The sequence below is a fragment of the Hemiscyllium ocellatum genome, chromosome 15 (assembly GCF_020745735.1).
Source record: "Hemiscyllium ocellatum isolate sHemOce1 chromosome 15, sHemOce1.pat.X.cur, whole genome shotgun sequence".
Lineage (NCBI taxonomy): Eukaryota > Metazoa > Chordata > Chondrichthyes > Orectolobiformes > Hemiscylliidae > Hemiscyllium > Hemiscyllium ocellatum.
Genome location: NC_083415.1, coordinates 65,674,420 through 65,934,756, shown reverse-complemented (window position 1 = coordinate 65,934,756; position 260,337 = coordinate 65,674,420). Strand labels below are relative to the sequence as shown.

Sequence of the window (260,337 nt, the reverse complement as noted above, 5' to 3'; positions counted from 1 at the left end):
GAAGGCTTTCAATGAAGTCCCACACTGGAGCCTCTGAGCTCAGGTAGAAGAGCACGGAATTGGGAGCAAGTTACTGAGCTGGATAGGAAATTGGTTGAGTGGCAGGAAACAAAGAGATGGAATAATGGTTGGGGTGGACTAGTGGTGTCCACAGGCAACTGTGTTTTGGCCTCAATTACTCACAATATTCATTAATGACTTAAATAATGGCATAAAAATGTCGAATATCCAAAATTGCTGATGACACAAAATTTGGCAGCATTGTAGACGGTGTTGACTGTTTACAACAGGAGCTGAAAATGTGTTGCTGGTTAAAGCGCAGCAGGTCAGGCAGCATCCAAGGAACAGGAAATTCGACGTTTTGGGCCAGAGCCCTTCATGTGTTTACAACAGGATATTGATAGAAAGCTGTGGCAGATAGATTTTAATGTAAGTAAGTATGAGGTTATCTATTTTGGATAGAAAAAAGGATAGATCAGAGCATTTTTTTTTGAAGGCATGATGCTAAGTACAGTGGCTGTCCAGTGAGATTTGAGAGTTCAGGTGCATAGGTGTTTGAATTAGCACAAATAGGTGCAGAAAATAGTTAAGAAACTTAATAAAAAGCTCACTTTCATATTTGAAGTGCTGGAGTACAAGGATGCAGATGTTATGCTGCAGTTATACTGAACACACCCCTAATTAGACTCCACTGGGTGTATAGCGAGCAGACATGGGCACCACACCATAGGAAGGATGTTTTGACCTAGGAGGGAGTTCAACATAGGTTTACAAGGATGATATCTAGACTTCAGGGGTTACCTTATGCAGAGATATTAGAGAAATTAGGTGTTTATTCTCTAACATTTAGAAGATTATGGTATGATCTAATCAAGGTTTTCAGGATATCAACAATAAAGTATTTCCACTGATTGAAAACTCTAGAAGCAGGGTATAGTCTAAGAATTAGGGGCAGGCCATTCAGGAGATATATTAGAAAGCTCTTCTACACACAAAGAATAGGGAATATTTGGAACTTTCTTCACTAAACAGCGGTCAATATTAATTAAGTTCTTCAATTTAAATCAGAGAGAGAGAGTTTTTTATTTAGTAAGAATATCAAGGGATATGGGCTCAAGGCCAATATATGGTGTTAGGCCACAGATCAGTCATGATTTTATTGAATGGCAGAGCAGGTTTGAAGGGCTGAAAGGCCTACTCCTTCTGCTATGATCGAGGGAGGGATGGGAAAGGAAGGATGATGAGCTGGTTGAAGCGACAGAGGGAAGAGTGGGGAGAGGGAAGGAGTAATTGATGGAGGGCTGAGGGGTGGAAATGGAGTGATTGAGGGAGAGATGTAAAGATGGATGAATGGATAGATTGATTAATTGAGGCAGAGATAGAGAGAGATTGTGGGAGAGATGAGCAGGTGAAGGAGGACTGCCCCCCCCCACCCCCCCTCCCCCCGTAGGGGGAGGGTGTAATGTGGATAGTCAAGAAAGGGTGGGCTGGATGAGAGAAAGCCATCAGACTGGTGGTGATATCAGGAGAGCACCTTCATCACACAGACTGCAGAGGTTCCTCAAAACCACTGGCCTAATCAAAACTGAAAAATGCATAAACTCCTGGCTTTTCAGGTGATATTCACAGAGTCACTCATGCCATTCCGCCCATTGGTTCTGCACTAACAAAAAAGGGCCATCACCTGTCTACACTAGTTCCTCTTTCCTGTCTTGGCCCAGTTCTTGTTATGACGTTTCAAGGCTCATCCAAGTACTTTTTAAAGGTTGAAAATGTGTTGCTGGTTAAAGCACAGCAGGTCAGGCAGCATCCAAGGAACAGGAAATTCAAAGTTTCGGGCCGGAGCCCTTCATCAGGAATCTGATGAAGGGCTCCGGCCCGAAACGTCGAATTTCCTGTTCCTTGGATGCTGCCTGACCTGCTGTGCTTTAACCAGCAACACATTTTCAGCTCTGATCTCCAGCATCTGCAGACCTCACTTTTTACTTTTTAAAGGTTGTGAGGTTTCCTGCCTCTACACCACACCCCTTGCCAGATCCCCTCCAAGCCACTCACCATTCTGACTTGGAAACTTATCACCGTTCCTTCAGTGTTGCCGGGTCAAAATCCTAGAATTCCCTCTCTCAGGGCATTGTGGGTCAACCCACAGCACATGGACTGCAGCGGTTCAAGAAGTCAGCTCACACCCACCCTCTCAAGGGGCAACCAGGGCCAAGCAATAAATACTGGCCCCAGCCAGTGACAGCCAAATGAATGAAAGAAAACTACCCTCCCAGGCATTGCATTCCAGACTCCAACCACCCTCTGGGTGAAAACATTTTTCCTCAAATCCCCTCTAAACCTCCAGTCTTTCACCTTAAATGATGCCCCTTGCTTTGAACCATGAAACTAAGGGGAACAGCTGCTTTCTATCCTGCCGTCCATGCCCCTCCTAATCTTACCCACCTCGATCAGGCCCCTCTCAGCCCTCTCTGCTCCACAGAACACAACCTGAACATACCCAGCTTCTCTTCATCGCTGAAGTGCTCCATCCCAAGTAACATCCTGGTGAGTCTCCTCTGCCCTCCCTTCATTGAAATCACATCCATCCACATCGAAAAATACACTTTTGTTAAGAAAACGATATAAAAGCTGTAGAACAAAACTGATTGTTCAGGTTTAATGTTATTTCTAAAATGTTTTGTTTCCTACAGACAATAACGATTCACCTATTCATTGCTGCATTTTTTCACTCTTTATCTCTGCCTAGCATTATTTTTCAGAAAGAAGTTTCGAAACAGTTCTTGGGGTTGAAGGGGTCAAATGCAATGGGGAGAAAGTGGGACCAAGGTCCGGAGTGGTGGAGTAGATTTGAAGGGCTGAATGGCCTATTCCTATTTTCTTTGTTTTGAATAGTGGCAGGGTCCAGACTGAAAAGAAATATGGCCTGTTGCAGTTTCTCTTCAGTCCAGCTAAGTAGATATTGACCATTTTCACAATGCATCCAGAATGGTCACCAACCTAATCTCATGTGGTGATCTCCCAAACCCCTCCTCAACTGCCTCCAAGCTCATTGACCTTCAGCCCTGCACAACTCACTCCTATCTCCTTCCCAAAACAGCACTGCTCAGGCAGACCCATTGTTTATGCCAGCTCCTGTCCCACAGAACTCATCTCTTCCTACCTCGACTTGATTCTTTCTCCCCTGGTCCAGTCCCTGCCCATGAACATCCGTGATTCCTCTAACACTTTGCACCACTTTCAGAATTTCCAGTTCGCAGGTTCCAGCCGCCTCCTCTTTACCGTGGACGTTGAATCCCTTCACACGTCCATCCCCCATCAGGATGGTCATGGGGCTCTCCACTTGTTCCTGGAGCAAAGGCCTAAACTCTCCCCACCCCCCACCACCCTCCTCCGCCTGGCCGAGCTCATCCGCACTCTGAACAACTTCTGTTTTAACTCCTCTCCCTTTTGTCAGACCAGAGGGGAGGCCATGGTTACCGCATGAGCCCCGGTTATGCTAGTCTTTTTGGGAGTATATGGAACATTCCTTATTCCAGTCCTACTCTGGTCCCCATCCACAACTGTCCAGCTGGTATATTGACAATAGCATCATCGCTGCTTCCCTCTCTCAGAGTCATAGAGTCCTCCAGCAAGGAGACAGGCCCTTTGGCCCAAACTGGTCCATGCCGACCAGAATGTCCACCACGCTCACCCCGTTTCCTTACACTTGGCCCATATCCTCTAAACCTTTCCTATCCATGTATTTGTCTTTTAAATATTGTTAAAGTCTCCACCTTAACCACATCCGCTGGCAGCTCATTTCATATGCATGCCACCCTCAGTGTAAGATAGTTGCCCCTCAGGTTCCCTTTTATTCTTTCCCCTCCAACCTTCAACTGATGCCCTCTAGTCTTCGATTCCCCAACCCTGGGAAAAAGACTGAGTGCATTCACCCTATCCATGCCTCTCATGATCTTATACACCTCTATAAGATCCCCCCTTAGTCTCCTATGCTCTAAAGAAAAAAGTCGTAGCTTGTCCAACCTCTCCCTATAATTCAGACCACTGAGTCCAGGTAACATCCTTGTTAATTTCTTCTGCACTCTTTCCAGTTTAATAACATCCTTCCTACAGCAAGGTAACCAAAACTGAACATAATACTCTAAGTGCAGCCTCACCAAAGGCCTGTATAACTGCAACATAACTTCCCAACTTCCATACTCAATGCCCTGCCTGATGAAGGCCAGTGTGTCAAAATTTGGAGATGCCGGTGTTGGACTGGGGTGTACAAAGATAAAAACCACACAACACCAGGTTATAGTCCAACAGATTTAATTGGAAGCACTAGCTTTCGGAGCGACGCTCCTTCATCAGGTAGTTGTGGAGGATACAATTGTAAGGCACAGAATTTATAGCAAAAGTCTACAGTGTGATGTAACTGAAATTATACATTGAAAAATACCTTGATAGTTTGTTGAGTCTTTCATCTGTTCGAATACCATGATAGTTTCATTTCTTTCATGTGTAAATCACAAAACTTTTTAAAAAGTTGCATTCACAGGTTAGCTGTTAACAATGGTGATAGCTAGACAATATGTTGAAGGTGTTAGCCTCCTGTGTTCCCTGTCTGTGCCATGATATTTAGATTGATTCTAATCTAAAAAGCGAGACAACAGGGTTTTACATGAATTCATGCAGTTTTTGAGCAAAGTACAATGTAACTCTGCAAGTACAAATTCACCCCACAAACGTATATCAATATGTGTGAGAGAGAGTGTATATGTGTGCTTGTGAGTGTAGAGTATCTTAAGTCTGTGAGGGGTGCATGTGTGAGTGTATGTGTTTGGGGTGGGGTGTTGTGAGTGTCTGTGAGAGAGAGTGTACATGTGTGTGCGTGAGTGTAGAGTGGTCTAAGTCTCTGAGAGGACGCATGTGTGAGTGTGGGAGTGTGTGAGTCTGTAAGGGTGTGTGTGAGTGTCTGTGTGCATGTCCGTGTGTGTGCATATAGTGCAATGGTAGTCACCTGTAATGTGACATGAACCCAAGGTCCCGGTTGAGGCCCTCCCTGAGGTACCGAACTTAGCTATCAGCCTCTGCTTGGCCACTTTTCGCTGCTGCCTCTCCCGAAGTCCGCCTTGGAGGATGGTCACCCGAAGGTCCGAGGTCGATTGTCCTGGATCACTGAAGTGTTCCCCAACTGGAAGGGCAAATTCCTGTCTGTTGATTGTTGTGCGGTGCCCATTTATCCATTGCTGTAGCCTTTACTCAGTTTCCCCAATGTACCATGCCTCAGGGCATCCTTGCCTATAACGTATAAGATAGACTACCTGCCATGTACAAGGTGGGAGGTGTCCCCATGTGTAATGGTGGTATCCATGTCCACACTCTGACGCGTCTTGCAGCGCCTACTGTGACAGGGTTGTATGGAGTTGTCCTTAGAGCCGGACAACTTGCTATGAACAATGACCTGTATGAGGTTTGGTGGTTGTTTAAAGGCAAGTAGTGGAGGTGTGGGGACCTTCCACCATTACACGTGGGGACACCTCTCACCATGTACGGGGCAGGTACTTATGTGACTCAGCCAACGTTGTCTATCTTATACTTTACAGGCAAGGATGCCCGGAGGCATGGTACATTGGGGAAACCGAGCAAAGACCACGGCAACAAATGAATGGGCACCGCACAACAATCAACAGACAGGAGGGTTCCCTCCTAGTTGGAGAACACTTCAGCCGTCCAGGACATTCAACCCCGGACCTTCGGGTGACCATCCTCCAAGGTGGACTTCGGGACAGGCAGCAGAGAAAAGTGGCCGAGCCGAGGCTGATAGCTAAGTTCCATACCCATAGGGAGGGCCTCAACCGGGACTTTGGGTTAATGGTCACACTACAGGTGACCACCATTGCACTATACACACACACACAGACACTCCTACACACACACACACGGACACACGGGCACACACATACACAGGCATGCACACAGACACTTACACACACGTTTGTGGGGCGAATTTGTACTTGCAGCGTTACATTGTACTTTGCTCAAAAACTGCATGAATCCATGTAAAACCCTGTTTCTCACTTTTTAGATTAGAATCAATCTAAACATCATGGCACAGACAGAGAACACAGGGGACTAACACCTTCAATGTATTGTCTAACTAACACCAATTGTTACAGCTAACCTGAGAATGCAACTTCTAAAAAAAAGAGTTTTGTGATTTACACATGAAAGAAGTGAAACTATCATGGTATTCAAACAGATGAAAGACTCAACAAACAATCAAGGTATTTTTTAATGTATAATTTCAGTTACATCACACTAAACTTTTGTGATAAAGTCTGTGTTTAACAATTGTATCCTCCACAACCACCCGATGAAGGTGTGCTTCCAATTAAACCTGTTGGACTATAACTTGGTGTTTTAACAGTGTGCCAAAAGCCTCCTTCAGTGCCCTGTCTACCTGTGACTCCACTGTCAGAGAACAGTGAATCTGAACTCCAAGGTCCCTCTCGCCTAGTACGCTCCTTAAGGCCCTACCATTCACCATGTAACTCCTACCTTGATTTGATTTTCCAATATGTAAGACCTCACACTGACCTATATTAAGTTCCTGATTTGGAGATGCTGGTGTTGGACTGGAGTGTACAAAGTTAAAAATCACACCACACCAGGTTATAGTCCAACAGGTTTAATTGGAAGCACACTTGCTTTTGGAGCGACGCTCCTTTATCAGGTGATAATGGAGGGCTCAATCCTAACACAGAATTTATAGCAAAAATTTACAATGTGATTTCAGTTACATCACACTGCAAATTTTTGCTATAAATTCTGTGTTACGATCGAGCCCTCCATTATCACCTGATGAAGGAGCGTCGCTCCGAAAGCTAGTGTGTTTCCAATTAAACCTGTTGGACTATAACCTGGTGTTGTGTGATTTTTAACTAAATATTAAACTCCATTTGCCATTTCTTGGCCCACTTCCCCAGCTGATCAAGGTCCTGCTGCAATTTGTGATAACCTTCCTCACCGTCCATGATACCTCCTATTTAGTGTCATCAGCAAACTTACTAATCATGCCTTGTACATTCTCATCCAATTCATTCTCATTCGGAATTGGAAATGTTTATCAATTTCACTTCCAATTATTACCCTGCCCTCACCTTCGCTTGGTTCATCTCTGACTCCTCCCTTCTTCGACATCTATTTGCATTTCTGGGGATAGACTGGCCATCAATATCCACTGTAAACCCACCGACTCCCACAGCTACCTGGCCTATAGATCCTCACACCCTGCTTCCTGTAAAGACTCTATTCTATTCTCCCAGTTCCTCCGTCTCCGTTGTATCGGTTCTGATGATGCCAACTTCAACAAGGGAGCCTCCAAAATCTTCACCTACTTCATCAACTGAGGATTCCCCAGCTCCGAAAGGGCCCTCAGCCGGTCCAACCCATCTCCCACACTTCCACCCTCACCCCCTCTTTTCCCTCCCACAACAGGATAGGGTCCCCCTTATCCTTACCTACCATCCCACCAACATCCACATTCAGAGGATCATTAGCTGCCATTTCCACCAAGTCCTGCAAGATGCCACCAACAGGCACGTATTCCCCTCCCCTCCCTTATCCACCTTCCACAGGGACTGTTCCCTCTGGGACACCCTGGTCCACTCTTCCTTCACTCCCAACACCCCCTCCATTGCCTCACGGCACCTTTCCATGCAACCAAAGATGTAACACCTGTCCGTTTCCCTCCTCCCTCCTCAGTACCCACAGGCCCAAATACACCTTCCAGCTGAACCAGCACTTTACATACACTTCCCATAATCTGGACTGTGAAGAAGGGTCACTGGACCCGAAACATTAACCGATTTCTCTCCATGAATGCTGCTGGACCTGCTGAGATTTTCCAGCAATTTCTGTTTTCATTGTTGAGTTTTTAAAACCTGTCTGTCTGTCTCCTACAGTGTCTAACAGTGAATAACAATATAGATCAGTGGTATTTCTGTGCAGTAACCCACTGTACGTTGGATGCTGTGCTTGTCATTTAATCTTTCAGTGAATAGATCATGGGTTTGGCAAATGGAACAGGGCTATTTGCATCTTGGGAATATTACAGAGATATTTGGGATTACTTGGAGAGAGACAGTCTGGATATCCATTTTAAGTTTTGAGAATTAAATCTCTCTTAGTCAACCACAATTTTAATAGCTGAGCTGCCAGCTCTGAAAATGTTGCCCGTGCTGGTGACTTTACTAATGTTCGGAGACAGTCTTGAAGAAGGTTCACTCGGCTGATTCCCGGAATGGAGGCACCGTCTCATATGGAGAGACAGAGTCTGTACTCAATAGAATTCACAAGAATGGAAACAAAGAACAAAGAACTGTACAGCACAGGCCCTTCTGCCCACCAAGCCTGTGCCGACACAACTGATGCCTGAGACGTGACCTTGTTGAAAGTTAGCAGACTTGACAGGGTAGATGTGGAAAAGTTTTCAATTTTGGGAGAGTACAGGACCAAAGGGTATAATCTTCAAATTCGGAGTCACCCAGTCAGCATAGACATGAGGAGGAATTTCTTCTCTTAGTGGGGAGTGGACCTGTGGAAATCTTTACCACAGAGTGCTGTCGAGGCTGGGTTGTAAGTATATTCAAGACTGACAGAGACAGATTTTTAATCAAGAAGGGAATCAAGGATTATAAGGAAAAGGCAGGAAAGTGGAGTTGAGGATTATTAGATCAGCCATGATCTCATTTGCAGTCCAATCCTGAAGCAGACTGTGTTCCATTCTTTAATACAGAGAAACAGCATTTAAACCTATGGGATGAACCACTGCCTGAGGTTCCTTGTACAGGTTTGCTAAACCCAGCAGGAGATTCATATAACCCCTTTCCCATGTGACTGTTTTGAGCTGTTCACACATTAGACCCAGCTTGCTTTGGGGCACACACACAGACCATTTAGCCCTCATCAGTAGCAGCCTAACCCTCTGTCCCACCACTTGGACCATTACCCTGTTACCTGTTCTCTATCTTCCTATCAGCTTGTTCAACTTTTGAAAAGCAGCGAGTTTGAGCGACCTCAGTCTTGTAACTTGCTCTACAAGTTAACTGAGGAGACACCGTGGACCAAAGAGGTAAGATGGACTGTGATGGCTACTGAAGTAACTCTGTAAAGGCTGATATCCCCTCACCAAGTCATCCCTTTATTTAGTTAAAAATCGCACTACACCAGGTTACAGTCCAACAAGTTTATTTAAAATCACTAGCTTTTAGAGCACTGCCCCTTCATCAGGTGTTGTGGAATGTAAGACTGTAGGACACAGAATTTATAGCAAAAGTTTACAGTGTGATGTTACTGAAGTTATAAATTGAAAAAGACCTGGATTGTTTGTTAAGTCTCTCATCTTTTATAATGGCCATGTTGGTTTCAGTTCTTTCAAACTGAAATTCCAGAACTTTTTAAAAGTTACATTCTCAAGTGAACTTTAACAATAGGTGCCATGTTGGCCCAGATAATACATTGAGGGTGTGAGGCTGTCTGTGCCCCAATGTTCAGACAGATTCTAATCTTAAAAAAGGGATTTACAGTCCACTCCAGGGTGCAGCAATTCCTCACCCCCTAATACTCACACAGTGTTCAGTCTTTACAGAGGCCTACTCATCCACAAAGGGCCAGGCCTACCCACAGAAACAGCTCATCTGGAAAGACATATTTTCTCACAGGGGCTCAGTCCAAACACCAAAAAAGTGAAAACACATTTAAAATAGACAAAAACAGTGCATGGACTAAGCCCTGCCACAAGATCAACATAGTCCTCTTCTCAAAGTGAAAGAGAAAAGGGTAACCAGGCAGTGAAACAACAGTTCCCTTTTGAGAACTGAAGTACACCTGAAACACATCGACTGTTTAAGTCAGCCAGTTTAAAGTCAGTCCTTAATAAAAAGGAATACTAGTTAACAAACTGGTTATATGGTTCAGCCAGTTCAGGAATCAGGTTCCCCAAACCAACAGCACATTGAATGTAGGCAGTCAACTCAGAGTCAGTCCCCTCCCTGAATCAAATGGGGAGTCCTGGACACTAACCCAGCTCACTCACAGTGAGCAGAACCCCTGATACTCCTGATTATATCTATCAGCCGGGGTTCCTTCATTAGATCAGATTAAAAGCCCCAATCAGGGAACTGATATTTTATGAGGTCCACCTGGCTGACCTTATTACAATCACTACAATTAGTACTTGTACTGTGCTCCCAGAGACTCTCCATCAACTGCAAGGTATACGTTTGCAGTGATGGGCCCTACCTGCCTGGATGTGTAGAGCTGAGAATACATTCCGGAAGCTGATTGCTATCCATGATGGATCAATTCACTTGATTGATATCTTTTCATTGAGCTCAATATCCCACTGCACCACTTCTGACGTACAGGAAACAATGTAATAACTTACATTTGTGTAGCGCCTTTCACACTGTCGCGGAGTAGCCGCCCTGTGGCCCAACATTTCAACTCCCCTTCCACTCATGGAGGACATGGAGGTCCTGGGCTTCCTTCACCGCTGCTCCCTCACCACCAGACGCCTGGAGGAAGAATGCCTCATCTTCCGTCTCGGAACACTTCAACCCCAGGGCATCAATGTAGACTTCACCAGTTTCCTCATTTCCCCTTCCCCCACCTCACCCCAGTTCCAAACTTCCAGCTCAGCACTGTCCCCATGACATGTCCTACCTGCCAACCTCCCTCCCCATCTATCCACTCCACCCTCCTCTCTGACCTATCACCTTCATCCCACCCCCACTCACCCATTGTACTCTATGCTACATTCTCCCCACCCCCACCCTCTTCTTATTTATCTCTCCACCCTTCAGGCTCTCTGCCTTTATTCCTGATGAAGGGCTTTTGCCCGAAACGTCGATTTTCCTGCTCCTCAGATGCTGCCTGACCTGCTGTGCTTTTCCAGCCCCACTCTAGTCCAGAATTGAAGGGTAGTCATTATTATAATAATATAGCTCAGCCTGCCCACTTTAGTTTCTTCAGATCTGAGCTCAAGAACAGAACAATTCCTGGTTGAGGAAAATCTGGGATGACAAAGTTTGCTGCATTTATGAATACATGAATCCCAGGGATGATTAAACAATTTCACCTCTGACTCATGCCGAGACCACATTGCTCAAGTGACTGAATTGACATTTTGCACTTAATCTGCATGATGTAAATGTTTGTTGCATTCATTTAGGTTATACAATAAGGTTCAAGGGGCTGAATGGCCTACTCCTGTTCCTATCGTCCTAAAATAATGTTCCTTTTATTGGGAGATATATCTGCTATTTCAGTGCTGAGTTCTACTTGCCTGTAGTTGGAGGCAGTATTTAAACAGATTCAGTAGGCTGTCATGGTTCTCTGTTAAGTTAGGCTGGTATAAAATAGCCTGTTATACAAGTAAGTGCTATTGACTGAGGGAACAGATTGTCTCATGTAAAGTAGACTCTGCTGACTCAGTGACTCCCTCGTTAGGTCCACGCCTACCCCCCTCCCCTACCAACCCACCTTCCACTCCTGGCCCCTTCCCTTGCCACTACATGAGGTGTAAAACCTGCACCCACACCTCCCTCCTCACCTCCATCCAAGGCCCCAAAGGATTCTTCCACATCTGGCAGGGATTTACCTGCACATCCAAACACTTATTGTGCCTGTTGCTCTAAATCTGGTCTCCTCTACAATGGGGAGACAGGATGCCAACTTGTGAAACATTTCAGGGATCATCTCTGAGACACACTCACCAAACAACCCCACCCCCCTGTGACCGACCACTTAGACTCCTCCTCCCACTCTGCCAAGGACATGCAAGTCCTGGGCCTTTTCCACCGCCAAATCCAAGCTACCTGACAACTGGAGGAAGAATGCCTCACCTTCCACCTTGGGACACTCCAACCATATGGCACCAATGTTGATTTCATCAGTTTTCTCATCTTCCCTCTCCCCACCTCATCCCAGATCCAACCCTCCAACTTGGGACCTCCCTCATGACCTGTCCTACTGTTCATCTTCCTTCCAACCTATCCGCTCCACCCTCCTCTCCAATCTATTACCTTCACCCCCACCTCCATCTACTTATAGCCTTCCCAGCTGCCTAACCCCATCCACACCCTCACCCTCCTGTTCATCTCTCAGATCCCTTCCTCCCTCAACATTCCTGGTGAAGGGCTTATGCATGAAACATCGATTCTCCTGCTCCTCAGATGCTGCCTGACCTGCTGTGCTTTTCCAGCACCACACTCCCGACTCTGATCTCCAGCATCTGCAGTCCTCACTTCCTCCTCTGCTGACTAAATAGATTGTGTACTGACAAAGGGACTCAATTTTCTATAAATCATATCCTGTCTCCAAATTAGTACTTGACAAAGTGTGATGTGTACTTACTGCAAGATGCTGGTGAGACCACATCTGGAGCACTGTGAGCAGTTTTGGTCCCTTATTTAAGGAAAAGTATTGTTTAATTGGAGGCAGTTCAGAGAAGGTTCATGAATATGATGCCCGATACGTGAGCAAAAGCTAAACAGGCTGGGACTCTGCTCCCTGGAGTTTAGAAAAATGAGGAATAATCTCCTTGAAATGTTTAAGGGGTTTAACTGAATAAATTCTGAGAGGATGTTTTCCCTCCTAGGAGAGTCTTGGACCAGAGGGCACAGTCTCAGAACAAAGCGATCTCGCTGGGATAAGGAAGAATTTCTTCTCCCAGAGGGTTGTGAGTCTTTGGAATCCCTTGTCACAGAGAGAGCTGTGAGGGCAGAGTCCTTGTGCATATTTACAAAGAACAATACAGCACATGAAGCCTTTCTGAACAAAGGAATCCCGATTTGCCTCAATGCGGTCTGTATCTCTCCACTCCCTGCCTATTCATGAGTCTGTTAAGTTTGATTTATCTGCTTCTGGCAGTGCATTCCAGGCCCATACCACCCTCCGTCTCTCACATCTCCTTTAAACTGTCCCCCTTTTACCTTAAATCTATATCCCCTAGTAATTGACATTTCTACACTGGGAAAAAACGACTCTGACCATCCATTCTATCCATGTCTCTCATAATTGTGTAAACTTCTATCAGTTTGCCCTCGATCTTTGACATTCAAATGAGAACAACCCAGCTTTTTCTAATCTCTCCTCATAGCTAATACCCTCCAAACCAGGTAACACCCCAGTAAACTGTTTCTGTACCCTCTCCAGAGCCTCCACGTCCTTCTGGTACTGAGGTGACCAGAACGGTGGACAATATTCCAAAGGTGACTGAACTAAAGTTCGATATTGCTGCAACATAATTTGCCAATTTCTACACTCTGTCTCCCAACTGATGAAGGCAAGCATGCCAAATGCCTTCTTGACCACCTTATCCAATTGTGTTTCCACTTTCAGGGAACTGTGGACCTGTACACTTGCATTCCCCTGTATGTTGATGCTACTAAGAGTTCTCTCATTCACTGTTTACTTCCCTGCTGCATTCATCCTTCCAAACTGCATCACCTCCCATTTGTCTGGATTAAGTTCCACTTGCCATTTCTCTGTCCAAGTCTCCAGCCTATCCATATCCTACTCTATACTCTGGCAATTCGCAACACTATCTGCAGCTCCCCCAATCTTTGTGGCATCTGCAATATTACTAATCATACTATCTGCATTTTCCTCCACATAATTTCTATATATTACAAACAACAGGGGTCCTAGAACTGATCTCTGCAGAACAGTACCGGTCACGAATCTCCAGCCAGAAAAACACCCTTCCACTGCTAGTCTCTGCCTTTCATAACCAAGCCAGTTCTGATTCCATGTTCACAGCCCACATCCTCTCACCTTTACAACCCAGCTTGTCTTATCAATAAAGGAAGGCTGGTAGGGATATACTATGGAAACAGAGGAAGGAAAAATAAATCAGCTGCACTCGACATTAATTCTGTTTGAAATTCATGATGTTTTGACAATTTAAGTGGAAGATTTTTTTCTCTAAGTTGTGAATCTGTGGAATTCTTTCCTGCAGAGGGCTGGGTCATTAAGTATATTCAAGATGAAGATAGTCAGATTGATCATCAGGAAAGAAACCAAAGGTTATGGGGAAAAGGCAGAAAAGTGGCGTTGTGGTGATCAGATTAGCTGTGATCATCATATTGTCTGAATGTAAAATATCTCATACGTCATGGTTCATACATTAATTATTATTCATTTATATTTTATAAACACTCTGTACACTACCCACATTGTAATCTATTGTATTAGCATTGAGATCTTCTGTATTAGTTTCAAAATGTTTTAAATTTGTAAACAACATTTTCGCTGGAATTGAATTGAATTTATTATCACGTGTACCGAGGCACAGTGAAAAGCTTTGTCTTGTGAGCAATACAGGCAGATCACAGAGTTAAGTAGCATAGATAATAAATAATAGGTAAACAGCAGCAAAAACAAAAACACAGCTACAGGTGAATGTTAAGAGTTTGTGTGTCCATTCAGTATTCTAACAACAGTAGGATAGAAACTGTTGTGAAACTGGCTGGTGTGCATGTTCAGGCTTCTGTACCTTCTCCCCGATGGTAGAGGTTGTAGAAAAACATTGCCAGGGTGGGATGGATCTTTGAGAATGCTGGCAGCCTTTCCTTGACAGCGGGCCTGGTAGATGGATTCTATAGATGGGAGGTTGGCCTTTGTGATTGTCCGGGCTGAGTTCCCCACTCTCTGTAACCGTCTCCGATCTTGAATGGTACGGTTGTCATACCAGGTAGTGATACATCCAGACAGAATGCTCTCGATGGGGCACCTATAAAAGTTGGCAAGGGTATTCACCGTCATGGCAAATTTCCTCAGCTGCCCCCTGAGGAAGAAGAGATGTTGTTGGGCCTTTGTAACCAGTGTGTCCACATGAAGAGTCCGAGAAAGCTTGTTGTGGATGACCACTCCCAGGAGCTTGACACTCTCCATTTGTTCCAGCTCTATGCTGTTAATGTGTAAGGGAGCATGAGTAACATCCCGTCAAAAGTCAATAATGAGTTCCTTGGTTTTGCCGGCATTTAGAGATAGGTTGTTCATTTTTCCAGGTCTTCCAACTCCTGTTTGTAGTCTGTTTCGTTGCTATCTGAGATCCGACTATGTTGGTGTCATCAGTGAACTTGTAAATAGCATTAGTCTGGCATTTGACGACGCAATCATGGATATATAAAGTTAAAAATCATACAACACCAGGTATAGTCCAACAGGTTTAATTGGAAACACACTAGCTTTTGCAGCAACTCTCCTTCATCCTAACACACAGAATTTATAGCAAAAATTTACAGTGTGATGTAACTGAAATTATACATTGAAAAATTGATTGTTGAGTCTTTCATCTGTTTGAATACCATGATAGTTTCACTTCTTTCATGCGTAAATCACAAAACTTTTTTTTAAAAAAGTTGCATTCTCAGGTTAGCTGTAACAATTGGTGTTAGCTAGACAATGTGTTGAAGGTGTTAGCCCCCTGTGTTCCCTGTCTGTGCCATGATAGTTAGATTGATTCTAATCTAAAAAGTGGGGTAACAGAGTTTTACACGAATGCATGTAGTTTTTGAGCAAAGTACAATGTAACTCCGCAAGTACAAACCCACAAAATATGTGTGTGCATGTGGGTCTTTGTCTGGGGGTTTTTAGATTACTTACAGTGTGGAAACAGGCCCTTCGGCCCAACAAGTCCACACTGACCCACAACCCACCCAGACCTATTCCCCTATATTTACATCCCCTGCCCCTAACACTACAGGCAATTTAGCATGGCCAATTCACCTGACCCGCACATCTTTGGACTGTGGGAGGAAACCGGAGCACACCCACGCAGACACAGGGAGAATGTGCAAACTCCACACAGTCAGTCACCTGAGGCAGAATTGAACCCGGGTCTCTGGCGCTGTGAGGCAGCAGTGCTAACCACTGTGCTACCATGCCGCCCACACAGTTGTGAGTGTGAGAAAGTGTATGTGTGTGTGTATGTAGTGAGTATAGATTGTTTTAAGTCTGTGAGGGGGTGAACGTGTGAGTGTGGGAGTGTGTGTGTCTGTAAGGGTGTGTGTGGGTGTCTGTGTGCGTGTCTGTGCATATGTGTGCCCTGTGTATATGTGTACAGGAGTGCCTGTGTGTGTGTGTGTGTGTGTGTGTATAGTGCAATGATGGTCACCTGTAATGCGACATGAACCCAAGGTCCCGGTTGAGGCCCTCCCTATGGGAACCGAACTTAGCTATCAGCCTCTGCTCGGCCACTTTCCTCTGCTGCCTGTCCCGAAGTCCGCCTTGGAGGATGGTCACCCGAAGGTCTGAGGTCGAATGTCCTGGACCACTGAAGTGTTCCCCAACTGGGAGGGAACCCTCCTGTCTGTTGATTGTTGTGTGGTGCCCATTCATCCGTTGTCGTAGCTTTTGCTCAGTTTCCCCAATGTACCATGCCTCCGGGCATCCTTGCCTGCAACGTATAAGATAGACAACGTTGGCTGAGTCACATAAGTACCTGCCATGTCCAAGGTGGGAGGTGTCCCCACGTGTAATGGTGGTATCTATGTCCACACTCTGACACGTCTTGCAGCGCCTACTGTGACAGGGTTGTATGAGTTGTCCTGAGAGCCGGGCAGCTTGCTACGAACAATGATCTGTTTGAGGTTTGGCGGTTGTTTAAAGGTGAGAAGTGGAGGTATGGGGAAGGTCTTGGTGAGGTGCTCATCCTCATTGATAATGTGTTGCAGGTCACGAAGAACATGGCGTAGTTTTTCAGCTCCTGGGAAATACTGAACAACAAAGGGTACCGTGTCAGTTGCAGCATGTGTCTGTCTCCTGAGGAGGTCATTACAGTTCCTTGCTGAGGCACGTCGGAACTGGCGGTCGATGAGTTGGGCATCGTACCCCGTTCTTGTGAGGGCATCCCCGAGTACTTCCAGGTGTCTCCAAATCATGGGTATACAGTGAGTACAGTAAGGGGCTGAGTACACACCCCTGGGGAGGCTCCAGTGTTGCCTGTTAGTGAGGATGAAATATTATCCCCAATCTTCACTGATTGTGGCCTGTGGGTCAGGAAACTGAGGATCCAGTTGCAGAGAGTGGGGCTTAGTCCGAGATCACTAAGTTTAGTAATCAGTCTCGAGGGAATAACAGTGTTAAAGGCTGAACTGTAGTCAATGAGTAGGATTCTTATGTAGCTGTTCTTGGTGTCAAGGTGTTCTAGGGAGGAGTGAAGGGCAAGTGATATGGCATCTGACGTGGATCTGTTGGTCCGATAGGCAAATTGGAGTGGGTCAGGAGTAGTGGGGAGGCTGGAGTTGATTAATGCCATGGATCCTGTTGTAAAAGTGAAGCAACCCATTTCAAGGCACGATCACCTACAGGAAGAGCATGGAGTATAGGATACCTCTAAAAACAAAGTGTCACTGATACAGTGTTTGATTTTAATGAGGAACTTGTATCAATTAATCACAAACTGAGACAGTGAGCTCTGGGTGTCACTCACAGGAATATGACAGCATTCCAGCCCCAGTCCTGAGGAAATGGAAAAGGAAGACATCATAAAGTACACCTCTACCTTAGTAAAGACTCATAACATTAATAAAAACACACCACAATGAAGATCATGGGCCCATGGATAAGAGAATCCTTACTTAACCAATCAGGAAAGAGTGGACAGTAACACCAGTTCATGTCCATCACCCTCAAGGGTCAACAGCATGATCAAGAAAAAAGCCTGATCTAGGCCAATCTGGATTTAATAGATCAATGTGCTGTGGTTGTGTTCTGTTTCAAAAGAACGGAGTGAGTTTTGCTCTGTGTTTCACCGGGTGCTATTCCTGTCCCTATCTCTGTCCGGGAGTATTTCACCGGGTGCTGTTCTAGTCCCTGTCTCTCTCCCGGGAATATTTCACCCGTACTGTCCCTGTTCCTGTCCCTATCTCTGTCCGGGAGTATTTCACCCTTGTGCTGTCTCTGTCCCTGCCTCTGTCCTGGAGTATTTCACCCGGTGTTGTCCCAGTCCCTGTCCTTGTTTCTGTCCTGGGAGTTTTTTTTTCATTTTAAAGAGTGGACAGAGTTAAGGAGAAATAGCTTTCAGACACTGACATATGTACCACGTATGACCCTGGATATGGGGGAGCCAGCTGTCAAAGCTGTAAATCAGATACCCCAGAATGTTGGAGAGAGAATTGAGACTGAGTATGTGTGCTAGTGAGGAGCGAAGCTGGAAAACAAGAACTGCAGTGTATTCATAATGCTAAAGCCTTGGTTTGATAAGTATTAGTTTATAACTCAAAACTTCCTGAGTCACCACACCTATACTTTTTCCACTTACCCAAATGGTCATATTCTCAAATGAATAAATACATATTCAGATTTGAGTTTAAATTTTTCACACTACCTGTTAAAACCAACTGACCTGCATCATCTCTGTTTGCAAACTTTATCTAAAAATCCAGTGAAATGTGCTAATTATCTTTGCACGTGTGTGCGTGTGTAAGAAAGAGAGGGTGTGTGCGAAAGTGAGAGAGTGTGCAGGAGTGTGTGTGTAAGTGTGTGTGAGAGCAAGTGTGTGAGAGAGCATGTGTGTGAGAGTGAGAGAGCATGTGTGTGAGCGTGAGAGAGTGTGAGACAGAGTGAAAGAGTGTGGATGATTTATTGTCACATATATCTCGGGAGATACAGTGAAACGTGTATATGAGAGAGAGTGTGTGTGTGTGTGTGTGTGTGTGTGTGTGTGTGTGTGTGTGTGTGTGTGTGTGTGTGTGTGTGTGTGTAAATGATTAATTGTCACATATATCTTAGGGGATACAGTGAAAAGTATACTGGGGTGGCACGGTGGCTCAGTGGTTAGCACTGCTGCCTCACAGCACCAGGGTCCCAAGTTCAATTCCAGCCTCAGGTGACTGTCTGTGTGGAGTTTGCACATTTTCCCCGTGTCTGTGGCTGGGTTTCCTCTGGGTGCTCTGGTTTCCTCCCACAGTCCAAAGATGTGCAGGTCAGGTGAATTGGCCATGCTAAATTGCCCATAGTGTTAGGTGCATTAGTTAGAGGGAAATGGGTCTGGATGGGTTACTCTTCGGAGGGTTGGTGTGGGCATGATGGGCCAAAGGGCCTGTTTTCACACTGTAGGGAATCTCAATCTCATGTTTTAGATACTGTTGGGGGAGGGGGAGACAACTTACCAAAGGCATGCATTGAGGTGCAGGTCTCTGGCACACAGGCCCGGCCCTGTTGCACAGAAGGGAAGGAGGGAAAGGAGGAGAGTGTTAGTCATTGAGGACTCAATAGTCAGAGGGTCACATAGAAGATTTGTTGGGAACGAACGAGATTCGCGGTTGGTGTGTTGCCTCCCAGGTGCCAGAGTCCATGATGTCTTGGATCGTGTCTTTGGGGTCCTGAAGATAGAAGGTGACTGGCCTAAGTCGTAGTCCACACAGGTAAAAAGAGGAATAGGGATGTAAGGCAGGATCTCAGGGAGCTAGGGTGAAAGCTGAGAGCTAGAACAAACTGAGTTGTTGTCTCTGGATTGTTACCTGTGCCACAAGATAGTGAGACAAAGAACAGGGAGAGATATCAGCTGAACATGTGGCTACGAGGATGGTGCAGGAGGGAGGGTTTCAGGTTCTTGGATAATTGGGGCTCATCCTGGGGAAGGTGACACCTCTACAAACAGGATGGTCTTCACTTGAACCAGAGGGGTACCAATATCCTGGGTGGGAGATTTGCTGGTGCTATTCGGGTGGGTTTAAACTAGCTCAGCAGGGGGATGGGAACCTGAGGTTGCAGTACACAGGAGGATGAGAGTAAGGAGGGCGTGGACAGGATTTCATGGTCACAGGAGTGTGCTGGCAGACAGCAAATTGGTTTGAAGACTGTCTACTTCAACGCCAGAAGTATCCGAAATAAGGTAGGTGAGCTTGCAGCATGGATAGGTACCTGGGTCTTCGATGTTGTGGCCATTTCAGAGACATGGATAGAGCAGGGGGAGGAATGGATGTTGCAGGTTCCAGGGTTTATATCTTTCATTAAGATCAGAGAAGGTGGTAAAACAGGGGGAGCTGTGGCATTGTTAGTCAAGGACAGTATAACGGTGGCTGAAAGAACTTTTGACAAGGATTTGTCCACTCAGATAGTGAGGGTTGAGGTTAGAGATGGGAGAGGACCAGACACACTGCTGGGAGATTTTTACAGGCCTCCACAGAGTTCCAGGCATGTGGAGGACAGGATCGGCAAAATGATTCTGGGTAAGAGTGAAAGGAACAGGGTGGTCATTATGGGGGACTTTAACTTCCCCTACATTGACTGGAAATGCTATAACTGTAGTACATCGGATTTTTGTCCAATGTGTGCAGGAGGGTTTCCTGACACAGTGTGTCGAAGGGCCGACAAGAGGGGAGGCCACACTGGATCTGGTGCTTGGTAATGAACCAGGCCAGGTGTTTGATTTAGTTGTAGGTGAGCACTTTGGAGAGAGTGACCATAATTCAGTTACGTTTAGTTTAGCGATAGAATGGGATAGATACATGCCACAGGGCAAGAGTTATAGATGGGGGAAGGGCAATTATAATGTGATTAGGCAAGAATTAGGATGCATAGAATGGGGTAGTGAAATGCAGGGGATGGGGACAATGGAAATGTGGAGCTGGTTTAAGGAACAGATATCGTGTGTCCTTGATAGGTATGTCCCTGTCAGGCAGGGAGGAAGTGATAAGGTAAGGGAACCGTGGTTTAAGAAAGAACTTGTATCTCTTGTCAAGTGGAAAAAGGAGGATTATGTGTTGATGAGGCAAGATGGTTCAGATGAGGCGATGGAATGTTATAGATCAGCTATGAAGGATTTAACGAGAGAATTAAGAAGAGCAAAGAGAGGACACGAGCAGTCTTTAGCAAATAGAATAAAGGAGAACCCTAAAGCTTTCTATAGGTATGTGAGGAATAAAAGATTGGTTAGGGTAGGAATAGGGCCAGTCAAAGACAGAAGTGGGAAGTTGAGTGTGGACCCTGTGGAGATTGGACAGGTGCTAAACGAACATTTTTCATCGGTTTTCACTCAGGAAAAGGAGAATATTGGAGAGGAGAAAGATGAGATATGGGATATTAGACTAGAAAGGATTGAGGTTAGTAAGGAGGAGTGTTAGCAATTCTAGAAGGAGTGAAAGTAGACAAGTCCCCTGGGCTGGATGGGATTTATCTGAGGATTCTCTGCGAAGCCCGGGAGGAGATAGCAGAGCCTTTGGCTTTGATTTTTGAGTCGTCATTGTCTACAGGTTTAGTACCAGAGGACTGGAGGATTGCAAATGTTGTGCCCTTGTTCAAGAAGGGCAGTAGAGATGACCTAGGTTATTATAGACCAGTGAGCCTTATTTCTGTTGTAAGAAAGATTTTGGAAAATATTATAAGAGATGGGATTTATAATCATCTAGTAAGCAACAATTTGATTTCAGATAGTCAACATGGTTTCATCAAGGGCAGGTCATGTCTCACAAACCTCACTAACTTTTTTGAGGAGGTGACCAAGCATATAGATGAGGGTAGGGCAGTTGACGTGGTGTACATGGACTTCAGTAAAGTCTTTGATAAGGTTGCACATGGTAGGCTGTTGGAGAAAATGCAGAGGCATGGGATTGAAGGTGATTTAGCAGTTTGGATTAGAAAATGGCTTTCTGAAAGGAGGCAGCGAGTGGTGGTTGATGGAAAATATTCAGCCTGGAGTCCGGTTACTAGTGGTGTGCCACAAGGATCTGTTTTGGGACCACTGCTGTTTGTCATTTTTATAAATGACTTGGACGCAGGCGTAGGTGGTTGGGTTAGTAAATTTGCAGATGACACTAAAGTCGGTGGAGTAGTGGATCGTGTGGAAGAATGTTACATGTTGCAGGGGAACTTGGATAAACTGCAGAATTGGGCTGAGATGTGGCACATGGAGTTTAATGCAGCTAAATGTGAGGTGATGCACTTTGGAAAGAATAACAGGAAGGCAGAATACTGGGTCAATGGAAAGATTCTTGGTAGTGTGGATGTGCAGAGGGATCTTGGTGTCCATGTACATAGATCCCTGAAAGTTGCCACCCAGGTTGATTGTCCTGTTAAGAAGGTATATGGTGTGTTAGGTAAAAACAATGACTGCAGATGCTGGAAACCAGATTCTGGATTAGTAGTGCTGGAAAAGCACAGCAGTTCAGGCAGCATCCGAGGAGCAGGAAAATTGACATTTCGGGCAAAAGCCCTTCATCAGGAATACAGGCAGAGAGCCTGAAGGGTGGAGAGATAAATGAGAGGAGGGTGGGGATGGGGAGAAAGTAGCATAGAGTGCAATAGGTGAGTGGGGGTGGGGATGAAAGTGATAGGTCAGAGAGGAGGGTGGAATGGATAGGTGGAAAGGAAGGTAGGCAGGGAGGACAGGTCATGGGGACAGTGCTGAGCTGGAAGTTTGGAACTGGGGTGAGGTGGGGGAAGGGGAAATGAGGAAACTGGTGAAGTCCACATTGATGCCCTGGGGTTAAAGTGTCCTGAGGCAGAAGATGAGACATTCTTCCTCCAGGCGTCAGGTGGTGAGGGAGCGGCGGTGAAGGAGGCCAAGGTCCTGCATGTCCTCGGCAGAGTGGGAGGGGGAGTTGAAATGTTGGTCCACGGGGCGGTGTGGTTGATTGGTGCGAGTGTCCCAGAGATGTTCCCTAAAGTGCTCTGCTAGGAGGTGTCCAGTCTCCCCAATGTAGAGGAGACCGCATCGGGAGCAACGGATAAAATAAATGATATTGGTGGATGTGCAGGTAAAACTTTGATGGATGTGGAAGGCTCCTTTGGGGCCTTGGATGGAGGTGAGGGGGGAGGTGTGGGCGCAGGTTTTGCAGTTCCTGCGGTGGCAGGGGAAGGTGCCAGGATGGGAGGGTGGGTTGTTAGGGGGTGTGGACCTGACCAGGTAGTCACGGAGGGAACGGTCCTTGCGGAAGGCGGAAAGGGGTGGGCCAGGACTCACCACTGATATCGCCCCAGCCTCCCAGGATGTCAGCAAGATGAAGAAAAGAAGAAGAAGAAAAAAAAAGATGAAAAGAAGAGAGAGGAAAAGATTGCAGGCAGCCTGGAGCAGATAGGCTCAACCTGAACATACCTACCCTGCCTGTGTGGCCATCTTGTGTGTCCATGAGGAAGAGAGACAGAGTATGAGTATCAGAGAGACAGAGAGGAAGTGAGTGCATGTGTGAGACTGAAAAAGTGCTTGGGAGCACAAGTGAGCAAGTGACTGTCAATGTGTGTGTGAGTGAGTGATTGCTCGTGAGATTGAGTGTGAAACTGGGGAGAGTGAGTAAGTGCGAGGAGGGAATGTGTGAGTGCACACACCTGTGAGAGTGTGTGTCAATGAGAGAGTGTTTGTGAGAGTGTGATTGTCTGAGTGTGAGAGAGTGTCTGTGTGTGAGAGTGAATGTGTATGTGAGTGTGAAACAATGTGTGTGTGTGTGTGTGAGAGAGTTTGTGAGTGTGCACGAGAGAAAGTGTGTGTGAGTGTGAGTGTGTGTAAGTGTATGAGAGTGTGTGAAACAGTGAGTGTGTGTGTGAGTGAGAGAGAGAGAGTGTGAGTAATGAAAGAGAGTGTGAATGTGTGCATGAGAGAGTGTCTGAGTGTATGTGTCTTCAGTGCCCAGAATAGACAGCTGCGTATATTAAAGATCAGACTGAATGCAGAAATGTCCCAGTAAATTTCACTAGGAACATGTTCTCCAGGGACTAATCCTCATTTGTTCCAGCAAATGAGGAATATTCTCAGTAAGTTCATTAATAACTCCAAAAATGCCACAACACCAGCTCCCCAAAGACTGTCTGCAAACAGGAAGATCCAAACTGTTTTACATCATGTCACCTGAAGGAGCTAAAGAAAAGTTATGTTCTGTTATAAAATAAAAATAAAGGTGCTGGAAATAGCAGATCTGGGAGAATCTGTGGAGAGAGAGGAAGTGAGTTAACATCTCAGGTCATGTGCTCTCATCAAAATGAGTTTCTGAAAGATCATTGCTATGAAATGTTAACTCTATTTCTCTGTCCATAGATGCTACCAGCCCTGCTGAGTATTTCCAGTGTTTTATACTATTTCAGATTCCCATTGTCCGTAGTCTTCTGCTTTTATGAACAGGATTATACATCTGATTATTTTATTGGGAGAGAAGGGCAGCTCATCAGAACGTCCTGTAGTGCAGTTAACAACTGGAACTAGTTACCGTTTATCTAGCAACTAACACACTGGATTCATAGATGTGTTATACTGAGAATATTTTCACACTTACTTCAGAGATCAGTAAAGAATACAACATACTTGACTCTGTCTGATGCATTGGAGTTATTCTGCAATTGACAAGCAATCCCAATCATAATCTCCCTGTTGTAGTTTATTGTTGACTGTAATGTGTTATATTACAACCAGCCAGACTCAGCCTTGCTTGTGCAGGATTGACGTAGTTAAGGTTGTATTCTTTTAAAATATTTTTTTGAATAACCTACTCAGTGATATCATTATGTATCTCTGGTGCTGGTGGGATTTGAATCTGGACCTCCGAGTCCAGGGATAAGGATACTTCCAACACAGCACAAGAGCTGCCCCCGCCCGCCCAACATTTGAACCAGGGACTACTTGGTCTGCAGTCAAATGCTTTTCCACTAAACTATTCCCATCATGCTTTGGATTTATACGCCAATGTCAATGATACTGTGGCCCAGCTGAGCTCAATGGGTGCCACTCTGAGGCAGGGGATTGAGGGCTCATGTTCTGTTATAGTGATTTGAGCTTCATATCCAGGCTAGGCTCCCCAGTGCTGAGTGAATGCTGCACTGTCAGAGGTGCCATCTCTTGGTGAGACATTAAACAAGGGTGTGGTCTACCCTCTGAAGTGGATTTGAAACAGCACTGTTCAAAAGATGTTCTTTGAGCAGTTTGGGTAATCATAATTCCTCATCCAACATTACTGAAACAGTTCCCTGCTCTGTGTACAGGAGCTTCCTGTGCCCGAATGAGCTGTCCTGTTCACTATGTTACAACTGTGACTGCACCTCTAAAGTATATCATTGTCGTTAAATTTCTTTGGAACGTTTGGAAATTGTGAAAGGTTTGATATGATTACAGATCTTTAAGTGTCTTTCTCTCAATGATGAAACATAGAGGATACTTCCCAGACTCTGGTGAAATGACACAATCAAAAAACAATTGGATCTAATTTTTGAACATAATCGATGACTGTTGCTGGTTCCTGTCTGATTTCTGTCCTCCCTGAAGTGATTAGTTTCTCCTGAGGACTAATCCGTAATCTACAGTAACCACGTAGTATCTCAACTCAGTCATCCTGAACCAAGATATTGTGAGCTGCTAGATCTGTACTCAGCAAGATACACCCAGAATATACAGAGCATGACGTTAGGTTTGGAGAGGTGAAGCAAATTGCAAAGGTTTGGCCTCATTTTGCACAATGTCCATCAGCATGAACTTAAAACCTTCCACGAAACAATACAAAGAAAAACAGCATAATTGAATGTAATCGATATGTGACCGGAGGAAGACATCCCCCTGGCATCACATACCCAGATGACATTGCCAGGAAACAAGGCATTTTTCAGATGAATTAATCGATAGTAGCGGAGATCAGATCAATTGAATGAACTTAATGTAATCGCAGCAACCGGAGGAGAGTAAGATCTGGGTAAGGCAGGACTGAAATTGTCAGCCCCTCATGCCCTTGTGCTTGTGTTTCAGGGAGGAACACAAAGAGGACCCATGAGTGAGTGCATTTGGTGGACACTCACTGTTTTGACCCAAGGATGGAGATGGTTATTTGGACGGAGAACGCTACATCTGGATGGACAATTGAAGCCATGGAAAAGATGACAGATAGTCCATTGTATTTCAGTCACAGATACAGACTATCTCATTCCATCTTGCTCAGATTAACCTGGTATTCAGGCAATGATTGTGTGGTAGTTTCACACCTGAGCATCCACCAGCACGGAGGCATCACAATGCAACCCCATTCGGTAGGGTCCCAATGGAGATAGACACATCATCTCTGGCTGTTAATTGTTATAGTTATGCCTTCAATGTTATTTGTATCAGTTGTAAGGATGCAATAAACTTTAGAAACAAAAATGGAAATTGCTGGTGAAATTCAGCAGCATCAGTGGACAGAAAGCAGAGTTGACCTTTCGGGTCCAGTCATCCTTCTTCACAGCAGACCTGAAACATTAAATCTGATTTCTCTCCACAGATACTGCCAGACCTGCTGAGTTTTTCCAGCAATTTCTGTTTTTATTTCCGATTTTCAACCTTTGCAGTTCTTTGTTGTTTTTTTTCAATAATCTTCATCTTGTTATAACGAGCTTTGAGAAGATTTGTAGCTCAGGTTGAGGTTTTGGATGTAGGTTTGCTCGCTGTGGACTGAATGGGTACCTAATGAATACAGTCCACCGATTTCTCAGCAACAAATCCAAACAAGCAGACAAAACACATCCAGAAAACCCGAGCCACTCTCCCCTACATCAACGACATCTTGGAAATGACTGCCAGATTACTCAGACCCCTTGACATCATGGTAGCCCACAATCCCACCAACACACTAAAACATCAGCTAATGAACTTGAAAGACCCCATACAGACAACAAGCAAAATTAATATCTTTTCAAAATACTGTGCAAGAACTGTAACAAACACTACATTGGACAAACAGGCCGAAAACTAGCCACCAGGATACATGAACACCAACTCGCCACAAAAAGACAGGACCCTCTCTCACTAGTATCCTCACATACAGGTGAGGAAGGTCACCACTTTAACTGGGACAACACATCCATCCCAGGACAAGCCAAACAAAGACATGCATGAGAATTCCTGGAAGCATGGCATTCCAACTGGGACTCTATCAATAAACACATCGAGTTAGACCCCATCTACCACCCCTGAGAAAGGGAACAGGAAGTGACTTCACTACAGGAAATAATATCACCACAGGAAATGACACCACCAACCCAAGGAAACCCAAGCATATAAATAGAAAGCAGGAATTTTCAGCATTGCTTCACCTGAGGCCCACTGAAGATGTTGTCTAGTAAGGTAATGAAACATCTGCAAAAGAACCTTCCAGCTCAGCGAGCAAACCTCCATTCACTTTGTTATACTAGAAAAGTTCTTCTTCATGTGAAGCTTTTCGAGTGGTATATCTTCCAACACTGATAATATAACAGGCCCCTTGGCTTAGCATCTGAAGGAAGATTGACAGTAGTAAATATCCTCAACAACAAGCCACCAATGGTCTGTACTCAAGACCAAATATGACAATGTTCCCACAACATCTATGCACAGGAATCTGGTCTAGACTTTTACTATTTTACAGTGAAGAGAGATCTAGCATGTGGAAGTAATTTTGAAGGCTTGTTTGAGAGGGTAGATGGGTGAATGATTGGCCTCCAATAATGAATAGCAAGGGATTGGGAAAACATTGGGACCTGGCCTTTTTGGGAGTTCAAGCAGCAAACAATACAGTTTGGGAGATGGGGCTGGAGAGGATTCCTAAACTAAAGTACAGCAGTCCCGTGGGAATTTTCTGGTAAAGACTGGTACCAGCTGAATGGATGAATTTGCAGTACTTTCTGTCGGATAGATTTAAATTGCAGGGTTCCGCATCAGCTGATGTTTATTAACGAGATTTGGAATTGGTTCATTTGGCAGATAAAATATTGAACTCAAGGTTGGAGAGAACGCAGTGTCCTGCATCATGAGAATGAACTGTACAGGGTGCGTGAATAATGGGTTGTAGCTTATCGAGGTTGGTAAAGCACAAATAAAATGTTTTTTGTGTTGGAAACATTGAACTGTAGGACATTTTGATTAATTACTGATGGGTGGATAAGTAGCTGTAATAGCGATAGATTCATTGGTGATATCAGAGAGGGTGAGTTGGGTGTCATGGGCTCTATGTGGTGGCTGATGCCCCCACTTACAAATGATATTGCCATGAAATTGTCTCCAGATGATGAACCATAGAATTAAACAGTGCAGCAAAAGCCCTTCAGCCCATTGGGTCTGCACCAACATGTCACCAACTAATCCCATTTCACAGCACCTGTTTTGATGTGTCAAGTGCTCATCTAGATACTTTTTAAAGGAGAATTAGGATTTGAATAGAAGAGAAAAAAAGTAGAAAGACAGCATAAATGTAAGGTGGTCAGGGAGAAATCCAATTTGGAGCTTTGGATGAACCTGTTTAATGGGAGAGTGGTACATTTCATGACAATAATACATTCGAAATGTACTGCATTATGTGTGAAGAATTCTGGGTCACCTTGGGGTTAAGGTGTACATTGTAAACGCAAATCATTCTTTCTTGTTATGAGAGTGTTAGAATGTGGAACTCATAGGCAGAGAGAATATTTCAGCCATTAAGTGGAAGTCAAAGAAACACACGATAGTGTGAGATTTACTAAATTAACTTGTATTAATTCACAGGATGGTCTAGTTGCTGACTGTGCCAGTGTTTATTGCCCATTCCTGTTTGTCATTAAGGGTCAACCACTTTGCTGTGGGTCTGGAGTCACATGTAGGCCAGACCACATAAAGATGGCAGTTTTCTTCCTTGAAGGGCATTAGTGAACTAGTTTTTTAAAATCCCTGGCAATTGATGTTGGTCATCATTAGACTTTTAATTCCATATTTTTAGTGAATTCAACTTTCACCAACTGCTGTGAAAGGGTTTGAACCCAGGTCGTCAGAACATTACATGGGTCTCTGGGTTAACAGGCCAGCATTAATATCAGTGGGCCATCATCTCCCTTAGCTAACAACAGTAGTATTGGAGAAGCATTTGATACAATAGTGTTTGAGAAAGAGTGGAATGGCTGGCAGCTTAGATAATATGAGAAGGACGGTGGGAGTTGGGGGGATGGCAATGAGAACTCCCATAGAATATTCAGGTATTGAATAGGGTGGTCTAGGGGTTGCAGATCAGAACACAGGGTGGTCTAGGGGCCGCAGATCAGAACGCAGGGTGGTATAGGGACCGCAGATCAGAACACAGGTGGTCTAGGGGTTGCAGACCAGAACACAGGGTGGTCTAAGGGCCGCAGGTCAGAACACAGGGTGGTCTACGGACGGCAGATCAGAACACAAGGGTGGTCTAGGGGCTGAGATCAGAACACAGGGTGGTCTAGGGGCTGAGATCAAAACACAGGGTGGTCTAGGGACTGCAGATCAGAACACAGGTTGGTCTAGGGACTGCAGATCAGAACACAGGGTGGTCTAGGGGCTGCAGATCAGAACACAGGGTGGTCTAGAGGCTGCAGATCAGAGCACAGGGTGGTCTAGGGGCCGCAGATCAGAATACAGGGTGGTCTAGGGGCCGCAGACCAGAACACAGGGTGGTCTAGGGGCCACAGATCAGAACACAGTGTGGTCTAGGGGCTGCAGATCAGAACACAGGGTGGTCTAGGGACGGCAGATCAGAACACAGGGTGGTCTAGGGGCCGCAGATCAGAGCACAGGGTGGTCTAGGGGCCACAGACCAGAACACAGGGTGGTCTAGGGATTGCAGACCAGAACACAGGGTGGTCTAGGGGCTGCAACTCAGAACACAGGGTGGTCTAGGGGCCGCAGACCAGAACACAGGGTGGTCTAGGGATTGCAGACCAGAACACAGGGTGGTCTAGGGACGGCAGATCAGAACACGGGGTGGTCTAGGGACGGCAGATCAGAACACAGGATGGTCTAGGGATTGCAGATCAGAACACAGGGTGGTCTAGGGGCTGCAGATTAGAACACAGGGTGGTTTAGGGATTGCAGATCAGAACACAGGGTGGTCTAGGGACGGCAGATCAGAACACGGGGTGGTCTAGGGACGGCAGATCAGAACACAGGGTGGTCTAGGGATTGCAGATCAGAACACGGGGTGGTCTAGGGACGGCAGATCAGAACACAGGATGGTCTAAGGATTGCAGATCAGAACACAGGGTGGTCTAGGGATGGCAGATCAGAACACAGGGTGGTCTAGGGGCTGCAGATCAGAACACAGGGTGGTTTAGGGGCCGCAGATCAGAACACAGGGTGGTCTAGGGATTGCAGATCAGAACACAGATTGCAAAGAATCAAACTAAATGGAAATGCAATTGGATGGCAATGAAGTAATTATTCATCTGTGAGAGAATGGGTTAGTTAGTAAAATCCTCATTATTGCAGCCAAAACAGATTGTTCAGTTCTTTAGAGTTCTTTTGTGTGGGTTTATTGTTGTTCATTAATGAATTGTATTATTTTCCCTTTTTAAAAATTAACCCCACTCCTCTAGAATAGTTCATGCTATGTGTAGAACTTCTGAAGATCACTGACAGACGTGGGAAGATGTTACATAAATGCAATATCCAATATAATTCACTCAGATGTTCAGAATTTAATATAGATTCTCCTACCATGGCCTTGAGGAAGGACAAGGCTCAATTATTAATGAGAAGTTATTTGGTTGGATTGGGGACAGATGATGGTTTTGATGAATACGTTGTTTTCCCCTTGAGGCTGGGAGTTTCCATCCTGGTGTCCGACACTGAGACACCTCTTCAATCATTTTCTGATCTCATTAATAAACCCAAGTATTAAAAGTTTTCACGGTGTATATGAATTGAATTTGTTCTATTGCCACATGTACTCAAGTGAGTCCAGTGAAGTTTGCAGTGTCACAATACAGCACCATCTTAGGTACATACGTACAGGTAGATGCACAGTCATAGAGATGTACAGCATGGAAACAGATCCTTCAGTCCAATCCATCCATGCCGACCAGATATCCCAACCCAATCTAGTCCCACCTGCCAGCACCCGGCCCATATCCCTCCAAACCCTTCCTATTCATATACACATCCAGAGGCCTTTTAAATGTTGCAATTGTACCAGCCTCCACCACTTCTTCTGGCAGCTCATTCCATACACATACCATCCTCTGCATGAAAACATTACCCCTTAGGTCTCTTTTATGTCCTTCCCCTCTCCCCCTAAACCTATGCCCTCTAGTTCTGTTCTCTCCCATCTCATGGAAAAGACTTTGTCTATTTACCCTATCCATGTCCATCATGATTTTATAAACGTATTTAAGATCACCCCTCAGCTTCCGACACTCCAGGGAAAACAGCCCCAGCCTGTTCAGCCTCTCCCTGTAGCTCAAATCCTCCAACCCTGGCAACATCCTTGTAAGTCTTTTCTGAACCCTTTCAAGTTTCACAATATGCTTCTAATAGGAAGGAGACCAGAATTGCATGCAATATTCCAACAGTGGCCTAACCAATGTCCTGTACAGCTGCAGCTTGACCTTCCAACTCCTGAACACAATATTCTGACCAATGAAGGAAAGCATACCAAACGCTTTCTTCACTATCCTATCTACCTGTGACTCTACTTTCAAGGAGCTATGAACCTGCACTCCAAGGTCTCTTTGTTCAGCAACACTCCCTAGGACCTTACCATGAAGTGTATACGTCCTGCTAAGATTTGCTTTCCCAAAATGCAGCACCTCACATTTATCTGAATTAAACTCCATCTGCCACTTCTCAGCCCATTGGCCCATCTGGTCCAGATCCTGTTGTAATCTGAGGTAACCCTCTTCGCTGTCCACTACACCTCCAATTTTGGTGTCACCTGCAAACTTACTAACTGTACCTCTTATGCACACATCCAAAACATTCATTTAAATGACAAAAAGTAGTGGAACTCAGCACCGATCCTTGTGGCACTCCACTGGTCACAAGCCTCCAGTCTTGAAAAACAACCCACCATCAACCTCTGTCTTCTGCCTTCGAGCCAGTTCTGTATCCAAATGGCTAGTTCTCTCTGTATTCCATGAGATCTCACCTTGCTAACCAGTCTACCATGGGGAACCTTGTCAAACGGTCCAAAGATGTGCAGGTCAGATGAATTGCCCATAGCGTTAGGTGCCTTAGTCAGAGGGAAATGGGTCTGGGTGGCTTACTTTTTGGAGGGTCGGTGTGGACTGGTTGGGCCGAAGGGCCTGTTTCCATACTGTAGGAAATCTAATCTAATGTAAGCAATTATGAATTATTGGCAAGTAAACTCTACTAGTAGTCCAGAGTAACTACACGCTCAGGTGCTGCTAGAACATCACACTTTTGAACTTGAGTTCCTAATCTAGTGCAAGTGCATCATCAGAACACAAAGAACCTAATTATCACTTTATGAAATATGTTTTACTACCTGTTACACCAAGAATTCCACACCATAACCCTCTTTCCAAATACCTGAAGATATTTTTAGTAACATTACTGATGGAATTTTAACCTTCCTTTTAATTATGCAAGAACAGTACATAACATTAGCAAATCAACAGCTGAAATTCAAGTTTTGATGCTTCAGGAAATGGAATATTCCATGAAACTAATTTTTCTGCCAGAAAGTGTACATTTCTGGTTGAGATGCTTTTTGTTTCTCGGAGTTGAAATTTCTCTTTATTTTCCTTTTCCCCTTTACTTAAGACACAAATTCTGACATTTATGGTTCAATTGTTTCTGATGGAAGTGATAATGTAATTTAATGTTCAGCAAAATTTGTCTTTTAAACACAATTATTCATCCATTTGCTATTGGCTTTTTTCCTTGGGTTTATACAACAGAAAAATGAAAACTGGCAAGTGGTGTCTAACAGGAAGTTAAGCTAATTACATGCATCGATAAACTATGATATCCATATATTATAGTATTTTAAAAACTGAATCTTTTTATTTTAATTTTTTTGATTGTGAACTGAAATGAGAAAAAGGCAGTTTCAAAAATCATCCGGACATGATTGCAGCACATTTTAAAAGTCAGCTAGCAGCACTTTTTGTAAATGCTGTTTTTGTTTGTTCAGTTGGTCATGGTTTCATCCATGGACTCCATTTACACTTCGCGTTGCCGTGGAAAAGCTGTCAATATCATCAAAGACCCCTCCCACCCCGGGAATGATCTGCTACAACCACTTCCGTCAGGCAGGAGATACAGAAGCTTGAACACATGCACCAGCAGGTTCAAGTGCAGCTTCTTCCCCGCTGTTATTCGACTGCCGAATGGATCTCTCTAACTTCAAATGATGTTGATCTTGTATCTGTACACCTCCTGTGCAGCCATAGCCTGCCACACTCTGTCTAAGCACCCTATGATCTGTATGTCCTTGTTTGCTACGACCTGTCTGTACTGCTCACAAAACAAAACTTTTCACTGTACTAGGAGACAGTGAGGACTACAGATGCTGGAGATCAGAGTCGAGACTGTGGTGCTGGAAAAGCAGGGCAGGGCAGGCAGCATCCGAGGAGCAGGAGAAACTCTGCCTGACCTGCTGTGCTTTTCCAGCACCTCACTTTTGACATTTCACTGTACTTGTTTACATGTGACAACAATAAATCAAATCAACTCAAATCAGGGAGGGTTATTACTGATGGATCAGAAACAGGCTGGGTACAAAGTGAAATTTGGCCAGTTACAAGTACGTGATTGATCTGTAGAGTGATGACCAGCTGCCAGTGACAAAAGCTGTCTTCCTGCCAACAAGTGTGGTAGACGAATAGCTTGTGGGCATGAACAATATAGTCAGAAGCCTTCAGACCTCTGGAAGGCAAGTTAGGGCCTCTCAATGTTATTTGAGAAGGATCTGGATGTAATTTCAGAAGACAGAATGATTTCTTCAGTTCAAGTGAAACACTCCCTCAGCAGTAGTGATTTCTAGTTTATGGAGCTTCCAAGGTAGGAGAGTTTGCGTAGAAATCTTCATGTTGTTCAAATTGAGCAAGTTTCGGTCATCTGATTTGTAAAAGGTTTACACCATCAGACACAGAAAGGAATCATAAAAAAAACTCAAAAGGTCCTTGTGAAATAAACTATAAAGTATCAGTATTGCAACATTTTTGAGGCATTTGGATGGATATATGAATGGGAAGGGTTTGGAGGGACATGGACCAAGTGCTGGCAGATGGGACTAGATTGGGTTGGGATATCTGGTTGGCATGGACGGGTTGGAACAAAGGGTCTGTTTCCATGCTGTACATCTCTATGACTCTATGACTCTAAAGAGATGAGTAACAAAATAGGATTCGATGAGTCTATATTTAGAACATAGAACATTACAGCGCAGTACAGGCCCTTCGGCCCTCGATGTTGTGCCGCCCTGTCATACTAATCTGAAGCCCATCCCACCTACACTATTCCATGTACGTCCATTTGCCTGTCCAATGACGACTTAAATGTACTTAAACTTGGTGAATCTACTACCGTTGCAGGCAAAGCATTCCATCCCCTTACCACTCTCTGAGTAAAGAAACTACCTCTGACATCTGTCCTATATCTATCTCCCCTCACTTTAAAGTTGTGTCCCTCCGTGTTTGCCGTCACCATACTTGGAAAATTGCTCTCCCTGTCCACCCTATCTAACCCTCTGATTATCTTGTATGTCTCTATTAAGTCACCTCTCAACCTTCTTCTCTCTAACGAGAACAGCCTCAAGTCCCTCAGCCTTTCCTCATAAGACATTCCTTGCATACCAGGCAACATGCTAGTAAATCTCCTCTGCACCCTTTCCAAAGCTTCCACCATGGTGGGCGGCACGGTGGCACAGTGGTTAGCACTGCTGCCTCACAGCGCCTGAGACCCGGGTTCAATTCCCGCCTCAGGAGACTGACTGTGTGGAGTTTGCACGTTCTCCCCGTGTCTGCGTGGGTTTCCTCTGGGTGCTCCGGTTTCCTCCCACAGTCCAAAGATGTGCGGGTCAGATGAATTGGCCATGCTAAATTGCCCGTAGTGTTAGGTAAGGGGCAAATGTAGGGGTATGGGTGGGTTGCGCTTCGGCGGGGTCAGTGTGGACTTGTTGGGCCGAAGGGCCTGTTTCCACACTGTAAGTAATCTAATCTAATCTAATCCTTCTTATAATGCGATGACCAGAACTATTCACAATACTCCAAGTGTGGCCGTACCAGAGCTTTGTACAGCTGCAGAATAACCTCCTGGTTCCGGAACTCAATCCCTCTATTAATAAAGGCCAAAACACTGTATACCTTCTTAACAACCCTGTCAACCTGGGTGGCAACTTTCAGGGATCTGTGTACATGGACACTGAGATCTCTGCTCATCTGCACTCCCAAGAATCTTACCATTAGCCCAGTACTTTGCATTCCGATTACTCCGGCCAAAGTGTATCACCCTCACACTTGTCCACATTAAACTCCATTTGCCACCTCTCAGCCCAGCTCTGCATCCTATCTATGTCTCTCTGCAACCTACTACAGCCTTCGTCATTATCCACAACCCCACCGACCTTAGTGTCATCCACAAATTTACTAACCCACCCTTCTAAGCCCTCATCCAGGTCATTTATAAAAATGACGAACAGCAGTGGACTCAACACCGACCCTTGCGGTACACCACTAGTAACTGGACATATTCCATCAACTACAACCCTCTATTTTCTTTCATCAAGCCAATTATTGATCCAAACTGCTATATCTCTCACAATCCCATTCCTCCGCATTTTGTATGATAGCCTACTGTGGGGAACCTTATTGAACGCCTTGCTGAAATCCATATACACCACATCAACCGGTTTACTCTCATCTACCTGTTTGGTGACTTTGTTAAAAAAGTCAATAAGATTCATTGGGCACGACCTATCCTTCACAAAACCGTGCTGACTGTCTCTGATCAGATTATTCTTTTCTAGATGATTATAAATCCTATCTCTTATAACCTTTTCCAACACTTTACCAACAACTGAAGTGAGACTCACTGGTCTGTAATTACCAGGATTGTCTCTACTACCCTTTTTGAACAAGGGAACCACATTTGCTATCCTCCAGTCCTGAGGCACTATTCCTGTAGACAATGATGATTTGAAGATCAATGCCAAAGGCTCGGCAATCTCTTCCCTTGCTTCCCAGAGGATCCTAGGATAGATCCCATCCAGCCCAGGGGACTTGTCTATTTTCACACTCTGCAGTATTTCTAATACCTCTTCCTTGTGAACCTCAATCTCTTCTAGTCTAGATATAAGTATCTCTGTATCTTCCTCGCCAACATTTTCATTTTCTATAGTGAACACTGTTGAAAAATATTTATTTAGTGCTTCCCCTATCTCCTCTGACTCCACACACAACATCCCACTATTATCCTTGATTGGCCCTAATTTAACTCTTGTCATTCTTTTATTCCTGTCATACCTATGGAAAGCCTTAGGGTTAACCCTGATCCTATCCTATATTTCGCTGGGATTAAATCACTGTAATAGATAGTGTCGGTAATAATTGTTGAAACTTTGTTTTGATGTTTGTGTGAAGATTTCTAACTGGAGTTTGGATAGAAAGGAGCTTTATTTGTTTCTTTCCATTTGTGCAATAAATTTATGTTCTGTGAACAATAAATATTTGGAGCCTTGTGTGAAGTTGTTTGAATGACTAAACTCCACATTATCTAACGGCAAACATTTTCAATATATGATCTATCAAGCCAGGTTTCATACTGTGATCTGATTTGTCCAATGTTACCATCAGCTGGGATCATAACAATGCACCAAGAATAAACGGGCAACTTCCTTTACACCAAAATTATAGCAATTTCTGTAATTACTTTCACAAAGGAATTGTATAAATATTTGAATGTGACCAATTTATGGGAAGAAGATGGGGGGAACAGTGAGACTAATTGGATTGCTCATTCAGAGAGCTAGTACAGGCGGAATGGGCTCAACAGCCCCCTCCTGTGATTAAGGCTCAGTGAGGCAAGAATGGAACTGACCAACAGTGGGCGGCACAGTGGCACAGTGGTTAGCACTGCTGCCTCACAGCGCCTGAGACCCGGGTTCAGTTCCCGCCTCAGGCGACTGACTGTGTGGAGTTTGCACGTTCTCCCCGTGTCTGTGTGGGTTTCCTCCGGGTGCTCCGGTTTCCTCCCACAGTCCAAAGATGTGTGGGTCAGGTGAATTGGCCATGCTAAATTGCCCGTAGTGTTAGGTAAGGGGTAAATGTAGGGGTATGGGTGGGTTGCGCTTCGGCGGGTCGGTATGGACTTGTTGGGCTGAAGGGCCTGTTTCCACACTGTAAGTAATCTAATCTAATCACACATCATGTATATTCTGTTGTTCCAATAGTTTCAGCCCATCGCCTGCAGCTTCTATTTTATTGTTTCCTCAAAAGCAAAATGCAGTAAAGGAATGGGAAACGAAAAACAACGTTCAATTAAAGCATTTCTGATGGGAAAAGGCTAATCCTGAATCAACACCTGGTGATTGAACGCTGCACTGATCTGAGAGTCCCTTGGCAGTATTCCCCTTGCTGAGCCAATCGCTTGTTACAGCTCCTCATTCATAAACAGGTAGGCACAACTTCGACAAAGCTGTTACATGCAGCATGTCACCCGGTGACTGCCGGAATGGACTGTTCAGCTGAATGAGATGGAGCTATGAGGAGAGGCTGAAGAGGCTGGGACTTTTTTCACTGGAGTGCAGGAGGTTGAGAGGTGACCTTATCGAGATTTATAAAATCATGATAGGTATAGATAAGGTATAAATGTCAGGTATCTTTCCCTCGGGTGGGAGAATTTGAGCATTGGAGGCATATTTTTAAGGGGACAGGAGAAAGATTTTAAAAAGACAATTTCTTTACACTGAGAGTGGTTCTTCTGTGGAACCTTACAGGTGGATGCAGGTACAGCTACAATATTTACAAGACATTTGGATATGTTCATGCATAAGAAATATTTAAAGGAATATGGACCAGGTGCAGGCGGGTGGGCCGAGATTAGTTTGGGATTGTGGTCAGTATGGACTGGTTGGGTTGGAGGGTCTGTTTCCATGCCATGTGACTCTATGGCTCTACACTGTGGAGGAGGAGGTGGGATAATCATGACCCAGATGTTTGGTGCTTCTGATTTCCACCACCTTCTGCTGGCTGGAGACTGACCACTATCATCACAAATCTCAACCCAAGCAAGGACACGAGGTTCCTATGAGCAAAGGACTTTAGAAACTGCAACTTTTATGATCAAATGAAGTGGCTGGCCGTTGGTAAGTACATTGCTCTGCAAAGATTATTCCCAAAGAAATACACGCAACCAGCCACAAAGAATGAATGCATTGAAATGAATGGTTTGACTCAGTGACATTCATCAAATACTCCGAATGACGCATTCGGTGATCTCCAGTCGTATGAGAATGCCAGCATCCAGTAAAGCCATAATAAACTAATTTATCTCTCGTCCCTGTCTTAAAGTGACTATCCCAAACAGACTGGGATATGGAGCCGAAGAAATGACTTAGAATCATTTTTAACTCTGCAAGATGTTTGGTCTGCAAGAAATGATTCAGGGAGTAATTCATCACTAAATCATTGGTTAACAGGATAAAGAAGTTTGTGTTTCCTTCATTGCAACAGTGACTACACATCAAAAGTATTTCATTGGCTGTGACATCATTAACTGTGACACTGACCATGACACTGGCTGTGACACTGGCCATGACGCTGACCATGACACTGACCATGACACTGACCATGATACTGACCATGATGCTGACCGTGACACTGACCATGACACTGACCGTGACACTGGCCATGACACTGGCCGTGACACTGGCTGTGACACTGGCTGTGACACTGACCATGACACTGACCATGATGCTGACCGTGACACTGACCATGACACTGACCGTGACACTGGCTGTGACACTGGCCATGACATTGGCTGTGACACTGACCATGACGCTGACCATGACACTGACCGTGACACTGGCTGTGACACTGACCATGATGCTGACCGTGACACTGACCATGACACTGACCGTGACACTGGCTGTGACACTGGCTGTGACGCTGACCGTGGCACTGACCATGACACTGACCATGATGCTGACCGTGACACTGACCATGACACTGGCCATGACACTGACTGTGACACTGGCTGTGACACTGACCGTGAAACTGACCATGACACTGACCGTGACACTGGCTGTGACACTGACCGTGAAACTGACCATGACACTGGCTGTGACACTGGCCATGACACTGACCGTGATACTAACCATGACACTGGCCATGACACTGACCATGACACTGGCTGTGACATTGGCCATGATGCTGACCATGACACTGGCTGTGACACTGAGAACGACACTGACCGTGACACTGGCTGTGACATGACCGTGACACTGACCGTGACACTGGCTGTGACACTGTCTGTGACACTGGCTGTGACGCTGACCGTGACACTGGCTGTGACACTGGCTGTGACGCTGACTGTGACGCTGACCGTGACACTGACCGTGACACAGGCAGTGACTCTGGCAGTGACATGCTTTGATATGTCTAATGGTTGTGAAGGTTACTCCTGCCACAAAAACATCAACTTGTGTTTATGTAGCACCTTTATGGTTATTAATTGTACCAGGGTGCTTCAAGATAATTTTAGCAAATAAAATTTGACACTGAGCCACAAAAGAAGAGATTAGGACAAAATGTCAAAAAGCTTGGTTTAAAAGGCAGGTTTTAAGCAGAAACGAGGAGGCCAGGAGGTCAGAGAGGCAGAAAGACCTCAGGAGGGAGTTCCACACCTTAGGGTTTAGGAAATTGAAGGCATTGCCGTCAGCAGAGAAACAATTCAAATCAGAGATTTCCAGGGAATCAGAAGCAAAGGAAGGGAGAGGTGACTTCTTAATGTGCTCTACCTGGGTGTCAATATTGTCACTGTTGCAGGAGGACTTTCTGACCTTGTTTCTCTTTAAAAAAAACCTGAAACCTCAGAGGCAGAAGGTCACAGGCATAAACTCTATTTGTGGGATTCGACCGTACCATCTGTCTGACAATTCCATGCAGTACCAGAGGGGTGCTGTCCAGCTGGAGTTCGGTCCTATCCACTTGGGCCAGGAGCAGGCAGGTGGGACTAGTTTAGTTTGGGATTATGTTTGGCATGGACTGGCTGGACCGAAGGGTCTGTTTCCCTGCTGGATGACTCTCTGACTCTGCGATGGTCCTGTTATTATTTCCTTTAGCACTTGTTTCACAGTGGGATTGTTCTTGGGAAGAAAGTTTGTTGAGATACTGTCTTGTAACAATTGAACTTTGTAGTTTGTGATGATGGCTATCTCGGTTTTGTTAGAGGACACCAGGTCTTCGGTCCCATCAATTCAGATCGATCCAGTTCATATTTTAGAGAACTCCATCAGTCTATCTTTCCCCTTCCTTTGCTGTCATGTCATAAGACCATAAGACATAGGAGTGGAAGTAAGGCCATTTGGCCCATCAAGTCCACTCCACCATTCAATCATGGCTGATGGGTATTTCAACTCCACTTACCCGCATTCTCCCCGTAGCCCTTAATTCCTTGTGACATCAAGAATTTATGAATCTCTGCCTTGAAGACATTTAGCGTCCCAGCCTCCACTGCACTCTGCGGCAATGAATTCCACAGGCCCACCACTCTCTGGCTGAAGAAATGTCTCCGCATTTCTGTTCTGAATTGACCCCCTCTAATTCTAAGGCTGTGTCCACGGGTCCTAGTCTCCTCGCTTAACGGAAACAATTTCCTAGCGTCCACCCTTTCCAAGCCATGTATGATCTTGTAAGTTTCTGTTAGATCTCCCCTTAATCTTCTAAACTCCAATGAATACAATCCCAGGATCCTCAGCTGTTCCTCGTATGTTAGACCTACCATTCCCGGGATCATCCGTGTTAATCTCCGCTGGACACGTTCCAGTGCCAGTATGTCCTTCCTGAGATGTGGGGACCAAACTGGACACAGTACTCCAAATGGGGCCTAACCAGAGCTTTATAAAGTCTCAGTAACACAACAGTGCTTTTATATTCCAACCCTCTTGAGATAAGTGACAACATTGCATTCACTTTCTTAATCACGGACTCAACCTGCATGTTTACCTTTAGAGAATCCCCGACTAGCACTCCCAGATCCCTTTGTACTTTGGCTTTATGAATTTTCTTACCGGTTAGAAAGTAGTCCATGCTTGTATTATTTTTTTCCAAAGTGCAAGACCTCGCATTTGCTCACGTTGATTTCCATCAGCCATTTCCTGGACCACTCTCCCAAACTGTCTAGATCCTTCTGCAGCCTCCCCACTTCCTCAGTACTACCTGCCTGTCCACCTAACCTCGTATCATCTGCAAACTTCGCTAGAATGCCCCCAGTCCCTTCATCCGGATCATTAATATATAACGTGAACAGCTGCGGCCCCAACACTGAACCCTACGGGACACCGCTTGTCACCGGCTGCCATTCCGAAAAAGAACCTTTTATCCCAACTCTCTGCCTTCTGTCAGACAGCCAATCCTCAATCCATACCAGTAGCTCACCTCGAACACCATGGGCCCTCACCTTGCTCAGCAGTCTCCCGTGTGGCACCTTATCAAAGACCTTTTGGAAGTCTAGATAGACAACATCCACTGGGTTTCCCTGGTCTAACCTACTTGTCACCTCTTCAAAGAATTCTAACTGGTTGGTCAGACATGATCTCCCCTTACTAAATCCATGTTGACTTGTTCTAATTCGACGCTGCTCTTCCAAGAATTTAGAAACCTCATCCTTAATGATGGATTCTAGAATTTTACCAACAACCGAGGTTAGGCTAATTTTCCATCTTTTGTCTTGATCCTTTCTTGAACATGAGTGTATTTCCCACAATGGTTGTGCAGAATCACTTGCATCACTTTAACTTTATTTAAATCTCTCACCGTATAACAAACTCACACACTGTTAAAAATCTCACAACACCAGGTTATTGTACAACAAGTTTATTTGGAAGCACTGGCTTTTGGAGCGCTGCCCCTTCGTCAGGTGGTTGAAGGAGCAGCGCTCCGGGAGCTAGTGCTTCCAAATAAACCTGTTGGATTATAACCTGGTGTTGTGTGATTTTTAACTTTGTACAGCCCAATTCAACACCAGCATCTCCAAATCAAACTCACACACCAATTCTGTACTTCTGGAGTGGATAAACAAGTGTTCGGTGAGCAGTAACTCAGATATCTTTGTTGCACTCCTCAGAAATCCAAGACTCCTGTTTACTTTGGATGTTTTCTGCTGAATGTGGAATGAAACACAATAGTTATCTACTTTTCCAGGTGGATATACAAAAATCACAATTTGTTCTTCAAGACTGCTTTTGAATCAGTTTAAAAATTACTGAGAAGGTAATTAGATCTTAGCTCTAAAAGAGGAATAGATGATGGGCAGGAATAATTAATGCTCTGAACAAGGGTCACTGGACTAGAAATGCTATCTGCTTTCTCTCTTCACAGATCCACTGAGTTTCTCCAGCATTTTCAGTTTTTGTGTGTTTCAGATCTTCACAGTTGACAGTTCTTTGTTTTATAATAATTAATGTTTGATTAAATAAATGGTTTGTGTAATAGATCATCAACATAGACTTGATGAACCATGTTTCTTTGCTATTACAGTTAATTAAACTAATTCAGGCCAAAAGTAGTGTTTGTACTTATTTGTGAATTTGGCAATTACATAGAAGTAACAAAACCATAACAGTGACTTTTAGGGTTCAGGATCTGTCTAGTTATTTTCAGGAAGATTGAAGTGGACTTTGATGGGTTTTGAATGGGAATGGGTCTTGTTGAAATTGTCTGTTATTGACATTATGATTAAAACAGTGTGTCACAAAGAACAAGGAACACAAGGATGCCTATTTATCTTCCATATTCTCACAGGTGTTCCATGTGAACTATTTAATGGCAGCCACAAAATCAAAATTAAACCATTTACAGCATATGTAGAGGCCACATAATAATGGTAAGCCAGTCAGTTCACTGTAGTGATGGATGAAGCAAGTCTTTTTTTCAGTTCAGAGGATACCAGCGTTGAGTTTAGAAGCAAGTTTAGTTTATCTCCCAGAAGAAGGGTACAGGATAGTTCATTGAACAGGTCACTTCAGCAGAATGTTTTAGTTTGCGAAACTTTCAAACCAGGAGCTTGGTTAGAAGTCTGCAGTGCTTTGGAACTGAGAAAGTTTAGGCTCTCAGATTTGTGGAAAAGTTCATGTTAGCAGATCTGGAAAGGACTTATATCCACAGTTATATCAAGGAAATAGTCAAGTTAATCGATTAGACCACCAAGAGGTTGAGATATGGGGGGGTAATTTCCCTGAACTTGAGTCTGTAGAGCAGATAGTGCTGAAAAACTGGTTGAAAATTTGTTTTGCTGTATCTTTTACATCTTGCTAACTGTCTTCAACACCTCAATAGTTTGTTCCATTTCTTCTTTTCTGCATTAGACTTCTATTCTGTTGTTAAAGAAAGTCTGCAGCCTGTAATTAACCACCATGGTAACTAACCAAACAGAAAAACAACGAAACAACTTTCAAAAAATTTCAATGCTGGAATTCAGAACCAAAAACAGAAGTTACTAGAAAAAAAAACTCAGCTGAAAGAAAAACACCTCACTTTCAGCTGGGAGACCCTACACCTTCTGATCTCAAAATTGTGTTAAATAATTCTAGGGTCTGTGCACCCTCTCCTACGGTACACTATTTGAACGTGCTAAATTCAATATTAGATCCAGAAGGTTGTAAAGTGCCTGATCTGAAGATACGGTATTGTTCTGCTGGAGTTCTGCTGGAGTTCTGCTGGAGTTGTCTGAAATGGCAGATAATTATCCATTGAGTGCGACGGTTGGTGGGATGAGAAGTGAGGACAAGGGGAACCCGATCATGCTATTGAGAGTGATGGGAAGGGGCAGGGTGGAAGAGCAGATGATAGGTTAGATGCGGTTGAAGGCCCTGCCAACCACAGTGGGCAGGGAACCACCGTTATGGAAGCCTGGTCAGCAGTGCTGTTTTGGATGCTGGCATCATCCAAACAGTTATGACGTAGACTGGGAGAACGGGATGGAATCCTTGCAGGACGTGGGAGTGTGATGAGCTGTAGTGAAGGTAGCTATGGGCATCGGGGGCTGTGTAGTGGAGGATAGTGAACAGTTTATTCCCCGAAACGGAGACAGAGAGGTCAAGGAAAGGAAGGGAAGTGTTGGAAATGGATGATGTGAAAGTTACGGAGGGGTGGAAATTGGAGGCAAAATGATTGAATTTCTCAAGGTCCTTGCAGGAGTGAGAAGTGGCACCAAAGCAGTTGTTGATGTACCGAACAAAAGAATTTTGGGATGGGGCTAATGTTGAACCGGAACAAGGATCATTCCACATACCCCATAAAGAAGCAGGCATAACTGGGACCCATATGGACCCAAAGCCTCTCCTTTGACTTGGAACAGATGAGATGGATTAAAGGAGAAATTGTTCAGTGAGAGAACAAGTTCAACCACCCACTAGAAAGCCAGACTCCCATGATTACCTTCAGTACAGCTCATCACTGTCCTTTTCAGGCTGGCAGGAGACACACTAGTGCTCCCCTTTCTCACATTGCCATCACTTTATCTGAACTACTAACATCTTTCCTCCTCCAGCACCCTACACCCACTACTCACCCCACCCCCACCCCAAATACAGCATAAATGCTGCCCCCTCCACACTTCTCTTCAGCTCTGATGAAGAGTCATCTAGACTGAAAACTTTAGCTTGTTCTCTCTCTATGGATGCTGTCTGACCCACTGTAATCTCCAGCATTTGTGTTTTCACTCCAGATTCCAGCATCTGCAGTAATTTGTTCCTGCAGAGTATAGTATGACAGCTCCAGAGAAGGTGCAGAGAGAAATCAATGCTACTATGAGAGCTCTGTTCATAAGCCTGATAATAACAGGGAAAAAACTGCTTTTTCAAATTCATTTTTGGGATGTGGGTGTTACTGCCTGGGCCCAGTACTTATTGCCCTGTCCGTGGTTGCCCCTAAAGAAGGTGGGGGTGAGCTGCCTTCTTGAACCACTACAGTCCATGTGCTGCAAGTAGACCCACAATGCCATTTAGGAGAGAATTTCAGGATTTTGACCCAGTGACAGTGAAGGAACGGCGATACAGTTCCAAGTCAGAATGGTGAGTGGCTTGGGGGGGAGCTTGAAGGGGATGGTATTCACATGTATCTGCTGCTCTTGTCCTTCTGGATGGAAGTGGCCGTGGGTTTGGAAGGTTCGGTCTGTTGGTGGTGGAGGGAGTGGATGCTGAGTATGACTGGGTCAGGCTGTTGCTGGACAGGCCTCTGAGATAGCTCTCCCAGTGTTAGCACTAATCCTCAGTTGTTAGTGAGGAGGATTGTGCAGGATCGTTTCCGGTGCCTAGGTGAATGCCTGGTGATCTGTCCAGTTTCATTTCTTTGAGACTTTGTAGAAATTGACACAACTGAATGGCTTGTGAGGTCATTTCAGAGGGCAACTGAGAGTCAACCAGATTGGCTATCAGTCTGGGTAACATTTAGGTCAGACCAGGTAAGGATGGGCAGTTTCCTTCCCTGGAGGACATCAGTGAACCAGGTGCTTTTTCCCAAAAATTGACAATGATTCAGGGTGATCTGTCGATTCTTAATTGCAGATTTTCATTTTGTTGAATTAAATAATTAAATCTGTTGGTTAGCGTTTTCAAACATTTGTATCTTTTGCCCTGGGGGAGAGGGGTGGGAAGGGTCTTTGATGTTGACTGCAGTGAGAAGTGTAGATGGGGCCAGTGGATGGAAGGCTGGTTTGTGTGATGGACTGGGCTGTGTTCACACCTCTCAGTAATTTCTTGCAGCCTCGGGTACTGCAGTTGCCAGACCAAGCTGTGATACACCTGGATAGATTGCTTTCTGTGGCATCTATAATAACTGGTGAGAGTCATTGTGGACAGGGTGAATTCCCTTCGCCTTCTGAGGAAGTAGAGATCTTAGTGTAATTTCTTGACATTAGCGTCAAAATGAATGGACCAGGACAGATTGTGGGTGATACTTATTCAAGAGGAACTTGAACCTCTTGACTATCTCCACCTCAGCAATGTTGATACAGACAGGGGCATGTCCACTACACTTCCTGAAGTTAATGACCAGCTTCTTCATTTTGCTGACATTGAGTGAGAAATTGTTGTCTTTACGCCATGTCACTGTGCTCTTTATCTCTTTCCTTTACGCTGTGTTGTCATTAGCTAAGATCTTACCCACTAAGGTGGTTTCATCTGCAAACATATAAATTAGATTAGATTACTTACAGTGTGGAAATAGGCCCCTTGGCCCAACAAGCCCACACCGACCCGCAACCCACCCAGACCCCTTCACCTAACACTACGGGCAATTAAGCATGGCCAATTCACCTGGCCTGCACATCTTTGGACTGTGGGAGGAAACCGGAGCACCCGGAAGAAACCCACGCAGTCACGGGGAGAACGTGCAAACTCCACACAGTCAGTCGCCTGAGGTGGGAATTGAACCCAGGTCTCTGGTGCTGTGAGGTAGCAGTGCTAACCACTGTGCCACCGTGCCGCCCACAAATAAATTCCATATAAATGGAATCAGAGCAGAGTTTGGCCACACACTCGTGAGTGTATAAGGTGGATAGTAAGAGGCTGAGTATGTAGCCTTGTGGGACCCCAGTGTTGAGGATTATCATGGAGGTGTCACTTATCCTACTGATTGCGGCTTGTGGGTTAGGAAGTTGAGGATCCAGTTGCAGAGGGGGGAGCAGAGTCCAAGGTCAAAGAGTCTGGCATTGAGTTTAGTTGGAATTAAAGTGTTGAAGGCAGAGCTAAAGTCAAAAACTAGGAAGTAGGTCTTCCTGTCATCTAGATGCCCATCTCTAATTGGCAAGAGAGCAGTCAAGAGTCAACTGCATTGCTGTGGGTCTGGAGTCACATGTAGGCCAGGCCAGGTAAGGACAGCAGTTTCCTTCCCTAAGGGACATTAGTGACCCAGGTGGATCTATCAGATAATCGATGATGGTTTCATGGTCATTTTGAGAATTAACTCCAGATTTTTATTGAATTCACAATTCTGCCATCTATGGGATTTGAAGCCCTGCTCCAAAAATATTACATACGTTTCTGGATTAGCCCGGTGATAATAACACTGAGTTACCATTTCTTCACATATATTCCTGTTCCTTCACTGTCACTGGGTTAAAACCCTGGAATTCCCTCCCTAAGGCCATTGTGGGTCAACCCACAGCAGGTTCCTCTCACCATAGTGAGAGGAACTGACCCGGGGTTTTGTGGCAGCAGGTGGGACTTAAGGATGGGGTGTTGCCTTCCTGGTGCCAGGGTTAAAGACATCACAGACAGAGTGTGGGAAATCCTCAAGGACGAGGGTGAAGAGCCAGAGGTGGTGGTACATGTCGGCACAAATGATGTCGGGAAGAAGAGGAGGAACATACTACAGCAGGACTTTGGAGAACTAGGAAGAAGGCTGCAAAGCAGGACGTCCAGGTGGTTATCTCCGGTTTGCTTCCAGTTCCTCGGGCTGGTGAGGCCAGAAACAGGGAGATAACGGACTTGAATGTGTGGTTGGGGAACTGGTGCAGGAAGCAAGGATTTAAGTTCTTGAATCACTGGGGTATATTTTGTGGTAAGCATAAATTCTACAAGAGAGACGGTTTGCACCTTAATAGGTTAGGGACCAGCATTCTGGCAGGCAGGTTTGCTACTGCAACACAGCTACGTTTAAACTAAGTAGCGGGGGGAGGGGACAAACTGGATGTATAAAAAGGAAATTGGAGGGAAAGTTAGAACAAGGGAAGTCAAGAAAGACAACTGTATCAATGAGGCAGAAAACTCAGAAAAGGATCATGCTGTAAGGTTGAGTGAAATAGGAGTTGATGGGAAGGGTGAGAGCAGTAACAAATTAAAAATACTATATATGAATGCACGAAGCATTAGAAATAAGATGGATGGGCTTGAGGCTCTTTTGGTAATTGGCAGATACGATATTGTGGGGATAACTGAGATGTGGCTTCAAGTGGACAGGGCCTGGGAAATGAATATTCAAGGCTACATGTGCTATCGTAAGGACAGACTGACGGGCAGAGGGGGTGGGGTGGCCTTGGTGGTAAGGGAGGATATTCAGTCCCTTGCTTGGGGGGACCTAGAGTCAGGGATGTAGAGTCAGTGTAGATAGAACTGTGAAATACTAAGAGTAAAAAGACCCTCTTGGGAGTCACCTACAGGCCCCCAAACAGTAGTCTGGATGTCGGATGTAAGTTGAATCAGGAGCTGAAATTGGCCTGTGGTAAAGATGTTACTACAGTTGTTATGGGGGATTTCAACATGCAGGTAGGCTGGGAGAATCAGGATGGTATTGGACCTCAAGAAAGAGACTTTGTGGAGTGCCTCAGAGATGGATTCTTAGAGCAGCTGGTGCTGGAGCCGACCAGGGAGAAGGCAATTCTGGATCTGGTATTGTGCAATGAACCAGAATTGGTCAGAGACCTCGAAGAGAAGGAGCCATTGGGAAGTAGTGACCATAATACAATAAACTTCAATCTGCAATTTGAGAGGGAGAGGGTACAGTCAGAAGTGACAGTACTTCTGTTGAATAAAGGGAACTATGGAGCTATGAGGGAGGAGCTGGCCAAAGTTCAATGGTGCAATACCTTAACAGGGATGACCGTGGTGAAACAATGGTGGATATTTCTGGGTATAATGCAGAAGTTGCAGGATCAGTTCATTTCTAAAAGGAAGAAAGATCCCAGGAGGAGGCATGGGCGGCCGTGGCTGACGAGGGAAGTTAAGAAACATATAAAGTTAAAAGAGAAAAAGTATAACATAGCAAAGATAAGTGGGAAAACAGAGGACTGGGAAGCTTTTAAAGAACAACAGAGGATTACTAAGAAGGAAATACACAGAGATAAAATGAGGTACCAAGATAAACTGGCCAATAATATAAAGGAGGATAGTAAAAGCTTTTTTAAGTATGTGCAAGGCAAAAAAATGTTTAGGACTAAAATTGGGCCCTTGAAGACAGAAACAGGGGAATATATTACGGGGAACAAAGAAATAGCGGAAGAATTAAATGGGTACTTCAGATCTGTGTTCACTGGGGAAGACACAAGCAATCTCCCTGAGGTAACAGTGGCTGAAGGACCTGAACTTAAGGGAATCTATATTTGCCAGGATTTGGTGTTGGAGAGACTGTTAGGTCTGAAGGTCGATAAGTCTCCGGGACCTGATAGTCTACATCCCAGGGTACTGAAGGAGGTGGCTCGGGAAATCGTGGATGCGTTGGTGATTATTTTCCAGAGTTTGATAGATTCGGGGTCGGTTCCTGAAGATTGGAGGGTGGCTAATGCTATACCACTTTTTAAGAAAGGTGGGAGAGAGAAAGCAGGAAATTATAGCTCAGTTAGTCTGACCTCAGTGGTGGGAAAGATGCTGGAGTCTATTATAAAGGATGAAATTACAGCATATCTGGATAGTAGTAACAGGATAGGACAGAGTCAGCATGGATTTATGAAGGGGAAATCATGCTTGACTAATCTTCTTGAATTTTTTGAGGATGTAACTCTGAAGATGGACGAGGGAGATCCAGTAGATGTAGTGTACCTGGACTTTCAGAAAGCTTTTGATAAAAGTCCCACACAGGAGGTTAGTGAGTAAACTTAGGGTGCATGGTATTGGGGGCAACGTACTAGATTGGATTGAAAATTGGTTGGCTGATAGGAAACAAAGAGTAGTGATAAACAGCTCCATTTCGAAATGGCAAGCAGTGACCAGTGGGGTACCACAGGGATCAGTGCTGGGACCGCAGCTTTTTACAATGTATGTTAATGATATAGAAGATGGTATTAGTAATAACATTAGCAAATTTGCTGATGATACTAAGCTGGGTGGCAGGGTGAAATGTGGTGAGGATGTTAGGAGATTACAGGGTGACCTGGACAAGTTAGGTGAGTGGTCAGATGCATGGCAGATACAGTTTAATGTGGATAAATGTATGGTTATCCACTTTGGTGGCAAGAACAGGAAGGCAGATTACTACCTAAATGGAATCAATTTAGGTAAAGGGGCAGTACAGAGAGATCTGGGTGTTCTTGTACACCAGTCAATGAAGGTAAGCATGCAGGTACAGCAGGTAGTGAAGAAGGCTAATAGCATGCTGGCCTTCATAACAAGAGGGATTGAGTATAGAAGCAAAGAGGTGCTTCTGCAGCTGTACAGGGCCCTGGTGAGACCACACCTGGAGTACTGTGTGCAGTTCTGGTCTCCAAATTTGAGGAAAGACTTTCTGGCTATTGAGGGAGTACAGCGTAGGTTCACGAGGTCAATTCCTGGAATGGCGGGACTACCATACACTGAAAGACTGAAGCGACTGGGCTTGTATACCTTTGAGTTTAGAAGACTGAGAGGGGATCTGATTGAGACATATAAGATTATGAAAGGATTGGACACTCTGGAGGCAGGAAACGTGTTTCCGCTGATGGGTGAGTGCCGAACCAGAGGACACAGCTTAAAAATAAGGGGTAGACCATTTAGGACAGAGATGAGGAGAAACTTCTTCACCCAGAGAGTGGTGGCTGTGTGGAATGCTCTGCCCCAGAGGGCAGTGGAGGCCCAGTCTCTGGATTCATTTAAGAAAGAGTTGGATAGAGCTCTCAAGAATAGTGGAATCAAGGGTTATGGAGATAAGGCAGGAAGAGGATACTAATTAGGAATGATCAGCCATGATCATATTGAATGACAGTGCAGGCTCGAAGGGCTGAATGACCTACTCCTGCACCTATTGTCTATTGTCTATTGCAGCAGTTCAGGAAGGCAGCTTACCCCCACCTTCTCAAGGGGCAACTAGGGACGCGCAGTAAGTACTGGGCCCAGCCAGTGATACCCACATCCCAGAAATGTGAAAATAACTCAGAAGGCACAGCCCAAGTTTCTCAACTCAATTATGGATTGGCAATAAATGTCTAGAACAGGCATATAGAATTAAAGAATCTGCAAAAAACTGAAATGAAGAAAAGTATTAAAACTGGTCAGTGATTTTGAAGATCTGGCTGCTGTTCTGAAACTTATCTGTATTGTGTCGGAATGATTTATACATGAAGACTTCACAGCATCAAATGTAATTATGGTTCCATCACATGACCAGGGTAAGTGATAATAAATGATCATCCTACAGCTGAGAAAACCTTCAGTCTTACAAAATGGAACCTTAAAACTTTATTTTAAATAATCTGTTTGATTTGCTCTCCTTATCCTTTGATTGCTGAAAATGCTGACTCACTTTAAATGATGGTGTGTAGGAGAAACAGCAGGTACTATCTGCACAGCAAGATCCCACAATCTACTATGTGACCATGACTGGACAATCGGTTTTTATGACATTAATTGAAGATTACATATTTGAAAGGACACTGAGGACAATGCTCCAGAATTTCTTCAAAAGTGCCATCGGCTGTGTACACTCACTGAGGGGAGGATGGCTGGGGACTCTGTTTAGCGCATCATTGAAATGACAATGCCCCTGACAGTGCACCACTCCCTCAGCACTGACCCTCCGACTGTGCGGCACTCCCTCAGCACTGACCCTCCGACAGTGCGGCACTCCCTCAGCACTGACCCTCTGACGGTGCGGCATTCCCTCAGCACTGACCCTCCGACAGTGCGGCACTCCCTCAGCACTGACCCTCCGACAGTGCGGCACTCCCTCAGCACTGACCCTCTGACAGTGTAGCACTCCCTCAGCACTGACCCTCTGACAGTGCAGCACTCCCTCAGCACTGACCCTCTGACAGTGCGGCACTCCCTCAGCACTGACCCTCCGACAGTGCGGCACTCCCTCAGCACTGACCCTCTGACAGTGAGGCATTCCCTCAGAACTGACCCTCCGATAGTGCGACACTCCCTCAGCACTGACCCTCCGACAGTGGCCAATCCCTCAGCACTGACTCTCCAACAGTGCGGCATTCCCTCAGCACTGACCCTCTGACAGTGGCCCCTCCTTCAGCATTGACCCTCTGCCAGTGCCCCGTCCCTCAGCATTGTCCCTCCGACAGTACAGCACTCCCACAGGTGAGGTGAGAGTGATATATCTTGACATTGAGGCCACATCTGACCCAGTGTGGCATCAAGCAGTCTGAGAAAATTTTGAATCAATTGGTATAAGGGGCAAAACTCTTTGCTGCTTAGAATCAAACCTGATACATAGGAAGATGGTCATGGTTATTGGAGGTCAGGCATCTCTGCAGGAGTTCCTCAGGGTAGTGTCTTAGGCCCAACCATCTTCAGCTGCTTCATCAATGACCTTCCCTCCATCAGAAGGTCAGAAGTGGGGTTGTATAAGTGTGGAAAGTGTGTGCACGTTCAGCTACTGACCGAGCATATTGCAGCACTGATGAAAGAACTCGAGGACCTTATTCTCTCGAGGACTCGAGAGAATGAGATCTTTCTGGACAAGACCTTCAGCGAGGTTATTACACCGACCATACCAGAAGAGAGCAGCCGATGAGGAAGGCAGAGAGGAGACAGGTGCAAGAGACCCCGGGGGAAGTACCTGTCAGGAACAAGTTGAATCTTTTGGAAACAGTAGAGACAGATGACACTCCCAGTCCACGAGGCGGCCAGGTCTGTCAATCAAATGTTGGCGTGGAGACAGAGCGGAAGAGTCGGACATCGCACAGAGCCCGTGGTAATAGGGGACTCCATTGTGAGAGGAACTGACCGTGGTTTTTGTGGCAGCAGACGGGACTTAAGGATGGTGTGTTGCCTTCCTGGTGCCAGGGTTAAAGACATCACAGACAGAGTGCAGGAAACCCTCAAGGATGAAGGTGAAGAGCCACACGTGGTGGTACATGTCGGCACAAATGATGTCGGGAAAAAGAGGAGGCACATACTACAGCGGGACTTCGGAGAACTAGGAAGAAGGCTGAAAGGCAGGATGTCCAGGGTGGTTATCTCCGGTTTGCTTCCAGTTCCTCGGGCTGGTCAGGCCAGAAACAGGGAGATAATGGACTTGAACGTGTGGCTGGGGAACTGGTGCAGGAAGCAAGGACTGAAATTCTTGGATCACTGGGGTATGTTTTGTGGTAAGCATAAACTATACAAGAGAGACGATTTGCACCTTAATAGGTCAGGGACCAGCATTCTGGCAGGCAGGTTTTCTACTGCAACACAGCTACGTTTAAACTATTTAGCGGGGGGAGGGGACAAACTGGATGTATAAAAAGGAAATTGGAGGGAAAGTTAGAACAAGGGAAGTCAAGAAAGACAACTGTATCAGTGAGGCAGAAAACTCAGAAAAGGATCATGCTGTAAGGTTGAGTGAAATAGGAGTTGATGGGAAGGGTGAGGGCAGTAACAAATTAAAAATACTGTATATGAATGCACGAAGCATTAGAAATAAGATGGATGGGCGTGAGGCTCTTTTGGAAATTGGGAGATACGATATTGTGGGGATAACTGAGATGTGGCTTCAAGTGGACAGGGCCTGGGAAATGAATATTCAAGGCTACACGTGCTATCACAGACTGACGGGCAGAGGGGGTGGGGTGGCCTTGTTGGTCAGGGAGGATATTCAGTCCCTTGCGCGGGGGGACCTAGAGTCAGGGGATGTAGAGTCAGTGTGGATAGACCTGCGAAATACTAAGGGTAAAAAGACCCTCTTGGGAATCATCTACAGGCCCCCAAACAGTAGTCTGGATGTCGGATGTAAGATAAATCAGGAGCTGAAATTGGCCTGTGGCAAAGATGTTACTACAGTTGTTATGGGGGATTTTAACATGCAGGTGGACTGGGAGAATCAGGATGGTATTGGACCTCAAGAAAGAGACTTTGTGGAGTGCCTCTGAGATGGATTCTTAGAGCAGCTGGTGCTGGAGCCGACCAGGGAGAAGGCAATTCTAGATCTAGTATTGTGTAACGAAACAGAATTGTTCAGAGACCTCGAAATGAAGGAGCCGTTGGGAAGTAGTGACCATAATACAATATGCTTCAATCTGCAATTTGAGAGGGAGAGGGTACAGTCAGAAGTGACAGTACTTCTGTTGAATAATGGAAACTATCAAGCTATGAGGGAGGAGCTGGCCAAAGTTCAATGGTGCAATACCTTAGAAGGGATGACTGTGGAGGAACAATGGCAGATATTTCTGGGTATAATGCAGAAGATGCAGGATCAGTTCATTCCAAAAAGGAAGAAAGATCCCAGGAGGAGGCATGGGCAGCCATGGCTGACGAGGGAAGTTAAGAAACATATAAAGTTAAAAGAGAAAAAGGATAACATAGCAAAGACAAGTGGGAAAACGGAGGATTGGGAAGCTTTTAAAGAACAACAGAGGATTACTAAGAAGGAAATACGCAGAGAAAAAAATGAGATACGAAGGTAAACTGGCCAATAATATAAAGGAGGATAGTAAAAAATTTTTTAGGTATGTGAAAGGCAAAAGAATGGTTAATACTAAAATTGGGCCCTTGAAGACAGAAACAGGGGAATATATTATGGGGCACAAAGAAATGGCAGAAGAATTGAATTGGTACTTCAGATCCAATTGGTACACTCATCCACAGATTCAATCAATCAGCACATCGACCTGGACCCAATATACCGGCCACTGCAGCGGACAGCTGGAACTGACAACCGGAAGCAGCAGATTCAAACCACTATAAATGCCGGAGGAAAGATCACAGAAGCGCTTCACAGGAGGCTCCCAAGCACTGAGGATGTCACCTAGACAGGGGACAAAACGTCTGCAACACAAATTCCCAGCTCGGCAAACAGAACCACAACAACGAGCACCCGAGCTACAAATCTTCTCCCAAAGTTTGAACTTCAGATCTGTGTTCACTGGGGAAGACACAAGCAATCTCCCACAGGTAACAGTGGCTGAAGGACCTGAACTTAAGGGAATTTATATTTGCCAGGAATTGGTGTTGGAGAGACTGTTAGGTCTGAAGGTTGATAAGTCCCCGGGGCCAGATGGTCTACATCCCAGGGTACTGAAGGAGGTGGCTTGACAAATCATGGATGCATTGGTGATTATTTTCCAGAGTTCGATAGATTCGGGATCTGTTCCCGCGGATTGGAGGGTGGCTAATGTTGTACCACTTTTTAAGAAAGGTGGGAGAGAGAAAGCAGGATATTATAGATCAGTTAGTCTGACCTCAGTGGTGGGAAAGATGCTGGAGTCTATTATAAAGGATGAAATTACGACATATCTGGATAGTAGTAACAGGATAGGTCAGCATGGATTTATGAAGGGGAAATCATGCTTGACTAATCTTCTGGAATGTTTTGAGGATGTAACTCTGAAGATGGATGAGGGAGATCCAGTAGATGTAGTGTACCTGGACTTTCAGAAAGCTTTTGATAAAGTCCCACATAGGAGGTTAGTGAGCAAAATTTGGGCACATGGTATTGGGGGCAAAGTACTAATTTGGATTGAGAATTGGTTGGCTGACAGGAAACAAAGAGTAGTGATAAACGGCTCCATTTCAGAATGGCAGGCAGTGACCAGTGGGGTACCGCAGGGATCAGTGCTGGGACCGCAGCTTTTTACAATATATGTTAATAATATAGAAGATGGTATCAGCAATAACATTAGCAAATTTGCTGATGATACTAAGCTGGGTGGCAGGGTGAAATGTGATGAGGATGTTAGGAGATTACAGGGTGACCTGGACAAGTTAGGTGAGTGGTCAGATGCATGGCAGATGCAGTTTAATGTGGATAAATGTATGGTTATCCACTTTGGTGGCAAGAACAGGAAGGCAGATTACTACGTAAATGGAATCAATTTAGGTAAAGGGGCAGTACAGAGAGATTTGGGTGTTCTTGTACACCAGTCAATGAAGGTAAGCATGCAGGTACAGCAGGTAGTGAAGAAGGCTAATAGCATGCTGGCCTTCATAACAAGAGGGATTGAGTATAGAAGTGAAAAGGTTCTTCTGCAGCTGTACAGGGCCCTGGTGAGACCACACCTGGAGTATTTGTGCAGTTCTGGTCTCCAAATTTGAGGAAAGACATTCTGGCTATTGAGGGAGTGCAGCGTAGGTTCACGAGGTCAATTCCTGGAATGGCGGGAATATGTTACACTGAAAGACTGGAGCGACTGGGCTTGTATATCCTTGAGTTTAGAAGACTGAGAGGGGATCTGATTGAGACATATAAGATTATGAAAGGATTGGACACTCTGGAGGCAGGAAACATGTTTCCGCTGATGGGTGAGTGCCGAACCAGAGGACACAGCTTAAAAATACGGGGTAGACCATTTAGGACCGAGATGAGGAGAAACTTCTTCACCCAGAGAGTGGCGGCTGTGTGGAATGCTCTGCCCCAGAGGGCAGTGGAGGCCCAGTCTCTGGATTCATTTAAGAAAGAGTTGGATAGAGCTCTCAAGAATAGTGGAATCAAGGGTTATGGAGATAAGGCAGGAACAGGATACTGATTGAGAATGATCAGTCATGATCATATTTAATGGTGATGCAGGCTTGAAGGGCAGAATGGCCTACTCCTGCACCTATTGTCTATTGTCATTTGTCTATTGTAAACTGAACATGGAACATTACAACGCAGTACAGGCCCTTTGGCCCTCGTTGTTGCACCAAACTGTGGAACCGAACTGAAGCCCATCTATCCTACACTTTTCAATTTTCATCCGTATTTTTATTCAATCACCATTTAAATGCCCTTAAAGTTGGCGAGTCTACTACTGTTGCAGGCAGTGTGTTCCATGCCCTTACTACTCTCTGAGTAAAGACACTATCTCTGACATCTGTCCTATATCTATCACTCTGCAATTTAAAGCTATGCCCCCTCGTGCCTACAGTCACCATACTTGGAAAAAGGCTCTCCCTGTCCACCCTATCTAACCCTCTGATTATCTTATATGTCTCTATTAAGTCACCTCTCAATCTTATTCTCTCCAACGAAAACAGCCTCAAGTCCCTCAGCCTTTCCTCGTAATACCTTCCCTCCATACCAGGCAACATCCTAGTAAATCTCCTCTGAACCCTTTCCAAAGCTTCCACGTCCTTCCTATAATGCGGTGACCAGAACTGTACGCAATACTCCACGTGTGGCTGCACCAGAGTTTTGTACAGCTGCAGCATGACCTCATGGTTTCAAAACTCAAACCCTCTACCAGTAAAAGCTAACAACCCTGTCAACCTGGGTGGCAATATTCAGGGATCTTTGTACCTGGACACCGAGATCTTTCTGCTCATCTACACTACTAAGAATCTTACCATTAGCCCAGTACTTTGCAATCCAGTTACTTCGACCAAAGTGTATCACCTCACACTTTTCCACACTAAACTCCATTTGCCACCTCTCAGCCCAGCTCTGCAGTCTCTCTGTAATCTACAACATCCTTTGTCACTATCCATAACTCCACCGACCTTAGTGTCATCCGCAAATTTACAACCCATCCTTCTGCGCTCTATTCCAGATCATTTATACAAAGGACAACCAATAGTGAACTCAAATCAGATCCTTGTTGTACCCTACCAGTAACTGAACTCCAGGATGAATATTTTTCATCAACCACCACCCTCTGTCTTCTTTCAGCTAGCCAATTTCTGATCCAAACCGCTAAATCACCCTCAATCCCATGCCTCTGTATTTTGTACAATACCAAGGGGAACCTTATCAAACAAGGAGAAAGTGAGGACTGCAGATGCTGGAGATCAGAGCTGAAAATGTGTTGCTGGAAAAGCGCAGCAGGTCAGGCAGCATCCAAGGAGCAGGAGAGTCGACGTTTCGGGCATGAGCCCTTCCTGAAAAACATTTTCAGAACCTTATCAAGCGCCTCACTGAAATCCCTGCACACCAACTGCTTTACCCTCATCCTCCCGTTTGGCCACTTTCACAAAGAACACAATGAGATTTGTCAGGCACTAAACTACCCTTCACAAAACCTGAACTGGAGGGATACATATCCTGGGTGGGAGATTTGCTCGTGTGATTCAGAAGGGTTTAAACTAATTTGGCAGGGGGTGTGGGAACCAGAGCCACATGTCTGAGAGGGGGTCAGTTGCAGATGTGACAGTGTCAGGATATATTGAATCTAAATGGAAGGTTTCTCATGCGATGAAACAAAGGGATCGGTTAAAGTGTGACTGCTTTAATGCAAGGAGTGTCTGAAATAAGAGTGACGAACTACGAGCATGGAGCAGTACTTGGGGATACGATGTTGTGGCCATAACGGAGACATGGGTTTTACAGGGGCAGGAATGGTTGCTTGATCTTCCAGGGTTTAGAAAGTTTAAAAAGAACAGGGAGGGTGGAAAAAGAAGAGGAGGGGGTGTAGCATTGTTAATCAGAGAGTGCATCACAGCTACAGAAACGAAGGTTGTTGAGGAAGGTTTGTCTACTGAGTCAGTGTGGGTGGGAGTTAGGAACAGCAAGGGAACAGCCACTGCATTGGGGGTTTTCTACAGACCCTCTAATGGCAGCAGAGAGATTGAAGATCTCATAGGCGGGCAGATTCTGGAAAAATGCAGAAGTAACAGGGTTGTTGTTATGGATGATTTCAACTTTCCCAAGATCAACTGGAACCTCCTAAGTGCAGATGGTTTGGACGGAGCCATTTTTGTCAGGTGTGTTCAGGAGGGTTTCCTTACTCAGTATGTAGACAGACCGACAAGGGGAGAGGCCATTTTGGATTTAGTGCTTGCCAGGACACGTGTCAAATCTCGCGGTGGGAGAACACTTTGGTAACAGTGATCACAACTGCCTCACATTGACCATAGCCTTGGAGAGGGAAAGGAGCAGTTACCAAGGGAAGATATTCAATTGGGGAAAAGGAAATTATGACGCTATCAGACAGGAGTTGGGAAGTACAGACTGGGAGCAATTGTTCCACAGAAAGGGCACAGCAGACATGTGGAGACTATTTAAGGGGCAGCTGTTGCGAGTGATGCATGAATTTGTTCTTCTGAGACAGGTAAGAAGGGGTAAGATTAAGGAGCCTTGGATGACGAGAACAGGGGAGGTTCTCGTCAAAAGGAAGAAGGCAGCTTACGTAAGGTGGAGGAAGCAAGGATCTAGCACAGCTTTAGAGATTACAGGCTTATTAGAAAGGAGCTCAGAAATGGACTGAGGAGATCCAGGAGGGGGCACGATAAAAGCTTGGCAGGAAGGAATAGGGAGAACCCAAAGGCATTTTACTCATATGTGAGGAATAAGAGAATGATCAGGGAGAAGGTAGGGCCAATCAGGGTTAAGCACTGAAAATGTGTTTCTGGAAAAGCGCAGCAGGTCAGACAGCATCCAAGGAGCAGGAGAGTCAACGTTTCGGGCTTGAGCCTTCTTCAGGAATGAGGAAGGTGTGTCCAGCAGGCTAAGATAAAAGGTAGGGAGGAGGGACTTGGGGGAGGGGCATTGGAAATGCGATAGGTGGAAGGAGGTCAAGGCGGCTCTTCAGCCACGTCCTCAAAGATCTCCTTCCACCTATCACATTTCCAATGCCCCTCCCCCAAGTACCTCCTCCCTACCTTTTATCTTAACCTGCTGGACACACTTTCCTCATTCCTGAAGAAGGGCTCGTGCCCGAAATGTCGACTCTCCTGCTCCTTGGATGCTGCCTGACCTGCTGCACTTTTCCAGCAACACATTTTCAGCTCTGATCTCCAGAATCTGCAGTCCTCACTTTCTCCAATCAGGGATAGCGGAGGGAACTTGTGCGTGGAGTCTGAGCAGATAGGGAAAGCCCTAAAGGAGTTGTTTGCTTTGGTTTTCACCAAGGAAAGGGAACTTGTTATAAATGAAAACTTAGAGGAGCTGGGATACAGTCTTGACCAGATCAAGATTGATGAAGTTGATGTGCTAGACATTTTGGAAAATATTAAGATCGATAAGTTCCCAGGGCCAGACCAGATTTATCCCAGGCTGCTCCAGGAAGTGGGAAAGGAGGTTGCTAAGCCGCTAGCGAGGATATTTGCCTCCTCACTCTCCACAGGAGTCGTACCAGAGGATTAGAAGGAGGCGAATGTTGTTCCTCTTTTCAAGAAGGTAATAGGGAAATCGCTGGCAATTACAGACCAGTCAGTCTTACGTCTGTGGTCAGCTAAGTTTTTGGAAAGAATTCTGAGGGATAGGATTTATGACTATTTGGTGAAGCTCAGTGTGATTAAAGGCAGTCAGCATGGCTTTGTGAGGGGCAGGTCATACCTCACAAATCTTATTGAGTTCTTTGAAGAGGTGTTAAGACAGGTCGATGACTGTCAAGCAATAGATGTGGTATATATGGACTTCAGCAAGGCATTTGATCGGGTTCCCCATGGTAGACTCACCCATAAAGTCAGGAAGTATGGGATACAGGGAGATTTGGCGATCTGGATTCAGAATTGGCTGACAGAAGGCAGAGAGTGGTTGTAGATGGAATGTATTCTGCCTGGAGGACAGTGTTGAGTGGGGTCCCGCAGGGCTCTGTTCTTGGGCCTCTGGTCTTTGTAGTTTTTATAAATGACTTGGATGAGGAAATTGAGGGTTGGGTTAGTACATTTGCAGATGACACAAAGGTTGGAGGTGTCATCGATAGCATAGAAGACTACTGCAGGCTGCAGCGTGACATAGACAGGATGCAGAGCTGGGCTGAGAAATGGCAGATGGAGTTCAACCTGGAATAATGCAAAGTGATGCATTTTGGAAGGTTGAACTCAAATACTGAATATAGGATTAAAGACAGGATTCTTGGCAGAGTGGAGGAACAAAGTGATCTGGGTATACAAGTACATAGATCCCTCAAAGTTGCCAGCCAAGTGGATAGGGTTGTTAAGAAAGCATATGGTGTTTTGGTTTTCATTAACAGGGGAATAGAGTTTAAGAGCTGTGAGGTTTTGCTGCAGCTCTACAAGTCCCTGGTGAGACCACACTTGGAATATTGTGTCCAGTTCTGGTCGCCCTACTTTAGGAAAGATACAGAGGCTTTGGAGAGGGTGCAAAGAAGGTTTACCAGGATACTGCATGGACTGGAGGGCTTGCCATATGAAGAAAGGTTGAATAAGCTTGGACTTTTCTCTCTGGTGAGAAGAAGGAAGAGAGGAGACCTGATTGAGGTATCCAAAATAATGCGAGGAATAGATAGAGTCAATAGCCAGAGACTTTTCCTCAGGGCAGGATTGACTGGTACGAGAAGTCATAGATTGAAGATATTAGGAGGAAGGTATAAAGGAGACATTAGAGATAGGTTTTTTACACAGAGAGTTGTGAATGTATGGAATGCGTTGCCAGCGACGGTGGTGGTGGAAGCAGAGTCACAGGGGACATTTAAGTGACTTCTGGATATGCACATGGATAGCAGTGAGTTGAGGGGTGTGTAGGTTAGGTTATTATATGTTACATTAGGATTAAATCTCGGCACAACATCGTGGGCCAAAGGGCCTGTTCTGTGCCGTACTTTTCTATGTTCTATGTTCTAATCAACTTACTCCCTTCTAGATGATTATAAGTCTGATCTCTGATAACCCTTACCAATACTTAAACCACAACCGAAGCAAAGCTCTCAAGCTACAATTTCCAGGGTTGTCTCTACTCCCCTTCTTGAGCAGGGGGACAACATTTGCTGTCCTCCAGTCTTCTGGCACTATTCCAGTAGACAATGACGTCAAAGACCAAAGCCAAAGGCTCAGCAATGTCCTCCCTGGCTTCCCCGAGAATCCTGGGATAAATCCCATCCGATTAAGAATAAATGGCTTAGAAAAGGTGGACACTGGGAAGAGTTGTTTCCATTAGGTGGGGATACCAGGACCCGTGGGCACAGCCTTAGAGTTAGAGAAGGGTCAATTTAGAATGGAAATGCGGAGACATTTCTTCACCCAGAGAGTCTTGGGCCTGTGGAATTCATTGCCACGGAGTGCAGTGGAGGCCGGGGCGTTAAATGTCTTCAAGGCAGAGATTGATAGATTCTTTATCTCGAAAGGAATTAAGGGCTACAGGGAGAGTGCCAGTAAGTGGAGTTGAAATGCCCATCAGCCATGATTGAATGGCGGAGTGGACTCGATGGGCCAAATGGCCTTTCTTCCACTCCTATGTCTTATGTTCTTATGGCCCAGGGGACTTATCTATTTTTACAGTTTGCAGAATTGCTAACACCTCCTTCTTATGCACCTCAATCCCATCTAATCTAGTTGTCTGTATCTCAGTATTCTCCTTGAACACATTGTCTTTTTCCAGTGTGAATACTGACAAAAAGAATTCACTTAGTGCTTCCCCTATCCCCTCAGACTCCACATACAACTTCCCACTACTATCCCTGATTGGTCCTAATCTTACTCTAGTCATTCTTTTATTCCTGATATACCTACTGAAAGCTTAGGGTTTTCCTTGATCCCTACTCATGTCCCCTCCTGGCTCTTCTTAGCTCTCTCTTTAGGTCTTTCCTGACCAACTTGTAACTCTCAAGCGCCCTAACCGAGCCTTCACATCTCATCTTAACAGAAGCCACCTTCTTCTTCTTGACAAGGGATTCAACTTCCTGAGTAAACTATGGCTCCTGCACTTGACCACTTCCTCCCTGCTTCACCAGTACATACTTATCAAGGACACGCAGTAGTTGTTCCTTGAAAAAGCTCCACATTTCATTTGTGCCTATCCCCCGCAGTTTCCTTCCCCATCCTTAAACCTGCCTAATTGTATCGTAATTGTCTTTCCCCCAGCTATAACTTTTGCCCTGCAGTATATACCTATCCCTTTCCATTGCAAAAGTAAACATAACAGAATTGTGGTTACGATCACCAAAGTACTCACCTACCTCCAATCTAACACCTGGCCGGGTTCATTATCCAGTACCAAATCCAATGTAGCCTCGCCCCTTGTTGACTTGTCAGGAAACCATCCTTCACACATTGAGCAAAAACTGACCTGCCCAAAGTACTCAAACTAGAATATTCCCAGTCAATATTTGGAAAGCTAAAGATCCCAAAGCAACCACCCTGACACTCTCACTCTTCCTCTACATCCCTGGAACTATTTGGATTGCTGTAGAAAACTCCCAACAGGGTGAGCTCTCCTTTCCTGTTTCTAATCTCAGCCCAGACTACCTCAGTAGATGAGTCCTCAAACATCCTTTCTGCCACCGTAATGCAGTACTTGACTAACAGTGCCACTCCACCCACTCTTTTACCATTTTCTCTGATCTTACTAAGACATCTAAATCCTGGAACCCTCAATAACCATTCCTGTCCCTGGTCTACCATATCCCTGAAATGGCCACAACATCAAAATCCCAGGCACCAACCCATGCCACAAGTTCACCCACCTTATTCTGGATGCTCCTGACATTGAAGTAGACACATTTCAAACCACCTTCTTGCCTGCTGGTGCCTTCTTGCGATCTTGAAACCTTATTTCTGACCTCACTACTCTCAGCATCCTGTATACTTGAACTACAATTCAGATTCCCAGCCCCCTGCTGAATTAGTTTAAACCCACCTTAAGAACATTAGCAAATTTCTTCCCCAGGATATTGATAGCCTCTGGTTCAGGTGAAGACCACCCTGTTTGTAGAGGTCCCACCTTCCCCAGAAAGAGCCCCAGTTATCCAGGTATCTGGATCCCTCCCTCCTGCACCATCCCTGTAGCCACATGTTCAACTCCTCTCTCTCGCGAGCACATGACACGGATAACAAACCTGAGATAACATCTCTGTTTGTTCTAGGTCTAAGCTTCCACCCTAGCTCCCTGAATATCTGCCTTTAACCCCCATCCCTTTTCCTACCTGTGTTGTTGGTGTCTATGTGGATCACAAATTGGGGCTGCTCCCCCTCCCCCTCAAGGATCCCGAAAACACGATCAGAGACATCACAAGCCCTGGCACCTGGGAGGCAATACACCAACCATGAGTCTGTCTCATTCCCACAGTACCTCCTATCTATACCCTTAACTATGGAGTCCCCAATGACTAATGCTCTGCTCCTCTTCCCCCTTCCCTTCTGAGCAGCAGGGACAGACTCTGTGCCAGAGCCCTGTGGCCCATTGCTTACTCTTGGTAAGTCATCCCCCCCTCCAACAGTATCCAAAATGGTATACTTATTGTTGAGGGGAATGGCCACAGGGGATCCCTGCACTGTCTGCCTGTTCCCTTTCCATCCCTGATGGTCATCCATCTACCTTCTTCTTTTACCTGAGGTGTGACTACCTCCCTGTAACTCCTCTCAATAACCCCTTCCACCTCCAGAATGATCCAAAGTTCATCCAGCTTCAGCTCCAGTTCCCTAACATGGTTTCTGGAGGAGGTGGCGTTGGGTGCACTTCCCGCAGATGCAGTCAGTGGTGACCCTTACCTCCTACATTCTGCAGGAGGAATATTCAACTGCCCTAACCTCCATTCCTACAGTTCTAAATTCCCAACGAGACTACTGAAAAACTAAAAATAGTTCAGCACCATTTGCGACTCCTCAGATACTGAAGCAATCCATGTTCAAGCAACAAGATCTGGACATTACCCAGGTTTGGGCTTAAAAATTGGCAAGTGACATTCACTCCACACAAATGTAAAGCAATAACTATCTGAGTAGGAGCAAATATAATCACCAATCCTTGACATTCAATGGTGCTACCATCACTGAATCCCCCACTATCAATGTGTTGAGGATTATCACTGATGAGAAAATAAACTGGACTCACAACATCAACGCAGTGGCTCCAAGTGGAGGTCAGAGGCTAGGAATACTCCTGACTCCCCAAGGCCTGTCCACCATCTACAAGACACAAGTCAGGAGTGTGATGGAATACTCCCCACTTGCCCTGGATGGGGGCAGCTCCAACAACACTCAAGAGGCTCAACACCATCCAGGACAAAGCAGTCCACTAGTTTGGCACCACATCCACAAACATTTAATCCCTCCGTCACCGATGCTCAGTAGCAGCAGTGTGTACTATTTACAAGCTGCACTGCAGAAATTCACCAAAGATCCTCAGGCAGCACCTTCCAAACCCACGACCACTTCCATCTAGAAGGACAAGGGCAGAGATACATGGGAACAACATTCTCTACAAGTTTCTCTTCAAGCCACTCACCTTCCTGCCTTGGAAATATATCACTGTTCTTTCACTGTCACTGGGCAAAATCCTGGAATTTTCTCCCTAAGGCATTGTGGGTCAACCTATAACACATGGACAAGGGCAGTGGTTCAAGAAGGCAGCTCACCAACACCTTCTCAAGGGGCAACTCGAGATGGGCAATAAATGGGCATTACAGAGAAAGGTCAGCGTTATAGAACAGTTATAATGGAGGAGTTAAATTACCCAAATATAGACTGGGATACTGCTCGTGTGAGCTGCAATAAGGGACAAGTGTTCCTGGACTGTGGGAGAATTTCTAACAGCAGTTTGTGTCCAGTCCAACAAGGAAGGATGCATTGTTGGACCTGGTCCTTGGATGATCAAGTATATCAGATGGGGGATCATTTAGAAAACAGTGGTCATTGTTTCATAAAGCTCAGGATGTTTGTGGAAAATGACAATGCAGAGTAAGAAAACTCATTTGGAGGAGAGCTGACTTCAATGGGGAAGGAACAGACCTGGGCAGGAGACAGTAGAATAAGGGATTGGCAGGAAGATCAGTAATGAAACAATGAATCTTCAAACAGTCGCAGAATATCCCCTTGAATGAAAAAACTACAACAAACAAATGTGGAGTTCCCTGTTTGACAAAAGGAGGTAGAAAATAGCATTACAGAAAAGGTGTGTTTATGATAGGTGTAAGGTTAAAAAAAACACTTGAGAACCAAGAGGAATATTGTAAGTTTAGATGAGAGGTGAAGAAGCAAAGAGGGACATGAGAGAAGCCTAGCAGTAAATGTAAAAGGAAATGCCCAAGTCTTCTATAGGTACAGCAATACAAAATAAAGGTGAGAGGAGGGGTAGGGTTGATTCAAAACCAAAACTGGGATTTGCACACAGAGCCAGGGACCAGAGCAGAGATGTTGAATGAATAAGTTCCATCTATCTTTACAAAAGTGCAGGATGCTGCCCAGGCCATGATGACAGAAGAAAATATTCTGTCTCTAAACAGGTTCAAAATAGACAAGGAAGCAGCCTTAGGGGGACAGTTAGTCATTGAAGGTGCCAAAGCCACCAGGAACAGATGAGATGCACCCTGGGATTTTGATGGAAGTGAGGGTAGAAATTGTGGGTGTCGATAAAGTGAGGAGCTGAAAAATGCACAGCGTGTCAGGCAGCATCGGAGGAGAGGGAGAGTCAACGTTTCGGGTCTGGGACCCTTCATCGGGACCCCTGGACTTGGGGAGGTACCAGAAGATAGGTTAATTGCAAACTTCATAGCCCTGTTCAGCAAAGATTGTAAGGATAATTATCGACCAGTTAGTTTAACTTCAGTGATGGGACCATAGAGACCCTACGGTGCAAATAGACCATCTTGTCTGCATCAATTCTCTAAAGAGCATCTCACTCAGACCCTCATCCCTCCATCCTATCCCAGTAACCCTGCATTTTATCATGTCTAATCTACCTAACCTGCAATTCCCTCAGCAGTACAGAGTGAGTTTTAGCATGGCCAATCCACCTCACCGACATAGCTTTGGACTGCAGGAGGAAACCAGAGCACGTCGATGAAACTCGTGCAGACACGGGGAGAATGTGCAAACTCCACCTAGACAGCCATGTGAGGGTGGACTTGAATCTAGGGCCCTGGCACTGGGGGGCAGCAGTGCTAACCACTGAAACTGCCCTTCCAGAAGCAATTATTCTAGATAGAATTCATAGTCATATGGAAAAGGAGGGTTGATTAAAAACAAGGGGAGATTATGTTTAACTAACATGCCGGAGATTTTTAGAGAGGTAACAGAAAGGCTGAATGAGGTTAACGCTGTCGATATGGTGTACATGGATTTCCAGAAGGTTCCAGATACAATGCCACACAGCAGACTCGAGTGGAAAGTTATAGGGCGTGGTATAAAAGGGACTATAGCAACATGGATACAGAATTGGTTAAGCGATAGGAAACAGAGAGTAATGGGCAATGGATATTTTTCAGGCTGGAGGAAGGTTTGTAGTAAAGTTCCCCTGCTTGCAGCACTGGTTGATTCACCTACTTTAAGGGCATTTAAATGTCCATTGGATGAATATATGTAGATTAGATGGGCTTCAGAACGGTTTCACAGGTCAGCCCAACACCAAGGGCTGAAGGTCCTATACTGCACTGCATTGTTCAATGCTCTATGTTCTATGTTCCCCAGGGATCAGTATTGGGACCCTTGCTTCTCCTGATAAATATTAATTCTCCTGGATCTTGGTGTCCAGGGGGTTATTTCAAAGTCTGCAGATGACAAGAAACTTGAAAGCATTGTGAACCATGAGAAGGGCAACGTAGAACTCCAGAAAGACATGCATGAGTTGATGGCGTGGGCAGATAGGTGGCAGATGAGGGTCAATGCAAAGACGTGGGAGGAGAAGCACTTTGGGTGGAAAAACAATACAAAATCAGGGCTGCAGTTCGAAAGGGGAAATAGGGAGAAGCTGTTCCCAGTTGTTAAAGGAACATGATCAAGAGGGCACAGGTTTAAAGTGACATGTGAAAAAGCAAGAGTGATGTGAGGAAACGTTTGTTTCACTCAGCGAGTTATTAGGGTGTGGAATGCACTGCCTGGAAATGTGGTGGAGGCAGGTTCAGTTGAGGCATTGAAGAGAATATTGGATGGCTAATTGGATAGAAACAGTGGGCAAGGGTCTGGGGAAAAGGCAGGAAATTGGCATTTGGTAAAGAGAATCGTTTCTTGATTTATGTGGACACTATGGGTTGAATGTGATCAGTGTCGGTGCTTTCACAGTGTTATTGAGGAGGAAGCTCCTAATTGTTAACTCAATGATCATGAAGCCTTGTGCTGTCAATAATGGTAATAACTGGGAACTTTGCTGTCCAAAGGTAAGAAAGACTTACATTTATTTAGCACTTTTCATTATCTCAGAGAGAAAAATCTTTGTTCAAAAAGAGGGGAGAATAATGGGGACACATGGGGGTCTCTCCTCTAACTGTTTCCACATCAAACCACAACAAATAAGTGATCCACAGGTAGAAGAACTGAAGACACAAAGACCATCACTCCCAGGTGGATGAGGAATAACTGAGGGTGGCTCAGTGGTAGTACTGCTGCCTTTCAACATCAAGAACTGAGGTTAAATTCCACCCTTGGGTGACTGTCTGTATGGAGTTTGCACATTCTCCCTGTGTCTGCATAGATTTGCTCCGGTTTCTCCCCAAAATCCAAAGAAGTGGAGGTTAGACGGATTGGTCATGCTAAATTGCCCACAGTGTTCAGGGATGAACAGGTTAGGTGGATTAGCCGTGGGAAAAAGGTTACAGGGATAGGGTAAGTTTGGGTGGGATGCTGTTTGGTGAGTTGGTGTGGACTTGTTGGGCTGAATGGCCTGTTTCCACCTGAGGGATTCTGTGCCCCCACACCCCACAATGGAAGGTATTCCTTAAATCACCAAGATGCAGTAACATGGTGAGCTGTGTTCAGGGCCTGGCCCTTCAGCTCCAGAGTTCCTCTCTGGTTCTCTGCCTCACCTTCCTCCTGTAAGATGCTCCTTACAATATAACTCTTTGATTGTCAGTCACCTGTCATCATATCTGTTTGTTGGGCCTGATGTCAAATGTTATCCTGATAGACCTCTTGTGAAGCATGTTGGGAAGGTTGACCATATTGCTGCTGTTATAGAAATGAAAACTGTTGTTGTTGATGTGGGAATACATAAGTCATCGTTCCTTCAGGAATACTGCAGCAATATGCAGCTATTTCCTCACTCGCTGTATTTTGAGCTCATCTTCAACACGCAGAATACACAGAGGCTCACACAGATAATTCACTATTACCTCTGAAGGCAATTAGGGATGAGTAATGAATCCACTGGATCAGCGTCCCCATTATCTGGAGATAGATCAACTGAAAACTCCATTTGCATTGAAAATGGATAACAACAAGAGAGGGATTTATAAGTGAAATACAGGCAGACCAGTCCCAGAACACGGCTGATGCTGAGACTGGAGAAGCTGGATTGCATTGGCAGAAGAGCTTCTGAAGGGGAAATGAAAATGTTTTCAAAATTATGAAAATCTTTTATTCTGGATTTATTGAATTCACTGAATTTAAATTGCTTTGTTTGATGTGATGGAAATTAAAGTCACATTTCCCCTTCATTGATCCCGTAGCTGGTGAAGAGCTTATGCTTGAAATGTCAACTCTCCTGCTCCTCAGATGCTGCCTGACCAGCTGTGTTTTTCCAGCATCATCCTTTTTGGCTCTGATCTCCAGCATCTGCAGTCCTCACTTTCTCCTGTCACAAAACTGCTTTGTTACGGTGTCCATTATTTACTCAAGGGAGACAGTCTCAACAACAGGGAAATACAGGATCAGGCTTAGTCGTAGTGCTCCCTATGGTCAAATATTTGACTGGAAGGTGTGATGGAAGCAGCGCCTAGAGATTGACGGGTCAGATGGACTGAACAGAGGCAAATGGAGTTTAATCCTGAAAAGTATGAGTTGGAGGACTTCCAAAGCGATGGAGTACATGCTGTATGGTGGAACCCTAGAAAGTACAGAGGATTGAGTAACTTGGAGTTGTGTGTATCCATTGATCTGTGAAGGCTGTAAGACAGGCAGTATATGCTGGTTAAGAAGGCATATGCGCTACTTAGCTTAATTAGTTGAGGCATTGAATGCAAGATCTGTGATGGAGCTGTAGATAACGTTAGTCAGGCCACAGCTGGAGTATTGTGTGCAGCTCTGGTCACCACATTGTAGGAAGGAAGTCATTGCACTGGAGGGGATGTAGAGGACGTTCCCCAGGATGTTGTCTGGGATGGAGTATTTCAGCGATGAAGAGAGAGTACGTATTGCCCAGGCAATGCTGAGGGGAGATCTAATTGAGGTGTACAAAAGTTCTCAGGAGCATAGACTTGGTAGATAGGGAGAAACAAAAATAAAAGCTACAGATGCTGGAAATCTGAAGCAAGCAAAAACAGAAACTGCTGGAGATACTCAGCAGGTTTGGCAGCATCTGTGGAGAGAGAGAGAGAGAAAAACAAAGATAGAATCAGTTTGAGTCCAGTGACCCTTCTTCAGAACTAGATACAGGAAATGTTTGTCCTTGGTAGAGGGGTCAGTAACCAAGGGGTTAAGGGAAGGAGCAGGAGCTTTACAGGAGATTGGAGGAAACAATTTGTCACCCAGAGGGCTGTGAGTAATCTGGAACTCTGTGGGGAAACCTTCAGTCACTGAAGATTTATTTAGGTGAATACTTGAAATGCCACAGGAAACAAGACTACAGGCCAAGTGCTGGGAAATAGGATCAGAACAGGAGTATTTGATGAACGGTGAATCACGAGGGGTGAAAGGGCTGCTCCCAAAGGCTCCTACAAAAGGTCAGCCTTGTCTCAGTAGGTAGATATCTCTGAGTTGGTAAGTAAGCCAGGGAGAGTTTCTGGAGTCACTAAAGAATGGCAGGTGCTGCAAATCTGAAACAAAAAAACAGGAATGGCTTGAGAAACCTAGCAGGTCTAGCAACATCTGTGCAGAGAGAAACAGAGTTAATGTTTCCAGTGACCCTTCTTCAGAATCCTGCTGCTATTAGTCTCAAACAGAAATAGTTAAATAAGCAAGGGGTGGTTGGTGGGGGTGGGGTTTGAAATAGTTTGCTGTGATCTCGAGCCTGAAACAGATGAAAGCAGATTCCATTAGGAATGGGGGTGTGTCAATTCCTGAAGGAATAAAGAAGACATTGGAGGGCAAGAGGAGAGGGGAAGGTAGGGAGGTCATAGAGCTTTACAGAGCTGTACCCTTAGTCCAACTCATCCATGCTGAGCAGATATCCTCAATAAATCTAGTCCCACCTGCCAGCACCCGGCCCATATCCCTCCAAACCCTTCCTATTCATATACCCATCCAAATGCCCTTTAAATGTTGCAATTGTACCAGCCTCCACCACATCCTCTGGCAGCTCATTCCATACATGTACCACCCTCTGTGTGAAAAAGTTGCCCCTTAAGTCTCTTTTATATCTTTCCCCTCTCGCCCTAAACCAATGCCCTCTACTTCTGGACTCCCCCATGCCAGGTAAAAGACCTTGTCTATTTACCCTATCCATGCCCCTCATGATTTTGTAAACCTCTCATAAGGTCACCCCTCAGCCTCTCATGCTCCAGGGAAAACAGCCCCAGCATATTCAGCCTCTCCCTATAGCTCAAACCCTCCAACCCTGGCAACATCCTTGTAAATTTCTTGGACATGGACAGAACGGCCTCCTGCATAATGAGATTTCAGCATAAAGCCGTCAATCTGGATTGGGAGGGAGATTTCCCCCCATGGGTGTGGCTGTGGAGGGGCTGTGGATTAGATCTGAAGGAGTTAAAGATTTGCTCTCTCTCTCCCTTCCCCCGTCCCAATCTCTGCATGTGTCTCTGTCTGTCTGTGTGTGTCTTTTTCTGTCTCTGTGTGTCTCTATCTATCTGTGTGAGTGTCTCTGTCTGTGTTTGTCTATATGTGTCTGTATGTTTGTGTCTGTATATGTGTGTCTGTCAATGTGTGTGTGTATGTGTCTATGTGTCTCTGTCAATATGTGTCTGTCAGTCAATGTGTGTCTATGTGTCTGTCTGTCAATGTGTGTGCGTATCTCTCTTTATCTGTGTGTGTGTCTCTCTCTCTCTGTCTGTCTGTGTCTCTTTCTCTCTCTCTGTGTCTCTCTGTCTGTCTGTGCGTGTCTCTGTGTGTGTGTGTGTCTCTCTCTCTCTCTGTGTCTGTGTGTATCTCTCTCTCTGTGTGTGTGTGTGTGTGCGTGTCTCTGTGTATGTCTCTCTCACTCTGTGTCTTTGTGTGTGTGTGTATGTGTGTCTCCCTCTGTGTCTGTCTGTGTGTGTGTCTCTGTGTTTGTGTGTGTATCTGTGTGTGTGAATGTCTCTCTCTCTGTCTGTATGTGTGTGTCTCTCTCTCTGTTTGTGTGTGTGTGTCTCTCTCTGTGTCTGTGTGCGAGTCTCTGTGTGTGTCTCTGTGTCTGTGTGTGTGTCGCTCTCTCTCTGTGTCTGTGTGTGTGTGTGTCTCTCTCTCTGTGCGTGTTTTTCTCTGTGTGTGTGTGCGTGTCTCTCTCTGTGTGTTTGTGTGTGTATCTCTCTCTGTGTGAGTCTCTGTGTGTTTGTATGTGTCTGTGTGTGTCTCCCTCTGCGTGAGTGTGTGTGCGTGTCTCTCTGTTTCTGTGTGTGTGTCTCTCTCTCTCTGTGTCTCTTTCTCTCTGTGTCTCTCTCTCTCTCTCTGTGTCTCTGTGTGTGTGTCTCTGTGTCTGTGTGTGCTTCTCTCACTCTCTGTGTGTGTCTCTCTTTCTCTGTGTCTGTGTGTGTCTCTATCTCTGTGTATGTGTGTCTCTCTCTGTGCGTGTCTCTCTCTCTGTGTCTGTGTGTGTGTGTCTGTGTGTCTCTATCTCTGTGTATGTGTGTGTCTCTGTGCGTGTCTCTCTCTCTCTGTGTCTCTGTGTATGTGTGTCTCTCTCTCTGTGCATGTCTCTCTCTCTGTCTGTGTGTGTGTGTGTGTCTCTCTCTCTCTGTGTGTGTGCCTGTGCTGCGCAAGTGCAGTTTTCCTGGGGATGAATGGGCGGATGGTGGAGGAGGTGCTGTGAGGTTTCTGAGCCTGGATTCATTGTCTCCAGCTCGGTTTGGGGGTGGGAGGGGAGCTGGCTGACCGAGAGAGAGCAGAGGAAACACGCCCTCCCCCCCCCTTAGGGGGGGCAGAGCCAGTGCACAGCATGATCCCAGGGAATCCCCGCTGGAGGCGGCCGGCGAGCTGAGATGGTGCAGAAACCCAAGAGGAACGGGGAGGCTGGTGCCGGCCCCGGGGAGAAGCGGCTCCGGGTGGGCTTCGTCGGTATCGATGGAGGCCCCGAGGCTGCGCTCAGCGCCGGGGCGGACTCCTCCTGTACCCGGGACGGAGCTCTGCTCATCGCCGGCTCGGAGGGGACCAAACGCGGCAGCATCCTGGGCAAACCGCGCTCCGGTGGGCGCAAGCGACCCAAAAGGAACGCGTTCTACAGAAAACTGCAGAACTTTATGTACAATGTCCTGGAGAGACCCCGGGGATGGGCTTTCATCTACCACGCTTATGTGTAAGTGAGAGCCCGGGACCGGGACCGGGCTGGGGCTGGGGCTGGGGCTGGGGCGGGATAAAATCCTCCCTCTGTCGCAGTCTGAGGGTTTTCACACACAGACACACACAAATAGTGACACATACAGACACACACACACAGACAGACACACACAAATACATACACACACACAAATAGTGACACACACAGACACATACACACACAGACAGACACACACAAATACATACACACACAGACAGACACACACAAATAGTGACACATACAGACACACACAAATACATACACACAGACACACACACACAAATACATACACACACACAAATAGTGACACACACAGACACATACACACACAGACAGACACACACAGACACACACAAATAGTGACACATACAGACACATACACAGACACACACAAATAGTGACACATACAGACACACACAGACAGACACACACAAATACATACACACAGACAGACACACACAAATAGTGATACATACAGACACACACAAATACATACACACACACAGACACACACAGACACACACAAATAGTGACACATACAGACGCACACATACACACCCAGAGAGACACACAAATACACACACAGACACACACAAATACACACACACACACAAATAGTGACACATACAGACACACACAAATACACACACAGAGACACACACAAATACACACACACACACACAGGCAGAAACACAGACAAATAGTGATACACACAGACACCCACAAATACATACACACACACAGAAACAGACAAATAGTGACACACACACACACACAAATAGTGACACACAGAGACAAATACATACACACCGACACACACAAATATACACACACACACACAGGCAGAAACACAGACAAATAGTGACACACACAGACACACACAAATGCATACACGTAGACACACACAGACAGACAGAGATACACAGGCAGAAACACAAATAGTGACACATAGACACACAGACAGACACAAATGCATACACACACAGACAAATAGAGACACACACAGACACACAGGCAGAAACACATAGACAAATAGAGACACACAGACAGATATAAATACACACACAGACACACGCACAGACAGACAGGCAGAAACACACAGACACACACACGGCTTTGATCATTGGTAACATGCAACTCCACTGACTGAGCGGGGAAAAAATATCAGCTGCTGCTTTATTTCCTGTGTCAGTCCATGTTTTAGCATATTCCTGTTCGTTTCTGTCTGTGAGAATCTGTTGCTGCAAAATTTCACGTTTTTCCTCTCTCAGCGTCTTGAGAATCGGTGAAGCCTGAGTGTAAACTAGAGGAATCAGCAAAAAAAAATCCTTTGGATCGATGAGCGTGAGAGAAAGAGAAACTGATAGAGAGAGCAACTGACAGAGAGAGAGAAAATGACACAGTGAAATAGAGAGAGACAGAAATAGAGAGTGTGCGAAACGGGGGAGGGGGAGAGAGAGAGAGAGAGAGAGATTCAGAGAGAAAGTGTGAAATACCCAGAGAAAGGGATAGAGAGAGTGAATAAGCTCCTGATCAGGGCCTGAGAATCAGGGCTGAGCACAATTTCCCTGACTAGCTGCCAGTCAACATTTAGCATCTTTGATTTAAATGTAATTTTGCAAGCTCAGACAATCTATCCAAGTGTTTGGCAATGAGGGTTTGAGTTGGATTTGGCAGATTTATGATGTTGGTGGGGTTTCATTATGTCTGTTAACATATTAGTCTCAACATAATACAGTGAGCTCAAGAGGGAATTTTAGTATCTGTTTCAGGTTACCGTCTTGTTAGATTTTTGGTGTACAGTACTGTGTATTATTGGAGTGTGGGCTTTGCTGGCCAGACAAAATAAACAAATGTTTAGAATGCAAATAATGTATGTAAACACTTCCTGTAATGATGTCGTTGCAGGCACTGACCACTAGTTAATGCTGTGGTGTTGGTCCATGCAAATGTACCATTTTGCTACACACCAACAGGACTTGGAAATCCTGGACAGAACTTTGCGTTGTATTTGAAGAGCTGACTCTAGGGGTGGGGGTGAGCTGCCTTTTTGAACCGCTACCGTCCATGTGCTGTAAATAGACCCACAATGCCCCTTGGGGAGGGAATTCCAGGATTTTGACCTGAAATATTATTCTTAGAGATGTCCAGAAGGTATTTGGTCAAGTCCCTTCTGAAAATTGTTAACTGAAGTTGAAATTCAAGGAGTTGAAGATGAATTGTTGGCTTGGTTAGAAATTTGACTAAACAGTAGTAGATGGAGAATAAGGATGATGTGTGCCTCCTGGACTCAGCAGAACGTGATCTCCAAGGATTTGTTCTGGGGCTTTAATTACTCACCATAATGTTAACAGGTTAGATGATGGGATTGGAAGCCAAGCAGCCAAAATCGTCACTGGCACAGAAACATTGTGGCGTTGTAATTGGAAGGATAACGTTATTAAAAGATACTGATAGATTGGGTGAATGTGTGAAATGCAGCAGATAGAATTCTATGTAAAAATGCTAAAGGTAAAGTTACCATAGTCCTGCTGTTCCATTAGGAAGAGATTCCTGGGGATGGTTTAACCTGAGGGTCACCGTGCCTCAAGTGAGGGGGAGAGGTTGAGAAGGAGTGTCCTTCATGGTAACTTCAACTGAGCTAACAGACCCTAATTGTAAGTGCACACATGTGAAGTCACTCACTTTGGACCTGAGAAAACTAGGAGGCCAGGGAGGCTGAAAGTGTTGGAAACAGTGGAAGGCCAGGGAGCCACGTAGTTTGAGAAAAATACACAAACAGGTCTGGAGATCTCAAAGGCTAATAGGCTGTTCATCTTGCTGTCGAGGGAATGGGGTCACAAGGGGATAAGAGCTATGTTTGAATTGTACAAATATAAAAGCAAAGTGCTGTGAATGCTGGAAATCTGAAAGAAATGCTGGAGAAGCTCAGCAGATCTGGCAGCATCTGTGGAGGGAGAAAGACAGTTAATGTTTTGAGTCTGTTGTGACTTCTTCAGAACGGAAGGAGTTTGGAAAATTACAACTTACTACTTGGGGGAGGGGTCTACTGCATTAGTGCTCATTATGCCTTTTATTCTGGGCAGCTTTCCTATCAGTTCCACTCACTTCTCCTCCTTGTTTCCACTACACACAAGCCAGAATTTTAGGAAACTCTCATGGTATACTGGCAATGTCCCTACCTCTGGAATAGGAAAGCCTGGGTTCAAGCCCCATATCATCCAATGATGCGTCAGAACATATCTGACTAGAAAGTATCTATAAGCCATAATTTACAGCCCACTTCAGTGCTGAAGAAGAATCATATTGGACTCTCAACTCTATTTCTCTCCCAAATAATCTGTGAGATAAGCTGAGTTTCTCCAGCAACTTATCATTTTAACTTTGAATTATGCAAAGTCATGGTTAGACCACAATTGGAGCATCGTTAGCAAATCTGGACCTGACATCTTCGGAAAAATAAATTGGTTTTGGAGGGAGTAGAGTGTGGATTTACCAGAATAAAACTTGGAGTTCAAGTGTTGAATTACTAGGAGAGGTAACGCAAGTTAAGGAAATACATTCCACTAGTTTAGATGATTAATTAAAGGGTGATTTCTCCCTCTCGATATGTTTGTTGGATGGGGAGTCTAGAGTTAAGCACATATTGTAGAAATTAGAACAAACCTTTTCATCACGCAAAGGATGGTAGAATCGTGTAGTTCTCTTCTACCCATCAGATGACGTTGAATTACCTGTAATTGTTAATCTAATAATCTCAGATTTATGTTTGAAAAGAGGTATGATGGGATATTGGCACATGAACTTCTGTCACAGATCAGCAGTCATTGCATCCAATGGTGGAATAGGCTTGATGGACTGAATGGCCTCCTCTTCCTTTGTATTGTACGGGCAAAAACTTTGATTCAACTTTCCAATGACCCAATCAATGATCATTTTATTGCTGACTTAATCATCTCTGAGCAGATTGTGATTGGTTTCTTTGTGTTTCAGCTTATCAATATACTGCCAGTGAATTGTGTAAATAATTATTTTGTTCTTTAATATTTTGGAGTCAATGAGGAAATAATTGTCCCTGCTTGTAACTGCCTCTGAATAAGTCAAAATATCCTTTGATTGAATAATTCCCATCCACTGAGAAGAAGCAGAGCAGGTCCATGTACATTTTAAGCAGGTTTATGAGTGAAATGCTGTGTTTCTATCAGCAGAAAGACAGAATTGGATAGATTGTCTTTTTCCAATCTGTAAAACATTATTAACTATTGACTGGTTATGTGCTAAGGGATAATTTCATGTGATGTTCTAGCTGTTAGAGTTCTCGAGTAGTTTTTATCTACCACTAACTACACAGTGTTTATTTACATTTGGATTATGTGAGTTCCATCCGGGACTGTGAGAATGATGAAAATCTTACTGTTATAGTATTGGTGCTTTGAAAGAGTAAGATAATTAGTCCCTCTTTCCTGCTCTTTCCCAAATGTCTTGCAATTCTTCTTAATTTTGATAATGTATCCAATTCCTTTCTGAAAGTTAGTTTTGAATCTTTTTTCAGCGTCCTTTCAGGAAGTCCATCCTCGACTATAGTTCAGGAAAATGTGAGCTGGACTATAAATTACTGAGATTAGGAATTGTACTGTTCCTGTTTGGAATTCTGTGACTAACATCATTAAAATATTGATTTTTGAGGTCTTATCTAATTATCTGTTTGTGGGAGCTTGCTGTACACAATCTGACTGCGACATTTCATACATGACAGCAGTGACTCCACTTGGAAAAAACACGCCATTGGCTGTGAAGTGGTTTGGGATGGTCCTGAGGTTCTGAAAGGTACTTTGGAAATGGAAGGAGCAAAATTCTGTAGATGCTGGAATCTGTAGTGAAAATAACAAATGCTGGAGATCACAGCGGGTCAGACAGCATCCATAGAGAGAGAGAGAGCGAACTAACGTTTCAAGTCCCATTAACTCTTGGTCCAGAGCTGATGTGAAGTGTGGAGGGAGCAGCATCTGGAGTGCTGGAAGAGATCTGGAGGAGTACGGGTGCAGATTGTTCAGATTAAATGATTGGAATGTGAGAACGGCAGAACAAAGGCATGTCTAACCGTTAGATTGGAAAGAACAGACAGTCCCACTGGGGTGGGGGAAGGGGAGAGATTGGACATCGTGATAGAGAATGTAACAAATAAAGCTAAAAGAAAGGAAGGAATGGGAGTGGGTTCACAGTTTGAAGGTGTCGATCTCCATGTTAAGCCCAGAAGGTTGTAAAGTGCCTGGTCTGAAGCTGAGATATTGTTCCTCCAGTTTGTGCTGGGATTCACAGGAACATTCAGCATGCCAAGGACAGACACGTGGGGCATGTGAGTAGGACGCTGTGTTCAACTGAGCAGCTATGGGAAGGTCAGGGCCCTGCCTACACATGGAACAGGGGTGTTCCGCAAAGTGGTCACCCAGTCTGTGTTTGGTTTCTAGGATGTAGAGTAGGCCACATTGGGTGCAGTGAATGAAATCCACAAGATTGGAGGTGGTCCAGGTGAAATGCTGCTTCACCTGGAAAGGTTGAGGAATGCTTGAGGATTCTGGGTCTATACTCAATGGAGTTTAGAAGAATGAGGGGGGATCTAATTGAATGGCCTGGACAGAGTAGATGATGGGAAGATATTTCCAATGGTAGGAGAGACTAGGACCTGAGGGCACGGTCTTAGAGTAAAGGGAAGACCTTTTTGAACAGAGATATGGAGAAACTTCTTCAGCCAGAGAGTGGGGAATCTATGGAATTTATTGCCACAGAAGCCTGTTGAGGTCAGGTCATCGTGTATAGTTAAGACTGAGATGGATAGGTAGGTTCTTGAGTATCAAGGGGATCAAGGGTTACGGGGAGAATGGATTAAGAAATTTATCAGCCAAGATTGAATGGCTGAACAGACTCAATGGGCTGAATGGCCTAATTTCTGCTTCTATGACTTATAGTCTTATGGACTATGAGGTGCTTGGATGGTGAGCAGGGAGGAGGTGAAGGGGCAGGTGTTGCACCTTCTGCAGTTACATGGGGAAATGCCATGGGAAGGTGGGGTTTGGTGTTGGTGGTTGTGGAATGGACTGGGGTGTCACAGAGGGATCAATCCCAGTGAAGTGCAGGCGGGGGAGTGAGGGGACAGTGAGTTTGGTGGTGACATTCTGCTGGAGTTGTCCAAAATGGCAGAGAATGATCCTTTGAATGCAGAGGCTGGTGGGATGGAAAGTGAGGACAAGGGGAACCCGATTACACTGTTGTTAGTGATGGGAAGGGGCAAGTGCGGAAACGAGGGTGATAGGTCAAATACAGTTGACAGGGCCTTCAATTGCAGAAGATTGAGTCAAAGGTTAATCGGAAGAGTGTTCAGATATTCTGGTGAAACCCACACGTGACCAGATTGATACCCAAATGTTCCTGATCAGATGTCAGAGTCAAAATGACAATCTACTTTGGTTTAAAAAACACAGTATCCTAATCATTCCTATAGAAAAGGCACTGAACACAACAGTGGTTACATCATTGCAATCAATGACCAATTGCTGGGTAGTGAATGTTGTCAGAATTACTGTGCAGTGCTATTATCAATGATGCTGTTAATCTGCTGAGAATCACTGTCAGCAAAGAAGATTTGGCATTATATAAAAACTCTGCCTTGCAGACTGCAGTGTGCATTGTTCTCAATAAATTACATCCTGGAACAAATTTAAGGCTCTAACCTCATTTTCAGGTGATGGTTATTCTTTATCAGAGTATCAAACAACACAGCAATGGACCGAGCCTATAACTGAGCTGTCCAATTAGTCCTACTCTCTCTGCACTATCTCCAGTTCTGCAAATGTTTAATTTCCTCAGATTTATCCTGTTCCTTGAGGTTATTATTGAATCTGCTTCTACTGTTCTGAGGCCCTACGTTTCCAGTCGTAATAACTTGCTGCATAATATAATCTTTGTCACCTTCATGGTTTTTTTTTAACCACAGATCTGCCTTTTCTATTGAACTTTCTTCCACTTTCTATCAAACCCTTTTTTTTTAATTGTATGGAGAACAACCTCATCTTCTCTGCCCTGAGGCAGTGGTGTAATGACAAAGTCACTGGGATGATTATTCAGATGCTGCTTAATGTTCTTGGGATATGGGTTTGAATCCTGCCAAAGTAGATGGTGAAATCGGAATCAAATAAATAGCAACCAATTGTTGCTTAAAAAAACATCTGGTACATGAATGTCCTTCAGGGAAGGAAATCTGCCATGCTCACCTGGTCTGGCCTACATGTGACTTCAGACCCATAGTAATTTAGCTAACTCTTAACTGCCCTCTGAAATCGCCCTAGTAAGCCACTCCGATCGAGGAGCCATTAGGGCTGGGTAATAAACGCTGGTCCAGCCACTGGAGTGATGAATGAATGTAAAAAGCAGAACTGAAACCCTTTATTTTTTAAATTTTTTTTCTATTTGCAGGTGTGAGACACAGTGAGACACAAAGTGTACAAATCTTTATTCAATATCCACCGCCAGGAAAAATAGGAAAAACACCCGGGTGGCCAGAGACAAGCAGTGCCTTTCACATCAAAGGGCAATGCTGTGTGAAAAGTCCCTTTTTTTCCTTTTTTTTTTTCCTTTTTTTATTGTATAACCCCACACTACCGCCTAACTGCGGTAACCTTTGCTATTCCTTTTTTTTCCCAGTGACAAGCAGTGCCCTCATTAATCCAGATTTTTTTTCTTTTTTTTCCTTTTTCTGAATCTCCTATTTTTTTTTTCCATAATTTTTTTCTTCACAAGCAAAAAAGCAACAACAAATCTTTATTAAATTTCCACCATCAGGAAGAAAGGAGAGACCCAAATGGCCAATGACCAGCAGTGCCCTTCTCCTGTTAATACTTTTTTTTCTTTTTCTTTAGTGCTTATTTTTTTTCCCCCAGCACCCATGGGGTGTGTGTGTGCGGTTGTGTGACACAGTGAGAGACACAAAGTGCACAAATCTTTATTCAATTTCCACCACCAGGAAGATAGGAAAACACCTGGGTGGCCAGTGACAAGCAGTGCCCTTCACATCAAAGGGCAATGCTGTGTGATCAAAACAGTGAAGGGGAGGGCAGGGACTAAATCAAAATAGAGTTGGAGGGAGACTGAAACCCTTTATTCCTGCTTTTGCTTCAAATTTAGCTGCGTGCAAAGTAATTACAAAATCAGGCCATTCAGCCCAACAGCTCTTGCCAGTGTTTACGTTCCACACGAGTTCCCTTGCATTCTGCTACATCTCAAACAGTGCTGTGCAGAGCAGTTCCTGAGGTGAGACCAGCTCAAGCCTTGAACATTCATGTGATCCCCTTGGTGAGGACTGGGAGTGAGCAGTGAGGGTGAGGCGGGGTCCTGGGAGACTGGCAGAAACTGGGAGTGTGTGCATTGCAGAACATCGCTGTGGTCACGTTTCAGTGTGTGACCCAAATGGGGTCTCAACCCCCACTTTGGAAAGTTGTGACCTCAGGCCATTAATGTTTCCTTTCATACCTTTATTGTCCTGGTGCTTACCGAAGCTGTACTTAAATATGCCTCATGTAAACCCCTCCACCCCTACTCCTGCCCCCATATTAGAACCACTGTCTGGATAAAGAAGCTTCCTGCTGGATTCCTTTTTGATGATTATATCCTTGTGTTTCATCCCAAGAAGGACCAGCTGGTTGAAATGTTAAATAGCAGGAACTTTAATAAGGAGGTGTTCACTCTGCAAGCAGCAACTATATTCCTCCCTGTCACATGATCAGGCTCTTAAAGTGACAGTCTACCATACGTACACAAGAACACAACATGATGGTCCCTAGTTCTTCTCTTGCCCAGAATTGGAGATCATTATCTCTACACTGACCATCTAATAGCTCACCTCATTCTTTCTTTTTATCAAAGGCATCCTCTGTGAGGACTATTCTAGTGAATCTTCTCTTCAACATTGATGCTTCTAAACCTTTTTTATAACCTGGAGACCAGAACTTCTTGCTCACTGCACTCCAAAAGCAGTCTAACCAGCGTTCCCTCCTTCTCACTTCACTAGAACTGAATCTCAATGTTTCCTTAACAAAAACTGAAAGAACTTCAGATGCTGTAAATCAGAAGCGAAATCAACCAGCGACACCCACTCCCCACAAAATAAATAAATGTAGAAAAACAGAATTCTGAGGCAGGGTCACCAGACCCGAAACATAACTCTGATTTCACTCCACAGATGCTGCCAGACTTGCTGAGCTTTTCCAGCAACTTCTGTTTTTGTTCCCAGTGTTTCCTTGCTTCTTTTTATGCTGTGTTGCTGCTTCCAGTGACTTGTGTTTGCACAGAGTTCCATCTGCTCCTTGATTGTTTTTACACAGAGGAATTGGTCTCCTACTTTTCTAAACAAGATATAACCTCTCGTTCATGTCTGGTGAGAAAGCGGAGAAAATCCTTTGCAGTATCTTTGGAGAGGGGCTGAAATTAATGTAATGATTTTGGTGATTATTCTATCAGAATGCTCCACAGACATTAGGCGAAAGTGAGTAATGCAAAAACTGGAAATTAGAGTCAAGATTGTGTTGCTGGAAAAGCGCAGCAGGTCAGGCAGCATCCAAGGAGCAGGAGAATCGACGTATTGGGCAAAAACCCATTCCTGATGAAGAGCTCTTGCCCAAAACATCAATTCTCCTGCTCCACAGACGTTGCTTGTCCTGCTGAACATCCCCTGATTTGTTTTGGATTTCCAGCATCCACAATATTTGGCTCTTGTATCCTTAGTGAAACCTGCTGTGCTTTAACCAGCAACACATTTTCAGCTATCCTTAGTGAAGCTCATTTAAGAGTATTGGAAGGCCGAAAATAGAACGAGAAGACCATTCAGCCCATTGAGCCTGCTACGCTATTCAGTACAGTCATGGCTGACCTTCAGCTTCAACTTCACTTTCCAACCCGCTCGACATCTCTTGATTTATGGAGGGACCAACAATTGGGTGACTCTGGCCTTAATGATATTCGATGAAGTCATGTCCACAACTCTCTATGGTAGAAAATTTCAAAGATTCACAACTCCCCAATCTGAAATGATCTTCCTCCTGTCCTGAGATGGTGCCCCCTTGTTCTGGATTCCCCAGCTGGAGGGAAACCACATGTCAATCCCATGCCAATACCCCCCAACTCTTTGCACAATGTAACTCACGTCCCAGCCAGTTTAGGACAGTTTGCAAACACTGAAATTGACTTTCCAATTTCTTAGTGCAAATCTTTTAAGTAAATTGTGAACAACCATTGGTCTCAGCAGAGATCCTCACAGATCGCCTTCATCTTCCGGACTGATTTATGATCAGAGCTTATCTCTGTTAGTTATTCTGGCATACTGATGTTCTTGGAATTGCAGCTCTACCACATTCCAACCAATAACTGCAGTGTTTGCTATTTACCCTGAGTCTGTCATACTCTGGCACTGAGTTCAGAGCCCAAGTCCACCACTTGATGGGATGTGGGTCTTGCTGATGAGACCAACATTTATGGGACAGTTGCTGTGTGCAGGGACTATGAGAAGTGAGCTCTGCCGCGATTCTTTGTCAGTTTCTGGATGTTGGGGCTGAGGGTATGCCTCCATTGTCAGGTCTTCATTGGTTGATCAAAGGACATGGTGTCTGGGAGAGGGGGTCCTTTTGAAAACCACACTTGGCCCTTCCTTCCTTCCTCACAACCAACACCCCCTCCCCTACTCCATGGTGGTGACCCTCCCCCCACTCCCAGTGGCCTTTAATTCTGTCTCAGGTTGGTGTATTGCCAGAAGGTCATGACCTGAACTGGAGAACTGCTGGCGTCTGGGTGTAATTTGCCAATCAAACAATGATTACCCTGGTCCTCAGGACCTTCAGGAAACCTTCCCGGCTTCCATTTGGCTGTGGATCAGTCAGAGGCCGGGAACACATCAATGCTAGAGTCATTAGAAGTGTAAAATCCAATAGGAGCCCAGGAACCAGGGTAAGAGGAGGCTGCCTGACCAGGTGTGCCATGGGACTTCACCTTCTGTACCAGCCTGCTGTGAGGCACTTGCCAAAGGCCTTGCTAAAGGTCATAAAGACAACTTCTACCACCCTGTCCTCATCAATCATCTGTCGCTTCCTCAAAAAGTCTCAATCAGGAGATTAAAAGTGTAGAGGAAGTTTTACTCCATATCCAACCCTGTCTGCAATTGGCCTGGGAGTCTTTAATAGGGACAATGTCGAGGAAGCTATGTTGCTGCTGTACAGGACATTGGTTAGGCCACTGTTGGAATAATTGTGTGCAATTCAGGTCTCCTTCCTATCAGAAAGATGTTGTGAAACTTAAAAGGGTTCAGAAAAGATTGACAAGGATGTTGCCAGGGTTGGAGGATTTGAGCTACAGGGAGAGGCTGAACAAGCTGGGGCTGTTTTCCCTGGAGTGTCGGAGGCTGAGGGGTGACTTTGTAGAGGTTTACAAAATGGTGAGGGGCATGGATAGGATAAATAGACAAAGTCTTTTCCCTGGGGTCGGGAAATCCAGAACTAGAGGGCATAGGTTTAGGGTGAGAGGGGAAAAATATAAAAGAGACCAATGGGGCAAGTTTTTCGCACAAAGGGTGGTACGTGTATGGAATGAGCTGCCAGAGGAAGTGGTGGAGACTGGTATTTGGATGAGTATATGAATAGGAAGGGTTTGGAGGGATATGGGCTGGGTGCTGGCAGGTGGGACTAGATTGGGTTGGGATATCTGGTCGGCATGGACGAGTTGGACCGAAGGGTATGTTTCCATGCTGTACATCTCTATGACTCTATGAATAGCGGAAGGTATACTCTGTATCTAAGCTAGTGCTGTATGTGTCCTGAGAGTATTTTAAAAGTGGAGGGGTTATCAAATTGAGATGTTTAATGTAATAAAGAAACTGTTTGAGCAAAGAAGTGATTTCTCCCGGTCAGCAAGTCCTGTGATAGTGAACATATACTAAAACATAAAGCCCGAAGGGTCAGCACTGACATTGGGAAGTGTTGTTTTATAGATTGTAGAGACAAAATCCTTGCGTTCTCTCTCTCTCTCTCTCTGTTTCAAAACAGTTGGTGCTGAGGGTCACTGGAGCTTTCGGGACAGAGACTGATTAGCTTTTGTTACCAAGGGGATTAATGGATATGCAGCAGGTGTGTGGGCAAATGGGGTTCAAATACAGATCAGCTGTGAATAAACGGAATGGTAGGGTGGTGGCAAAAGCCTGGGAAGATTAAATGGCATCTTCTTGTTCCTATATTCTGATAAATGTGCTCAGTACAATCTTTCTTTCTGTTTGAATTATCTGGGAGTGCTGACCTTTTCTGATTGGGAAGAGATAAACTGCTAATGGGTAATTGATTCCTTTGCAGGTTTTGCACTCCATCAACTGCAGTGACCAAAACAATTGGTGGAATTAACCTCTACTTCTGTGAGTTTCCTGGATGCTCCTGGCTATGACCACACTCTCTCACACAACGTGACTGAGCTTCCCCTCGTTCACCTTTCATCCTGGTTTTCAGGCAGTGAGCCTGGAGATGTTGGTTAGCCACAGTGATCATTCTCCATCTTCGAAACATTTCCAAGTGGCCATTATCGTACTCGAAACATTAACTCTGTTTCTCTCCCTCTTGCTGCTGCCAGATGTGCCGAGTTTCTCTGGCACTTTCTGTTTTTATTTCAGAAGTCACATGATACCAGGTTATAGTCCAGTGGGTTTATTTGAAACCACAAGTTTTCAGAGTGCTGCCTGTTTGCCACATGATGAAAGCTTGTGGTTTTAAATAAACCTGTTGGATGATCACCTGTATCACGTGACTTCTGACTTTGTCCACCCCAGTCCAACACCAGCACCTTCACATCATGTTTTTATTTCAGATTCCAAATACCCACAGAACTTAGTCTTTATTTGATCAATGCCAATCCATCGACTGAATTCTAACAGTGTGTGATGGTGTAAAATGAGTTGGCAGCTATTTTGACGTCATTTATTTATTTCTGTACTTCATCCACACCTTTGTCAGCTGTTGGTTATTACGTACGCTCCCACCTTCCACCCTACACTGGTACACATTTTGCTACCTATATCTTATCGCACGTCAAGTTGTGTTGATTTCCAGTTGTTCTTGCGAACCTACTTTGGCTCTGCAGTTGGCCGGATGGCTGCTTTGTGACACACAGTGATGCCAATGGTTCAACTTCCACACCAGCTGAGGGGACCATGAAGGACTCTCCTTCCCAATCTCTCCCCTCGTCTGAGGTATGGTAACCCCCAGGCTAAACCACTATCGCGAATGAGAAAACAGCCCTGAGAGATGCTGGGCCAATGGCGATTTTATATTGGCTCCCCATTGAGCAACAGCTCCATGTCAAAATTCTTAAGCTCATTTTCAAATCCCTTTGTGGTAATCTCCCTTCCAACCGTTGTAATTTCCTCCTGCCTCACAATCATCTAAAATGTTATTATTTCATGGGATGTGGGTGTAACTGGCTGGGCCCAGCATTTATTGCCCGTCCCTAGTTGCCCCTTAAGAAGATGGGGGTGATCTGCCTTCTTTGAACACTGCAGTCCATGTGCTGTAGGTTGACCCAGAATACCCTTAGGGAGGGAATTCAGGATTTTGACCCAGTGACAGTGAAGGAACGGCGATATATTTTCAAGTCAGGATGGTGAGTGGCTTGGAGAGGAACTTGCAGAGGGTGTATGTATGTGGATGTACGTATGTGCTGCCCTTGTCCTTCTAGAAATATCAGTGGGTTTAGTTCCAAGCTTCCAACACTACCAAAAACAGATTCACTGATAATTCATCTCATTTTGATTTGTGAGAACTTATGCACAATCTTTGGGTTTACGCTGTTGTACAACAGTGTAAGGATCTTTAAGAGATAATGCCGAGCAGTGCTTCAAGCTCTGGCCACTATGATAATGTCAGATGAGCTAAAGGGAAAAGCAGCTCAGGATCACCATAACACCAGAGGGCAAAAGTAATGCAGAAATGGTTCAAAGGTAAAAGACAGCGGGTGGTGGTGGAGGGTTGTTTTTCAGACTGGAGGCTTGTGACCAGTGGAGTGCCACAAGGATCAGTGCTGGGTTCTCTACTTACCATCATGTATATAAATGATTTGGGTGTGAGCATAAGAGGTATAGTTAGTAAATTTGCAGATGACACCAAAATTGGAGGTGTAGTGGACAGTGAAGAAGGTTAACTCAGATTACAGTGGGATCTTGATCAGATGGGCCAGTGGGCTGAGAAGTGGCAGATGGAGTTTAATTTAAATAAATGCGAGGTGCTGCTTTTTGGGAAAGAAAATCTTAACAGGACTTATACACTTAATGGTAAGGTCCTAGGGAGTGTTGCTGAACAAAGAGATCTTGGAGTGCAGGTTCATAGCTCCTTGAATGTGGAGTCGTAGATAGATAAGATAGTGAAGAAGGCATTTGGTATGCTTTCCTTTATTGGTCAGAGTATTGAGTACAGGAGTTGGGAGGTCATGTTGCGGCTGTACAGGACATTGGTTAGGCCACTTGGAATATTGCGTGCAATTCTGGTCTCCTTCCTAATGGAAAGATGTTGTGAAACTTGAAAGGGTTCAGAAAAGATTTACAAGGATGTTGCCAGGGTTGGAGAATTTGAGCTATAGGGAGAGGCTGAACAGGCTAGGGCTGTTTTCCCTGGAGCATCAGAGGCTGAGGGGTGACCTTCTTGAGGCTTATAAAATCATGAAGGGCATGGATAGGGTAAATAGACAAAGTCCTTTCCCTGGAATCGGGGAGTCCAGAACTAGAGGGCATAGGTTTAGGGTGAGAGGGGTAAGATATAAAAGAGACCTGAGAGGCAACCTTTTCATGCAGAGGGTGGTACGTGTATGGAATGAGCTACCAGAGGATGTGGTGGGGGCTTGTACAATTGCAACATTTAAAAGGCATCTGGGGATGTGTATATGAATAGGAAGGGTTTGGAGGGATATTGGCCGGGTGCTGGCAGGTGGGACTAGATTGGGTTGGGATATCTGGTCGGCATGGATGAGTTAGATCGAAGGGTCTGTTTCCGTGCTGTACATCTCTATGACTCTCTGACGCTAAAGTGGAGGAGATCTGAGGAAAATGTTTCTCACCCAGATGGCAGTAGATATATGGAACGTGTGTGTGAGTAGGAGCTTGGTATTTGTCGGTTGGCATAGACGTGATGGGCCGAATGGCCTGTTTCTATGCTGTACATCTCGATAACTTTATTAAGGCTTACTATCCATGTCTTCCTCAAAGCCTTTGTAACATGGTCTATCACATTAATATAACTTATGTAATAAATTACTTATTATGTTCTTCTTCTCGTTAGAGTGACAAGTGGTCCCCTTCTACCACATCAGACCAAACAGGTCATGTAGATCCCTCTCCTGAAAGAAGATAATGGCAGCAAAAGCCAATTTCTTCTGAAGAAGAGCCATATCAGATTCAAAACACTAATACTGTCGCTCTCTCCACAGATGCTGTCAGACCGGCTGAGTTTCTCCAGCATGTTAGGTTCTTATGTTAGCACACTTTTACAGGCTGCAAAAGCTAAGCATACTTAAGAGCCTACATTGGGTGACATTGCCAAGGTGAGGGGGCACCATGAAACCAACTGTTGTGAGGGAAATCCAAGGGCAAGGAACCAATTTCAAGACCACAGTTCCAGAATTAAAATAGATAACAAGAATCCAGAGAAAGTATATTCCTGTCAGGGTGAAAGGGAAGGCTGGTAGGTATAGGGAATGCTGGATGACTAAAGAAATTGAGGGTTTGGTTAAGAAAAAGGAGGAAGCATATGTCAGGTATAGACAGGATAGATCGTGTAAATCCTTAAGGGAATAAAGGCAGTGGGAGTATACTTAAGAGGGAAATCAGGAGGGCAAAAAGGAGACATGAGATAGCTTTGGCAAATAGAGTTAAGGAGAATCCAAAGGGTTTTTACAAATATATTAAGGACAAAAGAGTAACTAGGGAGAGAATAGGGCCCCTCAAAGATCAGCAAGGCAGCCTTTGTGTGGAACCACAGAAAATGGGAGAGATTCTAAATGCATATTTTGCATCCGTATTTACTGAGGAAAAGGATATGGAAGATATAGACTGTAGGGAAATAGATGGTGACATCTTGCAAATTGTCCAGATTACAGAGGAGGAAGCGCTGGATGTCTTGAAACGGTTAGATGTGGATAAATCCCCAGGACCTGATCAGGTGTACCCGAGAACTCTGTGGGAAACTAGAGAAGTGATTGCTGGCCCTCTTGCTGAGATATTTGTATCGTCGATAGTCACAGGTGAGGTGCCGGAAGACTGGAGGTTGGCAAACGTGATGCCATGTTTAAGAAGGGTGGTAAGGTCAACAGGGAACTATAGACCAGTGAGCCTGACCTCGGTGGTGGGCAGGTTGTTGGAGGGAATCCTGAGGGACAGGAAGTCCATGTATTTGGAAAGGCAAGGACTGATTCTGGATCGTCAACATGGCTTTGTGTGTGGGAAATCATGTCTCACAAACTTGATTGAGTTTTTTGAAGAAGTAACAAAGAAGATTGAGGGCAGAGCAGTAGATGTGATTTATATGGACTTCAGTAAGGCGTTCGACAAGGTTCCCCATGGGAGACTGATTAGCAAGGTTAGATCTCATGGAATACAGAGAGAACTAGCCATTTGGATACAGAACTGGCTCAAAGGTAGAAGACCGGGGGTTGTTTTTCAGACTGGAGGCCTGTGACCAGTGGAGTGCCACAAGGATCGGTGCTGGGCCCTCTACTTTTTGTCATTTACATAAATGCGAGCATAAGAGGTACAGTTAGTAAGTTTGCAGGTGACACCAAAGTTGGAGGTGTAGTGGATAGTGAAGAGGGTTACCTCAGATTACAACAGGATCTGGATCAGATGGGCCAATGGGCTGAGAAGTGGCAGATGGAGTTTAATTCGGATAAATGCGAGGTGCTGCATTTTGGGAAAGCAAATCTTAGCAGGACTTACACACTTAATGGTAAGGTCCTAGGGAGTGTTGCTGAACAAAGAGACCTTGGGAATGCCGATTCATAACTCCTTGAAAGTGGAGTCGCAGGTAGATAGGATAGTGAAGAAGGTGTTTGGTATGCTTTCCTTTATTGGTCAGAGTATTGAGTACAGGAGTTGAGAGGTCATGTTGCGGCTGTACAGGACATTGGTTAGGCCACTGTTGGAATATTGCATGCAATTCTGGTCTCCTTCCTATTGGAAAGATGTTGTGAAGCTTGAAAGGGTTCAGAAAAGATTTACAAGGATGTTGCCAGGGTTGGAGGATCTGAGCTACAGGGAGAGGTTGAATAGGCTGGGGCTGTTTTCCCTGGAGCGTCGGAGGCTGAGGGGTGACCTTATAGAGATTTACAAAATTATGAGGGGCATGCATAAGATAAATAGACAAAATCTTTTCCCTGGGGTTGGGGAATCCAGAACTAGAGGGCATAGAGACCTAGGGGGCAACTTTTTCACACAGAGGGTGATATGTGTTTGGAATGAGCTGCCAGAGGATGTGGTGGAGGCTGGTATAATTGCAACTTTTAAGAGGCATTTGGATGGGTATATGAATAGGAAGGGATTGGACGGATATGGGTCGTGTGCTGGCAGGTGGGACTAGATTGGGTTGGGATATCTGGTCGGCATGGACCGAAGGGTCTGTTTCCATGCTGTACATCTGTGTGACTCTATAAAGGGATACTTTACAAACCTATGCAGACCAGGCCTAATGTAAGACAAGATTTACAAGACTGGGAGTGTAGAAAAGGCAGGACATCTGTTACTTAAGCATAGTTTAGGCAGGAAGCATTTATTTAGACCTCACACGTGATCTAGTAAGATGATACAATTATTTGGAAATTCAGGTTCTAAAGTGGATAGAGCCATGCATAGCTTTCAGTTTGATTTGGAAATCTATATTTGTGTGTGATGAGAAGGTGAGACATAGTTTTATTTAATTTTTAATTAGTGAGTGGTGCACAATTGTCTGGAAATTTGTTTGTGCGCATTTAAATGAGGCTTTTGAAAACCATTGAGGTGAAGAGATTGGTGCCTTACAGACAAGTGCAGAAAAGCCCATAGAGAGGCTGTTAAGCTGTTACATATGGAGATAGAGACCTAAGCAATTTAGAAAGGTCGACTTATCCAGAAGGTCGGTGAGTGTGAGTTTCTTTCAGAGAGAGTAGCAGGTCATTTTGAGAACAGAGGCTTTGTACGTAGTGCAGTTTCAGAGTTTTCAAAGCAACTGGGGCAGAAGTAAAGTTCCCCGAATGGCTTAATATCAGGAGGAGAAAAACTCCGGAAACAGAAGGCTATGAAAGAAGCATTTAAGGAATGTGTGTTAAGAGGCCATTCAGCCCATTAAATCTGCCTGATCCTCCAACGAGCATCCTACCCTGTCCCCATAATCCTGCATCTCCCATGGCAAATCCATCCAGCCTGCCCATCCTTGGATGCTGTGGGCAACTTAGCAAAGCCAATCCACCCAACGCATCTTAGGACTGTGGGAGCAAACTGGAGTACCTGGAGGAAACCCACAAGGACATCGTCTGAGTGTGGAATTGACCCCAGGTCCCTGGCAGTATGAGACAGCAGTGCGTACCACTGAGTCGCCATACTGCCGGTAAGTAAGCTATTTTAGCACTTTGTTTAAGCATGTCAGGAAGAGATATTAACTAATGAAACATCACTGAGTGAATGCATAAGTTTGCCAAAAGAAATAAATTGCAGCCATGCCCATTGAAGAAGGACCTTTGAAATGGGAACAGGCTGACCGCTTACTGAGATTTGAGGTGGTTGGTGGGGTTAGAAGGTTGAATCTTTTATTTTTGAAATTTGTAATAAGATTGCTTCAAATCGTTCTTGTATTATGTAAAATAATGCAAGTTTTCTTTCTGACTTGTGAGTATGTACCGTGACTGACCACTATGTTAAACAAATTGCCCTAATTCGATGATTGGATTTAGCTGGTATTGCATCTGGTGGCATCAGAACCCAAGGCAAGGTTGGTAAGGACTTGGATTCATCTTCTAAAGCCATTTACTGCAGTAGTCATTTACTGAGACTATACTTCAAAATGAAGTTGTTTATTAAAGCCGCAGGACACTATTAATGATATGAGGCAAAGTAAAATTGTTTATTAAGGCTGTATTTGACATGACTCATCCATAGAAATTGCAAAAAAGGCTCAAGTCCTTCATTTTACTGGCATAAGTTGGTAATCCTTCATTTTGACCACAGGAATGTGGGAAATCTCTCCAGTACAGTAGTGCACAGCAGCCTTACTTTGCTGGACAATAATAAAAGCTCCAAAAGCAAGGAAAATAAATACTCACTTTTGGAACAAATTGCAGCAGGAAAACGTGCTGTCAGGAGATTTGATTTCGGGGATAAGCCAAACTAAACACAAATTTGGACATCTTGGATAAAACATTTCTTTAGAGATGGAATAGCTTTCAAATTAAAGCTAATTAAGAAGCTGAACATGTTAATATATTTCTATATAGAATTGGGGTTATTGCTAATGTTGTTATAACTTACCAAACAAGAAAGAGGCAACAGCTACTTCTGAAGATTTTTGACAATTGATTTACCATCAGAATAAAGAGGTTTCTTAAAACAGCAGGATTTAATATACAAGTTCAGCATCCATAAGTATCAATAACATCGTTGATATTACTCTTCAATGGAACAATGTGACTATGTGGATTTGAAGTATCAGAGTTCATAAGAGTCAGAATTGTTGTTGGAATTGCTGATGAGTCTTTGTCAGATTAATTGCAACTAAAATAAAACTTGACTCAAGAGAAAGCTATTCAGATAATGAGTGATGCTGAATTCCAGGAGCAACATAGATTAGCCTTGAGAAGGAAAGATCAATATTATCACAGGAAATTAGAATCCATTCAGATTTTAACATACAAAATTATTGAAAATGCACACTGGAAACCAGCCTGGTAAATAAACAGGCTCCAGATACCAAGTGTCATTGTCAATGATGTAGAACAAAGAAACCCTACAGGCAAAAGCAGTGCACCGAAATAACTTTTAAAAAGTTTTATTTGTAAAAACAATTGATAGGTTTCAGAAAACATGCCAAAGTGGATCAGCAGGTTAAGGAGTTTGCTTCAGGAATAGTTAGTGATGAAACAGCTGGTCAAAGGAAAGCTAATAGATGATTTCAGTCTCCTTAAACCCATGGTGGAACCCAATCAGGAGGCAAAATCTAAAATCCTGCTAATATCTTTGATCATATATATGTAATCAATTTGGTCAATTCTGAAGATCTGTTTCCAAAATTTTCTTCAACACCTACAGTGTGGAAACAGACCATTTGGCCCAACAAGTCCACACCGACCCTCTGTAGAGTGACCTATCCAGACCCATTCCCCTATCCTATTACTGTGCATTTCCCCTGGCTAATGCACCTAACCTGCACACCCCTGATTACTATGGGCAATTTCCCATGGCTAATTCACCTAACCTGCACATCCTTGGACTGTGGGAGGAAACCCATGCAGACACTGGGAGGAATGTGCAAACTCCACACAGACAGTTGCCTGAGGCTGGAATCAAACCCGGGTCCCTAAGCTTTCAGGGCAGCATGATGGCACAGTAGTTAGCACTGCTGCCTCACAGCGCCAGGGACCTGGGTTCAATTCCCACCTCAGGCGACTGTGTGGAGTTTGCACGTTCTCCCCGTATCTGCGTGGGTTTCCTCCGGGTGCTCCGGTTTCCTCCCACAGTCCAAAGATGTGCAGATCAGGTGAATTGGCCATGCTAAATTGCCCGTAGTGTTAGGTAAGGGGTAAATGTAGGGGTATGGGGGGGGGTTGCGCTTCGGTGGGTCAGTGTGGACGTGTTGGGCCGAAGGGCCTGTTTCTAATCTAATCTAATCTAATGCTGTGAGGCAGCATTGCTAACCATTGAGCCACTGTGCCACCCTGAAAGCTTGAAGGCTTCCATCAGATCAATCCCTAACTTTCTAAACTCTAGAGAAAACAGGCCTAATTTGTATAATCTCTCCTCATTATTAAATCCCTGAAGTCTAGTACAATTAAGTCTCTCCAAGGACAATCTGTACTTCCAAAGGTGTAATACTCAGATCGGCCCACTGTACTCCCAGTGGGACTGCATAACTGCAGCCTCACGTCTCTATCCTTGTACTCCATTGTTGTAGATATAAAGGCCAGCATTTCATTAGCATTATTGATTATTTTATGCATCTGTTCCTGACATTTTAAAGATCTCTGAACCTGAATCCCCAAGTCTCTTTGGATATCCACTATATTTGCCTTCACACCATCTAGAAGCTACCCTGATCTACCCTTTTTTCAGTCCAAAATGGATAACCTCCCACTTGCTTACATTGAACTCCATCTGCCAGAAGGTCCTGACAGCTAATCGATCTTCTAGTGAGCTGTAGAGCAGAGAGCTGCCACAACACGGTGAGCAATGGGGTGGATTGCTCATCGGACATTTACCGTCAGAGAACAGAACATTTCAGAGAGAAGGAGGCAACTAAAGTGGAGTTAAGATCTTGTTCTTGCTGAAACTTGTGGTGCTGGTTTAATGGGAAATTTTAAGAATGTGATTGATTTTTGAATTTGTTGATTTGATTTATTGTTGTCACATGTACCTAAACACAGTGAAAAGTTTTGGTTTGCGAGCAGTACCCAGGCAAATCATCGCAAACAATGACCCATGGATCATGGTGTGCTTTGACAGAGTGAGGTATACAAGGTTATGGCTGCACAGGAACTACACAAAACAAGATCACTATTAAATTTGAAATTAGAGAGTCCATTCATCAGTCTAATAGCAGCAGTGAAGAAGCTGTTCTTCAACCTGTTGGTGCATGTGTTCAAGTTTCTATGTCTTCTGCCTGACAGAAAAGGTTGGAAGAGAGCATTACTGGGCTGGGAGGGGTGTTTGATGATATTGGCAGCCTTTCCACAGCCATAAGTGGAGTCTGTGGATGGGAGGTTGGCTTCCATGATGTTCTGGGCTGTATTCACAATGTTTTGTAATTTCTTATAGTCCTGGGCAGAGGAGTTCCTGTACCAGGACATAATGCCCCTGGATAGTATACTTTCTGTGGTGCATCTGTAAAAGTTGGTGAGGCTGAATTTCCTTAGCCTCCTGAGGAAGAAGAAACGCTATTGTGTCTTCATTGCCATCACATCTACATTGAAGGTCCGGACCAGATTGTTGGTTAGTGTCAGTCCGAGGAACTTGACACTCTTGAACCTCTCCACCTCATCCCAATGATGAGATAGGGTTGTGTCCTCCCTTCCTTCCTGAAGTCAGTGATCAGTTCCGTAGATAGATTTTTGTTCAGAAGTGATAGGCAGATAAGTGGAGCTGAAATACAGATCATCTATACTCTAAGGGAATAGCAGGGCAGAGGCTAAATAGCATCCTCCTGTTCTGCTAGAAATACCATGTGAACGGTACCTTCACCCTATAATTAAACAAAAAGAACTGCAGATACTGCAGAGACTCAGCAGGTCTGGCAGCATCTGTGGTGAGAGAAACTGTGTTAACATGTTGGGTCCAGTGACCTCCTTCAGAACCATCAGAACCTCTGCAAAGAAGGTATACCTGTATGTGCTGAAGCCAAGTGGGGTGGGAAAGCAGTGAGCAAACAGCCAGACTTGGAGCCCAGAGAGTGGGAAAGACAGGCAGACAAAGGGGATGGATGATGAGAAGACAGGGAGACAGAAAAGCTGCTAATGGGGACCATGGGTAGGTGAGAGTGGGTTGGCTGTTGAAAGCAGCCCATGTGTTGACGGGGCCTGGGGGATGGGGATGGGGAAAAGGACATGGAAGCAGGTGTTAGACCTCAAATTGTTGAAGTTGACATTGAGTATTCAATCCTGAAGGTTGCAGGGTTCTCTCCTCTGTAGCGATGAGAAGTTTAAATACCTGTCTCACTCACCAGCTTGACCAGCACTTCATACAGAGCTGCTTCAGTCCAGTAACCTGACTGTTGGTTACATCTCTCACTGGTATCGGTTGTTTCCCATAATGACAGTCAGCGGGTTCACATTTCACACCCTGACCTTCTTTGTGGCTGCAACATATTAAATGTGACAACACAATGTCTATGCGATGTCTGATATTGATTTGTTTGTTGCGCTTTTGCACTGAAGCTACTGAGTGTGAAAAGGCCAAGGAGTGTCAGCAGTCTTTCAGCAGCTTCAATCCCAAAGTAACATTGCCATTGATGTCTAGGCCCTGGTAACAGGGTGAATTTTTAAATAAAAGAATTGTTTATAAGCTGACAGTGTTGCTGGCTGGTGAAGCGTTTATTGCCCATCCCTGACTGTACCGGAGAAGCTGATGAGCAACTGCCCTTTTGACCTGCAGCACGTGCCAAATGATGTTTCCAGTTACTGAGACCAGCAACAGCAAACATCACCTTGTGCTGTCCAAGCTGTCCATCCCCAATCAGGTCCTACTTGAAGTTTAGTGACTGTGCTAATTGTAAGCATTATTACTAATTTACAGCACAGAAACAGGCCCATCGACCCATCTGGTTCATACATGCCTTTCCAGCTGTCATCTTCTAACCCTGTCAACATGTCTCTCTCCCAGCACATGCGAAACCAGCTCCTCCTTCTATTCTATTCTGTTTGGTAGCTCGCTTTGGGAAAGACATTTTGTTTCTGAATTCACTATTGTGTTTATTGGTGACTATTTAATATTTATAGCCTCTAGCATTTCCTCAAGCAAAACATCATTTCTGTATCTCAGGCGAAAGTTGGGACTGCAGATGCTGGAGGTTAGAGTTGAGAGAGTGGTCCTTTCTCACAAACTTAAGGAGCTCTTCCCACCCCCGCTTTCAGGCTTTCCTGTTGTGGAGATAAGGGTTCCAGGCTGGTCAATCTTTCTTGATTAATTAAACCTCTGTTTTGGTATTATTCTATTAAATCTTTCTTTCAATTTTTCCACCTCCTTTTATATAATATGGAGACCAGAATTATTCTCAGTACCTCAAGTGTGGTCTAACTAATTTTCATTATGTTTTACTGAAATTATCCAAGGCTTTGGTGAGATCGCAGCTGGAGTATTGTAGGTGGTTTTGGTCTGCCTCCAGGATTTACTCTCAGTACGGGGGAACGCAGGAGGTTCTCTCAGCTCATATTGAGGATAGCACGGCTGTCCCATGGGAAGAGTTTGGTTCAATTGAACCTGTATTCACCCGAGTTTCGAAGAATGAGAGGGGACTTAATTGCAATGGATAAAATTTTAACAGTGACGGACAGATTAGCTGCAGGGGGAATGGAGAACCAAGGGGCACAGTCTCAGGATACGGTGTTGACCATTTCAGACTGAGATGAGGAAATATTCCTTCAGTCAAATGATAGTGAATCTGTGGAATTGTCTATCATCAGAGGCAGTGGAGGCCAAGTCTGTGAGAAAATTTAAGGCAGAGATAAGTACATTTTACAATTTTAAAAGCACCAATGAGTATGGAGAGATAGTAGGGTATATGACATTGAGGTAGAGGGTCAGCCATGATGGCAGGAAATGTTGGAGCAAACTCAAAGGGCCATGTATCCTACTCCTGCTCCTACTTTCTCTCTTTCTAAATGTTGAACTTAACTTCTTTCAATTCTATCCCTGTGGGTTTTTATTTTATCTTTTGCCTTTTTCATGACCTCATTGACGTTTCTAGAATGAGGTCACAGTTTTAGGAAAAGGAGTGGTAGATTAAAAACTGAGATGAGGACAAAATTACTTCTCTCATGAGTCTGTGAAATCCACTGCCCAGAGTGTGATGGATGCAGGGGTGTGGAATAAATTTAAGGGGGACATACACAGATTTTCAATTAAGAGTGGGTTGAAAGCTTATGGGGAGAGTGTAGGAAATAGACTGAGGGTGGCATGTTCTCCCTGTGTCTGTGTATAATTCCACAGGGTGCTACGGTTCAGTCCCATAATCCATGGAGTGACCACGTTAAATTGCTCGTAGTATCCAGGGATGTGCAGGCTAGGTGGATTAGCCATGGGTGAATGTGGGGTTACGAGGATAGGGTGTGTAGGTCTAAGTCTGGATAGGATGTTCTTCGGACGGTTAGTGCAGACTCTGGTCAAATGGCCTTTTCTGCACGATAGGGATTGTAGGAAAGTGGAGCTGAGGTGAGATCAGCCATTGGCACCAGTATTGAATGTTGGAGCAGGCTTGAGGGGCTGAATGGCCTATCCTGCTCCTAGTTCTTATTATTTTAGTAATCTGACTATCAGTGCACAAAGACTTCTCTGTTCTTTGAACACACTGAGACCAATATTTTCCAAGGAGCATATTGGTCCCATACCTCCCTAACCCGAATATTTTGAAATTCCGTTGCTAAAGACAAAGTCCATCCAGCAAGTTTAATAATAATCTGTAAATTTTGCAGCAGTTACCACACTCCCCAGTTTGGTGTTCCTCATATGTTTTGTAATTCTGTTTCACAGTTGAGAATCTGTAATGTTTCTGTAAATGCTGAACAGCACTGACCTTTGTGAAATGTTACATTCCGCCATTCACTGAGAAGATTAACAACTTCAGTCTCTCATCCTTTTTATTCTGTCAGAATCCAACATGCTATCCGTTCTGCTTCTTGTCACCCAGCTATACGTTTCTGAGCAGACTGACCCAGGGGCTGCCTGAAATTGTGAGATCTATCCTTGTAACACTTCACTGTCTGAATGAAACTTCCCCAAATGGTTTCATTTTTCACCAAATGGTTATCAGGAATAAATCTGTGGAACTTTAAAGTGATTTTTTTTGTAAATTCAAGCATATTCTGGTACAAATCAGCTCCTGGTTTATTTTTATTTAACATTTCTTTCTTGCAATTTGAAGTCTTGCAGTTGGGTCTTTATGGAGTCACAATTTCTAAACGGCTTTTCTGTTCCATCCTTGAGGAAGAATCCCATTATCTTTCCTATCATCAATATAAAGCTAAATGGATAGTAACTCTCTAGGTTTGTACTTTCTCCATTTCTTCATATATAAATCATATTAGCTGGTGTCAGAGCTCTAATTACTCTGTTTTCTAATAGATTTATATATGTGTGTGCATGTATGCAATTGTGTCTGTCTTGTCCCTAACGTCTTTGAATTTGTATAAATATAATCTATCTCTTCTAAGTTTGATTAGTTTATCAATTATCTTCTCTCTGCATATCATAATAATTTTTATATTTTTACCGACTCACTCAGTTAATGTCGGGCCCACCATATTGATGCCTATATTGGTAAATACTGGACAAAGTACTTATTGAGTATTTCTACTGTTTAGATGTTAATACAGGTGGCTCAGTGGTTAGCACAGCAGCCTCACAGAACCAGGGACCCGGGTTCGATTCCAGTCTTGACCGACTGTGTGGAGTTTGCACATTCTCCCCCTGTCTTGCGGGGGTTTCCTTCGGGTGCTCCGCTTTCCTCCCACAGTCCAAAGTCATGCAGGTTGGGGTGGGTTGGCCATGCTAAATTGCCCATATTGTGTAGGTTGGGTAGATCAGCCATGGGAAATGCAGTGTGACAGGGATAGGGTGTGATGTTCTTTGGAAGGGTGGTGTAGACTTGCTCAGCTGAATGGCCTACTTCCACAGTGTAGGAATTCTATGATTATTTGCTTAACATGAGCATATGCCTCTGTAGAGTCTATAGGTCATCCTCACCATCCCGTTGTTCATCAATTCTTTCTCTCATTCTGCTTGTTACTATCTGTGTAAGATTTTACTGTGTGTAAGATACTGGCAGTGTGAGCCTTCATAATAGTAGCTCAGAGTAATTAGTTATTTTTGAGTTGTTTAGTGAGTGATGTTACCCTGTATAAAACATGAGTCCTTTGGTACTTTGTGCATTTGTATAGAATATGCCCTCAGAGGTCTACCTGGGTTGGTCTTAGCTTATGGTCGATGGTTTGTAGACGTTCTCACTGTATCAGACTGTCTTTTCCATTCTACAGAAAAACAAATGTGAATTACGACAGTGTTATTCTTGATCTCAGGATTCATAAAGCCGAATGAAGTGGTCACTGGTGTAGTATAGGGACTGTAACAGCCAATTTACCCAGCTTCCTGCAAACAGCAAGGTGTTAAAACCCAGTTAATCAATATTAATGTGTAGGTCAAAGCATTATTATTGACAGGAGGACACTGGGGAAAACATTCTGCTATTTTTTTCTTCACATGAGGGTTAAGGAATCCTTTGCATTCATCTGTGAGACCTTGTAGGGCCTCAGTTTAATATCTCATCAGAAATAGCAGCATGCATCTCTTGCAAGACAGCACTCCCTCGGTACTGCATTGAAACTGTCAACCAAGAGTTTGATCTCTGGATTGGGGTTCAATTGCAACTTTCTCACTTCGATAGGGGGGGCCTGCCCATTCAGCTGTGGTTGACATCTCCTTACCGTCTCCATCCAGGACCCACGCAATTAAAAGTGGGGCCTTGAGCAGTGTTGTCAAACAGAGACTGAGGGGGTTCAAGTTCATAAATCTTTGAAATTTGCATTACATGTAGACAGGGTGATTAAGAAGCCATTTAGTATGCTTGCCTGCATTGCTCAGTCCTTTGAGTATAGGCGTTGGGGCGTCATGGTGAGGTTGTACAGGACATTGGTGAGGCTTCTTCTGGAGTACAGTGTCCAGTTCAGATTACTCTGCTACAGGAACAATATTATTAAGCTGGGAGGGTTCAGAAAAGATTTACCAGAATGTTGATGGAAATGGAGCATCTGAGTTATAATGAGAGACTGAATAGGCTGGGACAATTTGCACTGGAGCGTAGGAGATTTAGGGGTGACCTTATAGAGGTTTATAAAATCATGAGGGGTATAGATAAGTGAATGGCAGGTGTTTTTTCCCTAGAGTGGGGAATTTCAAGATTAGGGGGCATATTTTTAAGGTGAGAGGAGGGAGATTTAAAAAAGGACATGGGGAGGAAATTGTTTTACACAATGAATGGTTCATGTGTGGAATAAACTTCCAGAGGACTCGGTAGACGTGACTACAGTTACAACGTTTGAAAGACACTTGGGCAAGTTCATGAATAAGAAATATTTGGAGGAGTATGAGCCAGGTGCAGATAGTTGGGACTAGTTTAGTTTGGGAGGTCTGGTCAGCATGGACTGGTTAGAGCGAAGGGTCTGTTTCCATGCTGAATGACCCCTATAACTCATGGCCAATGGCTGTAAATGAAGACAAGGGCAAGGCGTACCTGAGTGTTCTAATGAATGTTAGTCAGACTTGAAACATTAACCCTGTTTTGCTTTCCACAGATGCTGCCAGATCTGCTGAGTTTCTGTTTTTATTTCAGATTTCCAGCACTGTTTAATTTCAGTGTCTGTGTGTCATGTCTCTGAATCTCTCACACTATTCTGATAGAGTTAAGTCAACCTGCACCAATCTGATGAATGTTTATGGGAAGCATAGTTTCTAGTAATCAGCTGCACATTGTGCATCGATATGATTTGAGTGAAAATCCTCCTGTTCTTAATGGATCAGGTGCAGGCCAGAAAAATGTAGGAAGAAATGCAAAAGGAGAATCAGCTTTGAGATTTTGATGGAGAAATGCAAACTATCCTAAAAACTGTTAACTGTTGTGATAATAATGAGGAAAATAATGGAATGACTTGGACAGCAGGACCTAAAGAGAGGGTGTCACCACTTTTTAAGAGTTAATTCTTTGAACTATGGATCTCATTAGCACGCCTGACAATTGTTGATCTTTATAAAAACCAAAAGAACTGTGGATGCTGTAAATCAGAAACAAAAACAGAAATTGCTGGAAAAGCTCAGCAGGTCTGGCAGGATCTGTGGAGAGAAATCAGAGCTAACATTTTTGCGCGGTTTCTCCTGGGGAGATGATGGCCATACTTCTTGAGACAGCTGAGTGTCGTGCTGAGTCACTCCACGTGGTGGATGAAACTCCGTCACATCTTCAAGGGCGTGGAGTGAGTTGTAGCCACAAACGAGGCCATGATGGCAGGTTCCCACTGCTGAAGGACAACTGTTTATTCACTGAGTTCTGACTACAATCCATCAGCTATGTGCTTACTTTTACAGATTACAATTTATTTAATCCTTTATTTGTTAAAAAAAAATTTCAAGACCCTATGATACGGTTTAAGATCCCATCCTTTGGATTATGAGTCCAGTAATCAATTACACTAATGTATGTGGACTGATAGACCAATAGCTGCAGTGACTGTGGGAGTTCAGATGACATACTGCTGTTCATATAATCCGTACAGTGTGGAAAGAGGTCATTCAGTGCATCAAGTCCACATCAACCCTCTAAAGAGCATCCCACTCAGACCCAGCACCCCACCCCATCCCCATAGCCCTGTATTTCCCATGACTAACCAATCTAGCCTGCACGTCCCTGGACAATTTCCCATGGTCAATCTACCTGACCTGCACATCTTTGGACTGTGGGAGGAAACAAGGAGAACGTGCAAACTTGACACAAACAATCACCCAAGGCTGAAATGGAACCTGGATCCCTGGCACTGTGAGGCAGCAGTGTTAGCCACTGAGCTACCAGGCCCCCATGAAATTGTAAAGTTATACAGCTGCTGGGGTGTGCTGGGAGTTTGTTATTTTATCTCTTGAACCTCCAAGGTTTCTGCGCTCGTCCTGTTTTGGTAGGGACTATACCAAAGGAGGTTTTAAACCCAAACCCCAGCTCCCTGTGAGCCACATCTTTCACGAGATCATGCTTCATACATCATTTTGCCAACCCCTGGAGTTCGAAATCACATCCATGATTTCTGGCTCCTTTCTAATCATTGATTATGAACAAAACATTACTTGAGCAAGAAATTGTGAACTATTGCACCCTCTCCAATTTGGCATCAGCCTTGAAATTATAATTATTCATTTCCATCATACTTCCAGGGAGTGTTGCTGAACAAAGAGACCTTGGAGTGCAGGTTCATAGCTCCTTGAAAGTGGAGTCGCAGGTAGATAGGATAGTGAAGAAGGCATTTGGTATGCTTTCCTTTATTGGTCAGAGTACTGAGTACAGGAGTTGGGAGGTCATGTTGCGGCTGTACAGGACATTGGTTAGGCCACTGTTGGAATATTGCATGCAGTTCTGGTCTCCTTCCTATCGGAAAGATGTTGTGAAACTTAAAAGGGTTCAGAAAAGATTTACAAGGATGTTGCCAGGATTGGAGGATCTGAGCTACAGGGAAAGGCTGATCAGGCTGGGGCTGTTTTCCCTGGAGCGTCGGAGGCTGAGGGGTGACCTTATGGAGATTTACAAAATTATTAGGGGCATGGATAGGATAAATAGGTAAATTCTTTTCCCTGGGTTTGGAGAGCCCAGAATTAGAGGGCATAGGTTTAGGGTGAGATGGGAAAGATATAAAAGGGGCAACCTTTTCACACAGAGGGTGGTATGTGTATGGAATGAGCTGCCAGAAGAAGTGGTGGAGGCTAGTACAATTGCAACATTTAAGAGGCATTTGGATGGGTATATGAATAGGAAGGGTTTGGAGGGGTGTGGGCCAGGTGCTGGCAGGTGGACTGGATTGGGTTGGGATATCTGGTCAGCATGGACGGGTTGGACCGAAAGGTCTGTTTCCATGCTGTATATCTTTATGACTCTGCATTTCTGGTCAGACAGACATAAGAATTTCATCCTTTATTCTGGGTATTGGCCTAATGAGGCCTGTCAGTTCATAACCAGACAGGTACAATTGAACTGAGTGCTTTGATTTGTGACTAACAATCCGTAGAGATGGCAATAATCTGATAAGGTCCGAAATTGGATCACAGTCACTTCAATCTCTGGAGTTTGTGTCTAACTAGATGTGTGAATGTTGTTACGAAGTTGTAATATTTGGAGTATTCCATCGCCCAGTTTCCCTCCTGGGAACTTCAGTTTGAAATAGACCACCTTTAGCTGAGCCAGGACACTGCTTAAAATGGATGCAAAAGCCCCAGGCATCTCAGGGCATTACAAACTGAATGCCAAAACACGATTAGCAAGGAACGGAATTGCTTTACGGTTTGTGCCACTGGCAATAGATGTCAGGCCCCTTGTCTGCAGGAATGGGCAGAGAGGAAAGGAGGGCTCCTGAAACCCATTCTCCAAAGCGGGAGCTGCAAACCTCTCCAGCTGGTTCAGTTGAATATTTGTAGGTTTGACAATGGGAGATCAAAACTTCTTTGTTAATATCGATTGTTTCTGTGTGTATCCATAGTTAGCTGTCGCATAACTGAAACCCCACACAGGAAGAGAGCTAGCGTTATAAGTTTGTCTATTTATTACAGAAGAGCAATAAGAACAAATAGGCCAGCAGGATGTAATACACAGCAGCTCTCTCACAACAGCTTGGATTATATCGTTGTTACAGGTTGGAATATATCCGAGGAATAGGGAATTTAAAAATGGAAGAAACTTCAAGTGCTAGAGCACTGAATCTGAGAGAAAAAACATTTGCAGATTTTAAATATCTGTCGGCAGAGAACAACCAGCTTACATTGTCTGTAACTTCAATGGAACTTCAACACCATCATTAAAATGTTTACTCCTTTAAATTATGGTCATCGAATGTTTCCAGTTCCAACCTCCCAACCCATAATCTTATTGTCTTTGCTTTTGTGCTTCAGTGTGTATATATGTCATGGGTCTTCAGGATGGCTTTTACTTCCCTAAGTAATGTTATACTTTTAACTGGGAGTGAGATTTTTGTTTTAAAAATAACAAACCACATTCTTTAATTGCTAACTCAATATGGTTGACTTGTTGCCTCATAGCTTTACCCATGGTCAAGGACATGTTGTATTTGAAGTATATAAGGGAAGGAAAAACACATTTCTTCAAATGATCAAGCTCTGCTTTACTAACCTAAGGAGTAAAAAGAATAGAATTTATTCTCCCCCCTCCCTCCCCCTCCAGACTTGGTCACAGCATTATAAGCATGTACACCTTTATACCATAAATTCCTAAATACAGTCTTGCAGATTCTCCAATTTGCTGTCTGTGAAGTGAGTTCTAATTTAATGTGAGAATAGACAGGCTGTGCCTCCATCACATGTGAATACATTAGGATTATGGTGCCCTAGAAACATTTGGTGAACAGTTTGTTAAGAAATAGGACACATTAATTGAGGGAGCTGTCAGAATGCAAGCACATCCACAAGATAATAAACTGCTTGCATCAAAACTGGCTCAAATAAAATCAAATTTACAGCTTGTTAAATGTTGCAATCTGTGGGTTTTATTTAAATGTTGTATTTCTGGGCAGTTCAGTACTGTCTCCCCCTACCTTCCCCCTTCTCCCCCCTTCTTCTAAAGTGACCGACTGCTTCCAGACAAACCAGGTCTGGTGGAGACCCCACCGGTTGACCACTTCCCATGTTTTCAGGCTTCATTCTGAGTTTGGAGGAACAGGATTAGTTCTTTCCCTCCCAATTTTCTTCACTGTCAAAAACAGTTCTGTTCAAACTCTGACCAACCTAAAAGCCGAGAAAATAGGAATAGTAATCGGCTATTCAGCCCTTTGGGCCTCTTCTGCTGTTCGTTATGATCATGGCTGACCATCCAACTCAGTCCACTGTTCCTGCTTTCTCCACTTTGATCCCTTTGGCTTTAAGAGCTATTTCTAACTCCTTAGAGTCATAGAGTCATACAGCACTGAAACAGACCCTTTGGTCCAACCAATTCATGCTGAACATAATCCTTTTTGAAAACATTTAATATTTTGGCCTCAACTACTTTCTGTGGTAGAGAATTCCACAGGCTCCCCACTCTCTGGGTGAAGACATTTCTCCTCATCTCAATCTAACATTGTCTAAAGACAGAGGGTAGACTATGAGCCTTGGTTCGGGACTGCTTGGTCATTGGAAACATCCTTCCTGCATTTACTGTCTAGTCCTGATCCCACTCCCCTGTGTGTAGCAGTCAGTGAATCCTCTTACATTGTGGAGAGATTCTGACTCCAAGTTGTGGAAGAATGCCATTCATTTCAATGCGTGACTTCACCCACCCAAACACTGAGACCAATCAATCCCACGCACTCATTGACCTGTAACACATCTTTAAATACTCTCAGTAGTCACTGCTGGGGGTGTTTGTTTGCAGTTATACTGGAGAAAAAAGTGAGCACTGCAGATGCTGGAGGTCAGAGTTGAAATGCCTGGTGCTAGAAAAGCACAGCCGGTCAGGCAGTATCCGAGGAGCAGGAGAATCAACGTTTCGAGCATAAGCTCTTCATTCCTTATGAGAGCTTATGGTCAAAGTGTCAACTCTCCCGCTCCTCAGGTAATACCTGACCAGTTGTCCTTTTCATGCACCATGCTCTTTGACTGCAGTTATATTGTACACAGTGAATCACATGTTGCTGTTTGCATCGAAGTTACATTTGTTCATGAATTGCATTGAGGAGCCTGAACAAAACTGCAATTGATCACCACCTTCTCAAGGGCAACTCGGGACAGGCTGAGCCAGAGATACCTACGTGCCATGAATGAATTAAGAAAAAGACCTTATCCCTGAGCAGGTTAGCTGTAATATTAAGGATATGTTCCTTGTTCTGAATAATTTTGTTCACTATTAGTGTGGAGATCTATGGGCAGCAATAAAACTCAGTCTCACTACATACTGTGACATTTCCTGTGATCACCGGAGCTCCATCTTACTCTGCTTTCTCACAGAGTCTCTAGGATGCTCACTCATTCCTGTTCACTGTTTCTGTCTTGGACGTGAATTTTTTTTTGTTCTGTGTCTTCCCTTCCACCCTCCACCCCCACCCCATCCCCTGTCTAATCCTCATTCTTGGTTACACATTATAAATAGTTTAATTTTGGATGTAGAGACAAATATGAAGTCTGCTTCAACTAGAGCATGAAGTAGGCATTACCTAAACCGAGTATTATGATGCCAGTTGATGTTATTACTAGACAATGCAGATCTGGTGCTTGATTGATCATATTTCATCTTTTTGTTTTAGTTTTAATGAGGGCTTTTTTTTCACTCAAACACCAACATACAATTCTGCAACTTCTGTTGAACAATAAAATAGAAGTTTATTATGATAAAGAAATGTAGATAAAATAGAAGAAATCAAACTTAACATATAACACAAGTTTTTAAAGATTTCAAAATATATGGAAGGAAACAATCATATCAGCCCTAGGAGCACTCCTTTATCGCACTCCGAGCAGAGAGAATTCCATTCACTATCCCACACCAGGTTTGACAATTTATGGTCATGTCAATGTGACGGCTTCTTCCTTGATTTATCATAAAACTGAGCGTATACTTTCTCAGCTTCATCGCAGGGTTTTAACCAAACTCTTCTGGTCAGCAACTTTTAAAATAAAATTATTTACATCAAGGTAATCTCTTTTTTAACAGTCTAAACTCCCCTCTTTCTCAGGAGCAACTGTTTTAGAATGAGCATCACTACTGTGTGGAAACAGCCTTCGGGTCAACAAATCCACACCAACCCTCTGCAGAGTATCCCACCCAAACCCATTCCCCTGACTCATGCACTTAACCTATATATCCCTGAACACTATGGGCAATTTGGCATGGTCAGTTCACCTAACCTGCACATCTTTGGATTGTGAGAGGAAACTGGAGCACCCAGAGGAAATCCACGCAGACACGGGGAGAATGTGCAAACTCCACACAGACAGTCACCCAAGGCTGGAATCGAACCCGGGTCTCTGGTGCTGTGAGGCAGTACTGTTAACCACTGAGCCATCGTGCTGCCCCCTTTTGCACATCCATCTTCAGCTAAGATTTCTGCAAAGCTGCCCATCTGACACCCAGCAGCTGTTTCCAGGTTATGAATGTTTCCCTCATCAAAGGAAAAAGAAAATCAATCTCTGACCATCTAACCAGAAAACTCAGTGCAAAAGTGTTTTCTTTATTTGTACAAATATAAACAAATTCCCATTAGTTTCCTTGAACTATTTCTGTCAGGTTGTTTTGAATAAAGAAATTACCATATAAATACCTATTTGCAAGTTACTCATGAAGCTCCTTCAGATACACCAAAACATATATAACACCAGTTCAAAATCTAAAATAACTGAAATTAAAGCAATAAAAATCACATGCCTTAAACCATAGAAAGATGGAAATATTGGTGACGTGTGTAAATGTCTTTCAGTTTGGCAGTAGAAGTTGAGAAAGACATTTGGAAAGAAACGTGTGGTATCCTTAGCTCTATTAATAGAGGAATACAGCTTAAAAACAAATTATCAAAATGCTTGAAATTATTACTAATCCTTGGTGGAATATTGTCTCAATCTGGTTCTAGGTTCATGCGGATCGAAGGGTTATTTGGAGTGGGCAGGAAAGTGGAATTGAGGCTGAGATGAGATCTGACATGATCTTATTAAATGGTGGAGCAGGTTTGAGGGACTGAATGGCCTACTGCTCTCCTCGTTTGGATGTACTGGATGCCACATTTAGGAAGAATGTCAAGGCCCTGGAAAGCATGCAGAGAAGGCTTACAGAGGTGCTAGAACTGAGTGAAATAGAAAGACTTACAACCACATGACCTCTAACTTTGATATTTAATGGAGATGTTCGAAATTATGATGGACTTCTGTTGAGACAAGTAGATAAGGTGGAACTGTTTCCAATGGCAGAAGAGGTGCTAATCAGAGGGCTCAGATTTCACAAAATTGGCAAAATGTCAGAGGAAGGATGCAAATATTTTTCTCAGCAGATTAGTTGTGATCTGACATGTACTGCTTGAAATGACAGTGGAAACACAAGACACTGCTCCAAAAAGGGATGAAAGGAACAAAATTTGGAAAGGAAAATCTTCAGGGTGGGAGGAGGCAAATGTAATTAATTGGATAGTCGTTTGAAGGAGGGAAAAGGGTGCCAAGAATTGAATGGCCTCCTGTGCCTTCAGGTTTGTTAATACCAAACAGCTTGGATGATATGTTTTCGAGCTTTTTGATATTTTTAACTCATCAAAGACAGACAGCACTATAAAGATGAGCAACTTTGTTACTGGCACTCAGAGCTTTGCAGCATCTGTTTGAGAGAATTAGGCTGTGGAACTAGAATGTTTAGATGTAGAGATGATAGAGTTATGAGTTGAAAAATTCCAAGGAGGATGAGCAGACAAGGTCATGTTATTTGCTCCAGTACAGGCTTCAGGATCACGGACAGCTCCCCAACATTTAACACGGCGTTTGCCTGAACTGCTCTGTGTTGGAAGCTCTGCTATCCATCATCCGAATCCGACTTCTAATATATAAGGTGCCAAATATTTCCATGGCCTCTTCTTTCAATCAGACGTTTCTATTATTAGGTCAGCCCTGTTGGTCATATCAATGACTAAGTGTGTTTATTATGTCCTGGACAGGTGTACCACACTGCTTTTCCTTGCTGACCTCTCGTCGTCCCATTGATCATGTCTCGAACAAACCTTTTCATATATTTTGCATCTCCTTCCAAACCATTTTTATGATTAATGGACTTTACAAAACACTGTATTAGACCTTTTGCTTTTCTTTGAATGTTACTGTAGCTATTTGCGATTTGAAGCATTCATGATTGTACGCCTTATATTAAATTATACCTCATTTTTAATTCTAATAATCATAAAAATGTTACCATGGTTTGTTTTAATGTATTATCATCACAATTCAGCACCTGCCACCATGATGACTTTTCAATAAACTAATTATTTATTGATTTCTGAAGTCCTCATTCACACTCAAAACAATTACTCGGGTAAAAAATGAGGTCTGCAGATGCTGGAGATCACAGCTGAAAATGTGTTGCTGGTTAAAGCACAGCAGGTTAGGCAGCATCCAAGGAATAGGAAATTCGACGTTTCGGGCATAAGCCCTTTTTGAAGGGCTTATGCCCGAAACGTCGAATTTCCTATTCCTTGGATGCTGCTTAACCTGCTGTGCTTTAACCAGCAATATATTTTCAGCCAAAATAATTACTCCCCAGGTTTAGGTGCTGATGATCCAAGTCACTCTGGCTGTCACAAGACAATGATTCTGTTACCAACCAGAGGCACTTGACACAAACATCAAAGTTTACAGTGAAATTACAATGAACCAATTTCAGATAACCTGAAACTCTGATTGTGATGAAGTTGGCAGCCATTCCTGCAGGCAGGTTGGCAAACAATGTCTGTGATAAGCCAAGGTTTGGGAATGCAAACTCTGGGATTATCTGAATTTGGCAAGCACGCTGACCTGTTGAAGCAGAGTTAGAGTACAAAGTGAGGTCTGCAGATGCTGGAGATCACAGCTGAAAATGTGTTGCTGGTTAAAGCACAGCAGGTTAGGCAGCATCTCAGGAATAGGGAATTCGACGTTTCGAGCATAAGCCCTTCATCAGGAATGCAACACATTTTCAGAAGCAGAGTTAGAGAAAGGAATCACAGTCAAAATCTACAGAGGCGGTTGCAAAATGTAATCCCCCAACTCCGACTCTTTTCTGCAGCCAGTAACCAACAAGCGATGTTGTTAATACGAATAAAGCTGGACTGTTTTACCAACATTTACCAGATTGCTCTGTAATGCTTAAAGATGAAACATGTGATGGCGGAAAATGTGTGACTGCTGTGATCTGAGTCAATGTGCACAGCACCAAGCAGCAGCAGCTGCTGCTTGTGACTCGAAGTCCAAGTAACTATGTTGCTCTGTGAAGGTCCAGACGCAACCCACACAGTAGGAGGGTAGCAAAATGGGCGAGATGGTCACCTTCATTTTTGAGGTGTGGATCGGGAAAGTGGGAAAGATAGATAGTGGAAGAAAAATAAGATTCTCACCGGATGATCCAGAAGAGTCAGGTGATGAATACACTCCTACTTTGTCTGAAACCACAGAGGTGGTGGAGTTGCTCCTGGATTTAACATTGCAGCACAAAAAAGACAGGAAAGAAATGTTGATTGCATTGATGACATGGTGAACTGGTCCAAAACCAGCACAATGACATAGAGAAGGATTACTGAGTTTTTCTGAAGCTAACTCTGCATGTTTTTCATTGTCTAGATCAGAGTGGTGCTGGAATAGCACAGCAGGTCAGGCAGCATCCGAGGAGCAGGAAAATTCAAGTTTCAGGCAAAAGCCTTCATCAGGAATGAAGGGACCACTCAATTCTAGACTCTGATCTCCAGCATCTGCAGTCCTCACTTTTTGCCCAAGTTTTTCATTGCCTGTAGTTGTTGCCACACCTTGTCATGGACTCCATCTCTCTCCGTCACCACAGTTTCACACTGAACTATATTCTTTGCAACTTCAGCATCCTGTTTTGACTCTGAGCTAAGTTTTGGAATTCATATCCTCTCTGTCACTAGGGCTGGTTGCTTCCCTCTGTCTGTTATAACCTTGCTGCTGTTAGAACCTGAAACCATGCCTATGTTACTTCTTGACCCAGTGGTTGTGGGCTTTTCTGCTGACTTGTTGTGGATCTTACTTTGAGCCAGGTCCCATAATTACAGAACTTACCAACCTGCAGCGAATCCCAGTTTAATTCACGTTTCTCAGACCTTATCCCTGCATGGCCTTACTCCTCTCTTTAATCTCCTCCAGCTTCAAAATCCCACCAAGATCGCAATGTGCCATCAATTCTGGCTTCTTGAACATCCATAATTTAGAGACCCCCCTCATCATTATGCTTTCTGCTGCTGCTCCACTCAACTTTGAAATTACCTCCTTAAAACCTCTCTGTCACCTCCTCTAAGCTGCTTTTTAAAACCTACCCTGGACCAACCACCTGTTCAAATGTCAAAAAAAGGGTACACATGTGACCAATTTTTCCTTCTGATTAGACTAAGCCTAATTTCAGCTTTTGATCATGACGTTTCTCTAGGCAGAAGAAAGTGAGGACTGCAGACGCTGGAGATCAGAGCTGAAAATGTGTTGCTGGAAAAGCGCAGCAGGTCAGGCAGCATCCAAGGAACAGGAGAATCGACGTTTCGGGCATAAGCCCTTCCTGAAACGTCGTTTCTCTAGGCAACCCATATTTGTCACTTAATAAAGATATTATTCTTAAAATGTGACCCAAATCTCTGTTTCAAAGTGATTTTTTGGCTCAGTGTAGATATTTTGTTTAGACTTGGATTTTCAAACACACTCCTGGCCAACCTCCCTTTGTAAACTTGAAGTCATCCAAACCTCACAATGAATTCCAGTTATCTATCAGCCCTGCATTTGTTCACCTGCATTGGCCACTGGTTAAGCAATACCTTGACCTCTTCACCCTTAGTTTTATATGCCCCATATTACTAACCATTTTAATACAACTTTCTGAGATCTCTGCATTGCCCCTCTCACACACCTGACTGTATTGCTCCACCATTGGAGATAATGGCCTCAAGTTCCTGGTTCCGATCTCTCGATATCTTCCCTAGACCTTTCTATCTCTCTGTCCTACTTAGAAGCTACCTTTTGAACCACACTTTTGCTCATTTGCCTTAATGCTTCTGAATATGAATGAACACAAGGAATAGGAACAGGAGGAGGCCATTCAGCCCTTCAATGACATCATGGCTGATCTTCTACCTCAGAACCATTTTCCTACTCTACTCCTCTTGATATTTTTAATTTGTAGAAATCTGTTGACAGCCTAACCCTAATCCTAACCCTAACCCTAACTTGTAACCCTTCAGAGTCTCTGGGAATACAGCATTACACAGATTCATCAGCCTCTGAGTGTGAACATACAAATCAAGAGCAGGAGTGGGCTATTTCATGAGGTGATTCTCATTGTGAAAAACACAACATAAATACAAGATACAGTTGTTGAAAATGCTGACCTTGGTTGTAGAAGGGCAAGAGATGCTGCTGTCATTTTGTAGCTTTGGTATAATAGCAGCAAGTTCCCAGCTGGGTGCGAGATCTCTTTGGTGAGTGGCGTGTCCTGGGTGTGCCTCTGGTCTTAGTTTAACGTTCTGGGCTCAGATGGTTTTGTTTGTTTTGAAGCTATCGATCTTTAAATCTATTGTTTGACCTCAACTTTGCTGCATCTAGTTTGGCTTGGAGACTGGAAGTTGGTGACAGGACAGAGGATGTTTCATTTCTGCGAGCACAGGTGAGCAGTCAATCAACCCACTAATTATTCAATTCTTTGGAGGGGAATACAAAGTTGGATGCACATAAGAAATTAAGCACTGGGAGCAGGAGGAGACAATTTAACTCTTGGAGCCTGGTCCACTGTTAGATACAATCATGGCTGATCTCAACTCCACATGTATGTTCATGTAAGGGGGACTAGAGTTTCAGACACCACTCGGGCTGAGTGATTGATAGTACAACATGAGTCATTTTCATTATTCTCACGCAAGTAATGTGCTTCAGAAATTGTGGGGGAGTAATAACTTGTTGCAAACTCCCTCCTGAAGCATTTCCCATCAAACCCTGCTGTAGGAATCTGCTCTCAGAGTATCTCCATCCATAATGCTTTAAGATATAGGGGTAGAATCAGGCCATTTGACCCATCAAGTCTGCTCCACTGTTCAATCATGGTGAGATGTTTCTCTACCCCAATTCCCTGCCGCCTTCTGGTAACCATCGATTATCTTGACTAATTAAGACTCTATCTTAAATACACTCAATGACGTGGCCTCCACAGAACTCCGTGGCAATGAGTTCCACAGATTCACCACCCTGTGGCTGAGGAAATTCCTTGTCCATGGTACATTTCCACTTGTGTGCTCTTTCCAGTGAGAATTTCTGCACACAGCTGCCCAAGAGGAAGGAGAAGCTTGTGTTCATGTAATTCCTTTCATGACCGTCTGATGTCTCCAGGAGTTTCTCACAGGTTTGAAATTTACTCAGTGTTATAACGTAGGAATCACAGCAGCAGAGTTAATTTGCATGGAGGAAGCTTCAATTAACAGCAATGTCAAATGGCATTGCAGTGTCGGCCTAGATTTTAATGCTTGGCACCAGTTGTGAGACTTGAACCCATGGCTCTCTGACATTGGTTGAGCCCCAGCTGAACCCTCTGAGTGTTTTCTTGGACAGACAGCCCTGAGACCCAGTAGATCAAACCAAGCACAGCTCCGCAGGCCATGGAGCTTGCAAGTTTAAGTTCCACTCTGGAGACCTGAATACAAAACCTTCTCGGAAGATTCACTGAGCCGTGCTGTTTCCAACACGGGGCATTGGATTGAGACCCCGGAAGCCTGAGGAGTAAAAGATTAACCACACGACAGAAGGAGCTATGTCGTGCTGATCTTGAACTGTGACCCAAGGCCCCTCGCTCAGTCTCTACTGACTATTTATTTTCATCAACCTGCTCAGACCTGTTTTGACACACCTCCAAGGCTGGTGACTCGAACCCAGATATTTTGACTCTGAGGTAGGGCACTAACCTTGTGTTACAAGACCCTAACCATCTCTTGTATATAGTTGCACCAAAGAAGGTTGGGGATGCTGACAAACATGAGTGAGGGCTGCTTTTTATATTCAGTTAAAAATTACACAACATCAGATTATAGTTCAACAAGTTTAGAATATAAAGACTAGGAGCAGGAGTAGGCCATTCGGCCTATCGAGCCTGCTCCACCATTCAATAAGATCATGGCCAATCTTTTTGTGGACTCAGCTCCACTTACCCATTAATTTCTTTATTTTTCAAAAAAGTATCTCCTGAGCTTTAAACGCAATTACTGAAGAAGCGTCAACGACTTCCCTGGGCAAGGAATTCCATCGATTACCACCCATCTGGGTGAAGAAGTGCCTTCTCAGTTCAGTCCTATACCAGCTCCCTCTAATCTTGAGGCCATGCCCTCTTGTCCTAGTCTCACCTGCCTGTGGAAACATCCGGTTTATTTCTATTTTATCGATTCCCTTCATAACTTTATATGTTTCTATAAGATTCTCCCTCATTCTCCTGAATGCTAATGAATACAATCCCAGTTTACACAGTCTCTCCTCATAAGGCATCCCCCTCAACTCCAGAATCAACAGAGTGAATCCCCCTCTGCACCCCCTCTAGTGCCAGTACATCCTTTCTCAAGTAAGGAGACCAAATCTGCACGCAGTCCTCCAGGTGTGGTCTCACCAGCACCTTGTACAGCTGCAACATTACCTCTCTGCTTTTAAACTCAGCACCTTTAGCAATGAAGGACAACATTCCATTTGCCTTCCTAATTACTTGTTGCACCTGCAAACTAACCTTCTGCAATTCACCCTCGAGGACACCCAGGTCCCTCTGCAAATCAGCATGCTGCAACCTTTTACCATTCCAGTAATAATCTATTTTGCTGTTACTCCTACCTAAATGTATGACTTCACATTTACTAATATTGTATTCCATCTGCCAGACCTTTGCCCACTCACTTCATGTATCTATGTTTCTTCGCAAAGTTTCACAATTCTCTGCATACTTCGCTCGACCACTCATCTTAGTGTCATCAGCAAAATTTGACCCCGTACACATGCTCCCTAACTGCAAATCATCGCTATAAATTGTAAATAATTCTGGTCCCAATACTGATCCCTGAGGCATACCACTAGTCATGGATTGCCAACCAGATTAGCACTGATTTATCCCCACTCTTTGCTTCCTGTCAGTCAACCAATCCTCTATCCATGCTAATACTCTACCCCCATCACCATGCATCCTGATCTTCTGCAGCAGCCTCAAGTGCAGCACCTTGTCAAAGACCTTTTGGAAACCTAGGTACACCACGTTCACTGGGTCCCTGTTGTCCACCTTGCTTGAAATGTCTTCATTGAATTCTAAAAGATTTGTGAAGTATGATCTGCCCATCATGACCCCATGCTGTGTCTGTACAATGAAACAATTCTTTTCGAGATGCGCTGCTATTTCTTCCTTGATAATAGACTCAAGCATCTTCCCCACGACAAAGGTTAAGCTAACCAGTCTAATAATTCCCCATCTTTTGTCTATCTCCTTTTTTAAACAGTGGCATCACGTTTGCTATTTGTCAATCTGCTGGGACTGTGCCAGAGAATTTTGGAAAGTTAGTGCCAGTCCATCTGCTATTTCTCCTGTTACTTCTTTTAGTACCCTAGGATACATTCCATCGGGACCAGGAGACTTATCCATCCTTAGCTTCATTAGGTAGAAGTGAGGACTGCAGATGCTGCAAATCAGAGTTTAAATTAGAATGGTGCTGGAAAAGCACAGCAGGTCAGGCAGCATCCGAGGAGCAGGAAAATTGATGAAGGGCTTTTGCCCAAAATGTTGATTTTCCTGCTCCTCGGATGCTGCCTGACCTGCTGTGCTTTTCCAGCACCACTCTAATCTAAACCCTTAGTTTCATTAGCTGAACCAAAATTAACTCTTCCGTAATAATAATCTTTTCCAAGTCCTCACCTACCTTCATCTCTTCATCCCTTATAGGCATGTTATTAGTGTTCTCCCCTGTGAAGACTGATGCACAATGCCTGTTTAGTGACTCGGCCAGTTTGTCGTGTCGTCATATCCCAGAACTAACTGCCTCTTCTCACCCTCTAAAGGACCAACAATTACTTTAGCCACTCTTCTTCATTTTACACATTTATAGAAACTTTTGTTATCTGTCTTTATTTTCTGTGCTAGCTTTTTCCTATACTCTATCTTAATTTTCCTTATAGCCCTTTTTTGTGGCTTTTTGTTGACTTTTAAAGTTTTCCCAATCTTCTAGTTTCCTGCTGTTTTTGGCCACTTTGTATGCCTTCTCTTTCACTTTGAGTACCTGCCTTATTTCCTTAGACACCCCCTGACAGATTACCCCTCTTCTTACAGTCCTTCCTTCTCACTGGAATCTACTTTTGCTGAGCACGTTAAAAAATTTCTTTGAAGGTCCTCCACTTCTCATCAACTGTTGTACCATAAAGTCACAATGTAGGGAGAGATATCAGGGCTGCAGGGATGGTGCAGGAGGGAGGGTTTCAGGTACTTGGATAATTGGGGCTCATTGTGGGGAAGGTGGGACCTCTACAGAAAGGATGGTCTTCACTTGAACCAAAGGGATACTAATATCCTGGGTGGGAAATTTGCTGGTGCTATTCAGGTGGGTTTAAACTAGCTCAGCAGGGGGATGGGAATCTGAGGTGTAGTTCCAGTGCAAAAGAGGATGAGAATAGAGAGGGCATGGATAGGATTTCACAGTCACAGGAGTGTGCTGGCAGACAGCAAACTGGTTTCAACACCAGAAGTATCTGGAATAAGGTAGTTGGAGCTTGCAGCATGGATAGGTACCTGGGACTTCGATGTTGTGGCCATTTCGGAGATATGGATAGAGCAGGGGGAGGAATGGATGTTGCAGGTTCCAGGGTTTAGATCTTTCATTAAGATCAGGGGAGGTGTGGCATTGTTAGTCAAGGACAGTATAACAGAGTTCCAGGGAGGTGGAGGAGAGAATCGGCAAAATGATTCTAGGTAGGAGTGAAAGGAACAGGGTGGTCATTATGAGGGACTTAAACGTCCCCAACATTGACTGGAAATGCTATAACTCTATTACGTTGGATAGATCAGTTTTTGTCCAATGTGTACAAGAGTGTTTCCTGGCACAGTATGTCAAAAGGCCAATGAGGGAAGTCCACACTGCATCTGGTGCTTGGTAATGAACCAGGCCAGGTGTTTGATTTAGTTATAGATGAGCACTTTAAAGAGAGTGACCATAATTCAGTTACATTTAGTTTAGCGATGGAAAGGGATAGGTACATGTCACAGGTCAAGAGTTATAGATGGGGGAAGGGCAATTATAATGTGATTAGGCACGAATTAGGATGCATAAAATGGGGTAGCAAAATGCAGGGGATGGGGACAATCGCAATGCGGAGCTGGTTTAAGGAACAGATATTTTGTGTCCTTGACAGCTATGTCCCTGTCAGGCAGGGAGGAAGTGATACGGTAAGGGAACTGTGGGTTACTACAGAAATTGCATCTCTTGTTAAGCGGAAAAAGGAGGATTATGTGTTGATGAGACAAGATGGTTCAGATGAGGCCATGAAGAGTTACAGATCAGCTAGGAAGGATTTAAAGAGAGAGTTAAGAAGAGCAAGGTGAGGACATGAGCAGTCTTTAGCAAATAGAATAAAGGAGAACCCTAAAGCTTTCTATAGATATGTGAGGGATAAAAGGATGACTAGGATAGGAATAGGGCCAGTCAAAGAAGTGGGAAGTTGTGTGTGGACGCTGTGAAGATCAGAGAGGTGTTAAACGACTATTTCTCATCGGTGTTCACTCAAGAAAAGGAGAATATTGTAGAGGAGAAGAATGAGGTATGAGATTTTAGACTAGAAAGGATCGCGGTTAGTACAGAGGAAGTGGTATCAATTCTAGAAGGTGTAAAAGTAGATAAGTCCCCTGGGCTGGATGGGATTTATCCGAGGATTCTCTGGGAAGCTAGGGAGGACCCTGGTATTGGATTTTATCTTCGCACGATCCATCTGTATTTTAAATCCAACCATACTGTGATTACCCGTTCGAAGAGGATCCCTAACAATGAATCATTAATTATTCCTGTCTCATTACACAGGGCCAGATCTAGGATAGCTTGCTCCCTCATCAGTTCACATTACACACTGTTCAAGAAAACTATCATGGATACACTCAACGAAATCCTCCTCAAGGCTGCTCTGACTGAGCTGGTTCAACCAATCTGCATGCAGATTACAATCCCCCATGATAATGGCTGTATCATTTTTGCAAGCATTAGGTTTTTCCTTGTTTATTGCCCGCCCCGATGTGATGTTATTATTTGGTGGCCTATAGACTACGCGTATCAGTGACGTTTTCTTTTTGGAATTCCTAATTTCCACTCAAATGGATTCGACTTCATGCCTCATATCACGCATATCATCTCTCAGTAACACCCCGATGTTGTCCTTGAATACCAGAGCTGCACCACCACCCTTACATTCCTGTCTGTCCTTCTGAATAGCTTGGTACCCCTGGACATTTAATTCTCAGTCATAACTATTCTGCAACCATGTCTCTGTGCTGGCTACTAAATTGTATTCGTTCACAATGATTTGTGCTGTTAACTCATCGACCTTGTTACAAATGCTGTGAGCATTCAGGTAAAGTGCCTTTATGCTAGCTGTCTTACTGTCATGATTCACAACATCTCTACTATCTCCTGAGGTATCTTTCGTTTTTGCTTCTTTCAAAGTCTGCCTTGAACTTAAACCCTCCTGCGTACATGCTAACCTGCTGCTTACCTTTCCATTTATCATCGTACTTCCTGTTGCTTTCCCTTTCCCTTTCCACGACTCACAAGTTTGAAGTCTTAGTGACCACCACTAGTTTATTTGGAAGTACTAGCTTTCAAAGCGCTGCTCCTTCATCAGGGAACTATGAAGAGAAGAAGTCTCTCTACCAAGTCCTGAACCAATCTTAACCTCTACTGAAATCAGTAAAGAAAGTTTATTTCATTGTTGTGTGTGGGACCAAGGCTTGTGCTAATTGTCTGTTGTGTTTTCTACATGCCAACAATTGGCTGCACTGTGGAGGTGCTATGGGCTATGCTGAGGTTTTGAGAGTGTGCTTTGCAGATATACGTTCTTTGTTTTATTAAGCCAGCTAGCGGGATCAGAATGATCAGATGCTGGAGGTCTGAAACAAAACATGGAACTTACTGGAGAAACTCAACAGGCCTGGTGGCATCCCTGGAGAGAAAGCAGAGTTAATGCTTTGGTTCCAGTGACCCTTTATCAGAACTGCTCATACTAGAGTACTGTGTGTAGTTCTGGTCACCGTACTCTGTGAAGGATTGGGGGTGGGGTGCAAAGGATTTTCACCAGGATATTGCCCAGGATGGAGCATTTCAGCAATGAAGAGAAACTGGATAAGCTCAGGTTGTTTTCTTTGGAGCAGAGAAGGTGTATTAGATTAGAAGGAGCATAGAGAAAGTGGATAGCTGTTCCCCTTAGTTGAAGTATATTAGGAAAGAAAAAGTGACACTTATGGCTTTGAGCTTGCAATGCTTTGCAGCTTCCAGTTCCAGACCTGACTGAAGATTGTGGGTGTGAGGATTAGAAAGGGACACATACTGTCAAAGGGGTTTATTCCACAATTTCCTTTCATTTGCAGACATGCTCCTGTGCACAAATCGATTTACTATCAGTTCCACATTGCACTATAGTCAGGATTCTAAGATTACTGAAGAGTTTGTTAAAATGCTTACAGTGATATTGTAAAGTAAATATCTGGAAAAACATGGTGACAGTTATCCTTTTCTGGTATACATTATCAAGGCAGTACCTGGGGAATTGGATAATGCAGAGTTGGAAAACTATCATTAAACTCCTGGAACAGGTGTTTAACAGAGTCCAGAGTTGAGAGAGAAGATTTTTAATGCAGCAGGACATCACAATCTGGAGTGCAGCACTCTGTAAGGGAGATTCGGGGAGAAGGTTCAAAAAGCCCCACTTTAGGCAGTAGTGAAGCAGCAGAGGAGGTCGGACCAGAGTGACTTTAAAAAACAAACCTGGAGGGGATCTGGGGGTTGCTGGCTCAGCAGAATTTTGTTACCCTTTCCCAATGGCCTTTCGGAAGGTGGGGCTGAGCTGCCTTCTTGAACCAGTGCAGTCCATGTATTGCAGGTAGTGCCTTTCGGGAGGGAATTTCAGGACTTTCACCCAGTGATGCTGAAGGAACAGCGATATATTTCCAAGTCAGGATGGTGAGGGGCTTGGAGGGGAACTTGCAGGGGGTGGTGTTCCCATGTACCTGTTGCCTTTGTCCTTCTAGATGGAAGTGGTGGTGGGTTTAGAAGGTGCTGCCTGAGGATCCTGAATGAATTTCTGCAATGCATCCTATAGATGGTACACACAGGTGGGGTGGGGGATGGAATATTACAGTGATGGACATAGTACTGATCCAACAGCTGATAATTCTCAGCATGATTGCTCTTTTGAAGAGCTGCATTTGGCTCAGTGAGACATGTGGGATCTTTCTGTGCTCCGGAATGTTAAGGTATGCAGCTTTTCTTAGAATTGGGCAGGACACTGGGAGGAGATTGTAGAGATCAGCAACTTAATGACAACATTCAACTGTATTTGCTCGTATTTGGCAGTTCTTAGAAAGATTGCAGGGGGTGGTAGGAAATGATGGTTATCTGTCTGGCTCAATAAGGTACATTGTTCTTATACTGGAGAACAGCTGGAAGATCTATACTCTGCATCCAACCCGCTGTCCCTGTCCTGAGAGTGTTTGATGGAGGACAGTGTAGAGGAAGCTTTGCTCTATTTAACCCTGTGCTGTCTCTGTCCTGAGAGTGTTTGATGGGGGACAGTGTAGAGGAAGCTTTACTCTGTATCTAACCTTGTGCACTCTCTGTCCTGAGAGTGTTTAATGGGGGACAGTGTAGAGGAAGCTTTACTCTGTATGTAACCCTGTGCAATCTCTGTCCTGAGAGTGTTTAATGGGGGACAGTGTAGAGGGAGCTTTACTCTGTACCTAACCCTGTGCTGTCTCTGTCCTGAGAGTGTTTGTTGGGGAGATAGTGTAGAGCAAGTGTTATTCTCTACCTAACCCTGTGCTTTTCCTGTGCTGGGAGTTTTTGATGGGGGGGGACAGTGGGAGGGAGTGTTATACTCTATCTAACCCTGTGCTGGGAGTGTTTGAGGGGACAGTGTCGAGGGAGCGTTACTCTGTATCTAACCTTGTGCTGTCCCTGTCCTGGGAATGTTTGATGGGGACAGTACAGGGAGAGCTTTACTCTGTATCTAACCCCGTGCTGTCCCTGTCCTGGGAATGTTTGATGGCTGATTCCTCCAACTATTCCATTCACCATCACACCATCCTTTAAATTAATTTAACACAAACCTCCCGCAGCATTGAGCTGCCAATAACAATTGAAAAGTTTTCCTGCTGTGCTCAGCGATTGCTTCGCATTCGGAAATAACACTGAGCACAGGGGACACCAGATCACATAAATGGAATGAAGAAGCATGCACTGAGATGTGCCCCACAAAACAGTCCCCAAAGGAAAGGGTAAATAGAGTGGCCTAAGAAATGAGTTTTCGGAAGTATTTCAGTGGAAGGGATGCTGGGAGGTGGCGATCTGGGACATACGGGGGGGGGGAGGATGGATCATGTGGCTACTGAAGCCCTAAGCTTTGTAATTCCTTCTCTGAATCTATTTTTTCCTGTTTCATTTGACTCATTCCTTACAAACCAAGTCCTGACCAAGTTTTTGATTACCTTCCCTGACATCTCCATGTGTGGTTCCATCTCAGTTTTTTTTCTTTGTTGTGAAACACCTGGGGATAGTTCATCGTTTTAAGTGCTATCTAAATGCAGGTTCTTGTTAGTGAGTGTGAGAGCAGAAGAAACTTTGATTATAAATTTCACAGAGCTGTAATGGCTCTGTCAGTCTGGATGGATAGATGGTTTGATCAGACACAGTACAATGTGCAACATCCAAACCCAATGAACTGCTCAGCAGTGAAATGATTTGCTTTTGTTTTGTTGAATTACCAGGGTTTTGTTTAAATTTTTAAACCGGGCATGTTGACACTGGATGGTCAAGTTATTGTTCTGAGGAAAAAACCAGAAAATGGATGTCACTATTTGTGTTGAGTTGAAACAAGCACGGGGGTGAGGTGTACGTGTCCTCTCCATCTGCAAACTACAGGCCCCTCTGTCATAATACATGCAGATTTCAGGAGTTCTTGTAGCACAGTAGTAGCATCCCTACCTCTGAGCCAGGAGAGCTGGTTCAAGCCTCACTTGCCCCAAATCTGTGTGATAACATCCCTGAACAGGTTGATAAAAACACCTATGCAGGTTCTCACCCACTCAAGTGTATTGTAGTGGGGGGTCTGACTGACTGTCTGATATTGCTGTAATTCTGTGCACACTCAGGATTATCCAGCAAATGTTGTCCATTTACAGAATCATATCTAATCTAGACATTATGTTAGCAGTTTTGTATACGCTGTTTGATTGGGTTCAGTCAGTAATCTGAGGGGGTGTGGGCATTTTTCAAGATCACAAGAGACCACCTTAGGAACCTTTCCTGAGTTTGTGTGAGATTCTGCTGCAGGAGAGATGATAACCTCATGGGATTATCACTGGGATGTTCATCCAGAGACCCAAGTAATGTTCTGTGTACCTGGATTCAAATCTTACTAATGCTTTAGGGAAGGAATCTACCATCCTTACCTGGTCTGGCCTACATGTGACTCCAGACCCACAGCAATGTGGTTGACTCTTAAACTGCATTCTGCACGATCAGGGATGAGCAATAAATCCTGGTTTAGCTAATGATCTCCTTGTCCCTTAAATGAATAAAAACAAAGTCAGTGAGAACAAATACCCCAATTGTTTGAGCAAGTGTTCCATTTGCTACCCTGCAGCAGAAATACAAGTGGTCTTCACCATGAACAGGATCCTGCCAACAAGCCAAAAAGACACACAGCCTATCTGACAAATGAATAATGTGGCATATGAATTTCAATGTCAGTGAGGGACCGGATATTTTGGTAGGATATCCCTAAAACTGACAGATACCTGCTTGACTGTTCACAGTAAACGAGGTATTAACTATATCCAACCAGACTCCACTTACAAAACCTACAGCACACTGTCCAATATCTCTGCAATTGGACAGTATTTACTGGACAGTCCCAAGTGTGAAAGAAAGCTGCAATGTGTTCTGGGCTGTGCTGGAATCTATCTGCATTAATACATAGGACACTGTTCTTTGCAGACAGAAAGAACAGGCACAGAACATGTTTGAACTTGGCAAAGCAAGTGGCAGTTATTCTCTGTTCAGAAAATGAACCAATCAGTCAACCTGCCAGGCTTAAAACTTAAACAAAGTCTGGCAGTTAACTGTCAATCAGTGGTTATGGATCCATTCTCTATGGCAACTCAACTACCTATAAAAGTCCACTTGCCAACTAATCAGTTCTGTCCTCTTGTGCCGTACATATGTTGGATTTCCTCTTGAATTGGTATTCTTGTGAATTATCCTGATGCTAGCAAGATTTTATTATTTATATAAGTGAGTTGGATGTGAACATAGGAGGTATGGTTAGTAAATTTGCAGATGACACCAAAATTGGAGGTGTAGTAGACAGCGAAGAAGGTTACCTCAGATTACCTTGATCAGATAGTCCAATGGGCTGAGGAGTGGCAGATGGAGTTTATTTGAGATAAATATGAGGGGCTGCATTTTGGAAAGGCAAATCAGAGCAGGGCTTATACACTTAATGGTACGGTCATGGGGAGAGTTGCTGAACAAAGCGACCTTGCAGTGCAGGTTCATAGCTCCTTGAAAGTGGAGGCACAGATAGGTAGAACAGTGAAGAAGGTGTTTGATACACTTGCCTTTATTGGTCAGTGGGTAAAAAATGAGGTCTGCAGATGCTGGAGATCACAGCTGCAAATGTGTTGCTGGTCAAAGCACAGCAGGTTAGGCAGCATCTCAGGAATAGAGAATTCGACGTTTCGAGCATATTGGTCAGTGGATTGAGTATCAGAGTTGGGAGGTCACATTGCGGCTGTACAGGACATTGGTTAGGCCACTTTTGGAATACTGCATGCAATTCTGGCCTCCTGCCATAGAAAAGATGTTGTTAAAATTGAAAGATTCAGAAGAGATTAACAAGGATGTCCAGCATTGAAGGATGTAGGCTATAGGGAGAGACTGAATAGAACATAGGATATTCTGGCGCAGTACAGGCCATTCGGCCCTCGATGTTGCACTGATCTGTGCAACCAATCTGAAGCTCACCTAACCTCCACTATTGCATTTTCATCCATATGTCTATCTAATGACCACTTAAATGCCCTTAAAGTTGGAGTCTACTCCTGTTGCAGGCAGTGCGTTCCACGCCCCTACTACTCTCTGAGTGAAGAAACTATCTGACATCTGTCCTATATCTATCACCCCTCAATTTAAAGCTATGTCCCCTCATGCTAGCCATCGCTATCCGAGGAGAAAGACTGTCACTATCTGATTATCTTATATGTCTCAATTAAGTCACCTCTCAACCTTCTCTCTAACGAAAACAGCCTCAGTTCCCTCAGCCTTTCCTCGTAAAATGTTCCCTCCATACCAGGCAACATTCTAGTAAATATCCTCTGAACCCTTTCCAAAGCTTCTACATTCTTCCTATAATGCGGTGACCAGAACTGTACACAATATTCCAAGTGCAGCCGCACCTTGAGTTTTGTACAGCTGCAGCATGACCTCATGGTTCCGAAATTCAATACCTCTATCAATAAAAGCTAACACACCATATGTCTTCCAAACAACCCTATCAAGCTGGGTGGCAACTTTCAGAGATCTATCTATAAACACCTCTGTAGCTTATCTATGTCCCTCTGTAACCTGCAACATCTTTCAGCATTATCCATGACTCCACTGACCTTAGTGTCATCGCAACTTTATTAATCCATCCTTCTATGGTCATTTATAAAAAATGACAAACAGTGGACCCAAAACAGATGCTTGCGGTACCCCTTTGGGAACTGAACTCCAGGATGAACAGTTCCCATCAACCACCACCCTCTGTCTTCTTTCAGCTAGCTAATTTCTGATCCAAACCGCTAAATCACCCTCAATCCCATGCTTCTGTATTTTGTTCAATAGCCTACCGTGAGGAACCTTATCAAACCCCTTACTGAAACCCACATACACCACATCAACCGCTTTATCCTCATCTACCTTTTGGTCACCTTCTCAAAGGACTTAGTAAGTTTGTGAGGCACGACCTACCCTTCACAAAACCGTGTTGACTATCCCTAATCAACTTATTCACCTCCAGATGATTATAAATCCTATCTCTTATAACCTTTTCCAACACTTTACCCACAACTGAAGTAAGGCTTACCAGTCTGTAATCACCAGGGTTGTCTCTACTCCTCCTCTTGAACAAGGGGACAGCATTTGCTATCCTCCAGTCTTCTGGCACTATTTCTGTAAACAATGACAACATAAAGATCAAAGCCAAAGGCTCTGCATTCCCCTCTCTGGCTTCCAAGGGAATCCTGGGGTGGGTCCCATCTGGCCCAGGGGACCTATCTATTTTTACACTTCCCAGAATTGCTAACGCCTCCTCCTTATCCACCTCAATCCCATCTAGTCTAGTAGCCTGTATCTCCGTATTCTCCTCGCCAAATTGTCTTTGTGTTTTTCTAGTCCGAATACTATTATTCAGTTAGCATTTCTCCATCTCCTCAGAATCCTCACACAACTTCCCACTACTATGTTTGATTGGCCCTAATCTTACTCTAGTCATTATTTTATTCCTGATATAGCTGTAGAAAGCCTTAGGGGTTTCCTTGATCCTATCTGCCAATGACTTCTGGCTAGCTCTCTCTTTAGGTCTTTCCTGACTAACTTGAAACTCTCAAGCATCCTTCATAAGCCATCACATCTCATCCTCACATAAGTCATCTTCTTCCTCTTGGCAAGAGATTCAACTTTCTTTTTAAACCACGGCTCCCGCACTTGACCTGTCTGGTCAGTACATACTTATCAAGTACACACAGTAGCTGGTCCTTGAATAAGCTCCACATTTCAATTGTGCCCATCCCCTGCTGTTTCTTTCTCCATCTTATGCATCCTATTTTTGCATCATAATCGTCCTTCTCCCAGCTGCAACTCTTGCCCTGCAATATATACCTATCCCTTTCCATTGCTAAAGTAAACATAACCGAATTGTGGTCACTATCATGAAAATGCTCACCTACCTCCAAATCTAACACCTGGCTGGGTTCAATACCCAGTACCCAATCCATTATGGCATCCCCTTGTTGGTCCATCTACATACTGTGTCAGGAAACCCTCCGCACACAATGGACAAAAACTGACCCATCTAAAGTACTTGAACTAAAGTATTCCCAGTCAATATTTGGAAAGTTAAAGTCCCCCATAACAACTACCTGTCACTCTCACTCCTGTCAAGGATCATCTTTGCTCTGGAATAGGCTGGGGCTACTTTCCCTGGAGCATCCGAGACTGAGGAGTGACTGAGGTTTATAAAATCATTAAGGGCATGGATAGGGTGAATAGCCAATGTCTCTTCCCCAAGGTTGGGGAGTCCAAAACTAGAGGGCTTAGATTTAAGGTGAGAGGGGAAAGATTTAAATGAGGCCTAAGGGGCAGCCTTTTCACACAGAGGATGGTATGTGTATGGAATGAGCTGCCAGAGGAAGTGGTGGAGGTTGGTACAATTACAGCATTTAAAAGGCATTTGGATGGGTATATGAACAGGAAGGGTTTGGAGGGATTTTGGCCAAATGCTGGCAAATGGGACAAGATTAATTTACAATATCAGGTCGGCATGGACACGTTGGACCGAAGGCTCTGTTTCTGTGCTGTGTGTCTCTGTGACTCTATATAAAGTTTGGTCAATTGTACCCTTCTTCAGCAAAGCCCATTCTGTCTCTGCCTTTATGTTTAGAGATGAGTTACAAGAACAAGGAGGCATTGCTACATTATACAGGGCTTTGGTGAGGTCATGCCTGGAGTATTGGGTGCAGGGTTTGTATAAAGATTAGTAGCCTGAGTGCCGGTTGCTGTGATTGTGGGTGTGTTCACCCCCGAGTCGGGAAGTTGATTTGTAGATGTTTCATCCCTTGTCTGAGGGACATCCCCCGGGCTGTGGAGCCTCCTGTGAAGAGCTGCTGTGCTGTGTCTTCTGGAATTTATTTGGTTCAGCTTTTGCTGCTTCTGTTTGCTGTTTCCAGTTGTTCATTGTTCTGGCTGGTATATTGGGTCCAGGTCGATGTATTTATTGGATGAGTGCCACACATCTAGAAATTCTCTGGCTGTCCTCTGTTCAGCTTGTCCAGTGATTGTTGTGTTGTGCTCCTAATTTGTGGTCCTTGTCATTTGTGTGTGGGGCCAGTAGGGATAGCTGGTCGTGGTGTTTAATGGTCAGTTGGTGTTTGTGGATGTGGGTTGCTAGTTGTCTGCCTGTTTGCCCTATACAGTGTTTCGTGCAGTCTTTGCATGGAATCCTGTAAATTACGTTAGTCTTGCCAATGATGGGTATGGGGTGTTTTATCCTGGTGAGTTGCTGTCTGACCGTGCCTGTTGGTTTATGGGCTGTCATGGAACTGAGTGGGCGGAGAAGGCTGGCTATTATTTCCGAGACGTTTTTTATAAAAAGTAGAGTGTTTGGTGAGATAGTTTATGGTTTGTCCTCATCACATTGCCTATCTGTTAGGCATCTGTGAATGACAGTGTGGGGATACCCTTTCTTGGTGAAGATACTGTAGAGGTGTTCTTCCTCTTCCCTTCATTGGTCGGGATGGCTGCAGTGTGTTGTAGCTGTTTTGAACAGGATCCTAATACAGCTTCTCTTGTGTGTGTTCGGGTGGTTGCTGTTGTAGTGCAGGACCTGGTCGGTGTGTGTGGCTTTCCTCTACATCCTGTGGTGCAATCACCGTTCTGTGTTCTATCCACCATCACATCCAGGAATGGGAGATGATTCTTGGTTTCCTTCTCTCTTGTAAATCTGATCCCTGTGAGTATGGTGTTGATAAACCAGTGTGTGTTCTCAATTTCTGTTTTCTTAATAACAAAAGTGTCATCCAAGTATCTGATCCAGAGTTTGGATCGGATTTGTGGGAGGGCTGTTTATTTCACTCTTTGCATCACTGCTTCTGCTATGAGCCCAGAGATGGGTGAGCCCACAGGTATCCCATTGAGCTGCTCATACTTGGTTGTTGAATATGGTGTGTGTCGTCAAGCACAGCTCTAGTAGTTTGTGTCCGCAATCCTTGTTGATGGGTTCCCTGTCGAGTCGTCTGTTCTGTTTGTCCAGGAGGTTGCCTGGAGCATTGAAGATGTCACCTCGACAGGGAAATGAAACTTCTGCAAACCGACTTCCCATCTCAGCCAACATATCCGTATCCATGACGACTGGGCGCAGCTTTAGTTCCCATATTTAAGAAAGGATAAACTCATATTGGACAAAGTCCAAATGACTGCTTACACTGAGTTTAGTTTTAGGCAATAGACAATAGAAATAGGTGCAGGAATAGGCCATTCTGCCCTTCGAGCGTGCACAACCATTCAATATGATCATGGCTGCTCATCCTTAATCAGTATCCTAAAGTTTTAACTTCAGAACAGGAGGCTGATAGTTTTCATTCTGAAGAATCCAAAATTCAGCTCAGACAAGAGACTAGTTTCTCCCAGCAGAAGACTCAGACTTAGTCAGTTCAGGGAAACCTTGGCAGAAATGGTTTCTGGTTGGTGAATCTTTCAAGTCAAGACAGTTTGGATAAAAATCTTTAATTGTTAAAACTGAGAAAGGTTAGGTCATCTGAATGGTGAAAGTTTCATGCTATCAGACTCTGAGAGATATCGTTGTTTTTCATAGTTCACTTAGTTAAGTCAAGATTTTAAAAAGTTGTGTTTTCTCTGGGATTGAGTCTCTGCAATGGGAGATGTTGGGAAATGGGTTTCAACATTGTTTTCATGTTTATGTTAAGATCTTTTTAACTGTCTTATATATATTTATTTTGTTTATACATAACTGTCAATTTTTTTCTCATGCATTATCAAAGTACATTCAGCTGATAAAGCACGTCTGCAGTTTCATTTGAATGAGTTTTGGTGATTAAACACCATAGTAACACAATAAGACATAGGAGTGGAAGTGAGGCCATTCGGCCCATCGAGTCCACTCCACCATTCAATCATGGTTGATGGGCATTTCAACTCCACTTACCTGTATTCTCCCTGTAGCCCTTAATTCCTTGTGACATCAAGAATTTATCAATCTCTGTCTTGAAGACATTTAGCGTCCCAGCCTCCACTGCACTCCGCGGCAATGAATTCTACCGGCCCACCACTCTCTGGCAGAAAAAATGTCTCCACATTTCTGTTCTGAATTGACCCCCTCTAATTTTAAGGCTGTTCCCACGGGTCCTAGTCTCCCCGCCTAACGGAAACAATTTCTTAGCGTCCATCCTTTCCAAGCCATGTATTATCTTGTGAGTTTCTATTAGATCTCCCCTTAACCTTCTAAACTCCAATGAATACAATCCCAGGATCCTCAGCCATTCCTCGTATGTTAGACCTATCATTCCAGGGTTCATCCGTGTGAATCTCCGCTGGACACGTTCCAGTGCCACTATGTCCTTCCTGAGGTGTGGGGACCAAAACTGGACATAGTACTCCAAATGGGGCCTAACCAGAGCTTTATAAAGTCTCAGTAGCACAACAGTGCTTTTATATTCCAACCCTCTTGAGATAAATGACTAGATTGCATTCGCTTTCTTAATCATGGACTCAACCTGCATGTTTACCTTTAGAGAATCCTCGACTAGCACTCCCAGATCCCTTTGTACGTTGGCTTTATGAATTTTCTCACTGTTTAGAAAGTAGTCTATGCTTGTATTCTTTTTTCCAAAGTGCAAGACCTCGCATTTGCTCACGTTGAATTCCATCAGCCATTTCCTGGACCACTCTCCCAAACTGTCTAGATCCTTCTGCAGCCTCCCCACTTCCTCAGTACTACCTGCCTGTCCACCTAACTTCGTATCATCGGCAAGTTTTGCTAGAATGCCCCCAGTCCCTTCATCCTGATAATTAATATATAACGTGAACAGCTGCGGCCCCAACACTGAACCCTGCGGGATACCGCTTGTCACCGGCTGCCATTCCGAAAAATAACGTTTTATCCCAACTCTCTGCCTTCTGTCAGACAGCCAATCCTCAATCCATACCAGTAGCTCACCTCGAACACCATGGGCCCTCACCTTACTCAGCAGCCTCCTGTGTGGCACCTTATCAAAGACCTTTGGAAGTCTAGATAGACCACATCCACTGGGTTTCCCTGGTCTATCCTACTTGTCACCTCTTCAAAGAATTCTAACAGGTTTGTCAGGTACGACCTCCCTTTACTAAATCCATGTTGAATTGTTCTAGTCAGACTCTGCCCTTCCAAGAATTTAGAAACCTCATCCTTTTTACCAACAACTGAGGTTAGGCTAATTGGCCTATAATTTTCCATCTTTTGTCTTGATCCTTTCTTGAACAATAGGGTTACAACAGGGTCTTCCAATCATCCGGGACTTTCCCTGACTCCAGTGACTTTTGAACGATCTCAACCAACGCCTCCGCTATTTCCTCAGCCACCTCCCTCAGAACTTTAGGATGTAGTCCATCGGGGCCAGGAGATTTGTCAATTTTAAGACCTTTTTGCTTTTCTAGCACTATCTCTTTTGTAATGAGATACTCAACTCATACTCAATTCAGCCCCCGACTCCCTTTAATTGTTGGGATATTACTCATGTCTTCCACTGTGAAAACTGACGCAAAGTACTTGTTAAGTTCTGCTGCTATTTCCTTATCTCCCATCACTAGGCTTCCAGCATCAGTTTGAAGTGGCCTAATGTCTACTTTTGCCTGTCATTTGTTTCTTATGTATTGAAAGAAACTTTTACTATCATTTCTAATATTACTGGCTAGCCCACCTTCATATTTGATCCTCTCCTTCCTTATTTCTCTCTTTGTTATCCTCTGTTTGTTTTTGTAGCCTTCCCAATCTTCTGATTTCCCTGTGCTCTTGGCCACTTTATAGGATCTCTCTTTTTCTTTGATGCATTTCCTGACTTCCTTTGTCAGCCATGGCTGTCTAATCCCTCCCCGGATAATCTTTCTTTTCTTGAGGATGAACCTCTGTACTGTGTCCTCAATTATACCCACAAACTCCTGCCATTTTTGCTCTACTGTCTTCCCCTCTAGGCTCTGCTTCCAGTCTATTTTTGTCAGTTCCTCTCTCATGCCCTCATAATTACCTTTATTTAACTGTAACACCATTACATCCGATTTTGCCTTCTCTCTTTCAAACTGCAGACTGAACTCTACCATATTATGATCGCTACTTCCTAAGTGTTCCCTTACTTTAAGATCTTTTATGAAGTCTGGTTCATTGCAAAGCACTAGGTCCAGAATAGCCTGCTCCCTTGTGGGCTCCATGACAAGCTGTTCCAAAAAGCTATCCTGTAAGCATTCCATGAATTCCCTTTCTTTGGATCCACTAGCAACATTATTTACCCAGTCCACCTGCATATTTGAAGACCCCTATGGTCACCATGACCTTGCTTTTCTGACATGCCTTCTCTATTCCCTGGTACATGTTGCGCCCCAGGTCTTGGCCACTGTTAGGAGGTCTGTACATAACTCCCATTATGTTTTTTTTTGCCTCTGTGGTTCCTCAATTCCACCCTCACAGACTCCACATCATCCGACGCTATGTCATTCAGTGCCACAGATTTAATCTTGTTCTTAACTAACAAGGCAACCCCACCCCCTCTGCCCACCTCCCAGTCTTTTCGATAAGTTGTAAATCCTTGGATGTTTAACTGCCAGTCCTGACCCCCCTGTAACCACATCTCTGTGATGCCTACCACATCATAATCATTCACTATGATCTGTGCCGTTAGTTCATCTACTTTGTTACGAATGCTACGAGCATCCAGGTAAAGTGCCTTAATGCTAACATTCTTATCATTAGAGATATTGGAAGTCCTAAGATGTCTGAAGTTATCCTTCCTTTTTGTTGCATTCCTAATCTGCCTCAAGGTTAAATCCACCTGCATACATGCTATCCTGCTGCTTATCTTTCCATGTAACTCCATACTCCCTGTCGCTTTCACTTTCCCTTCCCCCCAACTCAGAAGTTTAAAGTCCTACTGACCACCCTATTTATCCTCTTCGCTAGAACATTGGTACCTGATCGGTTCAGGTGGAGACCGTCCCAACGGTACAGATCCCCCCTGTTCCAAAACTGATGCCAATGCCCCATAAAATGGAATCCCTCTTTCCCACACCCATCCCTTAGCCATGTGTTTACTTCCCTAATTTTCTTATCCCGATGCCAATTGGCACGTGGCTCGGGCAGTAATCCGGAGATTATGACCCTTGAGGACCTGTGCTTCAATTTCCTTCCTAGTGCTTGATAATCCCCAAACAGGTCCTCCACCCTAGCTTTGCCTATGTTGTTAGTCCCAACGTGCACCACAACAACTGGATCCTCCCCCTCCTGCTCCAATATCCTTTCAAGCCGGTCGGAGATGTCCCGCACCCTGGCACCGGGCAGGCAACACACCATGCGAGACTCCCGATCCGGCTTGCATTGGATACTATCTGTCCCCCTCATTATAGAATCCCCTATAACAACTACTTGTCTATTTGCTCCCCCCTCTTGAATGGCCTTCTGCACCATGGTGCCGTGGTCAGTTGGCTCATCCTGTCCAGAGCCCTTTTCCTCATCCATACAGGGAGCAAGAATCTCATACCTCCACTCCTGAACTCAGGTTCCCCCTACCTGCCTCACTTACAGTCATATTCTGATGTGCCTGATCACTAGCTGAATGTGAATTACTTAATCTCCCAGGTGTGACTGCCTCCTGAAACAAAGCGTCCAGGTAACTCTCCCCCTCCCGGATGTGCCGCAGTGTTTGAAGCTCAGATTCCAGATCATCAACTCTGATCCGGAGTTCTTCCAGCAACTAACACTTGCTGCAGATTTGGTCACTGCCATTCACAATGGGATCAGCCAGCTCCCACATCATACAGCCACAGCACATCACCTGCCCAGCCATCTCTGCTTAGTTAATTACTTTATTACTTTGTATAGGTTTGAGTTAAAATACTTTCTCATACCTCTCTGCTATAGTCTTTTTCTAAAAACCAATTAATAGATAAACCATAAAAAGTAAGTTTTTAACCATTCACCGATAAAGAAATAGAAAATCCTTCCCGTAACAAACCAGGGTCCTATTTTTGGTTAGAGGAGGAGGAAGGGTGGGGGGTGTGAGACACAACACGTGTAGTGTCTCGGGTTCACCCACTGCCCGGATATATCACCGGCAGTCCCAGGTCGTCGCTCCCGCTCTTCCTACTTATTAACAAGGTTAGAGGAGGAGGGCGGGTGGGAGACACTACAGTAGTAGAGTCTCGGGTTTAGCCGCCTTGCTGATACATATGGTCACTGCTTTCCTTCCCGGCTGCCCCTCCGGCCCCCGTCACTTCCTCTGCTGTTCCCGCTCCTTCTCCGCTGCTGCTCGCACTTAAAATGGCCGTTGGCGTCGAAGGGTGAATATTTATACTCCCTGCTTACCTTCCCGGTAAGCAGTAACCAATTGGGCCCCCGTTTAAATTTATTAAAGGATGTATCAAGCCAGGTTTCATTCTGACTTTTCCTAGATTTCCAAAAGCAGTGATCCTAACAAAGGCAGTAGCTGCAAACTAAATCCTGGACTTGCCTCCATGGGTCTACTTACAGCTAATGGATTGCAGTGGTTTGGGAAGGCAGCTTTCTGAAGGGTGGGCAGTAGGTGCTGACCCAGCCAGCGAAGCTCATGTGTTTGGGCGGCACGGTGGCACAGTGGTTAGCACTGCTGTCTCACAGCGCCTGAGACCCTGGGTTCAATTTCCGACTCGGGCGACTGACTGTGTGGAGTTTGCACGTTCTCCCCGTGTCTGCGTGGGTTTCCTCCGGGTGCTCCGGTTTCCTCCCACAGTCCAAAGATGTGCGGGTCAGGTGAATTGGCCATGCTAAATTGCCCGTAGTGTTAGGTAAGGGGTAAATGTAGGGGTATGGGTGGGTTGCGCTTTGGCGGGTCGGTGTGGACTTGTTGGGCCGAAGGGCCTGTTTCCACACTGTAAGTAATCTAATCTAATCAAAAGAAAGGTAAAAGCTGAAAAATATTGCAGATGTTGCAAATCAGAAACAAAAACAGGAATTGCTGGAAAAGCTCAGCAGGTGTGGCAGCATCTGTGGAGAGAAATCAGAGTTCATGTTTTGGGTTGAGTGACCCTTCCTCAGAACTGATGGTAGCTGGGAAAATGCCAGTTTATATGCAAATGATAGGATGGGGGGGAGGAGATAAGGAGTAAACGATAAGTGGAGATAGAGCCCAAAGAGAAGGACGACAGTTGGATAGACAAAGGAGTCAATAATGACCTGGCTGGTGAAAAGCAATTAGTGGGGACTGTTAGTGGTCAACATTGGGTTGTGTGTAATAGCAGACCATGTGTTAGTAAGGCCTGTGTGGGGGTAAACAAAAGGTAATAGTCTCAGTCAATGTACAGCTGTTGATAATAGTGACCACCAATGTACAACTGTTTAAAATAGTGACCATCAACCATTTCCATCCACCGAGGAGGAGAGATGGAGCCTTAGGGTAACATCTCACCTGCATAATGAGCGCTCTGACATGTGGTTATACCTCATTACTGCATCGGGAGTCTGGACATTGGGCTGCATCTCTGGAGTGGGATTGAACCCAAGTCTTTTGACCCAAAGGCAAGAGTACTCCCCACTGAACCAAGGCAGCTACCTTCCACAGAGTGTAACATCAATTCTGTAAATATCTGCAATAACATGGCTCACCACTTCATTGGTCCAAAGATACAGTGGGAGACACCAGGAAGGTGAAGAAAATTACGGAGAAGCTGAAGGTGATTTGAGAATGTCTGAGAGCTAACATCCAACTTAAACATTTAACAATTGTGGGATGGCAGGAGTGAGGCAGGGAATGCATTTCAAATGTTTGTTAGAGTATTTTGAATTTGGATTTCAGATGTTAGACACAGTATTTTGAATTTAGACATTAGAGTAAGAGTATTTTGAATTTGGATTTAATTGCACAGTGATGATATGGTAAGGAGGAAGAATGCGGAAGAGATAAGGATGTAAATAAAAGCAGAAGAAGGAATTTAAAATTAAATAGCGACAAGGAGCAGAGGATAAAATATGGAGCAGCAAAAGCAATCAGGAAAGCAAATGATTTAGTAACCTTTATTTTTAGATTAGATTACTTACAGTGTGGATACAGGCCCTTTGGCCCAACAAGTCCACACCGACCCGCCGAAGAGCAACCCTACATTTACCCCTTCACCTAACACTATGGGAAACTTAGCATGGCCAGTTCACCTGACATCTTTGGGAGGAAGCTGGAGCACCCGGAGGAAACCCACACAGACACGGGGAGAATGTGCAAACTCCACACAGACAGTTACCAGGGGTGGGAACTGAATCCAGGTCCCTGGCGCTGTGAGGCAGCAATGCTAACCACTGTGTCACAGTGCTGCCCTTTTTAAGAGGTTGGAATAAAGGGAGGCCTTGCTACATTGTACAGGGTTTTAGTGAGACCACACCTGGATATTTAAGAAAGGATATACTCACGTTGGACATAGTCTAGTGAAGGCTTGTTAGATATCTCTCTAGGCTGAGAGGGTTGTCCGAAGATGAAAGGTTAAGTACTTTGGGTCTCTATTGCCTGGAGTTTAAAAGAATGTGAGGTGATCTGACAGAAAGATTCAAGATTCTGAAGGGGCTCAACAAAGTAAACAGTGAAAGGTTGTTTCCCCTGAATGAGAAATCTAGAACATGGGACCAAGTCTCAGGAGAAGGGGCTGACCAGTTCACACTGAGATGAGATGAAACATAAATAGGAAGTGCTCGAAAATCTCAGCTAGTTGGGCAGCACCTAGAAATGAGAGAAGTTAGAAGTTAACTTTTCGGGTCCAATTCTTCAAATGAGATGAAATTTCTTCAGAGACAGTGTTCAAAATCTTTGGCATTCTTTACTGCACTGAGATATGGCGCTCCATTCTTGAGTATATTTAAGACTGTGTTTGACAGATTGTTGGATTCTCGTGGATTTAAGGGAAACGGGGAGAATGTGGGAAACTGAAATTGAGGCAGAGGATCAGCTACAGTTTAAATGAATGGAAGTACAGGCTCATGGGGCTGAATGGCCTCCACTTCTGGCAAAAGTGCTGGAGAAACTCAGTAGGTCTAGCACCATCTGTGGAGAGACAAGCAGAGTTGAGTCTAAAGTTAAAATCACACAACAGCAGGTTATCATCCAGCAGGTTTATTTGGAAGTATTAGCTTTCAGAGCGCTGCTCCTTCAGGTGATTGTGGAGTATAAGATCATAAGAATCTATAGCAGAATTTATAGCAAAAGTTTACAGTGTACATGACTGAAATTATATGTTGAAAAAGACCTGGATTTTTTGTTAAGGTCTGTCATCTTTTAGAATGACTATGTTAGTTTCAGTTCTTTCACATATAAATTCCAGAACATTTTAAAAGTTACAATCTCAAGTGAACTTGAGCAATTGGTGTCATGTCGGCCCAGAGAATGTATTGAAGGTGTGAGCTGTCCTGTGTGAGACTGTCTGTACCACAATGGGCAGACTGATTCTCATCTAAAAACCGGATTTACAGAATCTTACATGGATTCATGCAGGTTTTGAACAAAGTAAAATCTAATCCTCAAGTATAAATTCACCCCACAAAGTGTACGTGTACGTGTGTGTGTGTGTGTGTGTGTGTGTGTGTAGGGGTCGGGGGTTATGAATGTCTGTGAGAGAGTGAATATATGCGTGTGAGGGTAAAGAGGTGAGAGGGTGTGTGTGGGAGTGTATGTGTGAGTATATGAGAGAGGGTCTACGTGAGTGTATGTGTGTATAGTGCAATGGAGTCACCTGTCATGTGACATGAACCCAAGGTTCCAGTTGAGGCTCTCCCCATAGGTACAGATCTTGGCTATCAGCTTCTTCTCAACCACTTTTCATTGTTGCCTGTCCTGAAGTCCGCCTTGGAGGATGGTCACCCGAAGGTTGAAGGTCAAATGTCCCGGACCGTTGAAATGTTCTTCGACTGGGAGGGAACCCTCTGTCTATTGACTGTAGTATGGTGTCCATTCATCTGTTGCTGTAGCTTCTGCTTGGTCACTCCAGTGTACCACAACCAAATACTGCATGAATCCATGTAAGATTCTGTAAATCTGTTTTTAGATGAGAATCAGTCTGCCCATTGTGGTACAGACAGTCTCAGACATGACAGCTCACACCTTCAGTACATTATCTGGGCCGACATGACACCAATTGCTAAAGTTCACTTGAGAATATAACTTTTAAAATGTTCTGGAATTTACATATGAAAGAACTGAAACCAACGTGCTCATTCTAAAAGATGAGAGACTTAACAAACAATCCAGGTCTTTTTCAATATATAATTTCAGTTACATCACACTGTAAACTTTTGCTATAAATTCTGTGTCTTACGATCTTATACTCCACAACCACCTGATGAAGGAGCAGTGCTCTGAAAGCTAGTGCTTCCAAATAAACCTATAACCTGGTGTTGTGTGATTTTTAACTTTGTCCACATCAGTCCAACACCATCTCCTCCAAGTCAGAGTTGAATCTGATTTCACTAATCTTCAAATTCAGTTTCAAATTGTTAGCTCTGTTTCTCTCTCCACTGATGCTGCCCGACCTGCTGAGTTTCTCCAGCTTTTGCTGTGGTTGTTTCAGATTTCCAGCATTTTGTTTTTATTGGAGTGGCCAATATCTGCCCCAATTCCTTACATTCTTCTGACCTTGTCCCTCAACTGCCCTTTCTCCAAATCCCTCGACTCCCTGTTCAGTCCAAACGTGCGTTACTCTCTGAATGGATTCTGAGACAAAACGTTCACAGAGCTATCACTGAAGGAAGCTTCAAAGGTTTTTTTTATCTTGTCAGCCCTGTGACAAACAAAATCCCTCAGAAGGAGGCACTTTTGTCATGAGATTGTGATCAGTAGCTCCAGTCCATCCAGTCAGCAGCAGCAGCCTCTCAGCATCTACCCTGTCAAGTCTTTACTTCACAATTTTCAGCGAAATTACCTCTCCTTCTCCGAAGCACCAGAGAATCTCGAGTCACAGAATCGTACAACAGTTGGGTGGCTCAGTGGTTAGCACTGCTGCCTCACAGCGCCAGGGACTCTGGTTCAATTCCACCCTCAGGCAACTGTCTGTGTGGAGCGTGCACATTCTCCCCGTGTCTGTGGGGGTTTCCTTTGGGGCCTCTGGTTGCCGCCTCCAGTCCAAAAATGTGCAGATTAGATTAATTGGCCGTGCTAAATTACTCATAGTGTCCAGGGTTGTGCTGGTTAGCCATTGGAAATGCAGGGTTAAAGGGATAGGGTAGAGAGGATGGGTCTGGGTGGGATGCTCTTCAGCGGGTTGGTATGCATTTGATGAGCCAAATGGCCTGCTTCCACACAGTAGGAATTTTATGATTTCTCCAATTACAGAGCAGAAGGAAGCCACTCACCCATCGTCTCCAATCTAGCCCTATTCCTCTCTTCAAAGGACAATCCCAGGAATTAGTCTGATGAACCTGTGCTGCATTTCTCACAAGCCACACAACCTTTCCTCAGGTAAAGAAACCCGAAGGCAGATTATTCAGAGGTTGGAAGATACAGCATTGGAAGCAAGCAATTTAATATCGACTGTGCTGGCCTGTTTCCTGCTCAGTAATTATATTTAGAATTTTAACTTGTAATCAGCTATTGTTAACAGGACAGTAAACATTGTTAATAAAGTTACCACAGTTCTAAAGTATCTCATTCATTAATAAGCCAGTGTTGTCTGTAATGTGGTTCAGTTGGTGAGCGGTCAGATGGATATAGAACAGAACTATGTAAGTACGGACACCTCCAAAGCCATCTCTGCCCTGTGCTGAGTTGGTAGTGATCATTTGCTGCATGAATTGAGCTCTGATCCAGTACAACACAAAACAATCAGCCAGAAATCCTGCTCCAGCTCATAGAATCCCTCCAGTGTGGAAACAGGCCATTCGGCTCATCGAGTCCACACTGGCCCTCTGATGACCCAGCCTCTTACCCTATCCCTGTAACCCTGCATTTCCCATGGCCAATCCACCCTAACCTGCACATCTTTGGACTGTGGGAAGTACCCAGGGCACCAGGAGGAAACTCACAAAGACACATGAAGAATGTGAAGACTCCACACAGACAGTCACCCAAGGCTGGAATCGAACCTGGGTCCCTGGCGCTGTGAGGCAGCAGTGTTAACCACTGAGCCACTGTGTCACCCTATGCTCATTATTCATTGTTATGTGGATGCTTTATATATAACTTGGAGGACTTGTGTCTTAACTTTTGAAGGATAGTAGAGAATGTATTTATTCATGTCCTAATTTCCGGACCCTTTACAGTTTAACAATTCCAAGCAGGTGAAACCTTGAGTCAGTGATTCAGAAGGTCCAGGTTCAAGCCCCAGCCTCTCCAGAGATGCCTGCTAATTAGCAACCTTGTGAAATAAAGGGATCTTGTGGCACAGTGGTAGTGTCCCCACCTCCAATTCAGAAGATCTGGGTTCAAGTTCCACCCATCCCAGGGTGTGCCATAACATCTTTGAACAGATTCATTAGAAACCAGGCCAGATGGTCTGAGTTCAAGTCCCATCTGCTCCGGCGATGTTCAAAACCTGACTGACCATATTGATGAGAAATATTGATGATGGAATCTATAATGTCAAAGCAGTGATAGGATGCAATGCAATAGAAGTTAAATATTAGGAAGCTGGGAACGTGATGGAAAGTCGATCAATAAGCTATTGGAGAACAGAACTGGAGGAGACAATATAGACCAGCTCAAGGACAATTGCATATATTTCTAGAAAGGAATCAAGAAAAATTGCTTAGAAGTTAAATGTATTTACAAAGAGATTGAATGTGCCTTGTGAAATAGGCTGTGTTCAAGTTCCACTGGCCACAGATATGTCCAAACAGCTTGATTAAAAAGATCTAAACTGTGTGAAATCCATGGAAGAGATCAGTGAGTTAGAGTTGTTAATCAAGCAGAGGCTCAGGTGTTTCAACGGAGTGATAGGAATCTCACCTCGAAGTCAAACATTCCCTGTACAATCATAGATTCCCTACAGTGTGGAAACAGGCCATTCAGCCCATTGAATCCACACCAACTCTCTGAGGAGTATCCCACTCACACCCACTCCTCTACCCCTACCCTGCAACCCTGCATTTCCCATGGCTAATCCATCCAGCCTGCACATCCCTGGACACTGTGGGCAATTTACCATGACCAATCATCTTAACTGCACATCTTTGGATTGCTGAAGAAAGTGAGGATGGAGATAATGCTCCACTGTTCCCGACAAGAGAGGATTAGAACATTATCTCCGTCCGCAATTCCTTTTGCAACCTGGGATATAATGTATTCGATTCACGGGACCAAGCCACACTCAGTGTAGATAGCCTTTGAAGTACATCTTTTCAACTAACTTCCACCCCCTCATGTCTCTACTATCTTCACTTCTTCCAATATTTGTTCAGCACACTCCTCCTTAGTAAACACTGATACAAAGTATTCATTGAGTATTCTCTCCACCGCCTGTACGTATTCCTATATCATCCTGTGTTTCTAATATGCTCCACTCCAACCATTACAATCCATTCAGTGTTTACCTTGGAGATAAGAACGTGTCAGTCTTGCTGAGGCTGTAGAGGACATTGACAAGAGCACAGCCTGAGAGCACTTTAATCTCCTTCCTTAAGGCGACATATTGCATGGGACACAGTTCAGAGAAAATGCACTCAGCTGACTCCTGAGATGAAGAGATGTTGAGCAGGTTGGGCCTATACTCATTAGGATTTAGAACAATGAGAGGTGATCAAACTATTGGATTCTGAGGGGGCCTGACAGGATAGATGTTGGGGGAAGGGGGTCCTCCTTGTAAGGGAATCTGGGCACAGTTTCATCATCATTTTGGATGGAGAGGAGAAGGAATTTCTTCTTTCTGAGAGCTGTTCATGTTTGAAAATCTCTTTTTGAGGGAGCGAGGGAATATATCCCAGGTTCGTCAGACAGAATTTGGACTGGAGAAGGAGTTGACAGTTTGGCAGCAACTGAACGGACTCAAGGGGCTGAATGGCCAACTCCTGCTCTTATTGTTTATGTTATAAGATTTTTACGTTCCCTTCCAATGACAGAACATTGATGAACTGGTTGGGTGTTTCCTAGTATCTGTCAAATTCATGGCCATTCCTACTGGTGCTAATCGAAATTAACACAGGAAATGCTGGAGAAACTCAGCAGATCTGGCAGCACCTATGGAGAGAGAGAGTTAATGTTTCAAGTCTGGTATGACTTCTTCAGAACTTTTAAAAAAGGTTTAAAATCTGATTGAAGATTTGTAGCTCGGGTATCCGTTGTTGTGGTTCTGCTCGCCAAGCTGGAAGTTTTTGCTGCAAACGTTTCGTTCCCTGGCTAGGGAACATCATCAGTGCTGTTGGAGCCTCGTGTGAAGCGCTGCTTTGATGTTTCTTCCGGTATTTATAGTGGTTTGTTCTTGCCGCTTCCGGGTGTCAGTTTCAGCTGCAGTGATTTGTATGTGGGGTCCAGGTCGATGTGTCTGTTGATGGATGTTCTTGCCGTTTCCGGGTGTCAGTTTCAGCTGTAGTGGTTTGTATATGGGATCCAGGTCAATGTGTCTGTTGATGGAGTTTGGGGATGAATGCCATGCTTCTAGGAATTCTCTGTCTGTTCTCTGTCTGGCTTGTCCTATGATAGTGGTGTTTTCCCAGTCAAATTCATGTTGCTGGTTGTCTGAGTGTATGGCTACTAGAGATAGCTGGTCGTGTCGTTTTGTGGCTAGCTGATGTTCGTGGATGCGGATTGTTAGCTGTCTTCCTGTTTGTCCTATATAGTGTTTTGTGCAGTCCTTGCATGGTATTTTGTAAACTACGTTAGTTTGGCTCATGCTGGGTATTGGGTCCTTTGTTCTAGTGAGTTGTTGTCTGAGCGTGGATGTTGGCTTGTGTGCTGTTATGAGTCCTAAGGGTCGCAGTAGTCTGGCTGTCGGTTCTGAGACGCTCCTGACGTATGGTAGAGTGGCTAGTCCTTTTGGTTGTGGCATGTCCTCGTTCCTCGGTCTATCTCTTAGGCATCTGTTGATAAAGTTGCGCGGGTATCCGTTTTTGGCGAATACCTTGTATTGATGTTCCTCTTCCTCTTTTCGCAGTTCTGGTGTACTGCAGTGTGTTGTGGCCCTTTTGAATAGTGTCCTGATGCAGCTTCGTTTGTGTGTGTTGGGGTGGTTACTTTCATAGTTTAAGACTTGGTCTGTATGTGTTGGTTTCCTGTGTACCCTTGTGGTGAATTCTCCGTTGGGTGTTCTCTCTACTAACACGTCTAGGAATGGGAGTTGGCTATCCTTTTCCTCTTCTCGTGTGAATCGGATTCCTGTGAGTGTGGCGTTGATGATTCGGTGTGTTTTTTTTGTGTTTTTTTTTAAAAAGGAGTTTGCACTCCTAACATGTGAAAGGAAGAGAAAATGGTTCTCATTAAAGTGTTAAATAAGACAGGGAATGAAATGGAACTAGGGACTGGGACACCTTTGGGTTAGTTTGAGGTTGAGAATGTGCATGTGGCAGTGCCTGGGACTGAGTGTGGATCTCTGGATGTAGCTGTCTGAAGACTTGGAGATCATAGTTGGGTTTGGAACATGAAGAATGGAACTTCATTTGGAATCTGGATGGGCTGAGACCGAGCTGAAGACAACCACCGAGGAAGGAGATATAGCTGTGCAATAGAGCTTTAGCAAACAGTAAGTTTAACTGAACTTCAAATTCTCAAAACGCAGTGAACCCACATTGAGTCAAAAAGTGTGGTGCTGGAAAAGCGCAGCAGGCAGGCAGCAGCTGAAGAGCAGGAAGGTTGATGTTTCGAGCATAAGCCCAAAACATCAACTGTCCAGCTCCTCGGATGCTTCCTGACCTGCTGTGCTTCTCCAGTGCCACACGCCTTGACTCTGATCTCCAGCATCTGCACTCCTCACTTTGAGTGAAGTTACATTGAGGTAACTGGAACCTTCAGAAGTAACATAAACAAGATGTCTCACACCGGCATACACTTGGGTAGTTCCGCAAAACCTGAGAATTTGAAAGGCAGCATTCTTTGTTTTGTCATTTACAAAGTATTTTTCATGTTTAGCATTTTGGTATGAAATCAGTATGTAGGTTTGCTCACTAGGCTGGAAGGTTTGGTTTCAGACGTTTCGTCACCATACCAGGTAACATCATCAGTGAGCCTCCAGATGAGGCATTGGTGGCATGGCCCACTTTCTATTTATGTGTTTAGGTTTCATTGGGTTGGTGACTTCATTTCCTGTTATGATGTCATTCCCTGTTCTTTTTCTCAGGGGGCGGTAAATGGGATCCAAGTCATCATGTTTGTTGATAGAGTTCTGATTGGAATACCATGCTTCTAGGAATTCTTGTGCTTGTCTCTGTTTGGCTTGTCCTAGGATGGATGTGTTGTCCCAGTTGAACTGGCATCCTTCCTCATCCATATGTAAGGATATTAGTGAGAGAGGGTCATGCCTTTTAGTGGCTAGCTGGTGTTCATGTATCCTGGTGGCTAGTTTTCTGCCTGTTTGTCCAATGTAGTGTTTGTTACAGACCTTGCACGGTATTTTGTAAATGACATTAGTTTTGCTTGTTGTCTGTATAGGGTCTTTCAAGTTCATTAGCTGCTATTTTAGTGTGTTGGTGGGTTTGTGGGCTACCATGATGCCAAGGGGTCTGAGTAGTCTGGCAGTGAATTCCGAAATGTCTTTGATGTAGGGGAGAGTGGCTCGGGTTTCTTTCTGCGTTCTGTCTGCTTGTTTGGGTTTGTTGCTGAGAAATTGGCAGACTGTGTTCGTTGGGTACCCATTCTTTTTTAATACACGGTATAGATGATTTTCCTCTGCTCTGCGTAGTTCCTCTGTGGTGCAGTGTGTAGTGGCTTGTTGAAATAATGTTTGAATGCAGATTAGTTTGTGGATGTTGGGATGATTACTTTTTTTTTAGATTAGATTACTTACAGTGTGGAAACAGGCCCTTCGGCCCAACAAGTCCACACCAACCCGCCGAAGCGCAACCCACCCAGACCCATTCTCCTGCATTTACCCCTTACCTAACACTACGGGCAATTTAGCATGGCCAATTTACCTGATCCACACATCTTTTGGACTGTGGGAGGAAACCGGAGCACCCGGAGGAAACCCACACAGACACGGGGAGAACGTGCAAACTCCACACAGTCAGTCGCCTGAGTCGGGAATTGAACCCAGATCTCAGGCGCTGTGAGACAGCAGTGCTAACCACTGTGCCACCGTGCCGCCCACTTCAGTAGGGAAAGTGAGGACTGCAGATGCTGGAGATCAGAGTTGAAAATGTGTTGCTGGAAAAGTAGGTCAAGCAGCATCCAAAGACAGGAGAGTCAACGTTTCGGGCATGAGCCCTTCTTCAGGAATCCTGAAGATACCTGATGATTGCTTCAGTAGTTCAGTACTTGGTCTGTATGTGTTGTTTTCCTGTAGATGCTGGTTTGAAGTTCCCCATTGGCTGTTCGCTCTACTGAGACATCTCGGAATGGCAGTTTGTTGTTGTTTTCCTCCTCTTTAGTGAACTTTATGCCAGTAAGGGTATTATTGATGATCTTGAAGGTTTCCTCTAACTTACTTTGTTTATTAAGGTGTCATTCATGTAGCAGACCCAAAGTTTGGATTGGATGGTTGGCAGAGCTGTTTGTTTGAGTCTCTGCATTACTGCTGTTTGCAGTAGAGTGAACAGTCAGTGGGGGACTGTCCTGATTTTAATATATAGAATCATTGAATCCCCATGCTGCCCATTGAATCCACAATGAACCCTGAAAAAGCATCCCACCCAGACCAATATCCCTGCGTTTATCATGGCTAATCCACCTAGCCTGCACATCCACAGACACTATGGTCAGTTTCCCACCCTAACCTGCGCATCTTCAGACTGGGGTGGGGAGTCCAGAGCGCCTGGAGGAAACCCACACAGACACGGGGAGAATGTGGAAACTCCACACAGAAAGTCGCCCGAGGCTGGAATTGAACCTGGGTCCTTAGCACTGTGAGGCGGCAGGGCTAACCACTGAGCCACCGTGTCACCTCAGAAACCCTTGATGATTTGTTCATTCCCTTGGTGATCTCTGCCTTAACAATATTGAGTATATTCATCTCTCAGGTGGGTGTGTATGATCTTACAGTCCTGTTTTGAAGACAGCTGCAGAGTTATCCCTGGTGTGATGTCCAAGGGAAGTAAATGTTAATCTATCTCATCATTATCTCACTATTAGTCCATGCGGGAGCTTGCTGGGTGCAAATAGACATTTCTGTGTCCCAATAATGATGATATTTCAAAGTATTAACATTAGAGTATTTTAGCATGGAGGGTCTGCACCATGTGGTTAACATCCAAGCTCAGACAGAATCAAATGACCTCCTGTCCCGTAGTGAGATTGGTGGCAGGAAGTGAGGATGGGTGGGCATTTAATCCTGTGGGTGGAGACCTGACTATGTTTATGACAGGCGAGATTAGAGTGGTGCTGGAAAAGCACAGCAGGTCAGGCAGCATCCGAGGAGCAGGAAAATCGACGTTTTGGGCAAAAGCCCTTCATCAGGAATGAGGAGGGCTTTTGTCTGAAATGTTGAATTTCCTGCTCCTCTGATACTGCCTGACCTGCTGTGCTTTTCCAGCACCCTTCTAATCTTGACTCTAATCTCCAGCATCTGCAGGACCCACTTCTGCCTCGATGTTTAATGACAGGAAGACCTTTCCCAGCTTGATGGACTATGCACAGAACAGTTACGATGCAGAAAGGAGCCATTCAGCCCATCGGGCATTCACTGTCTCTTCAAACATTACTTCATGCTGATCTATCCACTTTTCCCTACACTTCTGCAAACATTTCCATCCAAATAACTGTCCATTTCCCTCCTCAAATGCCTTCAGTTGAACCTGCCTCCATCGTATTTCTAGGCAGTGCATTCCATATTTGAATAACTCGCTGTGGGAAAAGACTTTCCTCACTTCACTTTTGCTTTCTTTGCATGTTGGTTTTAATCGATGCCCTCTCCTGACTGATCTTTTTACAAGTGGTAACAGTTCCTCCCTATCTACACTCCACTCTCCCAAAGATTTTGTATAATCTTCTCAAGTCAGTTGAGATTGCGAGGGCCAGTCAGTGACCACTTGAGGGTCCCACCCCTCCTTCACTAGTATCCACCTTGAATGGCAATAGTGTAAATGCAAGGGGCTTGCCATGTGAGTAGCTGGATAAACAAATCCTTGCGGGATTGTTAGTGAACCCCCGATGGAATCCCTCATTTAAAACCACCGCGTGCCTGATCCAGGCTCTCAGATTGGGAACACGGATTGGGAGGGACAAGCTGAGAGCCACCCACTCCCCGCCCTTGTTCCAACCAACACCACCTCCTCCCAACCCACTCAAATGCCCTATCCTGGTCCATCAGATATCTGTGCCTTGGTCTAAAGAGGGTGCAGTACCAGCTGATAGCACACCCTTCCTTGTGGCTCTGCTGAATCTTTGATTAGCTGACAGCTGTAAGTAGGCAGGACCCACCCCCCCCCCCCACCCCATCCCCCGACTCCACCCGCCCTCCTTCATCCTAGTGAAGGCTGCCACTGCCCAGTCAACCACCTGGAGAGGAACATTGTCCCCTGCAGTGTCTGCTGTGTCATTGCCGTCTGACCTCTGATGTGTTTTCATTCTGCTACCAGCCATCAGGCTGTCCCATGGGGCATGGAAGAGTTGAGTGGCACTTAATGTAACATGTCCATGTTAAGGGAGGGTCAAAGGAGAAGATCCCAGTTGTTGTTCTCGCTAAATACTTCATTGTGTGTGCATTCTGACTTTGAATCTTTAATATGTTAGGGAAGAGAGGAATTTCCTATTAATGTTTAACCCATTCTGTGCCAGTAGTTTTAAAATTGAATGCCTAACATGGTGATAGCCTAGTGGTATCAGTGCTAGACTATTAATCCAGAGCCTCCGGGGATCTGAATTCAAATCCTGCCATGTCAGGGAATGGAGAGTTTGATTAAAAACCTGGGTTGTGGGAGTGGGGGGGTGGGGTTGTGGGAGTAGGGGCGGGATTGTAGGATTGGGGGCGGAGTTGTGGGATTGGGGCCAGGTTGTGAGATTGTGAGTGGGATTGTGGGAATAGGGGCGGGGTTGTGGGTTTGGGGCCCGGTTGTGGGATGGGGGGGGCGGGGCTGTGGTATTGGTGCACGGGCTTAAAGGATTGGGGGCCGAGCTGTGGGAGTGGGGGCTGGGCTTGTGGGAGTGGGGGCTGGGCTTGTGGGAGTGGGGGCCGGGCTTGTGGGAGTGGGGGCCGGGCTTGTGGGAGTGGGGGCCGGGCTTGTGGGAGTGGGGGCCGGGCTTGTGGGAGTGGGGGCCGGGCTTGTGGGAGTGGGGGCCGGGCTTGTGGGAGTGGGGGCTGGGCTTGTGGGATTGGGGACGGGCTTGTGGGATTGGGGGTTGGGCTTGTGGGATTGGGGGCTGGGCTGCGAGATTAGGGGCTGGGTTTATGGGATTGGGGGCGGAGATGTTGGATTGGGGATGGGCTGTGGGACTGGGGGCGGGGTTGTGGGATTGGAGACGGGTTGTGAGATTGCGAGTGGGATTGTGGGAATAGGGGCGGGGTTGTAGGATTGGGGCAGGGGTTGTGGGTTTGGGGCCCGGTTGTGGGATGGGGGGCGGGGCTGTGGTATTGGTGCCCGGGCTTAAAGAATTGGGGGCCGGGCTGTGGGATTGGGGGAGCGGAGATGTGGGATTGGGGGCCGGGCTGTGAGAATTGGGGCACGGGCAGCGGGATTGGGGTCGGGTTTGTGGGCTTGGGGGCGGAGATGTGGGCTTGGGGGCGGGGTTGTGGGATTGGAGGGGCGGGGCTGTGGGATTGGGGGGGCGGGGCTGTGGGATTGGGGGGGCGGGGCTGTGGGATTGGGGGGGCGGGGCTGTGGGATTGGGGCGGAGTTGTGGGATTGGGGGATGGGGCTGTGGGACTGTTGTCGGGGTTGTCGGACTGTGGGCCGGATTGTGGGATTAGGGGGCGGGGCTGTGGGATTGGGGCCAAGTTGTGGGATTAGGGGCTGAGCTGTGTGTTTGGGGGACGGGCTGTGGGATTGGGGGCCTAGATTTGGGATTGGGGGGCGTGGTTGTGGGATTTGGAGGCGGGGCTGTCAGATTGGGGGACGGGCTTGTGGGATTGGGGAACGGGGCTTGTGGGATTGGGGGACGGGCTTGTGGGATTGGGGGCGGAGCTGTGGGATGGGGATGGGGCTGTGGGATTGGGGGCGGGGCTGTGGGATGGGAACGGGGCTGTGGGATTGGGGGGGGTGGGGCTGTGGGATTGGGGCGGGGCTGTGGAATTGGGGGATGGGGCTGTGGAATTGGGGGATGGGTCTGTGGGATTGGGGGATGGGTCTGTGGGATTGGGGGCGGGGCTGTGGGATTGGGGGCGGGGCTGTGGGATTGCAAGATGGGGCTGTGGGATTGGGGGCGGGGTTGTGCGATTGGGGGACAGGGTTGCGGGGTTGTGGTATTGTGTATTTGTTTTAGATTTCCAGCACCCATTGTGTTTTGGTTTTAATTCAGAGCCTGGGGAATATTGAGAGAGAGATTGATATTCTTGTCCATGGGCTGCTATGACTTGTTGCTGGTTTGGGATAAGGTGCCCATATTCAGATTATAATCTACGTTATGGTTAATTAAAATGCTCCATTCAACTCCAGCTCAATGATAAAAACACCCGCAGTTGCTGTAAAGGAACCGTGAAGAATTGATCAATTATCGACAAAATTGAATCAGTAGACCAGAATTAATTTTACTTCAGTTTGACAATTCCCTCTCCAGACAATGGCTCCAGAAGCAGCAGAGACAGAAACCAGATTCCCTCCTAATGAGTTGCTTTAACTGACGAAGATTGCTTTCAGTGTCCTGCACCATTCAGTTTGCACTTAATCATCCTCAGTCAGGCGGTCTGTAACCCATAGAGACCACGATAGAGATGGTATTATTTTACTGGCTTTATTAAGCTGGAATTTTCAAGCTTGGAACAAGGAAGTGTTTTGGACTAACTGAGATTTTCTTGGCAGGTGTAACACTTTGAACCGCTAATAACATTGAGCTGGTCAAAAACTCTTGCTCTCATCCCAATTTACACTCAGCCATCATCTTCCCTGGAGCGTCGGCAGCTGAGGGGTGACTTAATTAGAGGTTTATTAAATCATAAGGGGAATGGATAGGGGGAGTAGATGAGGTATTTTCCCCAGGATGGGAGAGTCCAAAACTAGAGGGTGTACTTTTAAGATGAATGGGGGAAGATTTAGAATGGACCTGAGGGGTAACGTTTTCATGCAGAGGGTGGTGTATGTATCAAATGAGCTGCCAGAGGAAGTGGTGGAAGCTGGTACAATTCCAACATTTAAAAGGCATCTGCATGGGTATATGAATAGGAAGTTCCCGTCCAAGCCATTCACTATCCTGACTTGGAAATATATCACCGTTCCTTCATTGTTGCTGAGTTAAAACCTTGGAATCCCTCCCTCTGGGCATTGTGGGTCTACCTACAGTACATGGACTGCAGCAGATCCAGAAGCAACCTTCTCAAGAGTGACGAGGGATGGGCAATAAATACTGGCCAGCTAGCAATGTCCACATCCCCTGCATTATTTGTTTAAAAGTGCTACATAAGTGCAAGTTGTGTTGTTGTTTGATATAACATTATATAACTTTTGTAGCTGTGGGAAGCTGAACAACAGAATGATTTATCACCTTGTGCACTTCTCTGTAAAGTGTCACATGTATCCATGGAGATTTTACAGTCGAGCACTGGTTTTGAAACACATTGTTGGAGGACACTGTGGTTTTTCTTTGAACAGTGACCCTGAGATGTTTGACTTCTGTCTGAGATGGCAGCTTGGTCCCATCCCTCACAGGGAAAAGTAGCTGTTTGACATCTGAAGGTCAGAGTTGGGCATGTTCCCTGATGTTTGCACAATGTTCAGCACCATTTGCCACTCCTTCACTAATTGGTAGTAATTAAGACATTCTCATTAAATACAAAAACCTGGGTCATGCTTTGTGTCAACATCGGTCTAAAATTGGGAAATGTGCATACTTTTGAAAATGTTTAGCTTTTGCAATTTTTCTGGGAATAGCAGAGTTTATTATCCCACAACCTCCACCAATGATTCGTGACATGCTCAAAATATCACCGAGAGAGGAGAATGCAGTGATCGAGAGTGATGAGAAACACAAAAGGCCATGTAACCCAGGCTGTGAAATGGGAGTGCAGAATGTGCAGATAACTCAGAAACCTTAATTATTCATGAACTAGGGTTTAAAGTGTGATGACTTGGAGGTTTTTAATATCATGCTTAATGAGTCACCCACCAGGGCAGGCAAAGCAATTAGCAAAACTCATTTTAAAAAGTGTTAATCCAGATCCCATTAATCAAACAGCTCCGAGCTCAACCTGCTTCATTTTAATTAAAAAAGGAGAGAGAGAGAGAGTGTGCTTCAGGAATAGTCAGGCTGCATCGTCATTCACAACAGCCTGCATTTATCTAACGCCGTGAACATTGTGAAACATCTCACACCATTTCGCAGGAGTACAGAGCAAAATCTGACACTGATCCACTGAAGGCATTATTGAGACAAGTTGCTAAAAGAACACGAAGAGATAGGAGCAGCAGTGAGCCATTCAGCCCCTCATGCTTTCTCTGTCATTTAATGATATCATGGAGTCATACAGCAGGGAAACAGGCCTTTCAGTCCAGGCTGACTAAACTAAACTAAACTAGTCCCAAGTACCTGCTCCTGGCCCATGTCTTACCTACTCATGTACTTAGCGAAATATCTTTAAAACGTTGTAACTGGGCCATGGAAGGACTTGAATGGAGGTCCTCGGGACATGACCTGGGTCCCTGGATGAACAGTCTAATGATAATATGACCAGGGCTGAAAGATTCTGCCTTTCGAGGAAGGCAATTCCAAGGATTGGCTTTGTGTGAGTAGTGTGACCAGACTGTCCATGGTGTATGTCCCTGGTTGCTGCCCATCTTCATTACTGCTGCAGTGACCCTGATCACCTCCCCCTGACCCTCATTCTGCTGACCCTCCCCCACCCAGGACCACGTGTGGCCGCATTCCCCTGACAGACCTCTGTGCAGCTCCCTGACTGACTGCGCGTGAGTCCCCGTCTGGGAAGAGGGACATGGAATGTGGGGGTAAATACGATATCTAAGGGAAGGGATGGTAGTGCATGGGAGGTCATGGATCTTGGGAGTTTGTTGGGGGTGGGGGGGGGGAAATGGGACGGTTATTGGCTGTCACCAGCACAGGTCCCTGAACAGGGGGCTCTGTGCAGCAACATGCTGACGGACAGGAGGAATGTCCTGGGTTGGGCATCGGGGTAATGTTGGGAGTTGAAGATGGTCCTGGTGGTACAGAATCATGTGGGCAATCGGCTGATGGGCTGCCCAGGGAGAGCCGAGATGTGGAGGTGCCAGTGTTGGATTGGGAGTGGACAAAGTCAGAAGTCACATGACACCAGGTCATCATCCAATAAGTTTATTTGACCATAAGACATAGGAGTGGAAGTAAGGCCATTCGGCCCATCGTGTCCACTCCACCATTCAATCATGGCTGATGGGCATTTCAACTCCACTTACCCACATTCTCCCTGTAGTCCTTAATTCCTTGAGACATCAAGAATCTATCAATCTCTGCCTTGAAGATATTTAGCGTCCCGGCCTCCACCGCACTCTGCGGCAATGAATTCCACAGGCCCACCACTCTCTGGCTGAAGAAATGTCTCCGCATTTCTGTTCTGAATTGACCCCCTCTAATTTTAAGGCTGTGTCCACGGGTCCTAGTCTCCTCGCCTACTGGAAAAAATTTCCTAGCATCCACCCTTTCCAAGCCATGTATTATCTTGTAAGTTTCCATTAGATCTCCCCTTAATCTTCTAAACTCCAATGAATACAATCCCAGGATCCTCAGCCATTCCTCGTATGTTAGACCAACCATTCCAGGGATCATCTGTGTGAATCTCCGCTGGACACGTTCCAGTGCCAGTATGTCCTTCCTGAGGTGTGGGGCCCAAAACTGGACACAGTACTCCAAATGGGGCCTAACCAGAGCTTTATAAAGTCTCAGTAGCACAACGGTGCTTTTATATTCCATCACAAGCTGCTCCTTCATCAGGTCAGAGAGTCATAGTGATGTACAGTATGGAAACAGACCTGTCCATGCTGACCAGATATCCCAACCCAATCTAGTCCCACCTGCCAGCACCCAGCCCATATCCCTCCAAACCCTTCCTATTCATATACCCATCCAGGTGCCTCTTAAATGTTGCAATTGTACCAGCCTCCACCACATCCTCTGGCAGCTCATTCCATACACGTACCACCCTCTGCGTGAAAAAAGTTGCCCCTTAGGTCTCTTTTATATCTTTTCCCTCTCACCCTAAACCTATGCCGTCTAGTTCTGGACTCCCCGACCCCAGGTAAAAAAAAACTTTGTCTATTTACAAAGAACAAAGAAAATTTACAGCCCAGGAACAGGCCCTTCAGCCCTGCAATCCTGAGTCGATCCAACCTGTCACTGTGCGGTGGAAGCAGCAGGTCAATCGTCAGTGCTGGGCTGCTCAAAGGGGCACTGTTGAAATACTGAGCCCTATTATAGGTAGGTCAGAGATGTGCCCTGATGACGCAGTAAGTCTAATGCCAGTATCTGTGGAGAGGGGCCTCTGGGTGCTGACTGCCCATGGACTGTTCCCTGAGATGTGGTGCCTGGTGTCCAAGATGGAGGACTGAGCTGGAGTTTCCAGATATCTGTCCTAACCTTCTTGTCAGGAGAGCATACAGCATGCTTGCTTTCATTGGCCAGGGCATCAAATGTAAACGTTAGCAAGTTGCAGCTGTATAAAACTTTAGTTAGGCTACCTTTGGAATATCGTGTGCAAGGAGAAAGTGAGGACTGCAGATGCTGGAGATCAGAGCTGAGAAATGTGTTGCTGGAAAAGTGCAGCAGGTCAGGCAGCATCAAAGGAGCAGGAGAGTCGACGTTTCGGGCATAAGCCCTTCGCCATGCTACCAGAAGAATGTGGATTCTTTGTAGAGGATACCAAGAAGCCAACCAGGATGTTGCCTTGTCTGGAGGGTTTTGGTTAGAAGGAGAGGTTGGATAAACTCATTGTTTTCACTGTGAAGTGTGTCTACTTCAACTCCAGGAGCATCCGGAATAAGGTGGGTGAACTTGCAGCATGGGTCGGTGCCTGAGACTTTGGTGCTGTTGCCATTTTAGAGACATGGATAGAGCAGGGACAGGAATGGTTGTTGCTGGTTCCAGGATTTAGATGTTTTAGTAAGATGAGGGAAGGTGGTTAAAGTAGGGGGCGGTGTGGCTTTATTAGTCAAAGACAGTATTATGGTGGCAGAAAGGAAGTTTGATAAGGACTTGTTTACTGAGGTAATCTGGGATGAGGTTAGAAACAGGAAAGGAGTGGTCACTCTGTACGGAGTGTTCTACAGGCCTCTGAAAAGTTTCAGAGATGTAGAGGAGAGGATTGCAAGGATAATTCTGGATAGGAGTGAGAGTAACAGCATAGTTGTTATGGGATCTTTAACTTTCCAAATATTGACTGGAAACACTGTAGTTTGAGTACTTTAGATGGGTCAGTTTTTATCCAATGTGTGCTGGAAGGTTTCCTGACACGGTATGTAGATGGACCAAAAAGAGGCGAGGCCACATTAGATTCGGTACTGGGTAATTAACCCGGCCAGGTGTTAGATTTGGAAGTAGATGAGCACTTTGGTGAGAGTGATCACAATTCGGTTGTTTACTTTGGCGATGGAAAAGGAATAGGTATATACTGCAGCGCAAGAGTTATAGCTGGGGGAAAGGCAATTATGAGGTGATTAGGCAAGATTTAGGTTGCGTAGGATGTGGAAGGAAACTGCAAGGGATTGGCAAAACTGAAGTGTGGAGCTTATTCAAGGAACAGCTATTGCGGGTCCTTGACAAGTATGCACCTGTCAGGCAGGGAGGAAGTGGTCAAGCGAGGGAACTTAAGAATCTCTTGTCAAGAGGAAGGAGGAGACTTCTGTAAAGAGGGGACACGAAGGCTCACTTAGGGCACTTGAGTGTTGCAAGTTACCCGGGAAGGATCTAAAGAGAGAACTAAGAAGAGCCTGGAGGAGACATGAGAAGTCTTTGAGTTTTTTGAGAAGGTGACCAAAACAGGTAGATGAGAGTAAAGTGGTTAATGTGATGTATATGGATTTCAGTCAGACATTTGATAAGGTTCCTCACGGTAGGCTATTGCACAAAATACAGAGGCATGGGATTGAGGGTGATTTAGTGGTTTCGATCAGAAATTGGCTAACTGAAAGATGACAGAGGATGGTGGTTGATGGGAAATGTTCATCTTGGAGTTCACTTACTAGTGATGTACAACAAGGTTTTGGTAGTTTGGAGCTACTGCTATCATTTTTATAAATGACCTAGATGAGGGTATAGCAGGAGTGGTTAGTAAATTTGTGGATGACGCAAAGGTCAATGGAGTTGTGGATAGTGCTGAAGGATGTTGCAGGTTACAGAGGGACATAGATAAGCTGCAGAGCTGGGCTGAGAGGTGGCAAATGGAGTTTAATGCAAAGCAAGTGTGAGGTGATTCACTTTGGAAGAGTAACAGGAATGCAGAGTACTGGGCTAATGGTAAGATTCTTGGTAGTGTTGATGAGCAGAGAGATCTTGGTGTCCATGTGCACAGATCTCTGAAAGTTGTCACCCAGGTTGATAGGATGGTAAAGAAGGCATATGGTGTATTAGCTTTTATTGGTAGAGGGATTGAGTTTCGGAACCATGACGTCATGCTGCAGCTGTACAAAACTCTGGTGTGGCCTATGGGTCTGTACTATGCTGTTATGTTCTATGTTGTGGGAGGGAAGAGAGGGGGTGAGGATGGAAATGCAGGAGCTGGGTCAGGCCTGGCTGAGGGCCCTTTCAGAGCTGGAGAATCCTCAGTTGAGGAAGTAGGTGGAGATTTTGGAGGCTCCCTTGTTGAAGTTGGCATCATCAGAACCGATACAACGGAGACGGAGGGACTGGGAGAATGGAATGAGTCTTTACAGGAAGCAGGGTGTGAGGATGTATAGACCAGATACCTGTGGGAATCGATGGGTTTATAGTGGTTATTAATGGCCAGTCTGTCCCCAGAAATGGAAACAGATGTTGAGGAAGGGAAGGGTCAGAGATGGACCAGGTGACAATGAAAGGTAGGGTGGGAATTGATTTGTCCTCAGCTTTCACAGTGCAACAAGCAAGAAGGTTAAAGAGCTGATTGTAAATGATGGATGGACCTGGTCTTTTTGGTATGTTGGGTACCCAGAGTGTGACCACACTGACAAAGAGAACACTTTATTGTCAGTGTTGTTAACTCTCATTTACTTTAACCGTTTCATTTGGAAAAAAAGTATAATTGTTGGTGTCTGAAATGTACAGCTTATGGTGATAAAGTGCTGATGGGAAGACAATGGCTTAGTGTTGTTATCACTAGACGATTAATCCCAAGACCTAGGTAATGTTCTGGGTACTTGTGTTCAAATCTTGCCAAGGTAGGTGATGATCATGAAACTGTTGCCAATTGTTTGAAAAATCCATCTGCCCTTTAGGAACGGAAACTCTGTTCTTTACCTGCTCTGTCCTATATGTGGCTCCAGACTCTCAGCAATATGGTTGCCCTCTGGGCAATTAGGGATGGGCAATAAATGCTGGCCTAGCCAGCGACACCATCATCCTGTGAATGAATAAAAGTGATTGCGTTAAATTTGAATTGGACGGTCACTTGAGGATGGGAAACTTGCAAGGTGTCATCAAAAACAAGAAAGTTTGGGACTAAGAGTGATTGTTCTTTCAAAAAGCTAGAATGGGCATGATATAATATCCATTTGCAGGATGTGAGCATAGCAGGCTGGACCAGCATTTATTGCCCATCCCTAATTGCCCAGAAGGCAGATGAAACTCAGCCACATTGCTGTGGGTCTGGAGTCACATAAAGGCCAGATCTGGTAAGGATGGCAGATTCCTTCTCTAAAGGGCATTAGTGAACCACCATGGGTTTTTTGGAGCAACCAATAATGGACTCATGGTCAACATTAGACTTTAATCCCAGATTTTTATTGAATTCAAATTCCACCATCTGTCGTGGAGGGATGATGAAGCCAGGTTCCCAGAACATTCCATGGCTCTCTGGATTATCAGTCCAGTGACAATACCATAAGGCCATTTCGATGGGTCAAGGGATCTTTTTCAGTGATGTAGACTTTTACAATTCTGTGGATTCCTACAGGTCACTGGTTTTCAGAAAAATAAAGTATTTTCCTCCATACTGTGCAGGACAATGCTGATGTAACATACAGCGAATCTGCTTTTATTACTGAACTATTTTTACACCATTCAATGGCTCAAAGCAATTAATAATAATTAAGAAAAAAATTGATCGGATTTAAACAATTAAATGTTGAGATGTAAATCTGCAATCATTGCAGTTGTTAATGAACATTTGGATGGCTGGTATTTTTGAAGAAAGGAGCAGGAATGTCAGAGAGACTGGGACAATGACAATAATCTTTATTGTAATTAACACAGACTTCCTGGAGTTGATGTGGAAAGGTTCTGTGACAGTAGTGATTTATTCCAAGAGCTTTAATTATTCATTATTCCAGCACTGTGCAGCTGTTTGGGTGCAGATTTGTTTCACTGTGAACTGTGATGTGCCTATAAATATCATTCTGTTTGGTGAGCTGTGTTGCAAGGATGGATTCTCAGCCTGTATATTACAATGACCTTTCTCCCCCATTTGTAAAATAGGTGAAGGTCAAAGTTTCCCACTGGAGAATGGCACCCAAGCTTTATCTTAAATTTCATCCAAAGTAAACTTCACTGGCAAAGCCAATGGTTGTGTTCATCTTGAGAAGGTGGTGGTGAGCTGTCTTCTTAACCTGTTCTCGACCATGTGGTCTAGTTACAGCCAGAATGCTGCTTAGACCATAAGACATAGGAGAAGGAATTAGGCCATTCAACCCATCAAGTCTGCCCCGCCATTCAATCATGGCTGGTAAGTTTCTCAATCCCATTCTCCTGCTTTCTCCCCTTAATCCTTGATCCCCTTGATACTCAAGAACCTATCTATCTCAATGACGTGTCCTCCACAGCGTTCTGTGGCAATGAATTCCACAGATTCACCACCCTCTCAGGCTGAAGAAGTTTCTCCTTATCTCTGTTTAGGTAGGAATTGTAGAATCTTTCAGAAGGATTAGGTTTCATTGCAGCGTGTACCTGGGTACAAGAATCTGGGAGTACAGTGGAAAGGTTCACAGTCACCATCTTAGAATACAAGAGTTAGAATTAAAAACAAACAGAAATTAAAGAAACAGAAACAAAAGGAAAAGAAAATGTCCAGATCACCCTCGCCACCACCATGAGTCTTGAGCCATACCCACCAATGCTGAAGTTGTGTGCTCCAGTGCCATCACTCCCCACCTTGTCATGGCTGCCATCTTGGAAACAATTGAAGTATCAGAGTCCACAACCTTCCTGAGCAAATGGAAGAGCCTGACCTTTTGAACTGGTACTGACATCAGAGCCACCGTACATGCCGGTGCTGCCGTCACCATCTTGGAGTCCTGCGCCGGGCTCACTGATGTCCAAGTGGCCACTCTCCCCGTTGCCAACTCTTGCTGCTGGGTCCACACTCACTGTTGTCGGTGATGCCGTTAGTTCCAGCACAGCTCCGCTCCTCATGGTGAAAGGTAAGAGACAGCTGTAGGGAAAAGAAAAGTAGGAAGAAGAAAAGAAAAAAAAATGGATGGAAGAAAGCAGTGACGAGTAGGGAGCCGGAACGCTGTCAACCCACTGCTGCCATCTTGGATTTATTTTGACTCAGCAACACTGAAGGGACAGCAACATCCTTCCTAGTCAGGATGGTGTGGGGTTTGGAAGGAAACTTGATGGTGATGGTAGTGTTGCTCCTATCCTTGTTCTTCCAGATGGTAAAGATTATTCAAAGGAGTTAGTTAGAAGATGTGTGTGATGCATATATTGGGTGGAATGACTGCTGTTCTTGTTAGATTCTATTGTAAGGTGGTTGTGCCTCCTATAATTAAAGGTGAAACTGACTGTCCTGTGACAGGGCACAGTGAGATCAGGCTACATTCTGTAGAGACAAGGTCCATGTGATTTGGTTGTCATGGGGATTGAGGGGTAGACTGAAACCTTAGAAAATCAAATGTCAGATTTAAAGCTTGACACAAAAGAAAGGCAGCTAGACTTTGCAGCCACTCAGATTCAGAAACTCTCGGAACGGGATTGAGAAAAACATTTGCTGCTTTGTGTTCACCGCTGAGTGGGATCCTGAACAGAACTGATTTTCTGTTTAACAAAATGGGAATGCATGAAGCTATAAGGAGCAGTGATTTATTGGCATGGGCCTGGCAGCCAGGATTCAGAAATACCCAGAAGAGTGAAGGAAGCCCCTTCCATAGGGATACTGTCAGACTCTCCCTGGTGTTATCAGGAGTTTGGATCAGGCTGAAAGGTTGGGAGGAGTGTGGAAGTTCATCCATGTGATGACATAGTTGCTGGGAATATGGCCTCATGTATGTATGGATCAGAAAGTATTTTTGAATGCATGAATTAGTTAACGGGGAAGTTCCTTTTCTGTAGTTTCCTCTTAACCTGCATGGCTGCAGGGGTCAGCATAAGGCAGGCAGTGCGCCAATGCAGTTCACAGCATTAACTTCCCAAAGACTTAGTCACGCATGGACCTCGGACAAACAAAGTTAATGAGAATGCTGTTTGTTGTCTATTCAGTAGTGTTCAGTCAATATTGATTTTAGTTTTCTTGTTATGGTGAAAGTCTTAAATGTGAAATCTTGTTGTGTGACTTTTTTTTTGTTCCAGGGAAATACATACCTTTTTTTATATTCCATAAGAGATGCAAAGATTTCTAATTTTAATTTTGTACTTTATAAAAAAGAAAATCTAGCTAGAATGGTAAATGAAGTAGAGGAAATGGACAAGCATCTGGGATCTGAGAGCGGGAGAATGCTCCTGTGGAGAATAAATGCCTGCATTGAGTAGGTGGGCCAAATGGCCTGTTCTCTTCTGTTAAATCAAGTGGTCAGTGATGTCAAACATAGGTGCAAGGAGCCTGTGTTTCCTCTTATTTGTGTTGGTGCTTGGTCAGACTTTTTAAAAATATTCATTCACAGATGTGGGCATTGCTGGGCAAGCATTTATTGCCCATCCCTCATTGCTCAGAGGGCAGTTAGGAATCAAACACATTGCTGTGGGATTGGAGTCACATATAGGCCAGACCAGGTAAGGATGGTAGTTTCCTTTCTTAAAGGACATTAGTGAAGCAGATGGGTTTTTCTGACAATCAACAATGGTCATTGTTTGACTCTTAATTACAATTTTTTTTGTTGAATCCAAATTCCACCATCTGCTGTAGAGGGATTTGAACCTGGATCCCCAGAACATTACCTGGGTCTTTGGATGAACAATCCAGCAATAATACCAGGAGGTCATCACCTCCCCTGGTGAGCCAGGACATTCTGTGGAATGTAACCAGGGTTAAGGAGAGAAATCGTGGATCCTGATGTTTCTCCTGTTCCTGGCTCTCTTCTCACTTTACCTCCCCCCAAACCTTTCGAACCCTCAATGGCTTTGCAATGCACCTTGGGTCCAATAGCCTAATGCAACAAGGAGGCCATTCAGTACATCCAGTCTGTGACAATTCTCGTGAAGAAAAGTCTAGTCAGTCCTACCATTGCCCAGTTCCATCCATTTTTTTCCCCAAATTATTTTCCAAGTATTCATTCGTTTTCTGTTTGAATGCTAATTTAGAATTTGTGTCCACCTCAAGATCCAGGAGGGTGTGCATTTTGGCTTTTTTGGAAAAAATCAAAACCTTTGCTTTATTTAAACTAATCAAGGTAAATGAAGTTAAATCTGGGAAATCAGCCCAACAATCCAATAGCCATTGGAAACAGTTTTTGTTTATTTTATTGAAACCCTTCAGAATTCTATATCAATCAGCAGGGCGCTCTGCTGTTAGGAGTGTGATCTCAGTGTTCCTATTATCCCTCATCTTTTGAGCCACACCAGTAAAAGCTTTGGATGTTCGACAACGCTCAGAATTGGAAACCATAATCACAGTGGCGCCAGGCAGATATACATACATTCAGCAAAACGTTTTTGCTTTTGTACACTATATCTGTATTTACTGAAACCACCTAAAGCTCAGGTTTGAGTATTGGCAACAGAAACCTTCTATTCAGCAGCTCCCAGTAAACCAGCCATCTTCAGCTAAGATGCACTGCACTATCTGGGTTGTGGACAGGTCCCTGGGGATAATTAAAGCCCTCTGCTGGTTATGCTATTGTCTCAAAGTAATTTGATGCAACAACACCTGAGCTGTGTAATCAGTGCCCCTGCAAGAGGAATAGAGTCCAATGCTTTACAAACGGAATAGGATAAAAATACTCAGGAGCAGATTTCAGTGCTCTGGTGTAGCTGTGATTTATATAAAACTGAATACTGCTGGCTTTAATTATCTCTGCAGACCTGTCCACAACCCAGATAGTGAAAATGTGTTGCTGGAAAAGCGCAGCAGGTCAGGCAGCATCCAAGGAACAGGAGAATCGACGTTTCAGGCATAAGCCCTTCTTCAGGAAGGGCTTATGCTCGAAACGTCGACTCTCCTGCTCCTTGGATGCTGCCTGACCTGCTGCGCTTTTCCAGCAACACATTTTCAGCTCTAATCTCCAGCATCTGCAGTCCTCACTTTCTCCACAACCCAGATAGTGCAATGCATCTTAGCTGGAGTGGCTGGGAGCTACTGAATAGAAGATTTCTGTTGCCAATAGATGCAAATACATTGACTAACCTGAGAAACTCATTCCTGAGAAGGTCATCTTTGTAATATCGATATTGTTCCACCCTCAAACCCGACTCCGCTTCACCTCCTACAGTTTCAGCAATGATTTTCAGGAGCAGTTTAGTTTCTTGTCATTGGGCACATTGCCAACATTATATTATCAATGTTTCTGCTCCCTTTCTGCAAGCACATTTTCTTTGTATTCTGGAATATTCTTTGCATGGATGGTAATCTTCACTCTTCGCTCATGCATCCACCCAAATGGGTAGCTGAGATTGGAGATGCATTCCAGGTATTGTGATCCATCAGAATCAGTTGCAGGTTGTGAAGGTATTGGACAAGGGTGTGAATACCAAGCACAGAATACCCTGGTATTTGTTTGAGTGAATCTGCTTTCTTCATTCAGGCAGAAAAGGTCATTGTGAGTAAAGACCATACAGAGGGGTTTACTCTCCTGTGAAAGGAGAAACATTAAGGTGACTTAACTGAAGCTTCGAAGGTTATGTGGGGCAGTGGAGAGTTGGGTCCACGTTCACTATGGTGCAGTTCAATGTCAGTTGGAATACATACTGAACACATTCGGGTCAAGAGTTGAAGTTCAGGACATCTTTTCCAACAAAGTGTATTCAAGGTGCACAATATGCAACAGTGAGCTCATTCCAAATGAGCATTGGCTTCAACATGGATACAAGGCATGAGGGACAAGGGAATGCAAAATACTATAGGGAGGAGGTGGGTTTGAGGGATGTGGGGATAAGGTGAAAAAATGGGATTGAGTGATGTAGGGGGATAAGGTGAATGAGTGGGATTGAGTGAGGGGGGGGCTGGGGGGGGGGGGGGGGGGGGGGAGGTGAGATGACGTTTGAGAAAGGATCTGGCCTGTTGAGATCAGTCAGATTTTTCTGTTACTACATGTTCACATTTTGATACTGGCCCCCCCAGTTTGGACAGAGAAATACTGTATCCAGTGTTGTTTCAGTCAGGAGTTAGTCACTGGTTCACAGATTCATACAGAATGGAAACAGACCCTTCGGCCCAACTCGACCATGCTGACCAGGTTTCCTGAACTGAACAAGTCTCATTTGCCTGTGTTTGACCCATATCCCTTTAAACCTTTCTTATCCAAGTACCTGTCCAAATACCTTTTAAATGTTGTGATTGTACCCGCCTCTGCCACTTCATCTGGCAGTTAGTTCCATACATGCATCACCCTCTGAATGAAAACGTTGACCCATTGGTCCCTTTCACCACTCTCACCACTCTCACCATAAACTTAATCTCTCTAATTTTGGACTCCCCTACCCTGGGGCAAAGATCTTTGCTATTCACTGTATTCATGCCCCTCATGATTTTATGAACTACTCTAGGGCCAGCCCTCAGCCTGCGATGCCGCACAGATGTCCCAGCCACTCCCTATAGCTCAAACCCTCCAGTCTCAGTAACATCCTTGTAAATCTTTTCTGCACCCTTTCAAGTTTAACAACATCCTGCTTATAACAGGGTGAACAGAATTGTATGCAATATTCCAAAAGTGGCCTGGACATGGGATGGGATTTCTCCTGGTGTGGGTCAGTCCAGATCGAGAGAGAGAGAGAGAGAGAGAGAGTGTTCACGGATTTACAATGAGAAGAAGGGGTCACCCCTTCTGAGGGCTGTGTATGATTGTGCAGCCTCGGGTTGGAGGTAGGATGATGGACAGATTCTCACCCACCAGGGAAGTTGATGGGAATGTGCAATTCTAAATGCAATGGGTTCGGTCAAGCTCTTAAAGAACAGCACAGCAGCAGATGTGTGGCTGAATGGTCTCTTCTGAGTTGCTGTATCTGCGTGAGTGACAGTAATGATTATCCTCACGGTGATAAACTGACAGGATAGTCCCTCCAAAAGCTCTGACCATTTCACCAAATGCCTCAACTAAATCCAGCATCTTCTTACAATTCTCCTCACCAACACTTCCCAAAGTGGCGATGGAAACCTTGCTCTGCGTGTTCGACTCCATGTTTTCTCCTGTTGAAAGAGCAGGTGAACCCACCTGTCAGTTCAAGGAATGGTGTTTGCTTTAATTGGCTGTGATACAATCACTGAAAAAGGCCACTTGGCCTGTTGTGTCTGTACTGGCTCACTGAAGGAGCCAATAACTAAGTGCCACTTGACTGTCTTTGCTCCGTGTCCCTGTGTCCTCTTTCTTTCCAAATAAAGATCCAATTTCTTCTTAATTGTCTCAATGGAACCTTGCTCCTACAGACTCTCAGGCACTGCATCCCAGATTCCAGATCTCTCCCTATCCCAGATTCCAGTCTTCACTGCAAACCAGATTCCAGCCTCTCGCCATATCCCAGATTCCAGCCTCTCTCTCCATTTCCCAGATTCCAGATCTCGCCATATCCCAGATTCCAGTCTCTCACAGTATTCCTAGATTCCAGTCTCTCGCTGCGTCCCAGATTCCAGTCTCACACACTATTCCAGATTCCAGCCTCTCACTGCATCCCAGATTCCACCTTCCTGTTATGTTTTTCCATGTGTCACTATTGTTTCTGTTTCCCATATGTTGTTTCTGATCCTTTCTCTACTGGGGACAGTTTCCCCCGAGATACTCTGGATGCACCTGACCATATATAGCCTGATCAAAACCTCCTCTCAACTTATACCGTTCCAAGGAGAACACCATTACCTCTCCAGACTGTTATCACCCTTGAAATTCCTCATACCTGGAAGTATTTTAGTGAATCTTTCCTTCACTGTGTCCAATGTGATTGGGGGCAGTTATACCAATCCCAGGATATTGGGCAGTTGTAGAGCAGGATCAGTTGAGGTGGAGGGAATCATTTGATCTTGTTTTTCCATGATACCAACTCTCCTGCATTACCACCACAGCCTTCACTGACAACTGTAACCCTTGAGTTGTGGGTTCAAATCCAAATGCAGACCCTTAAGAAACAAGACCTGGCTGAAACTACAGTGTAGTGCTTTGAGAATGCTGCATTGGCTAAGGTTCCATCTTTGGAAGGAGATGTTCAACACAGGAATAAAAACAGAAATTGTTGGAGAAACTCACAGCAAGCCTGGTAGCAGCTGTGGAGAGAGAAACAGAGTCTAGTAGACTCTTCCTAGGAACTATTCCGAGGAAGTGTCACTGGATTCAAAGAGTGAACTCTTTCTCTCTCCATGGCTGCTGCCAAACCTGCAGAGTTTCTCCTGCACTTTCTGTTTTTATTTCACATCTTCAGCATCTGCAGTATTTTGCTTTTGTGCTAAGCCAAGTACCAGTCTGCCCTTGTTGGTGGAGGGACCTGGTGTCTTGGACAAGATTTATCCCTCAATCAGTGTCACTAAAGTAGATGAGCTGGTCATACATTTAATTGCCTTGCTCTGTGGCTGCTACATTTCCTACATTACCAGAGTGACTCATTGTCTGTAAGACACTTTTAGCACATCCTTGGGTTGTGCAAGACATTCTCCCATAAATAACTCTAATATTCTGGTCTGAGTGACTAGAGCTGCCCTCCTGTTTCGATTATTTGTGGAATAAAGATTATTCCAATCCTCTCTGTGCATCACTGAATCACTCTCTCATCGTTCTGTCAAACTATAATGATCCCTTTGAATGATTCCAGCTGGTGACCATTGTTAATGTTGAACAAACGGAATAGTCTGGAAACGCAGAATAGGCTGGCTTGCAAATTAAATCGAAGATAGGCAATGCTATTAAAAAAAAGAATATAGCTAAGGCTTGTTCTTTCTGATTAACAGTTGAGTGATGAGATGAACTAGAGCGTGAGAGGAAAAAAAGATGAGCTTGTTATAATGGTTGAACAGGTTGATTTAATCAGCCCTGTGCCTCCTTATGGTGACCAGTTTTAATTCCAGGAATGTCTGTTAATGGATCTGTCTGTCAGGAGCTGGAACCTCCTAGACTCAAAGCTGTTGGTGGATTTGACTGTTCAAGTGGTAGACAGACAGACAGAACCTGCACAATATTGACTGGCACCAATCTGTGGAAGCAAGGGAGGAGATCATTCAATCCAGTTGCGGGTGGAAAATAAGAACGGTTTGCTCTTCTCATCCCACCATCCAGTACCTGGTCTGTACACTTCCAGCTTACAAAGCCAGTGACCTTGACACTATCAATTCCTACCCACCCAGTACCTGTAGATGATCGCCTGGGACCATTCAGTTCCTGTCCCCGGCCAAGGCTGACTGGGTGCTACCTCCTCAGCTCTGAATCGGTTAATCTGGAGTTCCAGGCTTCCTCCTGAGGTTAGGCACAAGAGTTGACTCTGACACTCTAATGCAGTAGTGCGGGAGCAAAAGCAGAAATCGTCGGAAAAACTGAGCAGGTTTGGGAGCATCTGTGGAGAGAAACCAGTGCTGATATTTTGGGTTGGGTGACCCTTCCTCAGAACTGCAGGAGTGCCACACTGCTGGCGGGGGCGGCCTTTCAGAGGGGGGATTTATCTGAGGCCCTGTTTACCCTTTTGGGTGAATTCAATATATCCAAAGACAATACTTTGAAGATGAACAGGGGTTTAATCCTGAGTCAATACTAATCCCTCAAACAACCATTAAAGCAAATAGATTAATGAGAGTTTGCTGCACCCAGGTTACATTTCCTAACTATAACGATGGCTATAACTTAAGAATGATTCATTAACTGTGAAGTCGTTTGGGATATTTGGAGGATGTGACAGTTGCTATGTAAATAGACTCAATTCCCTACAGTGTGGAAACAGACCCTTTGGCCCAGCAAGTCCACACTGACCCTCTGAAGTGTAACCCACCCAGACCCATTCCTCTAACATCTATTTACCTCTGACTAATGCACCTAACACTATGGACAATTTAGCATGGCCAATTCACCTGATCTGCAGATCTTTGGATTGTGGGAGGAAACCCACCCAGACATGGGGAGAATGTGCAAACTCCACACAGACAGTTGCCTGAGGTGGGAACCGAACCCAGGTCCCTGTCGCTGTGAGGCAGCAGTGCTAACCACTGAGCCACCATGCTGCACACTCCAATGTCCATTCTTCCTACTCTTCAATCACCTCTAGATTCTGATAGAGTTCTCAAGGTGGTTGTCTGTCAGTTGATGTAGTTTTTATTCATTGGTCTTCCCACTGGAAATGAAATGATGTGAAGCTCTCCCCTGTGTCATTGGGACTTTCCCCATGCTTCCTTGTGACTGTGACACCATCACCTTCTCAGAAAAATAAGGTTTTGAATTGTTCTCTGGCCGCGTACTGAGCTTTTGCGTCCTTCCGCCTCCTCCTGTAATAAAATCCGAAAATGCTGGTGAAACTCGGCAGGACCTGCAGAGAGAGAAATGGCTTCAAAACAGGAGAAACAACAAAGAAATCCCTGATCGTAGCAGGTCACGTGGAGGTCATTGTTAAAAAGCACACAAACGTCTTCATCAGGAGAGAAAGGGAATAAAAAGCACAAAGGAAGATGCTGCCAAACCTTTTCAGAATGACCCCGATGGAGGGGTTGAAGCACAGCACAGCTTCAGGAGGATGTCAAGATGTTGGAAAAACAGGAGAGGAGATTGACTGGAGTGGAAGATTGAGGGAGTTTCAATGATGTGGAGATTGGAGAAGCTGGGATTGCTCTCCCTCAAGCAGAGGGGAAAATACATTTAATAAAAACTAATAGAACTGTGGATGCTGTAAATCAGAGACATAAGCAGAAGTTGCTGGAAAACCTCAGCAGATCTGGCAGCATCTGTGGAGAGAAAACAGAGTTAATGTTTCGGGTCCAGTGACCCTTCCCCAGATATTTAATCAGCGCATTCAAAAACACAAAAGCTTTTTGCAGAAGAGATAGGGAGGAGCTGTCTCCAGTCACAGGACCTTCGATAACCAGAGGGACACCAGATTTAAAGTAATGAACTAAAGGAGGCGATGGGAGTGAAAATAGGAATTTTGTTTCAGCAGTGAGTTGTCATGATCTAGACAAATTCAAGAGGAATTTTCAAAAGGAGAAATTGGAAAAATAGCAGAAGGGGAAAATTTTGCAGACCTATGGGAAAAGATCAGGTGGGAGAGTGGGTCTAATTGGATAGCTCTTTCTTTGCATAGGTGTAACGGACTGAATAGCCTAAAATTGGAGTGAAGAGTCAGCCTGTCCAAGAGCAGAGCTTCAGGAACGTTTACCTAGAACAAACTCCAGATTAAAGCCTGGAAAGGAAACAGTTAATGGGAGTGTTGATCAAGATAAATAAAATGTGAAAATGGGTGGATAGAATATTACTTCAAGATGAATATAGAGGTGGCTAACAATAAATTCCACCTGACATTTGATAAAGCAGCTTCACTCCTAGAGTGATGAATGTTTGGAGTAATCAATCACGGAAGGCAATGCTTCCAGATTTTCAGGACGACACCTGCTGATGACATGGAGGGAGAGTTAATACATTCTAGAGGTGAATTTGAACAGCTCGAATGACCTTTGTAATCTCTTGTGTCCTTATAATTTTAACAAGCGAGTGGAGTCTGGAGTGACAGTACACATTGATTTACAGGGAAGGATGGGAACTGAAGCAAGATGGCTGACTTCAAAGAGATGGTGATTTAAGCAGATTAACAGAAGTGAATAAGAATGTGGAAAATAGTGAAAAATGGACAAAGCAATGTGGCCGTGGAATTAGACTTTTTAGAAAACTGAGAATCAGACAGGAAACAGTTTGGAGAGGAAGCTGTGACTCCCACAGATCCAGATGTGAATTTGAAAAATGGTATTGTCATTGGAACATTTATTCTGTTGGTTTGACACAAAAGGTAAAAGCTTGCACTTTTCTGACTTTAGAATGTTCCGAAGCTCTTCCAGCCAATGAAATACTTTGTAAGTCTGGTGACAGTGATATGAAGGCCAATAAAAACATAGCAAGCTTCCACAAACAGCAGTTGGCCAGATCTGACTGTTTTGGGGATGTGATGGAGCTTTATCTTACAATCACCCCTCTGCCACTGACCAACATTTTCTCCCACTACAGTACTGCTTTGGTTTTCAAATTCTTATCACTGTTTTCAAATCCATCCATTGCCTTTTGCAATCTTTGTAAACTCTTACAGCCCCAGAGCCTTCTGCAGTCTCTGTGCTCCTCTAACTTTGGCCTCATGAGTTGTCTGATTTTCATTGCTCCGTCATCAGTAACTGTGCTGTCAATGATCCAGACCCAGTGGCTCTCTCATGTCTTCCCTAAATTCTCTCTGTTCCTTGTTTCCTCATTTACGTCATCCTAACATTTTAACTCAGGGCAATATGATACCCTCTGATTTCCAGCACAAAGTGTTTAAATGTTACCTAAGATAAATGGTTAATTCATTGTCATTTCTTCGCTTGTGTTTTGCAGTTTTTTACTAGTCTTCTCTTGTCTGGTGCTGTCAGTTTTCTCCACGATCAAAGACTATGAGCAGCGATCAGAAGGAGCTCTGTATATACTGGTGAGTAACGTCAACCATTAACCGTGTGGCTAATCAGAGCTGGTCCTGCGTAGATTCCAATGGCAGATGGGGTGGAAGATACTGCTTGCTCTGTTCAAGGAGCACAAGAAATCCAAAGATGTGCAGGTCAGGGTGGATTGGCCATGTTAAAAAGCACATAGTGTCCAGGGACAAGCAGGCTGGGTGGATTATCCATGGGAAATGCAGGGTTATAGGGATAGGGTATGAGGAGTGGGTCTAGGTGGGATACTCCTTGGAACGTCTATGTGGACTTTTTGGGCCAAATGGCCTGCTTCCACACTATAGGGATTCTATGATTCTAAGTAGCAGATGGAACCATCTTCAAAGAGGAGCCCCACCTTCGGGGGTAAGCTTAATGGGGGCGTTTAAGATAATTGAAGAGTTTGATTGGGTGAATAGAGAGAAACGGTTTCCTGTGGTGAGAGTCCACACCAAGGGGCGCAGCGGTAAGATCTGAGTCAGGATGGTGAGAGGTCATGTTCGGAACCACTTTCTCTCACGCTGCTTGGAGTGGAAATCTGGGAATCTCTTCCTGAGAAGGAGGGTGTGGGTCAGCAAGAGCTTTCAATATTGCAGTCAGAGTGGCTCAGTGGTTAGCACTGCTGCCTCATAGCACCAGGGACCGGGGTTCGATCCCAGCCTTGGGTGACTGTCTGTGTGGGGTTTGCACATTCTCCCCGTGTCTGTGTGGGTTTCCTCCGCATGCTCCAGTGGATTGGCTGTGCTAAATTGTCCAGGGATATGCAGTTTAGATGGGTTAGCCATGGGAAATGCAGGGTGACAAGGATAGGGGGATGGATGGGATGCTGTTTGGAAAGTCAATGTGGGCTGAATGGCCTGCTTCCACACTGTAGGGATTTTACCATTCTATCAAGGATATGGATCCAATCCTTGGGAACATGTGGATCAGAGCTGCCCAGAACTCCCTGTACTCCGAGGGGATGAATCGGCAGCTGTCATCTCCTCACTGTCAGACTCTCACAATGTTTGAAAAATTTCTCAAAGACGTGAATACATTATATAAATGCAAGTCATGTCTTTTATGTGATCACAGTTGTCATGGAGCCTCTCTCCCTCTCTCTCACTCCCTCATGTGGCTGGAAGGTAGTTGAGGAGTGTAATTACTGAAGATTACTTACTGAACTGTTTACAGCACAAGAACGGGCCATTCAGCCCAATCTCAGTGTTTATGCCTCAAGAGGGTCCTCAAGTCTACCTCATTAATCTTACACTGTCCTCTGATTCCTTTCTGCTTCATGTGTCAGTCTGGCTTCCCTTCAATATATCAATATGTTTGGGTCCACCTGGAGCAGCTCTGAAATTCCATGTTGGATTTCAAAGTGAGTAGCATACATTGAAAACTCCTTAGCTTTGGTCCCCAGACAAATAGTAACATCTTCCTTACATCTGTCTGATTAAAATACCCTTCTAAATTTTATTAAACTACTCCTCAACCGTTAAATCTCCAGCCTGTTCTGACAACCATGACCCCTCAATCCTGGCCTTACCTTTGTCAATGGGTTCTTTCTATTATCTCCAAAAGCCTTTCTCTAACACGGAGACTCAGAGCAAGAGTACTAGTGCAGGCTAACCAAGATTCTGCCGATGTTCAGAAGACAGGGCTTGAGTTCCCAGGTTCAGGGTGATCCGAGAATTGTTGTATCTCTCCACCCCACCACCCTCCACTGCAGGAAATCGTGACGATTGTGGTGTTTGGTGTGGAGTATACGGTACGGATCTGGTCTGCTGGCTGCTGCTGTCGGTACCGAGGATGGCGAGGGCGACTGAAGTTTGCACGGAAACCGTTCTGTGTGATCGGTGAGTGGCTGAAGTTACTTACCCCTTTGCCCTGAAGGATGCCACACAGGAGGATCCCGGGCTTGTTCCTTGGGTACTTGGCTTTCATCCTCCCTTTGGGCCACAGGAATGATAAACCTACTGGCTGTGGTTTCTATTCCGGTCTCTATTGCTGAACGCTGCTGGGAAATGCAACTGGGAATGTTTCCCGATGGGGAGCAGTGTTCTGAGTTGTGAAGCCACACTTAGTCAAATATGTTTCAGACTTTCTGAAAGGTAGACCAATTCCGCAGTTTTCATAATGATGTTATCGCTAACGACAGAATAGCAACAATAACAACAGGCCAATCCAGGGGCTGTGTGATTGCCACTGATACTTGTGAATCTAATCTCTCATACGCACTCTCTTTCTCATACGCACTCTCTTTCTCATACACACTCTCTCATACACTCTCTCTCATACACTCTCTCTCTCTCATACACTCTCTCTCTCTCATACACTCTCTCTCTCATACACTCTCTCTCTCTCTCATACACTCTCTCTCTCATACACTCTCTCTCTCATACACTCACTCTCTCTCATACGCACTCTCTCTCATACACGCACTCTCTCTCATACACGCACTCTCTCTCTCATACACTCTCTCTCTCTCATACACTCACTCTCTCTCATACATTCTCTCTCTCTCATACACTCTCTCTCTCTCATACACTCTCTCTCTCTCATACACTCTCTCTCTCATACACTCACTCTCTCTCATACGCACTCTCTCTCATACACGCACTCTCTCTCATACACGCACTCTCTCTCTCATACACTCTCTCTCTCATACACTCACTCTCTCTCATACACTCTCTCTCTCTCATACACTCTCTCTCTCTCATACACTCTCTCTCTCTCATACACTCACTCTCTCTCATACGCACACTCTCTCTCATACGCGCACTCTGTCTCATACGCACTCTGTCTCATACGCACTCTCTCTCACACACTGCCTCATACATTACCTATTACACATACACACTCGCTCTGTCTCTGTCTCACGTAGACTCTCTCACATGTGCTCATACACACACACACACACACACACACACACACACACACACACACACACACACACACACTCTTTCACTCCTCCCTCAGCTCCATCCAAGGCCCTAAAGGAGCCTTCCACATCCATCAAACTTTTACCTGCATATCATTTATTGTATCCGTTGCTCCCGATGCGGTCTCCTCTACATTGGGGAGACTGGGCGCCTCCTAGCAGAGCGCTTTAGGGAACACCCGCACCAATCAACCACACCGTCCCATGGCCCAACATTTCAACTCCCCCTCCCACTCTGCCGAGGACATGGAGGTCCTGTGCCTCCTTCACCACCAGACGCCTGGAGGAAGAACGCCTCATCTTCCTCCTCGGAACACTTCGGGCCCAGGGCATCAATGTGGACTTCAACAGTTTCCTCATTTCCCCTTCCCCCACCTCACCCTAGTTCCAAACTTCCAGCTCGGCACTGTCCCCATGACTTGTCCGGACTTGTCCGACCTGCCTAGCTCCTTTTCCACCTATCCACTCCACCCTCTCCTCCCTGACCTATCACCTTCATCTCCTCCCCCACTCACCCATTGTACGCTATGCTACTTTCTCCCCACCCCCACCCTCCTCTAGCTTATCTCTCCATGCTTCAGGCTCTCTGCCTTTATTCCTGATGAAGGGCTTTTGCCTGAAACGTCGATTTCGCTGCTCGTTGGATGCTGCCTGAACTGCTGTGCTCTTCCAGCACCACTGATCCAGAAAATGTTTTTCTAAAACCTCTACCACTGGGGAGAAGGTACAGAAGCGTGAACACACGCATGAGCCATTTTGAAACAGTTTCTATCCAACTGTTGTGAGAATACTGAATGGACTCTCAAACTCTTAACATTCGCCTGTACCTGTGTCTTTTGTTTTTGCTACTATTTACCTATTACAGTCAAAGAGTTATAGAGATGTACAGCATGGAAACAGACCCTTTGGTTTAACCCGTCCATGCCGACCAGATATCCCAACCCAATCTAGTCCCACTTGCCAGCACCCAGCCCATATCCCTCTGAATCCTGTTGCAATTGTACCAGCCTCCACCACTTCCTTTGGCAGCTCATTCCATACACATACCACCCTCTGAGTGAAAATTTGCCCCTTAGGTCTCTTTTATATCTTTCCCCTCTCACCCTAAACCTATGCCCTCTAGTTCTGGACTCCCCGACCCCAGGGAAGAGACTTTGTCTATTTATCCTATCCATGCCCCTCATGAATTTATAAACCTCTATAAGGTCACCCCTCAGCCTCTGATGCTTCAGGGAAAACAGCCCCAGCCTATTCAACCTCTCCCTGTAGCTCAAATCCTCCAACCCTGGCAACATCCTTGGAAATCTTTTCTGAACCCTTTAAGTTTCACAAGATCCTTCCGGTAGGAAGCAGACCAGAATTGCACACAATGTTCCAACAGTGGCCTAACCAACATCCTGTACAGCTGCAACATGACTTCCCAATTCCTGTACTCAATACTCTGACCAATAAAGGAAAGCATACTAAACGCCTTCTTCACTATCCTATCTACCTGCGACTCCACTTTCAAGGTGCTATGAACCTGCACTCCAAGGTCTCTTTGTTCAGCAACACTCCCTGGGACCTTACCATTAAGTGTATAAGTCCTGCTAAGATTTGCTTTCCCAAAATGCGGCACCTCACATTTATCTGAATTAAACTCCATCTGCCATTTCTCAGCCCATTGGCCCATCTGGTCCAGATCCTGTTGTAATCTGAGGTAACCTTCTTTGCTGACCACTACACCTCCAATTTTGGTGTCATCAGCAAACTTACTAACTATACCACTTCTGCTCAGATCGAAATCATTTATATAAACGATGAAAAGTAGTGGACCCAGCACCAATCCTTGTGGCACTCCACTGGTCACAGGCCTCCAGTCTGAAAAACAACCCTCTACCACCACCCTCTGTCTTCTACCTTTAGCCAGTTCTGTATCCAAATGGCTAGTTCTCTCTGTATTCTATGAGATCTAACCTTGCTAATCAGTCTCCCATGGGGAACCTTGTTGAACGCCTTACTGAAGTCCATATAGATCACATCTGCCGCCCTGCCCTCATCAATCCTCTTTGTTACTTCCTCAAAAAACTCAATCAAGTTTGTGAGACATGATTTCCCACGCACAAAGTCATGTTGACTATCCCTAATCAGTCCTTGCCTTTCCAAATACATGTACATCCTGTCCCTCAGGATTCCCTCCAACAACTTGCCCACCACTGACATCAGGCTCACTGGTCTATAGTTCCCTGGCTTGTCCTTACCACCTTTCTTAGAAAGTGGGACGACGTTAGCCAACCTCCAGTTTTCCGGCACCTCACCTGTGACTATCGATGATACAAATATCTCAGCACTTCTCTAGCTTCCCACAGAATTCTAGGATACATCTGATCAGGTCCTGGGGATTTATCCATTTTTATATGTTTCAAAACATCCAGCACTTCCCCTTTTGTAATATGGACATCTTTCAAGATGTCACCATCTATTTTCCTACAGTCTATATCTTCCATATCCTTTTCCACAGTAAATACTGATGTAAAATACTCATTTAGTATCTCCTCCATTTTCAGTGGCTCCACACAAAGGCTGCCTTGCTGATCTTTGAGGGGCCCTATTCTCTAGCTAGTTACCCTTTTGTCCTTAATGTATTTGTAAAAGCCCTTTGGATTCTCCTTAAATGTATATGGCAAAACTATCTCATGTCCCCTTTTTGCCTCCTGACTTCCCTCTTAAGTATACTCCTACTTCCTTTATACTTTTCTCAGTATTCACTCGACCTATCCTGGATCAGTGGTGCTGGAAGAGCACAGCAGTTCAGGCAGCATCCAAAGTGCAGTGAAATCGACGTTTCGAGCAAAAGCCCTTCATCAGGAATTTACCTCTTTTATTCGATCTATCCTGTCTATACCTGACATATGCTTCCTTCTTTTTCTTAACCAAACCCTCAATTTCTTTAGTCATTCAGCATACCCTATACCTACCAGCCTTCCCTTTCACCCTAACAGGAATATACTTTCTCTGGATTCTCATTATCTCATTTCTGAAGGCTTCCCATTTTCCAGCCGTCCCTTTACCTGTGAACATCAGCGCCCAATCAGCTTTTGAAAGTTCTTGCCTAATACCATCAAAATTGGCCTTCTTCCAATTTAGAACATCACCTTTTAGATCTGCTCTGTCCTTTTTCATCATTATTTTAAAACTAATAGAATCATGGTCACTGGCCTCAAATGCTCCCCCACTGACACCTCAGTCACCTGCCCTGCTTTATTTCCCAAGAGTAAGTCAAATTTTGCACCTTCTCTAGTAGGTACATCCATATCCTGAATCAGAAAATTTTCTTGTACACACTTAACAAATTCCTCTCCATCTAAACCCTTAACACTGTGGCATCCCGGTCTATTTTTGGAAAGTTAAAATCCCCTACCATAAACACCATATCATTCTTATAGATAACTGAGATTTTATAGATAACTGGGTGGCACGGTGGCTCAGTGGTTAGCACTGCTGCCTCACAGCGGCAGAGACCCGGGTTCAATTCCCGCCTCAAGTGACTGACTGTGGAGTTTGCACATTCTCCCCGTGTCTGCGTGGGTTTCCTCCAGGTACTCCAGTTTCCTTCCACAGTCCAAATTTGTAAAGGTCAGGTGAATTGGCCATGCTAAATTGCCCGTAGTGTTAGGTGAAGGGGTAAATGTTGGGGAATGGGTCTGGGTGGGTTGCTCTTCGGAGGGTCGGTGTGGACTTTTTGGGCCGAAGGGCCTGTTTCCACACTGTAAGTAAGTAATCTAATCTAATCTCCTTACAAATTTGTTTCTCAATTTCTCTCTGACTATTTGGGTGTGTACAATACAATCCCAATAAGGTGATCATCCCTTTATTATTTTTCAGTTCCACCCAAATAACTTCCCTGGATGTATTTCTGGGAATATCCTCCCTCAGTACAGCTGTAATGCTATCCCTTATCAAAAACACCACTCCCCCTCCTCTCTTGCCTCCCTTTCTGTCCTTCCTGTAGCATTTCTATCCTGGAACATTAAGCTGCCAGTCCTGTCCATTCCTGAGCCATGTTTCTGTAATTGCTATGATATCCCAGTTCCATGTTCCTCACCATGCCCTGGGTTCATCTGCCTTCCCTGTTAGGCCCCTTGCATTGAATTGAATGTATTGTCATGTGTACCAGGGCACAGTGAAAGGCATTGGCTTACGAGCAATACAGGCAGAGCACAGAGTTACGTAGCATAGATAGTAACGGTTGGAGAGGCAGTTAGAGGCAATGAGGGATTTACAACAGCAAGGGGGGTGTGATGGATGGCAGTTACAGGAAGGGAGAAAAGTCTCCGATACAGTCACAGAGATGGGCTAACTCCAGGAAAGGTAAGAGAGGTCGGCAGGTAGTGCAGGAGTCTTCTGTGGCTATCCCCATTTCAAACAAGTATGCTGTTTTGGAAAATGTAGGGGGTGATGAATTCTCAGCACAAACAGCCAAGTGTCTGGTATTGAGACTGGCTCGAATGCAACGAGGGGTACATCAGCTTCCAAGAGATCGATTGTGTTAGGGGACTCTCCAGTCCGAGGTACAGACAGACGTTTCAGTGACCCGCAACGTTAAATCAGAATGGTGTGTTGCTTCCCTGATGCCAGGATCAAGGATGTCTCAGAGAGGGTGCAGAATGTTCTCACGGGGGACAGGGGCCAGCAGGAAGTCATTGTACACATATAATTTAATTTATCAGTCCTAACTTGTTCTCTGCTTTGTCTTGCCTGGCCTGACTGTCTTTGTTCTCAACTGTACCGGTCTCAGATTGAAATCTTTTCTCACTATCTCCTTGGGTCCCATCACCCCCGCCTTACTAGTTTAGATCCTCCCGAGCAGCTCTAGCAAATCTCCCTGCCAGTATATTAGTCCCTTTCGATTTAGGTGCAATCCGTCCTCCTTGTACAGGTCACTTCTACCCCAGAAGACATTCCAATGATCCAAAAATGTGAATCTTTCTCCCTCACACCAGCTCCTCAGCCGTGCATTCATCTGCTCTATCCTCCTATCCCAGCCCTCACTAGCTCGTAGCACTGGGAGTAATCCAGATATTACTCTTGAGGACCTCCTTTTTAAATTCCTGCCTTACTCTCTGTAATCTCCCTTCAGAATTTCAACCATTTCCCTTCCTATGTTGTTGGTTCCATTGTGTACAATGACCTCCTGCTGGCCCCTGTCCCCCTTGAGAACATTCTGCACCCTCTCTGAGACATCCATGATCCTGGCACCAGGGAAGCAACACACCATTCTGATTTTACGTTGCGGGTCACTGAAACGTCTGTCTGTACCTCGGACTAGACAGTCCCCTAACACAATCGATCTCTTGGATCCTGATGTACCCTTCATTGCATTAGAGCCAGTCTCAATACCAGACACTTGGCTGTTTGTGCTGAGAATTCATCACCCCCTACATTTTCCAAAACAGCATACTTGTTTGAAATGGGGATAGCCACAGAAGACTCCTGCACTACCTGCCGACCTCTCTTACCTTTCCTGGAGTTAACCCATCTGTGTGACTGTATCGGAGACTTTTCTCCCTTCCTGTAACTGCCATCCATCACACCCCCCTTGCTGTTGTAAATCCCTCATTGCCTCTAACTGCCTCTCCAACCGTTACTATCTATGCTACGTAACTCTGTGCTCTGCCTGCATTGCTCATAAGCCAATGCTTTTCACTGTGCCCTGGTACACATGACAATACATTCAATTCAATTCAATGCACACGCGCACACATGCGCACACATGCGCATACTCTTTCTCATACTCATACACACACTCTCACATAAACAAACTTTCTCTCTCTCACTTTCTCACCCCGGGAAAGCATACAACACATTAAGCTGATGGATCCACCTGTCACTATTGCTGTATAACTCGTTTCCTTTTCATCTATGTGAGAAACAAACCTCACTCACTGCAATAATTTCAGTCCGAGACAAGATCTGAATCAGTAGCGCCCTTTATTTCACACTTGCAAGTGGGTGTGATGTCCACAAGGCAGGGACAAAACACACTGAATTCAACAAATACACGATATTTATCTAATTTGGTTCCTACTTTTTTTTCTTATTTCATTGCTTCCCCCCTGTTTACATCCTCCACTTCCCTAAGACCGGTACCCATTACTCCTGTTTATCTCGTGTCTTATCCGGCCTTGTCTGTGACAAAATGCTCATTCCTGTTCTCAAGGCCATTTGACCCCATCCTGCTGTGGGCACATCCTTGCTTTACCATTATTTACTCCCTCCATCTGTGCTGCCCCTCACAGCATCTTATCACTAAGCCCTTTTAATTGGGGTTTGTCCCTGTGTTTCTGTAAAAGTGGGAAACAGATGTTTATACCTACTGTTTGTACAGACATGTTGAGTTTAACTGTCTGTCTTCACAGCAGTTTACCATTGGTTTACAGTCCCGTTTCTTTCTTGCATACATTTTTAGCTAATACAAAAAAACAATCATGCATCTCCTCCACACAGCCCCCACCCCTGCCGACCCAGCCCCTGGCTGAAACAACCACACAACGATGTGAGGTCATTCACCTTGTATCAGAAATTACAATTGCGGAATTGCAGAAGTAACACCAATCCACCTATATCCCACATCTGTCTGCTTCACTGTTAGTCTCTGCTTCTGTGTCTGTCTTTTGCTCTGCCTCAGTCCCTTTCATTCTCTCTGTTTGTTCTCTGTCTCTCCCACTGTCTCTCCCTTTCTCAGTATCCCTCTTAATTTACCTTTTCATCTGCCTGTTCTGTTTCCCACTGTCTCTTTGCCTTGCTATCTATGTATGTGTCTCTCTCTCCCATTGTCTGTCTTTCTGTCCTTCTCTCTCTCTCTCTCTCTCTCTCTCTCTCCCTCCCCCCCTCCCCCTCGCTGGTCTCTGTGTCTCTGTCTCCTTCTCCACCTGTCTGTCTCTCTCTGTGTCATTGTCTCAGACTTGTTCTTGTTTTTTTCTTTCTCTCTCTCTGTTCCTGTCTCACTGTCTCTGTTTATTCCACTGTCTCTTCCTCCCCCTCTGTCTCTCTTTCTCTTTGTCTCTCTGTCTCCCTCTCTATCTCTCTCTGTTTATCTCTCTGTGTCATTGTCTCACAACACCAGGTTATAGTCCAACAGGTTTAATTGGAAGCACACTAGCTTTCAGAGCGTCGCTCCTTCATCAGGTTATAAGGAATGTTGCTCCGAAAGCTAGTGTGCCGAAAGCTAGTGTGCTTCCAATTAAACCTGTTGGACTATAACCTGGTGTTGTGTGATTTTTCACTTTGTACACCCTAGTCCAATACCGGCATCTCCAAGTCTCAGTCTTGTTCTCTATGTCTCTATCTGTCTGTCACTGTCTATGTCTATCCCACTGTCTCTCCCTCCCCTTCTGTCTGTCTCTCTCTGTCTCTCTTTTGTTCCAGTAAATCCCGCTTTCAGTCGGTTTCACTTTATTACATTTACTGACTGATACAGGATAACTCCACAAACCCACACCTGGGTCCCCATTCCCTGACTCTGTTAGCTGGAATACCCTCCCCCTCTCTCCTTCAAAAGTTGATGATATTCAAATCAAAAGTAGGAGCTAGTTAAACTCACAACTTTACTCTCCCACAGTGTAATCCTTGGCACTTCCCAGTTTAAAGAGATATCAGTAACTCCTGTTGTTAGGGAAAGGGAGTGGGGGAAACTGGAAGACTGTATGGCAAGGTCCAATAGGTTAGATTCGATGGACAGTTGGCACTTTAGGGGAGTGACGTTGTTTGACCTGACTTTCCCCATCTAGATGTCATGGTTCTTGTGGCCTCCATCGCTGTCCTTGCGGCAGGGACACAGGGCAATGTCTTTGCCACGTCAGCCTTGAGGAGCTTGAGGTTTCTCCAGATCTTACGGATGATCCGTATGGACCGGAGAGGGGGCACCTGGAAACTGCTGGGATCGGTCGTCTATGCACACAGCAAGGTAACTCTGTGAGAGGGATGGCGAGCAGGACTTGGGGAATACTGACAGGAGAAATGGGAGCAGGAGGAGGCCATTGGCTCACTGGACCTGCTGTGCCATTCACCAGGACAAAGGCTGAGCTGGAGGTTCCCACTCCTCTGTTCCCAGTGAGATCCAAAACCCAGCTCCTTCGATCCTCAAGATTCTCACCAACTGGGAGCAGCCAAGGCTCTCAGCCAATGCTTTTAGTGAAGGCAGTTCACCCCATCTCAGTGGGGTGGCAATGGCCTAGTGCATTGTCACTGGGCTATTAACCCAGAGACCCAGGCAACGTTCTGGAGACCTCGGTTCAAGTTCCTGCCACGGAAGATGGTGGAGTTATGAATAAAATCTGGAATTGAGCATCCAGTGCTGATCGTGAAATGATTGTTGAGGGAAAGATAGGCCCATCTGGTTCACCAATATCCTTTAGGGAGGGATTCTTCCATCCTTACCTGGTCTGGCCTATACGTAACTCCAGACCCACAGCAATGTAGTTGACTCTTAACTGCTGTCTGGGCAATTAGGGACTGGCAGTAAATGCTGACCTGTTGTGATGACCTCCTCCCATGAATGAATAAAAAAAGTACCAAATGATCAGCCCCTTGTCCCGAGACTGTGCCCCCTGCATGTTTGAGATTCATCAGCCTGTGGGAAATATTCTGTCAGAATCCACCCTGTCAAGTCCCTCAGGAACTGGGATGTTTCAATGGGATCACCTCTCATTTTCTTCAACTCCGGGGATTATCGATCCAAAATGCTCAATCTCTTGTCATAGGATGACCCCATTCCATTCCCCCCCAACCTCCTGTGCAGCTATATCCTGCTTCGATATAGTGACCAACACTGCTCTCAGCCCACCCTTCAGAGGCTGCGGCACTGATTCTGAACTTTAGCCTCGCACTGAAACTTGCCGACAATGAGAAAACACTGTGGGGAGGTGGATATGGAGTTAACAGTTGTTGTCCTGTGGAGAGGGAGCTGGAGGCTATTAAATGGGGTATGGGGGAGGGTGGGCTGGCTGTTTGGGTATCAAAAGATTCCTGTGCTCATTTCTGCTCCTGTAGCAGCCTCCCGTGATGGTTGTGGGGGCGGGGGGAGCAGTGAGCGTGTACGTGGCCCAGTCCAGGACAGTCCATGGAAATATGCACAAGGAACACGTGTAGGCTCTTTGGTCCCTTTGAACTTGCTTCAAAATTTGATTAGATTGTGTCTGATTTTAATCTCAACTCTACCTTCCTGCATTTCCCTGATAATCTTTCAGCCCCTGGGTCATCCAGAATCTTATCAACCTGCATCCCCTTCCTTTTGAGGAGGGGAGTTCCAAAGACACTCAATCTTCTGAGAGAAAAAAATGTTTCCCCATAGAGTCATAGAGATATATAGCACAGAAACAGACCCTTCAGTCCAACTTGTCCATGCCACCCAGATATTGTAAATTAATCTAGTCCCACCTGCCAGCACCCGGCCCATATCCCTCTAAACCCTTTCTATTCATATACCTATCCAGGTGCCTTTTAAATGCTGTAATTGTACCAGCCTCCAACACTTCCTCTGGCAGCTCATTCCACACGTGCACCACCCTCTGTGTGAGAAAGTTGCCCCTTAGGTCCCTTTTATATCTTTGCCCTCTCACCCTAAACCTGTGCCCTCTAGTTCTGGACTCCGCCGCCACCCCAGGGAGAAGACCTTGTGTATTTATTCTATCCATGCCCCTCATGATTTTATAAGCCTCTGTAAGGTCACCCTCAGCTCTCGTCTCTGTCTTAAATGAGCACATCCTTCCTTTTTAACCTCTGACCCCTAGTTCTAGAATCTCCCACAAGAGGAACCATCCTTTCCCAATCCGTCCGGTGCAGCACCCTCAGTATCTCCAGAGGATACAGGCCCAGCCTTTTCTCTGGAGGCAGTCTGCTCCTTCCAGGGATTATTTGGAAGTATTTAGATATTTAGTATTAGCAGTGTGACACCAAGAAGGACAAGGCTGTGGTCAGAAAGGACGGTGCTGGAAAAACACAGCATCTGAGGAGCAGGAGAGTCGATGCTTTTGGCCATAAGCTTTTCATCAGGAATGTGGATGGGGAAGGGGTCTGAAAGATAAGTAGGGGGATGGGATGGGGGTCGGTGGAGGGGGGAAGATCAATGGGAAGGTGGATGCAGGTGGAGGTGATAGTGATAGGTCAGTGTTGGAAAATGGGATAAGAGAATAGTGAATCGGTTGTTTCTGACTAGCACAGAAGGGCTGAAGGGCCTTTCCCATGCTGTAGAATTCTATGATCCTATGGTGATGACTTTATTAATGTGGGGGAGCCTCCTGTACACAGAGCACTGTATATATTGCTCAGAGGTGATGTCTCCAGCTCACCCATGATGTGACCTGTCCTTGCATTCCTTAGAGAACACCTCACCCCAACCCCCAGCCCCTGCCATGCTCTCCCAGCTACCTGGGTCACGTCTGCCTCTCCCAATGAGATTGCTGTTGCTGCCCACTGTCTCATGCATTCTGATTGGCCCTCCAGGCCTCAGCAGCCCGTTCCCGGGCTCTAATTGGTCAGTACTGGGTGGACGATGCGATGGGTGACCAATGCACTCCCTCAGTCCAGTAATCCAGCGATTGCTCTGGTCTGTTTCCTGTGCCCTTTCTCCTCTCTAAGTGAATTCCTTGCAGCAATTTGAACTCTTTGTATGTGAATAGATTAAAATCAGGCTTTGCATTGACTAACAGGCCTTTGCTAACAGCCAAATGGCCATTTGTGCATGTGTGTTGTGGGCTATTCGACTGTAAAAGCATCAGATTTTCTGCAGGCTCTCTCCTTGCAGAAGGTCCTACTGTACTATTTTGAAGAAGCAAAGGGATAGTTGGCCCAAAATCCTGGGTCACTGTTTAATTCATCGGTCAGCATCATTAAAATGGATACTTTCGTGAAAGTGGGGACGCACAGTTTTAAAATAAAATTGCTATTTGAGACAGAGACCAGGATTGGTTTTTTTAATCTCTATCGGAGTGGCTACTCTGGCATTCACTTTCCCAGAGAGCGGTGGAGGCTGGATCATTGGATATTCTAAAGGTGGAGATAGATTAGTGACTGATGGAGGAATCAGAGTATTAGGATGAAGAGGACAGCAGCATGACGACCACAACCGAACAATCCATGGTGTTGTCACCTGACAGAACAGGCTCGGGGGCCTGAATGGCCAACTCCTGCTCCCTGTTGATATAACCTAATGGTTTGTCACATTACTATTTGTAGGTACTTTCTGCATTGGCTAAGTGACTGGGGTAACTCTTCATCATAAGAAGCTCAGTTAGCTGTGAAGTGTTTTGAGACTGGGTGAGGTTGTGAAAGTCGCGATATAAATGCAAGTCTTCTCTTTTCTTTCCATGTCTCATGTCTCACTTCCTTGATTCTCACACTTCAGTTCCAGCCGTTTGTCTTGTTTCTTCCTCTCTCACTCCCTCTATCTCCTCGCTGTACCAACTGCCTTTCAGGAGCTGATCACTGCTTGGTATATTGGCTTCCTGTGCCTCATTCTCGCCTCTTTCCTGGTCTATCTCGCCGAGAAAGATGACAACCAAGATTTTGCAACGTATGCGGATGCCCTGTGGTGGGGTTTGGTGAGTGTGTTTATCTCTGTACTAATTGTAAGGCTCGAGTTCTGAGCTTTGCTTTGTGAAGGGGAGCTGATTGATGAAATGACTTGGAGTTGAGATAGGGTGATGTTCAATGACACCTGGGTGTCCTCATGCACCAATCGCTGAAAGTAAATGTGCAGATGCAGCAGGTAGTAACGATGGCAAATTGCGAGAGAATTTGAGGACAGGAACAAAGATATCTTGCTGCAATTATACAGGGCACTGTGACACCACATTTGGAATATTGCGTGTAGTTTTGGTCTTTTTGTCTGAGGAAGGATATTTTTTCTGTCAAGGGAATACAGCAAAGATTTACCAGACTGATTCCTGGGATGACGGGACTGATGTATGAGGAGAGATTCACTTGGTTAGGATTCACTGGAATTCAAAAGAATGAGGGGAAATCTCATAGAGTCAAGATTAGAGTGGTGCTGGAAAGGCACAGCAGGTCAGACAGCATCAGGATGAAGGGTTTTTTCCCGAAACGTCGGACTCTGCCTGACCTGCTGTGCTTTTCCAGCACCACTCTAACCTTGATTCTAATCTCCAGCATCTGCAGTACCCACTTCTGCCTAGGGGATCTCATAGAAACCCCTAACACTCTAACAGGGCTAGACAGGTCAGATGCAAGAAGGGTGTTCCTGATGGTGGGGGGAATCTAGAACCAGGGATCATAGTTTAAGGATAAGGGATAAACCTTTTTGGACTGAGATGAGGAGAAATTTCTTACACCAGAGAGTGGTTTTCATTACATAGAAAGAGGTTGATGTCAAAGCATTATGTGTTTTCAAGAAGGATATATCTTTTGTGCTAAAGGGATCAAAGGATATAGGGGAGGGTGGGATTAGGGGATTGAATTGGATAATCAGCCAAGATGATATTGAATGGCGGGGTAGTCTCAAAGGGCCAAATGGTCCACTCCTGCACCTATTTTCTATATTTCCATCCTGGTCAGCCAGAACTGGCCACTTTCTGCACAGTGGCTTAATGGTTAGCTCTGCTGCCTCTCAGTACCACAACCCAGCTCAGGTGACTGTGGAGTTTGCACATTCTCCCCGTGACTGCATGGGGTTTCCTCCGGGTGCTTCGGTTTCCTCCCACAGTCCAAAGATGTACAGATTCAGGTGGATTGGCCATGGGAAATGCAGGGTTACAGGGATAGGGTAGAGGAGTTGGGTTTGGGTGGGATGCTCTTTCTAAAGTATGGCGTGGTCTCGATGGGCTGAATGGCTTGCTTCCCCACTGTAGGGATTCTGTGAACTGGGTCTACATTTGCCCAATGAGGACATCCAGTGGCTGAGTCTCCTGAGTGGATAAAACAATTCAGGAACTGTGAACTGTGTTCGTTAACTGAAGTTCAGCAATTTGATAGGAGTTGGATTGGTTTGGGGATGCTGTTCGATTCAAGATGTCCCAGTGACAGACTACAGTACAACCTCAATTATCTGAACACTTGATGGTCCAAACTTTGGATTATCCGAACAAGATCTCAAGGTCCCAATGCTTGGGTAAACTGTGTTATCCGAACATTCAATTATCCAAACATTTGATATCTGAACAAAATACTCCCCACCCGTGTTGCCCTGTATACCTTCTGATTTGATTGTGATGCCTGGAGAGGCTAGCAGCTAACAGCTCAGTAACGACTCTTCAATCACTCAAACTCCATACCAACCCTTTCCACTTCACTATCCCCTTCACCTCTTCTGATCTCACCCCGGAACATTCTCCTTTGGTCTGTTATCTCTTCACTTTTTATTCAATCTTGGGACATGGGCATTACTGACAAGGTTGGTATTTATTGCCCTGAGATGGGTAATCTACCATGTTGCCATGGGACTGGAGTCACATATAGACCCAGACGAGGTGAGGATAGCAGTTTTCCTTCCCTTGTTATTATCTCAGCTGGTATGAATATAGACAAGTCAGATCAGGAGTGAAACTGACTTTTTAGACCCTAACTTTGACTGTGGAGGGTTAATTATTCATCACATTTGTAAGAGTCTGTCACTGTACTTTTAACACAAAGAAGAAAATGTGCATTAAATAAGAAAAAAATTACACAAGGCAGAAAGATTGGAATGATTTCATCACAAATGTCAGAAAAGGATTCAAACTTATGCTCTTCCTTTCTCTCAGCAATTTCCTTATCTGTACCAAAAACACAGCTAAGTCTCACCACCAGCTTTATACCGAGGCTTCTGGCTCAGGTTGGCAATTGGTTTCCTTTCTGTAAATTTCAACAAGTTCAGTCGGTGATGTTTCTTCAGCTGGTAGTTCTCCCTAAGACACTTAAAATAAACCACGAACAGTACTCACTGTTAACATCAGAGCAAACACGACTTGCCTAAACTCGTCTTATGGTCTTATGGACTTTCCTAAACTCAGTTCCCAACAATAGATTTAAATAAATACTTGGGTCTCCACTCTCTCTCACACACATGTACACCCTCCCTCCTGGACCTTTCTGCATGTTTGTGCCTCTGAATTCCTAGTTCCAGGCAACAGTGCAGTTTACCCTATCTCCTTGTTTAATGCATTAAACTTTGGACCCCCATCTCTTCACTTCAAGGCTTGTAAAGTCTTTTTAAATTAGCATGCAAAGTCCTCCAGAATTCTCAGCACCGATCTCACAAGCACAACTCTGAAAATGAAACTCGAGTAACGTCTCCCCCACTTCTGAACACAAAAATGTTTCTCAACTAAATGTAAAGTTGTGTATCGTTTCAAACAAGCTCAAGGACATTAGTGAGGAAGTTGGGACTTCCCATAATCCAGCAGCTTCACTGTCATTTCTGTGTGACTGGCTTTTTATTTGTGAACTGATATATCTTGACAGATCACCCTGACAACCATTGGATATGGAGACAAGTATCCAGTCACATGGAATGGTCGACTCTTGGCCGCGACATTTACTCTCATCGGGGTCTCTTTCTTTGCCTTGCCAGCGGTAAGCAGAACACAGGGAAGGGTGACTACCATGGTGTGCTGACACAGCCTGGACTCCCATTGGGGATCCAGACCTTCCCCCCCCCCCCCCCCCCCCCCCCCCCCCCCCACCCTTACCTCTGGTTGGATCCTGACTGCTGACCGGATCTGATTACCGACTCACATTGGCATCCAGATCTCCCCACCGAATCCAAATCTCCACCTAGATCCCAGACTCTGATCTGGCTCCCGACCTACCTGGATCCCAGTTCCATCCAGATCTGAATCCCCAGCCGGATCTTGTCTGCCATCTGGGAGCTGACCCCGACCAGATCCCGATCCTGATCCCCAGCTAGATTCCAACTCTGCAAAAGTGAGGACTGCAGATGCTGGAAACTAGACTTTAGATCAGAGTGGTGCTGGAAAAGCACAGCAGGTCAGGCAGCATCAGAGGTGCTCCTCGGATGCTGCCTGACCTGCTGTGCTTTTCCAGCACCACTCTGATCTAGACTCCAACTCTGGACAGGTTGTAATCTGTGTGGATCTGACCTCCCTCACCTCGAAGGGAAAAGGTTCCTTCATGACTTGTCTGAACATTTATTGATCTTTCTTTCATTTTCACTGGGTCACGATCTAATCATCAAACTGAGAGAGAAGAGGGAGAAAGATTTGAAGAGAGAAATGAGGAAAGGAATGACTGAGGGGAAGGAGAATAGAAAAAGTGAGAGATAATGAGTGATTAATTCCAACATTGCTAATGCCTGTGTTGTCGGTTTGAGGGAGGGGATGTTTTATGAAGGGTTTGCTTGTAAATCATTTAGGAGTTCTGTGGTGGGATTTGATTTTGATCAGATTTGATTTCATTGTTGCAGAAGTGGTTAAATGGCTCGCGAGCAAATTAGGGATTTGAAATATTGAAATAAATATAAACATTCTCCAGGATATTAATTCACCGAAATTAGTGGTTTGGACATTGAGTGTAATACTTCAGCAAACCTCTCCATTTTGGGAATGCACTGTCCTGGTAGTTTGATCTGGAGAGTGTAGTGAAGGTAATTTATAATTCAGTGGGTAACGGTGAGTGTAGGAGTGTGGGGACATAAGGAGAGTGGTTGCTGATGATTCAGGATTGGGTTTGTATCAGCAGCAGCCTGTACTCTTGTTTAACGTCCTTATTGATCTGGTCTTTGCTACCACATTGAGAAGCTCATTTCCTGAGCCCACACTAACTCCACCTGTTGGAGGAGCGTCGCTCTGAAAGCTAGTGCTTCCAAATAAACCTGTTGGACTATAACCAGGTTTTGTATGATTTTTAACTTTGTACACCCCATTCCAACACCGGCACCTCCATATCATGACTCCACCTCAGCCTCTTGTCCCTTTAGAACTAACTTCTAAAATTAGAATTGAGAGTTCCTTACTGTCAGGTCTTTGTTGTTAGCTCCAGATTACAGGCCGTATCTACTTCCTTCCAGATGCAATTGTCAAAACATGAGAACAGGAGACTCTTCAGCCCCTCAATCTCCTCCCATTTCATTAGATCGTGGCCAATGTCTATCTCAACTCCCTCTACCCTCTTCGCTTCCTTTCCTCTTAAAACCCCTGCCCAACAACAGTTTGTTGGCCTTTGTGCTTGAGAAGGAAATTTCAGAGGAGCTCTTCCTGATGTTTTTTCTTGTTATCCAGGGAATTCTGGGTTCTGGCTTTGCTCTGAAGGTTCAGGAGCAACATCGACAGAAACACTTTGAGAAGCGGCGGAATCCCGCAGCTGGCCTCATTCAGGTAAGGCAGATGAGCCCCGAGCTTACAGGCAACAGTGAAAGGGCACTGGGCTGGAAGGACCAATGGTGCCTCATGAAATGACATTGATAAGTTTGGAGAATTGAATCGATCGCCCTGAGGGAATGCATTTCATATACACTAGGGGGTGGAAGGACGTTTGTGAAGGTCTTCTCCCATCCTTCGGTCTGTCCCGAGTGGGATGGCCAAGGTTGATTCAGGCTTGCGCAGGTCAGAGGGAACCGAGGTTCGAACAGGACAATTCCGGGATTCTGCTCAGCGCAGGGACTAACTGAGGGAGTGGCTTCAGCTCGTTTGAACACTGATTCAGGAGTTGCAGCGATAAAGAGTGGGAAAATGCAAAAATCTAACAAGAGTAATCTGATAATCTTTGCGTTTCTATGTTTCACACAAAGGCTGCCTGGCGATATTACTCCACCAGTCTGGGCCGGACGGACCTCCATGCCACTTGGCAGTGCTTTGAGCAGACATTGACAGTCCCAATGTACAGGTAGGTGTGGGGCAAGTCCTCCCCTCTCTCCAAAACAAGATCAGACTTGGCTTTATGATTTAATTCCATTTATTTATTTAATTTCAAATTTCTTTTTATTTCCTTCCATTTTAGTTCAGTTCTGCACAAGTTTATTTTTGCTCCATCTCTTCACTGTAGTGTCAATGCCGTTGTCATGCAGGTGTTTCCATAGAAACCTGGATTCCACACGCAAGGCTTTGTGATAAGTGGCAGTCGGACAAGTAGGTACATTGTATGTGTTTGTGTTGCCGTGCTTTCTGAGTGTGCCTCCTGGTGGTAAACTCCCTCTCGCTGAACAACACATACACTTTCTGCAAATATTTCAAAACTCACAGCATCATCACCTTTAAAACTATGTACCCCCAGCCAGGTGGAAAGTTAGAGTGAAACAAGTTCCTTCTGAAGAATCTAATATGTGGGACTTCGGTCTCAGACTGAGGCTTTGACTCTTTAGGATCGAGAAGAGGGAATATTTTTCCACAGGGTGTCGCTGACTAGGCCAGCACTACTTTGTTGCCCATCCCTACTTTCCCAGAGTGCAGTTCAGAGCCAATCCACATTGAATTCTTTATGCAATCCTACATCAGAGGGTTGTGGATAGTGTCAGAGTCTTTTCATGACTAAGGTGAATGGATTTCTGGGCACAAAGTGAATTAAGACCATAAGACATAGGGGCAGAGTTTGGGCCATTCAGCCCATCGAGTCTGCCCCGCCATTCAATCATGGCTGATAAGTTTCTCAATCCCATTCTCCTGCTTTCACCCTGTAACCCTAGATCCCCTTGATACTCAAGAACCTATCTATCTCAGTCTTAAATATACTCAATGACCTGGCCTCCACAGCCTTCTGTGGCAATGAATTCCATAGATTCCCTACTCTCTGGCTGATGAAGTTTCTCCATATCTCCATTCTGAAAGGTCTTCCCTTTTACTCTAGGGCTGTGCCCTCAGGTCCTAGTCTCTCCAACCAATGGAAACATCTTTCCAACATCCACTCTGTCCAGGCCATTCAGTATTCTGTATATTTCAGTTAGATCACCCCCCTCATCCTTCTGAACTCCATTGAGTATAACCCAGAGTCCTCAAATGTTCCTCATATGTTAAGCTTTTCATTCCAGGGACCATTCTTGGGAACCTCCTCTGAACCTGCTCCAGGGCCAGTGCATCCTTTCTGAGGTATGGGGTCTAAAACTGCACACAATACTCCAAATGTGGTCTGACCAGAGCCTTATAGAGCCTCAGAGGTACATCCCTGCTTTAATATTCAACTCCTCTCAGAATAAATGCTCTCATTGTATTTGCTTTCCCAACTACTGACCCAACCTGCAAGTTTACCTTGAGAGAATCCTGGACTAGAGCTCCCAAGACTCTTGCACTTCAGATTTCTGAACTTTCCCCTCATTTAGAAAATAGTCCATCCCTCTATTCTTCCGACCAAAGTGCATGACCTCACACTTTTCCACATTGTATTCCATCTGCCACTTCTTTGCCCACTATCATAACCTGTTCAAACCCTTCTGCAGCCTCCCCATCTCCCGCAATGTTACCCGTCCCTCCACCTATCTTTGTATCACCTGCAAACCTAGCCAAAATGCCCTCAGAACTGAGGGATAGTGGAAGATGAGCTGAGGTGAAGCTTACTGAAGGGCCACCTCCAGTTCCTATTTCACATTTCTGTTTCTTCCTGAGATGAACACACCTCCTAACAAATCAAATTCCATCCCAAAATAACAGGCTCATCTTAGTCACTACATGACGGGTCCTTCTTTACTGTGGAAAGTTGCTACCTGATGATGTCATGTTGTCGAGGCTAATGGAAACATTTGGATCCCCACAAAAACAAACCCAACTGTGGGAGCCCAAAATGGGTCAGGGTATGTATTGTGGCACAATGGTAGTGCCCTACCTCTGAGACAGGAGGCCCTGGTTCAAGTCCCGCCTGCTCTGGCAGTGTGTATTAACATCTCTGAGCAGATTATTTAATCATATCTATAAATCCAACTTCCCGAAGGACTCCTTATGGGTCATGGTGCTCTTTGAATGTGTTCCTAGAGGTTTTAGCACGTTGGGCAGCCTTTCTTCCACCTCCAGTAATTTTACAAGCGGGAGTATTCAAATAACGTGTTCCTGTGTTTTTCCTTGGGTGTTGCTAGCCAACATGACCTGGAGGTCAAACGCTGAGAAATTTGAGTGATGCTCCCAAGATTGACAATGCAACCTATAACTGGCCAGTCCAATTAAAAATAGGGTTGGATCCTTCAAACTGGACCTTGGTTATCTCCTTTGTTCCTCTCTCCCTGGCCTGCTTGGTCAAATCAATCCCTTCCTGGCAGCACAGTGGCTCAGTGGTTAACACTACTACCTCACAGTGCCAGGGACCCAGGTTCGATTCCACCCTCGGGCGACTGTCTGTGTGGAGTTTACATGTTCTCCCCGTGTCTGTGTGGGTTTCCTCCGGGTGCTCCGATTTCCTCCCACAATCCAGAGATGTGCAGGTTAGGGTGGATTGGCCATGCTGGGTGAGTTTGTGGTGCTGGAAAAGCACAGCAGGTCAGGCAGCATCCGAGGAGCAGGAGAATCGACGTTTCAGGCATAAGCCCTTCATCAGGAATCATGCTCCTCGGATGCTGCCTGACTGGCTGTGCTTTTCCAGCACTATACTGTCGACTCTGATACTCCAGCATCTACAGTCCTCACCTTCTCCAGATTGGCCATGCTAAATTGTCCGTAGTGCTCAGGGATGTGTAGGTTAGGTATGTTAGCCATGGAGAATGTAGGGTTATAGGGAAAAGGTAGGGAGGTGGGACCGGATGGGATGCTCTTCAGAGGGTCAGTGTGGACTTGTTGAGCCAAATGGCCTGTCTCTACACTGTAGGGATTCTGTGTGTGTTACAGGCTCCAAGAGTCATTTATTCTTACCATTCACATTTGAGCCCCAGGTGTACACCACGATTATGCAGGCTGTGTTTTATCCTCTGGGTTTTACAAGGAACCTCTTGTTGAGCTGGAACAGGATTTAAAGTGGTCTTCCCAAATTTCCAAACATTTTGGGTCTGACAAATTCCTGGTCAGAATTCTGAGGTTGTTTGAAAACATAATGTAAGTTGGTTCGGGTAAAAAGCAGCAAATTTATGCCTAAGTCTAACCAGTGATTTGCAAAGGTTTACCATTACTGAACTAGAAGGCATATGTTTAAGGTGAGAAGGGAAAGATTTAAAAGGAATGTACGGGACTACTCTTTCACACAGAGGGTGTTGTGTGTATGGAATGAGCTGCCAGAGAATGTGGTGGAGGCTGGTACAGTTACAACATTTAAAAGAATGTGTAAATGAATAGGAAGGGTTTCAAGGGATATGAGTCAAATGGAACTAGGATATCTGGTCAGCATGAACAAGTTGGACCAAAGGGTCTGTACCGTGCTGTATGTCTCTGTGACTCTATAACTTGGTATTGCGCCCAATGCCTCTGCTCACAAAGCCCAAGGGTTCTGCATGTTTAATTCCAGAACTGTGTGAATACATCCTGCTCCTTTCAGAAGCTGTGTAATATTTAGCTTTCTATCTCTTTCTTTCATGTTCTTTTAGAATAGGATCTTCTCCAAGGGATGCTGCAAGATGTTTCATCCCTGTTCGGTTTAAAATAATTGCAGGACCACCAGAATCTGTGCTAATTGAGGCAAAATAGAGAGAGAGGTTTAGCAATTTTTTTTTGAGCAAAGGAAATCTTGATTTTCTTGTCAGTTGTTTAGAATTTGTTTCTTATGAAATTGATTCCTGGGGAGGTGACCATCGCTGGCAAGCTTGTTCTTTAGCACCCATTCCTAACTCCCCCTGGAGAAGGTGGGTATGTGTTACCATCTTGAATTAGTATGGGGCTGGAGTCACATATACACCCAGATTGGCTAGGGATTGCCTGTATGCTTCCCTTGAGAAACCAAGTATGTTTTTGCAATAATCTGGCAGGTCCTTTGTTGGATTATTTAACTGATTATAAGTTTTCAAACAGTGCGGGTGTGATTTCAAGGGGCTGAAAGTTGATGGACTGTGAATCTCCTCACACAGCAAGATGATGTAGCTGGGGAAGAGTGTTTCTTCACAGTTCAGATGGAGTCTGTTCATTGAAGTCCTGGTTTTCACCAATTCTTGTGTTCAAACCCACATGATCTCCTCTTCTGTGTGCTGTTGTCACAGGCTGATCCCTCCACTCAACCAGCTTGACTTACTACGGAACCTCAAGAGCAAATCGGGACTCACTTTCAGGTACTGACCACATCTGGACATAACATGACCCTTCCAATCATGATTTGGATGTCCAGAGAGAAACACACAACATTCCAAATCATTCTGAGGACAAGTTGCATAAAGTTGCTTGTCTTCTTTTGAGCTTAATGAGCTAAGGGAGTTTAATTTATCATGAAGAGAGATTATCCAGGTTAGGCCTGTTTTCTCTACAATTTGGAGGTTTACAGGGTGGTTTGATTAAAATTTTCAGGATATTAACAAGAAAAGACAGGGCAGAAAAAGATAAACAATTCTCACTGGTTGGGGATTTCAGACCGAGGGGTGTAATTTAAGAATGAGGGCCAGACCATTCAGGAGAGATGTTCGGAAGCACTTCTGCAAACAAAGGGTGGGAGAGGTTTGGAATTCTCTTCCCCAAATGGCAGTGGATGCTGGAGCAGTTGTTAATTTTAAATCAGAGGTAGATAAATTTTTGTTAAGCAAAGGGATTAAGGGATGTGGGCCAAAGGCAGGTCTGTGCAGTTAGGCCACAGATCTTATTGAATGGTGGAGCAGGCTCGAGGGGCTGAATGGCCTACTCCTGTTCCTATGATTAAAGGGTATAGGCATAGATACAGCAATGTTATATCCTCTGATGGACTACTCCAAAATGATGGGGCATTTTTGAAGGATGTTGAGGGTGGATTTCTTTCTAACATCCTGATGGATATTTTTCCCTCAGGCACCTAATAGAGATTGTTCACATCATTTAGTTTTGTTGTTGCTGGAAGCAATTTTAGGTTCCTTCATCAACACCAGTGACTGAACATCAAAAACATTTTGTGATGTCCTGGAGTCTTGAGAGCTGCTATAGAAATGCACCTCTTCCTGTGTAAGGTTCAGTCAAGGCAATGAAGATGGGTCTTGAATTAGTTTAAAATAAGAAATTATAAAGATCGTGGAGAGGTCACTGGCATGTTGGAGGGTGTTTTTTGATCTCAGGAAGAACTCTTGTTACTTTTGAAGAAGGTATCTGTCAGATATGGTTCTGGATCCAAATCAGATCAATGGAGCTGAGACCTGGAATGACAGTGATAGAACATAGAACATAGAAAAATACAGCACAGAACAGGCCCTTTAGCTCACAATGTTGTGCCGAGGTTTAACTGTAATGTAAAATAAAATAACTTAACCTACGCACCCCTCAACTCACTGCTATCCATGTGCCTGTCCAACAGTCACTTAAATGTCCCCAATGACTCTGCTTCCCCCACCGCCGCTGGCAACGCATTCCATGCATTCACAACTCTCTGCGTAAATAACGTACCTCTACATCCCCTCTATGCCTTTCCCCTAATATCTTAGAAGTATGACTCTTCGTGCCAGTCACTCCTGCCCTGGGGAAAAGTCTCTGGCTATTGACTCTATCTATTCCCCTCATTATCTTGTATACCTCGATCAGGTCTCCTCTTCCTCCTTCTCTCCAGAGAGAAAAGTCCGAGCTTAGTCAACCTTTCTTCATAAGGCAAGCCCTCCAGTCCAGGTAGCATCCTGGTAAACCTTCTTTGCACCCTCTCCAAAGCCTCTGTATTTTTTTAATAGTAGGGCGACCAGAACTGGACACAATATTCCAAGTGTGGCCTCACCAGAGACTTGGAGAGCTGTAGCAAAACCTCGCAGCTCTTAAACTCGATCCCCCTGTTAATGAAAGCCAAAACACCATACGCTTTCTTAACAACCCTATCCACTTTGGTGGCAACTATGAGGGATCTATACAGTTGAACACCAAGATCCCTCTGTTCCTCCACACTGCCAAGAATCCTGTCTTTAATCCTATATTCAGCATTTGTGTTTGACCTTCCAAAATGCATCACTTCGCATTTATCCAGGTTGAACTCCATCTGCCATTTCTCAGCCCAGCTCTACATCCTGTCTGTCACACTGCAGCCTGCAATAGTCCTCAATAGTCCTCCAACCTTTGTGTCATCAGCAAATTTACTAATCCACCCCTCAAACTCCTCATCCAAGTCATTTATAAAAACTACAAAGAGCAGAGGCCCAAGAACAGAGCCCTGCAGGACCCCACTCACTACTGACCTCTAGGCAGAATACTTTCCATCTACAACCACTCTTTGCCTTCTGTCAGCCAACCAATTCCGAATTCAGACACCCAAATCTCCCTGCATCCCATACTTCCTGACTTTATGAATGAGCCTACCATGGGGAACCTTATCAAATGCCTTGCTAAAGTCCATATACACCACATCCACTGTTTGACCTTTGTTGACCTGTCTTGTCACCTCCTCAAAGAACTCAATGAGATTTGTGAGGCATGACCTGCCCCTCACAAAGCCATGCTGACTGCCTTTAATCATGCTATGCTTTTCCAAATAGTCATAAATCCTATTCCTCAGAATTCTTTCCAAAACTTTGCTGACCACAGACATAAGACTGACTGGTCTGTAATTGCCAAGGATTTTCCTATTACCCTTCTTGAAAAGAAGAACAACATTCGCCTCCTTCCAATCCTCCGGTACGACTCCTGTGGAGAGTGAGGAGGCAAAGATCTTCACCAGTGGGGCTTAGCAACCTCCTTTCTCGCTTCCCGGGGCAACCTGGGATAAATCTGGTCTGGCCCTCGGGACTTATCAATCTTAATTTTTGCCAAAATTTCCAGCACATCAACTTCATCAATCTTGATCTGGTCAAGTCTGTGTCCCAGCTCTTCAAAGTTCTCATTCACAACAAGGTCCCTTTCCTTAGTGAAAACCGAAACAAAAAACTCATTAAGGGCTTCCCAATCTGCTCAGACACCACACACAAGTTTCCTCCGTTATCCCTGATTGGCCCTACCTTCTCCCTGATCATTCTCTTATTCCTCATGCATGAGTAATCTAATGGAACAACAGAGTAATCTGGGGAGCCTGAACGATCTCCTCCAGTTCCTGCATTCCTAACAGCGGGGCAGTGACAAAAGGCAAAATAATGTGAAAGAGAGAGATAATAAAACACAGAACTGCTGATGCTGGAGATCTGAAATAAACTAAATCAGAAAGTGTTGGAGAAACTCATCAGATCTGGCAGCATCTGTGCAGAGAATAACAGGGTTACTTTTGGAACAGAGTTTCAAGTTTTCTCTACCCTTTCAGGTCACTGGACTTGAAATGTTAACTCTGTTTCTCTCTCCACAGATGTTGTCAGACCTGCCGAGTTTCTCCAGCAATTTATGTTCTTGTTTGTTTCAGGATCTCTCTCTTCTGGAACCAAGTTCTTTGTTTGATTGTGTTTCTCTTTCACATTTATTTTTTGCCTTTCTGTTTTCATTTGAAAGGTCTGAAAATTAAGAATAGTTTAGCTAATCAAACAACATTTTAATGTAAGAACCATTCAGTTGTTTACACAAGACCCAGGGCAGTTGAACAGCTTGTGGGTGTGAACAATACAGGGAGAAACCTTTGGACTGCTGGAAGAGTGTCAGTCTCTCTCTTCCTGCAATAAAGAGCCCTGAAAAAACCTAGTAATTTTCTACAATCACTTGTTATAACTGAACGAGTTGTAGTTAGTGTATTAACCATCCTGTGCTTCCTGCAAGGAAGTGAGGGAACCTGGAGAGTAGCATTTGAAGAGCAGACAGTCTGAGCAAGCCAAAAGGATCATCTCAGTGAATCCGGCGGACGGGTGCTATTAAACTCTGCTTCCCAACTGCTTTTCCCTCCATCAATAAAACCAATGTTTTTTTTTCTCTTTGTCTATGCCTGTCCATATGTGTGTGTAGGAACTTTAAAATATTCTCAAGTGTGAACTAATAGATCAAATGGTGATAACTCTTAGCTGTTTACTGACGATTAGAATCAATTTATTTGTTCTTGTTAAGCACAGGAACCTGGTCAGTGTTTTCTATTAACCCGATTCCAGCTAAATTTGTGGACTTTGATTAAGTTATTAACTCTTGTGGTAACCCTGAGAGTAGAGAGATTTGAAAATCAGGTGCTTTCCCAAATGTTTTTTTGGAGGTAACTAGTAGCTGACTCTCAGGTGATGGTAAAGTTCCTCACCTCTGCCTGGTCCACATTTTAGCCTTAGCCCGATGTCTCCTTTCCTCAAGGTGAATGATTGCAATTAATAATGTTAGTCGTACTGAATTCCAGAGTTTTCTTAACTTTTTCCAGCAATTTTATTTTCTAAACTTGAAAATAAGTCGACTTTATTGAGGTACTCTCTTAAAGTGGGGAGGCAGCCTGTGACCAGAAGCAGCTATTGGAGTGGTTCAGGGGAAGTATCCCAAGTACTCACCATGGATCTGTTCGGAGGTTTGGTTTGTGATCAGAGAGTTGATAAAGCTGGACGAGGAGTTTTAGTTAAAGAGAATGTGAAGGGGAAGGTCTCAAGATGTAATATTCATTCTGCTTTCAAAAGCTCATTATCTATCCTGTGTTTTACTGATGTTTCAGAAAAAGCTATGCTAAAGGACAGTAAGGTGAAGCTTTACTCTGTATCTAACCCCAATGCTGTCTCTATCCTTGGAGTGTATGAGGACAATGTAGAGAGAGCTTTACTCTTTAGCTCATCCATGCTGTCCCTGTCCTGGAAGTGTAGAGGGAGCTTTATTCTGTACCTAGCCCTGTGCTGTCCCTGACCTGGGAGTGTTAGTTGGGAATAGTGTAGAACGAGCTTTACTCTCTGTTTAAAAGAGTAGAGGGAGCTTTACTTTGGATGTAACCCGATGCTATCCATGTTCCAGGAGTGTTCAATGGGGACAGTGTCAAAATAGCTTAACTTTCGGTTTCAAAGCGTGGTGCGATTACTCTGTCTCTCGCTCATATTGGGGGAGTTTGTAGCTGTGGTTTATATGGACCTTCTATCTAACCACTTGTACAAGTTTGATGGGAGATCTCAGTCACCTCTGACCTTGTCAGCACGTCTCCTTGGGTGACCTCAGCTAGCCTTGTGTTCCAGGCAGGTTGATGAACCTCCAGTGTACCTCCCAGTTAATCTGTTGTGTTTGTTCTGTTTTTATTTCCACAGGAAGGAGACTCTGGAGACCACACCCAGGTTTGCTTGATTTTAAAGCCCAGATTAAATGAGAAAAGCCAGAAGCTTGCTCCCCGCCTCCAGTAGATAAGACATAGTGAATCATTTGATGTTTGCGATGGGACGTCAGCCTCATTGTTTCATTGCTGTGTTTAATTAATTCTGTGGATTCCAAAGCTCCCCAAATACAAAGCATGGGCTGTTATTTTCAGGGTGTTTCCCCACTCCCCACAGGGTCCTATTGTTAACTCCAGGGTCAGGAAATGACAGAGGTTGAGTGTTTAAGGGAGTTTGAACTTGGCAATACCAGCTGAGCCAGACCTGCCCAGATCTTTGCAATAATAGATACATTGCTCTCTGCAGAGTGCTGTCTGCCCTTGATGACAGACTTCACTCAGCAGGTGCTTTCAGGATGAGGGAATCTGCAGGGACTGAGTGTGTAGTGGGTCGGGGTGAGTTTGGCAATCTGTCAGTGACACAGCATCAGTGCTTTAGATAGATTGCCAACTACTGTTTGGATTTCCCTCTTGGATGGTGTCTGACCTCCAACTGACCTGTCAGCTCTCCATCCTGTCTGAACTCGAATGATGGATCTGTTGAGATTTCTGATGTGAGTGGACAGGATTTGTGTACAGTTCTGGAGCAGAGGACCACTCGGGATACTTCACGGTGGATTGATATGACAGTGTACAGTTTACTCATTTCGTTGGATAATGTCTTTCCTGTTTCGCTTAAGCAGAGGACTGAGCTTTGACAGTAAGTGGAATGTTTTATATTCACCACTTTGCAATAGTGTACGACCCAGTGGGATTTTGAACATTCAGCAGCAACAATTTCCAGATTTTCTCAGTGAGGTCACTCCCACCTCAAATGACCACCTCGCTAAGGCCTTTCTTCAGTAAAGGTTCTGGAACAGATATTCCTTCCTGGTTTGCTTCAGGCATTCTCAAAATCAGAAAATTAACTATGTTAAAGAAACAACAGAAGTAAAAACTATTGAGTTAGTAATCTGTTGGTGTTAAAATATCAGCTGAAGTTATTGTGAAAGAATTTGGTGTGATTTGAGGCTCCCACAGTCTTATCAACATCTCCTTAATCCCAGTAGCTATCCCTGAGCAGTAACAATCATTATTGCTGCTCTCCTCACTTTCACCAATGGATCCTGCTGATCTCAGGTCTGTGGGTGTCTGCTCCTGGCCCTCCTCGCTAAGGGTTCTGTCAGAATTAGAATCCACATTGTCCTCTTGCTTCATGAAGACAAAACTAAATGGAAGCAATGACAACTACAGTTTCCACAGAGTGAGCAGAACATGTCTGGTCATAAATTGATGCAGTTTAAGAGGTTCCCATTAAAATGTTGTCTTCCCTCTTGTCAATCCTCACGATTAGAGATTTTAGTTGCATCTGAATGCACCGATTGGATCTATGTATCACCTCAAAACCTCAGGTGGGGACTAGCCTTCCCGCCAATCGTAAAATCAGACACCGAATGTTTACTTTCTTGTCTGGGTCCATTGTCATGGCAGTGCCAAGGTTCATTCACGTATCACTGGACCTAAAGTACCCTTTAGAGAAAGAAAGGTTGGTGATGAACATTGGCCGAACACATCTGGCAGTAATAACTTCTCATTTTTTGCATTGCAAAAGTGACTGAATATTGGAATGTCCCAAGGTTGTGTGAAAGATGCTATATAAATGCAAACCTCTCCTTTTTCTCACTGTCTCTGATAAATTTCCAACCCATGCCCAAGAAATGAAAGGATGGTCTGTCCACGTTGCAGTGTCTTACTGGATAAGTGAGCCTCCAATTCCTCTCTATCAGTTATGTTCAAAGCAGAAATACTGAGCAAAGCGATCTTGTTCTCATTGAGAGGAAAAGATCCATTCTCCTCACTGCTTTGAAAGGAAGCTGTGCTGAAATGACAAAATGGTTTTGGAGTCTTTTCTAACTGTGCAGCTGTGGGCGTCCAGATGAATTCCTGGTTAAACACAACAATATATCAAAGTGTCATGTTGGATTAACTTCAGCCGCAAAAGACATACAACCAATTCCCAGTTGCATTTCAGCCTGGTGGCCCTGATATCTGCTTCGTGCCCAGCTGGTGTCACATATGCTTCGTGTGTCAGAGATCACACAGGATTCACCAGCTCTGTGTCTCAGTACAAATTCTCACCTGTGTATTTATCGATCACTATTGCATCCCTGCTCAACATGTCTAATTCCTAATCACTGCTACAGTTCGCAGCTTTGTCCAATTTCTCCTTCATGTGGTTAATATCAGGATAAGCTCTCGCCCTGTCAGCCAAGAGTCGAGCTGTTCTCTTCAATCGAACACTGATTAAAAATACGCCTGCCCTTCCTTTCTCTTGGAGAAGTGAAAATTGTGTGGGCTTTGTTTTTGATGAAGAACAGAAATGCACAAAGCCACCATTACACCTGGGTATGTGCACTGAGGTCAAGCCCTGGTTGTTAGCTGCACATCTCTCTCAAGCAGCTCCAGGCTGAATTCAGGCTCCAGTGGCCTATTCAGCAGCTGAAGGGTGCACAGGCAGAGAGGATTGGAGTGTCTGCCATGTAATGTGTCAGGAATCTCGGGCGGGCAGTTCCCTTTGCAGGTGGAGTGCAGCTAAGGGTCATGGAGGCCTCGTGAAACACAACTAGAACCAAGCCAGGGCACCAGCTGGTGGAGGAGGAAGGTTCAGAAAGGGTTAACCTGGGGGATTCAGGAGGGGTGGGGAAGAGCAGATATTTCTCCAGCTAGGGATGTGAATCCAAGGTAGTATTTGGCCTTGTGCCAAGGTCAAGGATAGTACTGGGTGGTTGCAGTGCACTCTTGAGCACAGAGGGTGAATGGTCAACTCTAGTCATTTATGGGCACACCATAAGGTAGCAATGGGATGAGGTGCTGCTATCTTACCTTTGAAAACTGGGCAGGAACCTGGAAAACAAAGTGTCATCGCTGATGTCTTCCAGTGTGGCGAGCTTGTGGCTGTAGGAATTGGTGGATTGAGCAGATGAATAGCCAGAGTAAGAGGGAATGTAGGAAGGTCTAATTTGGTGCATGGATCCGAGTGCACAGAGCAGTAAGGTTGGTAGTTGGTTCAGAGCTGGAATACACTGGTCCTGAGGCTTTCAAAAGAGAACTAGTTAATCATCTGATCAGAAAAGATTTGCAATGTAGAGAGTGGGAATAGCTTAACTGTTCCTGGCAGGATGCTGTGCTCTGACCCATTCTGTGATTCTGTTGTTCCTGGCAGACTTGGGCTTGATGTATAAAAAATGGGCAGCTCCATGTGCAGAGAAGAGGATAATGCCACATGAAAACAGGGAGCCAATTAGATTCCATCGAAGCCACATTATTCGCTTCAAACAGTGGAAGCTTTACTCTGCAATGATCCAACTAGACTTTGAAAAAGTGGGAATGCCTGAAGCTGGCAATGAAATAAAATGTCCAACAATTCCAAATATGAACGCCCCTCTGCTCTACATACAGTTGATAAATCCAGAATATCATCCACAGGGTGGGTTTGAGGATTGACTGTGCAGCCTGTGGCACAGGCAGAATTTTGCAGACCCACTGTAGCCAGACATCCCCAATCCCTGTGAAGTGACCTGCTTTGTGAAATCTCTAACCCCCTACCTTGGCTGTAGCAGCCTCCCAGTAACCGAGCTTCCTCTCCCTGATGGCGCAGTGAAGACAGAACATGGATGGGGCAAGTCGCTCCCTGTCTACACTGCTACAGCCGATGTGTCGTGGGGCAGTGGTGTGGGGTGTACAATAATCCTGAGTACTCCTTACACGGGGTGGGGATGGAAACAAGTACGAAGACCTGGTGGTTCACGTTGGGAGTTCAGACCAGCAGGTAGTGAATGAGGGCAGGACTGGAACCTGCTTCTCAGCTAACAGGCAAACATCAATGATACATGACATGTGACTACTAGATGGTAGTCAGATCCTATGGGCACAATCCTGTCAATACAGTCACAACAACAGCAGGGTACCCACAAACCCAGACCCATAGCTGATGTTTCAGAGGAGGTCCTTACAGGATACTATCGTCCATTGACTGGGCATTTTCACTCCTGTGGCTTTTCTGCTCAGGATTAGGTTGTACACCCAAATCCCTGGGAGCAAAGATAATCTGCTGACCCTGAAATGGAACGAGTGAAACGGACCTTGCAACAACATCTTCAAGATCACAAAACAATGGTCACTGAAAGGTTTAAGAGATGGGGAGCTAGGTTCTCATTAGGGTGGGGGAATCACAGGAGGGGTTGGTGCAAAACGTGGAAATCAAAACGCAAACAGATCAGCTGTCATCTTGTTCGATGGCAGAACAGGGCCGAATGGCCTACTCCTCTTCCTGTCTCACGTGGTGATAATGAGGGAATGCCTCAGTCACTAATTGCAGTTTGAGTTTGTTTACTTGTGACAACATCTGTTTGTGTTATAGCCTGACATCCACAAGTAAGCCTGATTCCCCTCTGGGTAACATTGGAAGAATAAGCAAGTTGATCATCCATTGAAAGATATCACAAGCACTCTTTCTGTGGTCGACAGGTCCTGGAGTGGGACTTAGTCCCAGAAGTCTCAGGCTCAGAGGCTGGGACCGTCACCACAGCAACCCTGAGACCTCCTTTTTATCATGGATTCCTGAATAAAATCTAACTTATGAGACAACATAGATCCTTTAAGGAGACATTCAAATGGAGGTTTTGCTCATTCCAGCTAAGTTGCTTTGTTTGGAGAATGCTAAGCTACTGATTCTATAGCGGAATCACAGGGAATTATCGGTATTAATTCCCATTTTCCCCTTGTTTTCAGTAAACACAAATCACGTCGTGATTCCATGTGTGGAATGTGCTGTTCGGGAGATCCTAGGTATCCGTGTGAAACTTTCCCTTTAATAGATGCTCCCTGGCACGGCCCGGCTGGTCCCCTCGCTTGCTCGCTGCCTCTTGCTCGCCTCCTCCCTTGCACCCTTCCTCGTTCCCTTCTTCCCCTTGTGTGTTTATCTGTCTTTCTTTACTCTCTCTCAGACCTGCTCATTTTGTGCCTGTTGCCAGTGATGAGAAAGATAAATCTGTCTCCCTCCTTTCCTTTATTTATCTTGTCTCTCCAGTCTAACGACCGTTAGCACGAGCTTTTCCATTATTTGAGAATCATCAGAGCATTTAATGAAACGTATCTGTTGTCGAACCACAAATAAATAGAAACAGAAGCAAAATCCTGCAGGTGTTAGAAAGCTCGGAGCTAAAACCAGGAAATGTTGGCACAACGCAGAAAATCAGGCAGCACCAATCGAGAAAGTTACACTAACATTTTAACTCTCCCTCTGGCCCCAGACACATCTGACTTGATGAGTATTTTCTGAAATAAATAGGTTTTGAATTTTTTTCCAAAGTTTAAATCACATGGAATACAGGGAGAACTAGCCATTTGGATACAGAACTGGCTCAAAGGTAGAAGACAGAGGGTGGTGGAGGAGGGTAGTTTTTCAGACTGGAGGCCTGTGACCAATGGAGTGCCACAAGGATCGGTGCTGAGTCCTCTACTTTTTGTCATTTACACAAATGATTTGGATGCGAGCATAAGAGGTACAGTTAGTAAGTTTGCAGATGACACCAAAATTGGAAGTGTACTGGACAGTGAAGAGGGTTACCTCAGATTACAACAGGATCTGGACCAGATGGGTCATTGGTTGAGGTGTGGCAGATGGAGTTTAATTTAGGTAAATGTGAGGCACTGCATTTTGGAAAGGCAAATCAGGGCAGGACTTGTACACTTAATGGTAAGGTCCTGGGGAATGTTACTGAACAAAGAGACCTTAGAGTGCAGGTTCATACCTCCTTGAAAGTGGAGTCACAGGTAGATAGGATAGTGAAGAAGGTATTTGGTATGCTTTCCTTTATTAGTCAGAGTATTGAGTATAGGAATTGGGAAGTCATGTTGCAGATATACATGACATTGGTTGGGCCACTTTTGGAATATTGCGTGCAATTCTGGTCTCCTTCCTACTGGAAGGGTGTTGTGAAATATGAAAAGGTTCCGAAAAGATTTACAAGGATGTTGCCAGGGTTGGAGAATTTGAGCCAAACGGAGAAGCTGATTAGGCTGGAGCTGTTTTCCCTGGAGCATCGGAGGCTGAAGGGTGACCTTATAGAGGTTTATAAGATCACTTGGAACATGGGATAAGGTCTTTTTCCCAGGGAGAGGGCATAGGTTGAGAGTAAGAGGGGAAAGATATAAACGAGACCTAAGGGGCAAATTTTCATGCAGAGGGTGGTGCGTGCATGGATTGAGCTGCCAGAGGAAGTGGTGGAGGCTGGTACAATTACAACGTTTAAAAGGCATCTGGATAGATATAGGAGTGGGAAGGGTTTAGAGGGGTATGGGCCAAGTGCGGGCAAATGGGACTAGATTAATTTAGGCTATCTGGTCAGCATGGATGAGTTGGACTGAAGGGTCTGTTTCCATGCTGTATATCTCTATTACTGTATGACTCTAATTGTTATAAAATGCATTTTAAAATAAAAATCACTTGTAGGATGTGGGTGTTGTTGTCCGTCCCAGTTGCTCCTTGAGAAGGTGGGGGTGAGCTGCCGCCTTGAACCGCTGCAGTCCACTGGTTGTAGGTTGACCCACGATGCCCTTAGGGAGGATATTGACCCAGTGACAGTGAAGGACCGGTGATATATTTCCAAGTCACGATGGTGAGTGGTTCGAAGGGGAACTTGCAGGGGGTGGTGTTCCCATGTATCTGCTGCCCTTGTCATTTGAGATGGAAGTGGTTGTGGGTTTGGAAGGTGCTGTCTGAGGATCTTCCGTGAATTTCTGCAGCGCATCTTGTAAGTAGTTCACGATTTACACCGGCTTAAAGAGAAGGTGACTTCTCTTGACATCACTAACTCAGTTTAACTCCTGTTCCAAATTTTGCTCGGAACTGCATTCTTCTTGTTTGCGTCTGTCATTAATCCTGTTTCCAGCTCATTAGAGGTTTGTGATCACACACTGGAGGTGATTATCGAGAGTAAAATAGATTGCTGCCCCCAGTGGCAGACTGTGGAAGTATGTTTTATTTTGTCAGGGGTGGTGTCTCAGTATTCCACAGCCCCCACCAGAAGTGCGGTGACTTAACGGCTGAAGGCCATTCCAATAAGGGATAGAATTGTAAAACTGAAACAAGCCGTTCAGGCCGTGACGGTGTTTATCCATTACTAAAGTAGTGTAGTGAATCCCGGTTCCCTGTATCCCATGGCCAGTATTTACTTTACTCATTGAACTAACTGATTCCTACCTGAGTGTTGAGATTAGTCACTGACTGTTATTGCTGACACTTTGGTAGATGGTAAACCTGGTTCTTTATATCCAGCAATTTAGTCACTCTGCTTCTGTCACTAAAATCAGAGCTCTCAATACAACCACCTCTCCAGTTTCCAAATAAAAATATTATCCAGTTCTCTGCCTTGACAGCAATTCCTGTTCTCTGTCTTTCCAGATATCTCAACTGAAGTAGGATTCCATTTCTCCACCTCTGTGAACACAGTAACTGACTCAGGTCTGAAATATATTGCCTGCACCTTCACTATCATTGGGTCAGAATGCTGCAGCTCTGTACCTGACCATTCCCCGAGGGCAGCCTCACCCCATCACTGCTGGGAGTAAGAAAGGTGCCTCACTCCACTAGCCAGCACAGTGGCTCAGTGGTTACCGCTACCGCCTCCCAGCGCCAGGGATCCGTTTTTGATTCCAGCTTCAGGTGACTGTCTGTGTGGAGTTTGCACATTCTCCCCGTGTCTGCGTAGGTTTCCTGCAGGTGCTCTGGTTTCCTCCCACAATCCAAAGCTAGGCAGGTTAGGTGAATGGGCCATGGGAATTTGCTGGTAGTGTTCAGGGGTGTGCAGGCTAGGTGCATTAATCAGGGGTAGATGTAGGGTAATAGCATAGGGATGGGTTACTCCTTGGAGGGTCAGCCTGTTGACCCCAATAGCCTGTTTCCACACTGTAGGGATTCTGTGAAAAGTCGCTCAGGGGGTGGGTGTGGGGGGTGAAGACAGAGGGCATTAAACATTGGCCAATATCGCTGTCCTGAGACTGGATTGCAGCAAGTTCACTGCCAAATGCTGCCATTGTTCTGAGGCCGAATCCCTGGGTTTTGATTCCAAAGGCTGTGGTTTCTGGGAGAACTCTTAATTCTCTTCCTGTGAAATTCCTCACATCACTGAGTTAAAATAGTGGATGAGGTAACATTGCTGTTGGATGGCTCAACAGTAACCTAAACTGTAACCTTAGTTAATATTGTTGTTAGTTCACACAAACCCACGGCACAGAGTGAGGCTTTTTGTCCTGTTAAGCCACTTTGAAAGAGGCTAGCAATTAATTGCATCATGTTGTTCTTTCCTTCTGCCTTGGCACGTTGTCTTTCCCCTTTCTTTAGTTGCTCACAGGTTGGGGATGTTGTTATCAAAACCAGCATTTACTGCACATCCCTAATTCTCCTTGTGAATGTGAGAGTGCGACACCTTTTTGAGCAGCTTGTTCCAATCTCCGTGGGGACCAATAGCCTCAAGCATGAGACCAAAAGTGATCAACTTCGACGGATCACACAGGGTTGTGCGTTTAAAGACATTTACTGTAACAAACCAGCTTAGATAAACACAGGCTAAACACAACTTAGTAGGTAATGAATATACTGAACTACAGCACCCAAAAATTGACCTTCACTCGCTGAAGATTTACAGTTTTAAAGAAATCAATCCAACATCCATATTTCCAACTGTATCATTGAGTCATTGTGTTGAATGATTATCAAAAGGTTGCTTTCTCAGTTTTGAGTAGATTTCTGAAGTGACTATCAGTTATAAAGTTGATTCTGGTGGAAATTCTACAGGGATGAATCTTCTGGATTCCTCCAGTTGGAATTGTATGTAACCAGAGACCACCTTCTCGCCTTCATTCTACCTGGTCATCTACAGCAGGTACATAATCTCCTCACTGCCGATCACCGTCTGCAGCCTTTCATCTCTCTCTCTCTCTCCCCGAGACTTCTGCCTGTGTCAGATTATTTGGAATCATTAAGTCTAGCCACACTTAGCCCAGTAAGCTCTTGCCTTTGTTTGCAGAGGTGAACATGACCACTGAATCTCACTCAGTCCCTCTCTGCTTCCATAGTAATAAGGTATACTATTCCTGTGGTTGGCTAGAATTCACAAACATCCTGTTACTTCCTGATGTTATCTGGATTTAAAGGAACAATCCCTAAATATAATCACCCCCCCCATTGACGATACACCGCACTCCACTCTGCTGGTAAGGTGGGGGGATATCCGGGATATTGACCCTGAAACAGTAGAGGGACGCTGATACATTTCCAAGTCAGGACGGTGAGTGGCTTGCTGGTTCTGTTGAAGGATGTGTAGATAGTTTGAATGTGGGGACTGATTTATTCCGATATAGCCCATGCCTGATGAAACAATCACAAGTAAAAGATCAGCAAAAACCAGAGGATTCCAGAACCACGTCACCCCCTCCAGGTGCATTCTTGTGGAGACTAGTGGCATTTTGAATTTTAAAAGAAATTTCATAACCACTTACCCAGTTAGAGAAGAGAGAGAGTGGCAAACCAGAAAGACATAAAACTGTAGAGGTCAGTTTAAAATGCCACAAAGTTCTAATTGTTGGTTAGCAATGAACAGCAGACGAAGAGAGTTCTACATTCTAATGTTACTGTTTAGATCTGAGGTCAGAGTGTGGTTTGCTCCCCAAATTTCAGATTTATAAGTAACAGCATTTGACTGACAAAAAAAAATGAATTGATCTCTGACAGACAAGCATCCGATGTTGGAAAAAAGCTGTATTTTCAAACGACAGACCATCCTGGCTACAGTATTCCCAATTCAGGAAGAACAGTCAATTCTCCACGCAGACCAGTGAGTCAGGCTTTGTTTTTTTAAAAAAAATGCTTCCTTCTCCATCTTGAATCTGATTTTTTTTGCATTCATTCATGGAATGAGGACATCACAAGCTAGGCCAACATTTACTGCCCACTCCTCATTACCCAGAGGGCAGTTAAGAGTTAACCACATCGCTGAGGGTCTGGATTCACTTGTAGGCCAGACCAGGTAAGGATGGCAGTTTTCCCTCATAAAGGACATTAGTGAACCAGATGGGTTTTTACAAGAATTGTATATAAGAAGTGTATATATTAAGACAAGATGCTGGAAATCTGAAACAAATACACAGCAAGTCTGGCAGAATCTGTGGAGAGAGAAACCGAGCTAATGTTTCGAATCTGGTACAATTCGTCTTCAGAACTGAAGGATGTTGGGAAGTTTTATTGTATAGTTTTGGCAGAGATGGAGGAGGGGCTAAATTGAACAGTTGGGGATGTCAAGGTTTGTTGCTAAAAACTAAGGGGTTGTGAATGTTAGTGAGCTGGAATGGAGTGATAATGGTGGCCTTGCACAACCCCTTGGTCTTGAACAGTCGACCTCAACACCATCGTTCCCTTTACCCCCTCCTCCATCTCTGTCAAAACTATAAAAAGCCCATTTTCAAACATCTTCCAGTTCTGAAATAAAATCATGTCAGACTCAAAACAATAACTCTGTTTCTCAACCGACAGTGGTTTCATGGTTAGCTTTAGATTAGCTTTAATTCCAGATTTATTGAATTCCAATTTCACTATTTGCCATGGTAGGATTCAAACCCATACCTTGGAACATTTTTGTCATGTTCCTGGATTATTAGCACAGTGGTGTTACCACCATCTCCCTCAGATGACCCTTGCTGTAGCAATGCTGTGTTTGAACCTTGTCCGTCCTCCTGTATTTTCAAACACATCACTGTCACTAACTCACCAGCAAGAACATTCTAAGCTACCCAACTCCCTCACCCTACCAGTGTAGACTTTGCCCAGATTCAGGAAGTGGAAGCTGACCTCTCCGTGTTGAAGATCTCTTTGGCTCTTCACGTTATCAGGAGGTCAGTTTGCAATGAATCAAGTGCGGAAAGTGATTGTGGAGGCCCAGATTCCTAAGGGATCAAATTCTAAGAAAACAAAAGAGTTGCTTCAAAATGCTGAATTTCCTTTTACTGAAAATTTCTGTGCCAAATGAATGGTTTCATATTATTTCCATATTGTATAAAGTGGTGGTCAGTTCCTGTAATTGGATGTCCAGTTTGGAGCTAGTTTCTAGTGAGGACATCTTGTGGTACAGTGGATAGTATCTCTGGAGCAGGAGATCCACTCTGGGACTTGATGACCAAGGAAGGTGTGAGGCAGCCAAATAAATAGGTAAACTGTCGGTGATACTTCTGATACAGCCAGCACAGGCAGTAGGTGTGATAGAATTAGGATTAAGACTTCACATGAAGTTTCTTGCAATGTGTCAAAGTTACCTCATTCCATGGTGGGGAGGACACAGTCCCTGGTAGTCATACAACTAAAAGTGTGTTGACCCTCACTGAAATCTAAATGTCCAGTAGAGTTAGGCTGTCATTAGAGACCATGATGATCCCATGAAATTGGAAGTTAAGGGTTGTGTCAACTGGAGAATGACTAGAAAGGCTAAGGAGGAGTTAGGACAGTGCAATTGCTTTCTCATTGGAAGAGTGTTAATTGGCATCAGAGAGAATGCAGAGGTGAAATAGATAAATTATACAGGAATACTTCCATTACTATTTGAACAATTAAAACACCATAAAAACCGTCTCGTCATTCAGCAGACAAGAGATGACTGCTCACTTCAGATGTCACTTTTAGAATCAAGTAATTTATTTCTGGATTATCTTGAAGAAAAGTTCTTTAAGTAAAGGGATAGGACTGCTTCTATTTCTGGTAATGGTGATTTCTTTGCATGAACTCCGAGCTGTTTGAATGGTCCTTGCACTGGTATGCCTTTGCTGACAGCCTTCCCTTCTGCCTGTCTCTCTGTTCTCCTTCAGCCAGTGCCCCATCCCCCATCTCCAGTCTTTAGCCCACCTCAAATCCCCAAAACTGCCGCTCCCTCCTTCCCAAGCCTGACCCCAACACTGCAGTTTGCCTGTGTGCATGCCCCTTACCTCGGAGTGGAGAGCTCAGCATGTTGTTGTGTTTTAAGTGACGGGCTGTTTCAGTTCGTTCCGTTGCAGACAATGCCTGTTGGAATACAAGACCCGGTTTGCACTTCACAAACTTCCATGCTGTTCACATTCAACCCACCTTTTGTGTTAACTCTGTCCAAGTATTTATTCCAAGTATGAACCATGGATTCCTACAAATCTCGGTAGAAAATGAACAATAGATTTTGGTTTTGAAATCTCTCTTGCTTTCTATTTTGGTTGTTTAGGGCATACAGTACATGGCACAGGGTCCCAGTCTCTGAGTGGTTACTTTTGGAATGGGGATGTTGATGATGGTGCTTGACTCTGTATTTATTAATGACATCATTGCCATGGCATTGGAAATCCCAAATCCCTGAAACGGGATAAATGGCAGGGAAAACAGACTTGGGTTGAATAGTGTGAGGGTGAACGTATCTTTGGCATTTTGCTCAACTATTATCTTTGGCAATCGGAATGTTAACTGTGGAGTGGTGTCCATGATAAGAGAGCATGTACCTGGACCATGGGAGGAGATATAATGATGGGGTCATTGTTAGGGAGTTTACAAAGATTTACAAACTTCAGGCTTTGTATTGGTCACAGCCCTTTCTCTTCAATGTTCTTCCTGTTATATCCTGTGACATCTCCAAACCCCATCATATTTAAAACAATTAAGCAGATGTCAGGAACAGGAATCACTCTAATTCCAGTGAATCAGGCCCATTTCCTGTCACAGGGTAACAGCTCTATGAATACGTTGTGTCACCTTTGTAGACAACAGCCTGTCATGTAAATGATTGTAATACCAATTCAATTTATTCTTCAGATTCTTTCCCATTCTCCAGGAGAGGCAAAGTTAATTACCTACCCTCCACACACACTCATACAGTCACACTCTCACACACATTCACATATGCAACACACACTCTCCCACACACACACAGTCACTCTCACACTCACATACAGACACACTTTATCACATGCAAACGTGCACTGCCACACACACACACAATCGCACACTCACAGTCACACACATTCTCCCACACGTATGCGCACACGCGCGCGCACACACACAGTCACACACAGTCACACACTTACAGACATACAACTCAAATAGGCACACACACAGTCATACACTCTCACACAGAGTCATATACACACACACAGACATACACTCATACACTGTCTCACACAGACACATACACACACATGCGCGCGCGCACATGCACACACATACACTCTCACACAGACATTCACACAGGCACATACACACAAACACAGAGTTATACACACACACAGACATACAATCACAAAGGTACATACACACAGACACAGTCACACACAGACATACACTCACAGGGGCACACACACACAGACATGCACTCATACAGGCACGTGCGCGCGTATACACACACACACACACACACACACACAGACATGCACTCATACAGGCACATGCGCACACACACACACACACATACACTCACACAGGCACACACTCATACAGGCACAGGCACACACACACACAGTCACACATTCATAGACATACACTCACACAGGCGCACACAGACACAGTCACACACTCACACAGACATGCACTCACTCACACACACAGTCACACACTCTCACGCAGACACACACTCTCATGCAGACACACACGCAGACACATACTCACACGCAGACACATACTCACACGCAGACACACTCACACGCAGACATACACTCGCACACACTCTCACACACACAGTCACACACACACACACACACACACACACACACAGTCACACACACACAGAGTCACACACAGACATGCACTCACACAGGTACATGTGCACACACTCTTCAGATCGATCTTAGAGGGTGAATGCTGAAGCTGGATCATGCTCTCACAATGCTGGCCTGGAGACTGTGTATTTATGGAACAGAGCTCAGGGTCAACACAGTTTGTTCATCAGTTCTGAGAGTCTCTAGCAGTATACATCAGGGGACACATCTATCAATGCTTCTGAAAAGGGGGAATAGAGGGACAGAGGTATTTGAGAGTAGAATGGGGTTGGACAGTTTGGACACTTGCTGGAGTTTGAAGAGGCAGAAAAACTCCTTCCTTGGGGCTGTGTTAGAATCATGTTTAATCCTATGATTAAAATCTACAAACGTAATTGTTAAAATCGTAACTGTTGCTTCGAGTGTTTGGAGGACTTGTACAATCTGTTGATCCAGGGACTGTGTGGTGAAGTGTTTACTCTGTGTTCCTGTGCAGTGGTGTGGTGGCTCAGTGGTTAATCCTGCTACCTCGCAGTGCTAGGGAGCCGGGTTCAATTCCACCCTCAGTCATTGGTCTGTGTGGAGTTTGCATATTCTCCCTGTGTGGGCATCATCCCACAGTCCAGGCTGTGTGGGTTAGCCACGGGAAATGCAGGGTTACAGGGGTGGGATGCTCTTCAGTGGGTTGGTGTAGACTGAATGGCCTGTTTCTATATTATAGGGATTCGATTACCTTTGGGACTCCTGGCATGTGTTCTGTATCTTTCAGTTTGTTTTTCTATCCTTCCTGCCAATCTATCTTCTCTGTGTTCCTGTTTCTCGCAATGTCTGCCTCTTTGGCTATGTTGAATAGTCCTTCTTCAGTACGCACAGAGGCACTGTGCCCTCCATCTCCCACCATTACATCGATGACTGTACCAGTGCAGCGTCCTGCACACAGGCTGAACTGGAGCAGTTCATCATCTTTACCCACAACTTCTACCCTGCTCTTAAATTCACTTGGTCCATCTCGGACGCTTCCCTCCCCTTTCTTGACCTCACCATTTCCATCTCCGGTGACAGTCTCTAGATGAATATTTAGTACAAACATACAGACTCCCATAACTATCTGGACTACACCAACTCCCACATAGTATCCTACAAGAACCCCATTCCAAATTCCTTCGCCTCCGCTGCATCTGCTCAGAGAAGAGACATTTCCGAGCATCCCAGTTGTCCACCCCCCCGCCCAATCGTCCAGACAGCCCTCCCCCGTATCACCTCCGATCCCCGCTCCACTGCTCTAAACCCTCGCCACCCAAATACAATAAAGACAGAGTTTCCCTTGTCCCCCCCTACCACCCACCAGTCTCTGCATCCAACCCATCATCCTTAAACGCTTCCACCAACTCCAATTAGACCCCATCACCAAGAACATCTTCCCCTCCCCACCCCTTACTGATTTCTGCAAGTCCTTGGTTTGTGCCACTCTCCCCACCAACCCCACCCCCCCAAACCCCCAGGTACTTCCCCACAACCGGAAAAGATGTAAAACCTGCTGGTACACCAGCCCCCTCACCTCCATCCTGGGCCCTAAACAATTCTTCCAGGTGAGACAGAGGATCACCTGCCTCTCCTCCAATTTAGTTTACTGCATCAGGTGCTCCCAATGTGGTCTTCTCTACATTGGGGAGACCGAACGTAAACTCAGGGAATGGTTCACCAAACATCTCAGCCAGGCCCACAGGGGCTGACCGGACCTCCCAGTCACTGAAGATTTCAATTCCCTTCCCACTCCCCTTCCGACATGACCATCCTTGGCCTCCTCCATTGTCAAATCAAACCACAGCATCTATTGGAGGAACAACGCTTCATCTTCCACCTGGGCAGCCTACAGCCTGGAGGACTCAACATTGAGTTCTCTAATTTCAAATAATCTCTCTTCCCTTCCCCCAATGCCCTTCGCAGCCCCTGCCCCTTCCTTCCACTGCTCCCTGCCACCAAAGGATCCATTCCTCCCATTGACCAACCAGGTCGTATCCTCTACCTGTCTTCACCTATCCCCACCTTACCACTCTGCCCCCGCCACCCCCTTTATCTGCAGCTCCGCCCACACCCACCCCAGTCCTGAAGGAGGGTTACACCCGAAACGTCGACTTATCCACCTCCTGATGCTGCCTGGCCTGCTGTGTTCTCCCAGCCTCCTGCCTGTCTACTTTCCTTCTCCTCAGCTCTCACTGCACTCCCTGTTCTCTAGTTCTCTCCTTCTGATCTCTTCAGTCCCCCCTGGCTATCTCTCTCTGTCTCCCTCCCTTTCTCTGTCGCCTCTAATTTCCTGTCGCTGCCTTCCCTACTTTCTCTTTGTCATCTTCACTCTTTCCTCTTTTTCACTGTCAGTCCCCAGGGTGTGGGGGTGTTATTTTTGGGTGGGGTGTGTTATTCAGGAGGGGGGAGAGCCAGGCCCTCGACAGTTACATGATGAGGTGGAACACTCCTTCATATGTGAGGGGTACCAGCTCCTTTAGGAAGCTGTCTCTATGTACCACATGTGACAGCTGGCACTATGCTGCATTTCGCAGTCCGTGAGGAACCCTGCTTTTGGGGAGGTGGGCTGGTAGGTTGCAGTGAGGAGGGGGATGGTAGTCAGAATGAGAGACAGACGGTGGTGGCACTGGTCAGGAGAGGTCAGAGGGGTGTACTGAGTCAGCATCTGTGATGGCTATAATCATTTAGATTTATCATGTCTGTGGGAGGTTTTACGATGAATTCAATCTGATTTCACTGGTCTGTGTGTGTATATGTGAGTGCCTATGTGTGTACGTCAGCCTGTGTATATGTGAGTGTGTGTGTACGTCTGTGTGTGTATGTGAACATGTATATATGTGAGTGTGTGTGTACATGAGTGTGTGTGTATACGTATGTGTACATGTATGTGAGTGCATGTGTGTGTACGTGTGAGTTTAAATACATCTGTGTGTGTACATGTGTGTGCGTGTGTACATGAGTGTGTATGTGAACATGTGTATGTTTGTGTATGTGAATGTGTGTATATGTGAGTGTGTGTCTCCAATATCCCTGGGAGCGGGGGCTGGCATTCCGGGTGAGGCTGCAGACTGTGCCTGCGCTGTGGGGAGCTGGGAGCGGGGCGTGCTGTGCTGAGGTGGGGGTTGATGAAGAGTCTGTGTTTTTGCAGCAACAAGGTCAGCCTGAGGGAGCGGTTTTCCAGCCCTAAGGGACCCAGCAGCAAAGGGAAAGGTTCCCCTCAGAGCACCATGCGCCGCTCACCGAGTGCAGAGCAGACCATCGAGGACAGTCCAGACAAGGTGCACAAAAGCTGGAGCTTCACCGACAGAACGCGCTTCAGGCACACCTTCCGGCTGAAAGGAGCAGGCTCACGACAGAACTCCGAGGGTGCGTGCATGGCACAGACTGGCACATCAATCCTGGCACATTCCCTGCTGCTATTCAGTTATCAGCCCAGGGCTGGTCGTCCCCAATTACACCCAGACACGGTGGGTTAGTCACCCAGACACCTGGGCTCAAAATCCAGACGAACAGTGCAACATCGAGAGAGTGCCGCACTGTCGGAGAGTCAGTGCCGAGGGAGTGCCGCATTTTGGGAGGGTCAGTGCTGAGGGAGTGCCGCACTGTCGGAGGGTCAGTGCTGAGGGAGTGCCGCACTGTCGGAGGGTCAGTGCTGAGGGAGTGCCGCACTGTCGGAGGGTCAATGCTGAGGGAGTGCCGCACTGTCGGAGGGTCAGTGTTGAGGGAGTGCCGCACTGTCGGAGGGTCAGTGTTGAGGGAGTGCCGCATTGTCAGAGGGTCAGTGCTGAGGGAGTGCCGCACTGTCGGAGGGTCAGTGCTGAGGGAGTGCCGCACTGTCGGAGGGTCAGCGTTGAGGGTGCGCCGCACTGTCGGAGGATCAGTGCCGAGGGAGTGCCGCACTGTCGGAGGGTCAGTGTTGAGGGAGTGCCGCACTTTCGGAGGGTCAGTGCTGAGGGAGTGCCGCACTGTCGGAGGGTCAGTGCTGAGGGAGTGCCGCACTGTCGGAGGGTCAGTGTTGAGGGAGTGCCACACTGTCGGAGGGTCAGTGTTGAGCGAGTGCCGCACTGTCAGAGGGTCACAGTTGAGGGAGCACTGCACTGTCGGAGGGTCAGTGCTGAGGGAGTGCCGCACTGTCAGAGGATCAGTGCTATGGGAGCACTGCATTGTCAGAGGGTCAGTGCTATGGGAGCACTGCATTGTCAGAGGGTCAGTGCTGAGAGAGTGCCGCACTGTCGGAGGGTCAGTGCTAAGGGAGCACTGCCCTGTTGGAGGGTGAGCGCTGAGGGAATGCCACACTGTTGGAGGGTCAGTGCTGAGGAAGTGCCGTACTGTCAGAGGGTCAGTGCTGAGGGGGTGCTGCATGATGCTGGATAATATGTTCCGACTGAAGCTTTGTTCCCTCTATTTACTGAGGGTAATGTATTGCTGATTGTGACTATTTTGTTGACGAGAGGAGTATTCTCACATATGGCCTGGCAGTGACTGGCGTGAGAGTAGCAGCTGGGCCGATTTCCAATCTGATCGCTCTGTGTTTCAGACCATTCCAGTCTCCCTGAAGAGGACATGCCAGACAACAGGAGCTGTCAGTGTGAGTTCATCACAGATGACCTCACCCCTGGACTGAAGGTTTCAATCCGAGCCATGTGGTAAGACTTTGACCGAATATTACGTTGTGTCTTTGAGAGCTAAGTTCTGAGCTGTGGCCAATCTGTGATGTCTCCTCTGGTATACTGCAGTAATTGGAGTGAGTCAAACCTGGAGAGATGCAAACTGTGAGGGCAGGGGATTAGGGGGATGATGCCCAGTGCACTGGCTCACTGGCAAATATAATATTCAGCTGGTGTTGCCTCAAACTGCTTTGAGACTTTTCCTGCGTAATGTGGTCCAGAAATCAGAGCATGCTAATTAGCGATGGACCCCTTCAGTATTAGAGTGTGACAGTGTGGGGAATAATAATGCAGTGGGTGTTGGGTTCCCCATCCTGGCTTCATCGGGTACCTGTTATTTCCTGCACTGACCTCCGAGCAGCCTCTGACTGTCCCTTTAAGCTCAGTAAGGCACTAGCCTAGCCCCAGTTTACATCTCCCTCCCCCATCCCCCAAACCTAATTCACAAAGAAGCCTCTCGGTCATGTCACGGGACCATGACTTGCTGATCACAGTAACCACGGTCTTTGTTTTGTGACCCCTTCCCTTTTCAGAGGGGAGCTGTCTGTCTCATGTTAATGGCACTGGCCAAGTAATCCCATTGGTTAATGGCCCTGAATTATGGGTTCAAATCCCACAGCAGCAGCTAATGAGTGAATCTGGAGTTGAAAGCTGCTGTCAGTTACAGCTACCATTGGTTGCTGAGGGAAATCTCATTCAGTTCACTGCTGTTCCTCAGGGAAGTGAATCTGCTATCTTTACCTGGCCTTACCTAGATGTGATTCCAGACCCACAGCAGTGTGGTTCACTCTTAATTGCTGCCTGAAATGGCATTTAGGGACAGCAGCCAATACTAGCCTTGTCCATCTAAGAATAAACTTTTAGAAAGCTAGCATTAACAGTGCACATAGAGAGGTGACGGCCTTGTGGTATTATCACTGGACTGTTAACCCAGAGACCCGCACAGAGATGATGGGGTTTGAATTTAATAAATATCTGGAATTAAGAATCTAATGGTGACCAGGAATCCATTGTCAGGAAAAACCCATCTGGTTTTAGGGAAGGAAATCTGCCATCCTCACCTGGTCTGGGCTGTATGTGACCCACCCAGGTTGACTATAAACAGCTCTTGAAGTGATTAAGTATGGGCAATAAACACTCACTGGCCAGTGATGTCCTCATCCTGTGAACGAATAAAAAACGCAATCTTAATGGCTTCCAAGTGATGAGCTCTCCAAGTAACAGGGGCTAGGATAAGATGAAGATGTCCCAAGCGCTTTCAAATAGATGAGTGAGGGAAAGTTTGCATCAATTTTGCTTGGAGCAGTTACATTCTCGATGTTAGGAGGAGAAGGAGAATTGGGGAGGGTCCCAGGGGCTGGTTATTGTCCAGTGACCCAGTACAGGGAGGTGAGAGTCTGATAAATAATAAACTTTCTCCACTGACCAATGCTGAGGCTCACGGGGTGAGGGAATGTAATGAAGTGTAAACCCAGCACGACTCAACCATTCAGAGGAGTGGGGGGTGAGGGGGGGAGGGTGATACTGTGGGAGGAACGAGACAGACTGTTTGGTTTTCCTTTCTGCTCCCGTCAGCCAGCTCTAACTGTGAGGAAACTTTCTTTGTAGCATTATGCGATTTCTTGTTTCGAAACGGAAGTTCAAGGAGAGTTTGCGACCGTACGATGTCATGGATGTAATCGAGCAGTATTCTGCAGGCCACCTGGACATGCTCTCCAGAATCAAAAACCTCCAATCCAGGCAAGCATCCACTCTTCATTCAACTGCTGCCCCTATCCCCCTCGGTCATGCCCCCGCCTGCCCGTGAGCAGCTCCATCCCTGTCAGAATCTGTGAAACACAGTGACACACACCCCAACAGTGCATACTTGTCACATTGACCAGATTTCTATCCAATTATTGCTCAATAGTGTATTTCAAGAGTTGATCTCACTTATCATAGAATCATACAATCCCTTCAGTGTGCAAGGAGACCATTCAGCCCCTTGAGTCCACACTGAACCTTCAAAGGGGATCCCACCCAGTCCCAGCCCCACCCTGTAACCCTGTATTTCCCTCAGCTAACACACCTAACCTGCACACTGTTAGACACGATGGGCAATTTCGGACAGCTTAACCTGCACATCTTTGGACTGTGGGAGGAAACCAGAGCACCCGGTAGAAACCCACACAGACAGTCGCCCGAGGCTGGAATCGAACCCGGGTCACTGGCGCTGTGAGGCAACAGTGCTAAACCACTCTTTCAGAAAATACCATTTTTGGAATATATGATACTTAAGCTCAAAATCCAGGCCAACTCACTGCTGTACTGAGGGAGTGCTGCATTGTTGGAGGTGCTATCTTTTAAATAGGGTATTACACCAAGGCCCTGTCCAGCATCTCACATGGAGGCCACACGGCCGGTATTCAAAGATATCTGGTCGGCATGGACGAGTTGGACCCAAGGGTCTGTTTCAGTGCTGTACCTCACTGTGACTGTAACAACAGGGGACCTCTTCCCAATCTCCTGGCCACGAAATTATCACATTGTTATTTATGGGATCTTGCTGTGAGCAAATTGGCTGCCATATTTTCAACATTCCAATGGTGACAGCATCTATAACATTATTTCATTGGTTGTGAATTTCTTTGATGCATCCTGAAGTTGTGAAAAGGTGCTTTTTAAGTCGAGGTCTTTTCCCATGTTGTGTGGTGTGTAACTCACCTGAAAGGCACAGGTGACATTGGGCTTATAATTCCCAGAGCTGTCCACCAGAGGGCTCTCCACACCTCATGCCTGAGTCTGTGATAGAGATTGGTCACTGTGGTTAGCCATTATAACATTCTAACCAGAGTGGTAGAAGGCAGATTGGATGGTACTCGTTCTGTTATTGAGTGTGATTCCTATATTTCTCCAATTTCCCACTGAACTGAGTGAGACTGTACAAGACGTATTATAACACATTAATGTTATGGACATGGAGTAGGCCATTGAGGACTGAGATGAGGAGAAATGTCTTCACCCAGAGAGTGGGGGAGCCTGCCACAGAAATAGTCTGAGGCCCAAGTCACCGAAGGATCCAGATAACAGTTCTTTGGCCTAAAGCGATCAAAGGGTATGGGGGAGAAAGCAGGAACAGGGGCCTGGGTTGGGTGATCGGTCATGATCATGTTGAATGGCATAGTAGACTTGAGGGGCTGAATAGCCTACGCCAGCTCCTATTTACTATGTTTCTGTTTGATGGGTACAGTGGTGTTAAGTACAAAACAAAAACTTCAAACAAAATTTTGATGGAGACTTTATAATGAGAAAGTACATTGATGTAAGATTTTACGTACATTTTCATTATGAAAACTTCATCCTCAAAATAATTAGCTTTAGTTGAACGAAAGAATGAAATGCTAAAGGGGAAAACCTGGTAGACTTCTGACTGCATGTAATTAGACAGTTTGAAAAATGCATATTTTCCAATCAAATATGTTTATTCCAAAATTATTAGTTCTGTTAGTGTATACCGCTAATAAATATTTATTTTCACACCCTGTAAAACAGATAGTGTTTTTGCTTGAGATGGTATGGGGGGAGATGGTGCTATGTTTAGAAATAAGGCTTTTTTCTGTATTGCGGCCAGGTCATGTTGAATTCTTTATCACCAAAGGGAGCTCAAATTGTCTAAGAGTTCATATTTAACACATCAATATCCATATGTTAAACAAAGCAGTAAAAAGACATTCAGGGATTTACAAGGTTTTTTTTATAAATCTCAGAAATTGTTGGGAAAGCTCAGCAAATCTGGCAGCATGTGTGGAGAATGAAAAAGAGTAAATGTTTCAGGTTCAGTGACCCTTCTTCAGAATACTTTTAGGCCCGAAAGGTTAATTCTGCTTTCTCTCTACGGCTGCAGCCAAACCTGCTGAGTTTTCCCAGCAATTTCCTGCACAGAGCCCTCCACTGGGGAGCCTTGCTACTCTCCAGTAAAACAGAACACCATGGACAGAGGAAGGAGTCAAAGTGAGTGGTGTGCAGCATCAGCCTGTACAGCAGGTGGGAGGACATGGTGGGGCACTTGCAGAAGGCATCTCAGGATGTGGAGTACAGGCTTACCTTCCCCCAGTGCTGGTACCAATACCCCGTGAACCAGAACCCACTTCTCTCACACCTGTCTTTGAATCACACATTCACCACCCTACCCTATGCCAATTTACATGTGGCTCAGGGAGTAATGCAGAGATTGCAACTACTTGGGGATCTGCATCTTATGTGGCACCTGGGTCCTCAGACTGACCATGCCGACTCTCCTGTGGTACCTCCATGCACCACAGTGACTGGATCCTCCCCATCCCACTGCAGGTTCCTCTCTCACTTTGAGCAGGTGTTCCAATCGCTGGCATTGGGCAGACAGCGCAGTCACCTCTTTGCTGGGGGCCGTGTGTCAATTCCTCCTCAGGGTGAAAGTGAGGACTGCAGATGCTGGAGATCAGAGTCAAGATTAGTGTGGTGTCGGAAAAGCACAGCTGGTCAGGCAGTGTCTGAAGAGCAGGAAAATCAACATTTCGGGCAAAAGCCCTTCGTCAGGATTCCTGGTACAAAGAAGCCTCCCTGATACACCGCAGTGCCTGTGTTTCAGCCTGCAACACAAGGCTTAAGTTAAAGCTGCTTGTGTTTGTAATGTGCTGCACATGAGTTTGCTCAGAACCAAACTGGTCTCCAACACATCCTGTTCTGCCATCCTTAACGTGTCCGAAGGAACTGCCAAAGTTTTGCATTCAACTTTGCGTTTAATTAAGATTTGTAAATCTTATGAAGCCTCCCACCTGCTGCTAAAGTATTTTGAACATTTGAAGTAAGATAAATTATAGTCCCTTTGCTGGATACTCATGACATGACCAGCTTCTTCTGTTGGGGCAGACAGAAATCAACACAGCAAACCTTTAAAATACATTTCAGCGAGGTTTAAAAAATTAAGTTAGTTGTTCAATCCAGTTTCAGTTTAACATTAATGGCATAGGAAAAGGAGAAGGCCAATCAGCCCCTTGAACCTGTCTCAGTACTCAGTGAGCTCATGATCAATCTGTGACCTCAATATATATCACTATTTACTAACTTGGGTTAGCAACAATCTATCAATGGATAAATGTAAAACTAACAACTAGTAGGATATCCAGCTAGTCCTGCATATCCCCCTTTGTGTAGGTCAGTGTTTCCTAACTTCCCTTCTGAAAGGTCTGGTCCCAATATTTAGACTGTGCTCCTGGATGCTTCAAAATTAGAGATTTCATTTCATTCTATCCATTTGATTAATTTTCCTTAATGTTTTGAAAACTTTGATCAAATCACCCCTATCACTTTCTAAATTTCAGGCGATGGCCCAGTGCTATTATCTCTAGACTATTAATCCATTGACCCAGGTAATGTTCTGGGGACCTGGGTTCAACTCTTGCCATGCTAGAAGAATTCAATCAAAGTCTGGGATTAAGACTCTAACGATGACCCTGAATCCATTGATTGTCAGGCAATATCCATCTGGTTCACTAAACATCCTTTAGGGAAGGAATCTGTCATCCTAATCAGGTTTGGTCTACATGTGACTCCAAACCCACGTGTGGTTGACTCTTAACTACCCTCTGGACAATTCGGGGTGGGCAATAAATGCTAATTGTCTCACAATGTGAATGGTTGCTTGGTTAAATGACTGAGAGGTTCAAGCACCCAAATCCCAACCAGAGTCAGCATCTTCAGGAGAGGAGGAGGGCTGAACAATGGCAGCACAAAATAATACTGGGTGGTTCAGTGGTTAGCACTGCTATCTCACAGGCACCAGGGACACAGGTTCGATTGCAGCCTTGAGTTACTGTCTGTGTAGAGATTGCACATTCCCTTTGTGTCTGTGTGGGTTTCCAGGTGCTCAAGTTGCCTTGCACAGTCCAAAGATGTGCAGGTTAGGGTGGACTGACCATGCTCAATTACCACATAGTGTACAGGTTAGACGGGTTAGCCATGGCAAAAACCTGGTGGGGTGGGGTGGGTGGGGTGGGATGATTTTCAGAGTGTTGGTGCAGGGTCAGAATCATACAACATGAAACAGACCCTTTGTCCCAACTTGTCCATGCTGAGTAGGTTTCCCAAACCAAAAGTGTCCCATTTGGCCAACATCCCTCTAAACCTTTCCTATCCATGTACCTGTCCAAATATCTTATAAATATTGTAATTGTAGCCCCCTCTACCATTCACTCTGGCAGCCTGTTCCAAAACTTGACTCAATCGACCAAATGGCCTTGTGTCTGCACTGTGGGGATTCTATGATTCTGTGAATATTGCAGGTTTGACAGGACTCCACAGTGCTGATGAAGGGCTTTTGCCTGAAACATCGATTTTACTGCTCCTCGGATGCTACCTGAACGGCTGTGCTTTTCCAGCACCACTCTATTCTAGACTCTGATTTCCAGCATCTGCAGTCCTTGTTTTTACCTAGGACTCCACAGGTATTGATAAAATGGAGGAGAATAGAACTGGAGCAGTTAAATTGGCGAGAGAATTGATATTGTGGCAGGAGATGATCGTGTACTAAGTTGACAGGATGTGATTGGTGGGGTCCTCTAGAGATCTGTAAGGGTACCATTCAGTGATCAAGCAATATAGATCCATCGATCCATGTTTTCTGACATTAAGTTCATTGCCACAGTGTTGGGGGAGATAAGCCACAAAAAGACACATGATCGATTCAGTTAGGGGATAGAACTCTGGCAAAATCAGAATTAACGTAGAGAGAGTGCAGAGATTTTGGGGAATGTTGCAGATACGTATTCCAACAACACCTCACTTTGTTTCCTCCCTTTGACATGAATTGAAAGCTGCCAGACATTGAGATTACGACAAAGTACAGCACTGGGGAAGTTTTGACTAGTAAATATGAAACTGCAGACTGAGACATTTATTGGTACAAGGCACTTAGTAGTTAGTCTTACAATTGACTTTCACTTGCACCGTTTCCAGAGTTAGCTCGTGAATGGGTCACATCTCGTACATGGCAACATTTAAACCATCACATTGACCAGAGAGGGCATTCACCGCCTCTGATCAAATCCATTGCAGAAGATTTAACCATTTTGCCAAAACTCATTTGACCATTTATGAAACTTTGTAAAGAACTTTTCACATTTAGGTCCTTGTGAAAATTTAACAGAAAGTATTGCATACTCTGTTGAGTACATTTTACTCAGTGCTTCAGAGATCGGGCTTGCAGTTTGCTGTCTCTGTGTCAGAGCTGAGAGTTTCTGAGTCTGAAATTTGTTGATGTATTGCAGGAGATGATAAGCTAATGTATAACTTTCAGGAGATGGTCGTTGAGGTGTAGCTGGGATATTAAGCATGGGCTCTACCCAATTTCATGTTACATCAGTGGGATATGTCTACCTCAATCCTTTATCCTCAGTTTCACATCATCATTCCACAGATTTTATATCACCAGCTGAATGTTGTATCTGGGGCCCCTGGACACAACCAATATGTCTGCCGCTGTATGGGTACACTCATTGAACAGTAAGGTGTAATTGTCAGGCTGGAACTAAACGGAGCTGTCTTACATAGCACCCACACCAAGAAAAACCAGAACAACTACGGATGCTGTAAATCAGAAACAATAACAGAAATTGTTGGAAATGCTCAACAGGTCTGGCAGCATCTGTGAAGAGAAATCAGAGTGAATGCCTTGAGAAAGGGTTACTGGACCCGAAACATTAACTCTGCTATCTGCTCACAGACGCTGATCTCTTCCAGCAACCTCTGTTTTTGTTACTAATACAGAGAAGCGCTGGAGAAACTCGGCAAGTCTGGCAGCATCTATGGAGAGTGAATGCTTTGCGCTTGTGTTCTGATGAAGAGTCACACCGGACGCAAAACAACTCCGCTTTCTTTCCATAGATGCCACCACACCTGCTGAGTTTCTCCAGCAATCTCTGTATTTGGTTCAGATTTCCAGCGTGTGAGACATTCTGCCTGTATTGTGCATGCTGAGGGGCTGGTGTATTGACAGTTTACAGATGCTGACTGTTTCCGAAAGTTATGGTGAGGTCACAGAAAAAAGTCCTGCTTATGAGATGGATTCTTCCAACAGGACCATTCCCAGGAATGTTCTCGACACTGTCACTCGGTTGATTAATGTACTGCCGCGTTGTAATTTTGTTGTCTCCTCACATTGCTTCATTATGCCTTTTGCTGGTGTTCTCTTTTATTTCACTCTGCCAGGATAGATATGATTGTGGGTCCCCCACCCCCTTCAACTCCCCGGCATAAGAAGTTAAAGGGAATCCTCACCACTTCTAAAGATTCAATCCAATACTCTCCTAGGTTAGGACTCATCGACAGAATGCTTACTTTGTCTCACTCAAGAGTTATTACTTACACAGCCAACCCCCTTCCTTGGGCACAGAACCGTAAAAAAAAACCTAAAATTGAAATTCATTCTCGGTTTCTTCAAAGGATTTGTTGCAAGTTCAGGTTAAAATTCACTCAGCATTTGATGTTATCACCCAAAGGGTATAGATGAGAGGGTAAGTGCGAACCAAAGAGATTGATGAAGGGGTTTTGCTGTAAGTGTTTGTATTGCACTCTCTAACACTGGAGAAAGCTTTTTGATGTCTTCTGAATGTTTGGGAATGCTTATGATTTTAATGGCAGGCAGTGGGCAAGAACTAACATTGTTTGCGCTTTTGGGTTTGAATTTGCTATTCATTATTTGCATGGAAGCATGGGGCAGATGAGGCATGGATACATTCTGAGGGAGAGGGCAACGTGACAGGCCACCTTTCATTTAACTAACGAACAAATGATATTGCACGCTGTGATTGTGATTGGGCAAATGGTGGACAACCAAATTTAACAATGAGCAGAAACCCAACAAAGAATTTGGACAAGGAAAGCAACAACCACATTCTCTGGTGAAAGAGAAGCAGAGTGCACTATCTGTTAAATAATTGAATCTCCCCCAACTGCACAGCCCTGTACCTGGACATCTCCTGAAAATAAAACAATTGGGTGAGAGGCTTTAGCTATGTTTCTTATGAGTTTTAAAATTCCCACATGAAAAGTAAGTGTTGGAATAAAACGCAATGAGTCAGGCAGCATCCATGCAGCAAGAGTTAACAGTTTCAACAGAACAATTTTAGATTTCCAGAATCCACAGTGTTCTGCCTCGAGGTTAGTATACAACATTCCCATCCTTCTTCTCCAATCCCATCATAGCTTCCAGCCTGTCACAGCCTTGGGAGAACTCTGCACTCCTCCACAATTGTGGCCTCTCCTTCCTTCACTTCACCGTTGGTGGCAGTGCCTCCACCAGATTGGACCCTACGCTCTGGAACTCCACCTCCAAATTGCTTCCCCTCTCCTCCTCAAGGATGTTGCTGTGATTATACCTGTCCTAGTATCGCTGTCTTTGGCTCAGTCTCTGATTCCTGAGAAGCACTTTGAGAGGTCTTACTGCATCAGAGGTGCTATATCAATGCCTGTTATTTTCTTTCCCATCGCAACATTATGGGTTGGTCCAAGGTTCCTTTTCACTGCAGTAAAATATCCCAAAACATCTTTGCAGAAATATTATCAGACACTGGAGGAGGTATCTGGAACATGACTGAAGGGTAGGTTTTTAAGGAGCAATTTACAGAAGGGAAAGGGCTCAAAGAGATGGAAACATGGGAATCCAGCAGCTTGGGATCTCAGAAACTAAAGGCACAAATGAAATGAACAAAGAGTAGTGTGGAGATGCCAGGTAGTGATGTGGAGCATTGCAGAGATGTTGGACAGTTGTTTGGCTGGAAGGATGTTACAGACAGAAGGAGTGATGAGACCAGGGAGAGATTGCTGTCCTGTCTATTTGTTGATCCAGCTAAAACCACAGAGCAATGGTTCCTCCAGGGTGTCCCTAGTCTTTCTGCAGCGTAGCACACAGTGATAGCTTTTCATCTGGGCGGCACGGTGGCACAGTGGTTAGCACTGCTGCCTCACAGCGCCTGTAGACCCGGGTTCAATTCCCGACTCAGGCGACTGACTGTGTGGAGTTTGCACGTTCTCCCCGTGTCTGCGTGGGTTTCCTCCGGGTGCTCCGGTTTCCTCCCACAGTCCAAAGATGTGCGGGTCAGGTGAATTGGCCATGCTAAATTGCCCGTAGTGTTAGGTAAGGGGTAATGTAGGGGTATGGGTGGGTTACGCTTCGGCGGGTCGGTGTGGACTTGTTGGGCCGAAGGGCCTGTTTCCACACTGTAAATCTAATCTAATCTAATCTACCATTGGAAAAGCCTGGTTTACAAATGAATATCTTTTCTTGACTCTCAGTTTATTTTTTTCACCTAATTTGACTTATTTTATTGTCACGTGTAGCTAAGTACAGTGAGCAGCACAGGCAGATCATAGTAACCATGGACATATAGATCATAGTGTGCAAAAGACACTTGGGCAGAGTGAGGCATACAGGTAGCACCACAGGGGGATGGGCACAAGGCATGTCCACTTCTGGAGAGATAAGAATTGAGGGATTTACCCAGCCTTCCAACAAGTGTACACACATCCATGAGTGTTGGTGCAACCATTGCAAAGAACAATCTCAGCAGGGAGCACTTACTTCCCACGTGAAGCAAAGCCAATCCCAAGTTACAGCCTTTCTCTGAATTGGTAGATGGTTGGAAGTTACACAGCACAGCCACCTCTCAGGATCTGGCCTCAAATCTAATCCATCCCATAGAATGAAGGAAGCAAAACGTGTGCTGGAGAAACTCAACAGGTCTAGCAGCATCTGTGAAGAGAGCAACAGAGTTTAGGTTCAATGTGACTCCTCTACCAAACTTGTAGGTCTCAATGTTACCAGCTGTGGGTATTAGTTCCTTTGTGGGGTGAGGTTATCTATGAACCAGAGAGGATGGGAGCAAAGTGATTATGTTACAGACCATCTAAATCTGAAGGCACGGGCTCAACCCCCTCCATGGGAGCTAGGAATCTCAGTGCAATTAGCTAAATAAGTAGATCAGGAATAAGGAAAGTAATCTTAGTAATGATAATACTGAAGCCACCAGAAAATCCTACCTGTTCACTGCCATCCCTGAGAGAAGGAGCTCTGCCACCTTTGCCCTGACTCCAGAACCACAGCAATGTGGTTAACTCTTAGCTGCCCTCAGGAATAATCTTGTAAACCACTGAGTTAGATTCAAGAAGATGGTTCACCACCATCACCACATTACTGTGGGTAATGACCAATGGCATTCTCAATGATGCCTCCATCCTGTGAAAAATTAAGAAAAAGAAATTGGAACCCAGTTGCTGATTGACTCAACTCCCACCAGGCCACTTATGGAAACTATCAATCAGGCCATTGTTGTACAGTTAGTGTGGAGGCTCAGCAAATAACAACGATAGGTACAGCTCAGAGCCCCAGAATGTCAGCTCCTGGGATCCCTCATTGGGAAAAGGATTCAGCACCTGAACATTACAACAGTGACTGATGTCCATGCTGCTCTCCATTGGCTCCTCCAAATGGGGAAAGATCTTATGACCAGAAGACATGGGAACAGAAGAAGGTCATTCAGCCCATCTAGTTTGCTCCGCCATTCAATTAGTTCATGGCTAATCTGATCATCATCAGTTTCACTTTCTGCCTTTGACCTGTAATCCTTGACTCCTTTCCTCATTAAAAATCTCTCAATCTTGAATATACCAAATAACCCAACCTGCACAGCCCTCTGCGGTAAATAATTCCACTCATTCGCTAGCCTCTGAGAGTAGAAATTTCTCCTCATCAATGTCTCAAGCATGTGACTCCTTACTCTGAGACTGTGGTCTGAGAATCTCCCACAAGGGGAAACAGCCTCCCACATTGACCCTGTCGAGTCCCCACGGAATCCTGTATATTTCAATAAGGTCACCACTCAACTCCAATCAATAAAGGTACAACCTACTCAAGCTCTCCTCGGAGGGCAGGGGTTTGGAGATTGTGCACAAAGGTTGATGTTACTGCACCCGTCCTCCCCGAAGAGAGACATGATGATTCTGGATATGAAACCTTGGCTGAATAAGCAGTTGATTCAAACTTTGATTGCTGGATTCCATGGGGGATCTTCTGATTGAAAAGGATCATTTTCCTCTTTCGGTGATCACCCTGTGCTTGACTATGGATATCCATTCTGAATCCACACACATGCCAAGGTAGATGATGAGTCAATGGAGTGCCAGCCTTTGCCCAGCTACAAAACATCACCTTCCTTTTAGAGACATGGTTGACCCTGTTGTGCTATTCCTTATTAATACCTCTAACCCCAACCTTTCATTGCTTCATAAATGCATGGGACTTTATTTGCTGTCTTGTTTGACTCATGTGCATGTTGGCATGCCAGTTGTAACTGTGTATGGAGCATCTCTCAGTAATGCCCGCCTAATAACTGTTGAGTTATATTTTAGGATTTGACTCCACTGTTTCCTCCACCCTCCTCTCCACTTAACGAGAAAACCCAAGAGAAATTCCAACCCATCCCTTCCCTAGAAAGAATCTTGTTTTACCTTGAGAGAAACTTTCCCTTTGAAGAGTTCTGATCACTTTTGTCCAATAGCCTTGCATTTTCCAACTTGTTGACACTAACCTCTGGACTGACAATTGGGCTAGGCTTTGTATGTGAAGGGCAGAGTTACTGTCTACCCTATTATCTCTGGTATCTGTTTACCTTCCATGGTAGAGTCGACCAGATTGTAGGCCGCGGTCCTCAACTCCAGGAGAAGGACCGCACCAAGATCCCAACGGAGCCTGAGGTCCCCGAAGACCCGAGTATGATGGGACGTCTTGGGAAAATGGAAAGACAGGTAACAGTTGATCTTAAAATCACTCTATACCATGGGGAGGTGTTCAATAATGCATTAATGTCTTGAGAGCTGAGATTCTGCTCCACAAACCAAACATCAGATCACATAGAATTACATAAGGTTTACAGAATAGTAATGGGCAATGTAGCCTTAAAGGGTCTAGATGACACAGTGGCTCAGTGGTTAGCACTGTTGCCTCACAACGCCAGGGACCCAGGTTCAATTCTACCCTCAGGCGACTGTCTGTGTTGATTTTGCATGTTCTCCTTGTGTCTGTGTGGATTCCTTCTGGGTGCTCCAGTTTCCTCCCACTGTCCAAAGATGTGCAGGTTAGGTGGATTGGCCATGGGAAATGTGAGGTGGTGGGATGCTCTTTGGAGGGTCGGTGTGGACTTGATGGGCTGAATGGCCTGTTTCCACACTGTAGGGATTCTATGATTTGGTTATAGCATGTAGAAATTCCAAAATATTCTAGGAGGACCAAGGAATGATGATCTGCTTGGATGCAGCACATCAAAATTGGCATGTAGAGATTTGGAGAGTGATTCTCCGAGGATCTCTTAGGAATTTCTTGTTGGATTTTTACTGAATTAAGGAACTCCCACTTTGGAAGTGAAATTTGATCCTGAGCACAGGCTGGAGTTGGTGGGAATATGGGGACAAATTGAATGGAGATGCCCAGTTATGAGGCCATCATGAGTCTGTCATCCAGTTAAAGGGAAAGGACTGCCTTTCAGAGTTGCTGATGGCCCAGGTAGATGGCCAGAACGTCCGCAGCTTCCTTAGCGTTCCCAGTGGCAGCTGAGCTATCAGTCTCTATAGAGACTCTCTATATTGAAGTGCTTTCAAAGGCCAGGTAAGCTGAGAGCTGGAGTGTGGTAGGAATTACACCAACAACCAATTTAACAAGATCAGAAGAGATCAAAATGCGGCTTACTTTTCTCGGATGCGTATATTCAAATGCAGGGGCCAGTCCTCTGAAAGCAAAAGGAATTTGTCCAGGTATCGTTCCTTGTTTTAAATGAAGCAAAAGCATGGGGAAACAATAGCTTCCTACTGTATTTTCCATGGTATCAGCCTGACCAATCAGGGCTGACCTACACACAAATAGCCTTACTTTCTCATCTCTCTCTCTCTCTCGCTCTCTCGCTCTCTCTCTTCCTCCTCCTCCTCCTCCTCCTCCCCTTCCTCCCTCTCTCTCTCTCTCTCTCTCTCTCTCTCTCTCTCTCTCCCTCTCCCTCTCTCTCTCCCCCCCCCTCTCTCTCTCCCTCTCCCCCCGCCTTGGAATGAAGGGGTATACATTATTATATTAAAAATTACCATTAAAACTAGGTTAACCAGACAAGATTACACCATGTTCTGGGAGCTTATTGTGTTTCCTACATTGCAATAGTGGCTAAACATCATATGGACTTCATTGGCTGTAATGTGAGCAGAAGTCCTGAGGTCGTGTCAGGAGCTCCGTAAATGCTAATTCTGTTTGCCATTTTGAAAAGACCCCAGCAGGAGTGTGAGAGATAGCCCTAGAGTGGCAGTGCTTGTACTAGGTGCCAGGTGTAAAGAGGTGAATTGTGACGTACCGGCATTGTCCTGTGTTAGCGTTACGATTTGAGCTGTAAGACCCGGTGGTGGCCCTGATGAAATCTCCCCCACTTTCCGAAATCGAGTTCTGTGCTACTTGGAAGGTATCCAATTCCATCCACAACTGTATACAGCTGGGACTCCCTTTACCTGCTCCCTCCAGGAATTTCATCCACTTGAATTGGACATGGGATAAGATCCAGTTCAGTCTATTAATCCATCAAAGACGCAAACTGTTTTCCTTGAGAAATTGCCATTACTATTCACCTTCATTAAAGAAACATGAGACTAACTAATAGGGCAGATCAGTCACCTGGCCCTGATGGCCTGCAGAGATAGTTACAGAGATAGTGGATATGTTGGTTGTAAATTTGGATTCTGCAGCAGAATGAGAGGCTTGGAAAACTGACAACATGACATCTCTATTCAAAACTGGACAGAGGCAGCAAACAGGTCAAGGTAGGTCAGTTAGCCTGACATCTATTGTTGGAAAGTATTGGAATGAACTATTAAGGAAATATTAGCACAACATTTGGAAAATTGTAATCTAATCAAGCAGAGTCAGCGTGGCTTTATGAAAGGGGAATCGTGTCTGATTAACTTATTAAAGTTTTTCAAGGATGTCCCAACCAGAAGTGATAGAGGAGAATCAGTAGATGTGTTGTATTGGAACTTCCAGAAGGTGTTCAATGAGGAACCTCACAAAAAGGTTTAGTAATAAGATAAGAGCCTAAGGTGTTGGGGGTAATATCTTGGGCATGGAAAGAGGATTGGCTCATGGGCAGGAAACGAGTGTGAGTAACAGGATCTTTTTCAGGTTGGTGACCTGTGGGTTCAACAGGGATCGGTGCTTAAACTGAATGTACTGTGGCCAAATTTGCAGATGACAGAAAAATACATGGAAAGGTTCTGAGAGACATAGAAACAGTTTACAGAGAGAGATTGATAGATTAAGTAAATGGGCAAAAAGTTGGCAAGTAGAGTATAATGTGGGAACATGTGAAATAGTTCACATTGGAAGAGAGAACAAAACAACAGAGTATTATTGAAATGTAGAGAAACTGCAGAAAGCTGCAACACAAAGGAACTTGATGGGACTTGTGCACAAAACACAGAAACTTAGCACACTGGGGCAGCAGGGAATCAGGAAGGGTCATGGAATGTTGGCCCTTATTTCAAGGGGGTTGGAGTATAAGAGAAGGGAAGTCTTACTGTAACTGTACAAGGGGCTGGTGAGACCACATCTGGAGCACTGTGAGCAGATATCCTTTCATTGGGGATAGTTCAGAGAAGGTTCACTAGGATGATCTTCGGTGTGGAGGGATTGTCTTACAAGCAAAGGTGAAACAGGTTGGGACTCTACTCCCTGGAGTTTCCAAGAATGAGAGGTGATCTCATTAAAACATATCGGATTCTGAAGGGGCTTGATGAGGTAAATGCTGAGAGGATGTTTCCCCTCGTGAGAAAGTCTAGAACCAGAGGGCAGAGTCTCAAATTAAAAGAGATGCCAATTTAAGACTGAGATGAGGAGGAATTTCATTTCTCAGAGGGTTATGAGTCTTTGGAACTTCTTGGTACAGAGGGCTGTGGGGGAAGAGTCCTTGTGTAGATTTAAGACAGAGACAGATTCTTGATCAGTCGGGGAATTCAGGGGAAAGGGCAGGAAAGTGGATGTGAGGAATGTCGGATCAGCCGTGATCCTGTTAAATGGTGGTGCAGGATTGAGGGGCTGAAGGGCCGACTGCTGTTTCTTCTGTTCTTAGGTAGTATTTCTATGCAAAATAGTTTTTACATGTTTTTGTGGAGCAAAGTTTTGTGGTTAGGCTCAGGGACCATGACAGGATTCAGGGAAGCTCAGATTGTTTATGGTTGTCCATTGGTTGACCTGGGATTTGTAATTGTTAGGGTCGGTACAAATGCTGCTACACTTGGCTCCTCTTATGGTTAATTTCAGGAGTAGACTAGTTTCAGAGTGCATCAAAGTTAGCATTCTATAGATAACAGGAATTTTTACCACAGAGAAAATTGACAGTAGCAAATTAGCAGTGTGTTTTACTGTTTGTTCGATGTACTTTGTCATTAACTTTACTCAGGAGATGTCTGAAAGAATTCCTCCAGTCAGTGTCACCTCAATCATGAAGGATAAAGTTACACTGAGTGAAGGCTTTTCAAGGACCCGCTCTTGCTGTGGCAGACCTATTTATGGTGTTTAACAGGAGAATTGGAAACATTTGATTAGTTGATCCTGCTCTGCATGAGCAATTGTCAGTTTTGACTGAAAGGTACTGGATGTAGGTTTGCTCACTGAGCTGGGAGGTTCATTTCCAGACGTTTCGTCACCCTACTAAGTAATATCTTCAGTGGGTCTCAGGCGAAGCAGAGTACATGACTCCTGCTTTCTATTTTGGTTTCTTTGAGTTGGCGATGTCATTTCCTGTGGTGATGTTGTTTCCTGTTCTTTTTCTCAGGGGTGGTAGATGGGGTCTAACTCTAACTCAAATTCGACCCCATCTATCACCCCCTGAGAAAAAACACAGGAAATGACATCACCACAGGAAATAACATCACCAACCCAAACAAACCCAAACATATAAATAGAAAGCAGGAATCATGTACACTGCTTTGCCTGAGGCCCACTGAAGATGTTACTTGGAGGGTGATGAAATGTCTAGAAATGAACCTACCAGCTCAGCGAGCAAACCTACATCCAGAACCTTAACCTGAGCTACAAATCTTCTCAAAACTCTCTGAAAGGTATCTTATAGAGAAATACTTTAGTACATGGACAATTATCACCTGAGGATTTCTGTGTGAAGTTTGTAAAGAACAGGAGATGACAAGAAAGAGAAGTTTTGCCCAAAAATAAGATTAAGTTAAAGTTAAGATGGTCCATTGATGTGGGATATGAGTGTTTTCATTGTTTTATATCATTGTGGAAGATAAATCTTACCAATTGAGAGAGCGTCTTTTTTTTCATTCACCCATGGAATGTGGGTATCACTGGCTGGGCCAGGATTTATTACTCATCCTTAGTTGCCCACTTGAGAAGATGAGAGTGAGCTGCCTTCTTGAACCACTGCAGTCCATGTGCTGTAGGTAGACCCACAATGCCCTTAGGGAGGAAGTTTCTGAAATTTGACTCTTGACAGTGATGGAATGGTGATATATTTCCAAGTCAGGATGGCTTGAGGGTGTTTAGGTATATCTGTTATTCTTGTCCTTCGTGATAGTGGTGCTCGTGAGTTTGGAAGGTGCTGTCTGAGGATCTTTGGTGAGTTTCTGCAGTGCATCTTGTAGATAATCCACACTGCTGCGACTGAGCATCGGTGGGGGAGGGAGTGGATATTTGTGGATGTAGTGCCAATCAAGTGGCTGCTTTGTCCTGGATAGAGTCAAGCTTCTTGAGTGTTGTTGGAGCTGCCCCCATCCAGACAAGTATTCCATCACACCCCTGATTTGTGTCTTGGAGATGGTGGACAGGCTTTGGGGAGTCAGGAGCTGAGTTACTTGCTACAGTATTCCCAGCTTCTGACCTGACCTGGAGCCGTATTATTTATATAGTTAGACCATTCCTGATGAAGGGTTCTTGCCTGAAACATCGATTCTCCAGCTCCTCAGATGCTACCTGACCATCTGTGCTTTTCCAGCACCACACACTCGACTCAGTGTCTGATCCATTGTGACCCCCAGGATGCCAATGGTGGGTAATTCAATGACAGTGATGCCATTGGATGTCAAGGGACAGTGTTTAGATTTAGTCTTAGAACAGAGAAAAGTACAGCACAAAACCGGCCCTAATGTAAAATATAGTAACTTAACCTGCACACCCCTCAACTCACTGATATCCATGTGCATGTCCAGCAGTCACTTAAATGACTCCAATGACTTCGCTTCCACCACCTCAACTGGCAACACACTCCATGCATTCACAACTCATTGTGATGTCTCCTCTATACTTTCCTCCTAATATCTTCAAACTATGACCCCTCGTACCAGTCAATCCTGCCCTGGGGAAAAGTCTCTGGCTATTGACTCTATCTATTCCTCTCATTATCTCGTACACCTCGATCAGGTCTCCTCTCTCCCTCCTTCTCTCCAGAGAGAAAAGTCCGAGCTTATTCAACCTTTCTTCAAATGGCAAGCCCTCCAGTCCAGGCAGCATCCTGGTAAACCTTCTTTGCACCCTCTCCAAAGCCTCTGTATCTTTCCTATAGTAGGGCGACCAGAACTGGACACAATATTCCAAGTGTGGTCTCACCAGGGACTTGTAGAGCTGCAGCAAAACCTTGCAGCTCTTAAACTCTATCCCCCTGTTAATGAAAGCCAAAACACTACATGCTTTCTGAATCACTTCACATTTATCCAGGTTGAACTCCATCTGCCATTTCTCTGCCCAGCTCTGCATCCTGCCTATGTCGCACTGCAGCCTGCAATAGCCCTTGATACTATCAATGGCACCTCCAACCTTACTAACCCATCCCTCAACCTCCTCATCCAAGTTATTTATAAAAACTACTAAGAGCAGAGACCCAAGAACAGAGCCCTGCGGGACGCCACTCAACACTGTCCTCCGGGCAGAATACTTTCCAACTACAACCACTCTCTGCCTTCTGTCAGCCAGCCAATTCTGAATCCAGAGAGATAAATCTCCCTGTATCCCATTCCTCCTGACTTTATGAATGAGCCTACCATGGGTAACCTTATCAAATGCCTTGCTGAAATCCATATACACCACATCCACTGCTCTACCGTCGTCGATCTGTCTTGATACCTCCTCAAAGAACTTGTCTTGTTGCAGAAGGTCATTGCGAGGCATTAGTGTGACATGAATATCACTTGCTACTTGACAAACACAAGGCTGGTCATGTATTTATGAATAAGAAAATTGCACAGTTTGAGCCTAATCTGGAATTCACTGGATCCATTTTCAAACAGGTCATGGAGCTCTGACCCAGGTGGTAATCATCATCTTGTTGGATTGCAGGACATGTGGCCTTTGAATTGATGTAGTCTAGTGGGAACCAGTTTCACAAAATTAAAATGTTCACATTGGTTACTTGAGAAATTGAAGCCACTGAACCTGTGTCTACAGAAGATTTGAGTCTGTAACATAAACATTAGTCTGTCACCGTGAACTTAAGGATGGAGTGAGGGAGATTAGGGGTTTCCCAGAAATGTGGAAATGAGGACTCAGTGTAGGATTAGGGTTATAAGTCTTTCCAAAGAACGAAGGTCAAAGGAATGAGGAGGAAAAGATTATGGAGGGAAGTGTTTTGAGAACTTGAAAAGAACAGAGTGAACTCAAATGTAGGAAGGCTGTCCATAGCAAAAGCACCAGAGAATGCCAGTGTTTAATGGGTGAGAGATTGGAGTTTGATGAAGGAATAGCTTTCAGATGATGAACAAGGTAAGTTGATTACTTATTGTGTTTGTCCTGAGTTGCATGTCCCCTAACTGCTTTGTAAATGTCAGGGAATCATCAAAGGGAACTTCAGTGAAGTACATAGAAATTCTCCACTTGGTGTTTGGATGGGAACTGGTTAATCAACTGCTGGGTCAGGGGTGACTGACTAGTATGGGTGGTTAATGGTTTGGTGGGTATTTGGCTATTGGCCATCTGGTTGATGGGTAGCTCATTATGGGCTGTCTTAGGGGCTTTGAATGGTGGTAACAGGCTCTCTGTATGCTGCTGCAGGTCCATTCGATGGAGAAGAAGCTGGATTTCCTGGTGAACATATACATGCAGCGGATGGGGATCCCGCAATCCGAGACCGAGGCATACTTTATTTCCAAAGAGCCGGACCCAGCTCCTCCGTACCACAGTCCCGTGGACAACCGGGAACTCTGTGACAGGAACACAAACACCAACAAAATGTTGCGGTCGTGCAGCCTAACCGCACACAAGACGTACCCTGGACTCGGTGTACCAACGCTGGCTCCAAATGGCTGTCCACCATCAACCTCATCCCACCAACACTCAGCCAATGGCCTGAGCCGGCGGAGCCATGACACTCTGACCTTCATGACCTCTCCAGTTGGCGACGGCACAACCTTTGTCAGAATCCCGCCCCCACCCTCTGTGTCGCATGAGAAGATTTCGGGACATGGCGGCTGCGGTAGGGGAGCGACGGAATACAGTCGACATGATGACCACTGTTGCAAGCGTCAAGAGACTGCATTGAAAGAAAGAGACAGCGACACCTCCATCTCCATTCCATCTGTGGATCATGAGGAGCTGGAACGCTCCTACAGTGGCTTCAGCATCTCGCAATCGAAGGAGAACCTGGACAATGTCAACAATGCCCCTTACGGTGGGGTCACTCCCTGGTCAAAGGTCAGACTGTACATTGCGGAGGGTGAGTCAGACACAGACTCCGAAGCATGCACCCCATCTGGCCCTCCACCCAGATCAGCAACGAGTGAGGGGGCACACTGTGACTTCACATGGTCCTCATCCAAATAGACAAGGCCTCTGTTCATTCGATGAGCAAAAGTGACACCAAGAAAGAGGTTACGTTCACAATCACAGATGATAACGGTACTTAATCTTTCTGGCAAATACAACAGCAGGGTTGAGGATACATTTGGGGGAGTGTGGGGTGTGCAGTTGAAGATTGTGAGCAAGGCTTTCAGGCCTACCAACTGGAAGATGCTGGGCCCATGTTGGTTCTCAATGGACTCCCGAGGTGGCTGCTACTGCCATGGCCTGAATCCTCTCCCGTCGATCCCTCACACCGCATCAGGTAGATGTCCTTCTGAAACCACTGGAGCGATGGCCTGTGGCGCAGGATGAAACTGGGCCTAGCTCCCATTTGTCATCACGCTTGTGACCAATGAATGTATGTGAAACACCTTCCCAATGTCACATGCAGCTGACAAAAAAAAATGGGGAGAGAGAAAGCGAGACTCCTGGAAAAGGAGAGAACCCCTGGGAAGCTGGGGCATTCAATAAACACTGAACAATGCAAGCATTAAAGTGGGCTGTAACAGAAGGAGCAAGAATTGGATTAGGGACATGATGGTGTCAGATTATTTATAAATTAGGAAGGGGAGCTGGGGTAGAGGAATCCTTGGGGGGTGCAAACAACCCGTGATGTCATGCCATTACTGAGAAAGGCCAGGTTCGGAACAGGGTAAAGCACGTTTTGTTTACTATTCCTGGATATTTTCTCACCAACACCTGCTTAAACTTAATTTCGTGTTACCCCAAAATGCTTTAGCTGCTCAGGTTGGCTGAGAAGATCTTTCTGGGGTTAGGGGAACATGTCGGGTCAGTGCTAGGAAGGGATGGGGTGAAAGTGGTGGCAGGCAGTCACTCCCTTAGTGAGAGTGTTACCTGGCTGGGACACTGTGTGTATATCCTTCAGGGAGTGGACCCCTCCTGTAACCCAATTTCTGAGTTGATTCTGAAGCGTTTTGGTCAGAATCTTACACTTAACTGATATTCAATGACATGGACTGAATCAAGACAAGACCATTTGGCTCATTGGATGCACTGTATCTGTGCACGTTCTCTCGTTCATGACTTCCCCTCACTGCAAGGAGAACTTAGCTCTTTTAGAATCATCCTGTTCATATCTTTTAACTCTCAATCCCCTTTTTAAAACTGATTTGGCTGTCATATTATAGATGTAATTTGACTTTCAATCAATCCTCCCTCAGTCTTTTCTCCAGTGCCTTGTTCCCACAGTTTGAGTAGCAAGTGAGTGAGTTGATGGATTTGATCCCTACATCGGCCAAGTGTGCATCTTCAAAATGAGAGAGCACTTTTAAGTTGTGTCCATCACTCTGTTACCCTGAAACCTGCCTTGCTGTACACCACAGAGTGAACATTCCACTTGGCTGTGGGAATTTAAACCAGGCCTTATCTACACCTTAAGGGAAATCACACAGGCCTCAGGTGCCTAAAGACTTGGGTTTCCAATCCCACTGCAGGATCAGAACAAAAATAATCAGAGCTCACACTTCAGTTCTCTGTGATTGGCTGGTGGAGGGTGGGGAGGTGAGGATGGAAGGATTGCTAAGCTTTAGCTAAAATGCGAAACGGAAGTGTTGTCTGCCCCCATAGGGGAATGTACCCACAGCATTGTTTGCAGGGGGAGTTCACATTGGAAGCCAATGGGGTGGAACGCTGCCTCACAGCGCCATGGACCCGGGTTCGATTCCAGCACTAGGCGACTGTCTGTGTGGAGTTTGCACATTCTCCCTGTGTCTGTGTGGGTTTCCTCCGGGTGCTCTGGTTTCCTCCCACACTCCAAAGATGTACAGGTTAGGTGAAATGGCCATGCCAAATTGCCCATAGTGTTCAGGGATGCGTAGGTTAGGGTGCTGTGGTTCTGTTCGCCGAGCTGGAAGTTTTTGTTGCAAACGTTTCGTCCCCTGGCTAAGCGACATCATCAGTGCTTTGGAGCCTCCTGCGAAGCGCTTCTTTGATGTTTCTTCCGGTACTTATAGTGGTCAAGAAGCGCTTCGCAGGAGGCTCCAAAGCACTGATGATGTCGCCTAGCCAGGGGACGAAACGTTTGCAACAAAAACTTCCAGCTCGGCGAGCAGAACCACAACAACGAGCACCCGAGCTACAAATCTTCGCACAAACCTTGAAGGTTAGGGTGCATTAGTTAGGGTTAAATGTAGAATAATAAGGTAGGGGTCTGGGTGGGTTACTCTTCAGAGGGTTGATGTGGACTTGTTGGCCCATTTCTATACTGTAGAGATTTTTAAGAAAAACTTTATTCCTCCCTACCCCCAATAACTCTTCTGATAAACATGACATTCAATCGTTCTTGTGTTGATGGCTGTGGGATCCTGCTATGCACTGGTGTTTCTCACATCACAGCAGTCACTACACTTTTTAAAAAAAGGAGTAGGTGGCTGTAAAGCAATTTAGCAAACTCCAGTTCCGAAAGGTGCTATGCAAATGCAAGTTCCATGTCGGAAAGGAAGCCGGTGCATCAGGCACATTACTGCTTATTGGGTTTATTCCTCCAAGTTTCTGTTCATGGCCACACCCGCAGTCATTGGTCCACTGCACATCCTCAAAGCTACAGTTAATGGCCCAAACCCACACTGTCTCCTGATTGTGGAACTGATAAATAAAAATCTACAAAGGGAACACTCTCTCCATGTCGCTATGACTTCTTGTAGGATCATGCCACCATTATAGCACATAGGAAGGCCATTTGGCCCATCCAGTTCCTGCCACACCCCTCCCCTTTGCACCCCTCCCTGCCACACCTATCCCCAAGGAGCAAAACACGTGCTGCTGCTCTCTCCCCAAGCTCCTGCATATTCCACTTCTGATAGTTGAAGAGTGTGGAAGGATTTGCAGTTCAGAAGGAGGCCACTCTTCCCATCGTGTGTGCACCAGGCGAGAAACAAGCGACCCTGCCCAATCCTGTCTCCCAGCACTGTACCCCTACAGGTGACAGGATGGCAGCTACATTTCCAGATGCCTTTTAAATAAGCTGAAGGTATGAACTGAGTTGCTACAGTGTGCAGCAAACCCCCCAACACCCTCTGGCTCAGACCTTGAAGTATAGGAGTTGGGACGTTATGTTGAGGTTGTACAGGATGTTGGCGAGGCCTCTTCTGGAATACCGTGTCCCATTTCCGGTTGCCTTGTTATAGGAAGGATATTATTAAGGTGGAGAGAGTTCAGAAAAGATTTACCAGGATGTTGCCTGGAATGGAAGGTTTGGGTTATACAGAAAGGCTGGATAGGCTGGGATGATTTTTCATTGGAGCATCGGAGGTTGAGGGCTGACCTTAGAGGTTTATGAATTCATGAGGGGAATAGTTAACACGAATGACAGGGGTCTTTTCCCTAAGGTGGGGGATACCGGGGGCACATTTTTAAGGTGAGAGGAGAAAGATTTTAAAAAGACACGAGGAGCAATTGTTTTACACCGTGGTTAGTGTGTGGGCTGACCTGCCAGAGGAAGTGGTGGATGCAGCGTAGTTACAATGCTTAAAGGACATTTGGATAAGTACATGAATAGGACAGGTTTGGAGGAATATAGACCAAGCATGGGCAGATGGGATCAGTTTGATTTGGCCACGTGGTTGGACTGAAGGATTTGTTTCTGTGCTGTATGACTCTATAACCCATCTCCCCTCAACTCCCATTTTCTCATGGGGGTTTATTCGACAAGTGCCCTTCAATTCCTGCAGACCCCAGGCTGACTGCAGGTATTCACAACAGAGAGAAGCAGAATATCACTTGGCACATATTTCTTTGCTAACATTTGACAGTGAGACACGTGCACCCTGCTGGTTTGAGGAGCCCTCCTGATTACCCAGAGTGACTCCCCTTGGACAGATATCTTTGATACTGACATCAGTCTGACCTGGCAAAACCCAGTCTTTGTGTCACAGCCCATCAGTATAATACCATGTTATGAAATACCTTACGTTGCTGTGTTGAACTTAACCATTGATGTACGTTCTATCTCTTATCCTGTTCACCTTCCCACCACTTACCTGAATTTATAAACAAATTAAACAGTGCCTTTTATTGCAGTAGAATGGACAAGGACAGTTCAGGAAAGTGGGTAGGAATGTGAAGGTGGGGAAAACATAAGGAATATGATATGGGCAGGTGAAGTGAGTGACAAAGGAGATGGCAACTGAAATATTATGTAGGGAAATGTCTAGTTATTTACTTAGATTGGACATTGAGAAAATGGATCCAATTAAAAAATGAGAAACTATTAAATGTTGATGGTTGTGGGATTTGTATGTCTTTATCCACAAAACTGGGAAAGTTAGCTTGGAGGTTTAGCAGCAATAACAACATCTTGGGGGTTACCATTGACCAGGAATGGAACTGGAGTCACCATAGGACATAGAACAGAGAACAGTACAGCACAGGAACAGGCCCTTTGGCCCCCAATGCTGTACCGAACATGACGCCAAATTAAACCAATCTGAGACTCACCTGTCTAGTTTCCTGCATTTTCCCTATTTTCCTTTTTAAACAGAGGAACAACATTAACTATTCATATATAAATCCTATGGCTCTAAGGGAAAGTCTATGGCTGGGATTTCAAGAGTAACTCACTTCCTGACTCCCAAAGCCCATCCACAATCTAGAAGGCACAAGACAGGAGTGTGATGGAATGCTCCCCACTTGCCTGGATGGGGGCAGTTCCCACAACACTGAAGGACAAAGCAGCCCACTTGATTGGCACCACACTCACTGTCTTCAATATGCACACCCTCTACCACTGGCACTCAGTACCAGCAGTGGGTACTACCCACAAGGTGCAGTGCAGAAATTCACCAAAGATCCTGCAGTTTTATTTGTGGGTGTTGAGGTGATTGCTTCTGTAGTTCAGTATTTGGTCCGTATGTGTTACTTTCTTGTAGACGCTGGTTTGAAGTTCCCCATTGGCTATTCGCTGTACTGTGAACTACAGAAGCAACCATCCCAAATTCCACAAATGAAGCTGCATTAGAACATTATTTCAACAAGCCAACACCCACTGCAGCACAGAGGAACTACGCAGAACAAAGGAAAATCACCTATACCATGTATTCAAAAAGAACGGGTACCCAATTAACGTAGTCCATCGATTTCTCAGCTACGTACCCAAACAAGCAGACAAAACATGTCCAGAAACCCGAGCCACTCTCCCCTACATCAAAGACATCTCGGAAATGACTGCCAGACTACTCAGACCCCTTGGCATCATGGTAGCCCACAAACCCACCAACATACTAAAACAGCAGCTAATGAACTTGAAAGACCCTATACAGACAACAAGCAAAACAAACCATCATTTACAAAATACTGTGAAAGGACTGTAACAAACATTACTTTGGACAAACAGGTAGAACGCTAACCACCAGGATACATGAACATCAACTAGCCACAAAAAGACATGGCCCTCTCTCACTAGTATCCTCATATATGGATAAGGAAGGACACCACTTCGACTGGGACAACACATCCATCCCAGGACAAGCCAAACAAAGACATGCACGAGAATTCCTAAAAGCATGGCATTCCAACCGGAACGCTATCAACAAAAACATTGACTGGGACCCCATCTACCATCCTCTGAGAAAGGGAACACAAAATGACACCACCAACACAGAAAATGACATCACCAACCCGAGGAACCCTAAACACAGAAATAGAAAGCAAGCCATACCTCCAGTGCTTCACAGGATGGTCACTGAAAATGTTACCTAGTATGTCTGAAAATGAACCTTCCAGCTCAACAAGCAACTACCATCCCATTTCTATCCCTCCCTCACAATCTCCCTTTCCATATATTTTTGGGACATCTGCAAATTTGGCTACAATACATTCCTCCCTTCCTCCCAGTCATTAATATTTATTGTGAATAGTTATGGTCCCAGCACTGATCCCTGTGGAAACTGCTGGTCACAGGTCACCAACCTGAAAAAGAACCCTTTACCCCCACTCGCTGTTTCCTGCCCATCAGCCAGTTCTCTGTACTGTCAATAACTACCTCCAACACTGTCGGCCAAACCTTTGCCAATCACCTTAAATTTGTTTCCTATGGCTCTTAACCCTTTCACCAATGGGAACAGTTACTGCCTCTCCACTCTGTTCAGACCAATTATGACTTTGTACACCTCGGTTAATTCTCCTGCCAACCTCCTCTTGTCCAAGTAGAGCGGGTTTCAATCTGTCAGCATAAATGACAACCCCATCACTGGAACAATGTTTGTAAATCCTTTCTGTAGACTCTCTTTGAATCCTTTATAAGGAGTGCTCAGAGTTGGACACAATACTCCAGCTGAGTATGCAGGTTTAACCTAAATTTCTCACATTTTACACTCTATATTTTCCATTTATAAATGGACCCAAATGCCTTTCCAATCACTTTAGCTTAGATTAGTTACAGTGTGGAAACAGGCCCTTTGGCCCAACAAATCCACACCGACCCACCGAAGCGCAACCCACCCAGACCCATTCTCCTACATTTACCCCTTCACCTAACACTACAGGCAATTTAGCATGGCCAATTCACCCAATCTGCACATCTTTGGACTGTGGGAGGAAACCCACACAGACACGGGGAGAATGTGCAAACTCCACACAGACAGTTGCCTGAGGTGGGAATTGAACCCAGGTCTCTGGCGCTGTGAGGCAGCAGTGTTAACCACAGTGCGTCCTCAACTTTCTTAATCTGTCTTGCCATCTTCAATGACTACAGCCCATTATAATTAGATTAGATTACTTACAGTGTGGAAACAGACCCTTCGGCCCAACAAGTCCACACCGGCCCTCCGAAGAGCAGCCCCGTTCCCCTACATTTGCCCTTTCACCTAACACTACGGGCAATTTAGCATGACCAATTCACCTGACCTGCACATCTTTGGACTGAGAGAGGAACCCGGAGGAAATCCACGCAGACACGGGGAGAATGTGCAAACTCCACACAGTCAGTTGCCTGAGGTGGGAATTGAACCCAGGTCTCTGGCGCTGTGAGGCAGCAGTGCTAACCACTGTGCCACCTCGACTTTCTTAATCTGTCTTGCCACCTTCAATGACTACAGCCCACATACACCCACGTATCCCTGCACTGAAGCCCCATGTAGAATTGTACCCTTCACTTTTTAGTATTTCCTTATTTTTCCTTCCAAAGTATTTCACTCCACACTTCTTTATGCTAAATGTTATGTGCCATATGACTCCCCATTCTACCACAATGTGCTCTCTTGAAGTCTATGAAGTTGGGAACAAGGATAGGCCACTCAGTCCCACAAGTCTGTTCCACCAGTCAATGAGATCATGATTGTTCTGTGGTCTACCTCCATAGACCTGCCTTTGGTCCGTGAACCTTAATCATTTTGCTTAATAAAATTGTATTGATCTCAGATTTAAAATTAAGAACAGATCTAGCATGAACTGCCAGTTTTGGAAGAGAGTTCCAAACCTCTCCCACTCTTTAAGTGTAAAAGTGCTTCTTACCATGTCACCTGACCTGTCTAGCCCTAAGTTTTTGACTATGTCCCTAGTTCTAGAATTTCCAATCAGTGGAAATACTTTAACTACCCTTACCTTGTAACAGTTCACAATCTCTCTAAGTATAGTGGCACAGCAGATTTTGAAACTCTACCTTATACACCCAAGTGGAGGTCATTTGTATCGATCAGGACCAGCAGCGATCCTTGTACTGACTCTGTCTAACCCCAATACAGACCTCCCTCTGGTCCAGATACCAACCATCCATTAGAACCCTGTTTTTCATCCCATTTGATATGAGGGTGTAAGAAAAGACCCTTGTAAGGGTATAATTGTGCACAGCTTTCATGCGACTGTACCTGGGACACTAAACAGTTCTGTCTTTAATCTGGATTGTTTGTTTGAGAAAAAATGTACCAAAACCTCACTAGATTTCTTCCTAACATGAAAGGTTTATTCTTTTAGAAGAGACTGCATACAACGGGTCTGTAAGTTTTGGAGTTTAGAGACTAAAGTGGTTTGAAACATGTAAGTGGGTGTGTTAGGTGTGACCGCAGAGACACTAATTGGCTGTTCCCCTGAGAGTCGAGAATCGATGGCCATAGCCTCTAGTTAGCCAATTCTGACTGAGATAAGGGCAAGTTTCCAAACTCAGATGGTGAACCTCTGGAAACCTGTGGCCCAGAGGAATTGTGGCTGTTCAGTTGTTGATTACACTCATGTCCAGGGTCGATGGATTCTGGGAATTGGGGGCATTAAAAGGAAATGTGAATCAAGACGGGTCCAACCAAGATTTTTGGAATCACTGTTTGACTTTGTATGTTACATTCATCAACACTTAAGCATCTCTCAGTTGGTCGATTTGTACCAAGCAGCAGATTGGACAGGACCAGAGTGGGTGTGTCAACAAAGGTGTGGGAGGGACAGGGAATGGTTTGAAGAAAGGGTAAAAGTTTAGGAGTGAGGGAAGGGCAGAGGGAACATCCAGCGAAGGGCAGACAGCTTTACCCCAAACAAATGCACATTGTGCCTATGATTCTGTAATGCTTCGTAAGCCAAGCCTCTTAAACCATTCGACAACCCACAACCATGTACAATACAAATCTCATCCTCAGACCGATAAACATGAACCCACTCTGTTAGAGTATATCAGCTTCAGAATTAGGGCAGGATAGGCCATTCGGTTCTTTGAACTTGCTCAACCATTCAATAAGATGCTGGCTGATCTGACTGTGACCTCAACTCCACTTCAGAATTCTGCTCAGAGTCACTGATAATCCAAAGTGAGAGAGCAAGACTGTTCCTGGCGCATTAATGTGAATGGCATCCTACTTGGAATAATGGATTTAACAGAATAGACTCAAGGTACAGACACACTCGATCTCACTAATCCATGTCACGCGCAAATCCACACATACTCACACTCACCCTAACACATGTGCACGTTAATTATTCGAACGTACGGATACACAGATATTCATACACGTGCTGACACACACACACAAACCTACTTTGCACATACCAACATATGCACAGACCCACACACACCACAGGGACTATTTTCACTTTTATGGAACATGTCAAATTCTCTCATGTCTGTAAACTGCAGCATCAGTTCATTCAGCAGGAATCACAAGATGTTTTGAGGATAAAATGAACTCTAAACTCTGTTTGGATCCAATACTGTCCAGGTTAATGGTCAGTATCCTATCTGCTAAGAGTTTGCTGACTGCGTGCTGTTTAAAAAGTGGATGAGTGAATTTTAACTGTTTTAACTTAGACTTTAAAATGGATAAATGTGGAGAATTATTGTCCAAGGTGAGACACCAGGACAACAGTTGGTGAATGCTTCCTGCTATGACAGTCCCACACCTTCTTACTGATATTACAAGCAATAGCCATGTTTCAGAATCCACCCAGTGATGCACAGAAATGCAATCAAAAATTGTGAAACTGATATTCTCAGACGTCATGACCATAGACCAGATCAAAGCTGGACTCTAACCAGAATTTAACTGAAGGCTGAAAATTCTGGCTTCTAAATGCAGAATTCAGTTTTAATGCAATTGCAGGTACTTGATTATTCTATATATAAACCACCCAAAGCCATAGGTTAGATTCCAGGCTTTAAATCACTTCTGGGATTGTGTTATTTTGTATAGAAACCACCTGAACTTAATTTGATTCCAGCCCTGCATTTCACTCCCTGGCTGTCCTGGTAATTCTTGATCAGTTCTGTTGGGTTCTGATGACCCCCGACACCCCATTCACTATGTTCATGTCAAATTTATATGACATCAAGCTCTGACAGCCTTTGAGAGTGGAAGTTGCGGAGAGGGTATTGCATGAATTCAGAGCTGAACATGAATCAGTGTAATTACAGTTTTAACAATGAATATGATATTCTGGTGCGCATGTACACACACACACACACGCACACATTCCAATGTTACCTTCAAATAATTGATTGTATTTATAAAATTTAATAGAGAAATTGTTCAATAATATGCAGAGATTGACTGAAAATGATACTTCTTTATCTTATTTCCTAACCCAGATCTTTTTACTCTGAAAGGTAATCATTTAAACAAGATATTTATCTGAACTTTTACAATTTGTATAATTTGCATTCTCTTACACGGCTGAGTTGGGCTCTAGACAGTGACGGAAATAGCAGAAGCTCATCTTGGTATGAATGGACTTTACATCCAGAAGAATCAAAAACTTGCTTACTTCGGAGGCATTGAACGCAGAGTTTTCCCTCTTTGTTATAAAGTCGTGAAGCGCTGGTTGTAATTCATGATGTGAGGGGAAGCTACTGATGAAAGTTAAACTAGTTGCCAGAAAGTATTGGCTCAAGTTAATTAGACAGGAGCCTGCAATTAACTTTAATTTGTTTGGATGATGTTTGACTGTATGCGAGTTTGACTGTAAGTTTGTTAAGATTCCATGAATTATATATTATTAATAAAGGGTATGCACTGATTCTAAAGCCCAGGCTAGCTCTGCCTGATCAGTGGAACCACCAGTCCTTATTTTTGACTTAAAAAGTACACAGGAGACTACTGTTTTTTTTGGTGTTTATCCATAATGTTGTCTGGTGTTGCTTCTCTGTCTCTCTCTCTCTCGCTTCATCTTTTTCTCACTCTGTCTCTTACCCCTTTCTATTGATCCCTTAATATTATTACAAGATGCAGTTTAGAAATTGACCAAAGCTCCTCAGACAGCACCTTCCAATCCTACCATCACTTCCATTTAGAAGGACAATGGGAGCAGAAACATGGCATCACAACCCCCTGCAAGATCCCCTCCAAGCCACTCACCATCCTGACTTGGAAATATATCCCCGTTCGTTCAGTGTTGCTGGATCAAAACCCTGGAATTCCCCTCCTAAGGGCAGTGTGGGTCTACCTATAGCACATAGACTGCAGCAGTTCAAGGAACAGCTCACCCCACCTTCTCAAGGAGCAACTAGAGATGGGAATAAATACTGGCCCAACCAGCAGCACCCACATCCCATGAATGAATATTAAAGAAAGCCCCTCTTATACAAAGAGGAAGCGATGTTAAAGCTGACTAAGAAATCTCTGTTATGCGATTGAAAGAGGAGGGAGTCAATGAATGCTCACACAGTTTAAATGTTACAATTTTACACAACAATGCAGAACATGTGGCACCAACCCACAGCACGATGATATACAGTTAGACTCACTGAGGTCGCAGCTCATTCGGGTGGACATCCTGCAAATCCGGCCCTGCTAGTCCCAGAGTCACCACAAAAGTTAGATTTTAAAGTAAGTATACAAAGTTTCCCAATTTACATGATTTTCAGAACCAGCGTGGATTAGATTTCGGTACAAGAATTATTACTTATTACAAGTAATGAGACACTAGCCATGATCATAAACCATTGACATATAACACAAACACTAATCCCCATTATACAATCCACCCATATGTACACACACACAAACTTAGATGGACATCCGTGGAAAAATGGGAAAAAACAGAAAGGTAGTTCTGTGGTCATTACTCTCAAGTTCTATTGAATTGTTTGCTGCTAATCCAAATGTTTCTTCATGACTTTCCTTTTCCAGAATCTTCCATTGGTTTTCAAGATGCACAGGGTGGCTCCCTCGCTGGTCACTTGTCTCTAGATCATTAATAAAAAGTCACAGCTTACAGCAATTGCTGAAGGAATGATAAAATGGTTTCCTTCAGCCTTGACTGCAGAGAACTAGCAAGCAACTAGCCTTTGACATCAGTAATTAGTTACCAGTCCATAGACCAATAAAAATGTTGTGTTGCCAGCCAGACCTCCCCTGAATACGGAGCCCCTCATCTCCAGTTTGTCAGTAATTGCTGATCGTTCCAGCAGCTGTTTCAATATTGCTTGCCATGAGGGTCAGGTGACTTGTCAAAATCTGCAGCAATCCTTGATGACACCAATTTTGAAACATTTCTTCCCTATTTCAGTCAACAATCTTAAAAAAGCACAAAAACTTTAAGAAAGATAGGCCTTCATGAATCCAGTGAAGAATTCAGGAGAATCCTCTGAGAAAACGGAGAAAAGTTAGAAGTTGCTCTGGCAGCAATTGATTGAATAAACCTCATGGATTTCACTGGAATCTGGATGAAGATGGGGGAGAGAGGAAAGGAAGGATATAGTGATAGGAAGAGATGAAATTGAGATGGGAGAAGAGTTGTGTGGAGCATTAGGACTATATTCCCTAGAATATAGAAGAATGAGGAATGATCCCATTGAAACATATAAAATTCTAACAGAGTAAATGTGAGAAGGATATTGCTAATAATCAGGGAGTCCAGAACCAAGAGTCAAAGTCTAGGGAGATGGGGTAGGATGAAGAGAAGAAAATTCTTCACCCTGAATGTGGTTGCCATAAGATATAGGAGCCGAATTAGGCCATTCAGCCCATTGTGTCTGCTTCTCCATTTGGTCATGGCTGATATGTTTCTCAACCCCATTCTCCTGCCTTCTACTCATAACCTTTGACCATTTTACTAATTAAAAACCTATCTATTTCTTCTTAAATACATTCAGTGACTTGGCCTGCACAGCCCTCTGCAGCAATGAGTTCCAAGTTTCCCCACCCTCTGAAATTCCTCCTCATCCCCATTCTAAAGAGCCATCCTTCACTCTGGCCCTTGGGTCCTAGTCTCTCCTCCTGGTGGAAACATCTTCTCCACGTCCACTCTATCCTGGGCCCCTCAGTATTCTGTAGGTTTCAATCAGATCCCACCTCACCATCCTAACCTCCATTGAGTCCAGTCCCAGAGTCCTCAATCGCTCCTCACATGACAAACCCTTCATCCCAGGGTCAGTCTCTGTTAACCTCCTCTGGACCCCCTCCCGGCCATCACATCCTTCCTTAGATACGGGGCCAGAGACTGCTCGCGATATTCCAAATGCGATCTGACTTACGCATTCTCAGCATTACGTCTCTGCTCTTGTATTCTTGCATTCTTGAAGTAAATGTTAACATTGCATTTGCCTTCCGAACTGTCAACTGAGTTAACCTTAAGAGAAATCCTGAACTAGGACTCTGAGTCCCTTGGAGCTTCAGCTTTCTGAAAACTTCCCTTGTTGAGAAAATACTCGATGCCACTAATCCTCTTACCAAAGTGTATAACTTCTCACTTTTCCACACTGTATTCCCTCTGCCACTTTCTTTGCCCACTCTCCCAGCCTGTCAAAGTCCTTCTGCAGCCTCTCACTTCCTCAACATTACCTGTCCCTCCACCTAGCTTAGTGTCATCTGCAAATAGTGCCTCTCTTACATCCATTGATTATCTCCTGAAGTGTTTCTTCCTTACATCCTGACTACTTGGCTTAACAGCAGGAGACAGAGGGTGGTGGTGGAAGATTGTTTCTTGGGCTGGAGGTCTGTGACCAGCAATGCTCCATAGGGATCAGTTCTGGGCTCATTTTTGTTTGTCATTTATATAAATGATTTTGATGAGTATTTAGAAGGCATCGTTTGTAACTTTGCAGATGACTTCAAAATTTGGGGTATAGTAGACAGTGAAGAAGGTTTTCTAAGTTTACAAATGGGTCAGTGGGTTGAAAAATGGCAAATGGAGTTCAATCTGGATAAATGCAAGGTATTACATGTTGGTACAACAAGCAGAACTTGTACAATTAACGATAGAGCCTTGAATTATGTTGTAGAGCAGAGAGACCAAAGGGCTCAGGTACAGAATTCTTTTAAGTTTGCATCACATATAGACAGGGTGATTAAGAATGTCTTCATTGCTCAGATCCTTGAATATAAGAGTTGTGACATCATGTTGAGGTTGTACATGACATTGGTGAGGCCTCTTCTGGAGTACTGTGTGCAGTTGTAGTCTCCCTGTTATAGGAAGGATATTATTAAGCTAGAGAGGGTTCAGAATGGTTTTAGCACATTGTTGCCGGGTTTGGAAGGTTTGTGTTATAAAGAAAGGCTGGATAGGTTGGGACTTTTTTCACTGGAACATAGGAACTTGAGAGGTGACCTTATAGAGGTTTATAAAATCATGATGGGGTATTAATACAATTAATGGTAGGTACCTTTTCCCTAGGATGGGGGATTTCAAGACTGGGGCATGTTTTTAAGGTGAGAGGAGAGAGATTTAAAAAAGACGTGAAGGGTAAATGTTTTACACAGAGGGTGGTTTGTGTGTGGAATGAACATCCAGAGGAAGTGGTGGATATGGGCACAGTTATAATGTTTAAAGGACACTTAGATAAGTACATGAACAGGAAGGGTTTGGCAGGATATGGGCCAGGAGCAGGCAGGTGGGTGTAGTTTAGTTTAGGATCACATTGGGCATGGACTGGCTGGGCCGAAGGGTCTGTTTCTGTGCTGGATGACTCTATCACTCTTCTGGAGGCCTGGCCATAATTCCCATCAGGGTCTTTACTCCTTTGCTGTTCCTCAACTCTACCCACACAGATTGTTCACCTTCCAATACTATCTCACTTCTTGATTTTGATTTAATTTCATTTTTTACTGACAAGGCAACCCCACACCATCCCCACCAGCCTCTCCCACCCCTCCCATCTGCCTGTCTTTTCAATAGGATGTGTATCCTTGGATATTTAGTTCCCAAACCTGGTCCCCTTGCAGCCATGTCTCTGTGATCCCTACAACATCATACCTGCCAATTCCAATCTGCGCTACAAGCTCCTTTACCTTGTTTCATATACTGTGTGTATTTAAGTAGAACACCCTCAGTCCTGCGTTGACTGCTCCCTTCCTCATGGTTGTCCTTGTACCTGCTGTGCCTGAAGTTAAATTCCTGACCCTTCCCACACTCTCTGTGCTGATACTTGTTCTGGAAACTTTAATAACCTCTGCTGAGCCCTTCCCTCCTTGAACGTTTCCGGCCATTTTTCTTGCAATTGAACCCATTCCCCACTATTTCGTTAAAAGCCCTATGAGCCAGTGGAATTCTCTGCCCCAGAAAGTGGTTGAGGCTGAAACATTGAATGTTTTCAAGAAGGAGTTAGGTATAGTTCTTAGGGCTGAAGGGATCAAAGAGTATAGGGGGGAAAGTGGGACCACAACTGAATTGAATGATCAGCCATGACCATGTGGAGTGACTGAGCGGGCTCAAAGGGCTGAAGGGCCTCCTCCTGTGACTATTTTCTACGTTTGTACATAAGGGCCAACACAGACCAAATGGTCTGTTGCTAAATCAAAGGATTCATTTGGGTGGAGATTACCTGCCCCCATCAGGAATTGAATGCCCTGCTCTCCCACTTACCCGTGAGGTTCCCCATAAACTTGGGAGCAGGGGTAACCAACATGGCAGCACACCCAACATCACTAACTCAATAATTTAACATCAGTTGACCCTAAAATTGAATTGGCCATACCATAATGCTACCGAAATTAGTTTTTGGGCAGGAGTTTATGTTTTAAAATTTTTAAGATGGTGGGAAAGAGGAGTGTGTTACAAATGTGGCAGGGTCAGGGGCAGAGTGCGTCCCCCCCCCCCCCCCACACACACACAGAGGTTGGTACCCACCTTGTGACCTTCCAGCACGGTCTTTGAAACCTACCCCTCCTCCACCAACAACCAGGCTCCTTCACCACCTCGTCTGCTTACCTTCAGTGACAAGAACCTGTGTGACTGAAGCTCACCCTCTCCTCCACTCTCCCTTGACTTACCTGGACTAAGGACCCAAGGGACCTCCCGAGTTGTACTGCCTGCAGTACCTGCAGCCACCATGATTGAGCTGTGGCGCTGTCTGCAGTGCTGGATCTGTCAGCCAATCAGCTCCTTCACATTCTATAGGGAGGGAAATCTGCTGTCCTTACCTCGTCTTGTCTACACTAGACTCCAGATCCGCAATGATAACGTTAACTCTTAACAGCCTTCTGGAAAAGCCAAGCTACACACTCAAGGGGCAATTAGGGATAGGCAGCAAATGCAGGCCTCGTCACAGTGACTCCATTCCAGAAAAGAATAATAATGTTGATTGGGGCATCCTGTGGTTGTGAAAGGTGCTATCAAAATGTAAGGGTGGAATGTTTCTTTCCCCAGAGGTGGATACGGGATAAAATTGGGCAGATTGACCCTGGAGATATATCCATTCCCCACCCTCCACATCTAATAAAACGCTGGGTGAGGCGGTCGATTAGGAATGTTCATGACTTGCCAGCAGTGGAAGACCCTGAAGTGATCCAATCAATAAGGACGTCCCCTTTCACAGGACTCCAGCAGTGGTCCTGCAGACCCAGCAATGCTGATCTCTGATTGGCCAGCAGATTCTGACAAAGTGGGCCTTCTTTGCCCAGGTGTATGATTGGCTGAGAAGCTGCCCAATCAGCTGGCAGCAAGCTCATGGTCTTGCCAATTGGTGGGCTTTCCATCGTCACAGTTAGATTCCGAATCGGAGAACTGTGGCCCAAATTTCTTTCAGAGTGTTCACCAGGAGCTCCTGTGGTAGTGTCCCTACCGCTGAGCCCGGAGGCCCCATGTGCTCCGGATATGTGCAGGAATATCTCTGAATGGGTTCAGTATTAATGCAGGAATTCGATCCTGACTGTTTATAAGACCATTCGTAAAAAAATCTGAACACAACATGGGCCAATATAAACTCACTTTTCCTAAGTATGAGGGAAATGTGTACGTTGGATCATTACAGTTAATATTAATGCCCCCCGGATTCTGTTATTCGATAGGATTGTGGCTGATTTGTGATTGAGTCCTATGCCCCACTTCCCTTGAGATCTTGATCAACAATGATTGATTATTTGTCAGGAAAATCCCATCTGGGAATGTTTGGAACTATGTGTGTTCGTAAATTGGATGTTTGCAAATCTGGGACCACTGCGCGCACATACGTTGATTTGTACACAAGTTGGAACTCAGTATCACCCAATATAAAATAGTCATCACTGGAGAAGGTAACTTTGAAAAAAGGTTTTGTGATTTACATGTGCAAGAACTGAAACCAACATGGTCATTCTAAAAGATGAGAGACTTAACAAACAATCCAGGTCTTTTTCAATATATAACTTCAGTTACATCACACTGTAAACTTTTGCTATAAATTCTGTGTCTTATGACCTTATACTCCACAACCACCTGATGAAGTGGCAGCGCTCCGAAAGCTAGTGCTTCTAAACAAATCTGTTGGACTATAACCTGGTGTTGTGTGATTTTTATCAATATAAAATAGCTGTTTGTAAGTACAATCAGATGTTTGCATTTTAGATCTTTAGAATGAATACTAATACACTTCTGTATTGCATCTTGTTTGCAAGTTGAATGTTTGTAACTTGGGGACTGCCTGTTTCTGGAAAGTTGTGATCTCATGGAATACAGGGAGAACTAGTCATTTGGATACAGAACTGGCCCTAAGGTAGAAGACAGAGGGTAGTGGTGGAAGGTTGTTTTTCAGACTGGAGGCCTGTGACCAGTGAAGTGCCACAAGGATCGGTGCTGGGCCCTCTACTTTTTGTCATTTACATAAATGATTTGGATGCGAGCATAAGAGGTACAGTTAGTAAGTTTGCAGATAACACCAAAATTGGAGGTGTAGTGGACAGCGAAGAGGGTTACCTCAGATTACAACAGGATCTGGACCAGATGGGCCAATGGGCTGAGAAGTGGCAGATGGAGTTTAATTCAGATAAATGCGAGGTGCTGCATTTTGGGAAAGCAAATCTTAGCAGGACTTATAACTTAATGGTAAGGTCCTAGGGTATGTTATTGAACAAGGAGACCTTGGAGTGCAGGTTCATAGCTCCTTAAAAGTGAAGTCGCAGGTAGATAGGATAGTGAAGAAGGCGTTTGGTATGCATTCCTTTATTGGTCAGAGTATTGAGTACAGGAGTTGGGAGGTTATGTTGCGGCTGTACAGGACATTGGTTAGGCCACTGTTGGAATATTGCATGTAATTCTGGTCTCCTTCCTATCGGAAAGATGTTGTGAAACTTGAAAGGGTTCAGAAAAGACTTACAAGGATATTGTCAGGGTTGGAGGATCTGAACTACAGGGAGAGGCTGAACAGGCTGGGACTGTTTTCCCTGGAGCGTCGGAGGCTGAGGGGTGACCTTACAGAGGTTTATAAAATCATGAGGGACGTGGATAGGATAAACAGACAAAATCTTTTCCCTGGGGTTGGGGAGTCTAGAACTAGAGGGCATAGGTTTAGGGTGAGAGGGGAAAGATATAAAAGAGACCTAAGGGGCAACCTTTTCACACAGAGGGTGATACGTGTATGGAATGAGCTGCCAGAGGATGTGGTGGAGGCTGGTACAATTGGATGGGTATATGAATAGGTAGGGTTTGGAGGGATATGGGCCGGGTGCTGTCAGGTGGGACTAGATTGAGTTGGGATATCTGGTCGGCGTGGACGGGTTGGACCGAAGGGTCTGTTTCCATGCTGTACATCTCTATGGCTCTATGTGGAGGAGCCGGTGTTGGACTGGGGTAGACAAAGTTAAAAATCACATAATACCAAGTTGACCAGCTTGAAGTTCACTGAATGTCCACTCAGTGGCAGAGTAAACACACAGCATTGAATAGGGACTGCAGGAAGAACAGGAAGTAATTGATTCACTACAATCCCATTCTGTTATTCAATGTTACAAATCACACAACACCATTGGAGGCAATTAAACCTGTTGAACTATAACCTGGTGTTGTGTGATTTTTAACTTTGTATACCCCAGTCCAACACCGACATCTCCAAATCATGACTGTTATTCAATGCGATTATGGCTGATTTGTCATCAAATCTCATGCTCCACTTCCCTTGAGACCTTTATCAAGATTGACGGATTTGAGAGTGTGGTGCTGGAAAAGTTCAGCAGGTCAGGCAGCATCTGAGGAGTAGGAGAAATGATGTTAAATGCCTTGCTTAACTCCTGAGTAACGATTAAACTGATCCCATTCTTAGCTCATTCACTCACCCAACATCAGACTCCGTCAGACCCCTTAAGACCCACAAATCTGGACCTGATGCCAGCCCTGAGGGACCCAGGGTGGGGTCAGCAATCCCACCCTGACACACAACTGAATGCCTCCTCCATTTGACTCAAACCCTGACCACAGTCACCAGAATCAAGGCCCAATCCCCTCAACTCAGTCACCAGTTGTTTACTAACTGTCCCCTCTTTTCCTACACCATGTGAGATGATCCAAACCCCGAACACCTCTCCCGCCATTGCTGTCAAATCCATCCATCCCTCTCCCTGCCCCAAGGATGTTTCACCCCTATGCAGTGTGCCTGAAAGATTTTGTATAATGTTCCATGTGTGGTCTAACACTTGCTGCTAGCCCTTACATAAAACCATCTCTCCAGCCACGAGAGAGAGAGAGAGAGAGAGCGAGCCAGTATGCGTAATAACCTGCAAACATGGTACATTATCCTGGAGGATTGGCGCTTCAGAAGCTAATGTCTGTCTTTAATGAACTCTCACAAATACAATGACAGCTAAAAAAAAGAGATCAAGAGAGTGATTTTTTTGTTTTACAGAAGGTTGTGATTTTTTTGGGTATCTCTGGCTGGGCCCAGTATTTATCACCTGTCCCTAGTTGCCCCTTGAGAAGATGGGGCTGAGCTGCCTTCTTGAACCACTGCAGTCCATGTGCTGTGGGTTGACCCAGAATGCCTTTAGGGATAGAATTCCAGGATTTTGACCCAGCCACAGTGAAGGAACAACAATATATTCCCAAATCAGGATGGAGAGGGAACTTGCAGGGGGTGGTGTTCCCATGTATCTGCTGCCCTTGTTCTTGTAGACGGTAGTGGCCATAGGTTTGGAAGGTGCTGTCTGAGGAGCTGTGACAACCATCTTGTAGATGGTACACACTGCTGCTACTGTGCACCACAGTGGAGTGAATGACCCCCTTCAAGAAGGTTGTGTTGGTCAAGGAAAAGCAAATTTAGTTCCTTTGACTTGATGACTTGGATTTACTTCAGTTAGTGTTAAAAGCCTTCAAAATTGCAAAGGTATTCGTGTAAATGGGTCAGAAAGAGTCAATATTTCATGGACTGCAATAAGCACCATCTACTGGGAGATTTGCTGGGAGAGTAAAGAAGGACCTCACTGGAGTCACACCTTCATAAACTCACTGTAGGCCATTTGGCCCATTGAATCCACACTGACCCTCTGAAGAGCATCCCATCCAGAACCACGCACCCCCATCCTATCTATGTAACCCAGCATTTCCCGTTAAGATCGGATCCTCCATGTCACAATGTTCTAATGTCCTTTAAACAGTGGCCAAGATGTAACAAACTACATCCCATTTTCTCTGCAAGACTCATCCTATTGGACATGAGGCTGGTTATTGTCTCACACACTCGATCCTGTACATCTTCCAAGGCGCAGCACCCCCAGCAATATCAAGGAAAGATTTCAGTCCTTCAAGCATTTATTTGTTTTTGCATTTTATAGTTAGCTTCATAATTAAATCTAGGATCCAATCTAATTTGTAGTTTTTTGACTGCATTGGATTCACCTATGCTTCTAAATCAGAATATTTTGAAGTTTTGAGTAAATAATTTGGCACAATATTCACCAAGTATGAGAGGTTAAACTCAGAGCCAGTGGATGTTAAAATTTCCAGGACATAAAGACAAAGAGCCCATGTGTCTGGACCAATGCTCAAGCATCTTAATCTCACCAGCAATAAACCAGTCAATTCATCACTCATTATTGCCGCTGCTGATGCCTGTGGTGGCTGCCTATGTGTCTGATGTCTCTCAGATACTACATTTTGAAGTCTCTGATTAATTCCATGCCTCTGCCTGGCTACTCTCCAGTTACACTAAACTGCTCATATATCTTGTTTTCCATCTCACTTGAAGCCCATCCTCCTCATCACACTGAGACGACCTTGGGAACAGCACTCAAGGCCTTGCCCAGTCTCAGGCTGTCAGTTACTGAAATCCTCATTTCTATTTTAATCACCTCCAGCCTTCACTACTTCAACCTTCACCTGTCACTCTCCCCAGTCAGCATTGTTTACAAACATGAGCCAAACCAAACTTCTGTGGTCATACCCTAACTTTGAACAAGTCCTATTGCCCTGTTGTCACTGACCTATACTATTATCTTATCAAGATTTACTGATCTTAAAAATTGTCACCACGTTCTCAACTCCCCTTGTAGCCTTGCCCCTTCCCTATTTCTGTTACTTTGTCCAGTCCAATAATTCCTTCAAATATCAATTCTTGATTGAATTGATTGAGGATTGGTTCATCCAATTCTGATCTCTTGAACATCTCCAGTTTTAACCAATCCACCACTGGGGCAGTGACAAAGTCTCAGACAGTGGACTTGCCTCATAGTGTCAAAAGGTCAAAACGTCATGGAGTACGGAAACAAAGCTTTTGGTCCAATCAGTCCACGTCAACCTTAATCCCAAACTCAGCTGGTCCTACCTGCATACACTTTTTAAAATTATTATTTGTTTACAGGATGAGAGCATATATTGCCTGTCCCTAATTACCCAGAGGGCAGGTTAGAATCAACCACATTGTTTTTGGTCTACAGTCACATGTAGGCCAGACCAGGTAAGGATGGCAGTTTCCTTCCCTAAAGGACATTAGTGACCCAGGTGGGATTTTTCCTTGGCCTATTGCTTGGGTTATACCCTTCCATGCATTTCTAATTCATGGACTTATCCAAGTCTGCTTTGAATGTTGTAACTGCATTCACCACTTCCTCTGGCTGTTCATTTCACACATGAACCACACTCTGTGTGAAAAAGTTGCCCCTCAGGTCCCTTTTAAATCCTTCCCCTCTCACCTTAAAAATATGCTCCCCCCACCCCCCAGTTTCGAACTCCCCTATCCTCAGGAAATGATGTCTGCTATTTACCCTATCCATGCCCCTTATGATTTTATAAACCTCGATAAGGTCATCCCTCAGCCTCCTTCGCTCCAGTGAAAAAATTCCCAGCCTATCCTTTTAACTCAGACTCTCCATTCCTGCTAAACAGTGGCTCAGTGGTTAGCACTGCTGCCTCACAGTTACAGGTTCGATTCCAGCCTTGGACGACTGTCTGTGTGGAGTGTGCACATTCTCCCTGTGTCTGCGTGGGTTTCCTCTAGGTGCTCCACTTTCCTCCCACAGTCCAAAGATATGCAGGTTAGATGCAGTGGCCATGCTAAATTGCCCATGGTGTTAGATGCATTAGTCAGAGGGAAATGGGTCTAGGTGGGTTACTCTTCGGAGGGTCAGTTTAGACTTGTTGGGCCAAGTGTTTCCACACTATAGGGAATCTAATCTCTTCTGGACCCTCTCCAGCTTAATAATATCCTTCCCAAATCTTTCTGTCTCTCACCTCATTTAATATATTCTTTAAAATCTGCTTTTATGATCAAGCATTTTCCTTTCAGCTCCTGTATTGAGATTTCTTTATGTGGCTCACTGTCAAATTTTAGGAAGTGTTTCTACACTAAAAGCATTGAATGAATTGATGAAGGGCTTTTGCCTGAAACGTTGATTTTCCTGCTCCTCGGACTCTGCCTGACCTGCTGTGCTTTTCCAGCACCACTCTAACCTTGACTCTAATCTCCAGCACCTGCAGTACCCACTTATGCCGATATAAAAGGAGTAATTTCCTTTCTGCATGACTATCAGTGTGGCTGGACTTTGCGTTTGATTGTCTACCATGTACTGATTGGAGTTTAGAGGAATGAAAGCTGACATTATTAAAGCATATAAGATTCTTAAGAGCTTGATGGGTAGATGTGGAGAGATGATTTCCCCTTGTGGGAATGTCAAGGAGTACAGCGCATCATCTCAGAACGAGCAGTCACATAATTAGGACAAAGGTGAGGAAGAATTTCTTTCACAGAGGGGAGTGAATCTGTGGACTTTTTGCTACAAAGTACTCTCAAGGTTGAAGTATATTCAAGGCTGCAAGAGACAGATCTTTAATCAGGAAGGGAATCGAGAGTTATGGGGAAAACTAGAGTTGAGGATGATCAGGTCAGCCATGATCTCTTTGAATGGCGAAGTGGACTCAATGGGCTGAAT

General features: G+C 44.8%; 1 protein-coding gene across 2 annotated transcripts; it reads left to right on the top strand.

Annotated features, from left to right (window-relative positions):
- The first annotated feature begins 72,502 nt into the window (after positions 1-72,502).
- LOC132822827 (potassium voltage-gated channel subfamily KQT member 2) lies at positions 72,503-237,386 on the top strand. Of its 2 annotated transcripts, XM_060836184.1 has the most exons (17): positions 72,503-72,903; positions 168,842-168,932; positions 170,645-170,771; positions 179,626-179,801; positions 183,310-183,435; positions 186,293-186,403; positions 188,068-188,163; positions 188,577-188,671; positions 192,882-192,950; positions 197,937-197,963; positions 202,769-202,825; positions 214,965-215,182; positions 216,354-216,462; positions 218,092-218,223; positions 224,707-224,808; positions 229,176-229,299; positions 236,576-237,386. In XM_060836184.1, the coding sequence occupies exons 1-17, from the start codon at positions 72,590-72,592 to the stop codon at positions 237,341-237,343; spliced, it is 2,742 nt and encodes a 913-aa protein (XP_060692167.1). In that variant the 5' UTR covers positions 72,503-72,589; the 3' UTR covers positions 237,344-237,386. The 2 variants fall into 2 exon arrangements, with proteins under 2 accessions (XP_060692167.1, XP_060692168.1); XM_060836185.1 differs by lacking the exons at positions 202,769-202,825; positions 224,707-224,808 and having other exon boundaries at positions 188,577-188,663; positions 192,850-192,950.
- The last annotated feature ends 22,951 nt before the right edge of the window (positions 237,387-260,337 follow it).

Bases quoted from the DNA above. Each gene is read 5' to 3' on its own strand.
- LOC132822827 (XM_060836184.1), top strand. From the start codon at position 72,590: ATGGTGCAGAAACCCAAGAGGAACGGGGAGGCTGGTGCCGGCCCCGGG. The intron at 179,802-183,309 runs GTAACTCTGTGA...ACTGCCTTTCAG, and splicing joins TCGTCTATGCACACAGCAAG to GAGCTGATCACTGCTTGGTA. The intron at 229,300-236,575 runs GTAACAGTTGAT...ATGCTGCTGCAG, and splicing joins TTGGGAAAATGGAAAGACAG to GTCCATTCGATGGAGAAGAA.